The 274,253-nt window shown below is 48.9% G+C and overlaps 6 protein-coding genes, 2 long non-coding RNA genes and 1 pseudogene across 16 annotated transcripts; 4 read left to right on the forward strand and 5 right to left on the reverse strand.

Annotated features, from left to right (window-relative positions):
• The first annotated feature begins 39,465 nt into the window (after window positions 1-39,465).
• On the forward strand, window positions 39,466-68,547 carry FIBCD1 (fibrinogen C domain containing 1). The gene is made up of 8 exons (XM_082469487.1): window positions 39,466-39,515; window positions 39,882-39,994; window positions 49,089-49,568; window positions 51,786-51,945; window positions 52,373-52,509; window positions 62,519-62,615; window positions 67,466-67,645; window positions 68,264-68,547. Exons 2-8 carry the CDS (start codon window positions 39,923-39,925, stop codon window positions 68,521-68,523), a joined length of 1,386 nt encoding a protein of 461 aa, XP_082325613.1. The 5' UTR covers window positions 39,466-39,515; window positions 39,882-39,922; the 3' UTR covers window positions 68,524-68,547.
• A 5,971-nt stretch (window positions 68,548-74,518) lies between these two features.
• Window positions 74,519-81,561, forward strand: QRFP (pyroglutamylated RFamide peptide). Its single transcript, XM_082470055.1, is given in 3 exon segments — window positions 74,519-75,618; window positions 77,421-77,572; window positions 77,574-81,561. Coding segments are annotated over 3 exon segments (399 nt in total). The 5' UTR covers window positions 74,519-75,615; the 3' UTR covers window positions 77,818-81,561.
• A 2,010-nt stretch (window positions 81,562-83,571) lies between these two features.
• ABL1 (ABL proto-oncogene 1, non-receptor tyrosine kinase) lies at window positions 83,572-214,827 on the reverse strand (the record flags this gene model as incomplete). 6 transcript variants are annotated; one of them, XM_082468117.1, is made up of 11 exons in its annotated part: window positions 83,572-87,284; window positions 89,541-89,705; window positions 90,051-90,140; window positions 91,665-91,817; window positions 92,561-92,745; window positions 94,561-94,738; window positions 95,396-95,480; window positions 103,418-103,690; window positions 110,730-111,025; window positions 111,572-111,745; window positions 214,692-214,827. In XM_082468117.1, 11 exons carry the CDS (start codon window positions 214,825-214,827, stop codon window positions 85,570-85,572), a joined length of 3,450 nt encoding a protein of 1,149 aa, XP_082324243.1. In that variant the 3' UTR covers window positions 83,572-85,569. The 6 variants fall into 6 exon arrangements, with proteins under 6 accessions (XP_082324243.1, XP_082324244.1, XP_082324245.1 ...); XM_082468118.1 differs by lacking the exon at window positions 214,692-214,827 and adding an exon at window positions 125,040-125,637; XM_082468119.1 differs by lacking the exon at window positions 83,572-87,284 and adding an exon at window positions 88,734-88,960.
• Window positions 98,050-103,408, reverse strand: LOC309663795. The gene is made up of 2 exons (XR_014265476.1): window positions 98,671-103,408; window positions 98,050-98,508 (listed from the first exon to the last, which is right to left on the reverse strand). It is a non-coding gene; the product is annotated as an uncharacterized lncRNA (long non-coding RNA).
• LOC309663759 (S-adenosylmethionine decarboxylase proenzyme pseudogene) lies at window positions 126,595-155,707 on the forward strand (annotated as a pseudogene). Its single transcript, XR_014268423.1, has 2 exons — window positions 126,595-131,848; window positions 131,988-155,707. The product of XR_014268423.1 is annotated as an S-adenosylmethionine decarboxylase proenzyme pseudogene (transcript).
• On the forward strand, window positions 167,770-210,249 carry LOC309663790. Its single transcript, XR_014265471.1, has 2 exons — window positions 167,770-171,660; window positions 184,734-210,249. It is a non-coding gene; the product is annotated as an uncharacterized lncRNA (long non-coding RNA).
• A 613-nt stretch (window positions 214,828-215,440) lies between the features above and the next one.
• Window positions 215,441-215,539, reverse strand: LOC309663776 (uncharacterized protein; the record flags this gene model as incomplete). The annotated part of the gene is made up of 1 exon (XM_082468264.1): window positions 215,441-215,539. One exon carries the CDS (start codon window positions 215,537-215,539, stop codon window positions 215,441-215,443), a length of 99 nt encoding a protein of 32 aa, XP_082324390.1.
• A 3,867-nt stretch (window positions 215,540-219,406) lies between these two features.
• On the reverse strand, window positions 219,407-234,040 carry EXOSC2 (exosome component 2). Of its 3 annotated transcripts, XM_082468231.1 has the most exons (9): window positions 233,853-234,040; window positions 232,408-232,509; window positions 230,588-230,633; window positions 230,274-230,363; window positions 229,141-229,206; window positions 222,850-222,918; window positions 221,511-221,687; window positions 220,978-221,106; window positions 219,407-220,448 (listed from the first exon to the last, which is right to left on the reverse strand). In XM_082468231.1, exons 1-9 carry the CDS (start codon window positions 233,972-233,974, stop codon window positions 220,368-220,370), a joined length of 882 nt encoding a protein of 293 aa, XP_082324357.1. In that variant the 5' UTR covers window positions 233,975-234,040; the 3' UTR covers window positions 219,407-220,367. The 3 variants fall into 3 exon arrangements, with proteins under 3 accessions (XP_082324357.1, XP_082324358.1, XP_082324359.1); XM_082468232.1 differs by lacking the exon at window positions 230,274-230,363 and having other exon boundaries at window positions 233,853-234,009; XM_082468233.1 differs by lacking the exons at window positions 222,850-222,918; window positions 229,141-229,206 and having other exon boundaries at window positions 233,853-234,009.
• An 8,912-nt stretch (window positions 234,041-242,952) lies between these two features.
• PRDM12 (PR/SET domain 12) lies at window positions 242,953-256,732 on the reverse strand (the record flags this gene model as incomplete). Its single annotated transcript, XM_082468220.1, has 5 exons — window positions 256,092-256,732; window positions 254,134-254,324; window positions 252,523-252,678; window positions 244,754-244,865; window positions 242,953-243,374 (listed from the first exon to the last, which is right to left on the reverse strand). Exons 1-5 carry the CDS (start codon window positions 256,312-256,314, stop codon window positions 242,953-242,955), a joined length of 1,104 nt encoding a protein of 367 aa, XP_082324346.1. The 5' UTR covers window positions 256,315-256,732.
• Window positions 256,733-274,253: the final 17,521 nt, after the last annotated feature.

Consider the following 274,253-nt stretch of genomic DNA (forward strand, 5'->3'; position numbering starts at 1 on the left):
CCGGTCCAAGGCCAAGGCAGGAGCAGGGGCATCTAGAAAATAAAACGGTAAAGCTGTCAAATCTGTGCCTCCCCCAGGAGGGTGGGGCACCTGGAGGACAGGGAGGTGGGCAGAGGGTAGCTCCCACAGGTGGGGGTAGCCATGGGGACCGGGGGGTTAGAGGCCCCGCTTTGCTGCACCCTTGGATGCTGACCGCTCACCCTCCCCGCCTCGGACAGGGCCTGTCCCTGACCACCTGACACGCAAACCATCAGGCTCCCCCTCACGGGGATCCTACTAGGGGGCAGGTATCGGCCCCACGCTTCGGAAGGGGAGACTGTGGCTCAGGAAGCAAAGTAACTTGCCCAGCGTTACCTGGCTGGGAGGGGTCAGGTGGGGTTTGAACTCAGTTCTCTTGGATTCTCTAGCAGCCTCCGTGCCTGCCCTCCCCCACCTTTCCCGATTTCCAGAACAAACCACGTGTAGGGCAGCCCCCAGCATCTGTGTCAGATTAGAAGTCCCTCCGAGAGCATCCTGGGTACTCTGCCTGGGCCACGGAGCACTTGCACATGCGCTGTTCCTGCCGCTGGATCACCTCCCCACCGCACCCCCTTCCTTTCCAAAACTGTGGTCGATTGTCCGTCCTGCTCCCCAGCAGGGAAGTTTATCTCTTCAATGGAGATCATCTTTGCAAATCGCCCTTCCCGCACTGCTGTGTCAGGGATGTGCTGGAGCTGTCAGGCTTCCTTTTGGATGTGTGTGCGTGCGTGCGTGTGCACGTGTGTGTGTGTGCATTCACGTGTGTGTGCATGCATGAGCACACATGTGTGTTTTGTGAGTGTGAGCCGTGTGTGTGTGAGATCGATGTGGGGTATGGGCGGGTGTGTGTGGTGTGTGTCTGTGTGTGAGTGTGGTATGTGCTTGTGTGGGTGTGACTGTGGTGTGTGTGCTGGGACCTGGGCTGGGGGTGGGCACAGACACGGTCTGAAGGCTGTGGAGCCCTGAGACACGTGGGGTCCAGCAGGCAGGCTCCGTGGGAGGTGGAGGAGGAAGAGTGGCGGGAACTGATGGGGGGTGAGGGACGCATCCCTTGGAGCCTGAAGTTAGCGGTGGTTGTCATAGACCCTGTGGCCTGGCCCGGCTGGGGGCGTGCAGGGCTCCAAGCCTACTGCTGGGATGGAGAGACACAGAGGACGGGAGCACCTCGCGGAGGGGGGCTTGAGGCCAGAGGCTGGCCCCTGGAGGACAGTCCCAGAGGGGCACAGGGGGGGCGCTGCAGGCTACTCAAATCATGGGGTGCAGGAGTCCACATGATATGGGGGGCCACAGAGCGGCTGTGGAGGGCAGCCTTGAAGCCAGCCTCAGGGTTCTCCAGCTGTGTCCTCAGCAAGGGGCAGGGAACCAGCCACTGAGCCCTTCTGTCACCCCCAGAACAGGGCTGGCTGAGGGCAGGGGTGAAGTCTGCCCACTCCCGACGCCCCTCAACCAGTCAGTGCCCGGGCAACGTTTGTGTGGACTGAACGCCCAGCCCTGTGCCCCGAGCGTGCACAGGGCCTCCCCGCATCTTGGAAGCAGCCCCGGGATAAAGGCCGCTGCCCCCTCCTCAGATGAGGAAGCAAGGGTCAGGCAGGGTGACTTACCCAGGCCCCCAGGGCTCAGAGGTGCCGCTGCTTGGTTTTCAAGATGTGGTTTGTCTCCCAAGCAGAAGCACAGCCTGGCCACTTGGCCTGGGCTCCCCATGGGAGAGCGGGCAGGGGGCACATGTCACGAGTCTTCAGTGTTCTCCACCCACAGAAGAGCTGGGACACCTGGACCTCAGGGGTCCCTGCAAGCGGGTGGCACAGGTTTCGGTCCTGAGTAGGGACGCCTCGGCCCGGTGGCAGGAAGGAGGCGGGCAGGGCAGCCTGCCAGCAGACACCCCTAAATAACAGGGAGTGACCGGCACGACTGCTCCCCGTCCCAGCCGGGGGACAGGCTCAGGCTTCATAAAGCGTGATAGATGGGCCTAATATGGGACTGGAGACGGCGGGCTGGCAGCCCCAGCCCGGCCTGCCGGCTGCCATTTACCCATATATTTATTTATTTATGCATTCTCCTCCATGGCAAAAGCCCAAAGACAATAAAAGAAATTGAATTGCATATCAGATGGGACATCAGAGGGAGATACAGCCATAAATCGCGTCGTATTTATTCCATAAATATCAGCACCTCCCGAATAGCCAGTGCCCGTTATGAAGTTATAATCAGGAATCTGGTCCCGCGATACTCACCACCAGCCCCTCTCCCATTAGACAAATGGGCTGAGTCCCCAAAATAAATAAGCACTTCCTCAGGCCACCTGCCCTCTTTAAAACAGGCATATGGTCACCCGGGCTGCCTTCACCCAGAGTAAGGGGCGGGGTCCTCGGGAAAGGGCAGGCGGTAGCTGGAATTACAAGGTGCCCGGGCCCCGATGCAGTGAGCCCATGGAGGGTAGTAAGTTTCTGCAGGCTCTTTGCTTCCACCTGCACACCTACCGCCCTGGCACCTGGTTGGAACCTGGATTCTTTCTCTATCATCCTATGACAGTTTTTTTTCCCCAAGATGTAATTCACATTCAGTGAAATGCACACATAAGTACATAGCTTGATGAAATTTTACATGAGTATGTAAAAACACCACCAAGATCAAGACAAAGAACGTTTGTCACTGGGGAAAGTTCCCTCATGCTCCCTCCCTGTCATTAACACCTTTCCAAAGGAAGCTGCACTTCTGTTGCTGTAGGTCACTTTGCAGGTTCTAGAACTTCAGAAGAATGCAGTCATATAATATGCACTCTTTTGTGTCTGTTTTCTAATTTATTTGACATTAGTGCATGGGAGATGCATCCATGTCACTGTTTGTATCAGGGGTTCCTCCTTTTTCATTGCTGTGTAGTACTTCATTGTGTGGATTGGATACACAATTGTTTCATCCATTCTCCTGTGGATGGAAAATTGAGCTGTTTCTAATTTGGGGTTATCGTGAATAAAGCTGCTTGTATGTGTCTTTTTGTGAATATAAGCACTCATTTCTCTCGGGTATATGGCTGCGAGTGGAATTGTTGTGTTGTAGGGTAGAGGTACATTTAACTTTACCGGAAACTGCCAAGAACGTCTTCAAAGCGGCCGTAACATTATGTGCCCACAGCGACATATGAGAGTTCTGGTTGCTCCAGGTGCATGTCAACACTTGGTTATATCTGTCTTTAACTTTAGCCACTCTGGTGGCTGTGTACTAGATCTCTTTGTGGTTTTAATTCGTATTTCCCACCAACTCTTACCTAGATGACTTCACTGACCTCCCACCTGGGGTCCCTGGGCTGACTTCCTGTCCCCTGCAGTCCATCCAGCACCCAGTAGCCAGAGGGACCCTGTTGTCAGGTCAAGACCCTCCTCTGCTCAGAACCCTCCCGTAGCTCCCAGCTCACTGAAAGTAAAAGCTGAGGTCCTGATGGGTCCTGCTGTGCTCGGGCCTTCCCCCACCATTGTCATCTGTCCCCACTTCTCTGGTGCCAGCTCTCCAAGGGCAGCACCTATGTTTTGTTCCCTGTTGCATCCCCATAGCCTAGGTCAGCGCCTGGCACAGAGCAGAGGCTCAATCAATACTGGCTGAACAGTTGAAACGAGTCAGTGGCAGGTAACACGGCATTTAGCAGAGCCCCTGTTCTGAGTGAACATGAAACTCATAACGTAGAAGTAAGCATTTTAAAGCACACAGTCCAGTGGCACGTACCGCATTCACACTGTTGTGCAACCACCATCCCTGTCTTGTTCCAAATGACAGCAGTTTTGACGTGGCCTCCTCAACTTCTGATGTGACCTTAACAGTCTCCCCTCTTTATTTTTTTAAACAACTAAATGTCTGTGAGTTTCCAGCTCCCAGCCCTGAGTCTTGCTGTGTCCTGGAGCTCTCTCCTACGGTGTTTACAGATGGTCCAAACGTCCCACTTTGAAGGCTGGCTGACCGGGGGCTCCCATCCCCGTGCCCAGAATGTCCCGCTCCACGTGGCCTTCCCAGGGGCCTGATGCAGAGACCTCCCGCCACCCACCAACACACACACCTTTGGCCACTCTGCCTGGGCCCACAGGTCCCCTAGAGGTGGGACAGTCCTGGGCAAACCTGGGCTCTGCTGTCCCACACCCCTGCCCGCCTCCCTCACACCCCCGGCCTCCCTCTTCGACCCGCAGGAATCTTTCCTTTCCTTTGGCTGATAGCTGGGGGAGGGGAGGACGACCCAATTTATTTGGCAACAAATAAAGAGCCGCCATGATTAAGAGCAGGGGAGAAAGTTTAAAGGAGGAAAAATACCTTGGGTAATGCCATCTCCTGCGTCTTTATATTCTGAAGCGGATCGTTCTGGATGCGGGCAGAAGGCCTGATTTAATATCCTCATGGAAAATACTGCACCTGATCCAATTACCACGGGAATTTTGATACAGTCAGCAGTCAAGTTGAAAGATTCAGAGGCACTCACCGTGGGAATAAACACAGAGACTGAATTACCCGGACGTCCCTGGGGGGTGTTAAGCGGTTCAGGTCGCTGTGAGGGCACCTCAGGCCAGGCTGGGGGGCTCGACGGAAGCCAGTTTGCTGTAGCCGGCCCTGCAGGCTGCCCTCCACGCTGTACTCCAGGCCAGCAGAAGGCCCTCGGCTTGGGGTCCTGGTGTGGCAGGCCAGGGGGTCCACACACGTGCCAGGGCCCAAGCGGGCCCTGGAGGTCCTCCTTGATGTCCAGTCCCTCCGCCACTCCAGCCTTTCCAAACCCTGTCCAGGCTGCCAACTGAACCAACCTCAATGCACCCAGCTGGCTCAGTTTTCCAGCCACTAGGCTGGCCCAGGCTCCAGCTCCCTCACCTGGACGCCAAAGGCAGCCCCTCTCTGGTCTCCCTGTCTTGTCTTGCTGCCCTCCCATGATGGACAGTTTACAAACATAAGTCTAACCATGTCTCTTCCGTGCTCAGAACCCTTCAATCACCTCCAGCTGTTCTCAGGAGAAAGTCCAAAGGCAGGAAACACCTCCAGGGCGCTGCCCATCCCGGTCCCTTTACCCGCTCTAGCCTGCCCCCCATCTCCCTCCCTTGCACCCACCCGGCCTCCCCTGTCCCCAGACCAGTCCAGGTCTCCCTGCTGCGTGCACTCTGAGCCCCTGTCCTCTGCCTGCAAAACATTGGCCATGGCAATAATTATTACAAAACCATTTGAGGGCTGTATGTGGAAATCCATCTCCCCTCACTGGATTTGGGCTACACAGAGGTTGGAAGGGCCAGAAGCTGCTGAGTCTCTGTCCCATGCTGGCCATGCAGCTTTGAGCAAGGCTCTAGACTCTCTGAGCCTCAGTTGACTATCTGCACAATGGGACAATAATGTCTACTTCCCAGAGGTGGGAGAATGGAGGAGATGAAGATGATGAAGAGCCAAAGTCCTGCCACCAGGCTCTTCAGAGCCACGTCCCAGCTTTGCCGCCCACAGCTCTGCGTCTCAGCCTCCTCATCTGTGAAATGGGTTGCTATGGCTGTCTCATGAGTTAATACCCCTGGTGTTAATAACACCATAGCCGTGTTAGCTTTTGTTACCTTGTTGGGTACCTTGAACACTTCCTAGTTACGACTGGAGCTCCTTCCCCCTTGAACAGGAGGGTCAACTAAAGGCCTCGGGGCAGCCCCACCATTAGAGACCAAGGCCAGGAGCAAAGGGCCAAGTGTTTCCCGCTGAAGCCAGACATTAGCCTGTTAACCACAAACCCATGAGTACAGCCAGGCCTGTCACCTCCAGAGCTCACCTTTGGGAAGGGACATGGCAGGTGGGGTACACGGGAGGGATAAGTTTTGAACGGGGGCAGGAATGTAGGCTTGTGATTGGTTTGCTTCCTGGGTGACTTTTGTGAGACAATGACTTTGACTTTAAACATTCAGATTTGATTCATGAATGTGCCATATTAAAAAATGCTGTTCTGGGACTTCCCTGACAGTTCAGTGGTTAGGACATGGCGCTTTCACTGCCGAGGGCCTGGGTTCAATCCCTGGTTGGGGAACTAAGATCTTGTAAGTCACGTGGTGTGGCCAAAAAAAAAACCAAACACAAAAATGCTGTTCTTTCTTAAGTTTTTAAGTTCACCTTACATCTTACTATTCTATTTCTATTTCTATATTTATAAATGTAGCACAACTGAACAATCTCTTTTAAGGGCCATTTGATTGCTCTTTGGTCCCGTTTACAAAACTAGTTAATCAAACTCCTTTAAGCATTTGAAACTGCATAAATAAATTGAATATATCAAGTTTTCTTTTAAGTACTTCAATGATCTGACTGAGAAGGCAGCCTCTCTGCAAAATTAAGTACATTCTTTGCACATCTAATACATGGAATTTGTAAATGTGGTAAACTCCAGCACTGTTTACAAACTTCCTAAGAGTATAACCTGAAATCCCAAGTCTAAATCAAGTACTCAATTTCATATTTTAAATTCGAATTGCAAGGCTTGACTAGTGCTTTAATCAGCAAATCCTAAAACTTACAAATGCTTAAGCCACCCAACCTGCACACACTAAAGACAAAGATATTAATGTTGTTTTGATTCTCTTAAAAGTGCCTTTTTTTTTCCCCCCCTGTGGCTGCATTGTGCAGCATGCGGGATCTTTGTTCCCCGACCAGGGATCGAACCAGTGTCCCCTGCAGTGGAAGTGTGGAGCCTTAACCACTGGATGGCCAGGGAAGTCACAAAGGTGTCTATTCTTAATTCTAAAGCTTCTTGAGGCTGAAATATGCTAACCCAGCATGGAAAGATCAGGTTCCCGGGGCTTCCTGGCTGGTGGGGATGTGACCCTGGGCCCTTCCTTCTCCTCTCTGCTCAGCCCAGCCTGAAGCCCCCCATCCCGTCCTCCCCCTCCCCAGTAGATTGGAGTCAGCTAATCAGTTTACTGATTCCTCTGTCCTGAGCTCTTCATATCCCTCCTCTCAGTTAGGGCTGCTGCCATGGAGGACTCCTAATGACAGGTGATTGGATTCTGTGTGTCTCTCAGGGATTCTGTCACAGTTCTGAGGTCACCGCAAGGACAGGAGGTAGGTAGAAAGCCTGGCCACCACCCAGGAAGAGGCCCAGAGTAGGAGGAGGGGGTGGTCATGAGGAGACTGGGGCTCTCCGAGGGCTGTGGACCCTCATGGAGACTCCAGTGTCCCCACCGTTAATTGCAGGCCCTGCATCCCCTGCTGCTGAAGCCATGGCAACTTGGGGCGGCTTGAAGAAGGCAGGCTCTGGGGAAGACCTTGGGCTTCGAATCACAGCAGCCTGGCAGGATTGCACCGCCTCCCCCTCCCTGCTGAGTGCTGTGGGCAGTAGCTCACTCTCTGAGCCCCACCCGTTAACACAAACCAACCGCAAACAGGGTCTAACGCTTCCTCCTGGACATCGCTGCTGCAGCACTGAACAGGGGCTGGTGCCCCGCAGGCTCTGCGTAAACATCAGTCCCCTTCCCTTCCAGAGGGTGGGGTGGGGACAGAAACAGACCTGGCATCCCCACTAGTCCCTTTCATCGACTGAGCGCTTCCTAGGTGCCAGGTTCATGGGAGGGACTGTCCACACTGTCTCTTGTTTGATGTCTCAACAACCCCATGAAGGCTGTAACTGGTGTCTGGTCAGTCCTGGGGCTCAGAGAAGTTAAGTAACTTGCCCAACGTCACACAGCTTAGAAACAGCGGAGCTGAGGTTCGCACTCAGGCAGGTCTGACGCCTCGGGCCCCTCGTCTTGGCCCCTGTGCTGTCCTTCCCCAGGGCTCTGGACCTCCAAATTCGGGCCTGGGCCGAACGAGGCAGCAAGCAGCAGGAGGAGGCAGCCATGACCGAGCTCTTTCCACAGTGGAGAGGATTTCGTTCCATCAACTCGTCACCCCCTCCTCAATTATCTTGCCACCGGGAACCTGAGAGAATCAAATCTGCTGCAAAGGCAGCGTCTCACAGATGAAAGCTGCAGCTTGCAAGCCAGGCTGACAGCCCCGTGGCAGCGGTGCCCACCGTCCCAGCCTCTCCTGGCGGGACCCGCTGGAGGGTGGGCACTGCGGGTGTGGGTGGGGTCACCCCTCCAGCCTCTCCTCCCTGCCCGCCAGCGGTGGGCAGGGAAGGTTGTCTTGGTAACTCGGGCTGAGTTGATGTTAGTCATCTTCTTGGGATGTTTTTCCCTGTGATGAAAGGTGCAGCGAGGGGCGTGGGGCAGGGGGAGGGGTGGGGGGAGAGGCAGAAGGAGGCTGACGCCCTCCTTCCACGGGGCTGCTGACTTAATAAGAATAAAGGCAGGGGCTTCCCTGGTGGCGCAGTGGTTGAGAATCTGCCTGCTAATGCAGGGGACACGGGTTCGAGCCCTGGTCTGGGAAGATCCCACATGCCGCGGAGCAACTAGGCCCGTGAGCCACAGCTACTGAGCCTGCGCGTCTGGAGCCTGTGCTCCACAACTGGAGAGGCCGCAACGGTGGGAGGCCCGCGCACCGCGATGAAGAGTGGCCCCCGCTTGCCGCAACTAGAGAAAGCCCTTGCACGGAAACGAAGACCCAACACAGCCAAAAAAAAAAAATATATATATATATATATATATATATATAAATTAATTGAAAAAAAAAAAAGAATAAAGGCAGCTCTGATGGTGCAGGAAACACCAACTGCAGGTTTGAGATGTGGCCTGGGGGCCGGGGAAGCCAGGCCCAGGTGTGAGGAAAGTCCTCAGGTCCCAAATACCCGCCAGGCGGGGACAGAGCCTTGGAGGGACCCGTGTGAGTCGTGGCTCCTGAGAGGTGGGCATGGCTGGCCGGTGGCTAGAGTCCAGCTCTGGTTGGCCCTGAGTCCCCTCTTTTCACAGGCCGGGCGGCCTTCTCCTCATCAGAACTGGGGGAGTCGTAGCATCTCTCCCCGGGGTTGGGGGGTGGGGGCTGAGTGAGAGAGCACAGTGAGGCCCTTAGTGGGGCGGCCCCATCCAACGGCCAGCTCTGCCCTCATCGTGGATGTGGGGGGGTGGCCTCGCCCCAGCCTGACCTTTTCTTTCTTTTTTTTTTTTGGCCGCATCATGCGGCACATGGGATCTTCGTTCCCCAACCAGGGATTGAATCCGCGCCCCCTGCATTGGAAGCGAGGAGTCTTAACCACTGGATCGCCAGGGAAGTCCCTCCTTTTCTTTTTTTGAACCAGTTTGCAGAACTGCAAAATCATCTCCCTTGGACTTGGAAGAGAGGCTCACCATGGCCTGCTCTGGGGCAAGGGCACGTTCCTGCCTTGATCCCTTATTCACTTATGTCCCTCTTTACAGACATGGCCATAAGCCCCGGGAGACGATATGACTTGCCCGGGGCTCCCCAGCCAGTTGAGTCTTCTCTGGCCGAGGTGGGTGGCCCAGGGTGGGGATGAGGTCCAGGTGGCCCCCACCGATGGCTCTTTTTTCTGACAGCCCATCGGCTCTGCCGTCTGTGCAGAGACCCTCAAGTCCCCCCGCAATGAGGATGGCTTCACAGTAAAATGCCCACACTCTCTAACCCAGAGCCCCACATGGCCTAGACCACATCTCCAGGAAATGACCATGTCAGAGGCCAAACCTACTCTCGTAACTGACCACCCCCCAAGGCACCAGCGCATGGCCTGAGAGTTAGAGGGGCTGTTAAATCACAGAGCCAAGGATGAGAACTTCTCTGATGGGAAGGGGTGGGTGGGACGGGGCTCAGAGGGGCTACAGACGTTTTCTAAAGCTGCTTCTGCCCAACCACTGTGCATGTGACCCGGGACACCCTCCACTGCCCGAGGGGCAGTGTCTCGTTCCTGAGTATCCACACTGACAGGACGGCTATGCATTCCACAGCAATCAGAAGAGATTTCATTTAGTGAGCACTTACTGTGTGCCAGGCCCTACACTAAGGCCCGTCGTGCTAACTGCATGCAGCAGGGAATGTTACGTCTGTCCATTTTACAGGTGAGGTAAGTGAGGCTCAGAGAGGCAAAGTCACCTGCTGTCTTAGGCGAGGTCTTCCAGGAGCAGAACGGAGTCAAGGATTTCAGGGCAAGTGATTTTATGAAGGAAGTGCTCCCAGGAGAAGCCAGAAGCAGTGGGGGAAGCAGGACGGGGAGGGAGAGAAGGCAGACAAGGGTGTGATTTCAGGTGAGGCCCGGACTCAGCCTGATCCCGTGAGGAGCGCTGGAGCCGAGATGGTACCCTTGGCCTTTGCCTCATCTGAGGACCACGCTGGGCTTCTGTACCCACCCACCAGCCAGTGGCTGTAAACTGTCATCAGCAAAGCCAGAGAAGCTGGCAGATGGGCAACAGCACCAGTAAAGGGGACTCTGGGGACCCGGCCGAACACCAAAGTCTCTACCTTACTTGCTGTAAGTCACACATCTGGAAAGTGGCAGAGCCAGGATTCAAGCCCAGTCCAGCCAGGCGCTAAGCCCTGGGTTCTCACCCACTGTCCTGCATGGGCTCTCCTGGGGCTGGCATGTCCTCACGCGGAGGCCGGCGTCTCCTCTGTTCCCTGCTCTCTACTAGGAGGCCACGGGGCATATTGTAGGTGCCGAAGTGACACGCCTTCATTATCGCACGTACTGTATCATGTCTAATAAACGTCTCACCATGGAAAATATAGTTCAGGGCCTCATGTATCTTTTATGCAATGGGACTCTCGGCGGGGGTACTCTGGGGGAGCCTTGGATATATACCCATATGGCCCTGCACACTCGGAGAACTCCCCACGCGCAGAGGGACAATTAGACGCTCCTGAATTAGGGCCCCTCTCCTTGCCTGGCAAAGCGAACAAACAAACGAGTGGATTTAAAGAATACGATTCTGTAAATGATGTGACCATTGGCCCATGGGTATGGCCGGGTGACTGAGGTTCGGATCAAGCCGCCCGGTTGAGGGAGGAGGAAACAGAGGGGCAGGGACGGGGAGTCACTCCTGGAAGAGTCATTCCTGCCTATACGGGGCATCGGCTCCAGACAAGGCAGCTGCCATCCTCACAACGCCCTGGGAAGTGGAATCCATCACCCCGCTTCTGGGGGCTGTCACCTCTCGAAGTTAGATGCAGACATGTGGCTTGCTCTGGCAAAGGAAAGCTGACGGGGAGGTAGGGGGCCACTTCTGGGCCAGAGCAGGTACATGTGGGTGTGGGACCCCAGTCTCTGCTCTCCCTCCAAATGGTAGAGCTTCCATTCGCCTGGCTCCCAGAGCTTTTAAGCCAAGGCAATTCTGGGCTTGTTATCAGCCAGTCATGCTGATGGGGCATTTCACAAATAAGCAAACAGGCTCAGAGGCCAGAGGAGACTTGCCCGAGGTCATGCCCCTGGAAGTGGGGCGGCAGGACCCGGATCCAGTCCCTTCAGCACCCCCAGCCCAGCTCCTTTCTATCCCTGGGACAATCTGGGCTTGTTTCAGTCCCTCAAAACCCCACACACAGGCTGTTCCCACTGCCTGGAACACTTGTCCCTGCGATCTTAGCTCACTCTCACACCTCCTTCAGGCCGCATCTCAGACGTCTAAGAGGCCTCTGCAGTATCAAGCAGTAAATGTGAGGGTGAAGAAGCCCCAGAGCCCAGAGTCGGGGCCCAGGAACCGTGGTGCACACATGTGAGCGTGTGTGTGTGTGTGTGTGTGTGTGTGTGTGACCTCCATCTTCCCTAACACCCCTCCCCAGACGCTCTAGTCTCTGCCCAGGCCCTGTCCCCACTGCGTCAAGCCATGCTTGCTCCCAATCCACCTCCCCTACTTGAACAGAAGCTCCACGCGGGTGGGGACGTTGCCTTTTGACTGTGTGTCCTTAGAGTCTTGCCCAGTGCCTGGCACAAAGGACGCATTTAAATAGTCACTGAATGAATGAATGAATGAATGAATGAATGCCTTGTACTGGTTGACACCTCGAGTGGCCATGAGTCAATGAAGATATATTTGAATTTCTCTGCCTGTCCCAGCTGGGACACAGACCCAGCTGCCCCTGTCCTGGAGTCCACACCCAGGCCAAGACTGGCTCCCCCTCATGGACCAACCATGTCCTTCATAGGGCAACACCCTCGTGAACTCGACCTTCCTGCCCACAGTCCTGGCAGCGCCTGGTGCCCCTGTGCTCAGGGTCTGTGTTCTCTGAAGTTCATGTGCAGAATCCCTTGTGCCCCCCAGGAGCCAGACCTCCAGCCTTGAGCATGTGCCTCACGCTGGTTCTGGGTAGTAAAGACCTTGGCCTTTGGAGCCAGAGAGACCTCCCTTCCAGTCCCTCTTACTAGCTGTGTGACTTTGGACAAGTCACTGGACAACTCGGTGGAAGCCTCAGTCTTTTCCTCTGTAAAATGGGTATAAAATGGTATCACCTCCAAGGGCCATTATGAGGATTTGGGGAGCCAACTTCCAGAGTCTGAAGTTGTTACTATTATGACCGTGGCCACCCAGCCCTGCCCTTTGGACCTGCTCCCCCAGGCTGGTACTGCTGACCACGAGAGAGTCACAGGGTGTTAAAATGGACTGGCCCTCTGCGGAAACTACCTCTCCCACCGAGGGGCCTTGATGGTGGAGTGTTTCACATCTGGAAGAAACCACTCACCTGTCTGCATTCTCAAGGAAGACGAACCTGTCGAAGGTGTGACACCAACATCACTGGGGAGTGCTCCCACCCCGAGAGCCCGTGTGGCCTCACCTTGGGAGAAGGGCCACGTCCCACCAGGCTGGCAGCTATCAGGTGACGGCCTGAGGGATCATTAGGTGAACCTTCTCTCTTCTCTCTGAGCCCAGGCAGGGCTTGAGAGAGAAAGTCTTGGTCACGTTTCCAAACCTGTGATCCTCTGGCCGTGATCAACTGCAATGAACAGAAGTCCCTGCAATTTGGGCAGGAGTGAGTGAGAAACGTGGGCCGGTCCAGAATTTGAACTTATGACCCAAAGCAAAAGGTGGGAGCGGCCGGAATGGCCAGGGGTCGTGGCCTGGTGGACGTCGCTGTCCTGGCTCCTGCTGCCCCGTGGGAGCTCCCCGCGGTCTCCCACTTGCCTGGGACCAAGGCAGGGGAGTCCCCACCATGGGACCGTCGTGGGGCTGCCTCTGTGTCTCCCGCTCCCTGTCTCCTCCCGTGGGGGGCAGAGCTGGGAAGGGAGGGCTCACAGGTGACAGCACGGCTCAGGGAAAGGCTGTGTGGTCCCCAAGGAAGCCCCGGAGAGGCAGGTCCTCCTACACTGAGCTCTAGAAGCATTTCCACCCCTTCCTCAATGGGTACCCACTTGGGGCCAGTGGAGCCGGAGGAGGGGATACCACGGGGATGCACACAGACATGACTCTGGCCGCAGGTGCAGGAAGCAGAGAGAGCAGTCCTTGGCCACGGGCTGTGATGGAAGTTCAGGGGCCGGCACGGGCTGTCAGGGAAGACTGGACCCAAGGATCAACCAGAGTTACAGTCAGCTGCTGATGACGGGCAGGGAAGAGCGGTCTAGGCAGAAGGGCAGCTTGTGCAAAGGCCCTGAGGAAATAAAGACGCAGAGTGTCTGTGTGTAGTGTGTGTGTAGGGAAGGCTGGGTGACTGCTCCTGGTGGGGCGGAGGTGGGGGGAGGAGTGAGACACGGGGCTGGAGAGGTGGGCACAGCAGCCCCCCAGGCACGAGTCTGGGCTTTGTCCTGGAGGTGGGGCTGAGCCAGGAAGGGAGGGGATCGCCCCTCCTGTCCCACCGGGGAGGTGGCAGGGTCTGCACTGAAGGGTCCCAGCTGTGGCCACAGCTATGCCCCCGGCCTCCAGGCCTGATGGAGGGACTGTCATTTAAACAGCCTGGGGATACGCAGGGGGTAGAGGCTGGGGCTGGGGCCGATGGGAGGCTGCTGGAAGCAGGGGACCACCCCCCCAGCCCAGGGTGGGCAACTACGCTCTGGAAGAAAGCCGGGCTGTGTTAGCAGCCAGGAACTTGCTGCTCTGGGGCCTCAGTGAACCCCGGTGCCCGCAGACCTAGGTCAATTCCTCTTCCCCGCGGCACGCCGGGAGGGGGTCAGCCCTGGGTGGCCTGCAGGGGAGCCCCCAGCCGTGGTGCTGGGACCATTGCTTCTCCCTGCACACCACTCCCTTCTACAGCGACTCTTCCTGGAATGGCCCTGTCCTGCCACCGTCGCTGTCACTGTCACAGGCGATGGCTGCCCACAGCCTGGGAGCCGCAGGGGCTGGCAGAGACCTCAAGAAGGCTGGTCTGGCATCTGCACAAATGGGAAGTGGGAAGTGGACCCGGCACCCCCCCCGGCTGGGCCCCCAGCGGGCTGTGCTACCCGAGGCCCCAGCCCACCTGCAGGAATTTCAAAGGCAAATGTTCTGAGAGATAATGAGGCTTAATAAGCCAGGCTGATCGATATTCCACTGAAGGAGAGGGACAGAGGGAGGGGGAGAGACTGACCCAGAGAGACACGAGAGACCTAGGGAAACACAGATTAACAGAGACGAAAACAGAGAGAGATACTCATACACGGAGAGATAAGACACAGAGAGATACAGGCAGAAATCCACAGAGACAGAGGGATGGAGAGAGACAGACACAGATAAATACATAACACGGAGGCACACAGAGATACAGCACAGAGAAAGGGAGAGACTGAGACCCCCACCACGACACATACACCCAGAAACAGAGACAGGGACACAGGGGGACACCCAGAGAATGGGGGACACCGGAGATTCGGGGCGCTGGGGGGAGTAGAGCTATGGGGTCTGAGCCTCCTCAGGGGAGCTTGGGTGAAGCTGCTGAAGTCCTGGGCCCACTGTCATCCCAGCTATGGGGTTTTGTCCTTGGTCCTCAGGTGAGGGGCGTGTGTGTGGCCATCCCCCTGCCCCAGTGCTCAGGACACAGAACGATGGACCACCTGACAGCAGTGCCTGAGGTCAGAGGGATGGACGGGGCTGTGACCTCCCACCCCAGGCCAACTCACCACTCTCTTGCCTCAGTTTCTATATCTGCAAGATGGAGGGGAAGGCCCCACCTCTTGCCTCCCAGGGTGGTCTCGAGGGTTAAATGAGGTGAAGACGATGAGAACCACTAGTCCAGCAGCAGCTACCCTTTCCGGAAACTTCTGACATGCCAGGTCCATCTGGGGACCTGAGGACCATCAGAGTGAGGCACAGAGACCCTGTTTCCAGATGAGAACACGGAGGCCAACAAGAGAAGTGACGTGACCGAGGCCACAGAAGTACCTCCGCAGAGGTGAGATCGGGACACGGACCCTTCTTGTTCTTTCCATTTTTAAATCTGTTTCTACTACTCAAGTCCTAGGAACAGGTGGACCAAGCAACCCAAGTCCTTTGTTAAGAATGGGTGAACGAATAGCCAAGACATGGAAGCAACCTAAATGTTCATCGACAGAGGAATGGATAAAGAAGATGTGGTACATGTATACAACGGAATACTACTCAGCCATAAAAAAGAACAAAATAATGGCATTTGCAGCAACATGCATGAACCTAGAGATTGTCATACTAAGTGAAGTAAGTCAGACAAAGACAAATATCATATGATATCACTTATACATGGAATCTAAAAAAAAATGAAACAAATGAACTTATTTACAAAACAGAAACAGACTCACAGACATAGAAAACAAACTTACGGTTACCAAAGGGGAAAGGGGGTGAGGGAGGGATAAATTAGGAGTTTGGGATTAACATATACACACTACTATATATAAAATAGATAATCAATAAGGACCTACTGTATAGCACAGGGAACTCTACTCAATACTCTATAATAACCTATATAGGAAAAGAATCTGAAAAAGAATAGATATATGTGTATGTATAACTGAATCACTTTGCTGTACAACTGAAACTAACACAGCATTGTAAATTAACTATACTTCAAAAAAAAAAAAATAGGTAAATGGCCACCACCAGGGGCAGAGAACCATTCACTCATTCATTCACTCACTCATTCATTCACTTCTTGAACATGTGTGAGTTGTCTGGCTAGTGTAGATTACTGATAAACAGTTTTGGAAACTAGGTATCTCCCGTCCCTTCCACTGTTCCTCAGAGGCTGTTCTGAGTGTTCTTGACCACCCGCGGATTGCTGGACCTCAGACCTCCTTCTCCGAGCTCAGAAACCGCGTGGAGCCTCTTCTGTGCAATGTTACCTAGGCTGGTGCACCCTGAAGGAGGGAGGGGAGGGGAGGCTGGAGCTGGACATCCATCTTGGGGGGCCTGCCCGCCGCACCCCATCAGATCAGGCCTGGGCAGCAAAGTGCAGGCTGCCCTTGCAGCCACCACCGGGAGCGTCTGCTGGATGCCCACCCCGTGCCAGGCCCAGGTGCGGCCCCGTCTCAGCTTTGCCACTGGAGGAAGGAGAGCGCCTTCATGGCTTCATTTAAAATCTGGGAGAGGGAGGTGTCACATCTGAGGTCACACAGCTTGTGGTGGCAGAACTGGGACCCCAGCCCGTGCTCTGGGCCACCTTCCCGTCCGTCAGGCCAGGGCCCTTGCCCAGCAACACCTCCCGCCCGTGCCCCTAACCCACGTGTCCTCGCTCATGGCCTGCACAGGTGTGGCCACTTCGGGCTCATCTCTGGGGCTTGGTCCTGGGGTCCTGCCTCTGCGTGGAGCAAAAGGTCTTCGCCACCCTGGTCTACGAATCGTCACCATAACCCAGCTAAGCAGCGATTGGACTCTGCCCGCCCTTTCTCCGCAGAGTGCCAGCTCGATGGCACAGCCTTCCTGCCTTAGCGGGTGGCGTCCACGCTGCTCGGCCCCAAGGGCTCAATAGAACAGAGGGTTAGAGGGAAACTGCTCCCCTCACCGTCTTATTCCCCCCACCCATGAGCTTCCTCTCCAAACGTACGCTTCCTGAAGCCCCTCCCTTAGGTGGCTGCCACCCAACCCTGGCTGTACATCAGAGGTTCAGATTCCTGGGTCTCACACGGCACCGTCCAGTTCCACCAGCCCGGATATCTCCTGGTATTTGCTTACAGTGGTAAAATACACAAAACATAAAATGTACCGTTTTAACCATTTTAAAGTGTACAGTTCAATGGAATTCAATACTTCTACATTGCTGTGCAACCATCTCCACTATCTGGTTCCAGAACTTTGCTATCACCCCAGTGGAAACCCTATACCCATAAAGCAGTCAGTCTCCATTCTCTCCTCCTCCAACCCCTCCCCCCAGCCTCTAGCAACCACTTATTCTACTTTGTGTCTCTATGTATTTTTCTATTCTGGGTATTTCGTATAAATGGAATCATACAATATTCAGCCTTTTGTGTCTGGCTTCTTTTACTTGCCATGATGATTTTGAGGTTCATCCATGTTGTAACATGTATCAGAACGTCATTCCTTTTTATGGCTCAGTAATTTTCCATTGTATGGATGTACCATATTTTGTTCATCTGTTCATCCATTGATGGACATCTAGATTGCTTCCATCTTTTAGCTATTGTGAATAATACTGCTAAGAATGCGGGTGTACAAATACCTCTTTGAGACCCTGCTTTCAGTTCTTTTGGGAATATATTTTTCTTGGAATATACCCAGAAGTGGAATTGCTGATCATACAGTAATTCTATTTTTAATTTTTTAAGGAACCACCATTTTACATTTTTACCATCAGTGCACAGGAGTCCAATCTCTCCACATCCCCACTAACACTTGTTATTTTCTGTTTTATTTTGTTTTGTTTTCAGTAACAGCCATCCTAATAGTTGTGAAGTGGTATCTCCAGTTTTGATTTTCATTTCTCTGATGGACGCCTCTCATTTCTTTTTCTGGCTGTGGCTAAAACTTCTAATACTACATTGAACAGATGTGGTTAAAGCAGACAACCTTGCCTTGTTCGTTCACTGTGGTTTTGCCCCCAGAATTTTTTCAGGACCTGGGTGATTCTGATAGGCAGCCTGTGGTATAAACTCCTAGCTTGTTTTGGTCAGTGTTTTCCCACCTTATCTCTGATTCTCATGACAGTCTTTGGAAGCCCTGTTTGTGTACCCACTTTATACTAAGAAAACAGATGCCCAGAGGTGGGGCAGGCAGGGTAACAGGGCTCAGCTGGCACCTGTTCTGATCGGTGGAACAAAGATGAACAGGTTGCTGAATATTTCAAAGGTCACCAACCCTGGCCCATGTCTGCCTGATTCCAAAGCCCTTTGCTCCCCCGTCTCTAGGCACAATATGGTAGCCCAGGGGTTGACAAACTACAGCCCAGAGTCAAATTCAGCTCCAGCCTGTGAGCTAAGGGTGTTCATATTTTTAAAGGGTTGCCAGAAGAAATCAAAGATGTACATGCAAAGCCGAAAGCATTCACTGCCAGCCCTTTACAGGAAGAGTTTGCTGACCCCAGCTTTGCCCAGAGGAGAAACTCTTATGGAGGAGCCCCCCATCCTCAGGGCGGGGGTGGGTGCATGAGGTTTGGGGCACAATCCACACCCTTGGGTGACGTCTCCCAGCTGTGCCTTGTCCAAGGCCCAGGCGCTGGCCAAGGGGCTGGGCCTGGGTCCCCAGTGCCAGATGTCAACACTGGAAGATCAACCCTCCCTCATCCCAGGAGGTGACAAATGTGACACCTTTAATGGGACATTAAAGTTTCATGGAGACGATGCATATTTAATGGGGCTTAACAAAGCATTCTTAAAGACGGCCCAGATGGCCCCCCAGGGGCGGGGCCCTGCCCACGGCAGCCAGCCCGAGTGCTCCCTCATCTGTCTGCGGGGGACAACTTGGCATTCCAAGCTCCTGCTGGAGCCAAGTGCAGGCCCTTTCATTATTAATATTAATATTAATAATATTAATATTATGAGGATGTCTGAGGGGCTGCGTGGTCAGGGACGCAACTCAGGCTGCCTGGTCCCTTTCCAAGCAGCCCCCAGCCTGTGGGACAGATGCGGGAGGCCTGCCCCTCGTCCCTCCACTTCTCCCTCCATCCTCTGTCCCCCCACTAGTGTCAGGGGCCACTGCTGAGGGTGGAAGTTCAGCTGGAGGCATCCTTAGGAGAGGGGCACAGGGACGGCCCCCCGGGAGCTTTGCTTGTGATGGGTCCCAATCATTGACTCTGAGATCAGTGTCTGAGAATCAGAGGTCACAGATTCTCGGATTCACGGCATCTTGGAAGGGCTGCTACCGACTCTCTTGCATCTAAATGGCCCTGGCAGCCGTGAGTTCTGACAAAGCCACGTGAGCCACAGGACTCACTTTGCTACTCCCCACCATCCACACAACTCTGTGGCTGCAGCCTACACTCAGAGCCACCCAGATCCTGGGGGCTTCCCACGAGGAGGCCACCAGTCCTTACTGATGTCCCGCAGCGGCCACTTGACGAAGGAAGCTCCCCTCGGCCAAGCGGCAGGCGACCTGCCCAGGATGGCGACCTAGGATTCTCAAGCTGGGAGTCCCTGAGACTCGGCCCTGGGATCTTGCACCCATGATCACCCCGCTTGCAGCAATGATACACGACCTGCACCTGCAGTCCGGCACCTGGACCTCTAACCGCCTCTAACTGCAGCCTCTAACTTGCAGCATGGAATGCTTCAAGGGCTCCCCCAACCCACTGTGTCAGTAGGAAGCTTCAGATCTACCCACCAAGCCTGGTTCTCACCCGGGTTTCCTGTTGAAGTGAATAGCACCCTGTCATTGAAATGCCTGGGCCAGATGCCAGTCTGAGGGTCACTCATGACGCCTGCCTCTCCTTCACCTGTTTCTGACACTGTCCTTCCTAAGTCCCTGCCAACTCTGTCCTCCGCACTCCCTCTCCTCTCCCCAGGCTGGTCCAGGTGGCCAGCACCTCTTCTGGCCCCTGTGCAGCCCCTGGTTGGTCCCCAGTCCGTCTCCTCTCACCATCAGAGTGGACTTCCAGAAGCACCAGCTGATCACATCAAGCCCCTGGTTAAAACCATCAGCGAGTTCCCGGGTCTCTCCCCAGCAGGGCTTGCAGGGGACACAGAGTCTGGTCCCTTTGCCCTGCAGCCCCCATTACACACCCTTCCCCTCTCCTCCCCTCCCCCACAGTCCCCCCCAACCCCAGCACAGGGCCCTGGCTCCCTCCTCTCCTCACCTGTAACACCTGTTAGCCTTCCCATCTCATCTGCTCCTTGTCGCTTCCTCAGGGGACCCTTCCTGACCAGGTCAGACCCCCAAGCAAGTTCCCGCCCTGCTGGGGTCTCTCTCCCTCAGGACACATCACAGAGGGCACTTGATAGCTCTCGGGGGACACCACCCCCACCAGCTGACCCTCCCAATGCCCAAGGGGTGCCAGCTCCACTGTAAGATTCCTGGCATCACCCAGGAAGCTGGCTTCAGGCCGAGATGCGAGATGGGCCACCCCCTCCGTGCCAGTTATTCAATCTCTATTTATTAAGCACCTACTTTGGGCCAGGCCTGGTCCCCTGGGTCCCAGAGCAGCACCGCGTAGCCCCGAGCGTCCCAAGGTCCGCCCTCGGAAGGGCCCCTTCCTCGGAGCAGACACGCCAACTCCCACCTCCTTCAGTCACCTCCACCCGCTGACATCTTGGGCCCCGGCTCAGCTGGTTATAGACACGAACAGAGCTGACGGCCAGGCTGGCAAGGAGCCCAGGCTCCCTTGGAATCTGAGGAGCTCACCCATTGTCCTAGAATCCGAGGGCTTTCCAATGTGCAGAAGTTTGGGTGTTACGTCTGCAGAGCAGCCACCCAGGCCAGGGGTTAAAGACGTCTCACAATCTCAGGTTCTGTGGAGCGGCTTTGGGGGTGCTGAAGGCAGGAGGGGCTGAAGGAGGAAACTGGGAGACCAGGAGGGGGCCAGGGGCCTTCAGTACCCCGTGCCCCCCAACCCAGAACAACTCTGCTCTTAGACTGCGGGGTTCCTTAAAAGATCTCATTTAAACAGAGCGTTGCAGCTAAAATCGAATCCAGAGACCACATTTGAAGATGGGGAAAGTGTAGCTGGGCCTGGGGGAGGGGGCACTGGGTTGGGGGCTCCTCCTGGTCCCAGCCACATCCCAGGCTAGCAGGGACCCAGCAGCAGGGATGGGAGTTAGCAGGAGAAGGTGGGAGCAGGGGGGCTTGGCAACATCTGGAGTGGGTGTCAGTCTCTGGCTCTCACCCAGGAAGCAGCAGGTGTCCTGGCAGCCTCCCCAGCCCCCTCTGTGTTTCCACCCCCTCCCAGATACCCCACACCCATCCTCCAAGACGGCACAAAGCAATCAGCCGTCCTCACGTTTGGGAAGAATTACCAAATTCCTTTGCCATTTGTTATCTCTCTTTAAAAAAAAAATATTATCCCAAACATCCTGGGAGGCCCATGATTTCATGATTCTAAGATCCTCTGGTCCCCAGATTCAGTAGTTGGAAGATTCTAGGAGCTGGAGATTCCCATTCAGTGACTGGTCCCAGGGCCCCCAGCCCTGTGGACGGCAGAGCCCATCCTGGCCTCAGGCCACCTGTTCTCTCTGCCCTGGCCTGAGCCCTCCCAACCAGTCATGTGAGCTGAGAGACAATTCCAGGGCAAGATCCCAACTGCTGGCCTCTGGGGAGAGGAGGTCACCCTCACTCTGCTCTCCCATCAGGGTCCAGAGGAAGCCTCTCCCCCGGGCCACCATGCTTGAGGGAGCTGTGTGGAGCTGTCAGAGCCCATGACCACAGCCCTCTCCTCTCCTTCTTCTTGGCCTTTGAGGGCCCCCTACTCCCGTCACAGCCTGGGTGGGCAGTCCAGGCCCCGGCCCCAGGGAGGGCAGACCAACCACACCCCACCCTGATTCTCATACCCCTTTTCTTAGAGCCTGAGGTGAGAACTGACTTTTCCTTTCCTGGCAGAGACTCGGGGTGGACACCTGGGGGTCAGAACCACCTCTCAGCCCACTTTAGTCGGGGCAGTTTAGACCCGAGTTGCTCAGGACTAGGCAGAACTCTCCACGGAACCTTCTGGAATTGGATGCACACTCAAGTTCCATTTCACCTCTCATTCACCATCATCGTCCCTGGAACCAATCTCCCTCAGGGGCCTCTGGGGTGGGGTGACCAGGGTCTGGGGCAGGATCCTTGAGTTCCTGGCCAAATCGTATCCTGCAGAGTCTGTCTCACCCCCTTTTCCAGGTGCCTTTGGGGCTGGAGCCCTGGGGTAGCCATGTCCATGGTTTACCCCATCCTGGTCCTCTGTGAGCCCTCTTAGGTTTGATGTTGATAATTTATGGAAAAGGGGGCTGACTGGCGGGGGGGGGGGCGGAGGGAGGCCAGCAGGAAATCCGGGCTAAAGATAGGCCCTTGCTTCATAAGCAGGTGCCACTGGGCGGGCCTGAGCTGGGATGATCATCAAGGCATTAACACCGGGCCCTGTGAGCTGGGTAGAGAGCTCTCATGCTCAAGGGCCCATCAGATTCAGCCCAGGCCCTGGGGCTGTACCTGATGGTCCATGGGGAGAGTAGGGTTGGGGTGGAAGGGGGGTAATGAGGGCTTTTGTGTAAAAGTAATGGGGAGGTGTGGTGGTGATGGTGGTGATGATGGTGGTGGTGGTGATGGTGGTGATAGTGGTGATGATGGTGATAGTGGTGGTGGTGATGGTGATGATGGTGGTGATGGTGATGATGGTGGTGGTGGTGATGATGGTGGTGATAGTGGTGATGGTGGTGATGGTGGTGGTGATGGTGATGATGGTGGTGGTAGTGATGATGGTGGTGGTGGTGATGATGGTGATAGTGGTGGTGGTGATGGTAATGATGGTGGTGGTGGTGATGATGGTGATAGTGGTGGTGATGGTGGTGATGATGGTGGTGGTGGTGATGGTGGTGATAGTGGTGATGATGGTGGTGGTGGTGATGATGGTGGTGGTGGTGATGGTGGTGATAGTGGTGATGATGGTGGTGATGATGGTGGTGATGGTGGTGATGGTGGTGATGATGGTGATGGTGGTGATGGTGGTGATGGTGGTGGTGGTGGTGATGGTGGTGATAGTGGTGATGATGGTGATAGTGGTGGTGATGGTGGTGATAGTGGTGGTGGTGGTTGTGATAGTGGTGGTGGTGATGATGGTGATGATGCTGGTAGTTTTCTTGGTGGTGGTAGTGATAGTGGTGGTGCCGATGGTGGTGATGATGGTGATAGTGGTGGTGGTGATGATGGTGATGATGCTGATAGTTATCTTGGTGGTGGTGCTGATGGTGGTACTGATAGTGGTGCTGATGGTCGTGATGATGGTGATAGTAGTGATAATGATGTTGGTGGTGGTAATGGTTGTGATGGTGGTGGTGGTAGCAATGATAGTAACAACAGCAGCCAAAATTTATTGAGCCCTCGCTGTGTGCCAAGCCCTGTCCTAAGGAGTCAATGAGCCTTATCTCGCTGCATCTTCATGGCCACCCAAGGAGGTGTGGCTTCTTGTGTTATCATCCTATTTACAGATGATAAAATTGAGGCTCAGACTGGCAAAGTCACCTCCTCAAGATCAAGGTCAGTTGGTAAGTGGTGAGGTAGGGACAGGAAACCGTGTATGCCTGCCTACATAACACTGCATTAACCTCTCATATTTGGCCCCCGCTGCAGGGACAGAAGGTGGCCAGAAGGTGGCAGACCTGCTGGAGGAAACTGGCACACCCCTTGTCCCCTTCCCCCACCAGTCACCCTTCCCTGGGCCACCTCACATAACCGCCTGCCCCGATAGCATCTGAGTGTGTAACTCACTAACTCCTTCGCAGACTGACTTCACAGCCCTTGTCTTCTTTGACCTCCGCAGTGGTCCTAAGAGGTAGACCTGATTAGCAGATGGGGAAACTGGGGCCAGAGAGGGGATGTGACTGGACAGACGTCACGGAGCACAGCTGAGGAGGCAATTGGTCTAGAATGCAAAGTGCCTGACTCTCAGTCCAGGTTCTACCCAGCACCTCCCTGGGGCCATCAGCCTGGTCACGGGGACACCCAAAAGGGGGCAGCACAAGGTAGTGATGAGGGCACTGCCTGGCTGTGCAACCATAGGTGGGTGTCTCAACCTCTCTGAGCCTGGGTCAGGACTCAGCACAGGCCCTGGAACGGGACAAAATGTTGGTCCAAAATGTAGGAGAGGGCCCACGCTGGGCACGAGTGGTAGAAGCCCAGAGCCTTGGGATCCACGCAGGAGGCCACCCCGCTGCCCACCGCCCTGGATGGAATGTGCTCACCCTAGAGGAGAGGACCCAGTACATCCCAGTGGGTTGGAGTCCAGTTAAGGACAAGCCAAAACCCCCCTCCTATGGGTCTCAGAGGAGGAGCCTCGGAGGTGAAGAGCTTTCCTGAGCCTCACGTGACTGGCTGAGCTGTGGGTCCCACGGGCTGCTCGGAGGAGGAGGTCCTCACACGCACACAACCCGCCGTCACCAGGGCGGCAAGGCCTCTTGGCAGTGGGGACATCCAGGCTGGGCTGCAGCCCCCTCCGCAACACCCAAGCTGTTGATAATGGGGGAAATTGAAAAAAACAAAACCAGATGCTTCTTTGAACATTTTTGGCATTCATAAGGCTAAGAGTTTCATCCCAAACGCAGCTAACTTCCTCTCCCTTGCTGCCGCCTGTCTTCGGCTCTACGCTTCCCCCGCCCTCCAGGTGGGCAGCAGAAGGACGGGAGGGCCCGCTCCTCTCTCTGGATCCCCCTCTCCCCGCCTCCCCCTGCCTCCTCCCCCTTCCCCCCACTCCGTCTCCTGTATACTCAGCCCTCTATCAGGCTTCGGCCTCCCCCGGGAGCCACGTTCCTGGTTGCTAGATCTGGCCCTGCGCCTGGGCCTGCCCCCTCCTCCGCTCCTGGGATGCCCCGGCCTTTGCCAGGCCCTGGGGGCCTCCTGCAGAGGAAATGAGGCCCCAGCTGTGCTCCGGAGAAAGGTGACTGACGAGCTCACTCGGCAGCACAGCAGGGGAGGGGCTGGGTCTCTGGGGGGTTTCAGCTCATGGGCATGTTGGTCGGCTTCAAGGGAAGTTGTCCCACCTGCCAATTAGCAAAGGGGCAAAGACCTGGGCTCTGGGCCTTTCCTCGACACCCGCCCCGGGGTTAGTCAGGGAAGGAAGCCGGCGAGGGGGCTCTGCTGTGTGTGCTGAGGGCCCCTTTGGCCTCAGTTTCCCATCTGGACGCTGGGGAGAGGTTCAGGCTGGATGGCCTCTCACGGCCCTCTGACTCTGACGCTGTAGGATTCTAGAACAGCCGCCCCCTATAACCTCATCTCCATCACTAAGGGAAAATAAAAGGAAAAAAATCACACCCACCCCATCTAATCCTTTCCTGGCTTACACCACGCAGCTCAGCTCTCTTGCCGGCTCCTCTGGGGGATGATGGAAATGTGAATTTAAATAGAGTTATGTCGAAAGAACATTAGCCAGCATGGTCCCAGCAGGGAGAAGCCCTGCTGAGCCGCAGAGGCAGGCCCCGGTCTGCATGTTCACGAGGAGGCCAGCACCTTCGGATGATTACAATCAGGAGGCTTGATTAGCCTTCCTCCCGCCTGGCCCCCTTCCCAGGACTCTCCTTAATAGGTAGCTGCCTTCTTTTGGGGCGCTGGGGCCGGCTGCCGGGGACCAGCCGGGTGTAGATAATCTCCTGGTGGCACCGTGATGCCATCCACAACGAATGGGGACTCCAAACCAGCTCTCCAGGTGGCTCAGTGCCCCCTCCCGGCCAGGGACAGCCCCCAGCCTGGGACGGGATTCGCATGGCTGTCAGCTCTGAGCTGAGGGCTCAGCCATGGGGCTCTGGGCAGAACAGAGCTGGTGCCAGGAGCTGGGGGCATCTGGGAGGCCCCGGCTCCCGCCACACAGCCCTGAGCCACCCCTCCCCCTATGGCTCCCCCACTCCTTGCTCTTTCCCATCACTTGAGCACCCTGGAGGGAGGGGACAGTCTGCCTCGATAACTGCCGGGCACAGAGCAGACACTCGGGCTGTCCTTCCCCTGCCCTGGGCCAGGGGGTTTGTAACCTATAACTCAGCAGGGGCAGCTATGACAGGTGGGCAGGGCTGGCTGCGTGGGCTTGTGTTAGAGGTGCACTCCTTGGGGGGCCCAGCACCCCCAAGCTCAGGCCAAGGGGGCATGGCAGTCCCCAGGGGGAGAGGCAGGAGCTGGAGGCCCAGCGGAGTTATGCCTGAGCCAGGCTCTGGGTTGGCTACACAGGGGAGAGCAAGAGACCAGGTGAGCCCAGAGGGCAGAGATCCTCACGCCGTCAGAGCGAGGGGTCTCTGACTCCACGCGGGGCAGGGATCAGCAGGGGGAAAGGTCTCTACCTCCCACTGTCCTTCCTGACACTGTGGGGCCTGCGGTGGCTGAATGGTGCCTGCTTTGGGGTTAAGTTCCAGAAGCTGCCCTTACCCCCCAGAAGTGGCAGTCGTGGTAGTGGTGATGACAGCTATGTGTGGCTCCCAGGATGAATCAGATGCTTCTAGAAGGTCCACCTGGCCCAGGGCAGGCCCCAGCCCTCGCTCAGAGTTCTGGTTACTGCTGGAGTCTTCGGGGTGGGCTCTCAAGGCCCCAGGAGCAGGGGGCTCCAGTGCCGTGCCTGCAGGTCCTACCCCCAGCCCCCTGAGAAGGCTCCTGGCCAGGGCCCTTCTCCCAGCCCCAGGAGGCAGCAGTGCGAGGGGACCCAGCCCCGGTAGCTGTGTCCATGTGAGTGCTGGACTCAGCCTTGCGTCTCAGGTCTGACGTGGAGAGAAGTCCCCTTCCCCTTGCTGAGCTGAACTCAACCCCTCCCACCCGTCAGACACACTCTTGTGTCCAGAGTCTCAGTCTTTCCTGGGAATTGCTGCTGGTTCGAATGTTCTGGGTCAGTCCATACCATCCCCTCCAAACCCTCGACTTCTAGACACGTGCTAATGCCTCTGGGGCCCCACCATCCCACCTGGTGCTTTTGAATGAGTTAGAAAAAGGCACCCATTTCAGCTCCCACCACCTTTCTCGGCCAGGCGCCCTTGTGCAGGGCACAGCCTGAACAACTGTTCCAGGCGACTCTGCCTCATTTCTCCTCCTGAACCCCTAAAGCAGAAAGTCCTCTTGCATTAGTTGCATGCAGCTGGATCTCCCAGGTGCACCATTCTTTTAGGCTGCAAACAAATCCACTCTGGTTCCCAGTTTTGACTCAGCTGTTGGTGCCATCTGACATAGACTGGGTGCTGGGTGCTGGGTAATTGTAATAAGGCTGAGTGCTGGTAGTTATAATAAAACAACAGAGTCACCATGGACTGAGGGCCTGCAGGTGCCCAGCACCAGGCTCAGTGCTTGTCAGGCACATCTCCATGTGTTCTCAGCACCCTCGGGAGGCAGCTCTGGTGGTTTTAAAAAATTTCCATTCCTCTCTTAGGGCAAACCGAATTCCCTTGCCCTTGAATGTGGACTGTACATAGGTGCTCACTTCTAATGAACAAAATGTGGAGGAAATGATGGAGTGTGACTTCTAACCACGGGTCATAAAAGACACTGTGGCTTCTTTTGCTCTCTCTGATCCCCTGCTCCGGGGGAAGCCAGGGGCCATACTGTGAGGATGCTCAAGTCACCCTCTAGAGAGGGCCATGTGGCGAGGAACTGAGGCCTCCCGCCAAGCAGCCATGTGAGTGTTCCACCTTGGAAGTGGGTCCTCCAGCCCCAGTCAAGCCTTCAGATGATGCAGCCCCAGCCGGCATTTTCACTGCATCCTCCTGGGGGACGCTGAGCAAGAACCACCCAGCCAAGCTGCTCCTGAAGTCCTGACCCTCATAAACTGTGTGAGATAATAAATGTTTGTTGTTTCAAGCTGCTAAGTTGCGGGGTAATTTGTAATGCCACAGTCGATAACCAATACAGCAGGTATTTTTGTTCCCTGGTTGTTCAGACTAGAAAACCGAGCTCCAGGGTACCCTGGGGAGCAGGCCTGGCTTAAGCAAAGGTGCCCTGGCTGGAGCACCTGTCTCAGAAAGAAACGCGCTTGTCAGGAAAGGTGCACAGTGGGGATGAAACCAGTGATAGCCGTAGGGCTTTGGTTGCAGACCGAGGGGTTCAGGTCTGCATGTCCCCTTCCCTCCTGTCTCCCCACCCAGTGGTGGGGAGCTGCCCCTGTGGGCTCCAGAGTGGGGAGGCTGCTTCACAAGGAGCTGCTGGGGAACCGGAAGTGGATCCAGGCAGGCCAGGGGTCTTGTTCATTCATTCATTCGTTCATTCAATGATAACCAAGCCCCTACTGTGTGCCAGGAGCAGCTACCATCCCTCCATTAAGACCCTCCCCTCCTCTCCCATCCTTTCTGGGAGAAAGCTGCCTCATTGAGAGCCTCGGCCCTCCTCAGTGGGGACACAAGTCAGGACCTGGGATGTCGGGCTGGAGGTCAGGTGCAGACTTGGGCAGGTTGGGACCAGGTGGAGAGAGGCCAAGGCTGGACGCTTCCCAGTGATGCTTGGCTCAAGACAGTGTGGGAAAGAAGGTAAGAGATTCCAAAAGCAAGGCCAGAGCAGGGCAATGGGGATGAAGAGTGTTCAAGACAGTCCCGTCCTTTGACCCTATAATTCTCTTCCTGGAAATCCACCCTAAGGAAGTAATTAGCAAGGCCGACAGCAAGGGGGGCCAGGCCGGGGTGGGGGCCGGCTATGCATTGTTTACAACAACTAGAAAATAGAAGTAAATGTCCAAAAATAAGGGAGGCTTATAAACGCTGTGTCCCCGACCCCAACTCTGGAGTCCGATGACCCGGATATAAATCTCCAGTCTACAGCTGTGACCTCTCTGTGCCTCAACTTCCTCTTCTGTCAATGGGGAGAATAACGGGACTTAGCTACGGGCCCCTGTAAGGGTTTGATGAGTTAGCACCCGGAGTGGGCTAAGCTCAGCTCCTGAAAGAGAGATCATCTTCCGTACATATTAGCTAACAGCATCATTACACAGGCTTAACTCTAAAAGTGAGTTTTGGAATCTTTAAGAATCTTTAAGAACCTGGGACAATTCTCACGATCAGGTTATGCAATGGTATGTATGGTATCTCCATACGGTAAAACATGATGCGCGCCGGAAATAACCATCTCCACTTCAGCCTGAGGCGCTCCTCTGGGTTGAGGGTGAGACCTGGTTGCTGGGGCACAGACGCTGGGTCACTTCCATCAGCGCTTTGGCCACGGTCTGGCGCACAGTAGCAGTAAGTAATACAAGAATATAGTTACGCTAGAATTTGCTGAATGACTGAGAGGGAGCAGAGATACATGTAAAGCCTATACACGCAGCACCTGGTTGCCTTATGTTGGCTTCCCCAGAAGCAGAGATGTAAATACAAGAGGTTTATTTGGAGGTGATCCCAAGAAGCGCTGCCAAGGGAGTAGGAGGGTGAGGCAGGGAGGGAAGGCAGGCTGCAATGGGCGTGTTGTGTATCAGATTGTACTGTGTGGCACCTGGAGCACCGGCCCCCAGGGGGACTCTGGGAAGCGGGTAGACCATGCCCTTGCCGGAGAGTGAGGGAGCTGGGGTATTTACCCTTCACTCTCTGATTCCCCTCTGTCGTTCGCCAAGGGCTGCCCTTGGGGGAGAGGGTGCAGGTCTCCGCACATTCTGGAACCGTGCGTGGTGAGTGCCCACGTGGGCAGAGATCCAGCGGTGCCCGCTGCACTTGTATCTGGTAAACACTGAATAAATGCTGCTGCTATTTTCCCATCTCAACTCCACGGGCCTGCCCACAAAAACACCACCAAGATCTCCCCGTGTGTGTTTTATATCAGTACATACAAATAGATTCCCAAGACGTTGCTGGTCCCGTGGCCCATAGTGTCCGGTAAATACTTAGAAAAAAGACTGGAAGGAAGAACCCCAAATGGAAGTCAGGGTTGTCTCTGGGCACAACTGAAACAGGTGATTTTTACAACTGGAAAAACTGATGAAATCGAAGAAAGAACATAGACGGGACAGATTGTGGCAGGGGCGACCATGAGGAACCCAGGGTTGGGAAGACACTTAGGGGAGCATCTCTGGTTTAGATTCACAGTTAATTCCATGTTAGTAACACTAAGTGGTGTTGGCTGAGCACTCACTGTGCACCAGGTCCTGCGCTGAGCCCACAAGTGCACGGCTGCATTTCCTCCTCCCCCCTGCCCTGGGAAGGAGGAGCTGGCCCTGCCTCTGCTTGTGCATTAGTCAGCTCTGGCTGCAACAATGCTGTGTAATAACCACTCCCAACACTCGATGACTTACTGCAGCAGCATAACTTTTTCTGGTCTGTGGCTCTGCTGGGTTCAGGCCTGTGCCACATGTCTCTCAACCCCTGGGACCAGTGGCTTCCCAGGGCGTGTGCTTTTGAAGGTCATGAGACAAGTGCAGGACGGTATCTCTCAAGGTCTGGACTCAGAACATCACTCTGCACTTCTGCGCGCATTCCAGGAACCAAGGCAAGTCACACGGCCAAGTCCAATGTCAATGGGGTGGGAGGCACAGGAGAGTTACCAGGCAAGGGGCATGGCTGAGTGATTCCCCAAGAGGGAGCAATAATTCCATCTACTCCAGAGCCCACCACCCACTTGTGACCTCTTCTCGTCTCATGGCTCAGAGTTGATGACTCCAGCCTGGACCTCTCCCTGGAACCCCAGGCTTTGGTATTGATGCCCACTCCATGTCCCTCTGGGAGGTCTAACAGGCACCCCAAACTTAACATGGCAGGGACAGAACTCCTGATCAGAGAGCCCCAGCACGCCTCCCCTGGGCTTCCCCTGTCTTGGTAAGTGGCACCACCATCCATCCACCTGGGTCTCGGGCCCCAGACCTCAGCATCACCCTTGCTCTCTCCCTTTACATCATTTCCCACATCCACTCCATTGGCCAGGCCTACTGGCTCCATCTCTAAAACGTGTCCCACATCTGTCCACTTCTTTCCATATCCACTGCTAACTCCCCAGTCTGAGCTGCCTCCATCTCTTACTAAGAGGGCTGCAAGCAACCTCCTCAGTGGTCCCTGCCCTCCCACCCAGAGCCCCCTGAAGCCCAGCTTCAACATGGCGGCCAAAATGAACTCGCAAAAGCATCCATCAGCTCACACCGTGTCCCTGTTACAATCTTCTGATGGTTTCCCATTGCAACCAGTGTAAAATCCAAACTCATTCCCTGCCCTGCCATCATCCATCCCTCCTTCCCTCTCCAACCTCACCTCTGCCCCCTTGTCCACTGTGCTCCAACCACAAGGCCTTTGTCAGGTCTTAACATATGCAAATCTCGATCCTACCTCAGGGCCTTTGCACCTGCTGCCACGTCTGCCTGGAGAGCCCTCCCTCAGCCTCCCGTGGCTCCCTCTTGTCCTTCAAGCACCACCTCCTCCCCAACCACCCTGTATGACAGCACCCTGTTTTATTTTCCTAGAGCACACATCACCATTTGAAAGTATCTTATTTGTTCATTACAATTAAGCTCCACATAGTAGGTGCTCGATAAATATTTGTTGAAAGAACTCTTTGATGGGTTGGACATGGGAAGTGAGGCAAGAGGTGAGAGATAAAGTGCTCTCCCTGGAGCTCAGCTGGCCTGGTGCAGGGTGCTGGGGGTGTGTGTGGGGGGCTTTCAGATGGGTCTCCAGAAGGGGGCATGGATTGCACGGGAACCACAGCTCTTGAGCCCTGGGCCCCGCCAGAGGGCGGTCCAATCTCCACTGAGGCTTGGGACATTCTCACCCACAGGAGCTCTCAGGGGCTGGTCTACCTGCTGGGCTCTCTCTATCTGGTCTCACCTGGCACTCCAGGTGAGACCTGGAGCATGAGATGGGGGGCACCTGGAACCTCCCACTCCAAGGCCTTAGGCTCCAGGAAGGCAGGGAGTCAGAACCCAGCAGAAAGTCAGGGCCACACCCTCAGTGAACAGGCAGACTGAGAACAAATCCACCTGCAGGTGAAGGAGCCAGGAGAATAACAAGGAAAAAGTGTCTCCCACAAATGTATGGCCACAGGCTTGTTCTCATGGAGACATAGGCTCTGAATTTATTCTACCCCTCATGCTGCTAATGAGAGCAGCAAGTGCCAAAACCACGCTGGGAAGCAATTAGGCCATTGTTCCATGAGGGCACGGCCCTCGGCCCTTGATGCTGGTGGGTGCCGGGCAGTGTACCTGGAAAGTGGGGGAGTGGCAGAATGGGAAATAGAACGATGATCGACAGGCCCCTCCCCACGCTGACACATTTCTGAGGTGTGACCAGGACGCCAACTGTGGAGCACAGATGACAGCTGAGCTGCCCTCCCGGCCATGGCTGCAACACAAACCCTCTGGCAGGCGTGATAGGAAAGGACACCACCCGCACGAGCAGAGCGGCACATGGGGGCAGGCTGCCCGGCCACCCTGAGGCCCAGATGAATGGGGCAAGGCAGGTGGGATAGGCCTGCGGGGCAGGTGCTCAGGAGATATTTGTGGAATGACTGAGTGAGTGAGCAAGGGGGCTTCCAGCAGACACACCAGAGCCACCATCACCCACGTGGTACCCACAGGTACACTGGGAGAAAACCAGGTGTGAGATACAGGGCGCCTGCACCCCACATACTGCTAGTGGGGTGTCAGACGGTACGGCCACATTGGAAAGCAATTTGGCTGTTTCATATAAAGTTAAACTTACTCCCATCCCATCACCCAGCAATTGAAAGGAATGTGTACACGTGTGCACCAGCATGGGCGTACAAATGTTCACAGCCACACTGGGCTTGACAGCCCCAAATGGAAATGGCCCAAATGTCCATCACCAGGAAAGTGGTTAAGCCAATTATGCAGAACCATAAATAAAATACTATTGCAGTAAAAAGGAACAAACTACTGAAATACACAACGTGGATGAATTTCATCAGCCTAATGCTGAGCGAAGGAAGTCAGATCCAAAAGGGCACACACCATGTGGTTCCATTACATGAAATTTAAGAAAAGGCAGAATGAAGCTATGGTGATAGAAATCAGAGCATTGGTTACCTCGGGGGATGGGGGGTGGGCAGTGCGTTGGGGGAGGGACATGAGGGAACTTTCTAGGGTGATGGAAATGACAGGTGTGGTGGCCGAAATTCACCAAACGCTACCCTTGAGATCTGTGCATTTTATCATATATAAATTAGACTTTATTCTTGTAAGTTAAAAAAAGTAAATAGGCATGAGAGAAGAAGGGACTTTTCAACAATATGGTAGACTAGACGCCTACAACAAAAGAGCCTACAAAAGTTGGATATGATATCACAAATATTCTTTTAAATGTGTAGCTAAACTGAAAAAAAAAAAAAAGGAGATCAACAGTGGCCAGAAACGGTGGCAGGGAACCTGCATGGAGATGGGCAGAGACTAGGAAAAATTCCATCTTTGGGGGAAGGGAAGAGAACAAGGAAAAAGTTTCCACTTTTTTTTTTTTTTTTTTTTTTTTTTTAATTGGAGTATAGTTGCTTTACAGTGTGTGTAAAAGTTTCCACTTTAGGGGTTTCCCTGGTGGCGCAGTGGTAAAGAATCCGCCCGCCAATGCGGGAGACACAGGTTCGAGCCCTGGTCAGGGAAGATCCCACATGCCGCGGAGAAACTAAGCCCATGCGCCACAACTACTGAGCCTGCGCTCTAGAGCCCACTGAACCACAACTATTGAGCCCTCGCACCTAGAGCCCGTGCTCCGCAACAAGAGAAGCCACTGCAATGAGAAGCCTGTGCTCCACAAGGAAGAGTAGCCCCCGCTCGCCGCAACTAGAGAAAGCCCGTGTGCAGCAACGAAGACCCAATACAGTCAAAAATAAATTAAAAATAAATAAAATTTTTAAAAGAAATTTCCACTTTAGACTAAAAACCACAGGTCTGTTCTCATGAAGGTTTGGGGTTTCAATTCATTCTACATGCAGGGTGAGAACTTAAAGTAGCCCTGAGTTCAGAGCGTCCGCAGGTGCCCAGTGGAAACAAAAGCCGTTCTTCTAGGGAAGGACAAATTCTCAGCCCAGAACACACCGGATTCCCAAAACTAAAGCTCTAACAAAGAAGGAACACACAATCCAAAATTACAAAACACACGGGGAAACAATCACCATGAGTGAGAGTCGGCAGATATAGCGACCAACAGGATTAGCACTGCAGAAACTCGAGATGGTGAATCCAGTATCTTACAGTACACAGAATGTGAAAGAAGCAGAAAGCAAGGCATGCCATTTTTGAAAGTTTGGCCAGTTGTAAGTTGGGATTTTTGTTTGGTTGGTTGATTTTTGTTGGCTGCAAGATTTTTGTTTTCCATGCCCAGTTCCTTTCCTTCAACAACAAACATTGGTAACCCAAGCGTTCGCTGCATAGGGAATTCTGCAGCTGTGGGTTCTGGAGAAGTGGGCTCTGGGGCCAGATTGCAGAGCTCAAATTCAAGCTGTGATGTTTATCAGATGTATAACCTTGAGCAAGGTACTTGGCCTTCACGTACTTTAGTTGTTTCTTTATCTGTGAGATGGCATAAGAAGTGATAGCATCTGCCTCTTAGGTTCTTGTGAGGGTTTCAGTGAGAAAATCCAAGTCACCTGCATGGTGCCTGGCACAGTGGGCATTCAGTAAAACGGCACCTATCCTGATTCCTCTAAAATGAAAACTGAAACGGCTCTAGTTCAGGTCACCTGCTGGTCGAATTTCCTGCTTGGCCTGAATTCTGGACCTCTGTAGCATCCCTCCCCTGCCCTCCCATAGCCGGACCTTCCTTTCACCTTGCCTTGCGCTGACCTCGGCGGGGGCAGGGCCCACTCCCTCCATTTCCCCCAAAGCCTTGCGAACAAAGGCTGTTGGGCAGAGCAGACTCTTACCAAAGACCAGGGGGTAACAGATGGGATCTCCTGCAGCACAGCATGGAAACCACAAACCTCCCTCTCGTATTCATAACTGCGCTGGGGTTCCCAGGCCAGCCTTCCCCCGAGGCCCCCATCCAGCTGGGTGGGCTTCAACCTCTCCCTCTCTTGTTCCCTCTGCCTCCCTCACGGCCCCTCCCCTTCCAGCTGCTTCTGCCAAAACCACATTTCTCCCTGGGTTTCTTGCCTCCCTCCTGGGTCCTGCCCTCCCCTCCCTGGCCAAAGCTTGAGCCTCAGCTTTTCGCACCCAAATATTCCATCAGGATGTTCTGCTGAATAAAAAGCCAGAACTCTGCCTCCAGCTTTTAAAATAACAGTGTTCCCATCCTGCTCCATATTTCCAGAGCACTGATTATGTCTCAGACGACCTGTGGAAAGGCCTGGGGACACCAAGACCCATGGGGAGGTCCCATCTCGCCCATTCTGCCTGAGTTTTCCCTCTCCTGGGTTCCAGATGCAGCCTTGAGGGTCCGGCCTTGGCACGCATTTCTCTGGTTCCCTCCAAAGGACACGCCGCAGAGATGCCACACACAGAATCCCAGTGGACTCGGGGTGCAGACCCACCGGCCCGTGCACAGCGCATCAACGCCAAAAGCTCACACACTCACACACGCACGTTCACTCCATACTAATTCTCGCCTTTGATAGCGGCCTCTAGTCTGTCATCACCACTCAGGGTTGACAAAGCAAAATAAAAAATAGAAAGAAAGAAATCCGCCCTGTCACTTGGAATGCCCCTACCCCCGCCGGGCTTGGCAGTCCCCACTCCCGCCCCTGCCTTTGTATTATGGGTTTATGTCAAGGTATGTTGGATGCTAAATTAAATGTCAGCGCACTGTACGTTTCTGGCTCCAGCCGCAGAAAATGAGGAGCTGGCATTGGAGACCATCCAGTTGTTCCTCTCCCCGTGCCTAACCGTGAGGGGTGACAAGCCCATTGAATCACTGCACAGTAGCTTTCCATGCCACGGGAAGCCAAGATAAATTTATTTTTAATGATAAATGTGACTGTCAGAGGTAAGTTGAGACAGCTTTTCAGTGAGAGTTGAGTGCCCTCGGCAGCGTGGGGCAGAGGCCGGGTGGACGAAGGGCAGAGGCCGGGTGGACGAAGGCCAGAGGTCCCAACCTCCCTGCCAGCCGGTCCCTGGGGCCCCATGAGACAAGAGCATTCAACATTCAGCCCACTTTCACTGAGCTCCACGTTCACTGGTCTCAGGCCCAGCTCTAGCCGACCAAAAGGGTGGAGGCAGGGGAGAAAGGGAGATACACTCCAGCAGTGCAGAGCCCTGGGTTCAGATTCTGGCCCCATCAGTTGCTGTGTGATCTTGGCTGAGCTACTTAACCTCTCTGAGCTTCAGTTTCCTCATCTATAAAATGGGAATATTAATAACACCCATAGGCTTTTGGTGAGGATTACATGAAATAAGATATATTGCTAATGAATGGTACACAGAACATGAAAAGTGCTTCCTGAATAGTAGCTATTATTTACATCATTTTACTAAGAGCACTCTTACCCAAGTTATGTAACTTACCTTTTGGAGTCAGTTTTGTCATCCATAAAATGAGGATACCAATAGCTCTCATTTATGAGGGTGGCTGGGAGGATACCGTGTGCCTGGCACAGGGCTGAGTGTAGGGAAGATGGGCAATGGATCACAGCCAGTCAAACAGTAGTAACCTGAATGCTGTCACCCAGCGTCTCTGGACACTCTTTCTCATCTCCTTGATGAGAAGGCTCTCTTCCTTTCCACCTTTCTCATGTTGGCATGTCTCGCTGCCTGCCCTGTGCCCACTCCCTGCTAAGGGGGGTGCCCTGCGTCAGGATCCCACAGCCTTGCCCTCCTTCGGACTATGGTAGGCACCTGACCAAGGACAGCTGTCTTTGGCCAGCTAATGACCTATGATTGATATGTCCTGGCTCCAAAGGATGAGCAGACCGAATCACAGCCCATCTCTCTGAAATTTAAACTAAAAATCCCAGACGAGAGTTTTCTGTTGGCGGGGCCATCACACCTAGGTGGCCACAGGCAGGAAAGACAAGAACATGGGGAATCGGTGAGCCAGAGGGAGAAGGGTGAGTGGATGCACAGGGAGTGGGCAGTCGGGGCGCCGGAGCAGCCTGGGGGGTCCTGGGGTCCGGCTCCCCTGAAGTCCTGGCTGGTTCCTGGAATGCCCTGTCTTGGGCTGGCTGGAAAGCCCTGATCCCCCTCTATCCCGCGGAGCACATGTGGGCTGATCCCTGGGGCCCTGTGGACACCAACTTTGTCCAGAGGAAATCAGAGGGCGGGGCACTGTCCCCTCTGTGGGGTCAGCTGCACTTTTGCTCACTTAGATCTCCTTGGGCCGCTGAACAGGGCGGCCCCTCCCCTCCCCAAGACACCACCCCAAGCGTGTGAGGTGAACGCAGTGTGTCAGGCGCTGAGCAAACGCCTGCAGGCTCCTGGCAGAGCTGTGCCAGGGCTGACTGTTCTTCTGGGGGGGCTGAGCAGCTGCATCATCACAGAGGGGGTGAGGGGGGAAGACCACGCCAACACGCGCACTCACCACGGCCCCGCGGGCAGGAAAGTGAGGAATCTGTGGCCGAGCATGTGAGACAGCCTGACAGCAAACAGTGCCAGGAGGAGCCGCTAGGTGGCCCCCGCTTAGCTGTCCAACCGCCCTTCTGCAGGCCTGGGAGGCGATCCTCCAGCCAGCGTCCTCCGGTTGGCACCTGCCCGTGCAGGCTACTGTCGCTCTCCATCCTCTGCCTTTGCTTTTTGGCTTCACAAAATGCCTTCCCCCCAACATCCAGTTGTCCCCACCTTCACAACCTGGCTCACACCCGTCCTTCTCCAGGATGCCTTCCCTGCTCACCCAGAGCAGATACCCTGAAACTCTTTTGGCCCTTAGTATCCCTCCCAACACTTAGAATCTCAGTTCAGGGTCCCCTCAGGGTGGTCTTCTGTCTGTGCATAGACACGTCTGGAATTTACATGCTCTCCCCAAACTGGAATCGATTTGCAGTCCCATCATCATGCCTACAAACCTCACAATTCCCCCATTTAGAAGGGGGAGATTGTGAATTCTTATTCAGTGAGGAAACTGAGGCTTGGAGAAGACAGGAAATCTGCCCAAGTCATAGTGGGAAAGTTGCTCAGGTGTTTCAATGCACTATCTCTCAGAACTTCACAAGAGCCCTTCTGAAGAATGTGCTGTTAACCTTTTAGCATCCATGGGGAAACTGAGGCTCAGAGGCACAGCTGCTTGCCCCAGGCCATCTGGCCAGGGCCTTGTGCTTTCCACTACACCTCTCTGCCCAAGCCTGATGGCCCACGCCGTCACCTGCCAATCCCTTTAAGCCACAGGAAAGGCCTCCGGGGAGAGATGCCATCCAGAAAGAGCCATGGGGCCAGGACTCCAACCCGGGTCCCCTGACTCCCAGCTAGTGCTGTGGGACCCACTCCGGGTCGCTGGGCTGCCTCCCTTGGGGCAAAGGGGGTGGGGCAGCGGGTGAGGCCGGCAGGCAGCCCTGGAAGGAAGAGGAGGCTGGGGACAAACAGCTGGCAGGTTGTGAACCCAGCTTCTGTGGTTGAATGACAGTCTTCTTAGGTGGCAAGGGGCAGGGAGTGCCCCGGACCCCCACCCCCAGGTAGTCTGCTGCATCCGTGAGGGGCCGGGAGAGGGAAGAAGATGGGGCGACAGACTGGCAGCCGGCGGGAGAGAGACGAAGATGGTGCCAGGGAACAGCGTGGCGGACCAAGGCGCCCTGAGAGCCGGGAAACAGCTCTGGGGAGAAGCGGGGGGCAGGGACTAGGGGGGTCTATTCTGAAGCTGGGGGAGCAGAGGATAAGGGGCCGCAGAGAGGGACGGGGGTGGCAGTCGGTCAGGCTCCCGAGGCGGCCCGGGGAGGGGGCGGCCCGCCAGGAATGGGGCGTCGGGTCGTGTGGGCGCCTCCCGGTCAGAAGCCACAATAGCAGCTCGTTAACAGCGCAGATTAAGGACTTTGTCAATTACCTCTGAAGGCTGCACCGGGCGGATTAAATGCTTTTAAAAGTGCTGCCGATGGAAGGGGGCGACTAAGAAGCCCCCTCCCGGCACAAATCCCTCCTCTCCCGGGCAGAGGAGGAGGCGGGGGCTGAGGCAGCGCGGGGCGCGCCCGGGAAACGCGGGCGATCGGCCGGGAGCGCGGGCAGAGCGCGGAGCGGCTCGTACTCGAGACCGCGGCGCCGGCGGCTGCCGCGGCGGCGGGGACCCCCATTCAGCCCGCGGGCCGCCTGGGCTGGGAGGCGTCGGGCCGGCTCACCGTCCGCGAGCGCCGGGACACAGGTCTACCGACTGTGGCCGAAGCGCCCCCAGAGCCGGCCTCGCGGATCGGGGTCCGGAGGGGGCGGTCCCTGGTGGCTGGAGACTCCGGGACTGGGCGCACTGGCCCCGGGGTCCGGACTCAGACCTCGGAGACCGGCAGGGGGCGCACGCCGGCCGGCCCACACCCCAGGCCCAGCCCGCGTCTCAGGGTGAGCCCAGCGCCCTGAGGGGGCCAGGAGGAGCGCAGCGCCGCTCCCGAGACACGCCCGACGGCCCATCCCGGGCGCCCACGGGGCCCGCCCGGCGCCGCGCCCCCCGCGCACGGTGAGTTGGCGCGGGTCCGGCCCGGGAGGAAGTTTGCGAGGAGACGGCCCCAGGGGCTCTCGGGCCCCTCCGGAGCCGTCGAGGGCCGGGCTGCCCGCGGCTGTTTGCTGCCCTCCGGGCTGGGCCCTGGGTTCTGGGCCGGTCTGCCTCCTCTTTATTAGGCTTTGGGGAGGTGGAGTTTATCGCCGTCCGCAGTGTGTGCGTGTGTGTCAGAGGGAGACCGGAGGAGCAATAAAAGGCAAAGAGAGTACGAGACAAAAAAGACACGGAGATTGAGAAGGAGGAAAGGAGGAGGGAGGAGGGAGGAGGGAAGAGGGAGAGGAGCGCGCAGGGGGAGGCGCGGCAGCCGCGAGCGGGGACGGCGCGCAGCGCGAGCGGCGGGCAGGCGGCTGGCGGGCAGGCGGCTGGCGGCCGGCGGCTCTCGCGCTCCCGCTCCCGCTGTCGCCCGCACACACCCGCGCACACGCCGGCAGGCATACACACTCGCACACCCGCACACGCACGCCCGCTGGCCCGGGCCGCCCCGGCGCTGGGCACCGAGGCGGGAAGCCGGCGAGCAGAACGCGCCCCTCGTCCGAGCCCGCGCCCACGTCGGCGCCTTTGCGCTCCGCAGCGGCGCACCTCGCCCGGCGTCCCCGCCAGTCCTGCCGGAAGATGGTCAACGACCGGTGGAAGACCGTGGGCGGCGCTTCCCAACTTGAGGACCGGCCGCGCGACAAGCCGCAGGTACGCGCGGCCCGGATCGTGGGGACATGGGGCGGTGGGCGAGGCGGTGGCCGCTCTGGCCGGGGGGCTGGGCACCCGGGCGGGAGTTTGGGGCGTACCCCCGTGAGGCTCGACAGGCCCGGGTTGGGGCGGGCACCCTCCTCTCCTCCTCCTCCATAGGAGGCTTGAACTTGGGGTTCGGGCTGCGGATGGGGGCGGCACCCCTGCAGAAGCCCCGTTGTTCCACAACGGACTCAGGTGCCCATCTGCGCAGAGGCAGTAGGGGACCTATGGAGTTTACAGTGTCACCGGCCCTTAAGTGTGAGTCTCCGTTTCCTCACCTCTACAATGGGCATCTGAACCACTTACTAAGTATTCACCCTGGGCACCCCCTGTGCTAGGCTCCTGGCATACGCCCCCTCACCCCCATCTCCTCTGAATCCTCACACTTTAGCCAGCCTACCCCCCACCGCATACAGTAGAGAATCAATAAATATTTGCCTCATGTAAGAACACTGGATATTGCGATTCTCCAGCTTTAAGACAAGGAAAGTAAGACTCAGCGAGGGTTGCTTCTGCCAGAGGCTATGCAACTCTGCTGGGATTTGAACCTGGACCCTTGGGCTCCAGGTCTGTTCATTCCACCCTTCCTGCTGCCTCTTCAGGGGCAGTGGAGGGTGCCCAGGGCTGTGCCCTGGAAGGGGGTGAGGGCAGAGCTCCAGGGCTGGCCAGAGAGGGGGCTGGAGATGGAAAGCTGAGTAGAGGGGCAGCCCTGAGGCTGCCCCAGGCTGGGCTGCCAAGGGACTGGTGCAGGCAGGCGAGATGAGGAGTCCGCTCGGCAAGGAGAGGAAATAATGGAGCTGCCCGTTTTAAATTTCAAATTTCTCCCAGACAGATGTCATTGGGGAAGGAACAGTTCTTGTTTGCAGTGGCAGGAAGGGGGTGGCAGGGGCGGGCCTTGGCGGCCCCTCACTCTCAGGAGCGGCAGCCTGCGCGTTCTGTCTGGAGTGACACTGCCGTGGCATGCCTCCACACTCTGCAAAGCCCTTTCCCAACCGTCTGCACAATCTCACTTTCTGCAGCAGCCTGGGGGCTAGGCAGGGATGCACATGCCCACGTCACAGGGGGATGGTGGCTCAGAGAGGTCGAGGCATGCACCCAAGTCACACAGCATGTTAGCAGGAGAGCAAAGATTCAAAGGCAGGTCTGACCCCAAGCCTCTCCCAATGCCTTCCCGGGCTGGGCTATTCCTCTGTTAAATCAGGTGCACACCCAAGCCAGCCCCAGACAAAAAGTCCTCTCCTGCTGGGCTCTGACTTTCTCCCAGCTTACCAAGAGCAGTCTTACCTCCTCGACTTGTTCAAGCCATCTCCAACCTGGCCCACTCTCCCTTCCCGTTAGTTTCCTTACAGGGACTGGTTGCTTGTCATCTTGTCATTTGCCAGCCTCTGGTCCCACACCAGACTGCCCATTTCCAAACCTTTGCTGGCTCATCTTCCCCCAAACACACACACACACACACACACACACTTCACTCAGGAAAACCCTACATATACTTCAAAACCTACTCAGATGCCACCTCCTCCAGGAAGCCCTCCCTGATGCCTCGTGGCCCTGCCTTGAAGTCCCAGCAGCATTTAGCTTGTGCTGCTCAGCTGCCTTTATCTCTCCCTGCCATGTTCCCTAGCCTTGAGTCCCTATTCCATCAGGAGCTCCCAGTGGACATGCACTCCTTCTGGGCCCCCATCCTGGGGTCTCCCCCTGAGTCCAGTCTCCTGTCCTTCCATGCAGCTCAGGTTGGGAGCTGAGGGATATTTGCTGAATTGAACTGCATGAAGCCCTGCCTGGAGGAACTGTGGGAGAGGAGCCAGCAAGTGCTGATGTGTCTCAAGGGGAAGTGGCTTCTGGGGGATCTATTTGAAATGTGGCTTTAAGGCCTCCTGGGCAGGCCCCAGCCCCTCCGCTGCTTCCTGGAAAATATATTCCAGCTGACACCAGGCCAGAGCCCAGCTGTCTGCCCCTTGGCATTGGAGGCTGCTGAGGGCTTGTGGTCCTAGAGGCCTGGGCCAATATCAAGCTCCACTTCCCCACTCCACTCCTTTGGTGATCCAGCATATAGACAGGCTGTCCTATGCCAGCTCCAGGCTTGCCTGAAGCTTCAGATACGAGACAAGGCCTTTCCTGTGCCCACTGTTGGAAGAGAGAACCTCACCTGCCCTGGTTCCCTTGGGCCCGGCCTTCTCTCCTCCTTTGCTTCTCCAATAGTTTCATCTTGACTATTGACATGCTGCGTGACTCTGGGTAAGTTACCCCCCCTCTCTGAGTCTGGGCTTTACCATCTGCAAAATGGGAAGAGCAATCCCTGCTTCCTCCTCACTTCACAAGGGCTGTTAACGAGGGCCGAGTGAAATACCGGTGTGCTTTGCAAACTGTAAAGCACTGTGCATCCTTGAGGAGGGTCGTTCTCAAAGCAGCCTGTCCCTTTTTACAGGCTGTCAGTGTCCCGATCTCCCCTTTGCCCACCAGGGAAAGCAACTTGACCACCCAGTTCCCTCCAGAAGGGCCTGGCTGAGGTTCTTTAACAGGACACTTCCTCCAGAAAAGATGCCAATGCCACACTCTGAGTGCCAGCTGGGTTCATTTGCAGATCTCTCCTTTCTTAGTCAAACCACCCTGGGAGGTTGGCGGCAGAACGATCAACCCATTTGACAGATGAGGAAACTGAGGCTAAGAGAGCCACAGCCAGGACTTGAACCTGGGTCCTCCAGGGTGGCCGATGAGCTTTACTGGGAAGATGCAGGGAGAGAGGCTGGCTGCCCTTGGCTCAGCCCACTTAGGCACATTATGTAATTCCCAAGGAGAGCGCTCCAGCGCACAGTGTGTGGTCCCAGGTCATGCGTAGCACCCACTGCCATTGAAGGGCCTGCATCCAAGCGTTGCTGTTTCAGGGACAGCCTCGGGCCGGCTCTGTCCCAGGCCTGTCTGGCCTCAGCTCCTCATTTGCTGGGTGACGTTGGACAAGGTGCCAACTTCGTTAGAACTTCCCTTCTCCCCTTGCAGAATGAAGGTGCTCTCACAGCCTTAGGGCAGGAGATTACGGTGGAATATTTGCCAGGAGTTTGGAGTTGCTCAGATAAAAGGATCTAGAAATAGACATGATTCTCCTAGTCTTGGAGTTGGGGCAGGAAGTCACCCTGTAACCTTCTCCCCCTGTTGAGGGGAGGGGAGGGCTTTTTTCTGAGCAGTCCCTGAGTCAAGCCACTCCACAGGGAGGTCGACCTCTGAACTATCCCAGGCCATGTCTCCTGATATTTTCAAAACTTTGAAAAACATTCCAGAAAGGGAAAAAAAATTCTCATTGGGAAGTTCTTCTTGATGTCTAACCTAAACCCTGCTGCATTTAATTCACTCAGTGACTATTTATAGAGTCCCTACCTCATCTAGGAGATGTAGCTGTGAACCTGTGCCTCGGGAGCTTAGAGTCTCATGGGAGGAACAAACTCACATCGTGGGATTATTACAAACCACGATGGGCACTATAAAGAAAACAATACACGCCCCTGTTGTCTTGTTGCTTGGGGTTTGGGTTGAGGTCACTGTGCCTGGGTTGAGAGAGAAGGAGGGTGAATTAAGTGAAGAACAGGGGCTACAAGTCAAGGACTCCTTCCTTCTCCTTCTATTTCCTGGGCCCCTCCTCTGGCCACGGGCTGCCCCATGGAGCTCCCCCGCTAGCCCAGTGGTGTGGCTGTGATGGGGAGGCCAGGAGGCCAGGGGAGGCCAGGGGTGGGAGTGCAGAGACCACTTCCCCGGGGAGGTGATGCTTAAGCTGAACAGCATTTGCCAAATCTGTGCTCCAGGGACACCAAGGTGTGTTGGGGGAAATGACAGAAGCCAGGCAGGTGGAGAGAACCACCAGGCGGAGGCTGGAGGAGGGCAGCAATAGCTGAGGCTGGTATGTGGGAGGTGGGGTGGGACCTGCTCCTGGGCCTCCGCAGCCCTGGAGGGGTCTGAGCACGAGTGTCCTGGGCTCTTTGCTATCAGGAGCGTCCCTGGCCACCGGGTGGGGAATTGGTTGGCAGGGCCGGGCGGAGGCAGGGAGGCTAACGGGGAGATGGTTGTGGTGATGTAGAAGCAGATGACGGGGCTTGGACCAGGCCAGGGCTGGGGGCGCGGGGACAGAGGGGACCAGGGCATTAGAGGAGGTGGAGTGGACAGAGCCAGGGGCTGGCTGAGTGCGGGGGGTGAGAGAGGGGAGCCCGGGGAGGTTTTGGCGGGGGCGGCTGGTGAGGCTGGTGCCACCCCGGGTGGGAATCTCAGGAGGGCTCAGGTTTGGGGTGGAGCGAGCCTGGTTTGGGGCTCCGTGGGCTGGAGGCCTGGAGCTGTGGGGGGTGGGGAGGGTGAGCAAGACCCTCACAGGAAACATCTGGAGACCCTCCCTCATCTGAAACGGACCGGAGCTGAGTGCCGCCGTCTGGGGAGTGACAGAGCCTGGGGGGCTTGGAGCCTCCGGGAGGGGGTGGATGTGAGCGGCTCCCACACCCTTCTCTTTGTCCCCTAGAACACCTCTGGCCACTCCCCCCGGGGCCTTCCCGGTGGCCTGAGGCTTCAGATGGCCCTCAGCATAGGTCACATTAAGAGGCAGGACAGGGCTTCCCTGGTGGTGCAGTGGTTAGGAATCCGCCTGCCAAGGCAGGGGACACGGGTTCGAGCCCTGGTCCAAAATTAAATACATAAAAATAAATGAATTTATGTAAAAAAAAAAAAGAGGCAGGACAGGGCACTCTCCCTCAGGGCGCATAGAACAAGCCAGCGAGCCCTCTGCCCACGCCTTTGGGACCCCAGAATTTTGAGCAGAACATCCAGCTCCTCATTTCAAGGGGTCTCTGGGATCCCCCTTCTGCCAGGGTCAGGGGATCGGAGTCCAGCCCAGGTCAGGAGTCGTTTGCCTGGCCGTGGGCGCAGACGTGGGCTCCTGGGGAGAGGCGAGGAAGACTCCCCCAGGGGCTCTAGGCTGGGCGGGGGCTGGGCTGCCCGCCCCCTGCACGATCCGTGAGCCCACGTGCAGCTCTGAGTCCCTACTGGGCCCAGAGCACGCACCACGGCCCCCTTGGTTTTCCCAATCCAAAGCCGCACAGCGTGTTTCTGCCACGATGAACAGCTGTGCTGCCGGTGGCCGGGGTGCGCCTAGGAGACGGGGGGCTGGGAGCAGCCTAGCCTGGCCTCCCCCAGGGGGGGAGACTTTCTTCTTCCCACTTTGGTACAAGGAGTGTAGTCTCAGCCTACCCAGGGGCCCACGACCCAGCTCCCTTAAAAAACGAGGAAGAAAAGGGGGTGCGGGCTGGGCGGAGCACGGTGGCCGTGAGCCCCTTCCTCCAGAGCTCTCCTGTCCTCCGCCAGACCCCGTGGCCACCTCTGGAGGCTGGGGACTCAGAGGAGGCAGCTGGGACGGACGCCACCCCTCAACCGAGGCAGCTCTGGGGCTTCCTGCCCCCCACCTCCCCTGGCACGAGCCCATCTTGTCCTCCCCTTGGCTGGGACTTCCCGGGCAGCCTCGGACCGTGGGCCGGCACTGGGGGTCACACAGGGGACGAAGCCACATCCCTCCAGCCGGGAGCTCACACAGGTGTTTAATGCCAGCAGTGGGTCTCAGACCCTGGTTCCTCTTGGGATACCTTCCCGATCTCCAGGCATCTTGCCCCTGAGAGGCGGGGGCCCTGTGTGCCTCCTCCTGCCTCCCGCAGATCCCAGGGGTGTGGGCACCCACCCTGCCCCGGCCAAGGGCTGATGAGTAAGCGCCAGACCCCCGCACGCTCTGCTGGGCTGCTCACGCCCGAAGCCCCCCCTTATCATCTCGGGCAGATTTCTTTGCAAGGCACGTAAGCGGCAGCCTATAAAAGCGAACAGCACTTCATGTTTAAGGTGATCTCTGAAGACTAATTCTCCTCTGCTGAGTGGCCTGTTTCATCTCCAGGCTCGTCGTCTCCCTGCCCCTCAGGGGACACCTTGTAGCCTTCTCCAGCCCCTCCCCTCCTTTGCGCCCTCTGTCTTCCCGCCAGGGACCAAGGGCCTGGGTGGAAGCGGATGCCGAGAGGGCTGGGGTCCTGGGACACAGGAGGGACGAGGCTGGCCACTCTGCCTCGCCAGCTGGGGACCTTAATGCTCTTCAGTGGAGGACGTCGCTCAGAGCTGCTCGGGGCAAGGTGTCTCCCAGCGGACTCCGGGAGGGGCCTGACAGGGACTTACTTGCTGACACAGCGTTTGTCTCTCAAACCCCAGTCACACTTCTGGCAGAGGCAGGAATGGGGTCAGATGGCTTAGCAAGCAGCCTCGGCACAGATGGGCGATTCCAGAGTCACCCGGGCCTGGGTTCAAATGCTGGCTCTACCGCTTGCCTCCCGTGTGACCTTGGGCAAGGGTCTTCTCTCTCTGAGCCTCAGTTTTCCCATCTGCAAAATGAATCCAACCACAGCAGTGGGGTGTTGGAGGTTTCAGTGGCAGGAACACAGTACGCACTCAAGGATTAGCGGTGATAAGGCAGTGCCTGCCCCGTGTGGAACGTGTTGACCCGCAGTGACAGGGATGGGGCGGCCTGGAGGTGGCCTTCATTCTCTGCCAGGCCATCCCAGGTGGGCACAGGGCTCAGCGTGGAGGTCATGGCCTCTGCCCTGCCAAGCACCATAGGTCCCAGGGCCTTTGCTTCCTCCCCAAGCCAACCACGGAGAAATGACCTAGTCCATCTGCTTGTCCCTCCATCAAGCCAACAAACAGCCGCTCTGTGCCTTTTGTGGGGTGGAGGGGCTCATGGTCCAGGGCAGGTTTCCTGGACATGGGCGTTGCAGGCCCCCAAGTCCCAGATTTCCTTGTATCCACAGCTTTCATCAAATTCCCAAATTCCCAAGGGGATCCGTGCCCCGAAAGAGGGTAAGAATCATAGTTCACGGGACATGAGTTCCCTCAGGGCAGGGCTGGGATGATTTTCCCTGATTGTCCTCCTCAGGGACTGGCTTGGAGCCTGACTCATGGGGACACTGAGGAATAGTGAACGGGTGTTTGAGTGAATGAATGAAGTCAAAGGTGATGACTGTATTGGTAAATGCCACCGTGGGGGGAGAGAGGGCTGTGGGAACACAGAGGGAGAGCCCCACCCATACCGGGAGAAGGGCTGAGGAAACAGTCCAGGAAGGCTTCCTGGAAGAGGTGACATCCAGCTGAGCCCTGAAGGAAGAGATCAAGTTTAGGCCGGTGGAAGAGAAGCAGAGGAAGTGGATGCCTCGGGCTGAGGGAGCAGCCTGTGCAGAGCTGACGGAGGGGAGCTGACACCTTAGGGTCTGGCTGGAGTAAATCCCGTAGGTGTGGGGAACCCAGGATGGATGTGCCCCCGGGGCCTGGGCAGGGGTGGAGAGGGGAGGGGTGGAGTGTTGAATCCCATCACTGCAGTGCCAGGCTAAGGAATCCTCTCCCTCATCTTGCCAACAACACAGACCCCTGCCCTCATCCTCCTCTGGTGCCAAGTAGGAGATTCAGGAGTTACTTGTAGAATTTGAATTTATGGAAAAGAAGCTGTTTGCTCTACCATATTTTCTCATAGTAAAACGCAGGATGTAAGAGGCTATTTTATATATCACCAAGAAAGAAAGGAAAGTTGTCAATTACAATTGTAAGATTCCCCCCAAACGTCAGAGATGTTAAAATATGAAGGGAAAAAAATAAAACAGGGAAGGTACATCCTAGCATCAGTGACACAGAAATAGCACTTCGGGTGGAAAATAAAAAACCCAACACCTCCAGATGCTCTGTGCACATTGATCATGAGATAATAAAAGCCGCTAATATTTATTGCATAAACACAGCATGACAGGCATGGCTCCAAGTGCTTTAATATACTAACCCATTCAAAGATGCGTCTCGGATTCAGAAAGTTGAAAATGTGGGGAAATTCAGTGGTAGGAGATGCCTGGCCCTGGGAGGAGGCAGGAGGCTGAGGGTCCAGTCTGAGCTCTGCTTCTAATCTGCTGTGTGACTGTGGGCAAGCCCCTGGCCCTCTCTGGGCCTCAGTTTCCCCGTGTGTCAAATGCTCAGTGATGGCTTTGCAAGCTCCCTTTGGGCCAGGTGTGATTCGGTCCAGCGAGTCTGCATTTGCTATACATCATGGTGCCTCCTTTAATTACAAGCTGCATTGGGTTCCAGCTTCCTTTGTTCTTAGTCCCTACTGGGTCTGGGGGGTGGAGGGGGTGCTTTGTGAAGAGGTGGGGGGGAGGAGGAGGAAGGAGAGGAAAGGGGGAGGGGAGATGCTCAGGTGCCCACCCTCTGCCTGGGGACTCGTGGCAGCCTTGTGCGCCTGCAACGGCCTCAGGACTCGGGATGTGGGTGCTCTGGGTTGAAAGGGACCTTCAGTGACGGGCGCCCATGACCCCAAGGCGCTCATTCCGCTGAGACAGCGCAATGATTTGTAGCATCGCGGCTGTCACCGTTACAGCTCTCTCCCTGAGTTTGCACAGCGGGCACCGGCATATGGGGTGCACATGTCATTATTGCCCCCATTTTACAGATGAGGACAACAAGGCTCAGGGGCGTGAAGTCCCTCACCCAAGGTCACCCCGCAGGAAATGACAGCTTGGGGACCTGAGTCCAGCCCGTCTGGCTGCAGAGTGGGAGTCTCCACCTCCCGCCCTTACCAGACCCAGGAGGGCTCCACGTGGGGAGATGTGCCTACCCCAGGCAGGCCACATGGGCCAGGTCAGGGGCAGCGAGGGAAAGGTGCCTCTCTCTCCATCGGTCTCCCCAGCTCTGCCTCTGTTTCTCTTGTCATCCTCTCCATCTTTGTCTCCCTACAACTTTCGCTCTCTCCATCTTGCTATCTTTGGTGTGTTCCTCTCTCTGTCTCCCCTCTGGGACTCTGTTTCTCATCTCTGTGTGACTCCCTTCCCCCATCCCCAAGAAAGGGACCCTCTGAGCCTCGTCCAGGCCTCACAAAGGCCAGAGGCCCCGTCCTAGGGCTGCCTGGGCCCTCCTCACCGGGCAGAGCTGGAGGCCCCGGCCTGCCCCTGATGCTGCCCCCTCTTTCTCCCGTCTGTCCCTCTGTCTCTGTGTCCACGTGCCTCGGGCTGGCCCACAGCGGCCGAGCTGCACTTACGCGCTGTGCACTGTGCTGCTGTCCCTGGCCGTGCTGCTGGCCGTGGCCATCACCGGCGCCGTGCTCTTCCTGAACCACGCCCATGCGCCGGGCACGGCGCCCCCGCCCATCGTCAGCACCGGGCCAGCCGGTGCCAACAGCGCCCTGGTCACCGTGGACAGGGCCGACGGCTCGCGCCTCAACATCCTCATCGACCCGCGCTGCCCTGACCTCGCCGACGGCTTCGCCCGCCTGGAGGGCGCCCAGGCCTCCGTGCTGCAGGCGCTGAGCCAGCGCCAGCCTGAGCCGCGGCTGGCGGGGGAACAGGAGCGGGAGCTGCTGGATACCTTGGCTGACCAGCTCCCCCGGCTGCTGACCCGGGCCTCGGAGCTGCAGGCGGAGTGTGTGGGGCTGCGGAAGGGGCACAGCACGCTGGGCCAGGGGCTCAGTGCCCTGCAGAGCGAGCAGGGCCGCTTCATCCAGGTAAGGGTGGGCTCTGCGCCTCGGGGTCTGGGCAGGGGTTGGGGGAGGCGGGGGCGGGGCTGCCAGTGAAGCACAGTGAAGGCTCCACCAGGTACCAGCTGTGGGACCTTGGGCGTGTCAGGTGCCCTCCCTGGGCTGGGCCTCCTCACCTGTAACACAGGGAGAGCACAGTCCACACCTGATAGGATGCTGGAGCTCGTGGCTGTACAGGGCTCGGCTGGCGTATGGCATGTGAGAGGGGCTGTCTGCACATCAGCACCTCTTTTATTATGATGGTGGAGATTGTTTGTAAACTGAAGTTTCAGCCCATGGGGGACCGCCACTGAAAATCTTTTTTTGGGTCCACACCGGGTGTTAATAAGCACTGTGCAGCACAATAGCCCTAGGAGGTGGGGATCATTACCCCATTCTACGGAGTGACAGACTGAGGCTCGGGGGGGCGAAGTGCTTTGTTTAAACTCAAACAACTGAGAAGTGCCGGAAGCAGCAACTCCGATTTCATTGCCTCTAAAAGCTGCCAATTCCTCTTTAATGCATCTGTGCGGCTCAGCGAGCAGGGACTGACTTTCCCCATTAATTCGGGGCATGTTTATATGTACATTTTCAACTTTAATCATTTGCTGGTTTAAACTGAGGTCTTCCTTGCCCGTTAGCAAGAGCCAGCCGTGCCTGAGTTTCTCGAGCGTGTCTGCACTGTCACAGAAGGATGGGCAGTACTGATTCGACTTAACCAATGCACCCGGTGATCTTTGCTGCCCACACCCTGCAGGGTGGCCCCCTGCCCCTGCTCCCTGGGGCGGCCTGCATCCCTCTGCAGGGCTCCCCCAACAGGGCCTGTCTACTGGACCCTGCAATAGAGCCCAGGGAGAAACCCACCACCCTGCCCCGATGCTCCCTCCGCCCCTCTCAGAGCCTCTCCCCAAGGCCTCAGCCCCACTGAATCATCTGCTCAGTAGAGGAGAAACTGACAGGGCAACTAAAAGCTTTGCAGGGCCTCTGCTTCCAGACAAGTCGAGAATCATATTTTGTAAACTGCCGGTACTGTATATTTCTGTTTTCCTTCTTCGAACGAGCTATTATTATCTGGCAAGTGACAGATTCAGTGTGTAAAGACCCAGCATGCTTCCACGCTCGCTGGCTGCAGTCTGCCCGTGACCCTGTCTCCCCTCCTCATGGTCCCATAGCGTTCCTTTCCTGCCAGGCAGCCCGGGGGACCGCTCCTTCTGGGCCTCAGTTTCCCCATTTGTAACAAGCGGATGACGCCTCAAGCCCTCCTTCCTGGCAACACTGTGGGGGGCAGGTGAAGCGGTGGACACCAGAGGGCCCTGGAAAGTCAAAGCCATGGGGCATGGGTGGGAGTGCAGTCCCCAGGGCCCCACCTGTCCAGTGCAGACCCGTCACCCCTGCCTTCACAGCCTCGCTGGGGGGTCAGAAGAGACGGTGGGTGAAGGTGTTTTGTAACCTGGAAGGTGCCTTGCAGTGAGGTGGGCACCCAGGTACTGAGTACTGAGTGCCTGCGGTGGGCCCCACGCTGTGCTGGGTACTCCCCACGTTGTCACCGGTCCCCATAGCACTTGGGCCAGGGAGGCCAGGTTAGCCCCGTTTTGAGGCTTGGCTAATCACTCACCCGCAGCTGTGTAACTGGCCAGTGGGTGAGTTGGGGTTTTGAACATCAGGGCCTCCTTTAGTCAGCTCACTTGGGCTGAAGGCACAGAAATGGATGAAGAACAGGGCCTGGGGGCAGCGGGGGCACAGGTGTCTGCTGAAGCCACTCTGTCTCCTCCCACCTGAGCCCCTGCCCTCTGAGCACTGGGGCTGAGACAGCCTCAGATGGGGGCCAGAGTAGGGCAGGGGCTGCCATCCCACCAGGAGCCCACCTCCACCTTTGGGACGGCTGTGTGCCCACCAGAGCCCCTGCCACCCTGGCACTCCACCCACCCCAGTGCTCCACCCACCCAGCGCTCCACCAAACCCTGTGCTCCCCCCTTCCGGAGCCCCACCCACCTGGAGCTCCACCCACCACTGTGCTCCACCCACCCGGAGCTCCACCAAACCCTGTGCTCCACCCTCCCGGAGCCCCACCCCACCCGGAGCTCCACCTACCCTGGAGCTCCACCCCCCCGGCGCTCCACCCAGCCGGAGCTCCACCCACTGCTGTGCTCCGCCCTCCCGGAGCTCCACCGAACCCTGTGCTCCACCGAACCCTGTGCTCCACAGCTTCTCTCCGAGAGCCAAGGCCACATGGCTCACCTAGTGAACTCCGTCAGTGACGTCCTGGACGCCTTGCAGAGGAACCGAGGTCTGGGGCGGCCCCACGTCAAGGCTGACCTTCAGAGGGCGCCTGCCAGGGGATCGCGGCCCCGGGGCTGCGCCAATGGTGAGTGGGGGTGGGGGCTGCTTTCCTTGGGTGACCTGGGTACCCAGGTTCGTCCCCACATTGTCCCCACCCCCCCGCCCCACTAACAAGGAAACACTGCTGCTGTTTGCTGAGGACTTCCTGCTGCTGGGCAGCACTGAGCGCCCTACCCACACCCTCCTGTTGACCCCTCTCCCAGCCTGATGAGGCGGAGCTCATTGTACCCATTTTCCAGATGAGGAAAGTGAGGCTCAGAGAGGGTGCTCACTCACCAGATTCACCCAGGGAGAGGCAGAACCACGGTCTGACCCCAAGGCCAGTGCTCTGGAGCCCACTTGACATTGCTGGATGGCCGGACAAGACAGAGAGACCCGGGGACGGCGCGGGGGGCCGTGGTGGGGGGACACAGGTGCCAGGCCCAGTGCCCTGACGGCCTTCCCTGTCTCAGGCTCTCGGCCACGCGACTGTCTGGACGTCCTCCTGAGTGGACAGCAGGAGGACGGCGTTTACTCTGTCTTCCCCACACATGACCCCGCCGGCTTCCAGGTCTACTGTGACATGCGCACTGACGGTGGTGGCTGGACGGTGAGTCTCCTGGGTTGTGTGCCCAGCTCGGCCAGGCCCCGCTTCCTTTGGGCCCCGCAGATGGTCAGGGCGGACCCTGGGGTGACCCAGGGGGCTGTGCACGTGAACCCGGGGCGCTCTGAGAGGCTTCTCACCCAGACTTCCACCGTTGGCCTGGCCCTGCCCAGGTGCTCCCGGCCACGCAGACCTGCCCATAACCTCACCAGAGATCTCCACGTTCAGAGAAGCTTGCACGGGGCGAGTGGAGGTCATGTGCTGACCCTTGGGGGTCCATTCGGGTGGGGGTCTGACCACGGAGCCGCCTTCCACTCCCTGAGGCTGGAGCCTCCACCCCCTCCCCGAGCAGTTGTGCCGGGGGTGCTAGGGTTGGGTCCTGGAATGAACCGTTGCTAATGTGAGTTCAAGGGCTGACTTTTTCAGTTATTCGGTAGATGGTGCGTGTGCAGGAGATAAAAGGGGGAGCACAGCTGCTGCGGGCAGAGACCCTGGTGGTCTCCTGGCAAGGAGCTGTCATGATTTCCTTGCGCCTTCTGGTTCCTGCCTGGGAGGGAAGTGGGAGCAATGGAAAGGCAGGGGTGAGACAGCCGTAGGTGGCCCTGAGACCTCCCCAGTGCAAGGAGAAAGGGGTGGAGTGGCGGGGCAGAGGCCCTGGCTTGAAGACCTAGGGGTCTCCAGATCTGCCAGCTGGGAAGCCCCTTCTAGAGCAGGGTCGGCCCACTGGACTCCCACGGTCTCTGTCGCAATTGCTCAACTCTGCCTTCGCGGGGGGAACGGAGCCACAAAGCAAAAATGCCTGGGGGCTGCATGGTGGCACGCAAGGGTGAGGGCGACGTGGTTAACCATCTGAGCAGGAGGCGAGACGGGGAGGCCCGAGCGAGGCGCGTGGGCGGGGGGCAAGCAGATGCTCTCGGGGGGCAGAGCCTGCTGTTAGGAGCTGGTGGGAGAGCAGCTGAGAATCCCCCCGAGGACCCCGAGACAGACATACCTCTAAACCTCTCTTCAAGCTCCGGAGGAGAGAGTTTAAATGTACTGGATTCACATTCTGGGCCTAAAAGCGCTTTTGTTTTCCTAACTCGGAACATCTGAGTTATGGCCTTTGCGTCTGGGAACCCCTCAGCGGGCAGAACAGCTCCAATGCACCAGCCAGAGCCCAGAAATCAGAGTTAAGGGTTAGGACAGGCTAAATGAAACACCAAGACGCCGGCCTGGGCCGTGCGTCTTCCACTCCAGTGGACTTGAAGCCAATCTCCTGGGAAGTCAATCAGGATTGGGGCCGGGAGGCGGGTAATTCCTCGGGCCCGGGCTTCGCGGGCGATAGTGGAGTCGATGAGGTGCGCCGGCCTGCTCAGCCCTCCCTCTCAGACATCTGCATCAGCTGGCCTGGGAGAAAGGCCATTCTCAGCTGAGAAGTGCTTGCGAGGCCGATAGACGTTAATATCCATTTGGGCTTCCGTCAAAAGCAATCTTGTCCCGGATACCTCTGGGCGTCTGTCAGGCTTACCTCCCTGCCACACGGAATCGCTCGGAAACTCAATTGTTTGGGAGGGAGCTGGCCGCCGCCTTTCTGGACCCCAATACCATCCATCCTCATTAGGCCCCATGTCCAAACTGCCGGGCCTCAAGTGCCAACACCGGCGGACAGGACGCCTGGGGCCGGACACGTCAACCGGAGCCTGCTTCCCAGAGAGCCGGCCGGGCCTGGGCGAGGATGTGGCTCAACATCGCCGCCCCCTTAGGGACACTTTACAGTTTATATACCACGGCCCTGCCTGGCACTGTGCCAGCCCTCCTCCAACCCCTGGAGGCCAGCAGGGCAGCCTCAGAGAGGGCAAGAGATTTGTTCAAGGCCACCCAGCAAATAAGCAGCCCAGCCTCACGCAAGTCCGTGGAACTGACTGTCACACGGTGTCACTTGTCAATTCATGGACTCAACCACAGGACGCCAACCACAGGCCAGAAGATTCCGCAGCAAGCTGCCGGCCTGGCGGGGAGCTGGGTGAATCAGCTGACTTGTGTGAGGGCTGTGGAGCCCCTCACGCCACCTGGGGTTACCAGAGAAGCTTCTGCGCTGGGAGTTTGGAGCTCTGGTGGGGTGAGGCAAGAACGGTGTTCCAGGCAAAGGGAACACGTGCGGGGTCAGCAGGGAGGTGGCAGGGCTTGTTCTGGGACCACGGTGGCTCTGTTCTGCTGGTGTATGGCGCTCGTGGGGCCAGGGCCAGGTGGAGAGGCAGGCAGGGCCTGGGTCGAGTGGCTTCTGCAGGTGCAATAGGAATCGGGCTTTTACCTGGGGGGCAGAGTGGGCTCCTGCCACCCTCAGAATTTCCCCACGTAGGGAGTGACCCAGAAACATGGGGCTGAGGGGTGGAGGGGGCGCGTGAGTTCCTCGGGCCTTGAACCCTTGCTGAGGGCGTGGGAGTCGCCATGTGGGAATGAGGTCGGGGACAGATGGACACAGGCCTCAAGGTGGCCTTTCCGCTGATGTGGCCACTGGCCCTGGCTGAGCCCCAGCCCCTCTCTACACTCACCAACGACCCCAGTGACCCAGGCCACAGAGGGTCACGCTGATCAGCAAGGCCACTCCTGAACCTAAGACATACACCCAACCCCACCCCTGCCCCAGAAAAGAAGGGGGAAGGCAGGAAGGAAAGGCCGGCCCCTGCTGACCTGTGACCCTGGGCAAGGGGCCCAGCTTGGTCGCCAGGTCCTTTGGTAGGCCTCCTGGGTCTACCCCTCATGCTCCCTTTTTGGACCTGTCACAGGTGCAGCTAAGCAATCACTGCCCAGGTGTTGCCCATCTATGTCCCAGGCAGGCTTGCACTCCACAGGGCAGCGACTTGTCATCTGGTGGCCACTGTAGCTCAGGGGTCTGCACGGTTCTTGCACACCATCTGTGCTGCCTAAATACTTGCCAGACAGGTGACTGTTGGCATCTTCTGGCAGTGTAACTTGACCTTTCGGAGCCTCACTTTTCTCGTCTGTTAAATGGGTTGATGTAGTGCTCTTCATGGTGGGAACAGTCAGAATCCTCCACAGGGAGCTCACCTGTAGGGAAGGAGCAGGGGAAGGGGGAAGGGACAGCAGGGGTCCATGTGAGCCTTGGGGACTCCCTGCCAACAGAGGAATCTGGCTCCACCCTGCAGGATCTTACAGTCAAGCAGTGTTTTTAAAGGGGAAGAAGATTTGTAAAAACAGAGGCCAAATTTCCTCATTTGGAAGGTGATGCACGGGACGAAGCAGCCATTTCCAGTTCATCTCCCCGGCCCTGTGAGACTGGAAAGATCACATTCCCTCTTGGGGCATCCCCTTCCTCGTCCAGCCAGTGGGGTGGCCCTTGTATGTCACGTGGCCGTGTTTCAGGGCCTAGGGAACAGGGTGACCATGCCCAGGGCCCCATGTGTGTTTTATGGTTGGAAGGAGGGTCCAGCCCGGCAGCAGCAGACTGGGTCCCCTGCTGTCCTGCCCCTCGGCCCCCGAGGCACAGCCTTGTCCCCGAGGCACAGCCTTGTCCCCAACCAAGATCCACCTCTGCTGTGCGGCCAACTGGGCCTGACTGCCAAGCCCTCATCTTTGCATAATCACCAGCCGGGGTCACAGAAATCGGGTCCAGTTCAGCATCTCCTACCGCGGGGACCTGCGATAGGATTGATTCTGCTCTGCGCCCCCATGCAGATCCACAGCAAAGCCAGCTTTCCCCAGCGCCATGAGCCGAGTGGCCCGGACCTGCGTTCTCTGCCAGGCATTTTACTGCCTCGCGGGGTCGGCCGGCTCAGATAGGCCTCTAATTGGCTCCACTGCGAGAGAAACCCTCCCCTCCCACCGTGCCCCGTTCCCGCCCTACCTGAGCTCCCCAGGTGGGAGGAAAATCCTTCTCTCATCAAAGAAGCCGCCACCTGAGCAGAGCCCAGCCCAGCAGGGGTATCAGGCTCCGGAGAGATGAAAAGCTCCCCAGCCCCAGCCAGGATGCTTCGGGATGCACTGGGGATGCCGGGTAGCAGGACTTGGGCGTCCACCAGGGGTGCTGTCTCCTCCCTGTGTCCCACAGGCTGTGGTGGCAGGAGGACCTGCCGTGACATCAGTGCCCCAGGCTGTTGTCAGGCTCCGAACTGCTCTGGGGAGTCCTTGGAGCCCTGCACATGCTAACAATGACCACGGCGACTGGTGACAACACCCCTCTGGTCCTTGACCCATTAGGTCGGAGAAAACCTGCCTCTGTCCAGAGCAGTTTGGATTTCTCAAACTTTAAACGTAGACGGGGTGATGCACGTGGAGCTCGGCCCGGTGCCTCAGCATCTGATAAATGGCAGCTCTGAGCAGTGTTTGCCAGGAGCTGGCAGGCACCGACTGCCAAGCCTGGGAAACGTGGCAGGGAGCCAGGCCCAGGGGTACCATTTGCAGTCAAAAACAAGGAGTGGGCCCACTTCCTTCTGGGCTTGGCAGCTGGTTCTGAAGGGGAGGGAAGTTAGACCTACTGTGCTCCGTCCCCCACACCCCCACCGAGCGTACACCTTTTTCTTCATTGCATCTTTGGCGTGATCCTGCAGGGGTCACCAAGGCGTTGCTGGTGGGGCCGTTTTACAGAGAGGGAAACTAAGGCTCAGAAAGGTCCGTGACTTGTGCGAGGTCACACAGCCCAGGAGAGGCAGAGCCGGGATTTGAACTCAGCTCGGCCTTAGTCCAGAAAGTGTGCTCTTGCCGCAGGCCCAGGCAGCGGGGCTGGTGTGGGCGTGCTACCCAGAGGTGTCCAGAAAGGATTTGAGGGGTGACTGTCTCCCGGGAAGGCGGGCAGAGTCTCCCCAGGGGCCGCCTTTGAAGGGCTGCATTTGCTCGCCTGTCCAAGTTCTTTGCTCTTTAGAGACAAGAATCCGCCTCTGCCACAGCCCGCCACCCCTCCTCACGGAATCGCCTGCTCGGGAGGCCTGGGAAGCTGGTGGACGCCGCAGCTGCACAACCAGCACGATTCTGCCTGTAATTGGTTTCTGCAGCAGCTTCATCAGAGTTGAGGGAAAATCTCAGATGCTGCCTCGTGGGGACCCTTCTCAGGCGGCAGAGACACAGCCTCCCCATCTCGTAGCGTTTGGACCCACCCCGCCTCTATCTCTTGCGCCTCAGCTCCTCTGACCACCTGCCAAGACCCTGTTCAATCTGCAGTTCAGCTGAGCACCTCCTCCTCCAGGAAGCCCTCTAGGACCACCCTCCCAACCACCCCAGCAGGTGGCTCATCCCCCTCTGAGCTCCCAACAAATGTAACAACAATTGTTACCCTTATGGCATGCCCTGTGTCAACCAGCACATTTATCCTTGTGGGTTGGAGCTGTTATAATTCCCGTTTTACAGATGAGGAAACTGAAGCACCAGGATCAAAAGAACATGCCAGGTTGGGGGCTGCTCTGCCCTGAGACTGCTGGCTTGTGCATCCATCTCTCCTGGGGCTGTGAACTTTCTGAGGGCCAGAGTCCCCCATGAGTCCAGGCACACCATACGGGGTCTGGAGCAGCAAACCTGTCATTTTGCAGAGGAGAGAAGCCAAGACTTAGATGGTCATACTGCCTGTTGGCTGGAGTCTGGCTAAAACTTGAGTCTCCTGAGCGCCAGCCCAGGGCATTTTTTGGAGCCGGTCTGGCTCAACTATGATAAGGGCCACGGGGGCTCATGGGTGTAGGGGAGCAATGTCCACCCGCTCAGCCATGGGGTACCTCTCGGCTGCCCTCAGTCGTCTCTCCTCTTCTGGTCTCAGTGGGCCCCCACCTTGAGGCACCCCCATTCTGCAGAGGTCGCCCCACCTCTCCAAACCTTAGTCTTCTCATCTGCCAAATGAGAGCACGAACCGTTCCCTCCCGGGCTGTGGCGGGGAGGGCGGTGACTGTCCTTGAAGGCACTGGGGTGACCACAGAGCCGGGCCCCGACACTCGGGAAGACTCCACACTCTGGGCCGCGTCGCAGACAAGCAGCAGGTCGGACAGGGCCCGTCTGAGGAAGGGGCCCCGGCGGAGACCAGACCTGCAGAGCACGAGACAGGCCCCGGGAGCCCCGTCTGACACACACGGAAGAGTCAGCCGCTCTGCCGCTCCCCCTCCCTCCTGCCGCCCCAAGTGCGGCTGCTCCTTCCTTTGAAACCGCCCGGCACCATCTGCAGGACCGTGTGGGCCCAGCGCGCCCCTGGCAGAGCCTCGCTAAGCGGCACTTGGAAGACGCCGGGCAGCAGGCTGCTGGCTTCTGAGAATCCGCACCAAGAAAACGCACCCCGTCTGTCTTCCCACTCGTGGCACCTGCCCAAGAGGCCGCGGAAGCATTTCTACATCAATCACTTTGCAGCCGGAACCCTAGGGAGAAGGCCCCAGGAGCCAGACTGATGAATGTTTTTAGCCCTAACATTGTTAGTTTCCCTGCCTTTCCCCCACTTTTTGCCTAAGTGGGGACCCCTGTTCTGTGGGCGGGGTGGAGGAGGGGGGTCAATCCTTCACTCGTTCCCTCTTCTTATCTTCTTGTCTGGCTGATCCTTGCTCTGTAACTGAAGGCTTTCTCGTTGGTGACATCCTGCCATCCGGCGTCCCCTGAAGTCCAGCTGGTTTCCAGAAATCTGAAGCCACAGCTGCAGTTCACTCTGAGCCTCTGAATCAGAGGAAACGTACTCCTGGGAGCCTTGCAGGACCCGTGGATGACCCGTGTCCTGTGCCCACTTGGAACACGCTTCTGCTGCCCACGACGCACTGTGGTCGGCTCGAGGGCAAGGCCAGGGTTTCGTGTCTGAGATCCCAGCCAGTGCCCAGCATGCTCATTCACTCAGCGTTTGAACCAAGGAATCAGGGCAGCGCACGGCAAAGGCCGACAACATCAAACTGCGGTTGTGCTCCGTGGGCAGGTGGAGAAGTCAATTTAACGGGTTGTGATCAACATTATTTTTTAAATCAAATAGAGTGGAAAAGAATAGAACGGGATAGAAAATATTAGTGCCTCTTCATCTTAAAGGCAAACATCCTTTCGGGAAGCTTTTGTTTCAGATCCAAACAGCTGTGAGTGTGTGTGTCATGATGTAAACTGCATTTCCCTGGATCACGGTCCGAAAGTCTAAAAGCCACTTCTGCAGAGCCGCGGCGTGGATGTGTCTTCAAGGGGTGGTTCATGCTTCCTTACCACTCAGGGTAAAGCGCCCGCGTTAGCAAACGGTGCTGTGGCCTCTGAGCTGGTGCGGATTCGAGCCATCTCGTCGGGATGTCTGCCACTCCCAGCCGATTGCAGATGCTTTCCCAGGTGGAGGAGAAAGGCAGGGAGGCCCAGGTGGCCTTGAACGTGCACTCATCCCCTCTGATCATGCACCCGGACTGAGCCCCAGCAGGGGCCCTGCCTATTACTGGCGCCCAGCCCCGGAGGGCAGAGGGAAAGAGGGGCCGAGGACGGTGGCTTAGAGGTCAGCTCTTGGCTTGAGAGGCCTGGCAAGGAGGCAAGGGGGCAGGCTTGGGAAGCCCTGGCCAGTGACAGATGAGAGCATGGACGTGGGGGGTAGGACATTGGCCTCCGGGTGTCCAGCCTGGCCTCAGGCTGAGGGGTGAGGTGTGGGTCAGACTGTCCACTCACGGCCACCTGACTTCTGGCCAGTTTCCGAGCTTCTGTTGCCTGTAACAAGGAGGGGGGGTCAGGGGACACAGAACCAGCCTCCCAGGGTTGGGGTAAGGACATGCGTGTTGCCGGGCAGGGAAGACTTACCCCGAGCATCTGTTGTGGTCAGCTCTCAACCCCAGCCGGTCTTGGCCGCTCTGCCCGTCCGTCCCCATTTCTGGGGTTGGGGTCCTGCCCGTGCCTGGAAGCGTGGTAACCCCACTTCTACTTCATAATAGCGGGAACAGGAACAACAATAACGATGGCAGTACTACTACCAGCCACTCGGTAATTTATCCCTCGCTGAGGTCCCGGGAGGTGGGCTGATCAGTGGGCGAGGAGAGCGTGGCCCGGGGCGCGGGGCTGCGGAGGGAGGAATGGTTTTCCCAGACCACACCTTGGGAAATGCGGGGCCCAGGACCCGGCCCTTCCTCAGGGCCACCCTGGATTCCTTCCCAGATGCCAGCCCCGCTGGCCACACGCCACTGTCAGACCAGTCCTACTTCCTGCCTGGGTGGGGGTCCCCTGAGCCAGGCCTCTCCCCGTGTTCCTCTGCCCCGAGGGCCCTGACTCGGTCTCCCCACCCTGCTCCTGACATGGAGATGCTCAGTGGAACATTTGAGCGAATGAACGAGGCTTGGGGACGTGCCCTGGGACAGGAGGCTCGGGAATGAGGCTTGGGGACGTGCCCTGGGACAGGAGGCTCGGGAGGAGAAGGGCCCAAGTCTGGAAGGAGGGGCTGGGTGTGGCCTGGGGCAGGGGCCGAGGGAGGGGGAGGAGGGGTGGCCCTGGCCGGCCTGCATCCTGAGGCTGTGGGTCTCCTTGGCTGGTGTGGATTGAGCATCTACGGTGTGCCGGGCCCCGAGCTTACTCTCGGTGGGTCACCGATGGGGGAGGTGCCGCCGGGGTCCCCATCTTACAGATGTGGAAACTGAGGCTCAGAGAGGTGGGGTAACTGGCCGGTGCTGTAAGGGGCAGAGCCCAAGCTCTAGAGCCCAGGTTTGTAACCACTGCCCCCCCATCCCCCCTCCCCGGCCCCTCCAGCCCCCCTCTCCCCCGCCTCCTCCAGCAGAAACAGGCTCCGCTGTCTGATGCCTTCTCGGGGGAGCATCTGAGCTTCTGCCAGGATCAGGCCTTTCAAGGGGCGCGTGCTCAGGGTCCCGATCTGCAGCCATCAATACCACTCTCCGCGGGCTCTCAGATCTCTGAGCCTGATCCAATTTCCTTCCGAGCCGTCCCTTCTGAGGGCTTTCACGTGTCAGGGCTGGGCCAGGTTGCAGGTAGCGGAACAAGAAAAAAAGGTGTCGCCTCCCTCCTGCCACCTGAGGTCAGAGCTGCCCAAGCGCTGTGACAGATGGGTCCCCGCGGACAGATGCGGAGCTGCGGGCAGACGCAGCTCCGGGCGGCTGAAATCAGGCCGCTTAGGGATGAAACGGGCGGCTCGCTGGTGCCGCAGCCAGATCTCTAACACCTCCGACATGGGTGCGGATGGGGGTGCTGGGGGCGGATGCTGCCTCCCTCTGCAAATGAGCAAGAAAAAGGCTTGTTAGACAGAAAGAGTTGGGGGGCGGGGGGACGAGCTGGGAACAGGATTGTCAGCGGATCTTGTATAGACTCAAGGCAGCTCTGGCCTGGACCAGCGTGGTACTTATTTCAAAGCAATTTAACCGATGGGATTCCCGACTCCCAAATCAAGAATGTTATTAAAATGAAGAACAGAGGCAGCTGGGCTGCTTGTCAGTACCCGAGTCACACCCCCGCTGGTTGTGGACTCCTGGTCCTCCCCTGAGAGGTGGCCGGGGCTCTGCTTTCCCAAGCCCCCATTCATCCCCCGCCCAGGCTCTTTATACGGGGGGATGTGCAGTGCGTGACTGCAGCAGGGGCGTATCGAGAGACAGAGCTCTGGCGGCCAGGCCTGAGTGTGTGTGTGTGTGTGTGTGTGTGTGTGTGTGTGTGTGTGTGTGTGATCGGGTTTTAAAAACTTGAGAATGGGGTTTTGTTCAGTTTTGTTTTGACCTGGGAAAAGATATAGGGACCCTTGCTCACCCCCTTATTATTTGACCAGTGAGGAAACTGAAGCCCCAGCAGGGATGGGACCCGTCCAGGGTCCCACAGTGAGGCGGCAGAGGTGGGCCTGGAAGCCAGGCTTCCTCCACTGCACCCCAGCCCACCCCAGTTCCTTCTGGAGGGGACGTTTCAGGGCCTGGGGGCACTCGGTCAGTCCCCGCTTGGGCCACCACGAGACTCCCGAGTCCCTGCTCTGCTCCGGGGCCCGGTGGGAGCTGCTGAGGGAAATGGAGGCCCAGCCCCTGCTGTCTCCAAGCAGGCAGGCGAAGGGAGAGTGTGGGGCAGGGGGACGCACGTGGGGTCCTGGGAAGGTTGGAGCTAGCTCTCCATCCTCCTCCTCGCTTCGCAGGTGTTTCAGCGCCGGGAGGACGGCTCCGTGAACTTCTTCAGAGGCTGGGAGGCGTACCGGGATGGCTTCGGCAAGCTCACGGGCGAGCACTGGCTAGGTGAGACTCCTGATGCCTGGCCCGTGGGGTGGCCTGCCCTCTCCCTGTGCACCATACCCTGTCACATCCGAGCCCCCTCCTCACGTGGATGCCGTCCGGGTCTCCCTGGTGCTACGTGCAGAGGGGATCAGTGCGTCCAGTGTGAAGGAGCTCCACAAGCACGAAACCAAAGGCGGTGCACTCGCCAGGGGCGGGTGTCCCGCAGAGATGTGTGCTTTTCCTGCCGGGGACGCCCTGGGACCTGGTCACTGTCCTGGGTCAGGCAGCTGTGGCCAGTGCAAGGGCACTGTTCCAGGTGCTGGGGGGCCAGGACGACCCCAGCGCTGCCCTGTGCTTGGGGGGTCAGCACTGCCCGATGCTGTGCTCTGGACACCGAGGGCGCGTCTCCCAGAAGAGCGGCCAGTCGGTGCTCCCGGCCACAGCACCCACGGTCCCGGGGCTGGCACGTATTCCCTGCCTGGCACAAAGTAAGGGCTCAATGAGCTTATGTTAATATTATTATTATCACTATTATTTACTTACTATTTATCTTTAAATTCACTCAGTATTTTAAAATGTAGATATCTCACATAATTTCACTCTAAAGAATAACATCCATAAACATCGCAGGTCGGAGGTCATGTGTATATTTGGGAGGAAGCTGTGGCCTGAGGTCAGGTTGGGGTTTTTTTTGGTTTGTTTGAGATATAATTCACTATTTTAAAGGGCACAATTCAGTGGTTTTTATTATCATTATTTTTTTTCTCTTTTGGCCACGCTGCGCGGCATGTGGGATCTTAGTTCCGCAGCTAGGGATGAAACCCGCACCCCCTGCATTGGAAGCGCGGAGTCTTAACCACTCGACTGCCAGAGAAGTCCCACTGGTTTTTAGTATATTCACAGAATTGTGCAACCGTTACCACTATCTAATTCCAGAACATTTTCTCCACCCCCAAAAGAAACCCTGTGCCCCTTTAGCAGTCATCTCCCATTTATATTTTTAACATAAAATAAACACGTCATTGGAGCCACGTGCCCCCCACCCCGAGCATTGTTTGAATGACCTTGAACACCTCACGGCATACCTGTCCCCCTTCAGCTTTCTTGGGCACGGATTTCAGGAATCTTCCCCAGCCAGGCAGGAGGGGAGGAGGGGAGAGCAAGGTGGAGGCATGTGGCTGGCCGGGAGCACCGACCAGGGGGCGCCGGGTGCCAAGGTCTGGGCTCCAGGTGGGGGTCAGGAGGGTCCCAGGTAACCCAGGAGAAGGTGGGTCCCAGGGGCGGGATCCAGATGCGTGCCCACTCCCCTGCGCACAGAGGCACCTGCTTTGCACTGTCATTTGCTTAATGTCTTATCTCCCTCCCACCTGGAGTCCATGAGAGGGTCAGGACCCTCTCTGCCCTGACCTCCACTGTGTCCCCAGTGCCAGGCGAGCACCGGCCACAGGAAAGGCCAGACACCCCAAGATGGACCTCGTGACCTCAGCCCCTACGTACCGCACTCCTGCTGTGCGCTCAGCCCATTTTATATACATCAGCCCTGACACCGCATGCCCACCCAAGGGGGATGGAACTGCTGCGTCCTCTCCTTTTAGGGATGAAGATACTGAGGCTCAGAGAGGTGGCAAGTGACCAAGTCATAGGCTGGTGTGTATGTGTGTGTGTGTGTGTGTGTGCACGCGCACGAGTTGGGGTCGGGGAAGCCTGAGCAGGATTCACGCGCTGGAGTCCATCCAAGCTCTGAACCATACTCTGAACTGAGTGAATGAAAGCAGGGCAGGATAGGGGTCAGGGGACAGAAGCTTCCAGATGGGGAGTCCCGTCCCCCACACCCAGGTGGGTGTATAAAGATAGGGAGAGGTTGGCCAGGTGGGGCCCTGTTCCTGCAGCACCACCCACCCCCTTGGAGCAGCACTGGTGCCTCTGCCACTCCTGGCATCTTAATTGAAATCTGTCGGCAGCCACCGAGTGTGGGAGAAGCATTTAAGAGGGGCCTTGATTAGCTCCTGACAGACAGGGAGCCCTGACGAGAATGTCAACTTGAGCCCAGCCCTCGACTGCCCTGCGCTGTTCCCTGCCTCTGCTTTTCCACACTCTCCTGTCACCTTCTCATCGCGTGTTTTGTCTTTTCCTATTGAGTTATGGGCGCTCTTTATATATTAAGGTTATTGATTCTTTGTCAGATACACATGATACATAGTTACTCCTGGTCATTTGTCTTTCAGCTTTTTTTTTTTTTTTTTGGTAACATTATTTCTTATTTCCTAGACGTTTTCAATTTTTATGTAGTCAATTCTGCTAGTCTTTTCCCTCATATCTTCTGAGTTTTAGGCCCTGCTTTCCCCTCCTAGTTTTATATCAATAAAAATTTTAAAACTAGGAGTATTTTTAAAATGCGTTTTCAGTGTTAGGTGGTGGGTTCAGATCTTCAGTCCATCTGGGAGCTCACTGGGGTGATGATGGGCATCTCAGTATTCTTCCACCAGGGTCTTCCTCCCCACTGTCTGTGACCTGAACTCTGACAGAGGATGGGGTTGGATCTCGGCTCACCCCCGGGGTTCTGAGCGTCCTGGCAGATCAACAAGGGCTGGAGAAACCCAGAGAGTAAAGACCGAGGGAGGTAGAGGCAGGGAGGGAGGTGGCCTTCAGGGGAAGAAGGGTAGAGGCGAGGGGGACCAAATCCCAGAGGAACCCGGCCCTCCCTCAGGGCACCCTCGTGGGCACTGGGACCGCGCATGGAGCCCTGATTCGCCCGGAGGAGTGGGGTGCTGATGATGGGCACCAGCGACCACTCAGTGGTGGGGAAAGGAATCTTCCAGCATCCCCGCTGGGCTGCTCGCCCTCTTGCCCTATTCCTGGATCAGATTATTTCTCCTGGGCAAGAACTGAATGAGATATTTTAAATATCTTGGAGTATGTCAATCAACTTGTTAACAGTGGTTAATTCTAAATAACTGTTTGCAAAAGATGATGAGTTGGGAAGATACATGTTCACGTCATTCTTCACGTACTACTGGACTTTGTTCCTTTGTTTAAAGGCCATGCGTTATTTTCATGATGATGATGTAAAGCAGTGTCCATTTTGAAAACATAAATAAATAGAGTTCTAAAGTTGGGGGGGAAATACCTTAAAAAAAAAAGTACTGAATGCGAGCACAGAGTCTGGGCAAGTCTGCCTGGGTTCAGATCCCAGCTCTGCCACTTACCAGCTGTGTGACCTGGGCCAGTTCCTTAACCTCTCAGTGCCTCATTCTCCTCACCTATAAAACAGGGATAATAATCGCACCTGCCTCGTTGGATCCTGACAGAAGCAGCAAACACCTGGATAATGTGTGCAATGGGCCAGGCACTGTTCTAAGAGCTGTACAGGGACACTTTAATTAAACTGGACTCGTTCTAATCCCACTGGCTTCACTAACCCACGTGCGGCGCTCATAGCAGTGCCTAGACTTGTAAGTGCTGCCCAGGTAGGGGGGCAGCTGTTGTCAGTGTTGCCTATAGTCTGCCCTTTACAGCTCGGAAAGCCCTCTGGCCCTCCCTCCACAGGTGTGCAGCCTGGGGCCCAGAGGGGGACAGGAGCTTGCCGCGAGCCTCCAGCCCAGGGAGGAGCGAGAGAGGCAGGGAGACGAGGCCCTTATGCTCCCGAGGCCGGGTCCTCGGTGAGGAGTGCGGGTGGATGCTCTGAGGTTCCGGCGGGTCTGCTGCCTGTACAGCTGTTGCTCTTTTCATAGCTCCTTCCCCTTTGCCCTGGACCTGGACCCTGGACCAGACGCTTTCCTCTGGGCTGGGTGGGGAGGGGGCCGCACAGCCCTCACGCCCTAGGGGCGTGCACACGCTGACTCAGGCAGGAAAGGAAAGCGGGGGTGGGGGGGGGTGGAGCGGCTGATGAAATGTCACTCAGTGCTGATAACTTGCAAGGCATTTAATTAAATGCCCTCTTAATCAAGAGGTAATCAAACCGGCAGGGAAGCACCTTGAGTGTGAGTGTGGGAGAGGGCCTGGTGTGAGACCCCAAGGTGGGCGCAGGAGAACCGAGGAGGGGAGGACGGGGCGTGGGGTGGGGGAGGAAGGGGACAGGGGTGCTGAGGGGGCATCCAGAGCCAGGCCCCAGAGACGGCAGCGGGCATGGTCTTCTGCCTCTCATCCATGAAGCCAGCATTTATTGAGCACCTATTGTGCGCTGGACCCACCCTCACATGCTGGGGTTCTACAGTGAGCGGGACAGTCATCTTGCTCTCTCATGGAGCTTTCACACATGGGGGGAAGCCCGACAAGGAAATAGGCAGCCAGGACCAGAATGATAAACACCGATGGGGGCACCTGGGTTGGCAGAGGTCCTCAACCTCCACAGGAGGTCAGGCAGCCTTCCTGAGGAAGTGAGACCTGAAAATGAACAGAAGGTAGCCAGGTGAGGAGGAGTAGGGCCAAGTGTCCCAGGCAGAGGGAACAGCATGTGCAAAGGCTCAGAGGCCAGGGAAGTGCATGTGAGTACCAGATCCCGTCTGGCTGGAGCCCAGAGTGTCAGAGAAGATAAAGGTGCCATCACCCCCAATCCAGAAGAGTTTCCAGACTCTTCCTGATTCCTGCAGTCTTTCTACCAGCCTTCAGCTTAAAACATTTGGAAAGCACAGCCTGACTTAAAGCGAGCACAGAAAACATGAAACATGAAAAACTGTCAGTCCTGTTTCCTGCCAAACACAGGCCTGCAGGAAGAAGGAAGCAGCCCAGGACTGACAGCATACACTTGGTGGTGGTTGTCCCTTTCTGTCACCAGCCACGTGAGCTTAACTCTTGTCTCTCCTTGGTTCTCTCTGGGGAGGTCACTTCCTAGGCCCCCCCAACTTCTCCCACCGTTCTCTCCCGCATTCCAGGGCTCAAGAGGATCCACGCCCTGACCACACAGGCAGCCTACGAGTTACACGTGGACCTGGAGGACTTTGACAATGGCACAGCCTACGCCCACTATGGGAGCTTTGGCGTGGGCTTGTTCTCCGTGGACCCCGAGGAGGACGGGTACCCGCTCACAGTGGCCGACTACGCGGGCACTGCAGGTAGGGCTCCAGGGTACAGCGGGGATGGGGAAGGGCAAGGGTAGCCCAGCAGTCTCCCCAGCTGGGAGGACAAAGGAGGTCTTTCCAGGCCAGGGGCCAGGATCAAGGCTTCTCACCGCCACCTCCCAGTCCCCACGGGTCCTCACACCAGCCACGTGAAGCTTGCAGGGCCTCACCTGCAAAATCACCCATTTTGCAGATGAACAAAGTGAGCCCAGAGCCAGGAATCAGGACATCTGGAGTCTGGGCTCTGCTGAGCCTCTAGACCCCCTCTGGGCTGTGTCTCTCCTCTCAGGCCAAGGCAAGAAAACAAGGAAAGGGAGTGTGTGACAAAGCTAGGAGGAGGGAGAGGCTGCCTAGATGCAGGGACAGCCTTAGGGACCAGCAAGGCGGCACCGTGTGTGCCTGTGAGCTGCGTGGACACGGAGCGTGGCGGCGGGGCAGGTGTGCACGCACGTGTGTGCACCAGTGTGCATATGGGGGGGGGGCGCATGTCTGCATGTGTGCACACGCACATCCTGCACGCACGTCCAGGGGACTGCATCGCGTACCGGAAGCTGTGATGCACGCACGCCCCTGTGCCCCCGTGAGCGCACACCTGTGTGTGCGCCTGCGCAGGGGACTCCCTCCTGAAGCACAGCGGCATGAGGTTCACCACCAAGGACCGAGACAGTGACCACTCGGAGAACAACTGCGCAGCCTTCTACCGCGGCGCCTGGTGGTACCGCAACTGCCACACATCCAACCTTAACGGGCAGTACCTGCGCGGCGCACACGCCTCCTACGCCGACGGCGTCGAGTGGTCCTCCTGGACCGGCTGGCAGTACTCACTCAAGTTCTCCGAGATGAAGGTCCGGCCAGTCCGTGAGGACCGCTAGACGGGCGCGCTGTCCGTCCCCGCCCACCGCCCGTCCCCGCCCCCGCCCGTCCCCTCGCCATCCCCTGCTACCCCTGCCCGCCGTCCCCACGCCCACCCCCACCCCAAACTCCGCTCCTGCTCAGACGCCCCCGCCTGCCCGCACATGACTGACCCGCTCTCGCGATGGAGTGGGCCAGGCCAACCCCGACACTAAGCACTCCCTGAACAAGTGAGGCCACACATCACCTTCACATTGTCCCCATCCCCCATTTGCCCCGGCTGCTGCGGGCCGGGCAAATTTGACCACCCCAAATTCTGCCTGCCCAGACTTTGGCTCCTGGGCTGTTTGCCTTCCCTGGGCCAGGAATCTGCCACGTGCTCCTGGCAGCCCTTCCACTTTGCCAGCCCAGACACCTGGAGTGATGGGCACACAGAGGAGGGGCAGATGGCACCCCTGGAGCCCTTTTAGCAGACAGAGGGAAGGGTCAGATCTTTCTGGGTCAGGTCTGAGGCCAGCCTCCCTGGCCCTCCGGACGCCTCCTCGTTTCTCTGGTGCCTGGAAGTCCGGCCGCTCTCCCAAGGACTGGGGAGTGGCTGGTGCTAAGGGCTGCCTGTGCCCATGGGCTGGGTGGCCACATCCCGCCATGCCCCTCGGCCAGGCTGGGGTGCAGCTGCCTTCGGGAACTCACTCCCCAAGGTGACTGAGATCAGTTCCCTGGAGCCCTTCCCCCGCCCCCCACCCCGAACCACCCCGCTGTCTCTGCAGGCCTGGGACGTCCCCAGTCCCCTTGGCTGTTGTGCCCTCCCGCCTCCTGTCTTCCCGGGGCAGCTGGAGACCCGCCCCACCCCATTCCCCTGCCTGTGGAAGGCAGGGGCGGGGCCTGCACCGCTGGGCTGGGCTGGGCCGGGCTGGGCTGGGCCGGGCCGGGCCAGTGAAGACCTTTTGATTTCCTGGGCTGTGGCTGGGCTTGTACCACCCCACCTCCGATTTCCAGGCAAGGACCCTGGGACCCTAGGACCTCCTAGGAGCAGGCCTGGAGGGTGAAGGCTGGACCCAGATGGGTTTGGTGGCTGTTACCGGGTCAGCCAGGACACTGCTGTCTCAGTGGGGAGGTCGCCCCCTGCTGGTGACTGGGGGTGTTGCCACCTGGAGGCGGGGGCAGGGAAGGCCTCACCGGGCAAGTTGGGGGGCCTGAGGTGCCCGCCAGGCACTCAGAGACATTTCTCACTGAATCCTCTCAACGTCCAATGTACTGTTACTGCTCCCCCAACAAGAAGCACAGGTTCCCAAGGCCAGCGGCCAGGAAGAGCAGGGCTGCTTTTCCACGTTCCCGCCTGAGGGGGCCAGGAGGTCAGCCTGGAGAGCCGCCCAGAGGGTGGGCAGCCCAGCGACCCCTCCTCAGGCAGGGGGCCAGGGGTGCTTCCGATACAGGACACCTGAAGGCAGTCAAGTGGGGGAGTGCGGGGTTCAGCTCTCCCTTCCCCTCCCACCAAGCTTTGTGCTTCAATAATGATAATTCAGAGTCGGCCAGGGGCAGCAGGAAAGGCCCCGAGCGCCACTGACTCGCCACGTGACCTGGCCGGTCCCCTCTAGCCCCACCTGGCTGTCGGCGTTTGGCAAGGTTTGCTGGACAAGACCCCATCCCTGCGCTCCTGGCCCTCAGCTGGCATCAGAGACGGCCAAGGAACAGGTGATGACAGCTCAGCGTCACCAGGGCGGTGACGGGAGCACACAGGCGCGGGCGGGTAGGGGGCAGTGTGGCAGAGGTGTGTGTAAGAAGACCCCAGAGCCCCCCTGCTGGCTCCTTTCCCATCCTCTAGAAACCAAGAGACAGCCCACCTGGGCCGCTGGGCCCCCAGCCACGAGGCAGAGGCTGGATGGGCCCTGCGCCCTCATCCCAGGGAGCCCCTTTTCCCCATCCCGCTCCAGGCTGGGGCGACCCTCTGCTGCCAGCCTCACAGCGCCAGCCACTGTTTAGAAAGTGCCAAGCGCTTTCTGATCTGTCATCAAACGCACTCCTGGTGAGCGTGATGTTAATGGATTCACAGATGCGTGGATTCACAGATGTGTGTGTGCATCAGGAAGCTCTGGGGCGCTCGTGCCAGGGCGTGGCCGAGGAACAGACGTGCCACCGCTTGGGCCTGGCGGGGGGCTGGGCGAGGGTGGCTTTCAGGAGCGTCTGGCCGACCTGCAGACACTGGTTCCTTCCCGCCGGAGAGCACCAGCCCCGGTCCCAGCCCAGGCCTGGCACCACTGGGGACACGGCCGGACCAAATGCTGGCTGAATGGGCACAAAGCCCGTCATGGTAAGGACAGCTGAGGCCAGCGCACCCCCTTTCCTGAAGGGCATCCCTTCACAGGCTGGTGCTGAGCACGAACCGTCCCTGGGCCAGGAGGCCGAGGTGAGCGAGGCAGGCCTGGGCCCTGGCCCGGAGGAGCTCACAGTGTGATTTCAGCGCAAATGGCCATCACTGGAGATGGGCGTGACCACAGAAGGAAGGGGGCCCTGGGAAGGCCGGGGGGAGCGACAGCTCTGCCGAGACCGAGGGATGACAGATGGGTGCAAAGGTCACCCAGGACCCATGGTCACTGCACCCGAAGCCTGACCCACGATGCCTGAGTTGATGGCTTGATGGTGGGGTGCCTGTGGCCCAGTTGTACCACGTGACCTGGCTGACCGCCCCCCCTCCTTCTCCCATGAGGAGAGAGCCAAGCAGGGAAGGGATGCTCTCCACACTGGGACCCTCAGGCAGCGCATTTATCCCCCCAAGCTTCCGAAAGTTCCTTTCCGCAGCACAGGTCGGTCCTGTGGGATCAACCAACGGCCTCCTTCCTTGCCCCGCAAACTTTGGATGCATCTCTGGGACGCCACCCAGCTGGCCACCCCAGCTCCCCGAGTCCAGGGGAGGGACGGACGCTGGGTTTCCACCCTGACGGCCTCAGCACGGTCAGCAGGAGATGAGGCCAGAGCTGTGGGCAGGTCTCAAACTGCATGTTGCCCCTGCAGCCGCATGTAAATAGGTTGTATAATGTTTGTCTTGGGGCAGAAGCGATATCCATATCCCAGGGCCCACCTCTTCCTGGGTCCCCCACGGCCACCCACCCTCATCCACGCAGGCCTCTGGCCTGGAAGGTGGGAGCCCCGTCACCCAGGATTCGGAGGATTTGTGAGGTTCATCAGCAGGAACTGCCAGCTGCCTCTGCTACAGCAGAAGGGGAGGGAGGAGGTGGTGGGACGGGGGCAGGGCTCGGACCTGTGGAGTTTAAGGAGCCACGTGCCGACCAGAGGACACATTAGAGGATGTACCGACAAGGACACGAGGCTTTGGTCCGAGTGGCTGGGGCCTCCCCAGGGCCTGTCTCCTCATCCGCTAGCAAGGAGAGGGCTGTCCCCAAACCCTGAGTGGCCACGCAGCTGGCAGGACCCGGCAAACCCAGAGGGCTGAAGTTGGACCTCGGCGGGACGGGGGGCACAGGGAGTGGGGAACCGGGCTCTGACCGGCTGTGCCCTCAGGCTGCCTGACTCCACACAAGACCTGCGGTGGGAAGAGGGGCGGGGCTCGGAGGGAGCTAGAGGCCAGCGCAGCTTGCGATGGACAAAGCAGGCACGGCCGCCAGTGCGGCCTGTGTGCACTTGTCGTGTGTGTGGTCCTGTTTCCAATAAAGTCTCGTGGTGACCGACTCGGGCCTCTGCCCCCCACCCTGCTCAGCGCCCCACAAGGTGGGTCAGACACCCCAGCGTTCCAAGACGCCTGCTGCACCATTTCCCCAGACTCCCCAGCGCCGTTATTTCTGCATGGGAAACAGTGTTCACCGGACAGCTTTGTGCCCCCAGGAGCTGCCCGAGACCCTCGGGCAGAGCCGGCTCCACAGCTGGCCGGCAGCCGCGGGGGTCGGCGTGGCTGGAGGGGAGGCCGCTCTACCTGTGCTTCCCATCACGGTCCCCAGGGTCACAGTCGGTCCCTGTGGGTCTCTCTTGTGGCCGGGGCTGGAGTCCTGAGGGGTTGAGACTCTTTATTAAGAAGAACAGTCCCTAATGGCTGTTTATTCATAAAACCAATTTGAAGCTTAAGGACAAAGCAATCTCCTGAGTTTATGTGATGAAATCCAGTATTTATCGAGTGCCTGTGTTGGAGACGTGGTGCAGGGCCAGGGGAAGTGAATGTGCCCCACGTCCCGCCTCAGGCCGACCTGTGAGGGGACCCGTGGCTGGAGCGTCTGCACCACCCGCCTCTGCAGACAGAGGTCTCTGCTGTGCGGCCCGAGGTCTCCCAGACCATCCTCAGCACTAACTACTCCCCTCCAGAAAGTGTTCTCACCAACAGGCGTGACCTCCGGCCCGCTGATGGCTCGTATCAGGCCCCCAGGGACGCCTGGGGGTGAGACCCCTGAGCCAGGCCATGGGGAGTCACTGAGGTGATGGCCACCCACCTCCCCACGGGCCACACCCACCCCCCAGGTGGGTCCCTCTCCTGCCGCCACCAAGCCAAGCTGCTCTGGCCCGGTTCACAGAATCTTTCCCAGATCTAGTGAAGTGTGCTTGCAAACCATCTTTTGGGCCAGGAGTTCTGGAGATCACCTGGCAGCCCCTGGAGTTGGGAAGCTTGGCACCAAATCTGGCATCAGACTTGGCTCCAGGTGCCCCTACTTGAGGGCTGGGGCCGAGGAGTCATACCCGCTCCCAGTCTTGCCCCCCACGCAACCCATGCCCAACACTCGGGACCTTCTATGGCCACTTCCCAGAGCCCCAGGCCCCCGTCCTGAAGGGAGCCAGGCCAGTGGTGGTTTTCACAGCAGAATTTTCTTGGGGCCCAATGTGTCAACGGCCAAGTGGAGCTTTCCTCCTGGAGAGGGTGTGGCCCTCGGGGCTCGACCTCACCTCTGCCCTCCCCACGCTCCACAGCTGTCCCTGAGGAATTCCACAGAGCGCAGCTTGGGAACCAAAACCTCTCATTTTACACCCGAGGGAACTGAGGCACAGAGAGGGCAAGCGACTGGCCCAAGGCCTCACAGCGAGTTGGTGACCCACTGCAGGCTGCACTCCATCGTTAACCAGCACCAACCAGCACTAACCAGGGAGATAAATGACACCGCACCTCCCATCTCACGTGCGCACATGCACACACGTGCACACACGTGCATGCACGCGCACGCCAGCCCCTCAGAGGCAGCCCTGGCTCTGCACCTGCTCCGGTTGGCCCATGGGTGCACCCTCTGCCCTCACCTGCTCTCAAAGCCCTCACCCTTGCCAAGGGACCCAGAGTGCACCCCACCCCATCCCGAGGGGTCCAAAGGCAGCCCACGCTCTCTGCCTGTTCTTGACCTCATCCCTGCCTCAGACGGGGCCGGAGAGGGGAGCGCAGGACAGGGCTCTGACTTGGGAGCCTCAGTCTCCCCACCCTCTCACCACGAGGGGTAAAGACTCTGGCCCCTCCCTTAGGGCGCTGGGGGCGGGGAAGGGTCTTCGAGGCCGTCTATTCCCGTGGGGGGTGATTTTCCGCCCCTCGGTCCTTCCACCCCCTCAACTCCACAGGCAAAGGTGACAGGCCAGCTGGATGGGGGCCCTGGAGACGGAATCCTCTGTGCTCAGTCCCCAGCCTGGCCCACGCGGCTACCCCCAGACAACTGCAGGGTGGCCGCAGCCTCACCAAGCACCTGCTTGCTCTCAGCGGAGGGAAGATCTAGGCCCGGCGAGAAGCAGAGGCTGGGGCAGCACTGGGCCCTCTCGGCATCTGCTGCTGGCCTCCCAGCAGCGGTGGGACAGGAGGAGGGGACAGGCAGCGGAGGGGCGCTCCTGGGTCTGTGGGCGGCTGGACCAGTCAGCAGGGCACCCATGGGCAGTGCTTCCCCGTCCTGGGCGCCGGCCCTGCCCCTTGGCTGGTGGCTGGAGAACACTCTGCAGAGCGCTCTGCCCAACCGGGACCCGCGCCCTGGCTTAGCCGCACAGCCCCCTGTGCCCGCAGCAGACCCCAGGGACGCTCTGCGATCACACAGGTGCAGGGGGAGGGATGCAGCAGACTTTGCTGTGAATAGTCGGGGAGTGGGCGCCCTGAGGCGTGAGCAAGATGCCCGGCCGTGGCCACGCCTGGACCAGCGTGAATCCCACAGGGACTTGGTGCTAACCCTCCAGCCCCAAAGCCCACCGTGGGGGTGCGGTGCAGGTGACAACTCGTGATGCGCCCCATCCTGGCCCGTAAGCTCACCTGGGGAGATGACACGCTGGTGTCCTCCGTGACCAGGACCCTCACCCAGCCCTTGACAAACCCCGCCCGGGGTTAACAGCCTCACCTCCATGACTCACGTCAGAGAGGCAGACGAGTTTTGAAAACACTCGCTGGTCCGTCTGTCCTTTCCCAAGTGGGCCGCAGGCACCGAGCCAGGCCCTGGGGCTGTGGTGATGGGAAAACTGAGCTTCCCTCCTAACGAGCAAACCTACCGTGGTTCGGGGGCCGTGGGCTTGAGAGAGGGGCTCGCCAAACCCCCTCCGCGCCCTCTCCCACTGCCCAGCTCAGCCTCTTGGCGCCAGATGCCCCTCATAAGGCTCCAGAGCAGGTGGGCTATGGCACCGAACACAACTTCACACCGAACCGGAGTGAAAGGCCAGGGCTGGCTTCACAGCCATCTGACCTCCTGAGCCCACGGGGCGGTGGTGCTGGCTGGGCGGCGGGTGCGTGAGCAGTGAGCCCAAGGCGGACCCCACGAAGGCAGGACTGTTAGGGTTCTGCAGGGTGGGCTCGGACGCCTCTTCCAAGGCTACTCAAGGGCCACGCCTGTGACTCATAGTTAACGACGCTGCCCCCCGCGCTCCTCCGTACAAGGCGGGCCTCTGGGCAAAGGGCAGCCCCGTCTGGCCCTCTCATCAGACCACATCCTGTTTGTGTTGGGTCTTTTATCAGTGTGGTCCACCCTGCGCCCTCCTTCACCACCAGGTCCCCAATGGAATCCCAGGGTCAGGAATGTGCAACAATCAGAGCGCACCACACACGTGCACCCAGGGGGCCTGTATAAGGCAGGGAGAACCTGGAGCCACACCTCCTGGACGGGAACCCAGAGCAGCTCTGCCCAGCCCGGCCCAGGGTCCAGCTGCCCTCCTGGGAGCAGGCCTACAGCATGGTGAGTACAGCCGCTCCACCCCCAGCAGGAACCCCACGCAGGCCCTCCTCCAGCTCAGGAGCTCGGCATGGGCAGTAGGAACCACGGCAACCCACGGGGCTGGGAAGGCCCAGAGAGGTGGAGACCAGCACCTCACCTTGCAGCCCAGAGCAGCGCAGAGATTGGCCACAGTTGCCCGCCAGGGCTTGGCCCCTGGTCTTCCATCTGTGCTGGGGCCCAATTTTCGGTGTTGAGTGTCCCAAGCTTCCACTAGGTTCTTGAAGAGGTCCATGGTCCCTCCCAAAGGGGAGAAGTGTCACTTCCTTCTGTGCATCAAGATGCCCCCCTTCTTGAGACCCAGAGGCCATCATTCCCAGGTGGATTCATCCACCAGGTGGAAATCCACCCGGTCCAAAAGCTGTCTGCATTGCTTTCTATGGGGAGGAAACACCTTGTGAAAAGCCCCCACTCCATCCAGGCCCCGCTGGAGAGGCTTCCCTGAAGCAGGTGAGAGGTTGCTCCAGCCTCAGGGGATGAGGGGAGCTTAGGAGGACTGGATTTGGGAAGAGGAGCCCTCACCCTTTTATAATTTACTTTTTTTAAGCTTTCTGGCTGAGTACACTTTGAAACGTCTTCAAGGGAGCCACTGCCGGAAAGAGCTCTGGGGGTCTGCGCTGTCTTCTCCAGAACCCACTCTCTTTATTCTAGCCTCGGCTCTACTCCTCAGAGGACCAGCCGGCACAGACTCACCGTGGTCGTTACCAAAAAGGCTTCCTTTGCGAGGGAACGAGCAATTACTGCCAAGGCAGGGGCATTTTGGGAAGCTCTATTTCTGTTTCAAATCCCCCATGGACCGCCATCCTTGGGGTAGAGTGGCAATTCCTGCATCAGGCCCAATTAGACCTGGGCTAGCATCCCAGCTCTGTCACTTACAAAACTGTGACAAGTTTGGGCAAGTCACCTGTTTTGAGACTGCTCCCTCCTCTGTAAAAGGGGATAAGGGACGCCCTCCTGTAGGAGGGACAGTATCAGGTACGGACGGAAAGCACTGCCCACAGGCCTGGCACACCAACAAGCCCCCTGGCCATTAGGATCAGGAAGCCCAGAGCCTCCACTTTCTAGCTGTGTGGCCTGGGCACAATCTCTTAGCCTTTCTGACAGAGCTCTTGCCTGAAAAAAATGGGAATAACCGTGCCTAAAATAAGGTTCATCGTGAAGATAAAGTGCAACCGTGCCCGTAGAGGTCTCGCTCACAGCCTGGCACACAGGTGGCGCTCAGCAGGTACTGGCGGCCACTCCTCTCCAGGGGGACGTCTGAGTTAGGCCTGCTTTCAGGAGCAACTCGTCTCCACGTCAGAGAGACATTAGCAGAGCGTCCCGGCTAAACAGCTTAACCAGACCCATTCATTATCAAGTTGAAAACTAAGAGGGATTGATGCTATTAACTTTCTAGCCCACGGCTCTGAGATGATATGGCCCAAGAGTCAGTAATTATAATACAGGAAGAACGAGCCCAAATTTGCTCGGCTCTCCCGGGGCTGTCTGTAAGCCATCCCAGCAGCAGTGGTGTTAGAGCGCTCAGTTGCCAAGGCCGTCAAAGATTGCAGGAGACGGAGAACCAGCCTAATTGGTGCGCTCGGCTCCTGAGCCTGCTAAGACAACAAAGGCCTGGTCCCCCGACAGGGTGACACTTCCTCTCGCTGCCTGCGAGCTGGGCTCAGCCGAGCCACCAGCTTACGCCTTTGATGGCTGCCTGGGCCCTGGGAAGTGTGCTGTGGCCCAGGAGTGCAGCATGTAACCCTCCTCTCTCTCCCCTGGACCAGATGATGAGCCCTTACTCGCTGCCCTACCTCCTCTTCCTGCCGCTGGGTGCCTGCTTTCCTGTGCTGGACACAGCAGAGCCCGTGGACGCTGTGGGTGGCATCGGAGGCGAAATGAGCTGGGCCGACCTGGCGGGGGGACGCCACTTCCCCTGGGTGGCCGAGAGCGCCACACCCACACGCCCTGCTCGGCATGGCCAAGGAGCTGCAGACGTTGGGCAGAGTGTGTGCCGGCTTCAAGTTGAGGCTCGGGAGGCAGCAGGACGATGGCAGTGAGGCCACCGGCTTCCTTCTGGGTGACGGCGAGGAAGCTGGTGGCCTGTTAGGGACCCTGGCAGAGGAGCTCAACAGCTACAGCAGGAAGGAAGGCGGCTTCAGCTTCCGCTTCGGCCGGGGGTGAAGGGGCCAGAGCACCGCAGAAAGGGCTCCTCCGTGACCACCCCCCCCCGCCGTTTCCATTCCCATCTTCTCCTCGAGCCTCAAAGACGCTGAGAAGGTGTGGGTGTTAGTATAATGAATTGTAACAGGAATTATAACAGCAGTGGGTTTGGTTAGGTGGGTGCTTAGTTTTGATTTCCAACTTTGCTGAAACAAAATTCTGGACGGTGTCATAAAGGAGGTGACCAAAAGCAAGTCCCAGTTAAGAAGAGAACACTGCTGCTGGTGGAGCTCCCTGGCGGACTTTGTGTTTCAGCCCCCTCCCCTGGGGGGCTGGCTCTGAGCAGTCCCCTGGCCCCGGTGGCATGGTGCCGAGGATGCCTGAGGATGCCGTTGGGCTGCGAATATGAATAGGCAGAGCTGGCCGTGCTGGCTCCGAGTTGAAGGTTGGTGGACTGAGCGATTACAGTGGGATAAAGTTTTGACCGCCTCCATCGGGACGTCTGTGGTTGACATCCAAAGTGCACCTGTGAGCGAGCACATTCCACTGGGCACAGAGTATGGTTCTGAAAGTTAACGATGGAAAAAAGAAATTTTGTTCTCCATTCCATTAACACAACATCCCTCTGGCAAGAAAACCTCTTCCCGCTGGTGTTGAGATGCCATTCGGAAACACCTGCCCATCCCCTTCTGACGACTCTCCTAGGTGGTGCAGCATTTGCCAAGCCAAGAGTCCCGTGGGAAATGAACGAGGAAGGAATACATTTTTGCTGTAGCAAGGTTGCATTTCCAATGTTCAGACTATGAATGTGTTGTATCTTTTGAAATAAAAGTTGTAACAACTGCAAAACTGTAATGGAAAGCCCGCCTGACTCTTGGCTACAGGTCCTCTGTGCCCCAGGAACTTCGCTTTCCTGAGCTGCAAGTGCCTTAACTTTGGGGAGATGGAAATCGTGTTGCATGTACCCACACACCCCTCCCAGCATCCCCTTAATTGGCAGTTGGTAAAATACCCATGGCCAAAGGTATAGGGAGACACACACAAAGTGCATTTTCCTCTCCCACTAGATTGCTCTCTCCCTGGTTTTCTCAAAGCAGGGAGTATTCTGAAAACAACTTCTCTGCCCCGAGGGAAGCCGGCGCTGGGCCTGGAGTGGCTGCAGCCCGGGCGTGAGGCAGAGCATCTCTTTCAAACGCTGCTTTGGTGTGTCCTGCATCCCATCCCGAGTCAGATACAGCAGTCTGTTGCTGCTCACTCCCAGGCTGGCTTCAACCGCAGAGATGAGAACCTGTATTGATGTTCCCATGGCAACATCTCCCCTCCTCCTTCTGAGCTATTGCTTGCCCCTGTTCACAACTGAATAATTTTCCATTGACCTGTCACAATTAATTGGTAGATTTTTATTAGCCTTTTAGACCCACACTGGGCAGGGCCCAGCTTGGCACCTTGGAGCATTTCACAGTGTTTTCCATTCTATTAGAGACATATTCTCCAGTAGCAGCTCTCAGTCCTCGACAGCCAGAGAGCCACTTCATTAAGGGGTGACGGATCCGAGCCACAAAAGAGGCGGGCTGACTGGGGAGCAGAAATGGGCTGGAGAGGTGGGACGGGAGCACCGGAGTCAGAACACACCTTATGCTGAGGCGAGCTGCCTTCTCCTGGGGCTCCTCCCTGCTCCCCCCGATGCCTCGGTATGCGTGTCCTGGGGCTCAGGGCCGCTGTGACAGGGGCCAGACCGTGACACTGGGTCTGGGAGGCACAACATACTCTTTGTCCTCTGCCACTGTCGAGGAAGGGATGAGCCAGGATGCCTCCTGCTAACGTGACAGACTGACAGGGGTGGCTCTTTGTCTGTTGGTGAAAGAGGCAAACACTCAGCCCTCAAGCCACGGGAGGCAGATCTCAAGAAAACGAGCCCCAGTGTGTCCATAAAGGACAGCCCTGGTGCTGAGACTGTACAATACAGGGTGGCCGGATGAAGGAAGTACGACCCCAGCCCAGGCTCTCACCCAAGCATGTGCTCATTTCCACTCTGTTAAGGGCGGTGCGGGGGCAGCAGCCTGGATTACCCCATCCCTTAGCTCATTTATACACGCAAAGAAGCCAGGGAACATGCTCACGAAAGACCAGGTGAAACAGAACAGACCAGAGGCCAAGGGCAGAGGGACGCCCTGTGGCAAGGTCCCCTGGCTGATGTTCTCTCGCCAACTTGTACTCTTAGGACAAAAGGAGCCGCCCCTGTAGTCACTAATTGTGAGAACTCAGAGGTCACCAAGGTGGAGACACTCCTGCATGTGTTTACACCCACTCTGGGTATACACTGGCTGGTTTTTAATTTAGTAGGATTAGATTAACCTTGATGGAGAAATCTGAGATAAAGCGGGGAGGGGGAGAGCCTTCAAAGCAGAGGATATCCTGTCATTAGGCTTTCATCATTGAACAAAAATCAACAACAAAGCTGTTCTTTCCAGTTGCTTGTGTATTTGAACTCAATAACCCTGGAAATCAGAGCAATCCAACTGCTGAGGGCATTGATCTGTTAGATCCACTCCCACTACATTTGGCTAAATTTCGTCCTTACCCCCCAGCCCTCTCGAACCCACTGGCTCTGTCAAGGTTTGGGGGCCTCTCATGCCACCCCACACCCTCGCTCTCTTCTTGGTGGGGAAGTTTACTCCCCAGATTAGCGAAGGTGAGGCTCTTCGGAAAACACTTATTTTGGAAGCGGGGAGATTAAGCTCCCCTGGGCCTCCAGGCCCGCTCCACCTGGCGTGGCAGTGCTCTCTCCTCCAGCCCAGGCACCCAAGAGCTGTTTGCATTCGCCCATTTTATACATTCAAGACACAAAAAAGGCTTCATCTTGGTGTGTAGATCTCAAGGTATTTAGCTATTAAAACGGACGGGGAATATTTGTCTATATCTTCTTGTATGTTTGAAATGTTAAGAAAAATGTGTAAGAAAAGAAGAGATTTGTGTGGCCAGCAAGGCGTCAGGGCACTGCCGTAGTAAACAAGGAGCCACCTCGTCCTAACTTGGCGCTGGTGCCCAAGATGCTGCACGACACACACCACTGGAGACCCCGACCCAGGCAAGGGGCTTTCACCCTCCAGGCAGGGAGCTGGGGCCCCGCCCAAGATGCTGGGCGACCAAGGAGGAGGGCAGACACAGACAGGGGATACTGTGGTTGGGCACTCTTATCCCACCTGATGTCTTCTGTACCAAGATGACATTTAGAAATCGATCCCCCAGAGCACTGAGCTGGGGAACCCTGTCTATAAAATATCCCCGACACCCAAAAAGCTGGGCTAGCTGTAATTCTGACTTCTTCTCTTCCACGATGAAGGGAGGAGCCTGGCCCTGGGGCCCAGGTCTCTGCTAGTCATGCTGTGGCCCTCTGGACCATCAACAAATTCGTCTAGCACAGAAGATGTAAGCTGGCACGTGCTATGTGACCTCGGGCAAGCTGCTTCACATCTCTGAAGCCAGCTTTCTCACCCACTAAATGAAGACAGTGACAGAGCCTCCCTCATTTTTTAAAAAAAAAGGTGTGGGTGTTTCACGTAGTAGTGCAGAGCGCGTCTGTAATAGCTAAAAGCACGCACGTGTGAGCTGTAATTCTAAGAAAACTTTCATCGCAATATAACACACATCCAGAACGTGCCCCAATGCTGTGTAGTCTGATGAATTTTCACCAAGTGACACACCCATTAGCCAGCACCACCCAGACTAAGCAAGAGGACACCACCTGCCCCCAGAGCTCCCCTGTGCCCCGACCAGGCATGAGTCTCCTCCCACACCCCGATCACCCGCCCCCCGACTTCTACACCCGACTACATGCCCGTTGAAGTACATGGGAGCTGACGCATCACCGTGTCGCCTGGCGGCCGCCGGCATAACATAGCACGGAGTGGGGCAAGTCTGTCCCACCGCACTGCTCCCCGACATTCCACGGAGCGAACAACCCGCACGTACCTATCCTTCCCGCTCTTGATGACCTTGGGTTGTTTTCCGTTTGGGGTTCTTCACTGTTTGGGGTTTTTTTTGTTATGTATATATATATTTTAACATCTTTATTGGAGTAGAATTGCTTTACAATGGTGTGTTAGTTTCTGCTGTATAACAAAGTGAATCAGCTATACGTATACATATATCCCCATATCTCCTCCCTCTTGAGCCTCCCTCCCACCCTCCCTATCCCACCCCTCTAGGTGGTCACAGAGCACTGAGCTGATCTCCCTGTGCTATGCGGCTGCTTCCCACTAGCTATCTATTTTACGTTCGGTAGTCAAAAAGAGCAAGTGTTTGTTTTGTTTTTAAAACTTTGACACTCGAGGCTTGTATTTTGTGGTAGCACTATCAACAGCAGCTGCCCGCCTTCGGTGGGCTTGGCCCTCGGGTCCTCACTCCTTGGTTCTGGACCTTGAGGGCAGGACTCAGAACTCTCTGAACACCGTTGTGTGTGCACATGGGTACGTCTTCCTGGGGCTAAATCCGCAGTCCTCATTTGGTCCTCAAGGGTTTCTGTGACCTAAAAAAGGTTAAGGACCACTGTCCTAGAATGGCTAGACCCAAGTAAGTTTCTTGGGCTCGGGTGACATTCATGGAAGATTCTCACTTTGGAGAAGAGTCTTCTAAGACCCTTATTTCACACCGGAACAGCCGCCAAGGTGGCTAGCGTGTATACGAGGCTGCGTCCCGGCCTCACCACGTGTGAGCTATGGCTGGACAAGTAAACTCCAGTCATAGAGCGTGGGGAAACGGGACAACGCACCCTGCCTAAGAGGCTGCCGTGAGGATCCCGTGACGGGCACACATCAGTGTGGCTGTCACCATAATCGCTCTACGCCCTCTTGCAGATTGCGAGCTGTCACTCAAGGGAAGAGCGTGCTGCCGGGGGAAAAGCCCTGGGCTCGGGAGGTCTGGTGTCAAGCGATGGTTCAGCCACTCTCAGACTCTGCGGCCTGGGCCTGGGTCCTGCCTCTGTGAGACGAGGGAAGAAATGGGTCCCAGGGGCCGCCTGCAGCTCCGGCTCGAGCGCGCCGCCTGACGTGCAGCATGGGCCGCTGCCGAGGTCTCCGGGGAAGCGGCTTCACGGAACCGCGCTCTTCGATGTGCTTTGGTGGGCAGGATCTGTATCCTCTGACAAGGCTGCTGGCTTAATAAGTATCATTATCAGAGGGTGCTACTCACTCCCCCCGACTTCCACTTTCCAAGCTGCCAGCTGGCGTTAAATGCAGACCGAGACGAGGACTCGTCAGCACCCTCCTTGACAGTCCCCTTGGGAGAGGTCACAGCCGGGCCCGGGCCGGCACACCCTGCTCTTCCTCAGCCACACGAAGAAATAAGATGTCCGGGGCATCGAACGCAAGCGAGGGGTGCTTTGGGGACTGATGACAGTGGCTGAAAGTGAGTTCAAATGTAAAGAGAAAGAATGCACTTGGGGAGGGATTAACCTTTTCAGGCCAGAGAGAAATCCGGGACGTGACCTCCTTCCCCCATTCCAATGACACCGTGACGGCCTGACAGGTGGCACAGCCCACTCTCAGTGCCGCCGCCAAGAGCCAGGCTGCTGGCAGGTAGGTGTCAAGGGCACAGGAAGGGCCTGAGATGAGGACAGGCTTGTGAAACGGCTGATGCGGGATCGTTCTATTCTGTAAGACCCAACACGGAGCCCCCGGCCCGTTCAGGAAAGCTTGAGTCCTTCCCTGCCCACACGCACGCCACGGCTCTGAACAACAGGGAGGAATTGCAGACCAAAGCAACCTGCCCACGTGCTAGTGTTGTAAACATTTATTTAAAAAATACTACGGAGGAGAGACGTGGATTCAAAAAACAGAGTCACATACAGAAACAAAATGTATTGGACTGAAAAAAAAAAAAAAAGACACCATAGGCATTCCGGAAGGGAGGACGGTGGAAAACTATTTACACATCATTTATAAAAGAGCAAGTCTATAAAAAGAGTGTAATACCAAAGTATAAATGCAAAATATAGTGGCACATCATGTGAACAAGAAGAGACCAGTACCTCACAGAAACAGGCAGTGGAGGGAACCTGGGTGGGCTTTGTTTTGCTTTGTCTGCAAGGCCACTGGCGGTGTTCTGGCACCTCCCTCGGTCTGTGTAGCACAGCAGTCTGGGGGGCAAAGAGGTGACGTGCTGTGAAAACAGCATAAAACGACTCAGAGGACACCGTCTCTACCAGAGAAATAAAATACAAATTTAGATGACGAGCGTAAAAATCGGGCCTGTGCGGGTCATGGGCCCTAGGAGGCCGGGGGAGCGGAAGGTGGTTTCCTCCTGGCTTCTCCAGGGGGCGCTCCCGAGCGCGGCGAGGCCCAGAGAGGTGCCCGTCAGCCTGCTCTTCAGCAGCCGCTCTAGGTCAAGGTCAAGGTCAAGGACGCTGGGCTCCTGCCCTACGAGCCTAGTCCTGGACAGCCTGGGGGAGATTACGCTGCTCTCTGAGACCCTTTCTGGGGCTTCGTTTGTGATTTTCTTCATCCCTGATGAGCCCAACCGAAACATTAGGTTAAGTGTTGCTCGTGGTAATTAAATAAGACATGTGCCCGTCAGGGTGCAGCCAACGCTGGCTGGGCTTTGGTGCTCCAGTCCCTTTCCTCCTTTGTGTGCACTGGCGCCCAATGGCAGCTCCTTCTGTATCGGAGGCAGCTGTGCTGAGGGCCGAGTTCTGAAAGGCTTCAAGAACTCCAGAAAGCTGAAGACTGGCTTGTCACCAGGGAAAGAGCCCTGCAAGCATCTGCTGTGCCTTAGAGGACAACAGAGCCGAAAGAGATCAATCGGAAAGCGAGACCAAGCGCCTTTTCAGGGCACCTGGAAATTCGGAAGGAAGGAAACCCCGCGCTCACCGCAGACCGGTCCAGCCCTGGGCTATCTCGGCAGCAGCTGCTCACCCACCGCCACCCCTCCCACCTCTGGAGCCCCCGTATGCTGACCAGCGACCCTGCTACCCTTAAGACTCAAGCTTTCTATCCAGGATTAGCAGTGCACGTCACAAGAGAGCCGGGAACTGGGCTCTAAGGACACGGAGACAGCGGGTGACACGGAGCCTCCCCACATCACGCGCCTCCTCGGCTTCCCCACCTGTCCCGGGACCCGGAGGCTGGTTGGTTTTATTTAGCACCCTGTTTTACCCCCCAAATCAAGAGCTGTCCTTCACGTGAGGAAATGGTGAGGGCACCAGCCCGCGGCAGCAGTGGAGGGCAGGGTGGCCAGCTGGCAGCGCTTCCCAAGATGCAGTTCTGGAAACGTGTCTTCAGCACAGGAGGCACGAGGAAGATGAGTGCACAACCTCTCTGCGCAGGGTGAGCGGAGGTGACGGTTCCCAAGGCCTTGGTGACACAGCTGCCGTGCAGGGTACTCGTTCTTGGGGTGAAATGGAGGCGAAGGCATAGCCAGGGGAGGTCCTCCAGAAAGACAGATGAAAACGAAGCGCTCATCTGCCTTCCCACCTGCCCCCAAGAGCTCAGTTCTGAAGCACGATGTGGGGAAGAGGCTGGCGTGCAGTCCACAGAGCAGGAACTCCACAGATAGAACTCGGACAGGTGGCTCAGGGAGCCCGGGCTGAGGAGAAGGCAAGTGCAGGAGGACAGCGGGGCCACGACATAGGTAGTAGGGCTGCACTCCACGGTGGCCTCGGCTCTGCCCGGCGCAGAGCTCCTGGGCCAAGGTCCCAGCTCGCCGGTCCTCTCTCGGCCACCGTCACGGGCACGGGGGAGCCCTCGCGCGCTGCAGGCTGCGGACGCCCGGCTTCTGCTACCTCTGTACGATGTCACTGATCTCCTTCACGGAGCCGAGGAGCTTGCTGAAGTCCTGAGCGGCCGCCGGGCCGCTGCCCGCCGTCGCCGGGCAGATCTGGAGCTCCCGGAGGCTGCCCTCCAGCTTGTTGATGGCCTCGCGGAAGGCGAACTTGTTCCTCATCTGCTGGATGGAGTCCACGTAGCTCACACAGAACGTGTACAGGTTTTTGCCGGCTTCCAGCACGGCGCTGTGGCTGGCCATCTGCTCGGAGTTCTTGGAGATGGCCAGGCACAGGGCCTCGGTGCCGTCCAGGACCATGCCCTTGGTGATGGCACCACTGGCGATCCGCTCCGGAGGCTGGCGGGTTTTCCGAAGAGACACGCGGGTCGATATGAGAGGGATGAAGGCGGTGGAGGACGGCTGGTCCCCTGCCAGGGCAGAGGATGCTGACGGCAACGCGGAGGGAGCGGGGGCTGGGCTGGTTGGGGTCCCCGCTGGCTTGGCGGACGACGGTGGCTTTGGCATGGACGGGAGCGCGGGCTTTTTGACGCCCTCTCCCGGCTGGCTGGGTTTGGCAGCGTCACTGTTCACGGCATCCACAACCAGAGCCATGGGTTTTGCTTTCCCACTGGCCCCTGTCTCCCCAGCTGCTTCCTGGCTCGGGCTCTGGGAGGACTTCCCGGCTTTCCCAACGGAGGAGGCTGGAGGAGGGGGCGGCGGGGCGGGTTTGAGCTTGGACAATTTGCCCTTGTCTCTCCCTGGGGACTCGGAGGAGGGCTTGTGCCTCCTCACTCTGGACTCCTCGGCAGGGGCCTTGCTGGCCCCTCCAGAAGCACCTGGCCCTGCCCTGCTGGTGGGGGGCACCGGCTCAGCAGGCGTCCCCAAGGCACTGGACTTCCCAGCCTCGTCCTTGTGGGGAAGGCTAGAGGAAGGCGCGACCACGACCTGCCTGCGGAGGAGTTTTGGGGTCAGGCTGGGAGGGCTGGAGCCCGGGCTGGACTCGGCCGCGTCTTTGAAGACCTCGTCGGCCGCTTCCTCGGTCTTCTTCACCAGCCTGGGTGGGGGAGTGCCCGTGCCTCTGGTCACCTGGTCAGGCCTGTTCTCACTTGCCCGCTTCCGAGGCAGAGCTGGCTTCTCACTCTTGTGCCCTCCAAACGTGGACGAGTCAAACTGTCTTCCCGTGGACTGCAGATCCCGAGGCAGCGTGACCGACCGCCACTCGGTGTCCTTGGCCCCGTGGGGCACGCAGGAGGCGGAGCAGGAGCGCAGGAAGCGCTTGCTGGAGCTGCCGCCGCTCTCCTCCTCGCCGGCTGCTAAGCGGCTGCTGGTCAGCGTGCTGGACTTTTTCCACAGGTGGGGAGACCGGAAGCCTGTACCCCCCGACTCCCGGAAGGCTCCATTGGGGACGCCAGCCCCGCTGCTGGGCTTTAGGGACTTGGCTGGCTCGGCTGCGTCCGCGGGTGCGAGGGCCAGCGCCCCGTTGCTGATGTCTCGGCCTTCTTCCTCAGGGGCCCCCTTGCGCTCTGGCTGGCCGTCCATCTCGCGGAAGGAGCTGCTGCGTTTGGGAGGGGTTGGGGCTGTTTTCTTCTTCTTCTTGATCAAGGCACTGAACAAGTTGGTCTTCTTGTCTTTGGGGAGAAGGCGCTCATCTTCATTTAGGCCGCCATCCTGAGGACCTCGTTCTTTTCGAGGGAGCAGTGGAGACACAGCAGGCTCGTGGTCCAGAGCATCTGAAACACACGGGGAAGAGTTTAATGAGTCCAGGCCAAAGGCGACCGAGTGAGCAGGGAACCTGCCCGGACCGGCCGGCCTCTTCCTACAGAGCAGCCACGGGTCTGGGCGCTGGGCTCTGATGGGCCTGCACGCGGTCCCACTGCCAGCCGCCTGGGCGAGTTAGCTCTCCCTGCTCATCCTCGGCTTTCTCGCCTATAACACGGAGGACATGAAACCTATCCACAGCGCTGCTGTGAGAATGTAACGCGATAACGAACGTGGAGCAATCACAGCTCTTGGCACGAAATTTCTCAGCCACTGTTGTCACTGTTGTTGGTATTATTATTAGGAAAAGCTTAGGTCTCTCTCCTTGAAGATGGCACAGCAAAAAGCGGGGACACCCCCAGTCCCCTCATCTCTTCGCTGGTTTCCTTTAAAGTAGCAGAGTCCCCTCAACACCACTATCTGGAGAGTAAAAAGCATGACAAGGCCAAGCACAGGGTCAGAACCTGTGCCTCTCAGACCAGTCAGCCTCTTGAGGCTCCCACGAGGATGGTCAGGAGGGAAGGGGCCACATACCACAGGGTGCAGTGACAATGGGCCATTATGCCTGGGAAACAAGATGGGTGACCTTTTAAAATTTTTAAATGGGCATTCTTTAAATATGAATAATAGCTCCTAAGAAATCTTTCTGCTGTTGCCAAGCTCCCCGCGAGTGAATGACAGAACTCTCCCTCCGAGGGCAGCTGCGCGCACGGGTGCCGTCAGCGCCCTGGAACTCAAAGCTGAGGTAGCGGGGACCTTTGTGAGACACCAGGAGGCACACAGGGCTTCCGAATCAGGGGAAGCCAAGGACCTCCCCAAACCTTCATCCAGCGGAAGGAGGTGAAGAAAGTGAAATTCTGATGAATTATGCACAGCTCCACTTCAGGGCTGAACAGCTAACTGACACTCTCGGCACACCATGAGATTACGTATCAAAACACCCCTCAGATGAATACTGATGGGCATAAATGAACACGATTGCTTATCAGTGGGCTTTCAATAAGCCGCAAGTTTTCATAGCAGCCTCTCCTCCCCACACTGTTCCGCGACCTGAAATCAGAACCACTAAGAGAAGGACGCAGGGGCCAGATTCTGGATAATTTACATGCTGTCAAAGCGGGGTGAGCAAGACGGTCCAAGGGCGCGCCAAGAACGCACTCTAATTTAGATTCATTTCTTATGTAAACCTTTCAAGGGTATATTTTTGCTATATTTTATAGTATACATGTCTGTGCAGTAGTACATACACATACCTATGTATAAGACCTGCACACTCAACTTTTTTTTTTTTTTAACATCTTTATTGGAGTATAATTGCTTTACAATGGTGTGTTAGTTTCTGCTTTATAACAAAGTGAATGAGTTATACATATACATATGTCCCCATCTCTCTTCCCTCTTGTGTCTCCCTCCCTCCCACCCTCAACTTTTTAAAATTAATATGGGTACATGATGAAAAAAAATTGGGAATCATGGGGTCTACAGATTCTGGCTTTGTCCTGTCCCTTCCCATTCACCCAGCGTGTGGTCCATCACAGCACCACCCAGATGCCGGGCCCACCTCAGACACCTCCACTCAGTTGGTCTGCTGTAGAACCCAGACTTCTGTATTTTTTCTTTTTCTTTTTTTTTTTTTTTGTTGGGGGAACTGCTAAATCAGAACAGTCTCGCTTAAGAGTCAAGCCTGGCCCATAGGAAGCACTGGATCAGTGTTTGCTAATGTTACTCCTGATAACTTCTTGAGAGCCCTTTCTCACCACTCCCACCGCCCTCGCTGGTCTAGGGAACAGCACCAGAAACAGATTCTTCTCAGAGGCCTCGAGGGGACACTGGCTCAGCTTTCCGCAGCCATCTCCCGGCCCCGTCAGTGCCAGTGGGTTTTTCGTATCAGTGCTTTCACAACGAGCTGCTCTTCGTTTGGTTCAATATTTTATTATCGCTGTATCTGCCGCAAGAGCAACCACAAATGCTGTGAATAATACATGAAAAGGTGGGTTTGTTCTTAGTAGGTTTCATAAGCACCACTGCCTAAGCCAATGGCTCCTAAATGACGGGGCAGGGGGTTGCTGTAGGAAAAGGAGAACCTTCCTCTCTTCGAAGCTGGACCACTAACACGGGGTCTGCCTGTCTTTCTGTGCAGTTTCCACTCACTGCTTCCCATCTGCCTGCACTGGCTCTGAGGGTCGACTCCCGCAGGCCTCAGGCGGGTGCGGGTGGTGAGAACGTACCGGTCTCTCCTGGGCCCTTGGAGTGGGGTGTCTCGGGCACGTCGGGGGTGTCTTTGTGTTCGGCAGCTCTCCTGGAGGTTCTCGTCTTGGTGGGCAGCTCTGGGGCCTGCAGCAGAGTACCTGCAACCCCTCGCATGCCTTTCTTCCCCAATTCCTTTTCCACTTCTAAGAACCACCAAAAAAATCAACAACAAAACCAGCAGTCATCAGTAACGACGTCATTTTGGTATGTTGGTTTTCTTTTTCTTTTTAAGACAAGAGTAGTCATCTATACACAGTTACAGAAAAGAGATACACATCCTGAGGAAATAGTACTTGAGTAGTTTTCAGAACCCTGGCTGCAAGAGACAGAGGGCCACCCCCCCGTCCAGATTTCTGGTCTCAGGTAAGCCGCTGGCCCATGCACTCTAGCAGAAAGTGGACTGAAGGACTGGGCTGGGTCCCACCTGGCCGTCCCTCCCATCCCAACCCCTCTCCCCACTGCAGGCACCCCAGGGACCAGCACTTTACCATCTGATATGCTGGATTCCTGGAACATTGTTTCAAAGGCTTGGTGGATTTCAGCGAAGGAGGGCCGGTCAGAGGGATTCCACTGCCAACCTGGACAGATGAGACCCAAGTCAGACTACCCATGAGGCCTTGCTAACAAGCAGGGGACGAGAAATTCTCAAGGAAAAGGCTGGAAATTAAAGCAGCATTCCAATCCTGCTAACCGCCTTTTGCTATGACAAGTTAAAGTGACGAATGTCACTGTGCCCTGTTGCAGACATTAAGAATTTGGGAAGACTTTAGATACTGGCAGGAATGTGGATTATAAAATCCCAGAGACACGCTGACGTCGACAACTACATTTACAAATATATTCTTCCCAACCTGCTTCCAGCAAATGCAGAAAATTACTCAACCAAGTAGCCTGCTTCCTATCTCACCCTTACTTCATGGTTATCGAAGTCCGAATTCCTCATCAGTAAAGATGTGCTAATTAAAACAAGATTAAAATGAGGATTAAGGACTGACTGACAAGCCCAGTGTAGGTGAGGACGTAGGGTCCCTCTCACATGTTTCTGGTGAGAATATAAATTCATATAGACTTTTTGGGAAAACAATTTGAGAAAATCTATCAAAACTTAAAATGCACATGGCTCTCTGAACCACCAGTTCAACTTCTATAAGTACTAGCATAACGCACAGAGGTATGTACGTATGAGGGTGCTGGTTCCTGTCTTGTTTATAATGGCAAAAAACAAACAAATGTTCATCAAAAGAGGGGTGGATGAATGAATAAATCATGTAATAGATGCCAGGCAGCTATATAAAGAAAGACACGAGGCGAGAAAGAGGGAGAGAGCGAGAGAGAGAAAGAGCACAAGCTCTGAATTACGGACATGGAAAGACACGCCTGTTACACTGCTAAGTGCAAAAAAAAAAAAAAACGAAGTCGAGGGAATAAATTTTTATACATATATATAAAAAAACGAGTGGATAAAAGTCACCTGGAACATTTACCTACGATACCAGAAATTTGTATTTATTAATAAGAAACCCATGTTTGGTATCTATCAATCTCATTTTTGCATTAAAAACAAACGAAAAACACTCACACATAAAATACTATGGGTAGGGCTTCCCTGGTGGCACAGTGGTTGAGAATCTGCCTGCCAATGCAGGGGACACGGGTTCGAGCCCTGGTCTGGGAGGATCCCACATGCCGCGGAGCAACTAGGCCCGTGAGCCACAACTTCTGAGCCTGCGCGTCTGGAGCCTGTGCTCCGCAACAAGAGAGGCCGCGATAAAGAGTGACTCCCGCTTGCCGCAACTAGAGAAAGCCCTTGCACAGAAACGAAGACCCAACACAGCCAAAAATAAATAAATAAATAAATAAATAAATAAATAATAAAAATAAAGGAATTCCTTTTAAAAAAAAAATACTATGGGTAAATAAAGGTGTACTGAAAAAAGTGAAAAAGAAAAAGGTAGCAAACTGTTACATTAGTTGCTTCTGAAGAAAGGGAATGAAGAGAGGAAATGGAATACTTCGATTTTTTTACTTTACATATATCCTCCTGCCCTGGGTACATGTAAAGTGCCCACAGAGACTTCTAGAACTGGCAGGGGAAGGCTCACATGCTCGCATGAGTTCATAGACCTTCTCCGGGCAGCCTTCCGGGCGCTCCATGCGATAGTCTTTCTCTAGGAGTTCATACACCTGGGACAAGTCAATTCCTGGGTAAGGTGACATGCCGTAGGTAGCAATTTCCCAAAGCAACACTCCAAATGCTAAAAGAAAAAAGAAAGAGCAGGATCGTTCAAGATGTGTAAGATTTAACTACACGGCATTTAAAACTGGTTAACTGTGCAGCAGACATCAGAAGTTACACCCTCAGAAGCAGGCCAGACACTGACATTTTACCCGGCTCTTAATTACCAACAGCCCAGGATAGAACAGGACAGGATGAGGCTTTCCGTTTACGCACTCCCACCGACTAAAACAGAAGGAGAGAAGGGGCCTGGGTTGAGCAGCCCCTCCAGGGTCTTTTAGGTAGCCTAGCCATCTTGTTGGGAGACGTGCTGGAAGGAACCTAGGACTGGAACTGAGGGGGCCATTACTACTCATGGCTCTGTGAGCAACTAGCCATGTGCCTAGACAGGCCACCTCGCCTTTCTGGGTACATGAGATTATCTCTAAGGGCCCTTCCAACTCCAAAAATTTCATTAAAATCTTACAGAATCGCTGAAATTCCAGGTCCCATTGAGGAACCAGAACTCCTTGGAGAAACAGGTGGGGAAAAACAGTTAATCTGAATTATTCTGGAAGAAAAAAGCTCACTTTTACTTCATTGTGGACAGAAAACAGGGGAGAAAAGATTTTAAAATGAAAAAGAAGTAAGAAAGAGAATTAAGTAGTGAAAAAGAAATGAAGGAGCAAGAAAGGGGAAGTGAAAAAGCAAGGAGAGAAAGAAAAACAGGGAAACAGCCCCACCCTGCACGGGCGAGGACAAAACCGGAGCAGCAGCCCTTACCCCAGACATCCGACTTGATGGAGAACTTGTTGTAGGCCAGGCTTTCGGGTGCCGTCCACTTGATCGGGAACTTGGCCCCGGCGTGGGCTGTGTAGGTGTCCCCTGTCATTAACCTGCTCAGGCCGAAATCAGCCACCTTCACCAAGTGGTTTTCCCCTACCAGGCAGTTGCGGGCAGCAAGATCTCTGGGGAATGAAAAAGTTAATCTGTGAGAGTTCCCAGCTAGCTTTCCAGCTTCATAAGTCCACCGCCGTCGTCTATAAAGGTGCAATACCGACAATGGGAAAATGGAGTCCGGGCCCCCTGGGGGGCAGCGCCCGTCCCTCAGCACCCACCGCGCTCCCACGCGTCGAGGGTGGCACAGGGAGCAGGCTCCCTGGCCCCATGACTTGGAGCAAGTTAACCACCCTCGGATTCAGTTATGCCAGCCATAAAATGGAGATGATAATGACGGCGCTTACTTCTTAGGGTGGTTGTGAGTGGTAGTGAATTAATAGGTAAAGCACTTCCACCGATGCCTGGAGAAGTGTCATCTAAGCGTCTGTTGAGTTATTACTGCTCTGTGCGCCAGGCACGGGGCACAAACGCATAGGCCAGGCCTCGATCTTGAGAAACTTGCATCAGACTGAGCCTCGCTTGTCCTATTCAGACTTGATAGGACAAAATTTTTAAAAAAGCCCACGACATCCTTTACCCAAATGTATTTCCCACTGTCCTATTTCTTCCTGATGCTTATCCAAATGCGTCCTATAAATTCTCTCCTGTGTAATCAGCTTCCTCTCGCCTCCTGACTCTCCCTGGGAAGTAGGAGTCTAATCTTTGGTTCACGGACATTAACCACGAAATCGCAAGGCAAACTGGAATGAGGGTTGAGAAGACGCACCAGCTTAAGGCGATGGCTGTGTAAGATAGCCTGGTCATCAGCGATCAGAGGGGAAGGAAATACAGGAGAGTTGTGCCTAATAGGATTTTGGTAAAGCACTTTAAGTTTGCTTGAATGAAGAGACAACGAACCTAGCCGTGCAAGGCAAACCAGGAGTCACGAAATCTCAACCTGCAGCCTCAGAGGGTTCACTTTCTTGAGTGACAGGCGCATCTGAAGCAGGCTCGCATGGAGCAGAGAAAATCCGTCTTACAAGGAGCCGCCAGCATTTCACACATGCTACTCTTACTCCTCACTGTGAAGTCTCACGTACAGGTTTCATACTTGAGTTAATTGGGTAGGAAAGGTCCCCATGGTGGCGGGGAGAACGTCTTGTGTAAAAGACTCCGGCAAAGCCCATCAGGTTCTGTCCTGCACAGGCCGTCACTTTGCTAGGAAGCCATTTCCACCAGCAAAGAATGCAAAGACCAGGATAATTGTGGCACACTTGAAGGTCAGAACACTCCAGGCTTTAAAGCAGCAAAGACGCTTAATTCAGAATGACGTATACGCAATTCTGACACTCGTGGAAACATCCCTGAACCAGATGACAGCAAGTTAAGTGGAGAATGAAATGATAATGACGAGAAGGAAAAACACACAGCACAGAAACAAAACCCACGCACGGCTGTTACTGAGCGCTTGTGTAAAAAGCAATGCCAACGGCTCCCAGGAAGAGGTCACAACTGATGAACCCCGGCCCTGGAGGAGCAATAAGTGCTCTACTCCAGAGGGAGCCGTGATGATTAGAAGGGGCGCCTTTTATAAACTTCATTCAATATTCCTCTTAGCCCAAAATGCTTCCGCAGTGAAATATTCAATACTTCTCAGGCTGGGGATTAAGCGCTCTGGCGGTCCAGGAGCCAGGCGGGGCTGAACTTAGTCCCGGATGCACACCCGAAGCCTGCGGCGTCAGGAACCTGGCGGCTGCCTTTGCTCCAAGGTCCGATGAGCTGCCAGCACTGAAGTGAGAGGCTGAGCCAGAAGACCTCGCAGGTTGGGGCTCTCTGTCGAAGGATGCCCGCGCCCCACGCGCGTGCCCCACAGACCCGTGGGGGCAGCTTCGCCGGGCTCCTACCTGTGGATGAAGTTCTTCTTCTCCAGGTACTCCATGGCCGACGAGATCTGAGTGGCCATGTACAGCAGCACCACGGCGTCCACCTCCTGCCGATTACACTCCCTCAGGTAATCCAGCAGGTTCCCATAGGTCATGAATTCAGTGATTATGTAGAACGGGGGCTCCCGGGTGCAGACCCCTGCCAACGAGACAAGGCTTCAGGGTGCTGCCCTGCTCCCGACTGAACACATATCACAAAAGACGAGCCCTGAAGAACAAGGCTTCCGAAACGGATTCGGACTCTGCCCCTGCGTCCTGGGCCCAAGTTCTAAGATGGTTCCATGCACTTGTGGGTTGAGATTATGTTCCTGTGGGAGGGACGTGGCCCCGCTCTTTCCTTCCTCTCAAGCCAATGAACTTCAACAGGAAGAGGCTGCCACTGAGTTCATGAGCAAAGGCCGGGCCACATCAGACAAACTAAATCACTGTTAGTTTAAGGCCCGCCGCCCACCCGCCCCCTCCCCGCAATTGGATATGTCTACATACAGAATCACCTCCGTGAAGGAACTCTTGAAATTCTTAGGTTTCAGATGCCGATTTGCATCTGACTGCTTTTGGGTATCAATTTAAAGTAATAACATTCTCCCTCACTCGCGTGGACACACAGACGGACACATACACACACACCTCCCTCCCACACAGGCCTCCTTTTACCAAGGGCTGGATGCTGGTGGGGGACAGATGTACAAATCGGAAACCTCAATGCAGTGAGCCACCCACCTCTTCTCTAATAGCACCTGTATCACCCCAGAGGGTCTAATTAAAAGGCCCTCTCTCCAGAGCTCCACACACTCACCGAGTAACTGTACTAAATTGGGGTGCTTGATCTCTTTCATTACTGCAGCCTCTTTCAAGAACTCTTCCACCTCCATGGTATCCTCCTGCAGGAAAAAAAGAAGTGGTGACATTATCTCAGCAAGGAAAGTGTTGAAGTGGGGAAGTACGACCCGAATGGTTAATACAAACTGGAGCTTCCACGAACAATCACCCCGGTCCACCAGTCTCAACCACGACATCGCTCTGGACAGGTTCCAAGGCGGCCCGATCATCACCCCAACGGCACGAAGAATTGTCCACTTCGGTGCTGAGCTTTGGAACTCTCACCCTGAGCACTACGTCAAGGCTGGCTGTATATGCTGGTGACTCGCCCTGGCGGCTCTATGCAGACTATACTTGTTTCCATCACCCGTGGAGTTTGTGGGGAGCAAGGGAGATGTGTACAGGCAAATACCACAAACTTGGTGCCACTTCCCTAAGGAACAGCTGGCTTCCAAGGCCTCCCAAAATGCTTAATATAAAAAAAAAGAAAAATCACTTGAAGAATCCGAAATGTACTTGATTTAAGAGAAGATACCTTGATGACACAAAAAGATGTATAGCACTACCAAAGAACGATGCCTCAAGATATGGCAGAAAGAGAGGATGTTGAACTTCTTAAGAATGCGGTCTCACGGGGCTCTCAATGAAGCAATCACCACTACCTGTCAGGTCAATTACTCACAGATTCTAAAATAATCTTCACTAGCAGCTCCCCTAACAACGGCTTCACAAGTATCATCAGTACACATCACGTTTTAGGCAAGTTCACAGTATTTAAATGCCAAGGGGAGACAAAGGTATCAGCAAATGCCCAGAGCAAATGCGATAATGTTTCTGCATTTCCTCACGTATCAGTCTGGAGTGCTGTTGTCGGCTCTGTTTTCAGGAGCCTGGCTGTGGGTTTACGTCCGGTAAACCTCTTTTTGACTTGAAGAACCCACTGTCCTCTCAACTGACCATCAAAGCAAGAAGCAGGTGGGTGATACATGACACAGTCTGTTGCTATAAAAACCAGCAAGGGAAGCAGGACCCCACCCTCCAAGTTGCAACATGGAGTCTGAGTCTGTCTGAAGAGCAAGACTGCATGGGAGATCGGGAGAGAGCTTCTTGAAAACCAGATTCCCCAAGAGAAGCTTTATCAACTGTACTATAAATGTGGAGCTTTATTTACACCGTACCTGCCCCTTCGGGAAACAAAGAGCTAAAGTGTCCTACTCACTGTGGCTAGCCGGTTCCTACCCTGGCACGTGGGGAAGGCTTCCAGAGGACGGGTCACCCTTTACTTAGTGCTGTCTTGCTTTGGTCAATCGTGTTTACAAGCGAAGCATGACCAGTGGGGAGATGTGTCAGCCCACTATCACTTGGCTTAGGGCTCGATGGGGCTAACACTTAGACACAGTTTACCGCTCTTTAAAAATGCTGTGCTGCTCCTAATGTCAGTTAAACATCCTGTGTAGTCTCTGTGTCGAGCTGCACGGGTGGGAGAAGAACACGTCCCCGCCACCACCTCACTGGCTGCTTAATTCTCCGGAGTCCTCCCTGCCCCTGAACATGCTCAGCAGACCATACCGTTTCTGGCGTGGAGTGCTCTGATCTACCAGGGTGACGCGCTACTGCCGTCAACGGCTGCAGAGCCAAGTGCCTGCCAGAACTAGGGGATTCAGTGCTGCTCACGTAAGGACCAGGGCCTTTAAGAATCTTGCTCAGCCAACAGTATGTTCAAAAAGTAGCTCTCAAATGAAGCTCTCTAGGTTTAAAGCACCACATAATGAACCTTGCACAGTGAAATCATTTCCGATAGAACACTGCTCTTACAGCTACTGACTCTTTTCTACACGAACCATGTTCTAGGTCTTGAGAGGCACAGACATGAAAAAGGAACACTATGGCTTTCAAAGGCATCCCTCTTCTGCCTTTCTCTCTTCATTCACACACACACACACACACACACACGAACCGCACGCACATGATGTGTGGACGGTATAAATAATTCCTTGTTTTTTCTTTCAGGACAATCAGTGTGAACTTGTCTCCCCCTGCTGGAATCAGACCTGGTTCAATTTATAATTTAAACTACTAACAGCATCCTACATTTCTAGCTGTGTTAAACTGGAAATATCCCTGATGCATATCCTTGTTATACTCCTTTACTTTTATTTTAAAAATTTCCATCATCTTTGTGAAGAGGATTCTTCCATTTACATAGTAAAATAAAAGTAATTCCGAATGATTAGGGCAAAGGCAACGCTCTGAATAAAAGCTGTGAATTTCAGTCTTGTCTGTCAAGGAGGGAGTTGGGTCAACTGCCCTCTCTCCATGAGGAATGACTGGCCTGGCCAGGTGTGGACGAATGCTTCGGCTGGCACAGAGGTTAAGAGGGTGATTGCGAGTTATACCGACCAAGCTCTGCTGCTGTGTAACCATGGTAAGTTACCTACACAATAGATAACAGATTATCTCTGAGCTTGTCTTCTCATCTACCAAATGGAGAGAACGGCAGTATCTGCCTCGTGCACAAAGGGTGCCGAGTGCAGTGCCCGGAACACGGTCAGCACCCGCTCGGTGGGACTCGCTTTTATTACTATTAACACAGTTGATCTCTACTCCTGAGAAGCAGACTAAACATATTGCTTGTATGGAAGACAAGCTGGTTCTTTAATTAACGCTGGCTTTTTGGTCTTTCTCAAAGATACATTCTTCCAGACTCAACATCTCACAGGTGTTTTCTTTTTTATTTATTTATTTATTTTATTTATATTTATGGCTGTGTTGGGTCTCTGTTTCTGTGCGAGGGCTTTCTCTAGTTGCGGCGAGCGGGGGCCACTCTTCATCGCGGTGCGCGGGCCTCTCACTGTCGCGGCCTCTCCTGTTGCGGAGCACAGGCTCCAGACGCGCAGGCTCAGCAATTGTGGCTCACGGGCCTAGTCGCTCCGCGGCATGCGGGATCCTCCCGGACCAGGGCTCGAACCCGTGTCCCCTGCATTGGCAGGTGGATTCTCAACCACTGCGCCACCAGGGAAGCCCTCACAGGTGTTTTCTAACCAGCTTCGTCCCTTTTGCTCACTGGCCTCATCCCCAAGAGTAGGAATTCTACAGCATAAAAAAGAACACTATTTTTAAACACAGCTCAGCGCCCCGCTGCTGCTGCACAGCTTTTAGAGCTCTCCATGCCTCCTCTCAGCAGGGACCCCTGGCCGCAGTGCTGGGCTCGTGTCTAAGACAGATCAGTTTCCGCATGTTTCCGGTTCTTACCCGATGTCAGGGGAGCAAGGTTACAAGCACAGCGAAGTGCCACCCTGCACCTATCAGCTCGACCAGGGTCCACGCACTGGAGAGACGGGGCAGTTTCCGAGCTAGACCGAGGAAGGCGGATGGTTCACAAACCAGGTGGGGGACTTGAAGCTCAAGTGAAAAGTCCACAGGAAACAATCTCACAGAGGAGCCCCCATGACTCTGGTCCCCCAGGACTGCGGCCATATCTAGCTCCATGGCCAGAAGGGAAGCCGCTGCCCAAGCGACTGCGACATGGCAGTGGCCTCTCTCCCCAGTGCACAGCCCCCGTCCCGCCGTGAAGTGAGAGCCGCCGCGTGCGACGGCCCAGTGTTCACGCCGTCCTGGAGCCCTTATTTCCTGCGGGGGAAAATAACAAACATAAAACCCAAACCAAAACATACTGTGTTGGTGAGGGTAGGGAAAAGAGGCACTTCCTCCACACCAGTGGTGGAGCGCAAATTGGTACGAGCGCTTTGATCCAGCAGTTCTAGTCGGAGGAGCTGACCTAACAGGACACTCTCCCACGTGCGCAAACAAGGAGAATCCCGGTGCACTGTTTGTAACAGCAAAGTAGTGGAAAGAAGACAAATGTCTACTGAAGGCTGGTGAGATATTAAAATATATCCATACAAAAACAAGACCACCTTACACGTACTGTCAAGGAATATCTGCCAAGACACACTAAGTAAACAACAGAGGGTACAGAGCAGCAGTGTCTATAGCACACTGCCATATGCTTAAGAAAGATACGTGCATGTGGACTGTTTCTGGAAAGACACCAAAATCAAGGGCAGAGGAAACTATCTGTATATATTACCTATTGGAAAAATAGGTAAAGAACTGAGTACAGTGCTAAGTTTTAACTTTTTTCAACAGTGTTAATTTCTGCTATTTTAGTAAATTTGTCAGCTAGCTTATGAGTCAATTTTAATAACACAATTAGATTAACAGCAGACCTTTCCAAATTCTGTTATGTACACAACTGTTTCAAGAAAGAAAACAGACTTACAAACTTACTATACAGCTCATCTGAAACTTGGGGCTTCTTGTACTTGTCAGTTCTCTTAGGCACATCCTACCTTTAACAAAGAGAGTACATGCCTACGACCTGCTGAATAGTGTCAAAATTCAAACTAGCCGGTCCCCATCAGGGGGCCTTTGTTGTAATTCCAGTTTCCCATCCATAGGGGCCAACCGAGTGCTCCCTTTTTTTCTCTTCGGGTCTTCCTTTCGCCCTGAAGGTACAGGGCCCAGTGGTGGATAAAAGTAGGGCCTCGCTCCCCCTGCTGGTTAAGGAGAGTCTGGTCTGTCCGCTGAGGGGCCCGCAATACCAAACACCCAGGACAAGGAGGTCCGGCACAAACAGGGGCTCAGTGGGAACTGGCTGAACAAACAAAAGCTTGGGCTAGAACTGCAAGGATTTCCCAAGTAGTCTTCAAGAGACAGGCAGATCGTAGCTATAGCCTGTGAGGGAAGTGAACGGGGGGTTGGGGAAACGGTGATTTTTAAAATGCATAACTGTGGTTTAGGTATATTTTTCATGGTATATGAGGAATCAGAACCTGAGTAACAATTTTAAAAAAGACCTGGGCTTTGGAGCAGGATGCCTGGGTTCAAATCCTGGCTCTGTCACTGCTAGCCATATAACTAATGCTAGGTCGGTTACTTAACCTCTCTCTGCTTCAGTTTTCTCAACCTTACATGGTGGTACTATCAGTAGCCTTCTCTTAAGGTGGCTGGAAGGATTAAATGAGGTGCTCTGTGTGAAGCATAAGGCACTCAGACTCAGGCACGTAGTAAGAATCAATAAATGTTAGCCATCACTGCTATTTAGAACCCACTCAAACTCTCAATGTCTGTAGTGGAGATGAACGCCCCAGATGTTGATACTAATCTTATTTGCCAAGTGGGAAACATACTGTACAGATGTTTTTTGTGCAGCGTGGGGTGGAAGGAGGGATAATTTATTTAGCAGTTGCTCAGTACCTTATTTTGGGTTAATATACCTCTAGAAAATGACACAGTCCCTTGGGACTTCCCTGGTGGCACAGTGATTAAGAATCCACCTGCCAATGCAGGGGACACGGGTTCGAGCCCTGGTTCAGGAAGATCCCACATGCCGCGGAGCAACTAAGCCCGTGCGCCACAACTACTGAGCCTGCGCTCTAGAGCCCACGAGCCACAGCTACTGAAGCCCACATGCCTAGAGCCCGTGCTCCACAACAAGAGAAGCCACTGCAATGAGAAGCCTGCGCACTGCAACAAAGAGTAGCTCCAGCTCGCCGCAACTAGAGAAAACCCACGTGCAGCAACGAAGACCCAACACAGACAAAAATAAATAAAAACAAAGAACCACGTTCACAAGTAAAAAAAAAAAAAAAAAGAAAATGACACATTCCCTTTTCCCTAATTAGCTACCCCTTGGAGTGACTATTCACAGAAATCTATGCAACCATATCTTGTAATTTTTTTTATGAACTATGGGATCACAAGTTAATAAGGCTCTTAGGAAAAATCATTAAAAGTATAATAAAAAGCTTAATAACACATCATTAGAGAAGTATGTTCTAGAAGGCACCCACTTCCAGGTAATTCTGATGTATTGGTATAAAAAAAACCCACCGCTGAGCTCCAGGGGGTCCCTCCTCTAGAATCATCTTCTTCAGTTGTTCGGAAAATAATGGCACAGCATTAGCTACTGAGCTACAGTTTCCCCAAGTGCAAACTCTACCTCTTTTTAAAGTTTTCCAACAAGCCTTTCCTGGACTGCTATCTAGTGTATTTTGTGCTTTTACTCTTGTTTTGTTTTGGCAAATCCTGGCAAATGTGTGGGTAGCGCCTGAGCCTTTAACAGCTCTGCAAGCTGGTCAAGGCCCAGTTTCCCTGGGCCTGGTCTCCGGCCGCGTGCCGCCCCGGGACGCTGGAGCGCACGCCTCCCCGTGCCCTGGCCTGGGCTCCGGAAGGTGGGGCAATAGCTGTTCAGCTCATTCGAGGGCTCGCCAACATAGGCGTCCCCGAGAACAGCGAATCCAACCACCTTATTCCCGTGCATCAAACCCTTCAACACGCCCCACTGCCTCCGGGACAGCGTCCCAGCTCCTCAGCCGGGTTCAAGGCCTCTGCGACTCGGCGAGCCCTCTCTGCCCTCTACCTTCCTCTCCTGGCCCCGTTCCCTCGGCCAACTCCTGCTCGCCCCCTCACAACTCCCGTCCTGCTTTCTCCCTGCTGAGCAGAGCTCACCCGTCCCTCCTCTCATCTCCACGTGGTGCCACAGATCTGAGCTCGTGCCTCTAACACAGCCCTTGTCACACCACACCGCAATTACTGTCACACTTGCCTATTTCTCCTACTAACTAGACTACCACCAACCAGATGATTCTAAGCACCTAGACCAGCCTGAGATGAAGAACTCTGTCCAATTCGTTTCCACAATCCCAGTGTCAAGTTCAGGGTCTGGCAAATAAAAGTGAGGAGTTTGATAAATGCTTATTAAGTTAAAGAAAATCCTATCTGGAAAATATCCAGGGGTCCTCGAAATACCCATGCCACCACCATTCCCCACCCCCCTCCCCAAGCATCAGTCCTGCCCCAAGGACCAAGCTAAGGGGACACAGTCAACGTGAAGGCCAGGAAGCCACCTTTGGTTTCTGGGACTAAAGAATGCAATCTTTTCTCTAAAGTGTCACTTCATATCAACCAGAAATCACAATTTCCATTTTACTGTGCCTTTGAGTGAGGGCAGCAGGGAAACGACCGAGTCCGGAAAAGGCGGGCGTTCTGGCTGCGTGCACCTGACCGACCTTCGAGAAACACGCACACACTCGGGTTCGTTTTTCCCAGTGGTGGGTGTTTCAGTCCTGCTTCTTTGTTAACAGCTGCAAAACGGGGCTCCCCCTCTCAATTTCTGTGCACGGGTCAACATAATGGGAGTTCATTTAAAGCAAGCGAAAGCCACACAGGGCAACACTAGGGGACACTCTCACCACAGCTAACCACATGGCTCACAGTTTGATGGAGGCGAGGCCTGCAAATTGAACTTCCTTCCCTTGGCTGGCCAACAACACTAGAGACTACCAACGCCAGGCGTCAGTGGAGAGTGGAAGTCGCAGTCATCGACGGCGGGCAGGCAGTATCCGAGGCCCTGTGAAGCCCCCATGCCTCCTTGGTGCCTTCCTAGAGGAGGCAGCCCACACCTGTGCTTCCAGAGGTTTGGACACATGATTTGGGGAATGGGAACCTGCTAGAAACACCCAATGCACTTGCCTCTCAAATCCACCAACAAAAATCCACGGAAGAGTCAAACGCATTTTGGTTACATCTCCTACAACTCAGAGACCCGCCCCCCCCCGCCCCCCTTCTCTTAACTCAGTAGGAAGCGATCCAAATGCCACACAAACAGAACGGAAACCCACGGCTTTAAAACACCCTTGCCATAGAATGAAAAAACTCCTCCAAATGACTAATCTTTTTACACCAAAAAACCCACAGCACTTCTCAGCTCTCGGCGTATGTGGAAACACACTGAGAATAAGAGAATGAGTCAACCCGCACACAGAAACACAGATGGCTCGAGCTGAAGAGCGAGGCCCCGGGCCGTGCGCACAGGCAGGCGTCGCTGCGCCCCAGCAGACAACAGGCCACCCTGAACTAAGGTGGTGCGCCACCTCGAGGCGCTGTGGGCAGCGAGGCTCTCGCCGGACGGACAGCCGGGTGGTCCCGGGCTTACCTTCAAGGTCTTCACGGCCACCGTCAGGCTGTACTTCTTCCACACGCCTTCGTACACCTCCCCGTACTGGCCTCCGCCCAGCTTGTGCTTCATGGTGATGTCTGTGCGCTCCATCTCCCACTTGTCGTAGTTGGGGGACACGCCGTAGACGGTGGGCTTGTTGCGCTTGGGAGCCGGGTAGTGGAGAGTGGTGATGAGCCCATCAGCCACGGTTGAGTGATGGTGAACCAGCTCGGCCAAAGTGCTGAAGCGGCTCTCTGAGGAGACGTAGAGCTGAGGAGACAGGGGCGGCCTTCAGCCACAGAGCGGCACACACTCAAGCAACTCCGGAGGCCAGCTCCGCTGAGCCTGAACTTAAAGCGCAGCAGGACCTCAGATAAACGGCTCTCCGTGCAGGGCCAAGTGTTCAGAAAATCACTTATGCTGTGTTTCTCCATGACCTCCTCCACCTGCCTCATTTTCACATGTCTGGTTCTCCGTAACCATTCTGAGCCCAGCGTAAATGTCCATGAAGTAGTCCCTGACCACCCAATGCAGAGTCACCACCCGGCTCCAGTGAGTCATCGTATCACCTGTCTTACCTCTCCGCACTGTACTTACCACTAGCTCACAACTCCTTGTTTATCTGCCTGATTACCACTGCCTGTCTCCAGCTACTAGAATGTCAGCTTCATGAGAACAGAGCCCTAAGCTGTCTGCTTTTATCCTGTATCCCCAACGTCCAGCACAAGAAATGAGCACGTAACAGGTACTCAATAAATGTTGTTGATTAAATTAATAAAGAGTAGAACTTAATAAGCATTTGCTGGCTGGAAAAGAAAGTAATTTTTAATTATTACTACCTAAAACCTATAATTATATAGTCATCTAGAACTAAACAGTGATCAGAGATGAAAATCACTATAAAACATAAACCTCCTTCTCATTCCTGCTCCCTCGATTTGGGCTGAGTAAGAAGCACCAGAGGGCAAGACTTGCAAATCCCAGCAGTATGCGCACGTGGGATGCCCCCGCCAGCGCTCTCCCAGAACAGGGTGGGGACTGGGAGGGCTGCACAGACGCCGTACAGCCTCCTCCGGCACAGGGAAGTCAGGAGAAGGGATATGAGATGCAAGTGCACGTGAGTCTCTAACTGAGACCTACAGCGGGGGGGAACCCGTGCAGGGAGCCCCTCCCTGGGTCATTCGCGTCCGGACGCCGCGAAGGGGAGGGAGGCAGAGGTGCAGGCCGGCAGAGAGCAACAATGTGCATGGGGACAGCTATCTTTCTTCTCCTCTCTTTTTTGTTTGGTTCAGTGATGTAGTGAGGGGATATTTCCTTACCAAAACCAATTCACATTAAAATTCACATAGAACATCTGGACTCCAGGCACATAACTGAATCTGTTGGCTCACTAAGGGCAGCCGATGATTGCTGAAGGTGGAAAGGATACTAAGAATCACGACCAGGTGTTCAGTTAAGACGTGCCCAAACTGCAGAGACACGGGAAGGAGGAAACAGATTTGGGGCAGCGGTGATGCCTGAGGCCAGAGGGACAGAAAGGAACAGGATCACTCAGCTGTAGCTGTAATATCTTACTACTTAAAAAAAAGAAACAGGAAGAAAAAGCCTGAAACACATACGGCAGGGCCAAGGCCTTGGCTGTTGGCGATGGTAGGCTCCATTACCCTCTGCACGTTTGTAATGTTAGATAATAAAAATACTTCAGAAGAAGGAAATAACAACAAATATACAATCTGAACCATCTATAAGTCTCAAGAGGGTAAACAGGAGTCTTTAACAGGAGATTTTTTTTTTCCTTTTTTGCCTGGGGAGATGACAAACAAATTTTTAAAAATCATGCAAGCCAATGGCAAACTCTGGCTTAGAGGTTTATAATTTACAATCTTTTTGTAGCAATCCTACTAAAAATAAAATTCTGAGCAACCCAAGAATTGTCCAGAAAGATTCTGCAGCCCTGGGGACCTCGTCCCTCCGGAAGACGGTGCCTCTGAACAGCAGGACCTTTCAGGGTGAGGAGGCAGCCCGCCAGGAGGCCCTACTTTTAGACCTCAGAGCACCGAGGAGAAACCTCTAAGTGAACCACTCTAGGGAGAGGCCATGAGTCTCACTCAGGCCCCTGCATGTGCCGGGGGCTGGGTCGGGGTGGGGGGCAGAGGCGGGCACCGCTGAGCCTGCCCTTAGCTTAAGGCCCGCACACTGACAACACGGCACTCTCCTCGGTGTTAGTCACCAATGCACGTGCAATTCACAAAGATGATGGAGTGGGGGATGCAGGGAGGGTTCCAAATCCTCGCCCCTCTCTGGAGAAGTCAGCTGTCCAACTGCTTCACTCCAGGTTGCAAATGCTCCAAGCCCTCTTCTCTCTGGCTACTCAGCTGGTGGGCACTTTTCCTACCAAGGAGGGACGAGAGGAGAGAAAACGCACTCCAAGAAGGCACCCCCTGGAGCCACAGCACCCCTCCCGCCTTGGAAATCACCGGCACAGTACGCGCAAAAGAGCCTGTTTCACTTGCTGGGCTCCTGGGGCAGGTCGCCTGGGAACAAGGCTCATTACCTATTTCTCCCTGTCAGCCTGAAAGGAGCACTCCCCAACCCGAAGATCAAGTTCACTCGATCGCCCAGAATGCCAATGGCTCCCCGAAGCCCTAGTTTATGCAGAATTTGTTCTTGGTCTCAGCTGATTCCCTCTCAGGCTCCTTTATTAGAGGTTTCCGAGTTATGGGAGGTTTCACTGAATGGGCAAACTTTATCTTTTTCAATAATTAAATTTACAGACCCCAAGATTTAGTTCATTTTTCAACATAAAATACCAACATACCAACACATTAAATACTGAAACTCCCTTAAATGTACTGCACAGCCATCTTCTAACAGTCAAGTCTGGTGGCTTCCTTCTGATTAGTGCTAGTTTGTGAGCGGCATTGTGCTAGCGAACTGGGTAATCTTCATCAGGAATTCATGGCATGTTCACAGAAGAAAGTGAAATTAGTGTTATGAATGGCACGTCATTACGCTACGCACCCCGTTACATAAACACTCTGCGTGCTCAGCCAGGGTGTGCCTCTTCCTAATCATGCAGGGACCCGAAAGACAGGACGTGTCAAAGAAACTCACCAGAAACAGCTCTCCTCCTGACAGCCAGACTCACAGGCTTATCGGACGTGTGCAACCTTTGGCTGCCTCAGACCCTGGAGTCCCACCTGGGACGTAGTATTTACAGGCTGCAAGGCCAGGAAGTGACCCCCCACCCCCTAGCCAACCTCCAAGCTACTCACATACCAGCAGGAAGGCAGTGCTTAATAATGAAGCAGTGCTTAATAATAATGCTCCCAGTCTCCTCGACAAGGGAAGATCAGCTACGGTTTAGCAGGCTTTTCACCAGATGCCTGCACCTGCTGAGCCAGTGTCCTGCCACCTCTGCTAAAGCTGACGCCCGAATTCCACTCCTGTCAACCCAAACCTGTCACTTTTGGAGACCATGAAAATAAACGTCAACTGCATCTCTTGGAGAAAAGGAAGGAGAGGAAAGACTCTATCAAGGGCTATAATCGTGAGGCTTGGTGGCAGCATGCCACCCAGGTACATAAGATGCAGGCACAAATAACCAGAACAAGTGAAGAATGACTGGGGGTGGGCGGTGGAGGAGGAAAATCAGTCTTTAATTCCACTACGTTGGCAGAGGATTCCAAACTTTAAGAAAGCGGCAAGAATGAAAACCAAATCCCAGGGTATCTGAGGGCTGTTAAGACTCTCAGAACGCCTAGGAAACAGCAATGGCTCAGTTTGGTATGGTGCTTTCAAGAGTCTCGCCTGAAACTCCCAGAATCCTAGGCTCTGGGCCCTGAGCCGGTGGCCCCGGGCTGACTGACCAACTGACAACGGCTGCTGAAAGCTCAGGAACATGGGAGGGAGGTAGACCAGAGCCAAGAGGGTGGAGGCAGAAAGAAATCCTTCGGGGCCTTAGAGAAGAATCTTCTAAATTCAGTTGTTTTCTAAAGATTAGCTAATTTGAAAATAAGAATTAAAACGTATTCAACCCCAGCCTGTTCCTCCCACCAAACTAAATTTTCCCTTTCGAAATCCAAAAAGGATTGCATCAAAGCTCTGCTATGTGAGCAGCTTTTCTTCAATGCCGAGCCACACCGTCCCATGCGCCATTATAACAGCCCCCCTCCCCGATTCTGACATTGTTCCACTCATTCCAGGAACATAATCCCACCCAACAGAGCCCCCTCGAGTGTGGCCTGATGACCCCGTGGGTTGAGAAGTCTCCAGGTGCTCGGACACCTGAAGGGAGAGTCTTTGCCGGGGAGGGAAGGAGGAGGGCAAGGTGCCCAGGTCACTTTGACGAGTAGCGGATACTGCCTGATCAAATGGGTTCTTTGTGCTCTACCTGGAAGGAAAGGAACCCACCTGGTGCACATGAGCTTTCAGACAGAGGGCTCAGCTTCCTCGTCAGATGACTCTCAAATTCTGCAAATCATGTATCCACGTAGGCTTTGCTCTCTCCCTTTTAACCATATTTTAGACCAACCCCCAGCTAATGAGTTGTCAAACTAGATCATGCTTGCCTGCATCTGTTCCAAGGATGCTGATTAAACAACTCCAGGGAAAAGGAACCATTATCCTGTTCAGTACAAACCTCAACTGATTACCGTGGTGCAGCGGGGCTCGCCCTGGATAAATGGCACAGATGGGAAGCAAGCTGTCAGCTCCGGGAAATCACCTCCCTCGTGGGCGGTGCACTCTGGTGTTCTAATTCACTAAAAAGGCACCCTTGTGGTCTGAAGTCAAGGTTTCAAAGGGCCCAGCACCCTGGAATATATCCCACAGAATGCAGGACGTAGTTCCACATCTGGGATGAGAACAGTGACCTGAAAAGCAGGCTGATGAGGCCGATCTCTGGTCGCACATCAAAGGCAGACTGTGCTGTCTGTCCCACAGGCTACAGTGCCGGTATAAAGACGTGTGCAGTGACGAAAAGGATCAGATATTGGCAATAAGGACTTTAGCCAGAAGACTCTGAGACATGTGGAAAAAACAACAGATAGGAATACTGAAAAAAGAAACGTATTGTGCATTTGTATGGTACAAATGAATGTGTGAGGATAGCCATGAAAATGCTAGCAAGATTAAGAAATGGGAACTAGGGACTTCCCAGTCCCCAGTAGTTCCCACTACTTCCCAGTAGTTAGGACTCCGTGCTTCCACTGCAGGGGGCATGGGTTTGATCCCTGGTCGGGGGGCTGGGGGCTGGGGGGGGGGGGCTAGGATCCTGCATGCCGCCGCATGGCACGGCCAAAAAAAAAAAAGAGGGAACTAAACTAGCCCTACCAGATATTAAAACATATTATAAAGCCATAACAATTAAAAGTCTGATTCTGGCATATGAACAGACAGACCAATGGAAGAGAACAGACCTAAATACATATGCAAATTTGGTATACCTCAAATACACAGGAAAGGATGAGTTAGGTAAATGGCATAGGAAGCACAGGTATATTAAACATAATGAGATACCATCTTTACCAATCAGTGACAGGGATGTTTTTACAAGTCTGAGAATATACTGCTGATGAGGGGAAGGGGAAACACGCACTCTCACATTGCTGGTGAGAAAACACATCTGTACAATTTCTAAAGAAAGTAATTTGGCAATAGCTACACAAGTTTTAAATACACATAACCTCCAATCAGTTCTAGCAACTTACCTTGCATATGCTTGGACTGTACACAAAGAAGTATGTGCAGTGTATTTTCAAAATGCCAGTTGTGACCCACTAGGGGGTCTATGAAATAAACTCAGTGCATTATGACCAGAAGTTTTAAAAAAAATGAAACAGAACAGAATGGTATAGAAAATATCAGAATGCATTACGTACAGTAAGAGTAAGTAGGGTTTCATGAACCTTCTGTTCCTAGTGTATGTACTGGGTGGTGACTTCTTTTTTTTTTTTTTTTACCGTGGGCCGAGATTTTTTTTTTAAAGGTTTGAAATCCACTTTACAACAGCATTATTTATAATAGCAAAAGATTAGGAAACAGCCTAAAAGTCGGCCAGCAGGGGACTGCTTAAATAAATGATGGTCCATCCATGCTAGGCAGTCATTAATAAGAATGAGGCAGCTCTAAATGTGCTGTCATAAAACAATCTCCAAAATATATTATTAGGTGGGAAAAGCAAGATGCAGAACAGTGTAGATTATGCATCATTTGTGTTTTTTAAAAAATATAAACATACATATACTGGGGAACTCTGGAAGAAACTGGTCACAGTGGTTGCCTCTGGGCAGGGGAACTGAATTAGGAGACAGAATTACGTTTCACGGCAATTCATTTTTTTTAAAAAAACCATGGGCATGCATTACATATTATTAAAAAATACATACACCATCTGGGCCCATCCGGACAATCCACCTATCTACACCCTCAATGACAGCATGGTGCAGTGGAGCAGACAGTGGAATCTGAGCCTAGTTCCATCAATTACTCACTATGTGATCTTCAGCAAGAAATTTTATCCCTCTAAGCCTTCATTTCCTTAATGCAAAAATGCAGCTAAAAGCAGTATCTGCCCTGAGGACTGAGGCGAGGTTTAAAAGAAATGAAGATTGAAAAATGCCCCAGCAAACAGCAGGAGCTCAGTAAATGTTAATTTCTCCCTTCCCTTCATGGGCTCTTAATGACTGTTTATATGATGATCACAAAACCATATATAACAACTCCTTTACAAAACTACAATTTGGGTTTGGAAATATACGGGTATGACGTGATCCCATTTTTGTTGAAAAACTGTGTGTATATATGTATTATACACACACACACACACACACACACACACACACACACACACACACAAATGTGATTTTATCTGTAGAAAGAAAGCTACGTACCAGACTTGTTTTGGGGAGGTGCTATTATTAAGGTGGTCTTTCACTTTAAAAATAACCATCTATTGTGTGAATTTTCCTCACTGAGGATACATTACTTTCAGAATAAGAGATTTTTTTTAAAAAGGAAGAGTCTTAGTGTAAGAAATATGTCCAAAACCCAACAGACAATCCGCTTATCTTACGAAACTGCTAACAACCGAACTCCAACCGGACAATTAGAGAACCACATCAGCCTGTGGACTTGTAATGTCACATGATCGGTCCTCAACGGAGGGTCTTTAACAAGGCTAGCGGGATGATACCTGCTGTTTCAAACATCTTCTTGGTTGAGCTTTGTTGCAAAAACTTATCAACCTAGCAGCAGGACCTCTTGTCCCCACCCTGGCCCATAGGCTCCCCTGCCTGGGGCCCCCTACCTTGCCGTCAGAAGCAGTGGTGATCCTGTAGTGGTACACCCTCCCTTCGTATCTCAGTGAGATGGACCTCTGCCCAGGACTGCTCTCGCTCTCCCGAACCAAGAAGCTGCCATTGATTCCACTGCTCAGCAAGTACTCGGCGGCGTTGCGGGACACGGGCCCATGGTACCAGGAATGTTTCTCCAGACTGTTGACTGGCGTGATGTAGTTGCTTGGGACCCACCCTTGGCCATTTTTAGTTTGGGCTTCACACCATTCCCCATTGTGATTGTAGCCTAAGACCCGGAGCTTTTCACCTTAGAAGAAAAGAACCAAATCAGACATATCAGTTTTAAAAGCTAATTCGTTCATTCTCGTGTACTCTTCTATGATTACTAAAGATCTCCAAATGCCTAAACACCTATTTCATTTTAACAAGTCCACATAAATATATGTATTTACAAGCGTATGAGTATGAAGCTTCCTGTTTATATTGAATATGCAGATAAATATATAGCCTCAGTTTTTATAAATCTATTACTCAAGTGCTTTGTTTCTAATATAAGGAAGCTTTTAGTGGAAAGATACTTTTTCTTAAAAAAAAAAAAAAGTGTTTTCAGTGTTTGGTCCAGATGTCTTTTTCAATATAAAATACGGAAAGCTCCGTTTTTGCCAAGAACTATGCAGGAACTCTTCTCCTTAAGGAAAAGTGACTCTTGTAAGGATGCTGTTAGTTTTTCGGGTCTCTCTGCATTCCAAACTAAAGCTGCTCTTTCCGCCAGCAAAGGGGCAGCCAGTCCGGCTCCGGCTTCCCCAGATTTCTGTCTCTTGCAACGATCACCAGCTGCCCACAGCTCTTTTACCTTTAGTTATGCTTAAAGTGTTATCCCCACTGGCCACAAAATCATACAGTGCAACGAAAAGGTTGGGGTCATTTTCGCTGGGACCAGCGAGAAGGTTTTCCTTAGAGTTCCAACGAGCTGCTTCGCTCAGACCTTGGGGCTCGAAGTCAGATGCTACTGGCCTCTGAAGGGCTTCTGGAAGAGAAAGAGAGAAACAGAAGAAAGAAACAGGGAAGAAAGTTTTATTCTCAGGAGCAAAAAGGTCTGTGCATCCAACATTATATATATTCTTAATTTATTTCATTTCTTAACATCTGCATGTATTATCTATTAATCAGAAAGGTGATTAAAAAAATGGACTCTTCCTTTCCCAAATCTTGTGAAAAACCCTAAATATTTACATTCCAGAGTGGTAACTACCGTTCCCAAATGGTTTAAACTTTTTAAGTTCACTAATTCAAAAAATTCAACTAGATATAGAGACAGTCCATCCTCACACGTCCTTGCCGTTGCTTATGTTATAACACGGAGCAAAAGTTTCTTGCTTTAAAACATTTTTAAATGTATGAAAGTTAATAAACGTGCATAATTTAAAAGTCAAATAGTGCTGAAGAGCTTATAATGAAGGACAAACAGTTTCCATCCCACTCCCCTCTACACCCAGAGGCAACAGCTGTTTTCTTGGCGACCACCTCCGTCTCTCTAAACAGAAGCTATATCATTATAATCGCTGTTCCCTCTCCCCCCATCTCTCCTGCACCAGCCTCTACTGGTCACCTTTGCATTTTCAGTAACAGACTTACACTTTTATTTCTTTTTCTTCCTGCTAGAGACCGTATCTCTCAACTATTGACCTCACAAGATAAGGATATTCACATCCTACCCTTCCTTCCAGCTTTCCCCCCTCTACACTCAAAGTATGGCCTTCTTTACATTTTCTTCTACTTTGTGTAAAAGAAATTCTGTTCTTCTATTCTTTAATAAAGTCTTTCATTTTTGTCTATAGGTAGATTCTAAAAGTTGAAAACCAATCAACATCTTTTATGTTAGGAATGTGTGACTATTACTCATTACAGGGTTAAATACAGTTCGATATTTTTTCCTCAAGTTTTTTCTGGTCTTTCTTTTTTTTTTTTTGGAACTATGTTCAAACTCTCCATGGGTTCTTTCACGCCAGCAAATCTACTCCAAGTAGATCTTAACAGTTATAGAATATTATGGCTAAGAAATCAAACTTTTAAGAAGGAGGAAAGGGGAAAATTCTAATTTGAGAAGAATGGAAAGATCTACAACCTGTTTACACCAAACATAAATGGCAACAGAACAAAATTGTTTTAAATTTCCCTTTTTATGGATTTAGAGGACCCCCAAACATCTTTTCTTGGGCAATAACACCCATCTCAGGGATGGGCGTGATTCTGCAGTACTCACTTCAAAAAAGACATTGGAGGCACCTAATACATCTGAGAGACTAGCCTAAATTTCCAGAAACACAACTGGAAAACTTTCAGAAACAAACATTCTTTAAACTATCTCTTTGGAATAAACCAAGAGAACATAAATAAGAAGGCCTCTCAATTCTAGCTTTTGTACTACTGACTATAGTGAACCTTCAGGAATTGTTTTTCTAAAAGAGAAAATCCCAAATTACGTCACTACTGTGCTTGGTCATTTCATTTTATGAATCTTGAGGGCAAAGATAATTTCAAGGAAGAGTGTCTTGTAACACTACCATTTCCTAGAATGTGCAAAAGGCTTAGTGATGCGTTAGGCCCTGTTCTCTGAGTACTTACTTACAGCAGCTCTAAAAGCATATCTAGTGCCATCGTGATCACAGATTGACCGATTAACCAAAAAAAGCTGGTCAAAGCAGGGGATTTTTGAAAATTAAAATCTGTGATCCCCTAACCCCACCTGAATGTACACTGATTTGCTAGTCTTGACGATAGGGCCAAGGACTGTCCTTCTGAGTGTGGGTATGTGATTACAGTTGGATGTTATCTTACCGTCCTACCTATCATGCATCATCTCACTTCAGCTTCCTACCGGTGGAAGAATAAGCTGGAGCCATTCGCTACGTCATCCCAGTACAATCCCTCCCAATGTTTACAGGTGTGTCACTCACACCTAGTCCTGTAGCAATTTTTAAAAAGTTACCTGCCATTTACAGAGGCTATCTAAAACATTCACGTAAATTTTCATAGAAACAAGTCTCTGTTCACATTTGGATTTCACTGGTTTCATATTAACCAAGTAATTAAAGCAACAAGTGTATCTGAAATAAAGAGATGTAGAAAGAAACACAAGTGGCTCTGGGTGTGGCTGTGACTCAGGTGGTGGGAGCAATGCGTGGTAGTGGAGCGGCTGCCCTACCCCGTGGGCACCAGAGAGTCGTGTGTTATGAAGGAAGCCGAGCCGCTGGTCGCTTCAGCAAGTCAGTTCGGTGAAAGCAAGTCAAAAGAGCTTCTACTGCTGTTACGTCGATGTTATGTAAAATTCTTAGGCAAAGGATTCTTAACATAAAAGAACTCTTGCATATCAAAAGGAAAAGATGAAACCCTCCTCTATGGAAAAATAGACCAAAACTATGAATAAGCAGCGCACAGAAAATTTAAATTACCGTTAAACACAGAAAGCATGTCTCCCCTCCTAATAACCAAAGAAATGCAAATTCTCCATGAAATTGGGCAGGGACATTTTCTTGAGGCTAACAGGGTAAAACTTCAATGAAATGGGCACTCTCATACAATGCTAATAGTTGGTATAGATATTGCTGTAACATTTTAGGAGAAAAACTGGAAATGTGAACCGGACTGAGTCTTTAAAGAATTCCATCACCTTTGACATACTGCTAGGAATTTATCCCAGGAGACCCACACAAGGATTTGTATATACTGATTTTTAAATAACAGCACAGAAAAGGAAAGGTACACAATATTTATCAATACAAGATAAGTTAGTTTGTGGTCCATCGATAAAACGGAATACATTCGTAAAGCCATTCAAAATATTTTTGGAAAAAATATCTACTAACTTGGAAGTATACTATAACAATCCCCCATTTCATAAAGATTGAAAAAAGTCCAGAAGGAACTACATCAAAATGTGAACAGTAGTTAATGCATGGTAGTATGTTAACAGTACCATTAACAGTAATTTAACTCGGGGTGGTGGGATTACAAACATTTTAAGTTTTCTTTACTCTTTTCTGTATTTTGGCATATTTCTCACAATGAATGTGGATTGTTTTTATAATGAGAAAACAATTACAAAAATTAAAAAACGGTCACATATAGAAGCCAGCGGACACATATAATTGATAATCTAACATGAAAAAGTACACAGGGTGGGGAGGGAATCTCCTCAAGCTGTCCTGAAAAAGTATGTGTGCATTCTCCTCTAGTGTCCCAACCTCGTGGCCATGAGCACACGACTTTCGCGGACCAGGCCTACACAGGAAATTAAAGCAAAGTCATGAATACAGAAATGCTTTTCTTCTCAAATGCCATTTGACCTCTTCTATCAAACATTCTGCAGCATCTGGATTTGATCAAAGTTACATAATCAGGGGAAGTAGCCTGGAAAACACCTGGAATAGGCAGAACACAGATACTGGCTCAGGGGTGACTGTCGACTTAAAGTATGGGTTAAGGAGGGACTGTCCCTAACATGGAGACAGATGCTGAGAATTTCATGTGAGGGGATGAGGCCTTTGTCAGGAAGGAAAGGGCCTCCCACAGCTTTTTGATTCAACAGGACGTCAGGAAATCCAAGGCAGCCTTTCAATTTTCCTCTCCAGTTCTTGCTCCATTCCACAAATTAATGGCCAAAGCCCAAAGGGAAGTATTGCTCATGGTTGCCTCTGGATCGAGACACTGAAGTGCAGCCACAGTCGAACACCAAAACCTTCCAGTCAATTCCCAGTCCAGGCTGATGTCAAAATTGACTCACAATGTATAAATGCCAAGTTCCTTGCTTCATTTCACAGTGAACTATGCTCGTCAACCTTAAAAATGATCACAGTTTACAAGGCCAAAGTTGCAGAATGTACTTAAATCTTCCTTGCTTAATACATGAACTTCCTGCCGGTCCCAGGTTAGACCCCCTAAAGAAGCTCAAAGGATTCATTAAAAAAGGATGCCCCAAACAGCTCCCCTCTTCTGTTCTGCCAATGGATGAAGAAATCTTAGCATCTACTATTCTTAACAATTTTAGTTAACATTTTCTGCAGCATCCGGAGTTATATTTTTAAAATATTTTTTATATCTTCAAAAATGCCTCCCATCTCATTGAAAATCCTTTTGCTATTTCACCACATCTTCAACGAAAAGGTTCCCACTCACCAACAAAACTCAGGAAAAGTCATATACCAAGAATGGTTCTATCTAAAAAAATGCCTCCAAAGCTCTAAAAAGCTATGGCTCCAACTATGAGAATAACAAACTGAAAATTCTGTAAGAACAATGCCATAGAATTCACTGGATCTGTGCGTGATTAACTTATTTGGACAGTATTCTAAGAAAATAGCTTGGGTCTTTAAAGTACAATTTAAAGAGCATTTTATACAAAGATAATCCTTTCTTAAAGTTGTGAGTCACTGATCAAAAATGTTTACAAAAGATTCTCCCATATGGCATATCTGTCTAGACTTTCAGGGGCTGCTGCTGGAGCTGCCACTGGCAAGCAGGAGGAAGTAATGTGCTACTGCAGTCCCGAGGGGAGGGGAGGGGAGACTTCACCTCCAGGAAAAACATCCCTGGGAAGCTTCCTACCTTCCTGTTGGCGCTCGTGCCCAAGGTCACGGTTCCTTCTAGAGTCAGAACAGCCAGCTCTGTGGCGGTCATTACTGTCCACACTGGGGCTCTCGGGGACAGTTCAGTGTGGGGGAGGGGCGCGGGGGTGGGGCGTGTCGCGTGTGATAAACATTCCCTTTACTTTTGCTCACATTCAATTACTTAAACCCTGGTTGCTTTAGTCTTGTTTCCTTTGTGGGCCCTTCATTATTATGCTCTAGGTCAAGGAATCTCTGTAATTTAAAAATCTATAAAACAGATCCTTCAAAAAAGAAGGAAGCCTTCGTGTTTTATTTCATACTCGGTTCCAACTGATGAGATCATGCTCAGACTATTCTCAAGTCAGTTTATAACAGTCTAATACAACTTTTTATGATATGAGCTTAGAGGAAAAGTATTATTTCCCACAATTTGAACTCGATGAAAGCCATTTTATCTACATTCTACATGGCCCTTTATTTTGTAATTTACACCCTCACCCGGAGCAGTTAAAATTATTTTAAAAAAACAAGTTTAGCTGCATATAGCCTTGGCATTAAGTTCACACTCTGAACAAAATGTTCCCAGCACCCCAAAACACTGTGTCAGCTGCTGGGGAGCAGGGGTAGGGCAACGCGGTAACGATGCAAGGAATCATCACGGCCTCTGCTCCTTGTGGGAGAAACACAGTTCATGAAAATTCACACACCCTCAAAGCAGAAGTCTAATAGAAGATGGGCGCTCCCTGCGGATTAATTGATAAGGACACAGACACTGAGGGCCAGGAGTTGTGAGGGGGGCGAGCTCAGTAGGAAGGAGGTGGACCCTGAACGAGACCGTGCCTGGCAAGAGAAGCAGGATTAACACAGGGACCCAAGGCCAGCCTGACACATCAAGGCTACTAAGGGAGGGGTCTTCAATTGGGCTGTGTTGTGGACCCTCTGGTGATGCCCAGGGACTCTTTCTCAGAATACAGTTTGTAAATGCATCAAATACATATGGAGCACTGCAAAGGAAAACTCTATTGAGACAGTCCTCAAAATATCTTTAAAAAAGTTATTTGTGATACGGTGCTTCTTTATTAATGCATTAAATATATGCTCCTTTATTAACACCTTAAATAACAAGCTCTAGTAGTAGCTACTGTCATTTCAAAGTAGTAATGAGTGTAAGTAATAATTACAATTGTTACATGATTTGAAAATATCTGATTTCTACTGGTGGCAAAGTCACAAGTACTGCTAATATTACTGTGGTTTGTTACCTACATTCTTAAAAGAATAATATACTAATTTTCAGTTATGTTTAGTGAAATAAAGTTTTCATATTTTTCCATCCAAGGACACGGAGGCTCCGAATTCCATGCCAGACCCCGAGGGCCTTGCAGGTTCACAACTGCTACACTACAGATTTGGTTCACTAGAACCCCAGTCATCCGACAGGGAGAGAGGCCTAGAAAGGGGGCTGCAGTAAATTAGCGCAAAGCCCGCATTATTCAGTTTTCTTTTTAGATAAATGCAGTTTTATTACTTCCCACTTAGGGGCATTGTAGGTAATAAATTAAATGGGTTTCTTAGAGAAATCTCCTCTAAAAAATAAAAAGTTAAAAAATAAATTTATTTAAAGTAGCCCAAGGTCTAACTATGTCTGGGAATCTTTTTACCTTATAATGTTCCTAGCCAATTTTAGAAAACAGAATTCTCCATCCTAACCTCTGTCCCTATCAGCAGTCCAGATACACAGCGCTCCCTTCTGAAGATACACGGTCCCTGCCCCCCTCCCTCCACCAGAAAGCCAAAAAATAAAAGGAATTTTGTGTCACCTTCTAAGAACCTACTGTCAAAGAAGTCTACAGTTACTGAAAATGAAGTATAAAGACCAATATAAAATAAGACCCTGCCGTCTTCAAACAATTCTGAACCCCATCATTCACACCCCCTCCCTCTCCCTCTCATCCCAGTAAGTGCACACCCACAGTCTGGCCACTTTCCCTCCCAAACCTCTGATCAGTCCCGTACTTTCCATGTCCCACCACACCCTTGACTGGTTTCCCCCTTTGACCCCACCCCCTGCATTCCGCCTCCACGCTGCCACCAGAGCAGTCGTTTTAAAATGCAGATCTGACCAAGTCACTCTTCTGTTAAAACCCACTGAGATGGCTGCTGGCCAAGAGGCAGAACAGAAACCTTGGGGGGCAGCTCTGCCTGTCGACGCTCAGTCACATTTCTCAATACTAGCACTGTCACCTGTGGCAACAGAAGGAACAGTGCTATCATGTGCCTTGCAGGACAGCTGGCAGTCTGCCGATAGTGCAGGCGACACGGCGCCTAGCGACTAAAACGGGCCCTCAGAAAACGGCTGGGCTTGTTACTGCCACCACCTCTACAGGAGAAGTCCGCGCTCCAGAAGCGGCACCTTCCCCCCGACACCCACTCTTCACCCAGCCTCCCCAAATGCCTTGCAGTTTCCCTGTTGCTGCCTCAGCTGTGTGCACCTGGACAAGGGCCAGTCACTCCCCCTGGAATGCCTTCCCAGCCCACTCCGTATCCTGCGCCCTCACGCCCTCTAGGAAACCTCTGACGGGTCCTTCTGCCTCCCTACCGCCTCTCCTCCCGCTGATTACTTCCCCTTCACCTCATCTGGGGAGCACGTGGTGTCTGATAGGGACACAGTAAGGAATCTGTTCCCATGTCCCTTGCAGTACAGTAAGCCTGGGCTCCAGGGTGGACAAGCCTTGTGCAAATCTCAGCCCACCACGTCTTTAAGATATTAATTTCTGAGCCTCAGTTTCTCAACTGCACGATGGTTTCAACCTAGCTGGGCCGTCAGGAGGGGTCAACGAATACTGCACGCAGAGAATTTTTGCACGAATGCGGGAGTGGTACCTGGCACCAGGGCACTGCACTACAGGATAATTATTCCTTCTCTTGTTATTGTTACCACAATAATGTAAATTCCTTTGGGGCAGAGACCAAGCATTCTTATCAGAGTCTTCAGCACCTGCCTAATGCAATGCAGGACATACAGCACCGCTCAGTGTTTCTTAAAATGAACTCAACTGTACGAACACCCTTTACTTGTTTGTCTTTAGCAACAAGGTAAAAATATTAAGTCACGATTGAAGAGTGCACCTTAATTATCTGTTAACCTGAAATAAGAAAAGCAGAAATGACAGACAGTAAAGATGAAAAGCAAATGCAACCTGACCAGGAAAACTTTTATAAAGATCTAGGAAATATAGTAACTTTTTAATGGAATGTAAACCACGGCCAAGATCCTAAAACAAGGTGTAACAGGAAAGTACATTTCTCTGTGCTTTCAAAAGAAATAGGATTTGTTACAGTCTCCCAACAGGCAGACACCCAGTGAGATCCCGATGCCTCCACACACTTCTTGTCTGTGGGCGAAGAAAGGTTCCATGAATCCCTGTTACTGGCCCAGATGCAAACTGTCCACAGTGAGCCTGTGAGCCTAACCATAAAGGCATTTTTATTCTGTCACAGGCCATTTGCAACAGACTGAAAGCCTTCCCCTCTGCCTGCCAGGCCTGGGATGGTTTGAAAGCACTCATTTCACAATTCCTGTTCTCTTGTAAAGCATCATCAAGGCTCCTGGGCCAGTTTAGACCCGACTGACTTAAGTGAAGGGGCCGCCCAATGGCAGGCAAGTTCCCCAGAATGTCTCATTAGCCATTATTATTCCTATTGCTAATTGGAGTAAGTGAACATGACCCCCAAACAGGTATTTTGGCTCCAAAAAGCAACGGCTAATTCTACTCATGGCCCGCCTTTAAATTAAATGTTAAGGTATTCAACGTACAATGCTATTAGGTAAATCTGAGGACTGGTGAGACTGATAAGGGTTAGGTCTCCAAAGAGAATTTAAGAGTAATAAGGCTAAAGTTTACGCCACTGAACGTGAGTGAATAACAGCTAGTACCGAGTGCACTTGAGAGGGCAGGAAGTGGAAACAGAGGTGAAGTCACTCACCTGCTCTCCCTCCAGTTATCCATCCATCAGCCACCTGTCTGTCTATCAGTCTGTCGGTCTCACTCAGTCTCCAGCACTGCTCTCTCACGATCTGGCTCTTTTTCCTTCTCATCTCTGGATCTCTTCCCTGCCGCCCCCCATCCCCCCTCTGCCCCTGTCCCAGCCCCCACCCCTTCCTTCCTTCTTATCTTGACTTCTTGTCTTTGTCTCCCAGTCTGTTTGTATCTCTCCCTTCTGTCTGTCTTCTCAATCACCACCACCCAACATACAGTATAACAAAGTACCGAAGGTGTGGATTAAGAAAGAAGGATTTGAGGGCTTCCCTGGTGGCGCAGTGGTTAAGAATCCGCCTGCCAATGCAGGGGACACAGGTTCGAGCCCTGATCTGGGAAGATCCTACATGCCGCGGAGCAACTAAACCCGTGCGCCACAACTACTGAGCCTGTGCTCTAGAGCCCGCGAGACACAACTACTGAGGCCGCATGCCACAACTACTGAAGCCCGTGTGCCTAGAGCCCGTGCTCCTCAACAAGAGAAGCCACTGCAATGAGAAGCCCGCGCACCGCAACAAAGAGTAGCCCCCGCTCAACACAACTAGAGAAAGCCCACACGCTGCAATGAAGACCCAACGCAGCCAAAAAATAAATAAATTTATTAAAAAAAAAAAAGGGTCAGAGGAAGGGAAGATACTTTTCCTTAAAACCAAGGACAGGAAGTATTAATTATATGCATCAAAGCAAACTTGGAAACAAACTGTTTTCTTAACAACAAGAAAAACTATGGGTGGGTTTAGCTCTACTCTACCATCACACTTCAGCCATTAGAGAAATTGGCAATGCCAATATTTTAGACTGTGAGATATTTACTTAAAATAACAACAGCTAACATTTGCAAACATCTTGCTCTGTGCTGAACAATTTAAATGAAATCTCTCATGTGAATCTCCCAACTCAAGAAGGTAGGGACTACTATGAGCCTTATTTTAAAAATGAGAACACCAAGGCTCAGAGAGCAACATGCCCATGGTCACCGGCATCTGGGCCCACGCCGGCCTCTGAGCCCAGGCGGGCTGGCTCCAGAGCTGTGTGCTTCACGTGAGAATGGGACCTTGGCAATACCCTAGCCATAACACTGCCTTGACTTAAGGACATCTCAAAAGAACCTCACATCAGTATAAATACATACATTTAGCACTTCATTGGTCTCAACACTTTCCCTTGAATCATCTCCTAGATCCTCAAAACAATCCTTGAAGGTGGGCTGGACAGAATGTTTGTTCTCTCGGTCTTTAGAGGTAAGAAAACGGAAAAGCTGAGAGACGAAAACTGGGATCGCCTGACTCCAAATTCAAAAGTATTTCCAACCAAAGTGAACTGGGGCCCTTCTTCCTCCTCTTCTCTAGAAACCTCATAGCGTTGGTATGAGAATGAAGTGAGGATGTCTATGAAGTGCTTGGTGCCAAAGAACTGTCACATCATAAATGCTCAACAACTTCAACGTAACCCCAAATGAAAAAAGGACTGACTGGCTTTCTATTTGGTTACAGAAAGAGCTTCAGATTTTCTTTGTTACTAAACAAGGGAAGTATTTGATGACCTCAGAAGAGAGTATTTAGAAAGAGAGAATAAGCTCCTCTGAGGCATAAGTTCTAAAAGTGTATCTGTGTGGCCGGCACCACATAAAGCATTCACCAGAAAGTTAACTGCTGAAAAGAAGCGTTTAAAAGTGGGCCCTTAAAATAAATTTTGAAAGTTCAAGAAGAGTTCACTTCACAGACATTAGTTTTTGATCCCACAGTACAGAACTAACATGTCCATGTACAACATTCATGCACAATGTATGCAAATACAAATACATGAACAAAGAAAAGTAAAGTGGAAAAAAAAAGAATTCAATTGGCTAATGTTCATGTTTTCTTTCACACCTCTAGAAGAGGGAAGAAATAATCAGAAAATTCAGTGCTTGAAGTAAACCTAAGATTGTAAAGCAAAATGTGGTCATGGTGAATAGTTACCGCTATAAACATACACTTTCACAAAGTTGGAGCACAAAATTTAAATGCTATAAATACTTATATATGCATAAAATGTTTCTAGAAGGACACATAAGAAACTCAAGTGAGGCTTCTGGGTAGGGAAACTGGATAAAGGACAGAATTTTCTTTTCACTCTCCTATTTAAAATTTTTTATGATGTACAGCTATTTTAATATACATCTACTGCTAAAGGTAATCATTTTTATCAGTATTAGGCTTCTAAAAGAGAAAAAAAAGAATATCCTTGTTTCAGGCTTTAGAGTGTTTCTGAAGATACCATTTTAACATCCACAGAGAGCTACAAAGGAGATAAACAATCACAGCTGGTAAAGCATATACTGGCTAAAACTGGGCTCTCTGGAGCCAGACAGCAAGGGTTCAAATCCCAGCACCACCATTTGCTAGCTCTGTGACCTTAGACAAGTTTCCTAACTTTCAGATGCCTCGGCTTTCTCATCTATAAAATGGAAGCAACCAAAGGGCCATCATGAAAAATAAGCAAATTAAATCACATAGAATGCTGAAACAGTGCTTGGAACACAGTAAACATTTAATAATTGTTGCTTTGACAGCTAGGCCCAAGTAGCAATAGATGCATGATCAAGTTGCATTTATGGCTGAACTTTCTCTGATAGAATGGAAAACTTGACCATATTCAATTTTCTCCGTGACTCGGGATGCCTGGGTCCCTAGTGCATGTCAATTAAACACTGACTGATTGATTGAGGATGTCAGTAAAAGCAAAAAGCCTGGATTACTTATCCAGATGTTGGCAAGTGTTTTTCCCAAGCGACTAATAGCACATGCAGTCTTTGAGAAACAATCACTGAGGTTTGTTAAATTCTCTCAACTACAAAACAGTAATTCCTTTACTTTCTCCGATTAACCATAACAATGAAAGAAGGAAAACTCAGTCACAAAAAAGAATTCCTAGAGTGATACCTTCCTAGATGAAGCCTTAATGCAAGGCAGTCTGCTGTAATCAGAACTTTTATTTTTTTTGAGACTTGACAGTCAACAGTATTTCAAGACATGCTGGAACAAGACTTATTAGATTTTGCCTCCCCTCCCCCAAAACAATAATTAAACCAGCCAGGTAAGAACTAAATCCCCTGTTTACTCCCAGGAAAACAAGACAATGTCACAGCATTGCTTTGACCTAACCTTTCTTCCAGCTCTGCAGTTAACAAAAGCCCATTCATCTACTCTGCCTTAAGTATCCATCTGCAAAATGGAGATGGTAATGCCTAACACTAACTCGTTACAGATGTAAATGAGAATGTGTCCAGAATTTTGAGCAACTTGGAAAGTAAGCAACATATTAACTGAAGATGATTTTGGCTGCTCAGATGCCAACTTTTAGGGACAAATCAACCATCTTCCCCTCTAAATGCTAGATTTTGTGAGCCCACTCCATCTGGACGCATCTTCTCCAAGGGACTAACCTTGGGCTAACAATATACACATCTCATGGCAAGAGGGGCCAACGGGTTTCACCTGTATCACTGGTGTTTATGGTTTGAGCTGTACATGTATGTGACATCAGGCAGACCCTCAAGTCAAAAAGTTGGAAAGAAAAGAAAAATAGGTTAGACGATTAACAAGGCCTCCGTTTATTTCGCCTTCATTTTAAAAAGAAAAACATTACAACTTCATGGCACTACAGCAGCAGAAATTCTACTTGTTCTAAAATGAGCTTTACATTTCTATTCCTATTTCAAGTCCTAAATGAAAATGACAAACAAATGCAAGCAGGATTACATCTCTGAAGTACAATTAGCCTTTCTGCTGAAAGCAAGCAGTCTGGGATGACCAGTCCCCAAATCAGATAAATTTCAGATTCATCCTGAAGCTACAAAATGAGGGCCACTCATCATACTCAATTGGCTTTTTTTTTTTTTTTTCAGTTGTCACCTTACTAAGACAGAAAACAAAGACAAATAAACAGGAAAGAAAAAAAAAGGGATTAGAGAAGAAAAGATAGTAGAATGGAAGGAAAGAGGGCCAAAGTGAACCGCTCCGGGCTCTGAGGCTTTATCGAAGGAACTTCACAGGAGGTTACCCTCTTCCCTCCCAAGTGCCCTGGACTCATTCAAAATGCCTTCTTAAAATACGGTGTAACTTTTCTTTTCACCCGCAAAAGTGAGAGAATTCCTATGACCTCGTCGTGGTCCGTAGATAAGGCGTGGGGGGGTGGGGGAGCAGAAAGATCACTTGAAATTCTGTATCCATAAATGGTAGAGCCGTGTTCTCTTTGTACACGAGACTTAATGAAAATCATATGTTTCACAAACACGGGTTGACCTTTTTGACACATAATTCCCAATTAACGGTGGAAATTCCACAACGTGGGCTCACAAGGCCGTTCAGGCCTATAGAGTTCGCTTTCCCCAACTTTCGGGCAGAGCCCCGCAGCCCGGGGCCCGCGACTTCGCCCTCCCGACGTGGGTTCTCCCAGGGTGAGCGCGCGGGGGCCGGAGCCCCGCACCCTCCCGGCTCACGGCAGCGCCCAGGGGCGGGCGAGGGAAAGAAAAAGAAAGAGAAAGCGGGAGAAAGAGGGAGAGGGCGAGAAAGGGAGAGGGAGGGAGAGGAAGAGGAGGGAGCGCGCGCGGGCGGGCGGGCGAGGCCTAGGAAGGCCCGGCGGCGGACACGCGGCCGCCTAGACCCAGTCCCGGCGCCGGCCCCGCGCTTACCTTCCAGGTAACAGCTGGAGGAGGACGAGAGCCCCTTCTTGGATTTGCAGCCCACCAACTTCAAGCAAATTTCCAACATTTTCGCGTGCCGGCGGCGTCGAGGCCGGCGCCCTAGGCTGGCTCCGCGGCGCGGCTCAAGCCCGGCTCTCCCGGCTGGCCCCGCCTGCCCTCCCGGGCCCCCGCGGCCCCGCCATGCCGCCTCCCCGCCGCCCCGCGCGCCCGCCCGTGGCCGCGGCCGCGTCTCGGTCTCCGCTCCGGACTCGCCTGTTAACAAAGGGCCAGGAGCCCGGCCCGCGAGGCCCGCCCCCGCCGCCTTAACCCTCTCCGCGCCGCGCCCGGACCCAGAGCTTCCCGGCGTTCTCAGGGCCCAGCCCGGCCCTGGGCCGTTACCGCGGTCCGAAACCGAGGCCCCGCCAATTTCTAGGTTAAGGAAAGAGGGGGTGGTTATTTTAAGCGCGGCATTCACGGGTTCTCAACGTTGGGAAGTGCGGTCCTAACACCCCAAGAAAGACACCGACAGCTAGGGCAGTTGGGGAGGGCAGGCCTGCATCTCTGTGGCAGGAGATGCCCCCAACCTGCACCACTTAAGGCCAAGTGAGTTCCACTGGGCGCGGTGCCCTGGCGAACCCTATGTCCCTAGACTGTTGGTGAATAATGCAGATTCCTCTGGAATTATCAATTCTGGTCTCATTTATACTCAGTGAGCTTACTGTGATTCAGGCTAACTCAATAGGCGTCTGAGGAATGAATAATCAGAGAGCTGCAACCCACATTACAACTACACAAGTTTGCAACACATTTGTCAAATCATACATCCAGACTAGGAGACAAAAGAGATGGGCGAGTTCAAATTCAAACATAACTTCTGATAATTTGTAAAGGGAGCTTAGTCTCCACAATGAGAACTCATCAGGGTCATGGCCTGTGTCCCTTCTTTAAGAAGCCTCATTTTCTTCAACAGAGAACTCTTCCCCTTGTTTGGTGTGTGCCATGGGGGCCATTGTTTAAAACCCATTTCATTGCTGTACTTGGCTCAAATCCTTTTATGACTAATGATAAGACAATATCATAACATATAACAACATAATAAATAACAATAATCACAATAATGTGTTCCTTGGCACAAAACCGGAAATCCAGATCAGTGGGAAACCATATGGAATCCAATCATATCAAATAATTTAATAAAAATCAGATAGGGACTTCCCTGGTGGCGCAGTGGTTAAGAATCCACCTGCCAATGCAGGGGACATAGGTTCAAGCCCCGGTCCAGGAAGATCCCACATGCCACGGAGCAACTAAGCCTGTGCACCACAACTACTGAAGCCTGCACACCTAGAGCCCGTGCTCTGCAACAAGAGAAGCCCGTGCACCTCAACGAAGAGTAGCCCCCGCTCACCGCAACTAGAGAAAGCCCGCTTGCAGCAACGAAGACCCAATGCAGCCGAAAATAAATAAATAAAGTCAGATAAATTTCAGTAACTATAGGAAAGTGAAGTTATCTAAATAGTGTTAGATAACTAAATTGCAATAGGGAGAAAAATTAAGTTAGTACACATCTTAGAGCACATGAATACTAAGAGCTGACATGTATTGAGATCTTACTATGAGTCAGACTCTTGTGAGAAGCACCCTCTGTTCATTACCACATTGCATTTGCACAACTATCCTGTGAGGAAAACAGAATTATTATCTGATTCTTCAGGTAAAAATCTGAAGTTTAGAGAAGTCAAGCACCTCGCCCAAAGTCCTATGGCTGGAAACAGGCAGAGCTGGACTCAACCCAGGTCTACCTAGCTCCAAGGATCAAGCTCCTAACCAGTGGATTATGCAGCCCCTTCCCACCAAGAATAAATTCCAAGTAAATTAAAGCTTTGGATATCTATATCTTTGGTTAAATAACTAAGGTTGTCATATGTTTCAGAAGCAGCCTTGGTCAAGAGACCCCAGCTACGGTGATCAGCTCCAGAGGCAAAGCTGGACTCGTTCGTGGTCTAGCCTAACCTGCAGTGACAAAAACCTGGGTATCTTCAGTACACCAGGAATGGCTAAGTAACAAGATCTTCACTCAGGTCTGCCAAAACTAGTACCCGACAGTTCAGGATTGGACTGGATGTGACTAGTGTATATCACAGGGTTTCGCAGCCAAGGTGTCATTAACTTTTCAAAGATGTCCTGTCAGTTTCTGATTCATGTACAAAATGTGTTTCTACTGCAAGTAAGGGACCTATGGTTTGTGTTGTAGTACCAGGTCAGGCCTCATGAGCACCTAAGAAGACACAGCAGTTCCCATCGCCTGGAGACACAGGGCTACAGGGCCACCAGGTGACAAGTGACTGTGGATGCTGTCTAGATTCTGGGAGCCACTATCATTTCTGCTAGAGAGCCTGTTTGTAATGATAGCCAACTTGTTTAGTGTTACTTGAAACTTTCAACCTCCAGTGTAATGCCAAAAATGAAATCCCAAAGGGTGCCACCATTACAAATAAGCTGAAAACTACTGTGTTGGTGCCATTTTAGAAAGTTAAAGGTCTTTGGACCAGACTATAATAAAGTCTGTCATTATATAGCATTTAAGATTTAATGGGCTATATTCAAGTAGGCACCTTAATGCAAAGGATTATATGTTAATGGACATTTTTGCAATTCTAACCATATCCTCGAATTCTATCAATTAATACAGGCCCAGGTATTTGTTTGCATGTGCTATACTTTATATTAGGATGTAAGTTTATTTTAAAAAGCTAATGACTGTTACTAATATTCTGCTCTTGAGTCTAAAATAACCATATCCCTTTGGGGACTTCCCTGGTGGTCCAATGGGTAAGACTCCACGCTGCCAATGCAAGGGGGCCCAGGTTTGATCCCTGGTCGGGGAACTAGATCCCGCATGCATGCCGCAACTAAGAAGTCCGCATGCTGCAACTAAGAGAAACCCTCATGCCACAACTAAGAAGTCCACATGCTGCAACTAAAAAGATGCCGCATGCCGCAGTGAAGGTCAGGCGCAGCCTAAATAAATGAATAAATAATAAAATAAAATAAAATGACTTTATCCCTTTAAAAACTCTGAAAATGAGTAATGCTTATAAACCGTGTCCAAATCTTTTAAAACTTAAGTTATAAAACCATACATCAACAGGTCTGGCAAAACACTCTGAATTAGCACCAACGAATATTGAAAACATCGTCAAGCTGCACACCACCAAATTAAACCAGTACTATTCTTTCCAGATCTGGCTTTTGATGCTCTTTGAAGCTTATTCACAAGATACAAAAAACATTCTGTTACAAGCAAATAAGAGAGCTTCAATCTCCTTACTAGAATGAAGAAAGGCCTGAGAAGGATTCCCTCTAAGCAACCTTAAACCTAAAAGCCATTAACTTAAAGAAGAAAAAAAAAAAAGGAAAACAAACAAAGAAATTAAAAAGACTGTGAACTAACGTGTTTGCTACATTACATTCAGTTTGGGAAAGGAATAAACTTTTAATATGTGCCAGGCACAAGCCTCCCAAAAACCCTACGAATTTTGTGTAGCTTCATTTCACAGGTAAGGAAACAGGGGGGTAAGCAGGGACCGGGACAGCTAAGTATTCTGTCCAGGTTCACACACCTAGAAGTAGTAAGGGCTAAAGCCCTTGAACTTTCCAAAATGGACATAATTTGCAATTTAAGTGAAAGGTGGGTAACTGTAGCAAAGCCAGAGGATGAAATAAAAATCATAAACTATTGAAAAATATGTCTTAAAACAATTCAGGGAATTAGAACTATTGATATTTAAGAATATTTTAAAATACATTAAGAATATTAAGAAAGAAAGAATAAAGGTTCTTAATTACATTAAAGTATGTGATCTGAGCTGTGTGTTTCTAAAAGTACAGTCCATGGACAACCTATTTTGAATCGCCTGGGGTGCTTCCTTAAAATGCAGACTCTTGATCTCCATTCTAGACCTACACAATCAGAATATATGGAGCGGGCTGTATCTTAACATGTTCCCCAGATGATCTGTGTGCATATTTAAGTTTAGACATTTTTAAAATTATATTTATTTATTTATTTTCTTTCTTTCTTCTTTTTGGCTGCATTGGGTCTTAGTTGTTGCACGCGGGCTCTCTTGCTAAGGCGCACAAGCTCAGTAGTTGTGGCGCGCGGGCTCAGTTACCCCGCGGCATGTGGGATCTTAGTTCCCCAACCAGGGATCGAACCCACGTCCCCTTCATTGGAAGGCGGATTCTTTACCACTGGACCACAGGGAAGTCCCCATACTTAAGTTTAAAAACCACTGTTTTGGAAGTGGGAAGAGCTGCTTCTTATTTTCCCTGGGAATAGGACAAACAGGGATGGATATTTCTAAAATTTATTCATTTGAAAGCAATCTTTGAGTTAAAGAAATTGTATAACTCTAAACAAGTTACCAAAAGAGAACTCTTCTCTGAAAATTTTGGATACAGATTGAATTTTTTTAAAGTTTGGAGTTCAGTCCTATTTTTTTAAAAGCAGGGTGGGCGGGTGGACAAGGGCCCACCACAGAAGTTGGTCAAGGGGAGAAAGCAGGACACAGATGCAGGATGCGGAAGCTCTACCTGGGAGCAGCCGGATGGGGGTGGGAGTTTAAGGCAGACAGATGAATCTGACATGGTGCCTGGTTTGGGGCCCCCAGGACCAGATGGGCCCAGATCTGACTGATCCCTTCACTGTTTCCAGCCCAGTTAATAACTTTAGGAGGAAAGAGCAAAGATCTTGAGGTATGTGTATGCTATTTCACATGCCAACAAAGCCCACATCCTCTGATTCTGCAGACACTGTCCAGTGAGAGACTGCCAGGCTCCCCAGTGATGTGGGCCCAACCCACTGGAGAATGCAGCTTAGAATATCACATCAATCATACCCACTTTTGCCCCTGTAAAGGGCATACATGCAACCCTTTAAGTATCATACATTTTCAGTGAGATAACACTGTTCATTGGTCAAGTGTCAGAAAGGTCCAGGGACTCTGGTATGGGGAAACCAGGTGAGAGGGGGAGGCAACACAGTGGAGACTGAATGAGGTATGACATCTCGCAAACTTATTCTCAGTCTCAGACTTGCCACTCATTGTGACAGCTTGGGCAAGTGACAATTTTCTAGTCTGTAAAATTGGGGGATGGTCTTAAGAGTAGCTCTCTCACTGGGTTATGAAGATTGGAAATAATGTATGGAAAGTGCCCAATGCAGAGAAGGTGCTCAATAAACAATAACTATTGTTATTTCCAAAAGAGGCCTCTTACTGTATCAGGTGATGGTCTGTTTTCCTGCCTAAGTCTTACTGCCACTAAGTCAAGAGCTAAAATTAACAAATGTGATATGTGCAAATGATTCCAGAAAGCACAGTCTGAGGGAGTGAAAGCAGTCTGGAGGTTTTCCAAGGGACAAGGAAATCAACTTATTTTATTAAGGGAAAGAAACACTAGCTATGGGGTAGGAGTAGCAACCAAGGTTCAAATGTCACACAGAGTCCTATCTTTAATCCTAAAGCCAAAGTTTTACAACCACAGCTTTGTGGCAAAACACAAACTCCACACCCCACATCTTTAGTGCGGGCCTATTTCAGGCCCAGAACTTGATGTGCAGGCCACACATAGGACTGTCTTTCATATAACACTGCTTGTTTTGTTAGTCCCTTTGGTATTTACAGAGCTACAATTCTCAATGGGGGTGCCAAATCTAAACTGCTTTAGGGTAATTACATCCACTTTCTAGAAAATCCCATTTTAGTAAGATTTTACTATATTTTTTATAATCAACAAGTCAAACATAATGATTAAACAATTTTTCTCTGGGAAGAAACTAATATTGTTGGTATGCCCTAAATATTTTTTATTATTTTTTTCTTAATCAAAGTAATATATCAATACGTACATTGTTAAGAATCAAATAGTACTAAAAGTCTTATAATAAAATCAGTAGTCCCCTGACTCCACCCCTTTGTCTGTTTCCCCAGAGGCAGCCTTCTTCAGATTTTTAGTATCCTCATATTGTTGTTTCTGGATTCCTCAGCTTTCCACATTATATATTAACTTGTTATAGTAGTATTATACTATCACCATCTCCAACCTCCCATAACAATAAAATCACAATTTTTGGTTAAATCATTGGTCAGTGTTGACATTATTATGATGATATAAATATTGTTCATTGCTCCGCCAATAATATACTATGAATGTTTCCTTTATTATATAACTTTATCATGGAGATATTAATTGCCTTGATTTTTTTCATTTAATTAGTCTTCTCTATGCCTATTACTGTTTTTTCCCCAAACATTTCAAGTATCTGCCAAACACCTAGTAGAATTTTTTCCAAATACTAAGACACTTAAAATATCCTCAGTTCTGTGTATTGACTTATCCTCATCTTGCTGGAATTCATCATCCAGTAGATTCCTGGGGGGTTAGGGGAGGGGCATGTCTAAAAAAATGCCTTTCCATTCCACTCAGTTTGGCTGGGTATAGAATTCTAGGTTGAAAATCATTTTCCCCACTTAATTTTGAAGGCATTTCTCCACTGTCTTCTAGTTTTCAGTATTGTTGTTTAGAAGTGCAATTCCACTCTGACTCCTGATCCTTTATATATCACCTGCTTTTCTCTTTGGAAGCTTTTAGGATCTTCTAATATTCTTGGTGTTCTGAAATTTTACAATGATATGGCTTGGACTCAATATATATATATGCTGTGTACTCAGGGAGCCAATGCAATTCAAAGATTTGTCATTTAACTCCAGAAAATACTCACTTCACTAAGCTCTGGAATTTTTCTGATATTTATTGTCTCCTAAATTCTCCTCCATTTTCTCTCTTTCTGGAATTCCTACCAGATGTATACTGAAGCCCTGGGATTGAGCTTCTAATCTTCTTATCTGTTCTCTTTTGTTGTCTAACTCTTTGTCTTGTGTTTTGCTTTCTGAGATAGACTATTTGCCAAGTCTTGTGTTGAATTTTAAATTTTAGCTATCATGTTTTCAATATTAAAGAGCTCATTTTATTCTGATTGTTACTTTTTAATAACACACTGTTGTTTGATGTTTGCTGTATTTTTCTCTGAGGAGAGCAATGAATAGTTCTTCTGAATTCTTCTTCTGTTTCCTGCATTGTTTTTATTTCCACCATGTTCCCTTTTCCTGTGAATTTGTTTTACCCTCTATCTATCATATAGAGACTTTTAATTTGACTGTCCATTCATTACACATGAAAGAGGAACTAAAAAAATATGCATGGAAGTGGTACAAAATGTGGACTTCAGTGAAGGGAGGTGGTGAGCTTACTTTTCCAGCAAGAGAACCCCCAAATGGGCTTTTCTCTGGGACCATTCAATTTTATTTTTTTGTTTTTTCTCTAGAAAAGAATCTTTCCATCTCTTCTCTGTTACGGCTCTAGCTACCAGATATTGGAAGAGGGCTGAGAATCTCATTATTCAGCATGCAGACTTAAAAAAAAAAAAAATCTGCTCTTGCCCACCCCACTGTTTTCAGCCCAATGGCTTACCTGCACCCCAGCTGGGGGTAATATCCCTGAGTCTGGAGCCTTTATAGGGCAATTTCTCAATAATACTTCTCATCTCATGTAGGTGGGAAACAGAAGTGGTCATCTGGCTGTACAGGGATGGGGAAGGGTGTGAAGAATCTAAAAACTCCTTTACAGACTTTCAACTGATCCCCTTGATTTCAGTTAAGGCCTCACGACCCCTTGCTTTCCGTGGTACTAATGCCTCTAATTTCTGACTTTTTCTCTCAGGTTCGTACAAGTAAACTGGCTTAGTTCTAATCAATGTCTCTCTTAGAAGAGGTTAGGCTTCAGCTTCTTCGATTCTGCTAAGTCTATTACCACGCTTTTGACTGCCTCTCATTTTCCAAAAATGTGTTCACCTTTCTTATCTACTTTTCCCTTTGGGTTCATTTGGTCCTTATGCATTTTCACTTTTCAAAAAATCTTTTTATTATCATTCCAGTGGGGCTTGGGGGAGGTAATAGAAATAAAAACAGGCCTTCCCTGGTGGCGCAGCGGTTGAGAATCAGCCTGCCAATGCAGGGGACACGGGTTCGAGCCCTGGTCTGGGAAGATCCCACATGCCACGGAGCAACTAGGCCCGTGCGCCACAACTACTGAGCCTGCGCGTCTGGAGCCTGTGCTCTGCAACAAGAGAGGCCGCGATAGTGAGAGGCCCGCGCACCGCGATGAAGAGTGGCTCCCGCTTGCCGCAACTAGAGAAAGCCCTCGCACAGAAACGAAGACCCAACACAGTCAAAAATAAATAATAAATAGATAATAATAAATAAAAAATTAAAAAAAAAAACAGGTCTACAAACTTTAATCATTTTAAATTATAATCTAGTTTTGGGACTTCCCTGGTGGCACAGTGGTTAAGAATCCGCCTGCCAATGCAGGGGACACGGGTTCGATCCCTGGTCTGGGAAGATCCCACATGCCACGGAGCAACAAAGCCCATGTGCCACAACTACTAAGCCTGCACGCTAGAGTCTGCAAGCCACAACTACTGAGCCCGCGTGCTACAGCTACTGAAGCCCGCGTGCCTAGAGCCCGTGCTCCGCAACAAGAAAAGCCACCACAATGAGAAGCCCGTGCACCGCAACGAAGAGTAGCCCACGCTCGCCGCAACTAGAAAAAGCCTGCGTGCAGCAAGGAAGAGCCAACACAGCCAAAAATAAATAAATAAAAAATAAATTAATTAAGTTTTTTAAAAAATCAAAAAAAAAAAAGAATCTAGTTCGACCATTTTACGGATGAGACAACTGAGGCACAAACAGGCTAAGAAACTTGTACAAGGTCTCATAGCAAGTTAGTGGCACAGCCAGGAAAAGAGCCCAGATCTCCAAACCACCTTGCTAGATTTTTTCGATTATGTGACACCCACTAGGCACCCATAATTAAGAGGTGACAGACTAGTTTTAGGATACTAGGCTGAAAAAGTATTTAAAATTTGTTGCAAACTACAGGTCTCAAATCTTAATATTGCTGGTGGTGAAGAAACAACCAAACCCTGAATTCTTAAATCCAGTCACATAACTTAAAGTTAAATTATAAACAGTTATTAAACAAAAATAGTTTGAGATATTCTTATTAAAATCTAAGTGCTTGAATTCAACTTAAAGAGGTTTTGCATGATTTCATGAATTGTCTTTGTCCCTTTTACTTTGGTTAACTTTTGAAATAAATGCCACAGAATTTTATTTTAAATCGTGGAAAGTCTTGTTTGTTTGTTTTTAATCTGAGTACTGAATAAAGATTAAGATATCTACAAAACAAACAAGTCAAAAGTAGCAATGTTGCAAAAATCTAAAGGCGATAAACTATCATCATTATAATAAGGTAAATTTAATCTCACTTAAGTAGAACTCGTTGATAGAAGAAAAGCCCAAGCACTGGTTATTTACAAACAATACTTTTATTTTCAAACACTGGTACTGCTTTTGGCTTTTATAGTTTTGTTAGGTCTGAACTGGAAAACCAATGGTTAATTTTTTTCCTCTCTTTCTCTAAGACTAAAAGAATCTGCCAAAGCAGCAGACCAGGCCTAGGAGATCACGTTACTTTGGGGGTGGGGGAAAGAAGGCAGCTGGAGGGGAGTGTAGAGAGAAGGGCCAGAAGGGAAAGAAAACAAGTTGTCTGAACCTCCCCACAGTGTAAGACCCAGCAGGGATTAGGAGGTACGTGGAGGAGCCCATGTTTATCCAAGTTATCTCTGGGGCAGCTGAAATGGGCTGTAAAAGTATGGGCTCCTTTGATATTAAAATCTTCTCAGCAATAGAGCTGCACCCGGGAAAGCAGATTTCTTGGTAATGTTACCAAGGCCTGAAAACCTAGAAATGAAACACTCAGAGAGCATTAATGTTTGCTTCTTCAAAACATTCAGTACCAATTTGTTTTGTTGTCAGGGTTTTAAACATACAAAGGACAAATGGATCCAGAAGATTGCTTCCCTACACGTGTTAGAAATTACTGTTGTCCTTAGACAAGTAATGACATCTCTAAATGAAACAGTACTGCTCTTTTTCTTCCTAAAGAGACAGATCTGGCATATTGATCCAGAACTACATACTAACCAGAGAAGAACAGCTACAGTTAACATTGGAGAAACTGCTCATTAAATGGCACAGTCAGGAGGAAAGAGCCACTTGAAAAGAAAACTACAAAACAAAGTCAACCTGGCAGAAGCTGTCCTCTTGTTTGCTGCCCCTCCTCCGAGCTGGTATATAAAATCTGTATTCAGTAAAGCAACTCCAGAATTGTATTTAATCACTAAGGTATCTTCACATTCCCTAAGCAATAGTAATTCATATTTATCGCTACTTCACCATTAAGAACATTCTAGTGCAAGTCTAAAACAAAAGTAAAATGAACTCCTCCAAAAGGTTTAGGCCAATAACCTCATATCAACTAGACTTTCTTTGATGAAAAAGTAATGGGAATCCCACACAGACTAGTTACAGGAACTGCCAAGCCCAGCAATGTCCCCTAACATCTGTTCTCCTCTCTCACCATCAACCCTTAAGCTTTAGATGGACATATGGCCCCAGAATAAAGACTACATTTCCTAGTCCCTCTTGTGCCTAGTCATTACCAGGTAACTAAGTTTTAACCAATGATATGGTGAGCAGAACCGATACATGCAACTTCTGGGTCAGGTTCTTAAAAGGAATGAGAATGCCCTCCCTCTCTTTTCTACTTCCCACTGCCTGCAAGGGGACAGGCTTGCTGGAGTGGCCATTTGGATCCTGAGGTAGAATCCACACCTTAAAAGTAACAACATAGCAGGTGTCTGATTCTGTGGAGTCCCCATACACATGCAGGACTGCTAATGTCAGCCTGTTAACAGAAGCGAGAAATAAACATCTAGCTGTTTAAACCGCTGGTATTCTGCATCTGTATAACAGCCATTTAGTCTTTACGGTAATACTAAAAGACCAGTTTTAACTCCAGTAAATCTAAGAATTTCCCAAATCAATTGTTTCTTTTCTTTATCTATTAAAAACTGTTCATTGAAGAGCAAGCGTTTGAAATTATCCTATAACCTTTAGAAAATGAGAAAGTGTCTTAAATAATCGCTGTGAAACACATAGTCCAGTATCCAGGTCATAACAAAGACTCAAAAATTACACATTAATTATTATTGCTACCTTAACTGTCCCTTCCCCTTTCCAGAGTCTCTGGTACTGGTGTGAGGAAGATTAAAAAATTCTGTGTTCTATCATATATCTGATAAAGAATTTGAATACAGAGAACTCAACACACAATAATAAGACAGTAAGCAAACCAATTAAAAAATGGATAAAAGATTTAAATTGATGTGTCACCAAAGAAGAAATATGAATGGCTAATAAGCACATGAAAAGATGCTAAGCATCATTAGTCATTCCAGAAATGGAAACTAAAACCACAGTGAGGTACTTCTTCACAGCCACTCAAATAGTTATGATCAAAACGACAGACAAAACCAAGTGTTGGTGAGGATGTGGAGAAACTAGAACACTCATACACTGCTGGTGGGAACATAAAATGGTACAGCCCTACTACAGAAAACACTGCGGCAGTTTCTTAAAAAGTTAAACGTAAACTTACTATAAGACCCAACAACTCTACTCCTAGGAATCTACCCTAGAGGAATGAAAACATATCCACACAAAGACTTGTACATGAATGTCCACAGAAGCATTATTCATAACAGCCAAAATTGGAAACAATCCAAATGTCAGTTGATGAATTAATAAATTCATCAGTTGATGAATTAATAAACAAAATGTACATCCAAAGAATGGAGTAATAGTCAATAATAAAAAGGAAGTACTGATATGCGCTACGATATAGATAAACCTCAAAAACACACTGTGATATGAAAGAAGCCAGTCACAAAGACTACATATTGTATAATTCCATTTATAGGAAGTGTGCAGAAAAGGCAAATCTACAGAGACAGAAGGCAGATTTAGCGGCTGCCTGGGCATGGGGGTGGGACTGACTGCAAAGGGGCACAAGGGATCTTTTTGGGATGATGGAAATGTTCTAAAACTGGACTGTGGTAATGGCTGCACACTCTATAAATTTACTAGAAATCACTGAACTGTACACTAAAATGGTAAATTTTATGGCATGTAAATCTTACCTCAAAAAATGTTAATAAAAAAGGGAGAAAGCAATGTGTTCTAGGATTTTGACCCCATTTCCTGATTGGATGTCATACGAAGGATGAGACAGAGGATTAGAAATGCAATAAGTTTGGCTGCTCAGTTCCATGCTGTGAACCTAAAAAGACCGTGCTCTATGTGTTGCAGGTACGTGGCATCTTATTTAGAGATGCTTCTGGTGAGAGCCACGTTCCCGGAGAGGAAACATGCAACAATTCCACCCAGCCCTGACACCTCTACTGACTCCCAGCATACCCCTGGCTAAGGAGTGCATGTGAGGGGGAGGACTGTATATACAAGTATATGCAACTAAGATGGTCAAGACCTGGGTGGGAGTGGGAGATGTAGCTCAGGTTGATTAAAATAGAGACATCTGAGAAAGCCAGCAGCCTGGCACATCAGAGACTGAAAGGCACAGAAACACATCTCCCACTCATAGGAAGCACCTGGATACTCTCACAAGTAACTGCAGCTTTCCAGTCTGCAGCCTTCACAGATGCCTGAAGGGCTGCAACTTTAAGAGTTCCCAAATATACACCCTGGCACCACTCATCATCTGGACAGACAGTCCAAACTGTTAAACTTCTCATAGAAACCAAGAATCAGAGTAAATTAGTTGAGATCAAAATGTTAAGCAGAATATTTAAGATCTATTGTAGGAAAATTTCTAGGTAGTAAAATTTCTAGGTAGTAAATATTATGTTTCCAAAGTACTAGGAGAAGGAGAAGCAACCAATTAAATACTGGAATTAACAGTAAATATTTCATGAGTCTTAGGCTTCTGATACACAAATGAATTGCAAAGGTTAATCAGTCAATAATTCTCAATACTGTCCAGCGTTTTCCCTTACTTTTTCTTGCCTGATCTCCAAAACAACTCAAGGGAAGTAGGGAGTTGTATTCCCAACAAAGCCACAGTGACTGAAGCCCAGCATGAAGGAATCCCACAGGAAGAGGGACTCAAGAAGCTAAGGCGTGCTCTGAAGCTGAGATTCCACCAATAACCCAAATGTGCCTGGTATGACAGACCCACCCTACACGTGCCTGGCAAAACAGACGTCACACCAAAGTAGAATAAGAAACAGCTCCTGCTTTAAAGAGAATTGGGTCTTTATCTTCACTTCTTGGTCCTCATCTGACTGGTATAGCTCTCATAAAACTCTTGACTTGTCATCACTTGTCAATCAAAGATTTGACTTGTCATCAGAGATTTGAGAATGGGCCATTCATTCAACAAACATTATAGAGCCAGTGGTGATGAAGATGATTAAAAGGAAGAAGACACACTTCTGGGCCTCCAAGGATGCTTGGTCTTGAGAGAGAGGTGGGAAGGAGAGAGGAGCAGACCCTGAAACAAGGAATCATAAGGGTGAGAAAAATTCAATAATAAGTATATGCATAATAGCTATAGGAGCCCCAGGAATGCCCTGGCAGTCCAGTGGTTAGGACTCCGTGCTTTCACTGCCGAGGGAACAGGTTCAATCCCTGGTCGGGGAAGTAAGATCCCGCAAACCGTGCTGTGCAGCCAAATAAGTAAGTAAATAAGTAAATAATAATAAAAAGGAACCCAGAAGAAGTGGATAATTCTGCCTACAGATGTTAGGAGAGGCTTCCTAGTGGAGAAAGGAGTAGTATAGAAAGACTGGAAGATTCCTCCTTTTACCATTCTCCTTTCAGAATTTAGAAATCAGTTAAAAGCATACAAGTAGCCCACTCACATGTGCTGAATTGATTCTCCACAAAGGTGCAAAGACAATTCAATGGAGAAAGGATAGTGTTTTGAACAAATGGTCCTGGAATACCGTGCATCCATATGCAAAATGATGACACTTGGTCAGTATGCACCACATATAAAATTTAATACCAAATGGATTATAGATCTAAATGTTAAATTAAAACTTTGAAAACTTCTAGAAGAAGATCTTTGTGATCTTGGGTTAGGCAAAATTTCTTAGGTACAATACCAAGTATGAACCTTAAGAGAAATAACTCATATATTGGACTCCCATCAAAATTAAAAATTTATGCCATTCTTTTTTTTTTTGGCCGTGCCATGAGGCTTGCAGGATCTTAGTTCCCCCCAACCAGGGATTGAACCTGGGCCCATGGCAGTGAAAGCGTGGAGTCCTACCCACTGGACCGCCAGGGAATTCCCAAAATTTATGCTCTTCTAAGGACACTGTTAAGAGAATGAAAAGAACAAGTCAAAGACTGGGAGAAAATATCAAGTGCTGGTAAAAATGTGGAGCAACTGGCATGAATGCAAATTGGTAGGAACTGCTGGTGGGAATGCAAAATAATACATTCACTTTGTAAAACAGTTTGGCAGTTTCTCATAAGTTAAGCATACACTTAACATATGGCCTAGCAATTCCATTCCTAATTATTTAATCAAGAGAAATGAAAATTAATGTCTACACAAAAACCTGTATGTGAATTTACAGTGGCTTTATTCATAATCATCAAAAACTGGAAATAACTCAAATGTCCTTCAACAGCTGAATGGATAAACACACTGGGGTATCTTCATACAACAGAATGCTACTCAGCAATGACAAGGAATGAACCACGTTGATTACATGCAACAACATGGATGAATCTTAAATGCATCCTGACTCAAAAGGTTATACACGGGGCTTCCCTGGTGGCGCAGTGGTTGAGAATTTGCCTGCCAATGCAGGGGACATGGGTTCGAGCCCTGGTCTGGGAAGATCCCACATGCCCCGGAGCGACTAGGCCTGTGAGCCACAATTGCTGAGCCTGCGCATCTGGAGCCTGTGCTCCACAACAAGAGAGGCCGCGATGGTGAGAGGCCCGCGCACCGCGATGAAGAGTGGCCCCCACTTGCCGCAACTAGAGAAAGCCCTCGCACAGAAACAAAGACCCAACACAGCCGTAAATAAATAAATAAACAAAACTCAATCCCATTTCTTCCCTCCCTCCCTCCTTCCTTTCTTCCCTTTAAAAAAAAAAAAAAGGTTATACACTTCATAATTCTATTTATGATATTCTGTAACAGACAAAATCCTAAGGACAGAAAACTGAAAAGTGGTTGCAGGGGCTGGGAGGATGCATTGACGACCAAAGGAATTGGGACTGGCGGGGGAGGGGCAGGGAGTGATGGGACAGTTCTAGATTTCAAGGGTGGTGGTAGTTACATGACTACAAGCACTGTCAAAACTCATACTCTAAAAGGGACAAATTTTACCATATGTAAATTATACCTCAATAAAAACACTGCTTTCCTTCTTCAAATGTCCCATTCCTCAGGGGAGCCCACTCACTGCCAGAGGCCCTGCTTGGTGCTTCCCTGTGAACAGAGCCCCTCTGGGGCGGTGAGAGGGCACGCCATTGCTGGACTTGATTTGGCTGGTGAGAATTATATGAGTGGTCCTAGAGTGAGTACAGTCTATACAGTTCGGTTTCTTTCCCTTCGTTCCTTCTGCTTTACAAGACCCCAAGTGGAATATATACCAGAAGTACAAACAGCACCAATAAGTAGCTTTATCCATTGTCATGCCAGGTGGTAGAAATCCATGCTAAAGGGTTGTCTTTCTCTAATGCAAACCTCCCTGTACCTGGATAGGAAAGCACTGGTGACCGTGGAGGAGAGGCAGCTGTGGGTGGTAGAGAGAAGCCCTGCAAGACAGCAGGGCCCTGGGTTCCAGTGGGAGGCTCGGGGAGGCACTTGCCCCACTCTGAGCCTCATTCACCTGCAAAATGGAGGCTGAGCCAAATGCGTTATCATCTGTCTAGGCTCTCAGTCTGTGAGCTGATTCAAGGTCTCAGGTAAATTTTTCTCTTTCTCCTTGTCAAGGGCTTTTTAAAAATGACATTTTCCTGACTAGAAAGAGTAAGTTTGCTAACTTACAAATGCCGGCACTTGTACCCCAAAACTGGCTTCCCTTATCTAGACGGCGCCCACAACCAACCAATCCTCACAAATGGATGTAGGAGCCTTTGGGCCACGGGAGGATGAGAGGCAGGTCTCCAGGAAACCACATCAAGAACACGGACAGTCAGCCCTGGCTGGCTGCAGCTGATTCCTGTCTCAACATTTCCAGAGCAAGTGAGCCAGAAAGCTTTATGAAAAACAGTGTCCAGAGCCCTGGGTGTTCAACCTCCTGCCAGTGAGTTGTACAAAGACAAGGGGCGGGGGGCTTATCAGGTTTGTACGTGGTCTCCTAAGGACTGAAAGCAGTGTTTAATTAATTCTGCAGCTTTCCACTATTTAAGGTGACAAAATTGCCTTTAACTTTGTCCTATAGTTGCTAGCTCTTGACTCTGCCTAGGATTTGCATATCTGATTCCTGAGTTCTCAAAAAAGCCCCATAAGTGAAATTTGGCAATATTCAATATCTCTCAAAACTTCAAATTTATTTACCCTTTGACCCAGCAATTCTATTTCTGGGAATTTACAGACTTGCCTACACATACACATACAAGTGAATATGAATACACTTATATTCACTGTAGATTGTTTAAATAGCAAGGATCTATCATTAAGTTAAATAAACTTTGGTCTTAGCCTTCAAAATGGGGTACATTGATGCCTGGATGGGGGTTCATGTAAGCTTTCCAAGAAGTATGCAAGTATTTATTTAAAAAGGAATCAACTTTCAAAGCCTCAATTTCATACATCATCCTTTCTGAAACTGATCTGCCTAAGAACTCCTCTGTCAGTTCTCCTTTCCTGATGTTGCTTTCGTAATTACCCCTCTCCTTCCCCGCAAAGGAGAGTAACACCTCTCGTAAATCCATGGGTTTAAAAATTCCTGGTCATCAAACTATGGGGCAATCTGAGAATATATCGCTTTAGACAGGAAGGTGGTTTTCTTTTTCTTTCTTTTTTTTGAGAACAAAGCAAAGAGAGCACCATTAAGAGAGAAATATTCTGCAAATGTTTACAGAGTACATACTAAGAGCTAGGTACTGTCCTATGCTCTAGGGTTACAACAGGTAGAATATGGGGGAAAAATCCCTGCCCCTCGATAGTTCACATTCCATTGGGGGGAGGGGAGACAGACAACAAAATAAATTATGGAATACATAAGAGGGTAAAAACCGCTAGGGAGAAAAAGCAGGTAAGAGGGATGGGATTGCTGAGGTTGAGGAGTGGGGATTGAGATTATAATTTTAAGTAAAGTGGTCAGAAACACCATCACTGAAGATGACAATTGAGCAAAGACCCAAAGGAGGTAGCGTGAACTATGGGGGAAGCACTTTCCTAGCATAGGGAACAGCAATTGCAAAGTCAGTGGGCAGGAAGGATGACTGGGGGAGGTCCAAGGAAGAGCAAAGAGGTCAACGTGGATGGAACAGAGTAGGTAAGAGGTAGAGTAAAAGGACATTATTCAGAAGTTGCAGGAAGGTGGGGAGATCTTGTCTGCCTAAGGTGATTGCTAGGGCTTTGGCTTTTACTCTGAAGGAGCTGGGAAGGCACTGGAGGTTTGGGGCAGAGGAGAGACTGGGATTTGATTATATATAAAAGGAGTACTCTGGCTGTACAGGGAGAAGAGACTAAGAGGGAACATCTGCACAGTAATGCTTACCTTGAAGAATGAGCTGGGAAGTGTTTGTTCCCTCTTTTTGTAATTTCTGGAAAGGCTGTATAGAACTTGTAATATTTCTTTCTTAAATGTTTGGTAGTATTCACCAGTAAAACCATCAGGCCCTGGCATTTTCTTTGTGGGAAGGTTTTTTAACTACAATACAAACTCAGTTTCTTTAATAGATTTGGGCCTATTCTGGTTGTTTCTTCTTGAGTGAGTTTTGGCAGTTTGTGTGTTTCAAGGAACTTGTCTGTTTTTTCTAGGTTGCTCTTTTGTCTTCTCTTTTTTTCCTGATTGGTCTGGCTAGAGGTTTATCAATTTTACTGCTCTTTTCAAAGAACTGGCTTTTGGTTTCATAGATTTCTTTATGGTTTTTCTGTTTTCCATTTCATTGATTTCCACATTGGCCTTTTTTTCTGCTTAATTTGGGTTTCACTAGCTTTCATTTTTCTAGTTTCTTAAGATGGGATCCCAAGGTCAGTTATTTGAAGCTTTTTTCTTTTCTAATACAGGGTTTTAGTGTTAAATAAATTTCCCTTTAGCCCCATCCCCAAAATTTTATGTTGCATTTTCACCTTCATTCAGTTCCAAATACTTATTAATTTCACTTTTGATTTTTTTTTCTTTGACTCATGGTTTATTTAAAGGTGTGTTATTTCATTTCCAAATAATTGAAAGCTCTTCCAGATATCTTTCTGTTACTGATTCCTCATTTAATTCCCCTGTGGTCAGAGATCATACTTTCTATGACTTGAATCAGCTTACATTCATTGAGACTTTTTTAATAGCCCAGAAAATGATTTATCTTGGTAACAGTTTCATGTGCACTTGTAAAGAATGTGTATTCTACTGTTTGGGGTGGAGGGGTAGAGTGTTCTATAAATGTTAATTAAGCCAAGACAGTTGTTTATATTGTTCAAATCTCCCATATCCTTATTGATTTTGTCTATGTGTTCTATCAATTGAGTGAGAGGTGTTAAAATCTCCAAATATAATTGTGGATTTCTCCTTGCAGTTCTATCAGTTTTTGATTCATGTATTTTGACTCTCTAATACATATATAAACACTTAGGATTATATATTCTTATTGGATTGACCTCTTTACCATTATGAAATGACTCTCTTTATCCTTGGTAATATGTTCTGTTTTGAAATCTACTTTGTCTGATATAGACATTCAAGTTAATCTTTTTTTTTTTTTTTTTAACAGGAGGAGGAATTCCCAGAGAATCAGACTTTGAAGGCTAGCGGTATTTGACTGCAGGACTTCGACAGGACTGTGGGAAACAGAGACTCCACTCTTTTTTTTTTTTTTTTAAATTATTTATTTATTTATTTATTTATTTATTTATGGCTGTGTTGGGTCTTCGTTTCTGTGCGAGGGCTTTCTCCAGTTGCGGCAAGCGGGGGCCACTCTTCATCGCGGTGCGCTGGCCTCTCACCATCGCGGCCTCTCTTGTTGCAGAGCACAGGCTCCAGACACGCAGGCTCAGTAATTGTGGCTCATGGGCCCAGCCGCTCCGTGGCATGTGGGATCTTCCCAGACCAGGGCTCGAAGCCGTGTCCCCCGCATTGGCAGGCAGATTCTCAACCACTGCGCCACCAGGGAAGCCCTCAAGTTAATCTTTTGATTAATGTTGACATGGTACATCTTTTTCCACCCTTTTGCTTTTAATCTATTTGTATCTTTATATTAAAAGTGGGTTCATTGTAGGTAACACATAAATGGGTCTTACTTTTTTATCCAATCTGACAATCTCTGTTTTTTATTGGGATGTTTAGACTTTTATATTTAACATATATCAATATGGAATTTAATCTACCATCTTGCTATTTTATATTTATACAATCTGTTCTTTTAAAAAAAATAAGTTTCAGATGTACTGCTATGTAATCTGTTCTTTGTTCATTTTTCCAAGTTTTTCTGTCTGCCCTTTTTTGTATTAATTAAATATCTTCATTTTTATAATTTATCTCTGTTGGCTTATTAGCTATAACTCTGCTGCTTTAGAGTTTATCATATACATCTTTAACTTATCACAATCTACTTGCAAATGATATATTACTTCACATAAAGTATAAGAATCTTACAACAGTATACTTCCATTTTCCCACTCCCATTTGTGCTACTGCTGTCATAAACTTTACTTCTACATAAGCTGTAAATGCCAGTGTGTTATTTCTGCTTTTGTTTAAAAGACATATCTTTTAAAGATATTTAAATAATGAGAAAAGGGCTTCCCTGGTGTCACAGTGGTTAAGAATCCGCCTGCCAATGCAGGGGACACGGGTTTGAGCCCTGGGCCGGGAAGATCCCACATGCCGCGGAGCAACTAAGCCCATGCGCCACAACTACTGAGCCTGCGCTCTAGAGCCCGTGAGCCACAACTACTGAGTCCGTGTGCCACAACTACTGAAGCCCATGTGCCTAGAGCCCGTGCTCCACAACGAGAAGTCACTGCAATGAGAAGCCCGTGCACCGCAACAAAGAGTAGCCCCCGCTCTCCGCAACTAGAGAAAGCCCGCGTGCAGCAACGAAGACCCAACACAGCCAAAAATAAATAATAAATAAGTTAATTAATTAATAATGAGAAAAAATATTATATATTTACAAGGTAGTTACCCTTCTCCAGTGTTTCACTTTCTTTTTGTAGCTCTGGTTTCCACCAGGTATCATTTTTCTTCTGCTTCAAGGACATTCTTTTACATTTTTTTTAGTGCAAGCCTGCTGGTAATGAATTCTTTCAGTTTTTGATATGTCTGAAGAAGACTTTATATTGCCTTTTTTTTTTTTTTTAAAGAGGATATTTTATTGTTAGGATCATTATTATTATTATTATTATTTTAATCTATATATTTATTTATTTATGGCTGTGTTGGGTCTTCGTTTCTGTGCAAGGGCTTTCTCTAGTTGTGGCAAGCGGGGGCCACTCTTCATCACGGTGCGCGGGCCTCTCACCATCGCGGCCTCTCTCGTTGCGGAGCACAGGCTCCAGACGTGCAGGCTCAGTAATTGTGGCTCACGGGCCCAGTTGCTCTGTGGCATGTGGGATCTTCCCAGACCAGGGCTCAAACCCGTGTCCTCTGCATTGGCAGGCAGATTCTCAACCACTGCGCCACCAGAGAAGCCCTGCCTTTGTTTTTGAAAAATATTTTCACCAAGAAAGTAATTCTAGGTTGACGATGTTTTTCTTTTGCTAGTTTAAAGATATTGCTCCACTGTTGCCTGGCTTACACTGTTTTCAAAGAGGGATCTGCTGTCATCCTAATCTTCATTTTCTCTGGCTGCTTTTAACATTCTTCTCTATCACTAGTTTTAAGCAATTTGAGTATAATGTGCCTTGATACCATTTTTCTTCATGTTTCTTGTGCTTGGAGTTCCTTGAGATTCTTGGATTTATGGGTTTATTACTTTCCTTACATTTGGAGGTGCTTTTTATTCAGTCATTTTTTTCTTCTGTTATTTCTTCTATCCCTCACACTTCCTTCCTCCTTCAGACACTCCAGTTACACATATAATTGGCCCCGTACTTCACTGATGCTCTGTTCATTAATTTTTTTCAGATTTTTTTCTTTCTGTGTTTCATTTTGGACAGTTTACATTGTCTTCAAAATCACTAATCTTTATTTCTACACTGTTTATTCTGACATCAATTTCATTCAGTGTATTCATCTCAGCAACTGTAGTTTTCATCTCTAGAAGTTCATCTTCCATGTCTCTAACACAATCTTTCCTCTAGCTTCTTAAACATATGGAATACAATTATAATAATTATTTTAATGTCCATATTTACTAATTCTACCATCTGTGTCATTTCTGGTCAGTTACTGGAATATTTCCTACTTCCTTACGTACCTAGTAATTTTTGACTGGATGCAGACATTGTGTATTTTACCATGTTGGGTCCTAGATATTTTTGCATTGCTAAAAATATTCTTTAGCTTTGTTCTGAGATACAGTCTGGAAACAATTTGATCCATTTGGGTTTTCCTCTTAAATGTTGTTAGGCAAGACCAGAGTAGCATTTATTCTACCATTAATTGGGACAAGACCCTTGTGATGGTTAATTTTATGTCAGCTTAACTGGGTCACAGAATATCCAGATATTTGGTCAAACATTATTCTGGTTGTTTCCATGAGGGTGTTTTTGGATGAGATTGCCCTCCTTAATGTGGGTGGATTTCATCCAATCAGTTGAAGGCCTGACTAGAAAAAAAAGCACTGATCCTCTCCCAAGTAAGACAGAATTCCTCCTGCCTGACCACCTTTGAACTGGTATTCTAGCTTCTGTGTAAGAATGGGATTTAAAAGTATATGAATTCATTTTTGCGTGTATTTGCACAAAGAAACAATGGAAAGACATCTAAGAAACTGATTATAGTGTTTATTCATGGGAGAAATGAGAATGCAATAACCAAGTAGATATGCACAAGGGTCAGAGTAAGACTTGTCAATCTACATTTTTATATATTTTTAAACTAGTGAATGCATTATTTTATTTAAAAAAAAAAAGTCATCACAGAAAATAGGGCTGGCCTGGCTTACTAACATAAGAACAGGAATCCTAATATTCTGCAGCATGCTGGAATCCAGTAGGGGGGTTCTCTGGAATTTAAGTCTTATTGGTGTAACTATTTCACAGTAATTAAATCACCTTGGATCAATTCCAAGGCAGATTTATCCTACCATTAAGGCAACAACTTAAGCAATATTTTGCTCAAAAGAAGAGCTAGACTGTGAGCTCCCTAGGCAGCTGAAACTATGTCTTCTGTCTGATCCATCTTTGTATATACCTACAGCCAAGTCCTGTATACAGTCGCTCATTATTGATTGCTTGGGTTGGTTGAATTAAGAACCTAATTCTACCATTAAGCAAATGGTGTTAAAGTGAATTTCCACAAGCCCTGTTTTCTAAGGGTAGTAGTGATAGACATCAATTGTTGGGGGGTTCATTGGGACTCCACTTGGTGACTCCCTGGCCTTTGACCAGATTCTGGAGATATGAAGTTTGCATAAGCACCAGTCTCTCTCTTTTTTTTTAAATTGAGGTATAGTTGATTTATAATATTATATTAGTTTCAGGTGTACAACACAGTGATTCAAAATTTTTTTATAGCTTGTACTCCATTTAAAGCTATTATAAAATATTGGCTATATTCCCTGTGCTGTAAAATATATCCTTGTAGCTTATTTATTTTATACATAGTAGTATGTAGCTCTTAACCCCTCTGCCTTTCCTCTCCCCACTGATAACCACTGGTTTGTTCTCTATATCTTTAAGTCTGTTTCAGTTGTTATATTAATTTGTTTTATTTCTTAGATTCCACATATAAGTGACAACATACAGTATCTATCGTCCTCAGTCTGACATTTCACTAAGCATAATACCCTCCAGGTCCATCCATGTCACTGCAAGTGGCAAAATTTCATTCTTTCTTATGGCTGAGTAGTATTCCATTATACACATACACACACACACACACACACACACACCACATCTTCTTTATCCATTCATCTGTTGATGGACACTTAGGTTGCTTCTATATCTTGGCTACTGTAAGTAAATAATGCTGTTTTGAACATTGGGGTGCGTGTATCTTTTCAAGTTAGTGTTTTTGTTTTCTTTGGATATATATCCAGGAGTGGAACTGCTAGATCATATGGTAATTCTTTTTCAGTTTTTTGAGGAACTTCCATATTGTTTTCCATAGGGGCTGCACCAATTTACATTCCCACCAGCAGTGTACAAGAGTTCCCTTTTCTCTACATCCTTGCCAACAATTGTTATTTGTGGTCTTTTTTGATGATAGCCATTCTGACAGGTGTGAGGTGATATCTCACTGTGGTTTTGATTTGCCTTTCTCTGATGATTAGTGATGTTGAACATCTTTTCATGTGTCTGTTGGTTATCTCTGTGTCTTCTTTGGAAAAATGTCTGTTCAGGTCTTCTGCCTATTTTAATTGGGTTGTTTATTTTTTTGATAATGAGTGGTATGAGCTATTTATATATTTTGGATAATAACCCCTTATCAGTCATATCATTTGCAGATATTTTTTTCCCATTCTGTAGGCTGTCCTTTCATATTGTCAATGGTTTCCTTTGTTGTGCAAAAGCTTTTAAGTTTAATCAGGTCCCATTTATTTATGTTTGCTTTTGCTTCCTTTGCCTTAGGACAGATAAAAAATATATTGTTACAATTTCTGTCAAACAGTGTTCTATGCTTTCTTCTAGGAGTTTTATGGTTTCTGGTCTTACATTTAATCTGAGTTTTTGTATATGGTGTAAGAAAATGTTCTAATTTTATTCCTTCATATGTAGCTGTCCAGTTTTCCCAGCACCACTTATTGAAGAGACTGTCTTTTTCCCCATTATATATTCTTGCCCCCTTTGGCATAGATCAGTTGACTGTTTAAGTGCATGGGTTTATTTCTGGGCTCTCTATTCTGTTCCATTGATCTATGTGTCTGTTTTTGTGTCACTACCATACTGTTTTGATTATTATAGCTTTGTAGTATAGTCTGAAGCCAAGGAGTGTGATACCTCTAGCTCTATTCTTCTTTCTCAAGATTGCATAAGCACCATTCCTACTGACACCATTCTTGTGAGGTCTTCTTTTCCTGGCCCTTTGGGCCAAATACCTGCTCTCTTCATATTTGAACGCATATGTATCTCTCTCTAACTGGTATAATTGTACCAATCTGAAATTGCAGTTGCCATTTTGAAAATTTTGTTATGAATAAGATTTTTCATTTAAGAGACACATTAAACGCAGAACAAAAAAGGGAAGAAACCTCATGAGGAAAGTCTCTGTCTTGCCCATCTAAAAGACAGATCACCTTTTTAAACTGCGAGACCTCCTCTTTTCTTCCATACTTACTAAGTGCCAGCTTTTAAAGGACATGACTTAATAGGATGCCAAGAATCTGAATTACTATTTAAACGAGCTGTACTGACTTTAGCTCTGGTAGTTTTGAGTGGGCGTGTCAAAATGGGTTTTGCTTTGTCTAAGTCTTCTCCTCTCCTTACACAGAGAAGATAATCAGCCACTCTCATCTATCTGCAGGCAGCTTGCTCTCACTTCTTTCTTCCTTCTTTTCCCATATTTTCTCTTTTCTTGGGAAAGTCTGGAGATTAACTAATTATAAATAGTTTTTCTGTCCTTATGTGCAGACTCAAGAAATATCTAGTACAGATTAACAGTCCAAAATTTCCATAAGAAAGAGAGAAAAATTAAACTATTTTTGCTTCTACTTTTCCCTTGCTGGAATTATAACCCAAAAGTTTAAATGTGGGTTTGGGTAATAGTTTTGTTTCCTATACCTAGGCTTAGTATATCCAAGAGTCTTAAAAATCTTTTTGGATATATGACCATAGGAGGTTTATTTATATTAAAATATTTATGTAATATTCCTGATAATTAGATGATTCTTTGGACTATATACAAGAGTGAGATAAAATTAGCTTAAAAGTAACTCTATGCCTCCTGATTTTATTATGATATAAAAATAATGCAATAATTAAATCAGTGTAAGATTTGGGGTTAATTTCTCATGATTTAAACCTTCTAAATTAACTTTATTAGTTCTATGGATCCAGTAAGTTATCATTGTTTCCACAAATTGTTTAAAATTATAAAAAATAAAATTGAATTTAATTGAAAGAACTTATATAATAAAATATCTTTTTAAAATGATAATCTCATGAATTCTTATAATGCTTTAAATCATAAAGATTTGATGTGTTGGTCTAAGTTTTAATTTCCAGATGTTTAGTCCACTTAAAGATCTCTTAAACAAATGATAAATTAAGTTAATTAATAATCTTTGGATATATGGATAATTTCTAACTAAAGGAAAAGATCCAAACATTGGGCACCACATATAGTTTTAAATTACCCTTCCTCCTTATTTTTATATAAAAATTACCTATAGATTGATTAACTGGATGTGTAAATTTCTCTAAATGATATATCCATGCTTATTTTGCCACTTTAAAATTTGTTAAAGTGACATAAAATGTATGCTCATAGAAAAATTTGCTAGACAGTTCTTGGTTTCCAGTCTTCTAGTTTTCTCCTGTGTCTAGAAACTTTAACTTTAAAGTTGGCTAATATAAATGGTTACAGAGAAATAGGAATATGTGTGTAAGATAAATGTGGTTTGTCTGTTTTTTTCATTAAGAAAATTATTAGTTTATTAAGAGAGTAAACAAATATAATCTATGCATTGTTTTATTTAATGTGATATAGTCAGTTCAATTTTACAACTAGTTAAGAGGTTTAATTTTATCATCTATGGGACTTCCCTGGTGGCTCAGTGGTTGGGAATCCGCCTGCCAATGCAGGGGACACGGGCTCAAGCCCCGGTCTGGGAAGATCCCACATGCCGCAAAGCAACTAAGCCTGCGCGCCACAATTACTTAGCCCGCGCTCTATAGCCCGGGAGCCACAACTACTGTGCCCACGTGCCACAACTACTGAAGCCCACGCGCTTAGAGCCCGTGCTCTGCAACAAGAGAAGCTACCGCAATAAGAAGCCCGCGCACGGCAATGAAGAGTAGCCCCCGCTCGCCTCAAGTAGAGAAAGCCTGTGTGCAGCAACAAAGACCCCAGGCAGCCAAAAATAAATAAATAAATAGAAAATAAAATTAAAAAAAAATTTTTGTCATCTATTCATGAACACATACCTAAGAAGGTATATTAATTAATTCAAAGGTTTATAAATGATAAAAGATAACCAGAAGACAAATTTGAGGATAAACTATTAATGGTAAACGTAAAGGGTCTGAGGAAAATAAATTGTTTGTCTAGATTTATAATGCCTACAGATAGTGAATTTGAAGAAAATATTGAATTGTGTTTAAAAATACTGGAAATCTTGGCTCAATGTTAATAAATTTATTTATTCATTAAGAAAAGGACTTATAAATCTTTATTGCAAATTTTTAAATGAGTGATAGACAAAAAGTAAAATCAGAATTTGGGTTTTCTTTCTGTAAAGTGACCAAGTTATTCCACTGCCAGATAAGAGATTCCTTTCCTGTTTATCAACAAAATATTATGTTAACTATCTGAATTTTCTGTCATTACTCAAGAATCATTTTGAAAAAAAGTTCCCTTTTTTTTTTAAGTTCCTATAATCAACAATTTCTTGTCTTTGGATACTATGACATGTCATATACAGAGGGGTAGGAACATGCATAGAGAAACTCACAGCATTTCTGACTTGGTGAATCAGGAAAGTGAAGCCAATAAACTACGAATGCCGTAGAGTGTAGAGTAATCTTAGAAGGGAGAGAGACGGTGTGATCTCCAAATTCTGTACACTCATCTCTCACTGACCCTTGAATTACTCATACTCATATGTGGGACAGACTCAAAGCAGCTCAGCTAAAGACAAAAGATCTAAAGACAGAAACAACAACAAAAAACTCCGAGTGTTCGGAGAAAACCCTAAGCAACACACAAAAAGGGTACTAGAACTAATAAGTGAATTTAGCATATTGCAGGATACAAGTTCAGTATACAAAAGTCATTCTTACTTCTATACATTAGCAATAAAAAGTTTGAGGCTTCCACAGTATGGCTGGCGACATTAGTCAGCGCTCGCTCTACTCTCTCTAACGGGGAAACAGCGGACTACAAGAGACTGAGCTGTATCTGCCTCTATTTCCAACAGACTCACGTTCAACTTTCGCTCACACACACACAAAAAAAGCCGGGAAAATTTTATTAACCCTTTTTAAAAAAAAGTTAATATAAAATTATAGCAAAAATGGAACCTGAAGTTTAGTTAACACAGCTGGAACAATCCGCAGCTGCGGTGGCAGCGGCGGGAGAAGAGATTTAATTTAGTTGATTTTCTGTGGTTGTTGGTTGTTCGCTAGTCTCACGGTGATGGAAGTTGCACATTTTTTCGAAGGGACCGAGAAGCTGATGGAGGTTTGGTTCTCCAGGCAGCAACGTGATGCAAACCAAGGATCTGGGGATCTTCGCACCATCCCAAGATCCGAGTGGGACATACTTTTGAAGGATGTGCAGTGTTCAATCATAAGTGTGACAAAAACTGACAAGCAGGAAGCTTATGTACTCAGTGAGAGTAGCATGTTTGTCTCCAAGAGACGTTTCATTTTGAAGACATGTGGTACTCCCTCTTGCTGAAAGCACTGGTTCCCTTGCTGAAACTTGCTAGGGATTACAGTGGGTCTGGCTCAAAGCTTCTTTTATTCTTGTAAGAATTTCATGAAGTCTTCTCACCAAGGGTATCCACACCGGAATTTCCAGGAAGAAACAGAGTTTCTTAATGCAATTTTCCCAAATGGAGCAGCATATTGTATGGGAGGCATGAATTCTGATTGTTGGTACTTGTATACTTTGAATTTCCCAGGGAGTCGGGTAATCAATCAGCCAGATCAAACCCTGGAAATTCTGATGAGTGAGCTTGACCCAGCAGTTATGGACCAGTTCTTCATGAAAGATGGTGTTACTGCAAAGGATGTCCCTCGTGAGAGTGGAATTCGTGACTTGATACCAGGTTCTGTCATTGATCCCACACTGTTCAATCCTTGTGGCTATTCAATGAATGGAATGAAATCGGATGGAACTTATTGGACTATTCACATCATTCCAGAACCACAATTTTCTTACGTTAGCTTTGAAACGAACTTAAGTCCGACCTATGATGACCTGATCAGGAAAGTTGTGGAAGCCTTCAAGCCAGGAAAATTTGTGACCACCCTGTTTGTAAATCAGAGTTCTAAATGTCACACAGTGCTTTCTTCGCCCCAGAAGATTGAAGGTTTTAAACGTCTTGATTGCCAGAGCGCTATGGTCAATGATTACAATTTTGTTTTTTTACCAGTTTTGCTAAGAAGCAACAACAACAGCAGAGTTGATTAAGAAAAATGAAGAAAAAACTCAAAAAGAGAACACACATAGAAGAAGATGGTGGGTGCTTTTTAGATACTGATACCAAGGGCCACGCTTTCCATAACCACCACCTTGTAGTTGCAGAAAGCCCTAGATGTAATGATAGTGTAATCATTTTGAATTGTATGCATTATTATATCTAGGAGTTAGATATCTTGCATGAATGCTCTCTTCTTTGTTTAGGTATCCTATGCCACTCTTGCTGTGACATTGAAGTGCATGTAGAAAAAACCTTTTACTATATGAAACTTTACAACACTTGTGAAAACGATTCAATTTGGTTTATGTACAGTGTAATATTTCTCCAGGTATCATCTAAAATTCCCCACAGACAAGGCTTTCGTCCTCATTAGGCGTTGGCCTCAGCCTAGCCATCTGGGACTGTTCTATTAAATTGCTACCAGGATTTTGCATCCAGTTACCTCCACTTACTAGAACATACTCTCTACTAATGTTATTGAAACCAATTTCTACTTCATACAAATGTTTTTGCAGCACCAATCAAAGTTCTTCTTCCACGAGTCGAGTCCTCTAAGAAAATGACTGTGGTTATCCATTTTGTGTATTACTATCTCACTGCTTCCTATACTTGTGTGACTTTAATTGATACGTTCCTCACCATGGTGTCTCCCTCCCAACCACACCCACGCCATAAAGCAATACACTGTTACACTGTGGGTTTACACTAACCTTATACCCCAGAGGGGGAACGGGGGGATGGACCCTGGGCTTAATTTTCTTTTAAGGTCAAGGGAGTTTGGCATTTTTCGTTACCATGAGCTCTTTTGGAATAAGCTGGTGTTGATTAGCAAAGAAGGTGTAGATTGATACTAGGGAATATTGGCAGAACTGTATGGAAAACGTATGCCATTCTGTGCCCCCCATTAAATGAGATTAGCTTCTCGTGAGTACCATGGCTTTATTAACTTGCTAAGTAGTAGTATAAAAGAATTATCACTAAATTTGTTAGCAAGGAGATTTAAGATAAAGGTTGTATTGGATTCAACAAGTCAAGTCAGCTCAGATGATTCACCTTAACTTTTACTTTTGCAGCCATTTCCACTAATTTCTATTAATGGTAATGCCATAAACTTTGGTTCAAAGCAGAATCGATGTCTTTGCCATCTTGTGACTTAAAAAGTTCTGTGACTTTGTGATGCATGTGATAGTGTTCTGACGGTTCCTCTGACTGGTATTTCTTTCACCATGGAGTAACATCAAGTGATGAATGAGAACTGTTCAGATTATTCACACATACTACACAGTGAAGCAGAACGCTATCCATAAAACATAACATACAAAATTCCAAAATGGTCAATGGGAAATGACTAGAAATACAGGCTTAAAAGAGTTGGCATCTTTTAGCTGTATTTGCTAATACGGACATTTAAGCAGCTGAGAAAAGAGCAAAGTTGACTCAATTTTGTATTTCTTCTTGTCCTCAAACAATTTTTGATTCTTTCTGGATGATGCAGTGATGTTTTTATTCCTTCCGTATTTAAAAATGAAACACTTTTTTTTAGTGTTTCTAAACATAAATTCTACTTGGTTTGAAATCAAGTGGTTGGAACACTTTTGGCTTTTAAACATGTTGTTGATTCAGAGCTTCACTGAAAAAGCTTTCAATCAATGGATCAGTCTGATTCTGTAATTAGCGCACAGTACCTAATGTTTTGGTGCTATTATGAGGACCAATGCTCAAAGTGGATTTTGTTCTTGAACAGTGTCCCAGTAGATCTGATGAACATTTATTGGCTTGAGGTCTGATTCCCCCCACCCCAATAGATTTAAGATTTCTATTTAATGTTGAAAAACTGCACAAATCTGTATGGACAAAGCCTAGAAAAATGAAAACTAGATTGAATAGTAATGTAAATTAATCCTAGTGTGTATGATAGAGGAGGGAAAATTTTGGTGCCATAATTTCTTCATGGTGTTGGACTTAGATCCGTTGAAATGTATTTCTGTACCACAATTTAAGCTTCAGTGAAGGTTTGCTTAATTCATTGTCTAGTGAAAAAAAAAAAGTTAGAAAGATTAAACAACAATTCTATTTACAATATCGTTTAACAATACTTTTTTATACACTTAATGAAAGATGTGCAAGCCCTGTACACTGAAAATTATTAAGACATTGCAAAGGGAAATTATAAAATACCTAAAAACACTGAGAGACGTACTCATGGATTGTAGAATACTGATTCCTCATGAAGCCAATATTAAGATGGCAATCCCCTCCAAATGGATAATAGACAGCGCAATCTCAATCAAAATCTTAACTGGCTTTTTTGAAGAAATTGACAAGGTAATTTTAAACTGTATAGGGACAGGCAAAGACCTAGAATAGCTGAACAATTTTGAAAAAGAACAATAAAATCTGATGACACCTTAATTCAAGATACATTATACAGCTACAGTAACCAGGATAGTATGACATTGGTAGAAGAACAGACACATAGCAACAGGATCCGAATAGAGTCCATCTGTAGGTCCATATTTACACTTGTCCTATGACCCAGAAATTCCATTCCTAGGTATTTCTCCAGCAAAAATAAAAGCATATGTCCACACAATGACGAGTACAGGACTGTTGATAGCAGCAGTATTCACAAGAGCCCCAGCAACGGAAGCAATTCATATGTTATCCACTGATAAATGGATAAACAAACTTAGCAAGGAAAAGAAAAGAGACAGTATACACAACAATATGAATGAATACCAAAAAATCATGCTATGTGGAAGAAGTCAAATACAAAAGTCCATGGTTTTTGTATTATTCCACTTACATGAACTTCTTGAAAAGGCAAAATTACAGAGACAGAAGGCAGATGGGTAGTTGCCTGGAACCAGTGGTTGGAGAAGGGAATTAACTGGAAAGGGGCACAGAAAAAATTGTAATAACGAGGGAACTGTTTTATAATCTCAGTTGTGACAGAGGTTCCATGATTATGCACCAAAATTCATCAAAACGTACACTTAAAATGGGTGGACTGGGCTTCCCTGGTGGCGCAGTGGTTGAGAATCTGCCTGCCAATGCAGGGGACACGGGTTCGAGCCCTGGTCTGGAAAGATCCCACATGCCGTGGAGCAACTAGGCCCGTGAGCCACAATTACTGAGCCTGCGCGTCTGGAGCCTGTGCTCCACAACAAGAGAGGCCGCGATAATGAGAGGCCCGCGCACCGCGATGAAGAGTGTCCCCCACTTGCCGCAACTAGAGAAAGCCCTCGCACAGAAACGAAGACCCAACACAGCCATAAATAAATAAATAAATAAATAAATAAATAAATAAACAAACCTAAAGTTAGTTTAAAAAAAAAAAAGTTTATAAAATGGGTGGACTTTATTTCATGTAAAGAATACCTTAATTTTTCTTTTTTAATTACTGAAAAAAAATCCCCCAACCCAGGCCCTAATATTCTATACATATCCTCCCCTAAGACTCTGTCAAGGTAGTGTTCAGTGTTCTCCATTACTTCACCAAGATTTCCTTCCTTGACAGGCTTCCCTGAAGATCTGTGAGGAGTTGACTGTTAACAAATTTCAACTATATTTCACTTATAAAAACCATTATGTTACAGATTTTATCATCATGATATCAATAATGGTTGACACATAACTTTTCACTTACTGTATCAAGCACTCTATATGCAATATCCCACTGAAATACCATCAAACCCGTTAGGGAGGTGGCATTATGATCCACTTTCTTACTGAGGCCATAAGAGTAAAGTTATTTGTCTAGGGTCACAGCTAATATATGATAGAATCTAGATCAGGACTCAGACTGGGGTAGGTGAACCCCCTGGAAGTAAATGAAGATTTTCCAGGGGTTATTAGACACGGATCACTTTCAAGAGAATAAACTCCCAAACCTCAGCCTTCCTGTGTACTCTTCCTACAATCAATCTGCCTGAGCCAATGCACCTGCAACCCTCCCAGTAATTCTTTCCCATGGCCCTTTCACTATCACCCGTCATGCACTTTACAAAGGCAAAGCTTACCCTCACCACCGAGCACTGCTTACCAGTACGAACACCTCTGGGAGGACAAACACAGCTCCAAACATTGGCGTTAGTGAAGCCTCCTTTCCTTATGGCACCTTAAACCCCCAGTTTTATGACTCTCCTGGCTTCATTCACATTACTGTTAAGGGTAAAGCATGGGGCTGGAAGAGAGGCCTTTGAGGTTGCTCTGAACTCATGTACATCACAGAATGGGCTGGTATGTGTAAAGACAATTTTTGTTTAACCACCTTGCTTCTTCAATCCCCCTGCTATCCTTAAAGAATTCATTGTTACTATAGGGAGAGGCGGAGAACAAAGTCAAGAAAGGGTTGGTAGGAAATACTGAAGGCACAGGTTTCTCATGTCAACAAACCGTGGCAAAGTACTGTACAATTTTCAAGAAATAGAAAAAGGGCTTCCCTGGTGGCGCAGTGGTTGAGAGTCTGCTTGCTGATGCAGGGGACGCGGGTTCGAGCCCTGGTCTGGGAAGATCCCACATGCCGCGGAGAAACTAGGCCCGTGAGCCACAATTACTGAGCCTGCGCGTCTGGAGCCTGTGCTCCGCAACAGGAGAGGCCACGATGGTGAGAGGCCCGCGCACCGCGATGAAGAGTGGCCCCCGCTTGCCGCAACTGGAGAAGGCCCTCGCGCAGAAACGAAGACCCAGCGCAGCCATAAATAAATAAATAAATTTAAAAAAAAAAAGAAAAGAAAGAAAAGAAATAGAAAAAGCACGCTGGGAAATACCAATCAATCTCATAGCATGTCTCCTCTGTATTTTCACTATTCTCAAGTAGTGAGAAAGAGCTTGGTGATTATTCTTTTCTTTTTTTTAGAGATTCTTATTTTTACTTGAAAAGTAAAAATAAAAACAACAACAAAAAACAACTAAGGTACACATTGGGAATTGAACTACTATAGTTTTTCTTTCTAGAGATGTGACATCCATGTTTTCTGGTCAGTAATGTTCTACCAAATATTGTACTAAACCAGTGTACTAAATCCAAGCAGACAGATGACCAGTAAAGCTGTTTGCTACTGGTGATCATTCTTGATTTGCCAAAAGATTCTTATATGTTGTAAATCCACATTTATTTTTTACTTGGGCACAAGTTTCCTGCTCCTTGTTACTTATCTACATTTTCTGATTACTGGAATAATATACTTAGCAATTTGAGATTAATTTAACAGGCATATGTTACAGGTTCCATTGGGAGCAATAACTTAGTAACAATCATTAATAAACGTTTTGTAAGTTCCACACTTAATACTGGGCCCAGTGTCTTCTCTGCCTTTCATTAATAACATCTACAAAGTAAACTAAATTGTACTCTGAGAAGCAGAACATCCACTTTTACATGTGGTGTAGGATACAGTGTTTTCAAAATGCAACCTTCTTAAACATTCAAGAAGTCAGGAGAAAAAGGTCGGATGAATATTCAACAAACAACAGGGGTTACTCCTAAGGTGGGTGATCAAGAGAAAGAGACATTTACTTACTTTAAAATAATGAGTAAATACTACCTTTGTAATAAAAACAATTACAACCAAAAAGTATTCATCAGAATAAGAATTAAAAGGTAATCATTTGTTTACTGGAAGCTTCTGGAAGCTGTATCAATTCTGACCTGCTGAAGAGATGAACACCAAAGTGGGGGAAAAGGAGAGAAAAAGAGAGGGGAAAAAAGGAAAAGGTACCTGGTCTAATCTCTTGATGTAGTGTTTGAGCTTTGAGAACAGGCCCACGGGTCCTGGCAACAGAGATTTGCACCTGGAATCACAAACGCACTAGTCCTGGGAGCGGAAGAACATCCTGTGTTCTTTTATTACCAGAATATTCCTATATGGAAAATGCCTGGAATAACTGTCAAACACAAATAATAAAGGTCTTGGCAGCAAGATTTAAATGTTAACCATCACATTGTTGAATGCTTTGTATGCAGTGACCACCCAACACTTATGGAGTATATAAAGCACTCAGAACAGGGTCTGACATAGTTAAGAGTAATGTAAGTTTGCTATCATTATCATTATACTGCACTCTAGTAGTATAGAAATGTGAAAAGCATTTCACTGATTCATTCATTCACTCAGTAAGTTTCTACTAAACATCTACTATGTGCCAGGTAATAGAATATGTACTGAGATTTAATAAAAGCACAAGATAGGCATGGTCCTGTCCTAAGGGAGCTTACGGTCCAGGAGGGGAGGGGCAGTGAACAAAGTATCACATTAATTAAAGTTTAATTATAATTCGAAATAAGTTCTCCAAAGACAAGAATAAATCCTATGAGAGAATACAACAAAATGAAGGTTTATATAAAAAGTTCTTAATGACTTGCATATGTTTTCTAAATTCCTGTTTTTAAAAGATTCTCTCATTAAAATTCTTTTGATAAAGTAATACAAACTTGTTTTAGAAAAGTCAGAGTAGAGACTACCAGCATCTTATTTTTTATTTCTATTCAGTCTTTTTTAAAATTGAATTTTAATATTGTGGTATCCTACCTAAACTAGAAATTTATAGCCCACTTGAAAATATACTGATTGCTTAGTCAGCCTAGCCATGGCTTTTTGTTAAGAATTTTTCATGTTTATAAAGTGAAAAACACTTATTCTCTAATTTATCTATTTAGTCAGTGGTGATTTCTAGACATCAGAGTCCCTTAAAGAGAAATATACCTAAACAACAAAAAAAATGTGGCCAGTTATGCGAAATAAAGGTACCCAATTAAATCTTTAAGCTATGAATACGATAATCAATATATCATATCTGGACACAACTCTATTCATAAGTGCAATAACTTTAAGCAAAATTTTTGTATCTGTCAGGTTCATGCACTTAGGATATCGTTGGGAAAACATTTTTAAAAATAAGAGCAAAGGAACAGCTACAGGAACAGACTATTCCGAAACCACTTCCAGGAACAGGGTTTGTTTAAACAAAATGTATTAAGTGAAACCAGCTGCATTAAGGGTCGATGCCATCTGAAGTGGAATTCTAAAACCACCCACTTCATAATATCTGGGTAATTATTCCTTCCTGTTGCTATAAGTGAAATACTCAATGGCCAACGAGCTATAAGACAGCATGGCAAGGAGCAGTTCACCAATGAAAAAAAGGCCCAATTGTAGTACAAGGGATGCTCACAAGAAACCCTTGGGTCTTCTAGCTGGTCCAACTAGCTTTATGCTTCCTATCACACATCGGACAAAGTGCTCAAGAAATGTGAAGAGAGTCGCTCTTTTGGGGGTACCAGGAGAGAGGTGCCTACAGTCAGGAATAATCATATTCTGCCAGTGGGTCAACTGATGACGCTTTCACACAAACTGATGATTTAAAAAAAAACAAGAAAAAACACTCCAGGAATTAAAAATATGCTCTAGGGAATTCTAAAATGCATACTTTTTTCCAGTCCGAAAACTAAAACAGATCTGAAGAAAAATGGAGCCTGAATCATAACCAAGGTTTCATTATTTAAAATCATTTTCCTTAACTTATAACAAAAGCATATGAAAGGGCTTGCCCCTTTGAAGACTTCCTGGTGGCAACACATCAGGAGAACCCTTCGGGAAGTCATGTGACCCAGTCAAGAACATCACCCATTTTGAAAGTGTTTCCCAGTGTATCATCAGTACTGGTGGTAGGACTGTAATCAAAACAATGTAGTTGAGAAACGCAGCCATTAATCATTTTATTTTGGAAACCAATTAGGGGATGATGAAGGAAGAAAAAACAGTGATTCATTTGTTTTGATGAAATCTGGCCTTCAAAAGATAGAATGGGCCAGGAAACACACATATTTTTATGTTCTAAGGTATCTTAAACTTGGCCTTTAACAAAAGATTCTTCCCAAGCTCAGTAAATGAACAAAATAAATCAGCTAGTTTATGAACTTGACTATGATATAGTCTGCTAACTTTATGGATGTAAGCTTGCAGGTAAGAAAATATATATGACCTAAGAGCCGTCACAAACTTTGCTGTTTGAAGCACCAAACTCAACAAGATAGCGATGTACCATGATCCAATGTCACCTGCAGGATAATAGTAGCTCAGGTTTGAAACTGCACTCATTAGCTGTGTTTACCTGACTCTTTAAAAAGCAGGCAAAGCTCAGTACTAAAACTCAAGTCAAAATGTGCAATTCACAACACAGCTTGTATGGACCAGATTTATTTCTTAGAAGAAATAGTCTGAAACTTCTAAACTGCACGGAGAGGATAATATCAACAATGTTCTGAAAGGTTTAAGAACATTCCAATTACAGGAAATCCTGATTATTATGACTACCACCAGTTAAAAATTCAAGCACAACTACGTAAATAGACAGTACAGTATTATTTGAAATATCTCTTAAAATATCCTTTTTTAAGTTTTATTGAAGTATAGTTGCTTTTCTCTTAAAATATCCTATTCAACATTTTCCACACATCTTATACCCTCCCCCATTCAATACTTCCACTCTTTGTGCTGCCCAGGACCCCACATCAGAAATCTTATTTGACATAGTTACTGGTTTATTATAGAGAAAGGGTACAAGCGGAGGGCTGGGAGGATGAAGAAATTCTTGAAGGACCAGTCGGTGCAGGAGGTAGCTGATGGAAACTGGAAAGGAAAAAGAAGAAAATCAAGAGACAAGCAGTGACATGAAAGTGGTCACCTCCCTGGAGAGGCTTTCGGTTACTTGTGGCCTCAGGCTACCATGTGGCCTCTTGAAGGGCAGAATGTAAAGTTCTCAGTTTGAGCAACCAACTCAGTGTCAGGAGAAAGGAAAAATGACACATTAGCAATGGGAAGCTCAGATCGAATTCCCAGAGGCTGTCAAGACTCAACCTAAGTGATGGTGTGTCCTCGCACAAACGTAGGGCTTACCTCAGAAGTGAACCCCAAGGCACCCTAGGTCTACTTCCTAGATGAAAATGCTATTCTGCTTTCAACTTTATTTCTTACTTTCATTCTGTCTGGATGGAAGAAAGATGGTCTGGGGGTTTAAGTCCTGGCTCGGTTCTAAACCAACTGGGATCTTCAGGCAAGTTAATCCACATCTCTGGGTGGATTAACGTTAACTTCTTAAATTCTAAACCTTCTTTCTTGGAGTCATTTCCCTTCTTGAAATATATCCTTGAGAATGTCCTTTCGTGATGAGTTCTCAGTGGTAAATTCTTTTTGTTTTTATTTATCTGAAAATGTCTTTATTTCATTCTCATTCTTGAAAGACTGTTTTATGGCTATACAATTCTAGGTTAATAGTTATTTTCTCTGCCTACTTTGAAAATATTATTCTACCTTTTCAGGGCTTCTACTCTTGCTGTAGAAAAGCCAGCCGTCACTCTAATCCTTTGTAGGTAATCTGTCTTTTCTCTCTAGCTACTTTAAGAGTCTTTTCTGTCTTTGATATTCTATAGGTTCACTATATATTTAGACATGGGTTTCTTTCCTTCTTTTCCTTCCTTTTTGACTGTGTTGGACTTTGATGGGCTTCCTGAACCTGAGAACTTTTATCTCTCTACCACACTTAGAACTTAGGACAAGAGAGGACCCTGTCCTCAATTCCACAATTTAACAGACTCCAGCTCTCCCCACAAGGCAAGGGGTCTGAAGGCTCAGGGAATGTGCCCACCCAGAACCTAACTACCATATTCTAGGTATCCAGGACCCTGGAATTCCCTACCTAATCAGCTCCAAGCCCACATTCAGGGCTTACATGGATCTCTTCCCAGGTCTACTCTGAAAGTGGAATGCACCAGCAGTGTGGGCAGATTAAACATGCCAGAGGTGTCCTCTAGTGGCATGTTTGTGAGAAATGTGAACAGAGATTATATAGGCAGGCTGAAACATCTATACATGTGTGCATGAGGCCCCTCACAGTGCACAAAAAAGCTGGGGGAAGAAAGAGAAGAGGGCCAGGCCATAGGTCAGGGTCTGGCTCATTCTGTGCTGCTACATGCCAGTGCGAAGCTCTGTGAAGTTCAAACACTCTAAATTTCTAGGTTACTATGGTATATTCACCAAGGCAGGAGTATAGAATATATTTTATTTAGTAGTTTGTTACACTTGTAACTTTTAAATATTTAGACATATAGTTTGTGGGCCTCCATTTATACTGATGCCCTAGCTTCCACAAATGACAAGGGATGGCCTGATGTTTATCAATTATAAAAATTCTCACCAGTTATCTCTTTCAATATTTCCTCTTTGCCATTCCCCATAGCATCCTCTTATGTTCTTGGAACTCCAATTAAACATAAGTTGGATCTTCTCACTATATACCCTGTCTGTTAACCAATCATATTTTCTATCTCTTTATCTCTCTAAACTGCAAGCTGTGTTACGTCTTCAGATTTATCTTCCAGTTCATTAATTCTCTCTTCAGCTATATCTATTCTGATATTCAACCCCTCCTTGAATTTTTTATTTCAAAGATTACACTTTTCACTTCTTGACATTATATTTGGTTTTTAAAATAAATTTGCCTGGCTGTTCTTGATGATATCTTTTTCTTCACTCATATTTTCGATTCCTTCTTTTGTTTCCAAAAATTACTAAGTGAATTTATTTTATATTCAATATCCAATATTTCCAATATCTGAAATCTTTAGATGTCTGAGTTTACTATGATTTCTATTGACTCTTGCTCATGATATCCTCTTTCTTTGGGTCTGTGTGTCTGCCTTTCTCCTTTTTTGGTGTGTTCATATTAGTTGGAATGATCAATGGGAATTCTTTGAGTCCAGAGAAGACTTCGATTTGCTTCTGTCATGTGCCCAGGGACACTAAAAACCTAGGTCCACTTTAAATCAAGATTTCCAACTTGCAAGTATGGGGGGGCAGTGTCACACAAATAGTATAAAATCAATTTCCAAACCCATGTGAGAGCTGATCAGTAGCCACAAGTTCTTATGTGACTTTTTTTTTTTTTTTTTACTTTGTCCTCCACCCAAAGCCAAAAGTGAAATGGAAAATTTTCTTTGCTGCTTGATACTGTGTAAAGTACTCCTCTCCTAGTCCACCTTTTCTCTGAGAGTGTAACCTCTCTGAAGTCTTGGCTTTACAAGAAATAGTCTTGGATCAGCAACCCCTTTCTCTACCCTAAGAGAGCCCAAGCTTGTCACAGGCACACTACTCTCCTCCCTCACCCCACCAGAGTTCTGGGTCATTTGAATCTGTATACCCAGGGTATCATCAATTTCTGGGGTTAAAGTTTTGTGAGGAGCAGATTATTTACATGGTCAGGGAATGTCTTCCCCACAGATTGCTTTTTAGTTGCAAGAGGAAAACTAGCAACTAATTATCCAATGGAGGAACCAAACCACACTGTTGACTAGATAATCAAAATTAATGTCACTAATGACAGGCAGAAGGACACTGTGTGCACCTGGATGTGATACCATGAGAAAGACATAACATTACTCCTGTAGTATTCTAACCAGGAATGTGTAACCTGAACCTAATAGTAAGGAAACATCAGACCAAAATTGAAAAACATTCTATAAAATAACTGGCCTATACTCTTTAAAAATATCAATGTTATGCAAGACAGAAATACTAAGGAACTGTTCCAGATTACAGGAGATTAAGGAACATGACAATGCAATCCATGATCCTGGGCTGGATCCTACACTTGGGGGTGGGGGTGGGGGGATGCTATAAAAGGCATTATGTGAGAAAACTGGAATATGGACGGTAGATTAAACGAAAATATTGTTATCAGGGTTAAATTTCCTAAAATTGGTAATTATACGGTAGTTAAGTAAGAGAATATCCTTGGTCTAAAGAAATATATTTGAAGCATAAGGGACAAAATGTTACAACCTAATCTCAACTGACTCAGAAAAATGAATTTTCTATCCACATACACATACAGAAAGAGAGACAGGAGGGGGGAGAATGATAAAGCAAATGTAATGTGGCAAAATGCTAAAAGCTGATGACTCTAAGTAAAGAGCATGTGGGAATCTCTACTAGTAAATTTTGAAACAATTTCAAAATACAAAGTAAAAAACAAAGTAAAAAAACTTGAGCCAATGGTAGATGTGGAAAACAGAATAAACAAACATACAGTGTTTGCATTAGCAAACTGTACTGATCTGTGAGGAATCTAAAACTCCATTTTACCAAATATTTCTGCTGAGGAACAGGTGAAGAAATAATATAGAGTTCTGCTCCTGCTTAAGACATAGAAAGCCGTAAGAGAACATCCGTCCCAACCTAATAAGAAAAGTCTAGATAATCTATAAAATCGTAACATTTCTTGAGCTAATCAGAGAGCTAAGGTCACAAGGTAACCAAGTGAACAGAATTCTAAAGAGTGTGACAAGTCCCTCCAAAGAGAGACAAGACATACAAACTGTGTGACCTTACACAGAGCACAGGAGGAACAGGTGTCTGCCATAAAATTAGGTAAGAGGAAAACAGCTTAAATTTTAATAAATTCTTATAAAGTCCAGTGTGGCTTAGTATAACATATCGAATCCCTGGGAGTTCCAGACATCACAGCTGTCTGAACGGACTTGCAAGCTCTTTTCCATGGGACCTCTACCAGATGCTCATGATAAAGGTTGAGAGCAGAGAAGGAGACTAGAGAGAGCCCCCCAATACTGAACTGGGATAAAATCTTGCCCACTTCCTGGACCATTCTCTCATATAGCGTGAAAACTTTAATCCACTGGGGGAAGGGCAAGAAACCCTCCCTGCCCCCCAGGATCCAGGCAAAGATCTACTGCTTCTGGGGGTGGAGGAGAAGCAAAGCCATTGTCGGCTGGATCATGCACTGATACAATATAGAGGTCTGCTATTGCTGGGGAGGAGGGGCCCATGAGAAATTCTATCCCACCCAACCAACCCCCCACAACCGGAAGGTAGAGTTTGGGTGCCACGGAGCACCGGTGGAAGTGCTGGAATGCTAAGAGATCCCCACCACAGGACATGCCTAAGACTAAGGACTAAGAGGACCAAGAAACTCTCTGCCCCAACCAACCATGAGCCTGGCTCCAAGTAAAAAGCTACAGCAATTTACCACTAGGGTAATAATAAAGGTAGGTTAAAAGTAAAAGAATGGGGAAAAAATATTACACAAGCATTATCAAAAGAAAGCTGAACTGGCTATCAGAACAAGAAATATTACCAGGGATAAGGAGGGATGTTACATAATGATAAAAGGGTCCATTCAACAAAAAGTCTTAACAATCCTAAATGTGTATGTACCTAATAACAGAGCTTCAAAATATAAAAAGAAATAATATAAATAAAAGTAATTTAGTCTTCCCTTTAATTCTGACTAGTCATTTCTTTGCTTTTCCTCCATCCTTACTGGTCCAACTTTTATTACTTACTATTATATGATAACCAGCTTTTAAAGCTAATTATTTATATAATTTTTTACTTATTATTATATGATAACCAGCTTTTAAAGCTAATAACTCATTTCAAAATATGCCATATTTTCACTGCAGCACTGTTTGTGTTAGCAAAATAACTCAAATGTCCTTCTATGACAAATTGGCAGAGATGTTTACTCCATTAGGGAAGAGGGAGGAAATGATATGAGAGGAGCTCCATCCCACCAGAAAGGAGTAGAAGGTCCAACCCTTCCATCATATCAAAGTGTGAAGAGAAGAAGAGAGGAAGAAGCAAATAGTCAAACAAGTGTCATTACTTGCCCTCCCTGCAAAATTCTGAGGGAAATCAGTCAGGGTCCAGTCAAGAGACGGAAACCAAACCAGTACTTTGTACAGGGAAATTTTAATATAAAGAATTAACTAGGGCTTCCCTGGTGGCGCAGTGGTTGAGAATCTGCCTGCCAATGCAGGGGACACGGGTTCGAGCCCTGGTCTGGGAAGATCCCACATGCCGCGGAGCGACTGGGCCCGTGAGCCACAATTACTGAGCCTGCGCGTCTGGAGCCTGTGCTCTGTAACAAGAGAGGCCGCGATAGTGAGAGGCCCGCGCACCGCGATGAAGAATGGCCCCCACTTGCCGCAACTGGAGAAAGCCCTCGCACAGAAACGAAAACCCAACACAGCCAAAAATAAATAAATAAATAAATAAATATTAAAAAAAAAAAAGAATTAACTAACAAAAAGTTGTTAACTAATAAGAGGATTTTCTAACTGTGTATTCTTAAGAGTCCATGTTTGTCTATTTGGCATCCATTAATTACAAGGCCAAAGTACCCAGCCAACTTGTTTAGATCTGCCCTGTGATCCAGAGCCAATACTCTAAACCACCTCCTTATCCAACTCCCATACACCAAGCCAGTATTTCCCCTGCCCTAAGTCACCCAGGGCCAAGCACCAGACAACTAGGGCTGAGGGAAAGCAAACAAGGAAGGAACTAAAGAACTGAGGAGAACCTCCCCTCCATTCCAAAGATTAGGTTCAGACCCTGCAGAGAGGTCGTGCTCCGCAGGAAGACACAGCCTGCTAGCGGCAAGGACGCCTGCCAGAGGGAGTAATCCACAGAGGTCTATGAAAGCGGCCCACCATGCAGTGGAGAAACTTGTTGGAGGGTGTGAATGGGCTGGCGCTAGTCCACAGTGCGGCCTCCTGGGTGGTCTGTGAGGGATGCTGTCACTGGGCATAGTCCACTGAAAGCCATACCCCACTGAAAATCAGCACACCGGAAATAGGAAAGGAAACCCCTTCTCCCTCGATGGCTTTGCAACGTCCCTTTAACATTGTCCCTCTATTGACAAAGCCTAACAGTAAGCCAGCTGGTAAGGGAGAAATGCTTACAGAGTCCAGATCCTATGTCACAAAGCAGAGCGAAGAAAAATGGATTTGGGGATGAAGGGCAATAAACTGGTAACTGGCACAGTGAGGGGAAGGGAGGTCAGACTGGTAGATTGAGGGGGAAATAATGAGCTTTTGCCCCACCTCCTAATTGAAACTCTGAGAGAAGATCACCTTGCGGGATGCAACCTCCCACCCATGTATACACGGATGGCCACAGAATAAAAGTCGGGAGTAGCATGGCAGGACAAGGCAGAGAGACCTTGTTAATTGGCTAATTAAAACACTTCTCTTTACTTCTCCCCACTACAACAGGGCAATTTATGAGGAAGGCAGATTGGTGATTTTTTTTTTTTAAGACTATCATATCTCTGCACAGCTGGGTAGTAGAGTAGTATACAAATCTATGACTCTTCTACATTACTATATGTCTTAAAAAAGAGGAAAAAAACAAAAAGAACACACAAACTTGTAAATGCATAGAATATTATACTTCATCAAATCTAAGATGCCACTGTGAGATACACTTTACTTTATGTTCCATTAAACCATGGCATTCTATTATAATAGAATTATTATAAGATCCATCCTAATTTTAGAGATTTTTTTTCTTCTCAATTTTTTATTTTTTAACTAATTTTTTAAACTGAAGTATAGTTGATATATGTTACAGGTGTACAATATAGTGATTCACAATTTTTAAAGGTTATATTCCATTTGTAGTTATTATAAGATATTTGCTATAGAGTTTTTTTAAATGTGAAATAATGGACATTTTGGAATTAATTAGCTTTGAAAAAATACAGAAGAAACCAGTAAGGTAGGCCTTACTTCTACTGAACGCCTGCCTTTGTTGCTTTCATTTTCTTACTGTGTGTGTATGTGTATTTAAAAAACACACATGTACAAACTTCCATAGTATTCATCTTAAATTCTCTCCTTAAAAAACATCCTTGTCATCCTCAATTTGAGGGAAGAACTTAAATTCCTACCTAGACACATTCTAATTCCAACAAATATGTGTTTCCAATTCACAGCCGTTTAAATTCAAACGTAACCTACTGCTCTACCACTTTTGCATTCCGGCGGGGATCTTTTTGGTGCCTCATTTTATTACCAGGACACATCTGTGTGAACTGGCAAAGTAAAGGATGCAATCTCTAAAGCAGGTGTGTTGACTGTCCCACACAGAGGAGACAACCACAGCCTCCATCTCATCTCACCAGCTCTTTAAGGTTCACATAAAAGGATGCCAACAACTGATTAATATTCCACATGAGAGTTACACTTTTGATGGTTACTTTCAACTTCACAGGAGTCTTCAGCTCCATGAGGAACTTCATAGGCCATCTAGTTCATCCTAAACTCTTTGAATGGTTCATGTTTAAAACATTACTGAGAGCTGGGGAATTCTGAACATGGACTGCATGTTGAACAATGTTATTGGATTAATGATGGTTTTCTTATGTGCGGCAACGGTGCTGTGGTGGTGTAAGAGAATGTCCTTATTCTTGGCTATCATGAGTCTACAGCCAATTTCCAGGTGGTCTGGTGAAAGGGAAGTGTTTTATGTAAAGAGAGATGGAGAGCGTGTGGCAAGTGTTAAGAGTTGGAATCAAGGTGAGGGATAGATTGGTAGTTCTTTGCACTATTCTTTCAAGTTTTTATAGGTTTGAAATTTTTCATAATAAAAAATTAAGAAAATAAAATAAATGCTCTTGATAAATACAATCCATCCTTCTAAACATCTTCAGGAAAGGAAATTCCATGACTTCCCATGAAGCCAATACAGCACCTTAGTAAGGACAGTCACAACTACCACTGCAGCAGCTACAATTACTGGGGGTTCTCTGCAGGCACCATGCTAAGAGCTTTAGTGCACTGCCTCTTCGCATCCTCTCAATAATCCTTTGAGGTGGGTGTGTGTTATCTCCATTCCTATCTCACAGGAGTCAGAGCCAAAGCTTTCAAGGGCGAATCCAGTAACTGTGTGATCCCACTCAAGTTATGGTAGAGTCAGGATTTCTGGATAGAGAAACTCTGGAGCCCACACTCTTTACACTACCATCTCTTCAAACCTAGATCAGGACTCCCTCTTGGTCATGAAATCCACTAGTAAGTCACAGCCAGCATTTTTCAATATGAAATAAAAAAGAACAATCACTGTGCTGTATAATGAGGGTATGTATTAATTCACAGACTTTCTTCAGATACACACACACACACACACACACACAGACTCATAGTAGAGTTATGTATTCCCCACGCAGGTTGCAATGCTTGAAAACCACTACATTATTCTATATTGCCTCCTTCCTCCTCTTTCATTTCCTGCCCAGAAGGCTCACTGTTTAGGGGACTAGAGGGAAAAAAAGCAATGCAGATTTGGATAGTTAAGGGAAAAATTCTATTGAGAATTCTCTAATCTCAAAGTAAGCCAAAATAATATACTTTTAGTACACACTATCGGATAATCATGCAGCTGGTAAATTTGCTAAATTTGCTAAGACATTTGCAAGTAGGAATTTGGATAATCCCCTTGATGTTTGTTATAGTAAAATGTTATCTGCAATCCTATTAAATAATATCAATTTAAAATTCTGGCTGAAATAGTACATATAAATATGGTCAATTGTTAAAGTTAAGTGAAGATTCTTCTCTGGTGATTCTTCTCCACTGAAGATCCCATTGCATGTCAACATGACTGAGGTCAAGAATGACCAGGGAAAACTATACTGAGAAGTCCAAGTTGAGGACTGCATGTATGTGTCTGTGCTGTTTGGCGGGGGGTGGTGGGGGGAGGTGGGCAGGGCAAGTGAGCGGTAGAGAATTATATCAGTAGAGTCTCCCCAAACCAAGCACCCAACTAGATGTCCTATTTTAAAAGGTTAAATGACAAAAGTGAAGGAAAAAAAAAATTCCATATGTGTTTAAGGCCCACCGTTAAAGGAGGGTTATCTGAATTAATCTTACCATTACCAAGTGAAGTCATAGGAAGAAAGTACTATGTCTTTAAATCCACAGCAATTTTTCATTCCAAGTTTCTGTTTGAGGCCATTACTGCTCCCCTGGGACTGTGTTGACTCACTGCATCTTCAGAATGACGCAAGTGAGCTTCTCTGTACAACTTCAAAACAGACTGTGAATATATCCAGGCAAAGGCTGTCTTAGGAGCCAAGAGACCAACCAGGCGCCCATTCACAGGACTGCTAGGACCGGGCAGGTAATGAGAATGCTCTGCTCCTCATCTTCTGTTTCATCACAGTCTAATCTCTTTCTTCAACTGGTAAAATAGCTTGACCATCTTTTCTAAATCTTTTCTTAACTTGCCCATCCTCTCTGGGACCTCACATCCATCTTCACTGCCCATTCAGGGGCCAATCTACTTTCTTGGACTTACTTGATCATGTGGTAAGAAAAGAATGGAAACAAGAAATCCACTTCACATTTCTCCAGTGCTGGGTATCTCACACATCTCCAGTTCCCTCCTTTTTTTTTTTAATCTAAAAAAAGAAAACTCATTGTGGGGAGTGGGAGAGCAACTTAAATTATCCATGCTCTCCTGCCTCATTATTAGAAATAACTGAGAGCTGGCTATAACTCAGTATTTCTTCCAGTACTAATAGAGATGACACTGAATGGCTCACCTGATCTCCTAAATCAGTCCCCATCTGCATCCACCAACCATGGGCATAGTGGATAATGGAAAGGACTGGCAATGGCAGACCTCCATCCAGCCATTCAAAATGAAGAACATCAGCCCGTGGCATGTGCCAGGCTCAATGCAGGCGCTGGAGACAGAGCAGACTGACTAAGACAGTCATGGCCCTTCCCTGCCTGGAGCTGACAGTACAGTGAAGGAGGAAGGCTTTAAATAACTGCCACACTAATAGGGTTCATTGTAAGTATGGAACATGCCAACACAGACTAACACGAGTGCTAGAGAATCTGACTGAGAGTGGAAAGGTCTCTGTGAAAGTGACATATAACATGAGACCTGGAGGAAGAGGTGATGTTAGCCAAGGAGAGGAAAGTGTGAGATATGGGAAGTGGGGGGGAACAGTTCACCTAGAAATAGCAGGTACAAAGGCCTGAGGGAAGGAAGGGCCTACTACGAGAATCAATATGAGGTGAACAGAATCCAAAACTGAAGCTTCAAGAGGTTTCATTTGGGGACTGGTCAGATACAGACAGTCCCAAGATCACCACCAATATGACAAAGGCAAATAAGGCTACGTCTGCGTGGCCTGTAACCAGATAACTGTGGCGTTACCTGGTTCACCACATCTCCAGCCCTACAGCTTCCTTCCCAAAACACACAACCAAAAACCAGAGACTGAACCAACATAAAATGTGTCTGCTTTTTACAAAAGTAGTTTACATTTGGGGCTGATCATTTTCACACAGTGTTCTTTTGAGAACACTCAAATTATAAAAGGTATCTGTGGTGCCAGAAAGCAGAGTGGGCTCTATTAATACAATAACTGAGCAGCTGTAAATAATAAAACCTCTAGTAATCAAGCTAAATGTCAGGCTTTGCCAGTAGTATCTCAAAATCAAATGCAACTTCACTGTATTTCTATTTTATCCTTACCAAGACATTAGCCACCTAAAAGTATCAAAAGTATGACATTGTTTTAAACCCAAAGTAACTCCCCACATAACAGATTACTCATATGATATACATATTGTTGGTTGGTTAGTTGAGGCATTTCACTATCAAACACACCACTTCAAACTCATTTCTCTATATAAATTTATAAGCTCCCCCTCTCCAAGCATAAAGGGATAAACAGTACAAGATCCTTTCGTGATTTACAGTTGGGGACTAAAGTCTTTAATGTACCTCGAGACTTTACAGACTTTGTTTCAGAGGTGAAATTGTACCACTTTATGCCATAAATCAGCAAGCTCTAACATAAAGTAAAAAATGGCGGAGGGCCGCAAAGAGGCAAAGGAGGATGGAATTTTTATAGTAAACAACTTTGCCATTGTGAATAATGACTGTTCCTAAAATGTGCTGCTGCTTTTCCAGTGTCTCTCTTTTTCCCTCTGTTGATCTTCGTTGCCATAACTACCATTTGAATCATCTTAACAACTGCATACACATCTCCAGAGCTGTTATTGCCACTCTGTCACTCCAGTTCAGCTTTCATTCACCTGGCAGCTGCTTAGACCAGAGGCTGTTATCACATCACACAGGGGGGCTGTTTTGTGAAAAAGTAATTAGAAATTAATTCTTAGATTTTTTTAAAAAGTCATAGTTCTCAATATATGATAACATTTAAATCTCACTTAATCATAATTCTCAATTAACTAGAAAGTTTTTTCCTCCCAAATTACCATAAACTTTTTTTTAATTTTCAAGGAGAAAATGACAAATTTTCAAAATATAAGGAACTTAAAAAAAAATTCTAAGCTCTGGATAATACCCTAGAGGTTAATATATATTTGGCTTCATGGCCTATGTTTTCTCTATCTGCAGTAATCCATAATCATCAAAGGTGTTAAAATAATGACTGTGTTTCTGGGGAAAGATGGTGGACTGAGCACATGTGCTTATCCCCTCTCCTGACTGTGACCCCTTTAAATTACAATAAAGGAATTTTTAAAAAGTCTAAACCCACAACAGTGAAGAGAAAAGAAAGGGGGTTGTCATCATACAACAAATTTCGACAAATTTTTTGGAATCTGAAAGTGGATGGGTGCACATTGCCTAGTGAAGCAGAGCGGAGGAAATCCCTGCTGAGGAGAGTCTTGAAAGAGTAGAGTGACAGAGGGAGCCCATGTGCCAGGAAGAGCTCCGAACATGAAGACTGCAGGTAGAATGCAGGTGGAAGTGAGACTTAGGGGTGAAAACTGATAATTCTACATCTGTACATGAAATGGTCGACAGCCAAAACACACACCTGACCCACCTCTGCACGCCCAGACATTTACCACCAGTAAGGAGGAATCTCCTCTAAAGAAATTAAAGGAGGGACTCCCCAGGTGGTGCAGTGGTTAAGAATCTGCCTGCCAACGCAAGGGACAGGGTTCGACCCTGGTCCGGTAAGATCCCACATGCCGCGGAGCAACTAGGCCCGTGTGCCACAGTTACTGAGCCTGTGCTCTAGAACTCCCGAGCCACAACTACTGAGCCCGCGCGCCTAGAGCCCGTGCTCCACAAGAAGAGAAGCCACCGCAATGTGGAGCCCGCGCACTGCAACAAAGAGTAGCCCCTGCTCGCCACACCTAGAGGAAGCCCGCAGGCAGCAACGAAGACCCAACGCAGCCAAAAATAAATAAATTAATTAATAAAAAAAGAAAAGAAATTAAAGGAAAGTCTGGAAAACACTAATGCAGCATGTTGGTGCCCCAACGTTATATAAGCCATCTGAGAAGATTTCTTAATTCCCCTACTCGTTAATCCAGAAATGGAACCAGCCAAGCTACAATCCCACCCACATACATAGAACTCCCAATCAACCTTCCCATTCCCACTTTCTTAAATAGAAATAGACAACAAGGATCATCAGACTTTTAAGGAAAGCGTAGAACATCACAGAAAAAGACCAAGACAAACAGATTAACCCTGAAGGAAACAGATAATTTTGGAAACTGGAGAAAAATTTTAAAAACACCAAAAAACAAAACCCCACAACTCCTCTAGTTTATATCCTCAGAGAGACTCATAAGGATTATATGTTCAGAAATCAAGAATGTCATGTTATGAGAAAGATTTTTTAAATTAATTAAAAAAAAAAAACCTCTGGTAGTTAAAAATGTGACTGCCAAAATAAAAAATTAATTTAAAAAAATGAATGAAAAGTAGTCAAGGAAATTTCCCAAACAGCAAAGGAAAAAAGGCAAAGGTCCAGGAGGGAAAATATTAAATTAATACAAACAAAGAGCCCCTTCTAAGAAACGTGACCCTGTTTCATCGCTCTGTAGCTGTTTGCACTACCCCTGCAACTCTGCCCATCCCCTCCAGGGCTTTCTCTTGCGTACCATCCTTGGCCACCAATGTGCCTGAAAATCAGTTACCAAAACTTCTTAATTTAGGTTAACTTAAAGCTCACTTGATTCAAATTTCACAGCGGACACCTAGAGCAGACTGACAGAGGACTCTCAGGTTTAACTCCTTTATCTCAGAGTGGCTTCATCATTCAAGAGCTAGTCTCCTGGGTATTGCACAGACATTCTCTTTTGCATTGCAGATATTCTCCCTTTTGGGGTCATTTTCCTTTTTTTTTAAGTATAAAAGTTCCTTTGTGAGTCTGTTGGAGGTAAAAGCTCAGTTTTTGTTTAACTGAAAATGTTATCATTCCCTCATTATTAAATTATATTTTAGCTGAGTTTAAAATTCTAGGTTGGCGATAATTTTCTCTCAGCACTTTAAGATACTATTCCTCTGTATTCTGGTTTCCATCGTTGCTGCAGAGGTTTCCTTGCAGTCAAATAGCATTCCTTGGTAGGTAATCAGTTTCTCTTTGATTGCTTTAAGATCACCTTTATGTCTTTGGTGTTCTATTATACTCCAGTTTGTCTGGATAAGGTTTTTTTTTTTTTTTTTTTTTTTTTTGCTTTTGGGGTTTCTTAAGGTTGTTTTGTTTTTGTTTTTTTTAATCGGATCAATAGAAGTCTCTTTAGGAAAAAAAAGCAATGTTGCTGGTTTGTTCTCACTGGGGAGGGGGCAGGGCTGAGGAGCAGCTGCAGTGCAGTGTCAGAAAGGAGACAGGGGAATGGAGGGGGTGTGAGAGACCGAGGGTGAAAGAAGGAGAAGAAACGAGAGAGGGGGAGAGAGTGGAGAAGGGAGAGGGGCAAGTGAATGAGCGGGAGGAGGGGAGCGGGGAGGACGGGCAGAGGGAGTGGGAGAGCGCGAGGGCTGGCGGGGCGCAGGGAGAAGCCGAGGAGGAGGGGAGAGTTGGATAAGGTTTTTTTAAAAAAATTCTACTTGGGATTTACTCTGATTCCTAAATCTAAAGAGTTCTGGTTTTCAATATTGTTGGAAATTTTTAGCATAATTTCCTCAAATACTGCCTCTCCCCTATTACCTCTATCATCTTCTGCCTTGCCATTTTTAAAAAAATATTTATTTATTTATTTATTTATTTATTTATTTATTTATTTTTGGCTGCATCAGGTCTTAGTTTAGGCATCCGAGATCTTTCATTGTCGCGTGCGGGCTCTTCGTTGGAGTGTGAGGGCTTAGTTGCCCTGTGGCATGTGGGATCTTAGTTCCCCGACCAGGGATCGAACATGCGTCCCCTGCACTGGAAGGCAGATTCGTAACCACTGGACCACCAGGGAAGTCTCTCACCATTTATTTTAAATCATCTCATTCTGTTCTGTTTCTTTAGATTTAATTTTCATAGTTTTCATCTTTGTCTTTCTATACTGCATTCTGTGTAATTTCTTAAGCTTTATCCCCAATTTACAAAATCTCTCTTTAGCTGTGTCTAACTCATCATTTGACCGATCCATTAGGGTTTAATTTCACTGATTATATATCTGTGTTTTCAATTCTTCCAGATCTTTCTTCATAGGATTTTAGCCCTCACTTATTTTCTACTTCACATTTTACTTATTTAAATGTTTTTTTTTTCTTTTTTTTTTTTTTTTTAGCACCTTTTAAAAATTATTATTTATTTATTTATTTGGCTGTGTTGGGTCTTCGTTTCTGTGCGAGGGCTTCCTCTAGTTGTGACAAGCGGGGGCCACTCTTCATCGCGGTGCGCGGGCCTCTCACTATCGCGGCCTCTCTTGTTGCGGAGCACAGGCTCCAGACGCGCAGGCTCAGTAGTTGTGGCTCACGGGCCCAGTCGCTCCGCGGCATGTGGGATCTTCCCAGACCAGGGCTCGAACCCGTGTCCCCTGAATTAGCAGGCAGATTCTCAACCACTGCGCCACCAGGGAAGCCCCTATTTAAATGTTTTTAAGCCATTATTTTATATTCTGAACCTGATAATTCTAATATCTAAAGCTCCACTCTAGTTCTGCTTTTTTCTCTCTCTCTCATTCATGGTTGTTTATTTCCTTGTGTTTTTAAGTTTTGGATTATGAGCTCATGTTTGGCGAGGATTTATCTGTGGGAATCCTGGGCTAAGGCTGGATAAAGGCAGGAATATCCAAAAAGGATATGTATTGACTACTGACAATATCTGGGAACTCTATCAACCTAGGATCTCTTTAAGATAATTTCTCTTCTTGGAAATACCCAGACTACATAGGTCAGGTAAATTCAAACAAAGTTCAAGAGAAGGCAGGCCTAGGGTAAAAACTACCTGAGGAGACTTTTTTCCCCCATTCAAAGTACAGGCCAAATCAGACAAGTTTAAAAGAAAAAAATAATCTGCCAATGGGCTTATTTTTTCATTCTACCATTTTGCTAGAGATATGGATAGCACTTCAAAAGTCCCAGCTTTATATGGTGGTCTCAGTTCCACCTCCATGTTTAACACAAGCCCAACACTTTGTCTCCTGCGCCCAAATAGCCTTTAAAACCCAAGTCTCACAGACACCCACCATATGACTGAACCGTTCCACTCCTAGCTCCTAACCAAAGGGAAATAAAAGCATATGTCCACACAAAGACTTGTTCACAAATGTTCTGGCAGCTTTATCTGTAATAATCCCAAAGTGGAAACAACCCAAATGCCCACCCACAGGTGAATAGATAAACAAAGTATGGTACATCCAGACGATGAAATAGTACTTAGCAATAAAAAGGAACAAACTATTGATACACACAACAACACAGGTGAATCTCAAAACTATTAGGTCAGGCAGATAAGAGTATATAGTATATGACTGTACTGTCTAGAACTTTATATAGATGAAAACTAATGTATGGGGATAGAAAACAGCTAAGTGGTTGACGGGGGATGGAGGGGTGAAGATGAGCAAAAGACTGCAGAAGGTCATAAACTTGATGATCGATATTTTCATTATTTTAATTATGGTGATGATTTCATGGGTATACACACATGTCATAATTTATTAAATTGTACACTTTAAATATCTGCAGTTTACTGTATGTCAATTAACCTCAATAAAACTATCTGGGGGGAAAAAAAGCCTCTTGGTTACTGAAATCAGCAAATGACTCCAAGACAGCTGTAGTTTGAGCTTCCACCTCAAACTTCCAGTTTGTCCTTTATTTTTTAGGCCTTGAGGAGTTCCCCCTTTTCTTGCAAGTTCAGCTATTCATTAAAAAGATGTCATATATTTAGGCATCATGTCTAAGTGTTTTTATCAGGTGGATTTTCAGAACAGTTAATCTGTCATATCACCAGCAAAAGTCTCCCTCATATCTGTGTTTGAAGGCAATGCTAAATTTCCCCGAAGTTCTGTCACATTGTCCCCATCCCACCACAAATCCTTCAACAACAAAACCCCTTGGGCAAGCATACAGAGCTGGATCACAACCTAATTCCTAAGGACCTTGTATTTTCCTTTCCTCAGACTCTTGGACAGGAAGGACATGCCCTCTGCCAGGAATCTGTGTCACTGTCCTGTACCCTTCACTCTTTTCAATAGTCAGATTTGGGGTGGGGTGAAATTCTACCTCCTTACTCCTGGTCTCTTCATACGCCCAAAAGCTCTCCCTCCTCATCTCCCCCCACCAAATACCACTCCCAAGTTTCTCCTTGACCATTCACCCTAGTGAAGAGCAGTCTCTCCTTCTCTCAACCACTGTAATTCTTCTTACCTATATTATTAATGTGAACAAAATAAGGCCTAGCATTTGAATTAAACGTTTGGGTGTTTCGTCTTCTCAATTTGATTCCTGAAAATCAGGACCATCTTTGAATCTCCCACAGCTCTATAGCACAATGCCTTGTGCTCATGTGAGCAAACAATAAATACCTGGCAAGTGAATCACTGAACACACGCAGGAATGAAAATCCTGAAGAGAAAGTAGTATAATGGGAGATAGCTCCCAAAGGTGCCAAGGTCAACCAGCCTGACATTCTGATGTAAATGTCCCAAATCCACACAGTCACAGCAAGAACTGCTTAGAAACATCCACTTCAAATCTACAAGGCATGTACACTTTGCTTCAAGAGAATCATACCTAAAATGTTAAAACTGCACTCCCGGGGGCTTCGCTGGTGGCGCAGTGGTTGAGCATCTGCCTGCTAATGCAGGGGACACGGGTTCGAGCCCTGGTCTGGGAAGATCCCACATGCCGCGGAGCGACTGGGCTCGTGAGCCACAACTACTGAGCCTGTGCGTCTGGAGCCTGTGCTCCGCAACAAGAGAGGCCGCGATAGTGAGAGGCCCGTGCACCGCGATGAAGAGTGGCCCCCGCTTGCCACAACTAGAGAAAGCCCTCGCACAGAAACGAAGACCCAACACAGACAAAAATAAAATTAATTAATTAATTAATTTAAAAAAAAATCCTAAATTTGAGAAGAAAATCTAACAAAATAATTTTTTAAAAAACTGCACTCCCTACAGTAATTATCAGGCAGCATTTTTTAATACCAATTTTTGAAGGAGAAATATTGGTGATATTTTCTTTACAGATGTATTTTTTTCCTGCTAAGCACACAAGCTTCTGAGTGAAGATATCCGCAACATTTTAAAAGTATAGCATTGGTTAATGTAACATGAATATGTCACACTGTTTAAGAAAGAACAAATGCTCCTATATCCTGACATCTGCATAATTTCCTGAGCCAACAGAATGAAAGGATTCTATGTCCCTATTTGTCCCCCAAAACTCAAGGCACAAATGTATAGAACATAAACTGGCACTCTAGCTGCCTGTACTCAATTCCATGCCCAAAACTATAATGTTTTAAATTTCATTTTTTAAGGGAGTGCCACCATGTGGTGACTAACTTTAGTACACTTTTAACATAGATACCAATAGGATGTGTTATGTACTTGAGAACAGTAGGGGAAGGAACAAATTACCCAGGGCACATTTTATAGGATATTTTATAACAGATTACTTTCACAATGATCAAACTTTAGAGTTAAAATATTAGAGTTAAGATATTATCTGCTCCTTTCAGGAGGATGCAGATTGGGACCCTTATTTCACATTAGTGAGACCCAGAGTCAATTAATCACCCACGGTACCAAAGCCTGCAACTGGGGCAGGGGTGAGATGGGGAAGGAATATCGCTAGGGCCTACCACCCTGGTCTCCTGCCTCTCTGTACTACCCCACAGCCCCGCTCTTCTATATAAAATGCAAGTTATTTGGCAACTTTAAATTTTTTATTTATTTAACAAACATGTATATAGCACTTACTATGTGCCTGCAACTGTTGTAAGCACTATATGTGTCAAATAAACAAAAAATTAAAACCTCCAAATAATTTGTATTTAATGCAACTCTTCTCATCTGAGGATTCTGAAATAACAGCCTATATTATAAAATCTCAACAATCTTCTAGGGTTAAAAAAAAAAAAAGGAGGCAAAATTGGTAGAAATAAAGCTAACAGTAAAAGCCAGAAGTCTGTTTGTGCTCCAAAAGGCTGGAGCACTGTCCTTCAACTGCTGACTGGATAAACAAGCGGTGGTACATCCACACAAGGGGATACCACTCAGAGATATAACAGGAGGAACTGTGAAAACATGTAACATTGTGAACGACTTGCAGTGCATGATGGTAAGTGAAAGAAGCCAGACTCAAAAGGCCATATACTGCATGATTCCACTATATGTCATCCTGTACATATAAGGACAGAAAACTGACTGTGGTTGCCAGGAGCTGAGGAGGGATCGAGGAAGGATGACTATTAAGGAGCAGCACAAGGGAATTTCGGGGGTGATAACACTGTTCTGCATCTGAATGAGGTGGTAATTTCACAACTGTATGCATTTGTCAAAGTCCACAGAACTGTACACTAAAGAGTAAGTTGGTTTTTTTTTTAAAGGTACCTCAATGTAGTTTTTTTTTTTTAATTAATTAATTTATTTATTTTTGGCTGTGTTGGGTCTTCGTTTCTGTATGAGGGCTTTCTCTAGTTGCGGCAAGCGGGGGCCACTCTTCATCGCGGTGCGCGGGCCTCTCACTATTGCGGCCTCTCCTGTTGCGGAGCACAGGCTCCAGACGCGCAGGCTCAGTAGTTGTGGCTCACGGGCCTAGTTGCTCGGCGGCATGTGGGATCCTCCCAGACCAGGGCTCGAACCCGTGTCCCCTGCATTGACAGGCAGATTCTCAACCACTGCGCCACCGGGGAAGCCCCAAGAGTAAGTTTTATACTATATAGAAATTATAACTCAATAAACCTGACTATAAATAATAAGATAAAATACAATAAAAAACTAGGTCCATAGTTTGGCTTTCCAAATTAAAGACTGGTTATGTTTTCAGAAGCTAAAGAAGTTGCATTCCATAAAAGTTAAACAAAACCTGATTAGATTTTTTCTCTGTAAGTGACCTACTCTAATTAGACCTCTAGCCTTTATTAACTTTATAACTATCCTTTTTAATAGTTATAATTTATTGAGCTAACTATGTAACAAGTACTATTCTGTTTCTTTAGGTTTACTGCTTAATTTTCTATGTCAGTTACAGATGTATGTAAAATAAAGAGGGAAAAATGCCCCCTCACCTCTCCACACCATACTCCACCATCCAATCCACTCCCAAGAGATAACAGCTATCAATAGACTTTTTTCTACACATGTACAGACCCACAGTTTTCCCTGTAGTATGAATGGGATTGTAGTACACTTGCTTTTCTATTGGATGCTTTAAACATCTCTCCGCGGCAATCCACATAAAGCTACCTTCATCTCTTTAACAGCTGCAGAATGTTACACAGAACCCTGGCCACAATTTATTTAGCCATTCCCTAATGATGAATATTTAAGTCATTCCAAATGCTCTAAGTCAGGTTCCTCACAGAGGGTTTAATTCCCCCAACGACCCTGTAGAGTGGACCTGTTACAGATAAGTCCCCCAAGGCTTGGAAAGATGCACTAATTTGTTCCTTCAACAAATACTACTCTGTGCCAGGAATACAACAGTGCACAGGGTCAGATACTCCTGGCCATCATGTAACTCACTACCTTTCTTCTTCACTGGCTGTAACAGGCAACAACCCTCTCAACCCCCCTGACCATACAAGTCAGGGTTGATGAGAGGAGGGCTCTGGGGGCCTGCAGAGGGACTCTCAGCCCGGACTGGGTGCAGAGTGACCACCGGGGGAGGGCTTCCTGTTTCTGCTACTTGGTGCTGCCTCTCCTCCATCCCCATCAGATTAAGGACACACAGTGAGAGTCAACACTGGCTGTATCCTAGAGAGGCTTTGCTCTCGAAACGAAAGTCTTCCATAAGCTGCATGTTGCTGCTAAATGCCAGTTCACACCAAGCCTCCGAGGAAGTTGTATACTCAGCAAATCATGAATTATTTCACGTGTTCACAGATGTAGCCACCAAGTAAATCCTGACACCAATCTTTCTATCAAGAAGGAAACTTCCCTGGTGGTCCAGTGGATAAGACTCTGCGCTCCCAGTGCAGGGGGCCTGGGTTCAATCCCTGGTCAGGGAACTAGATCCCACATGCATGCCGCAACTAAGAAGTCCACATGCCGCAACTAAGAGTCCGCATGCCGCAACTAAAGATCCCACACGCTTCGACAAAGATTGAAGATCCCGAGTGCCACAGCTAAGACTCGGCGCAGCCTGCCTAGATAGGTAGATAGATAGACAGATAGATAGATAGACAGATATTAAATTTTTAAAAAAGGACACAAAAAGAGGAGATCGTAAGCTCTGATAGTTGTACACATGAATGAAATGTACAGGGAGAGCTCTCCCATTTTAAGAGATGCTACTTAAGAGAAAAGCAGCCACTCAGCTCCAGCAGACAGCTGCAAGTAAAAATGCAGGGGATAAAAATCTCCCAGTTAAAAAAAAGGATTATGGAATTTAAAAAATATATCTCAAAGTAGGAGAGCATCAGAACCTCCGTGCACTCCACATACCCCACGTACCCACGTCCTACTCCTCCTGGCTTCAACAAGCATCGACTCATAGCTCATCTTCTTTCACCTAGACCCCCACCCACTCCTCTGGCCCAAATAATTTTGAAGCCTATATCTAATATTATATAATTTATGGATTTCCACCACCCCAATTTTTATACTTTGTTTGAATTCAGATCTTAATAAGCTCCATATACTGTGATTATGTCTCCTTTAATCTATAGGTTCCACTTAATTTTTTTCTTCTAATTTACTCATTAATTAAACCAAGTCATTTGTTCCAGAGTTCCCCTCTGTCTACATTTTGATGACTGAGCTTAACATGGTAGGAGCTATACTTTGATGTTTCCTTTCGTGGGAAAACTTTCCTTGCTCAAATGCAGGTGACAGTTTCTGTTTAAAAGAGATGCCTTACTTCTGCGGAGGGTGGGGCAGGAACGGGTGTATGTGTGCACTTTATTTCGGAAGGCTGTGCCGTGGCTGGTTTGAGGAATCAAATGTGTTTCTCATACAACCTGCAGCTCTTCTGGAACTAAAGCTTGGTATTTCCTCATGAGGTCAGACTCTCCAGGGCATTCTGAGGCCAGGTGAGCCTTCAGAAGCACCGGAGTATGAAGGCATCCGCGGCATTGTAGTAAGAGTGCAAACTGTACCCATAAGTAAACAAGGTGATTTCAGATGGCGTGAGCTGTGAAGAAGTTAAAGGGGGAAAGCAGATAGAGAGCTGGTGCTGGCATGGGTAGTCTGCCAGCACAGGTACTCTGGATTAGGTCGTCAGGGGAGGTCTTTCCTAAAGGTGCCGCATGAGCTGGGGCCTGCACCAGATCTGGTGTAACAGTACCCAGCAGAGGGCAGGGCAGGGCCTGCGGCGGGCACTGACAGAGAAAAGCACCCCAGTAAACAAAGGGAGTGACGGAGGGGGGGAAGTCCAAGAGGGAAACCAGGCCCAGACCACACAGGGCCAACAGGCTGTGGAGAGAAGTTGGGAATTCTATTCTGAGATGAGTACCTAATGGAGGCTAAAAACTGGGTAGTGAAAAGGTCTGACATAAATGTCTGAGGAAAGGTCTCTCTGCTGGCAAGAGAGCAGACACAGGTGGGAACAAGACCAGGCTGGAAGGCTGAGAAATTTTTCAGAATAGAGATGGCGGTGGTGAGGGGCCAGGGTGGTATTTATTTACTCTAGGATTTTTTTCTAGGACTCTAGGATTATTCTAAGATTTATTGTAGGATTCATTATTCTGGAGTGTTTGCTGCTGCATCAGATGTGGGAGGGAGGAGTCAAGGATGACACCTACGGGGGTGGCAGGGTACCTGGGGATATGATGCCATGGTCACAGGCTGTCACCCTTTCCCCAGGTCCTAAGCCATCCAAAAAAGGACAGGACGACAATGTGAAGACCAGGTTTGGTGAGAACCCATTAATGCGAAAAGAAAAAGCCCCTGAAAGACCTGCCCTTCCTCCTCTTCATAATCATAGGGCACATTCTCATCTGTGCCCTAATGAGCCACGTCCAACACAGCCACCCCGGCAGCCTACCTACTCGGCCCTACAATTTCCTATCAGAAGCCACTGTTGGCTGGGGCTGCCGTTCACAACGGGTTTTCCATTCTTTTCTCAGGGTCCTTCTCAGAAGTTTGTCTAGGATCATCCTTTCTCTCCCTGAGCCAACAGTAAGGCGTCTGGGGTGCCCGGCCGGACCCACTTTCCACACTGTGGTCACACGGCTTGCTCTGGTTATTCAGCCCGACCATGAGCAAGTGGCGGGAGACGCCGGGGGAGGCCAAGTGGGCTCGGTATGTGCGGGTGGAATGCCACGGCCACGGCCACATTCCTCAGAGCACACCAACGCACCGGAAGCCCCGGGCAGCCGTTTCTCCACAACCCTGGGAAACTTGTCGTGGGCGATGACCCGCACCCACTTGGTCTCCATGCTGCCAAATACAATCTGATGAATTTACCCAATTCTTTGCTTTATCTTCTCTCTCCTCGGGGAAGTGCTCAAAAAGAGACCAACACCCAGTCCTTGTGACAGTCTCCTTACCTAACTCTGCTGATGAATGGTTTTTCCACCAAGCCGCCGCACACAACTGATTTTTTGGTCAGTGCCAGGATTGGGAAAATGTGCCAGACTGTGATGCCCTATTGGATTTATAACACTTTCAAAAATTTCAACATTTGTTAAAGCATTAAGCTATGGTGTTAAAAAAAAAAAAAAAAAGGAAAAAGAGCTCTTGGTGGCCTAAGAGACAGATCAGAAACAGGGGCTGTCGGGTGGAATTACGGCTCTACGCCACAAACTGACTTGGATTTCCTCCTTGATAAAGAGAAATACATACTGATCTGTCCTTGTCAGCGTGCAGGTAAACTGTTCTACTGGACACACCTTCCAGAGGGGCAGTTCGCAGTATGTCTCTAAATCCTTTAAAGTACCTATTATTTCGATGCAGAAATCCCACTTCTAGAAACTTATCCTAAGGAAATAATAAGAACATACAAAAATGTATCATGAAGAAGATTCTGGGGAGAAAAACTGCAAACAACGTTAAGTGCTCATGAATAGGGGATTAGGAGAATAAATCATGATATATCCACATCTCTCACATGGCAGATTTCCATTCTGCCACACGTTTGTATGGCACTCCCTCCTCCTGCAAGAACTCAGCAGAGAAGCAGGTGAGCAGCACGCAGGTGAGCAGCACGCAGGTGGCCCCGGGCTGCTGGCTGCAGCGCTACCATCACCGCGCCAAAGCCTCGCCTAGCACCTCCAACAACCGCCTTGAGAAGCCGGTAAAGGCTATGGACCTTCTCACCAAAACAAAGGTCAGCAACGGAGTTTAGTCTGAACCAGAAGACCCAGATATACATTCCCCCTCAGGGTAATGAAACAAAACCACTTCAAGAGCTCTGGGGAGATGCATGGTACACAAGAACTTCACTTTGCAAGATAAATGCAATCCAGAAAGCTCGGCTCTTATTTTCTCCACTGGTTTCTGGATAAACTCAGCTATACTCCTAGAGAAGAAAATCTCCCTAAAGAGCATGGTGATGACTGCATCCTGGCCTCCGCAGCTGGGCGTGACGTGATCTCTGCCCCCTCGTGGCCACTCTGCCCTCTCCAATCAGCAGCCTGCCCACTCAGGACCTTCGCATATACTGCCCCTTGGCCTGCAATGTTCTTACTTCTCCAAAGCCTGCCCCTTGGTCCAGTCTCGGCTTAAATGTCTCCTCCTCCTGCCCTCCCCCCACCGACCCCATTATGTTAGGTTCGTTTCCCACTTGGGCTGGCAGAGGAGGTAGTGGTGATGGTAATGACAACACACAATTGCAACTAAGATTTCTGGATGCTCACTAAGTACCAGGACTTTTCCTCATTCACTTTACGTGTATTTCTCATTTAATCCTCCTTATAAACCAAGGATGTGGGTACCATTATGATGGTCACTGTACAGCTGGTATAGTAGTCAGCCCCCAAAATGGTCCCCAGTGATTCCCATCGCACCTGTTTAGTCCCCTCCCTCACTGAATAGGGCTCACCTGTGTAACCAATAGGATACTGCAGAAATGACAGTGTGACTTCTGCCGCCAGGTCATAAAAGACATAATGGTTTCTGTCTTGTGGTCTCTTGGGATTGCCTGCTCTGCAGCCACTCAAGCAGCCTGTGGAGAGGGCCATGTGGCCAGGAACTAAAGCCTCCTGCCGACCACCGCCTAGCCAGCTCTGCAAGTGAGCCGCCTTGGAAGCGGACCCTCCAGCCCCAGTCAAGCTGTCAGATGACTGCAGCCCCAGCTGACATCCAGCCTGCAATCTCAGTGAAGACCACAAGCCAGACCCAGCCAGCTAACCCACTTCTAAATTCCTGGCCCACAGACACTGTGAGATAATACATATTTGCTGTTTTAAGCCACTACATTGTGAGGTGATTTGTCATGCAGAAATAGATAACTAAACTAATACTGATGGGAAAACTGAGACTCAGAGTGTAACTAGCTCACAGTTACACAGCTTATAAGTGGTGGGACCAAAATGTTTGAATCCTGCTAGTCTGACTCCAGAGCCTGAGTTCTTAACCATTACACCAGGCAGCCTTCTCCACAGCAGGATTAATGCCCCAAAAGACCTCACAAGGCAAGAACCATGACTGTCTTTTTAATGCTGTAACCCCACCAAACACTAGTACAATATACCTGGCATATAGCAGATATTTTGTCAAAAGAATGAATAAATGGAGTGAATGAAATGCAAAGAATCACAGAAATGTTAAGAGTCAATGGTGGGATTATAGGTGACATGTTCTATTCTATACTTTGCTATATTTTAAATTTTTTCTACAAAGTACATGTATTATGGGGTTCACCTCACTTGAATTCAATTTGAACTGGGATCTGAAAGAAAAGAAAGCCAATCATCCAAATGCCCCAGGGCAGAAGAACTAGAAAGCAGTGCAAAGACCCTATGGTTGAAATGGATTTGTCATATTTAATGAATAGAAAGATGGGCCAACGTGGCTGTGAGGGGATGCCGGGGACATAGGCCAGATCTCAGTTAGGCGTTTGGCTTTTAGTTGAAGTGAAATGAGAAGCTACTGCAGGGTTTTTAGCAGAGGAGCAATATGATCTCATTTGCATTCCTGAAAGATTATTCAGGTTTCTGTATGAAAAATAAGTTGTAAAGCAGAAAGTCTGAAAGCAAGAGGAGGCCGTTGCACAAGTCCAGATGAAGTGAGGATTTGATGAGATGATTCCTATATAGTGCTTAGCACAACGCCTGGCAGACTTTATGCACCCAACTGTTATTTTTTCTTTGCAAATGCTCAATTTGAAGATCACTATAAACGTATGCAATCACTATAAAGTACACATGCACACAACACAGAATAAAAACTTACCATATTCTACATTCAATGGCATGGAAAAATGTTTACAATATATTGTTAAAGGTTTTTTAAAGAGCAAATGAACAGTCTCTATGCATGAGGGGCATGGCTCTAAGCAGAGAAATAAATCTGAATGGTTTCCACAAAATAAACAGTGGTTATCTCTAAATAGGATTAGAGATCTCAGTGCAGTTGTGGGTGATTTTTACTTTCTTCCTTATCCCTTTCTATACTTCTCAATTCTTTTTTAATGATGAACATTTATTTATTTAATAGAGATAAATATAAAATTGTTTTCATTTGTAGGAAAACACTTAACTTTTCTGTATACTTAAAGAAAAAGAAAGAAATTTGAAGAAATGGCTGGATAGTCCACTAAATGAAGATTTATATTATTTCAAAGGAGAAATAATATTAACTGGGAGAATCTTCTGATCACATTGCAACAGCGAAATGCAACATTCATGATAGAGCAGGGAAGAAATGATGCTCTCAATGCTGGATAACAGTGAACGGCTTCTTGTCTGTTAACGTCTAATGATGACTTTTTAAAAAATTCAAGGAGGAGTTGGTTAAAACAGAATATTTCAGCATTTCTTGATTTTTGTTCTCCTGGTCCTAAAAATGCTTCAAAACAAAAACCTTTCCTTCACAAAGAAAAGAGAAAAGGCTGTGAGAAGCTTCAGGGTGGGGAAGAACGGACAGGTTGGAGAGAAGATAGATGTCACTTTGCTAACCAGAAGTCAATTATCAGATTTTAGTAATATGCCAAAGACCGTGAATAGTCACAAAAGTAGGAAAAAGTACATTTAGCCACCAAAAAAAACTGGTAAGAGAAATTTTCTTCCTTAAAACGTAGAGAAGCAGTATAATGATTTATTATCCTAACGTTTAAGCAGAAAAGTCACCTCCTAATATTTTTGGGTCTTTTTACAAGGATCAGTTATGCAGCCCCTTGGAAAAGATCAGAATATTTCCTGCTTTCAAGAGCCCCTGACATTTGTAAGACTGGGAAGGGTGTATGTTAAGTGAACAGAAAGAAATCCAGGAACAACAGGTCTCTTGTTACAGGATGGTAGTGTCTATTACAAACCCAAGAATACCAGGAATCCATTTGATAACAATGTTCCAGTTCTTTTTTTTTTTTTTTTAAATAAATTTATTTATTTATTTTTGGCTGTGTTGGGTCTTCGTTTCTGTGCGAGGGCTTTCTCCAGCTGTGGCGAGCGGGGGCCACTCTTCATCGCGGTGCGCAGGCCTCTCACTGTGGTGGCCTCTCCCGTTGTGGAGCACAGGCTCCAGACACGCAGGCTCAGTAGTTGTGGCTCACGGGCTTAGTTGCTCCGCGGCATGTGGGATCTTCCCAGACCAGGGCTCGAACCTGTGTCCTCTGCATTGGCAGGCAGATTCTTAACCACTGCACCACCAGGGAAGCCCCTGTTCCAGTTCTTAATAATGCGAGTCCCCACACCAAAGGACTGCCTTTAAGGAGCGGGTAAGAGACCAAACACAGCAATTGCTTCTCCTTGGTACAGCAAAATGACATCCCAACGGCACCAGGATATGCAATCAAGGCAATGACAATTGGTTTGTGACCCAACATAAGGAGACCAATTTCAACCAGGTTAAATCATGAAAACTAAACAACTGCAACGTGGCCTGGGGTGAGCCTTCCAAGTCTGCAACAGGAGCCTGGGCTCCCGTCCTGGCCTCACCACTGAGTAAGTGAGAAGCGTGGCTAGTGAGTAATCCTGGCCCTGCAGTGCTATTGGGAGGATTAAGCAAGAGACTAGGAGAATCCCAGACACACAATATACTCAACAATTACTACGATAATGGCAGATATCCTGGGAAACGCTCACCCCTTGCTCCCGTGCCTGCAAGTTGTGCAGGCGCCCCCAGGCCCCCACAGCTCTGGAGAACGGTTGGAAGGCACCTTACCAGGCCTGCCTCTCCTCTGATGAATGAGAGAATGTCCTCTCTCAGTCAACCTCCCAAACCCAATGAAACAGGTATGATTTGGGCCGAAATAAGTAGTTAGGTCTGACGGCTAGTAAAGACAGAGTCAGAACTCCATCCCAGGTCTGACTGACTCCTGCGCCCAAACTCTTCGCCACTCTGCAAATCAAAAGGGGGACAATATGTCAAGCACCCAGCACATCGCCCGCTCAGAGTAAGCACTCAATATAAGTTGGCGAATCACCTAAGTAGCATTAACAATTTCCCTTCAAGGAAGGTATTACTGGTCCCAGTTTCTAAAGGAACTGAGGTAAAACTCCTGGGGGAGAAAAGACAGTGCCTGGGGGATGCCCTGGAGGGACCACAGCTTCTTAGCTTTCTCAGAATCTTCCTCAAACTCCTCCAGTTTCTTGTATGAAAGTTAGATTCTCAGCAGGGCCTGTATGCTTCCCACCATCTGGCGCTCTCCTCCAGGAGGCGAGCAGCCCTTCCCAAGGGGGCTGATCTCAGAGCCTGTCTTAGAGCAACTTGTTCTGAGCTCTGAGAATGTACGCTTGAGCCAACCTCAGTTTCTTTACTTATAAAGCAAGCTTCTAAAAGGGCCCCAAACTGCCTTCCCACAAGGTCAGAAGAGCATTCTGCAGAATAAAATCCAGTGTTCAGGGTTCCCCCCCTTCCCTGAGGTCAACTATGTGGAGAGGAGAGCAGGCAGCACCAAGAAGGGCCCAACTCGGCCCAGGCTGAGGGCCTGGAGGATTCCAAATGCCCAGATTCCAGAACCGTGAGCGCAAGGCAAGAAAGAGCTTTGTTTTCATTTCCTTTTAAAACGCCCCAGACACACACACCTCAAAACCTTCTTACAGTCAAGTCAAAGCGGACGCAGATCAGTTATCACATATTAGAACGCAGCCAGCCAGCGCTGACGCTGCAGAGGCCAGCAGCCGGCCCGCACCGCGGGTACGGAAGTTCCCTTAGACATCCAAAGATGATTCGGCAAGCAGCAGCAACAGAAACAACACCTTCCCTTCACTCCCACAGCCCTACTAACTTCTCTTCTTTGCCCTAGACACTGTCAAGATAACTCCAAAGGTGAAGAGACAATGTTAGGGTAAAATGCGCTTCAATGGCTCGGAAGAGAAAACCTTCCATTTATAGCAGTGCTGAAAAATAGCTGAAAAAGGCACCAACTTTGTAGTGTTCGAATTTGTAAAATGTTTAAAAGTTACGAAGAACTACGTGACCCACTGAATTAGCTGACTGGAAATCTAAAGACTGCTGAAATTTCATGTGGAAAATCTGAGGTAAGTGTCTTTCATTTGACCAAATAATTAATTAAACTCCCTATCCAAATGCAGAAAGCCCAAGAAGCAGCTTTCTGCAGGAGAACTGGGGGGAAGCCTCGGTGTGAACCCGGTGTGTCAAAAGTCAGGAGAAAGGAAAAAATACAAAGCCTCCCAAATTCAGCGGCTTTCCTAAAGCAGTATAAATTTGGAAGCAGGCTACAGCAGGGAACCAACTTCTATTTGTTGATCTTTGCATTTCTAAACCTATCCTTGGGACTTCCCTGGTGGTGCAGTGGGTAAGAATCTGCCTGCCAATGCAGGGGACACGGGTTCGAGCCCTGGTCCAGGAAGATCCCACATGCCGCGGAGCAACTAAGCCCGTGAGCCACAGCTACTGAGCCTGGGCTCTAGAGCCCAAGAGCCACAACTACTGAGCCCGAGCCCGTGTGCCTAGAGCCCATGCTCTGCAACAAGAGAAGCCCCCGCACCGCAATGAAGAGTAGCCTCCCCGCTCCGCAACTAGAGAAAAGCCTGTGCACAGCAATGAAGACCCAAACACAGCCCCAAAAAATTAAAAAATTAAAAAATAATAAATAAATAAACCCATTCTTCTTCATAAGAAAAGGAGTTGCCCCTTTTCTCACGGAGAAATATTATACTAAATGGCTTATATAATGGGCCAACTACAATGCTTACAAATCACTTTTTAATAAATGAGAAGTGTAATCAACACTTTTCTGTATTTTGACAAAAACTTATCCTGACACTAAAGAGTGTTCTTTCTGCACAAAGTCCTGAAAGGCATAGGTCCTGGAGCGTGTCCTGGTCCTCCTCGGTCACCTGAAGTGGACATCTACAGATGGCAGCTCACAGACGCCATCTCTGGGGACCAGGCAGAGCAGCATCCAAGCAGAGGCCCCTTGCGCTGGGTTTGCGCAGAGCGCCCGTATTCCACAACCCCACACGCCCAGGGAAAGGACCTCCAGGGCTGGCGCCAACGACTCAACAAAATAGAGCTTTGCTTGGCTTTTCCAACATAGCAAAAAGGGGAGAATGGGTCAAAAGGGTCTCCTAATGTACCCACTACTATAGCTAACACATCAAATACACCTTATGAGTGAACAGGAAAACCACATGAAGGGGCGTGTCTTACTGAACCTACAGGAAATAAGTCCTACCAGGCACTTATTCTCATCATTACATTTGATCCTCTCTAGAGACCCAGACTTCCAAGTCATGGTGAGAACCGTGAATAACATGGAAGTAAGTGAGGAGTGAGTGACACATGCGTACAAACCACAGTGCGAAGAGTGGATAGACACTGTCAACCCAACACCATTACTGAAGCATGTCCAGAACCAAAAGCCTTGCCTTCTGCTTACATAAGAACTACAAGGAACCACCCTATTTCTGTGAATGTCACTCCCATTTCTGGTCACCAGACTGAAGTTCAGAGAATCATTTTTACCTCTTCCCCATCTCTGCCCACTTGACCAGTCCAGTCAATCCCATATCCAAGAGGGCTCTTGGTGTCATCTTCCTTTCTTCAGGCTCTCCTTACTTCCTACTTAAGTGTCCTCCCTTCCACTTGCAACCTAAACTTAGATTACAGATTAATTTTGCTAAATCATGTGGCTCTGATCTTTTGACAAACTCCTTCAACAAATATTTATTGAACATGTACTATCACTGTTCTAAGTACTGGGGATACTTTCATGATGCTAACATCTATAACTTTCATTGGCCACCGAATATCTCTGGAATCTTTGGCTTGGCACTCAAGGTCATCACTGAAGTAGACCAAACGTGCCTTTCCATCTTAATCCATGTACTACCCTGAATATCCCAGCCAAGCTATTCCTAACATACTTTGCCCTTTGCCACCTGAAGCTATCGTCTCTCCCTTACTAGATAATAATCTCCCTGAGACTGTTCCCTAGTGTACTCAACAAAGATACTCAGAGAAGGAAGAGTCCTGAGAAGCCCCACTGTGTTCAAATCCCTCCTTATTGTCATATCTTGCCTCCTCTAGAATACCCCCAGTGACAGAATAATCATGGGCTTCCAAGGCACCCATTCTATTGCTTGACTGCTCTCCTTGTCTGAAAGCTCTTTCCACGCTAAGCCCAAACATGTCTTATTTTGTGACTGCCATCCACTTCTCCTAATTCTGCTTTCCAAAGCAGTGCAGGGTGAGACCAACTCCCTCTTATACAACCATCATTTAAATATTTTCAGACAGCTAACACACCTTCCCTTAGTCTCCTCTTCTCCAAGCTCAAAACATCACCCAGGTTCTTTAACTATTCATTATGCATTCATTCATTTAATATTTACTGAACATCCTATGTGATAGGCACTACCACACAATCTCTGCTCTAAAGGCATTTAAGAGGAAGTGACAGGGAGGCAATTATAACACAGTGCGATAAATAACACAGTGATAAGCAAAGAATGCTGTGGGAGCAGAGGAAGTGATACCTCTTTGGAGGGGGCGGATTCTGGTAGGTAGCACGGAAATGACATGTAATCCCATTTTCTGAGCCATGACCATTTTTAGGTTAAATAATGGGCTCTTCAATTTTCAGAGACTGAAACTTGGTACTATTTATTTATATTAAACCCCAAATGTCATATTAAAAGGAGCACAATTAGAATAACTTAATAATATAAAGATATGCCATCTACTTTGCATCAGCTCATTTATTCTACTCTACCATGCCCTTCTGAACCGAGGTTTTTAATTCTCAGATAACGGTTACCAGCGTTCATTTACTTGCCCGTCATAACTCAGTAAGAACTCAAGCATCAGAAGCTACTGTGTTGGACTTAATCAAGGACCAAACCACAACTTAGTACAATTTATTACTATAAACCACTGCTTCAAGAGAAGATAAATGGTCAGGACTTCAAATCTAGTCTAAGTGATGATTAAATGTCCCTAAAAGTGATCTACAGCAACATTAAACCAGCGTGAACTGCAGCCTGACAGAAGCAAAAAGATAAGCCCATATCATGCTTGGGATCATGGTGGTGGTGGGGCTTGGTAGAGATTTTTCATTTAAAAAGATAATTTGGTAGAGAATCAGCATGATTTAGATTTTTTATTATTCATTAGAAAGCTATATAACACTTGCCTCTTAAAATAGAACCAAGCATATCAACAACTCAGATAATACTTTATTTAAAAAATTTAAATTAAAGAAATTTAACAGAAGACAGATTAAATGGAATAAAAGAGACTTGGAACGTGTTATGGTACTGTACTGTGTAACAATGCTGTTAGGCGAGATTCTGCTATAAGACTATAATGTTCTTCTTTCTTTAGCTATGATTCAGTTCACGCTTTTCTTCCTCATACTTATGAAGGCAACAAAAAGACAAAAATTAAAAGGCATGAAGTTTTCTTTTCTTTCTTTTTTTTAAAATAAATTTATTTTATTTATTTATTTTTGGCTGCATTGGGTGTTCGTTGCTGCGCGCGGGCTTTCTCTAGTTGCGGCGAGTGGGGGCTACTCTTCGTTGCAGTGTGCGGGCTTCTCATTGCAGTGGCTTCTCTTGTTGCGGAGCATGGGCTCTAGGTACGTGGGCTCAGTAGTTGTGGTTTGCGGGCTCTAGAGTGCAGGCTCAGCAGTTGTGGCGCACGGGCTTAGTTGCTCTGCGGCATGTGGGATCTTCCCGGACCAGGGCTCGAACCCGTGTCCCCTGCACTGGCAAGCAGATTCTTAACCACTGCGCCACCAGGGAAGCCCCTGAAGTTTTCATATGAAAAGATGCTCACCATCATTAGCCAGCAGGGAAATGCAAATTAAAACCATAATGAGTACTCAACAAGAATGGCAAAAATAAATAATAATCATAATACCAAGTGCTGGCAAGGATGCCAGGAATTCTGGCATGGAAAGGTGCTGGTAGGGATGTAAAATAATAGCCACTCTGCAAAACAGTTTGGAAGTTTCCTATAAAACTAAATAAACTTATCACAAGAGCCAGTAATATCTATGCCCAGAAATAAACCCATGCACTTATGGTTAATCTACAACAAAGGAGGCAAGTATATACAATGGAGAAAAGACAGTCTCTTCAATAAGTGGTGCTCAGAAAACTAGACAGCTACATATAAAAGAATAAAATTAGAACATTTTCTCACACGATATACAAAAATAAACTCAAAATGGATTAAAGACCTAAATGTAAGACCAGAAACCATAAAACTCCTGGAAGAAAACATAGGCAGAACACTCTTTGACATAAATTGTAGCTATATTTTGGGGATCTGTTTCCTAAGGCAAAAGAAGCAAACACAAACGCAAACAAATGGGACCTAACTAAACTTAAGATTTTTTGCATAGCAAAGGAAACCAGTGACAACATGAGAGGACAACCTACAGAATGGGAGAAAATATTTGCAAATGATATGACCGATAAGGGGTTAATATCCAAAATATATATACAGCTAATAAAATTCATTATCAAAAAAACAACCCCATTAAAAAGTGGAAAGAAAAACTGAATAGACATTTTTCCAAAGAAGATATATAGATGGCCAACAGACACATGAAAAGATGCTCCACATTACTAATCATCAGGCAAATACAAATCAAAACCACAATGAGATACCACCTCATACCTGTCAGAATGGCTATCACCAAAAAGACCACAATTGACAAATACTGGCAAAGATGTAGAGAAAAGGGAGCTCTTGTACCTTGTTGGTGGGAATGTAAACTGGCCACTATGGAAAACAATATGAAAGTTCCTCAAAAAACTGAAACTAGAATTACCATATAATCTAACAATTCCACTCCTGGGTATGTATCCAAAGAAAACAAAAACACTAATTCAAAAAGATACACGCACCACAATGTTCACAGCAGCATTATTTACAAATAGCCAAGATATGGAAGCAACCTAAGTGTCTATCAACAGACGAATGGATAAAAAAGGTGTGGTATATATACATACAATGGAATACTACTCAGCCATAAAAAAGAATGAAATGTTGCCATTTGCAAGGACATGGATGGACCTCGAGGGTATTTTGCTTAGTGAAATGTCAGAGAAAGACACATACTGTATGTTATCACTTATACGTGGAATCTAAAAAATAAAACAAGTGAATGAATACAACAAAACAGAAAAAAAACCAAGAGGGAGGCTGAGGGAAATGTGACTACAGAACAGGAGAAGATGTAACAATGGAAGTGAGAGGTTGGAGGGATTCAAGGAAGGGGTCACAAGTCAAGGAATGCTGGTGGCCTCTAGAAGCTGGAAGAGGAAAGGAAGAGGTTCTTCCCTAGAACCTCTGAAGGAGCAAGGCCCTGCTGACACCACGACTTTGGACCAGCAATACTAATTTCAGACTTCTAGTTTCCAGAATAGTGGGAAAAGAAATTCCTCTTGTTTTAAGCTACCCAGTTTGTGGTAATTTGTTACAGCATCCATAGGAAACTAAGATGCTAAGTGAAATGAAAGTGTGTATTCCCATAAAAACTGTACACAAAGATTTATAACAACTCCATTCATAAGCATCAGTAACTGGAAACAAGCCAAATGTCCTTCAACAGGTGAATGAATAAACAAACTGTGGTACATCCATACAACAGAATACTACTCAGTAATGAAAAGGAACAAACTATTGTTATATGCAACACTTGGATGCATCTCAAAGGCCTTATGCTCAGTGAAAGAAGCCAGTCTTAAAAGGTTATACACTGCATGGTTCCATTTATATGACATTCTCAGAAAGACAAAATACAGCGACAAGAACAGATCAGTGGTTGCCAGGGGGCAGGGGTGAGGGGAGGGAATAACTGTAAAGGGATCACATGAGAAAGGCTATGGGGGTTATTGAAGTATTTTGCATCCTGTTGTGATGCGTGGTAGTTACACAAATCTTTAAGTTTTATTTATAGTCTATTCTATATCTTCCCTACTTAAATCAGCACTAGCACAGTAACAAAGGAGAATGAAATAACTTCTGAGCCAGAAAAATTCTCCAAAGACGTTTGGGTCAGCCCACTTTCATTGCACAATTAAATATAAACTTAAGGACTATAAAGTCAAAAAATGCTCCTATAGGGGAAGAGCCTCAAAGAATTCACCTGTTCCCTTCATCGTATGGGTAGTGAAGATGCTGGCAAAAAATAACACGGCTAATGCATAAGAAGGGAGGAGACTGAAAGCAAGGGCCTGGAAGACCAATCTCCAAATAACTGGCACAGAGCGTAAGGTTTACTTTAAATTCCTATAAATTTCTTTAAATTGACAGATTCCCAGAAAGTCATGAGGAGAATTAGCCATCACAACAACATAAAGAAAAAACACAAATACTCTGGTAGACCAGTAAATTTCTTAGGCTTTTGTCCACATAAGAAATCCTTCAGACCAAGGAAAATTAAAAGCTTGCTGGGTTGGTGACCACACACACTTATAAACCTCAGAACTTACCTCCAGCCAACTAACCACAATATATTACACCAAACTGTGCTTCACGAATCTGTCGTCTACACAGGTTCATAAATAAAACCTATGCAGACTCTGAGAAAAGAGCTGAAAAAATGTGTGCTAAACAAGAAGCAGTAGATTTGAGGATCAGATAACTTTGTCCTGAAGAAACAATAAATTACAGGAGGAAAAGAAAGGCAGCCATCTGGTCAGAGGACGCTGCTTCTCACAGCAAGAACTGCCTGAAGGCCCAGACGACAAGGGAATCCTCAGGGCGAGTCATGAGAAGCCCGGATTTCATGCAGCAGGGGTGGAAAGATCTCTACAGCTCACATCCTCCAATCACCCTATAGGAAGTACTTTGAAAAAAAAAAAAGTATTTACAGTTTAAGCAGGGGTCTCCTCTAGAATTTTCTGGAGGAGTTGCATTCCAGTGTCATCAATGTGTTCAGATATAACCCACGGATTTTACAGATAATCCATAATTACCAACCCTGTACAACCTTGTCTCAGGCAAACTGCTCATCACAACGTTATCACTACTAGAGTTTATTTCTTAATCTTTCTCTGGTGTAGTCTCTTTTGGCCTGCTCCTTATTACTGACAGGTATATTATTCTAGAATTATAAATAATAATAGCAGCAATAATTAATATTTGTTAGAGGCTAAGTGCCCGGCATTGTTAGACATTTTTTACTTATTATTTCATTTAATTCTCTCATCAACAGCACAATCAAGGTAAGTACTATATTCCCATTTTGCAAATCAGGAACCAGAGACTCCGAGAATTAAAACGACTTGTTGTACTGCCAGTTGCTAGCAATGCGCTCAACCAGTATCTACTACGTCAGTCCTGATGCCTGCGGTCACGCTGCTGCTAAGTGGTAAACTGGGATTTGAGTTCAGACAAAACCATGATTTCAATATCACCCCTGTCTCCCTGTTGGACTAGGAGATAAACACAGAAGCAGGAAATTGTCAAGGGACAAAATAACTATACATTCTATAGTCTGTACTTTCATTTCTGGGAAGGTTTGGTTTAACATATACTGTCACACTGTCAAGCCTTACTTTTCCAGGTCCACTTTTATTTATTAATTTGATCTTCAATTTGCTGGGAGCACAGTCTACTCTTTTAAAAACAGAATTCAGCCACAACCAAACAAGCGGGAATTTAATAATCAGCCAAACTGGGAGTTTTATGAAATCAAAAATGCTAAATTTCAACATTGATAAACATTTTTCCATATGCACTTCAAAGAACAGAGCTAAGGTCTGTTATCAAAAGAGTTCAGGCTGAAATCTGAGGGAAAGAACTTTAGAATGAGAAACCTAAATGTGAAAGTCATTTCCCGCTCACTCCGGGAGTTTCCATTTCCTATCATAAGCCAGAGTATGTAGGCAGAAGGAAGGGAGAAACGGGGAGCTTTGATTTTTTTTTTCCTTCTACCGAAAACTGCCAATCAAAACAGCAGGGTGCTCTATTAGTTCGGCCAGCAAAAACCACCCACACACTAGACAATTAAAGGTCCCAAGGAAGGGTAGTACCCTCTCACCTCCCTACCTTTACTCCTTGCCCACTTGGTCTTCATAAAAGCAAACAGGTGAGAAAATTCAACTCCAAAACTTTAAACACAACTTTGGCAAAAGGAAAAAAAAAAATATATATATATATATGGTTTGCTTGCTCAAAAAATTTTCAGATGAGTACATAATTTTGGGGACTTCCCTGGTGGTCCAATGGTTAAGACTCTGCACTTCTACTGCAGGGGGCGTGGGTTCAATCACTGGTCGAGGAACTAAGATCTCACATGCCACACGGCACAGCAAAAAAAAAAAAAAAAAAGTACATAAATTTTTACAAAAATAGAGACTGCTGCATTATATAATGGGAACCACCAGAAGTTTTTGAGCTACAAAACGCCAAACAGATTGCAACTTAGCATAAGGGCTCTGACGTTAATTGGTAACTATAATTTGCTTGCTCAAAAAATTTTTAGGGATAAAGGTACGTGATTTTTTACAAAAATAGAGACTGTTGCTCCACACAATGGGAACCACGAGAGGGTTTTAAGCTACAAAACCCCAAACTTAGATTGTTCTTAGCATAAGGACTCTGGCATTGTTTGGTAACTTTTAAAAATAATATGCCAAGGGCTCTGCACAGAGTCTAGCACAGAGAAAGCACTCAAAGGGCAGCTACAACAGGTAAGGAATGTATGACATTCTGGTGTCTAAGATGGGTTATTTAGATGCAACCCATTGTCTGTGAATCAGGGACGGCCTCCAGTTTTCCTAATGCACTTCAGAAGAGATGGAAGTGCTTTTGCTGAAATAGGGCTCAACCCAGCCAGCGGAGAAAAGCTTTTAAATGTAGTCACCCATACTTCTCAGAAGTCTGTCAGGAGAGTGCACTGTATTGGGTTAATAACTGAAAAGCCATGTGTGCATCCCATCTGACTCACTGCCAAGCGTACATCCTCAAAATGACATCCACTGCAGCTGGAGCCCATAAGTGGTAAAATGTACCAATATTCCTCACAAATGGCCATCCCTTGAGTTCAGCCAAAACCAAAGACAACCAGAGAACACACATGACACTGTAACCTTGATGGGCCTAGGAATGAGACTCACACCACAACAGAGGACTTAGACTATGGGGCAAATGGCCGAGTTCCTCCCTCTTGTCTGTAAAGCTTTTGATTTCTCTGTCGAATCTGAATGAGAGCCTTGCCAGGTAGAGTAATCTTGGTTGTAGGTTCCTCCCTTTCATCACTTTAAATACATCAAGCCATTCCCTTCTGGCTTATAGAGTTTCTGCTGAGAAATCAGCTGGTAACCTTATGGGAGTTCCCGTGTATGTTGTTTGTCATTTTTCCCTCGTTGCTTTTAATAATTTTTCTTTGTCTTTAATTCTTGTCAATTTGGTTACTATGTGTCTTAGCATGTTTCTCCTTGGGTTTATCCTGCCTGGGACTCTCTGCGCTTCCTGGACTTGGGTGGCTATTTCCTTTCCCATGTTAGGGAAGTTTTCGACTATAATCTCCTCAAATATTTTCTCGGGTCCTTTCTCTCTCTCTTCTCCTTCTGGGACCCCTATAATGCGAATGTTGGTGCATTTAATGTTGTCCCAGAGGTCTCTTAGGCTGTCTTCATTTTTTTTCATTCTTTTTTCTTTATTCTGTTCCACGGCAGTGAATTCCACCACTCTATCTTCCAGGTCACTTATCCGTTCTTCTGCCTCAGTTATTCTGCTATTGATTCCTTCTAGTGTATTTTTCATTTCAGTTATTGCATTGTTCATCTTTGTTTGTTTGTTTTTTAATTCTTAGATCTTTGTTAAACATTTCTTGCATCTTCTCGATCTTTGCCTCCATTCTTTTTCCGAGGTCCTGGATCATCTTCACTATCATTATTCTGAATTCTTTTTCTGGAAGGTTGCCTATCTCCACTTCATTTAATTGTTTTTCTGAGGTTTTATCTTGTTCCTTCATCTGGTACATAGTCTTTTGCCTTTTCATTTTGTCTATCTTTCTGTGAATGTGGTTTTTGTTCCACAGGCTACAAGATTGTAGTTCTTCTTGTAGTTCTTCTTGCTTCTGCTGTCTGCCCTCTGGTCTGGGTTCCTCTCTCTTGACGACTGGTCTGAAAAGGGCACAGAGTCCCCTGCTCGAGAAGGTCTGGGTCAGATGTACTGCAGCCCCCAGAGCCCCGGTGCTATGCAGTGGCAAGCAGCTGGGTGTCACCAATCCTAACCAACCTACTTTATCCCTTTTCTTAGGCCCTCATCCAATTTCCTTTTTACTACATTTTTCTCACCTCTCTCTTGTTTTTCTCTGTACTGGATTGTAAATGCCTGAGGACAGGTGTGGTCTTGCCCTCTTCTGGGTAAGCCACAATTCTTGGCCAAAACATGCTCTCCAGTGGGTTAACTGGCATCCCTGCTCATGGGTCTGCAACGGCATCTGTGGGCACAGGCAGACCCATGACTAGCACTCACACAGAGCAGAGCAGCCGCCCACTTAGCTTAGGAACTTTGTACCTGAGCACAGAGAAGGAGGCAGTTTCCAGTTCTTTCCAGCCCTACAATGAGAGGACATCCCAAAGAGCAAGGACATGGCTCTTTGGACTGTGTATTTGTGACCATTCATTACGGGATTCATTATGAATTTACTGATAAGTTCTCCAACAAGCCAATTTAAACAAAAACTTCATTTCTATTAAAGAATCATAAGTTACTGGCCCTTCTGACTCACTATCAACATCATGATTACACATTCTTACAAAGCAATGATGTGAACTTACACAGAAAGTCATACCAGGATTTGATCAACTTATAAAAATCCATCCAGTAACTATGACTTCATAAGTTGGAAACACTGTAACCCAAATGCACCCTGAAAACTGCTCTAAGGACACCTACATTTTTCTTACTTTGATCATGTATTACTTTTACTAGGAAATGATTACTTTTCATTTGAACAGGAATTAAAGTAACACTCATCAGGCTGACTGAACTTCGAATTACTTTCTGAATCAAATCTTCTTTGAATAATTTACAGAAATGCATGTTTTTTTAATAAAAAACAATGTAGCTATTTAAAAAATAATACATCTTTCTTATATTTCCTGAAGGCTTTTCTCTATTATGCCCATATCTTAATTAAACTTAAAAAAAAGAGCCCTCAAAAAAATTTTTTTCAGGAAACACTACGCATTTAATTTAACTGACAATGACATGATGGCATGTTCGTGAATTAGACAATGCCAAGGAGGGTGCTACTAATTAAACGTCACATGTCATGGCTCAGCCGAAGTAACACAGGGCTATGCAGGCAGCTTACTGCGAACACATAACAGAGGCAATGCACTTTTCTGTATTTCAAGAGCTCTATTTTCCCTGCTAGACTGAAAAGGCTCGCATATCACCCCCCCTACCCAAAAAAAAACAACACATTTCTCTAAGGGTAAAAATTTTTCCTTACCTTGTAGCCACTGAACAATATATTTTGTTCTGAATAGTGGGGGGTGGAGAGTAGTAACTATTACTATTACTCATAACAGCATGTTTTAACATTTTTATGTGTTATCGTTCATCCACACAAACCACCGGATCCCAGCAACTACCTCAAAGGCGATTCTCAAACAAAAACAAACCTTCCAGATGTGCTAATAATGATCACTTCTTAATTTCCATTTTTTCGTTGCTGTTAAAAATATCTGAAATTGTTGTTGTGTTAAATAACTTAATACGTTACAAGTGATTGGACTAGTGCCTGAATATAGTACGCACTCATCAAATGTCACCTGTCAGTACTGTCAGCCTCCGGAAGGAAGGGCAATTGAAAGACAAACATTATCATGACATTTCTTTCCCCTTAGGCAATGTTCTGACTATATCTTAGGCTATGAGGTTCTTAGCATTGGGATTTTTTTTTTTTTTGGTTTTCCTCCTAATTGACCGTCATTTCTCAAGAACAGACACTGTTGTGAGGCAGAAGCTGTTTTAACATTCAGGCAAACAGTAGCCAGAAGCATTCTTCAAGGTAGATACCGGAACTGGGCTGAGTCCTTGACCAGCCTTTCCCCCTGAGCACTCAGCAGGCTTTACCACTCTCCCCGTGGCTTCCTCGAAGCACAGTCTGGAACAAACATAAAAGGTCCTTAAGCCAGAAGTCCTGCGTTCTTTAAAGCTGCCCGGCGTTCAGCACGTTAGCTGGAGGTGCCAACTGCAGGACAAGCCAGGCTGTAGGGGCACAGGAGGGCTGGCAGTGGCTGAGCCAGTCAGTGCCCGAGAAGTGGCAGCGGCCAGGCCGCACGGCCAACCCAGGACTGGGTTTTAAGACAATATAAATAACGCGTTATCTTTAACAAAGTGCTGCTCTAACGTGGCAGTCCAGCAATACACCTCAGGGATATAATTAGTACACTGTGGTAGGGAGAAGTAAGAATATCCTTATAACACAGGATTTTGCCAATTTTACAAAACATAAAAACAAGTGTGAAAGTGGTATGTAAATTAAGAGCCTAACAAATATAAAGAATTATAACATCATTTGTCAATGGGATCTGTCGTTTTTCTCTCAAAAGATGGAAAGGTGAAATAATTGATCAAGTTAAAATGTATTGCTTTTTCAGCGAGAACACCGGTGGTGCAAGTAATAGTAAACCCAACACAAAATGACTTAAACTATAAGGAAACATACGACGTCACATAATTCAAAGTCCAGAGGCAAGCTGGCGTAGCAGCCCCACGTTGTGCCCACTCCCTCCCCCACTCCACCCGCAACACCAACCCCCCCCAAGGCTTTCAGGCTCCAGCCTGAGGCTGGCCGCCCTCTAGGTTTACACTGACGACCAGAAGCAAAGACGGTCCACCCCCAGCTCCAGGGAAGAAAGGGCCTTGCTTTCCGTCAGACTGGGTCAACTCAGAATGCTATGACTGCCTTAGACCAGGCGTGCTCAATCCTGGCTGCCTGTTAGAATCACCTGGAGAGTTAAAAGCAAAAACAAGGGGACACTTTGCAGCCCTTATGGTCAGAGCGTTCTATTTCAATAGTCCCTTACCCTCCCTCGCAATAAACTTTTTGAATAAAATCTCTCCTTAATAGAAAACCAAGCAAAAAACTGATGCTCGGGCATCTCCCCAGGCCAATTAAATCCTCCCTAGGGGTGGGACCTGGACAGAAGTCTTTTTAAGCTCCTGAGATTTTAATGTACAGCTACGGCTGGATACCACCTAATCAGGCCCCCTCCGGAGGCTGGGATGGGGCTGTTTCTTGTGAGATACCCGGGCAGTGATGGATCAGAGGACAGCGGATGCTGTGCAGGCAACCAACCTGGCCCTGCGCAGTTCCCTACTTCAGCATTTGCCACATAATGAACCTGGTGAGATGGTTCACGGCAAGGTAAATATGTATGTCCATTAAGCATGTTCAAAATGCTCAACCTAGCTCTCATAGGAGAGCTACTAATTAAATCCATAGTAAATCCAAAATACTATCACTTACTTAAAAGTCCCAAAACTTGGTAACACTCTCTCAGCTCGGCTCTGGGGATACAATCACTCTTGTGCATTACTAGTGAAGGGAACGTAGCTATCAACATAGTATCCATATTAATATCTATCTATCTGCTACTACTATCTACTAAGTAATATCTAGCTATTAATAAAAATTACAAATGCATTTACCCTTTAGCCCAGTACTCCCATTTTTAGGAATCTCTCCCACAGCTATACCTGCACAAGTATAAAATGACAGATATAAGGTTATTCTTGCAGCTTTGTCCATAATAGCTAAAGACAGGAAACAACCCAAATATCCAGAAACAGAGGACTAGTTGAAAAACCAATGGTACTTCCAAGACAGTGGGATACAACAGAAGCCAACGGAAAGAATGAAGATATCTATATTCCAATATGGAGAGATCCTAAGGATACATTAAGTGAAAAATTTTAAAAGTACAGAACAGTATATACTGCATGCTATCGTTTGTTTAATAAATATATATTTGCAAAAGAAACACTGGAAGGATAAGAGAAACTAATAAAACTGGCTTCCCAAAGGGAGTAGTGGAATAAAAAGTATAGAGAGGCCTGGGATAGAAGCAAGCTTCTCAGAATAGACATTTGTAATATAGTTTTATAGTTTAAATGTATGTAATGTAGTTTTGTAGTTAAATCAGAAATTGTACTATTTGAAATTATTAAAAATTTTAAAATAAAATTTAAAACTGTCACAAAGCATGGAAAATTTATAGGTTTCTAAAATTATGAACAATAAAATTAAATTTATTAAAGCATAAATTATAAGTTATAAATGCCTAAATAAGGTACTTTGTTATGTACTAGCATCCCCAAACACCCAACTACCAAAAGGTAAGAATATTCAATATAGTGTCAAAAACATATTCCACAAAGCAGTAAAAAAATAAACTTCTTGATTAGATGCATTCTAAATCTAAACACCCCGCTGCTCCATTTCAACGTTGTGAAGATTTTCAAAAGGCATTATTAGTCCATCTTCAAAAAAGTAATGTTTTTGACAGAAAAAATACTCAAGCTATCAAAAAACACTCGATTTCAACCCCAGCTCTATAATGAATCAGCAATATAATCCTAAAAACACTACTTCACCACCCTGAACCTCAGTTTTCTCTACTGAAAAGGAGGAATAACATCTATCCTATCTACATTATAGATTTCCCCCAAAAAAGTATATGAAAGTGCTTTTAAAATATTTAGATCTTTACACATCCGTAAGAAACACCCTCTGTAATTCAGGATTCTACAGAATCACCAATAAAACCATGAATTACTAAATGATATTTCAGAAGCAGAAAGTACAGAAGTTGAGGCTGAACCTACTCAATACCAGGGCAAATTCAGGAGTTGTTTGTTTTGACCAAATTCTTAATACTGGATTGGCTGCCTTTCTTTCTTTCTCATAAAAGTGAAAATGCCAAAAATAAAATCTATTTAAGTGAAGGTTCCAATTAAGTTTAGGTATTACTATAAATTCAGCCCAATACTCCTGTGCTATACTGTATTTCCAGATTCAGTTAGTGGCCACAAGCAGCCCTTGGCATAAAAAGATGAGAACCTAGGTGAAAGGTACTGCTGGCTCCAACAGGGGTCTCCCCACCACTTAACCACCAAGATCAAATTGAACAAGTACCCCCTTACTTCAGCCCGTTTATTGGACCTACCCCACACTGTTGATTCGAAGGCAATAACCACTTTCCCGAGCAGATGGCCAATGGTGGTCCTCAGGATTGTAAACTGGACACAAAGAGTCTTTTGTTGGCTAGCTACCTTGCCCCCTTGTTCTGGGGTAGTCTGCTGTCCTACCCGAGACTGACACAGTTCATGATACAGAGGGGGCACTGAGAAAATCACTTAACTAGATTCAATTCCATATTTACTGAGCATCTAGCCTGTAAAAAATATAGTGCTTGACCCATGAAGATGTATGAACTTGGTCTCTACCATCAAGGAACCAAGTACTAAGTATCAAAGAAAATTTGAAAGAAAATTTTTAATTTAAAAGAATTTTAGGACTTCCCTGGTGGGGCAGTGGTTAAGAATCTGCCTGCCAGTGCAGGGGACATGGGTTCGATCCCTGGTCCAGGAAGATCCCACATGCCACAGAGCAACTAAGCCCGTGAGCCACAATTACTGAGCCTGCGCTCTAGAGCCCACGAGCCACAACTACTGAAGCCCACCCACCTAGAGCCAGTGATCCGCAACAAGAGAAGCCACTGCACCACAACGAAGAGTAGCCCCCGCTCACCACAACTAGAGAAAGCCTGCGCACAGCAATGAACACCCAACGCAGCCAAAAAAAAAAGAAAAAAAAAAAAAAAAGAATGACCCTTAGAGTAAGGGCCATGCCTATGAACTGAGGATAAATCCAAAATAGACTCAATCTAACAAAACACAAACCAAACTTCAGGGTCAAAAGAGTATGTCAGTAACTTAACTTCCTGTCAGAACAAAATGAAAACCTCTCTAAAGTAAGACAAGATCCAAAAATCCCTACAATGTAACATACATAAGCCTGACATATAATAAAAAATGATTAAACATGCAAAGAAGCAGGAAAATGTGATTCATAATGTAGGGAAAAAGCAATCAATAAAAATAGACCCCAAGATGACCTGGATATTTAAATAAACAGACAGATCTTTATTATAAATACCTTCAAGGATTTGGAGGAAAAGATGGACCTAATGAGTGAAAAGATGGTGAATCTCAATAGAAAAATGCAAACTATAAAAAAGAACCAAATGAAAATTTCACAATTTAAAATGACAATATCTGAAATGAAAATTTTAAAGAAACTTAAGACTGGAAACTGCAGAAGAGTTAGTGAACTTGAACACAGATCAACAGAAAGTATCCCAACCGAAAAACAGAAAAAAAAAATTAAGTTTTGGTGACCTAACAGAGCTTCAAAATACATGAAACAAAAACTAACAGAATACTTATAGTTATATTTTCATTCTCAATATTGCTCATGTATGCCTATTCTTTTTCTTCATCAATCTTGCTAGACGTTCACCTAATTTACAAATTTCTTTCAAAGCCAGCTTTTGGTATTTTTATCATTTCTTAATTTGTTTTTTTTTTTTTTTGGTTGTGTCGGGTCTTCATTACTGCACACGGGCTTTCTCTAGTTGTGGCGAGTGGGGGCTACTCTTCACTGCGGTGTGTGGGCTTCTCATTGTGGTGGCCTCTCTTGTTGTGGAGCACGGGCTCTAGGTGCGCGGGCTTCAGTAGCTGTGGCAAGTGGGCTCAGTAGTTGTGGCGCACAGGCTTAGTTGCTCCACGGCATGTGGGATCTTCCCAGACCAGGGCCTGAACCTGTGTACCCTGTGTTGACAGGCGGATTCTTAACCACTGTGCCACCAGGAAAGTCCCTTAATTTCTGTTTTTATTTTTACCATTCTCTTCCTTCTGTGTACTGTGGGATTACTTTGTTTTTCTAGCTTCTTTAGTTAATTGCTTAGCCCCCTCCTTCCCCCACCCCTGCCATCTTTGTTTTCTAATAAACACTTTAAAAGCTAAAAAAAAATTTTAAGATAGAATTAAAAGCAAAGAAAACCCAAAATCTATCATAGCTGTGATTTTTAACATCCCCGCTCAGTAACAAAAGAGACCAAAAAGAAACTTAGCAAAAGTACAGATAAGAAAAGTATACAAAAAATAAGTAAGGCTGTAGAAGATTTTAAACAGCACTGTCAACCAACTTGATCTAATTCACATTTATAGAAAATTACAACCAACAACTGCAGAACACATATTCTTTTCAAGTACAAATGGAACATTCAGTAAGACAGGTCATAGGCTGGGCCATAAAATTAATCTCAGTAAATGTCAAAAAACTGAAATTTTACAGAGGATGTTCTCTGACCACATGGAATTAAGTTAGAAATCAGTAAGATATCTAGACTCTCCCAAATATCTGGGAAATAAACACTCCAAAAACAACACATCAAAATCTGTGTTCAAGAAGGAAGTGGGACCCAAGCAGAGTTTTGAAAGGCAGGTGGGTTTTGAACCCACAGAAGAGTGACGTCAGGGGCACAACCACCAAAAAGGCAAGGAGTCAGGGAACTGCAGAATACGCACACAGAAGACCTGAAGGGAGTGCTTCTTTTAACTGAAGCTCATCATCTAAGTAGCAATTTTAATCTTTTTATCCTGTAGACGCAGATAATATGCCTGACATACTCCTATGGGTATAATTCCTAACTCAATCATGTTAACTCATCCTTTTTCCTCCCACTCATAAAATTTATCTCTTTGCAACACACTTCACAACACACCAGCGGTTATCACACGGAGATCTGAAGCACAGATCTTAACCAATACAAAATGCTTTCTTGTTTTCTCCAATTTCTATTATTTTCTTTAACAGGATGTTTCATTTAAATAAGGTAAAAACTCTTTTTGTTAAATCATCTTTGATCATCCTCCGTTACTTATCCCATAACTGAAATTTCTGTATTCTTCTATATTATAAGCATATTTCTTGAAGTGGGCAATAACATTTCATGAAAAACAAGAAACCATACAAAATGTATTAGACTATGGAAAATAACAGGATGCCTTAAAAAAAATGTACAAACATACAATTTTGCATTTTCTTAGTTCATGTACCACAACCCCAATACCCAACATAAATATAGGGATATAATCTTTCCAAACAACCTCTTTTTAAGGATCTGATTGAACTTTAATACCTATAAGACTCAATAGCTGTATGTTCTCCCACCTCCTGATGTGTTTGAATGCTTAGTATAATTTAACAGTGATGAGAATTACAGTGTTGATCTATCAAGTTCCCATTCGATTACCTTGAATAAAGTTTTATTTGAAAACAGTTTTAAATTGAGAGTAAACAATTTCTTAAAATCATTTTTCAGTTAAGGTCATAGCAAAACATCTGATATAAACAAATTAAATAAGTAATACCTTGAAGGACATAGATGTACTAACTTAAAATTAGAAAATCCAGAAATAATTTGTAGAGAAAAAAAAAAGCTTCAATCTTTTTAAAGCATTAACTAGAAAAGCATTACAAAACTTTAAAAATTGAAATGATTTTATATTAAAAATATTCACTACAAAGAAAAACAGGAAAAATTGTGTGCAATTTTTGTTTAACTCTGCAACTTTCTGATTTAGAGGAAAAAAAACCCACGGAGATATAGGATTTAAAAATCATTCCCATGCAAAATTTGAATGTCGCCCCCGCCCCGCAAAAAAAAAACAAAAAAACACAAAAGATTCAAACTAATCCTGTATAAAAATGTAAAGTCTTAATATCATAAACTACTGAATAGCACCTTACTTATATGAAAGACACATACATGGAGATTTCCCTTGGGGATGTCATCCATTCTCCTAGCTTTAAATACCATCTAGAACCTGGTGACTCCCAGGTTCTCTCACCAACCTGGATTGCTTCCCTGAATTCAGATTTGTAGACCCAACTGTGTATCTGTCATATCCACCTGGATGCCTAACACGCACTTCAGCTCCAGATCTTCATCCCCCAACCCATCTCCCCAAACCCCGCTCCTCTAGATTACATTTCAGTAAAAGGCAACGCCATTTTTCCAGTTATTCAGTCCAAAAGCCCTTGACTTCCTTCACACCCCATGTCTCATATCTAATATAAGAGCAAATCTAGTCTGCCGTGCCTTCAGATATTCACAGAATCTGACCCTTCACCACCGCCACACCCTGGGCCAAGCCTTCACCATTCTCATCCAGGGTAGTGCCATCAACAGCCAAGTGGAATCCGTCCTTCCTCCTTTGCTTTCCTTCAGAACGTAGCAGCCAGAGAGATTTTATTGAAGCGTAAATCAGGCCCTGTTACTCCTCCCTCAAAATTCTCCCAACACATGAGTAAAAGTCAAAATTCTTGAAATGGACAACAAGGCCACATTCTTCTCCAGCCACCTCCCCCCACCCCCCATTTCATCCCCTACAACTCTCCTTCTGCCCTCTCTGCTCCAGCTACTCTAGGCTTCTCCGTGAACCTGCTAAGCAAGCTCTGCCCAGGGCCCTGTGCGCCCTGATTCCCCTCTGCCTGAAAGCCATCATTTCCATGGCTTTCTCCCTCACCTCCCTCCTCAGGTCTTTATTCAAATGCCACCTTCTCAGTGGGGCCTCTCTAGCCACCCTAACTAAAATCACCCCAATATTCCCTGCCCCCTTTTCTATGTTATTCTTCTCCTCAGCACCTACCACCACCTAATACACTCTATATTTTACTTATTTAGCTTATTTCTGGTCTGTCTCCACCCACTAGAATGTAAGTTTAAGGAAGCGTTTTTATTCACTAATGTATCACCAATGACTAAAACACTACCTGGAACATAGTGTGAGCTCAATAAATATTTGTTGAAGAAAGAAGGACACACTAAGGTAAACAGGTTTACTAGTGAATGCTTTCAATCCTGTTTTACCAGCTTTCATAAAAGTGAATTTTCTTAGTCAAGACACTGAAATTTGGAAGGAACATATGGTCCCTGAAATAATATCATGGTTTCCTTTTTTTTTCCCCTGTACATATGGCCAGCCCTTTGACCCTGAAAGATCCTAGCAAAAAGCTGCCATCTGCCCACTCCTTTCAGGTTCACCACCACCACGTAACATTATTCTTGGCTTCCAGATTCACGTCTGGTTCAACGTTGTATGTTATGGCTGCGAGTTTTTAATCCAGTCTATACGGATGTTAACCAACTCTAGAAAGATCAGCCTGTGAGAGATCAAGAACCATTTGTTCCCCTAGAAAAAGTACACCTGAAGTCCAAAGAAATTGACTTGTCTTCAGTAAAACATGATCTAGGCAACTTCTTTCATTAAAAGGTGCTACAAAGAAGTGATTATTTGGTTGGGATGCCACCAATTTGGTTTTTAAACCCTCATAACTTGGGTATTACAAAATAAAACAAATATGTTGTAAAAGGTCTGGAATATCACAAATGCAAAGTAAAAAGTGAAAGTTCTCTGTGCTGTTCCACCTAAATCCCAGTTCCCTAGAGATTAACCACTATGTCAGTCTAAATCCTTCCACACTTTTTTCTGTGCATGTACAAATAAATAGTTAATTTTTGTTTTACAAAAATAGAGCCATACCATGCAGACTGATCCCCAAATTGCTTTTTTCCACTTACCATTACATGGGCATCTTTCAGTGTTGGTACTTTATAGTATGCTGGCAATACACATCCTTATATGACTTTCCTTTTTTTTTTTTGAGCACGCCCTTATATGACTTCTTGATAAACTTTCTGTAGCAGCAGTTCTAAAACTTTATCTCATGACCACTTTACTCTCTTGAAAATTATATAGGACCCCAAAGTGCTTTTGCTTATATAGGTTATCTCACCAATATTTACCACAGTATAAATTTAAATTGAAAAATGTAAATCATTTATTCATTTGTTCACCTAAAAATAAACAGTTTATTAACACTGGAAAATAACTTGTTTTCCCCTGTTTATACATAATTGTAGGTATTGTTCTTTGAAGCTACACCAAACTCGCTAAGTGGTAGTTTCTTAAAGATTAGTTTTGAGTAGAATCTAAAACTCTATCAATTAATTTTTGTATTCTGTTACATTAAAATCCAATGGTCCATCTTGCACCTTGAATGAATCTTTTTTACCTGTGCCTGATTTTATAACATCATGTGTTGATCATTTAGAAAATATCAGTTCACTGAATTATGTAGATTTTCCAAATAATACATTCCATTATAAGATATCAAAATAGCACATTTGTAAATATTACCACCAATCTCTACATCACAGTAGCAGATACAAGTTTTCCAAAACCCTAATTTTCGCTGGAAAGCAAAAATGTTATCATTGACAATAGACACTACCAGTTGTCTTCCTTGAAAGACTCTGTTATACATTTTTTAATCTGAATAACCATAGTTTGTCGGTAAAAATGGTAGTCCATGAAAAAAGTGGCAAGTTCAGCTCGCAACTAACCACTGCCCAAGCACTCTTCCTAGAAGACAACCAGCAAACAGAATTACTTCCCCGTTCATCCACAGAAGATCAACAAGATATATACACAAGAGTCAAGAGTTAGTAAAATTAATAATTTTTGCTGCTTCACCAGGAACGTTCTTAAGTGAAAACCAAAAAGAAAATTTTTTTTTTTTTTTTACTATGAGTGCATGGCATGAAGGATACAATGGCTACTATAGTTAGTTGCCACAGCCTTGATTCATGCTTAGGAGCCTGCATTACTTTTGCACCAATAGGGCAAAGAGTGCAAATAACGTCTTAGTATTGTGTTAATACGAAAAGTTTTAACCTCTGGACCCCTGAAGGGGTATAAGGCACATGTAAGGCACTACAGTGTTCTATACCAGGATAGTTTCCTAGAAGTGAGATTACTGGGTCACTGGTATGTACACTGTAGATTCTGATAAGTTTGGCCAAAGCTCTCCAAAAAGTCTGTACCAATTTTCACTAAGGTTGCATGATCATCACTAATTAAAAATGTGAACAATTCACTTTATAAATCCTGAATTTGGGAAGCGCCATAACATATTACTATATTCGCCTGTCTAAAACCAATGCTAAAATATAACTAATGTTTCAAGGCAAAGTAAAATCCAAGTACTCAGATTATTTAGATGACGATTTCCGTTAAGAAAATCAATCCCAACTGTCAAATGCAAGTTCACTGAATAGAGAACTTTGTTCACTGTAGTCACCCATTGTTAAGGGTATTTGTGATTGAATTTCAAAGTATATGCTACTTGCACACGTCCTACATTTGCTAATAGGGTGGGTGGCCTCAGCTGATATTTTAATATAAAGTACACAGTCTGAAAAATGTCAGGCTGTGAGAGTACAAACAGGACCCTAATTAATTGGCGCATGGCTGTCCCCTGTCCCAGACATCAGTCTAAGCTGACACTTAGCATTAAAACTTCACACAAAATGACTGGACGTGACCAGTATAATATGTACTGTCGGCACTCAAATGCCAGTGATGTTCATAAAAATGTCGAAGACAACCTTTCTTGCCCCAAATGTCACATGAAACAGGGAGAGAGGAGGAGGAAAAAGCTCCATCCATGGCAAAGGAGTACTCCTGGCGTAAGGTGCAATAACTAGAAGCTGGGGGTCCTCGATTCACAAGGAATGCTGCCTCCCCCGCCTCGACTGTTCCCACATAGCTCCAAAGTGAGTATTTTCAAGTTCTACTTATGATTGAAAAGGTCAAGAATATTAGTGTCAACTAGGACCTGTGGTTTTTAACTTTGAGGGGAGCACAAACCCCTTTGAGGATATGGTAAAAGCTCCCTGTAGATAAAGTAGTAAAAGATCCCCACACCGCAGGGGAAGGAAGAGCCCATGCGTTAGATCAGAGCAGAATCGTGGACTATGGATCCTGAGAAACCACTTCAATCCAACCTCCTCAGGAAGGTGGAATAGTAAAATGGCTTGTCCAAGGTCAACAGTGAGTTAGAAGGGGAATCAGGCAAAAATAACCAACTCAAAAGAGATTTTGAATAAAGCCATCCAGTGTCACCAAGTAACTTTTTCTTATACAAAGAAAGTTCCACCAGAAACTAAGAGATAACTACAGAAACAGAAGTTTTAAGTAAAACTGGAAAGAACCGACAACAAGTGCTGTGGTTCAAAAGTTCCTTAGGCATCCCGAAGCTGAAAACAGGACCAGGAAAGCTTGAAAAGCACTCACCATGTTCCACAAAAACATTGCAGTGTGGACCCCCATGCCTCGATGATTCTTTCTTCCCTGCTCCTTTGATAAAGTGCAGGGCAGGCAAACTTGGCCTTCTCTGGTCCCCAAGAACTTTTCCAGGCTGCTGCCCCATAAAGTAACGATAGGCACCCCTTTCCAGAAGAGGGTTCAAGATCTTTCAGAATGATCAGTGAGCTTAGAAGGAAAACGATCTATATGTGGGATTTCACATTCACCGCATCTCCACAAGTCAGTAATTGAGGTCAATCACAAGACATCTTCCACAGTGAAAGGAAGCGAAGATTTTAGGTTGACATATGTAAACAGAGGAGTTCAGATTATATTCGCAGTTTATCAATTCGAAGTAATGTAATTGCGATGTGATCCCAAAGTTTCTTGATTTTAAGTGTCTTTTACTGGCTGAGTAAGTTTCTTCTCTTTCAAGGAGAAAAACCTAAACAGAAATATTCACAGGGTATGCTGTACAAGGGTCAGTAAGGCTAAAGTCATGTCGATTTCCACACATCAAGGAAACGTTGATCGTGTTTGGATGCTCCTCCAGAACTTTTCCTGGGGAAGTCACCCAGCCCCTATCTTGGTGTCTTCATCTTCCGACAAACTTCCTGCTGCACTAGCTGCCGCTCCTGCTTCTCTACCCTGCTCTCCGGAAAAGGACACGGGTCACCCCGACTTCAGCGAGGGCTGGCCCTCCACTCAGACGAGAAGGAATGCATTGCCAGCAACTTTTAAGTCCGCTTTTTAAAAGGCCTGTGAAACCAGTCCAAGCTTTTCCTTTGCATTAAAGTTTTTGGCTGGGCTGAGACTAAGGGGGCCGTAGGTGACATTGGAAGAAGTCAGGGCATTAGAGCCTCACGGGAGCAACCTGGGGGGAAGGGGAGGCCCCTTGACAGCAGGGATGGGATTTGAATGGGGAGCTCCGAGGCCAAACCTGGGGCCGGGAGTCGGAGCAAGGAGCGGCTCGGGGGCAAGAGGGAGGCTGCCGGGACGAGGCACGGGCGGCTTACTCCGGGGGCGACGCTCCTCCACGCCTCAGGAAACGGGGTGTCCTAGGTCTGGGGAAAGAGACCACCCCGAGGGTCCCAGAGCCGGGGCGGGGCTGTAAGGGACGAAAGACTCTCGCGGCCCCGAAAGCGGGTCGCGGGCGGAGAGGGGGGAGGAGGCCCGGCTGCCTCAGCTGCTCCGAGCCTGGGGGTCTCTGCCCGAAACACCCCCTCCCCCGGCCCCGGACGTTGCTACGGCCGCCGCCGCCAGGCAGTCACATCCCCCGGGCTCCGTCGCAGGACCCGACCTCCCCCCGCAGGTAGGGGCCGTGGACAACGGAAGGGCTCCTCAGCCGCAGGACCCGGGAACCGGCTCCGGCTCCAGCGCTGTTCAGGGACGGTCACCGACCCCCGCGGCCGCCATGATGGATTACGAGCCGCTCACAACGAGGCCAGGCCCCGCCTCCGGCCCCGCCCCCAGTGACGTCCGGTGCGCGCCGCGAGGTGACCGGGACCCTCCCGGCACCGCTTTCTGGGACGCCGCCACGCCTTTCGGCTCTAGTCTTCCTGCCCTCCGGAGCCCAGCCCCGCACGACCTGTTAAATGTATTTTTTCCGAGCGCAAGGTGAGTGGTAAGGAAGCTCCCGCCTCCCCTGTACTGCCATTGGTCCCCGAGAATCCGGGTCAGATCACTCTCCTGCATCCCATTGGCCGTTAGGGACAGTACGGCTAGAGCTCCCAGCCAACCACTTTCGGCGTAGCCCGCAGGGCGTGCTGGGAGTTGTGGTCCTGCGGCGCCAGCCCCTGTCAGCGCTCGCCGGGGACTTGCCTTCTACTCCCAGCTCCTGAGCTTCGGTCCCGCCCTCCTGGGAGCCGGTGGACTCTATCCGGCCTCGCGTAGGGCTGGCCGATGGCTCCCCTGAGCGGGTAGTTAAGACCGGCGAGGAACCAAAGCAAGGGGAAATCTGCGGATTGGATTTCCCCAGACTGGAGTTGGATTACTTCCTTGAGCCTCTTTAGGAGAGAAAATTTAGCTCGCCCCTGGAAACCGAGGTATTTGGTGACTTCACCGCCGTCCCTCACCCCCGACTTCCACCTTTACTCCAAGAAGCATAAATATTAGAACTAACGAAAAATAGACAACTGGAAAGCGTCCGACATTCTGCTAACGAATTCTTTCTTTGGAGTATCAGGAAGCTCACCCATTAAAGAAACAGCATTTAAGAACCTTTCGGAGGCAAAACCAAGCACAATCGTAGATGTTTGGGTGAGAAGGAACCTTTGAGATTAATCTCAAACTCACACAGTGATGTATGTTAACTTCTGGGGGGGGGGGAGATTAAACAATCTAATTTCAGAGGTGTACACATATTTACATGAAAACATGTTAGCCGAGATTGTTGAGTAGGCCTACAGAGCTAGCCGATGACCCGGACACACCAAACCCACACCTGCCATAACCCATTTTATGCAACTAAAATGTATGTACCCTTGTCCCCAGTTCTTCACTCCATGTCTCCCCAGAGCAGTGCACCTACCTTCTCCGGATATACCCATTTCTAAGGGGATCCACTCATCACAACGCCTAGTCTATACTATGCTGTTATGCTTTTCATAAACTGTATTCTCATTTAATCCTCACTCTAGCCCAGTGAGGCATGGATTGCTACCCCCCATATACAGATGAGGAAACCGAGTGAGATGTGACTTACTCAAGGTCACTGGCCTAGTGATGTGACAAAGTCACTATTTGAGCCCAGACTGATACTGCTCCAAAGCCCTTGATTTTTCCACTGTACCATTCAGTATCAAGTAACTGTTGACTTAGTGTCAGACAGTTGATTTTTCAGAAGTTGCTACTGACAGTAGGGGGAAACCAGTTACATTACGGGTGTTGTACATTCAGTTACTGAGTTGTGTATTTTAGAAATACTTTTGCTGGATTGGGAAATGGTGCTAATTTTATAGATGTTGGCTTGAAGAAAAAATAGTCACTTGGAGGTACTGAATGTGAAGCATATGAAAATGTGTGCCCAAATTTAGAAGTGGAATTTATATTTAGATGTTAATTGGGTTAGCTTTGCTCTATCACTGAATAGTCTGGCTGACAGACTTGGTCCTGGCTTGTAGATCACTCTTCAAACTTCAACAACTTTGTTCCCTTTACTCACCCATTCTTATCCTGATTATCACCCTAATCTTTCTCTTTGAATTTTGCTTTTTATTCCTATTAATGCTTTCATCATTTCCTACACATCTTCATTCTTCACTCTCTAGTTTAGCTTAAAATTGAGCAATCAAATCAGAACTCTTACTAACCCACACTTCTTAAACTAATAATTCATTCACAAGCATTGTTGAGCCCCTGTGTACCACTGTCCTAGGTGCTGGGATAAAATTGAGGGGGGGACACAAACGGATTCATCCTTGTCCTCCCAGAGCAGACATGGGAGGGACAGGCAATAAGTAAAATGAGTAAAATCCAAACCAAGTATTGGTCTCAATGCTGGAAATAAAATTTCTGGACCCCATAACCTTTCACAATCAGTCCAACCCATTCTCTAAAGGGTTGCTTTATGACCCCTCTCTAGAGCTTAAACCTACTGATTCATAGATGCTAATGAGCTTTAATGAAGTCACTTTAATTCTGTGAATGGCTTTCATTTATAAATGGGGGTCATATCAAACTTTACAAGGTTATCATGAGGATCAAATGGGATCTTGTTTCCCACAAAGATTGAGACTATGCTTCCTAAAGTCTGGGTAGAAGCCAACGGCACTAGTTTTAGGTGAACCCCAAGCCCAGACTGTAATATTTTCTTCCACAGATGCACTGTGTAACACTGTAGAATGATAGTCTTAAGGACTTAAAACTAGAATCCTGAGCCCAGCAAATACCTGACAGTCAGAAGTAAATAAATGTTGCCAAATTTGAACAAATCCCTTTAAGCTCATATATTCTATTAAAAGTGATTCAGTTCAGTCTAATTTTGTCCTCATGTTTACAAAGCAAAGCAACCCACAAGTTGCTACCGGGATTCAGTACCCGTGTAAAAACGTCAGCTTTTTTTTAAAAACACCTACTGGAATTACACTTAACAAGGGCACCCTCTAGTGGGCCACAGAAAGTGGATAATCACCAAAAGGTGCTTTCAGACCTTTATATATTTCCACTTAGTAGGTAATCACTATTCAGAATATACTGAATGAACAGCAGAGACTGGCAGCTTGGGAGACCAAGTGAGAAAGATAAACTTTCAACGAACCTCCATATGGTCCTGGTCAAAACCAACCCAAACCAGGGATTCAGGCTCCCATCCTTCCCCATTCCCTTCTCTTAAGGGGCACACAACCTGGAATGTGTTTCAGAAACAACAAGGGAGCAAATCCAAAGTTGCAACATAGCCTATACAGTATTCAGTTGTCTGCAAACTCCTCAAAACAGGTGATACACTTGGGATAGAAAAAAAAAAGAGAAAAAATTTGTCTGAATAATGTTATAAAGAAAAGACATACAATTTAACAAGAAAGAGCTGAGCTATATTTCAAAACTGTCAAATGCTCCACCTTACTCCTGAAACTGTCCTAGGTTTAAATTTTACTAGGTGACCCGAGTAGAGTAGTTAGGTCTCTGTCAGAAGAATTCCCATCTCCCAAGCCTTCCTTCAACTGTACTCAGCTCCCAAGTATTACACAGAACACAAGAACAGAAACAGTGATGCCACATTTATAAATATAAAAAAATAGTTCACCAAATAGCACTCTCAAATACTGACTTTAAAAGAATGTTTCCCAAAACCCAAATCAGGGCATCATTTTTAGATAGTCATCTGAAAAACAATGCATAGACATTCTAGCCTTTCCCACTGAGAACTTCAACAGCTTCTTTTTACCTTTTAACCCTGAATTATTGAACAGTTAATGCATTACTCCTTCAGTTGTAGGAGGAAAACACCTTTTCTTTTCCCATCTCCATTTTTCTTACTTTGTTTTCATGTTTATCAGAGTACCCAAAACATTCATTCTCTTTTATCAATAACTGAACTTCTTACAAATCATCCTTGAAGGCAGGACAGATTAAGGCAGCCTGGCGGGACTATACTCGCATCTATCACTAGGAGGAACATGCAGTGGGAAATAAGATTCCAACCAAGCCAAAGGCTGCTTGGTTGCTTTATTCTTCCATTTGATTCTTGGGTTAACTTTACCAACTATATTCTTCAGTGCTGTACTCGCACTGTAGAGGAGGTGGAAATGGAGGCCAAAACAGACAATTTGGGGGTCAGGGAGGCCATGTTTTTTATACAGGCAATTTCATGGGGCATTGTGCCTGGTGAGTTGATGGTAAATACAGGACAAAAGATTCCTTGTATTATTCCAGGATAGGAGTCCACTCGGCTGAAACACTGAGTGCTTTTAAGGCCTGAAACTACCCCTAGTACCAAAACTCTGTGGTCAACCCAAGGGGCCGGCAGTGCTGTTCACCTTCCCCCAGGCTTTGCCTTAAAACAGGAGAAAGCAGGTCTTGAGGGTGGAGGCGGCCCCTTGTAGGTAAAGTGATGAGCTCCCCAGGTCTTCACTGAGCTGCACATGGGGACCACCAAGCAAACTGTTCACTTTCAAGGACTGCTCCGGTCAGGTACACACAGTCCTGTCCTTCAGGTGCCTCTCCTTATCCCTCCTGTTCTAAGAGCTTCTGGCGTGTTTCCATCACAATTTCCTCCATTATTTCTGGCTTTAAGATGTCTTTGATCTGAAAAAGAAAGGAAAAAAGGTACTTGTTCAATCAATAAGCACACCATCAAGCCAATCCAAATGCAGAAACCAAGCATGGTTAACATGAACCTTCTGTTTTCCTTTCATGTATCAGAGGCTAAGTATTTGCAAGATATGATCTGCTAGAACCAGCTTAATAAATCATCAAGATTTTATGGGATACAGCTGACAAGAACAAAGATGTTACTCTGGCAGTCACTAGAAAGACAGCTAAAACTTGGGATGGGCAAGATGAAGTCCAGGGGGTCGCTGTTGTAAATTAGCCCCACCTGGCACCTCCAAATGCCCACAAATCCTTACACTGACATTAGACATTGAGAATATTACTAGCAACTTGGCGAAAGCTCTCCAGACACTCAACAAGGCTGTCCACCAGATCAGTTCACACCGATGGACATGGTTAAGGTATGTGGGAGACGTGCCTGCTGTCTGAGGAAACATGGAGCAGATGACACTTAAGGCGGCTCACAGATCAACAAGGAAAAGGGAAGCCCCGGGTAGAGTACCTGATGCGGAAGGGATGCTTCATAGCAATACAGGATACTGGTATCATACAGCAGCATTCTCTGAGTTGCCAGCGAGATGATGCAGTTCCGAAGCCTGGAGATCACCTCTCGATCAGCAAGGGAGACAGGCTACCAGGGGATGCCAAGGGGAAGGGGAGGGAAATAGAATCAGGACCAAAAGAAGCGAATGGTTACAGCAAATCCCGGGAATCATTTATAACTGAGGCAGTATCACTCTGGGACTCCAAACCAATCAAACAGCTAACTCCATGGGAGATTAAAAAGGACGGCTTCTTCAGTGGCTCTTGGGCTATTACCCTGCAACTTTGCCATCTCTGCCAACAAAGATCAAACCAGGCGCTGATTTCATCTCTTCAGAACAAGGGAGGGCGACACAATGTTTCGATGGAAATTCAAACCAACTCAAACTATAGCAATGCGGCAGATAGATAGAGAGCGTCCCCACCCGCCACAGAAGCACAGCACCGACTAAGTGCCGCTCCATCCCAACAGTGACAATGGCGTTTACTCACCTCCAGGTTTGCAATGAAGCCCCCTGCATCCTCTTCTTTGTGCTCAGGTGTTGGGTAGATCCAGATGAAGCCGTTGTTGCCCAGAATCACTGAGGCACCGCATGGCAAGTCATGGAAGTGAGTCTTCTGCCGTTTCACCAGGGAGGGGGAGACCTGAACCAAAACGCCCTGACCTAGCTAAAAAAGTATATCGTAAATTCAGTCACTGTAGGGTCATCAGAGAGGTAACTTAAAAGCAGAGTACAGGATATGTCCTAGTTAGACTGGAATCAGGGTCCTTCCTGTTGATAACTGCCCCTACATGCACATACACAGTAAATACAGAGAACACTTCCGGATGCATTAAGTTGTTTACATATCCCAACAGAAGGTAACTTTCCATCTCTTCTCTACCATTTATTTTCCTTTGCAGTCGTCTTCACATTCTGATCCAGGGCTGGCGCCACAGCTGTTAGAGAAGCTGGAGCCAATGAGGACGTGGGCTCGAGCCTCCTGTGGGTCAAGGAGCACTATTCTGTTCCACCTCGACCCCAGCCACCCATCCTGCCCACGAGATACGCCATTGGACAAGGCGACTGGCCTGGGCTGAGTGCAAATCCATCCCTGGTCCCAGCAGGTCAGCTCAAGGCCCACATCCCGCTGAGGGGGCGTCTATTACAGGACCCGGGCCCACGAAGGTTAGCACGTGCAGTGCAGCTGTTTCCTCTCCTGCTTCAAGGATGTGAGCATGATTGGCTGTAGCCACTCCATTGAGGACAGAGGTTTTTGTTCCACTCAGAAAATGAGAACGTTCACCCAGAGAAAGGCAAGAGACTGATAAATCATAATTTGTTTTGGGAAGTATGCTGCCATTAAAAAAATAAATAGCCTCCATACTGTCACCTTAAATAAGAAAAGCGGTAAAATTTCATTTAGAGGGCTCAAGTGACAAGCCCATCTTTGCTAACAATAATATCCATTTTATTGACTGGACGTGTGTCTAAGGGCTGAGGCCATCCTACTTCATCAGTACATGACCTCCCTTTGTTCTCAGCACAAATGCAATGCAAAGCTGCCACGCCCCTTGGGAGAGAGCAGAGACAGCAGGGCTGCAGGGCCCGGGGTCCAGGGTCATAGGGGCTCTTCTGCCAGAACAATCTCCTCCGTAGAAAAAGGGTTAAGAATTGTCATCCTTTATGATGCTACCGGCCCTTGACTGTGTGAATCAGTGTGTAGGCTGCCAGCCTGATAAGGCTTGACTTCTGGGGGGCTTTAGGTCAGAATTCCAGAGAGCACTGGGGATTGGGAAATGGATTTGAAGTCTCAGTCAGCAAATGAGAACAGCCAGAGCCCAACTTACTTTCCCGTATTTGAGACTCCTCGTGTGCAGAGAGACAGCTCCATCAGAGAACACTGCCTGGACCTCAGCCTGGCCGGGTGATGAAGGAACAAACACTTTCACGTCACCTGCGTCCCTGGCTCCCCCCTCCATCCTTTCCTCTCATGGCCAAGAGTCCCGCCCAAAGTCGTAGACGGACCCGGAGGTCACACTGCTGTGACCTAACCTGTCCCCCTTGGCTGTCATGAATACTCTGACATGAACACCACCTTTTCTACTCCCTCGGATAAAAGTTAACATCGTGGGTGGGGTTAATGGTGGACTCTGGGAGGGCTCACACCAAGGAGTACTTCCCAGAACTTCTGCTGCCAGTGTCCTTGTCCTCACGGTGAGACACAGCCACCCTCCGCCTCTGCAGGAGACCCTCCAACACTAGCAGATCGAGATAGCCTCATCCACCAGAGGGCGGACAGCAGAAGCAAGAAGAACTACAATCCTGCAGCCTGTGGAACAAAAACCACATTCACAGAAAGACAGACAAGATGAAAAAGCAGAGGGCAATGTACCAGATGAAGGAACAAGATAAAACCTCAGAAAAACAATTAAATGAAGTGGAGATAGACAACCTTCCAGAAAAAGAATTCAGAATAATGATAGTGAAGATGATCCAGGACCTTGGAAAAAGAATGGAGGCAAAGATTGAGAAGGTGCAAGAAATGTTTAACAAAGACATACAAGAATTAAAGAAAAAAACACCTAGAAGAACTAAGAACAAACAGAGATGAACAATACAATAACTGAAATGAAGAATACACTAGAAGGAATCAATAGCAGAGTAACTGAGTCAGAAGAACGGATAAGTGACCTGGAAGACAGAATGGTGGAATTCACTGCTGCGGAACAGAATAAAGAAAAAAGAATGAAAAGAAATGAAGACAGCCTAAGAGACCTCTGGGACAACATTAAATGCACCAATATTCGCATTATAGGGGTCCCAGAAGGAGAAGAGAGAGAGAAAGGACCCGAGAAAATATTTGAGGAGATTATAGTCGAAAACTTCCCTAACGTGGGAAAGGAAATAGCCACCCAAGTCCAGGAAGCGCAGAGAGTCCCAGGCAGGATAAACCCAAGGAGAAACACGCCAAGACACACAGTAATCAAATTGGCAAAAATTAAAGACAAAGAAAAATTATTGAAAGCAGCAAGGGAAAAATGACAAATAACATACAAGGGAACTCCCATAAGGTTTACAGCTGATTTCTCAGCAGAAACTCTACAAGCCAGAAGGGAATGGCATGACGTACTTAAAGTGATGAAAGGGAAGAAACTACAACCACGATTACTCTACCCAGCAAGGATCTCACTCAGATTCGATGGAGAAATCAAAGCTAAGAGAATTCAGCACCACCAAACCAGCTCTACAACAAATGCTAAAGGAACTTCTCTAAGTGGGAAACACAAGAGAAGAAAAGGACCTACAAAAACAAACCCAAAACAATTAAGAAAATGGTCATAGGAACATACATATCAATAATTACCTTAAACGTGAATGGATTAAATGCTCCAACCAAGACACAGGCTTGCTGAATGGATACAAAAACAAGACCCATATATATGCTGTCTACAAGAGACCCACTTCAGACCTAGGGACACATACAGACTGAAAGTGAGGGGATGGAAAAAGATATTCCATGCAAATGGAAATCAAAAGAAAGCTGGAGTAGCAATACTCATATCAGATAAAATAGACTTTAAAATAAAGAATGTTACAAGAGACAAGGAAGGACACTACATAACGATCAAGGGATCAATCCAAGAAGAAGATATAACAATTATAAATATATATGCACCCAACATAGGAGCACCTCGATACATAAGGCAACTGCTAACAGCTATAAAAGAAGAAATCGACAGTAGCACAGTAATACTGGGGGACTTTAACACCTCACTTACACCAATGGACAGATCATCCAGACAGAAAATTTAAAAGGAAACATAAGCTTTAAATGACACAACAGATCAGATAGATTTAATTGATATTTATAGGACATTCCATTCATAAACAGCAGATTACACTTTCTTCTCAAGTGCGCACGGAACATTCTCCAGGATAGATCACATCTTGGGTCACAAATCAAGCCTCAGTAAATTTAAGAAAATTGAAATCATATCAAGCATCTTTTCTGACCACAACGCTATGAGATTAGAAATCAATTACAGGGAAAAAACGTGAAAAACACAAACACATGGAGGCTAAACAATACGTTACTAAATAACCAAGAGATCACTGAAGAAATCAAGGAGGGGGGCTTCCCTGGTGGCGCAGTGGTTGAGAATCTGCCTGCCAATGCAGGGGACATGGGTTCGAGCGCTGGTCTGGGAAGATCCCACATGCCGCGGAGCAACTAGGCCCGTGAGCCACAACTACTGAGCCTGCGCGTCTGGAGCCTGTGCTCTGCAACAAGAGAGGCCGCGATAGTGAGAGGCCCGCGCACCGTGATGAAGAGTAGCCCCCACTTGCCGCAACTAGAGAAAGCCCTCGCACAGCAACGAAGACCCAACACAGCCATAAAAAATAAAAATAAATAAAAAAAAAAAAAAAGAAATCAAGGAGGAAATCAAAATATACCTAGAGACAAATGACAATGAAAACACGACGATCCAAAACCTATGGGATGCAGCAAAAGCAGTTCTAAGAGGGAAGTTTATAGCAATACAATCCTACCTCAAGAAACAAGAAAAATCTCAAACAATCTAACCTTACACCTAAAGGATCTAGAGAAAGAAGAACAAACAAAACCCAAAGTTAGCAGAAGGAAGGAAATCATAAAGATCAGAGCAGACATAAATGAAATAGAAACAAAGAAAACAATAGCAAAGATCAATAAAACTAAAAGCTGGTTCTTTGAGAAGATAAACAAAATTGATAAACCATTAGCCAGACTCATCAAGAAAAAGAGAGGACTCAAATCAATAAAATTAGAAATGAAAAAGGAGAAGTAACAACTGACACTGCAGAAATACAAAGCATCCTAAGAGACTACTACAAGCAACTCTATGCCAATAAAATGGACAACCTGGAAGAAATGGACAAATTCTTAGAAAGGTATAGCCTTCCAAGACTGAACCAGGAAGAAGTAGAAAATATGAACAGACCAATCACAAGTAATGAAATTGAGACTGTGATTAAAAATCTTCCAACAAACAAAAGTCCAGGACCAAATGGCTTCACAGGTGAATTCTATCAAACATTTACAGAAGAGCTTACACCCATCCTTCTCAAACTCTTCCAAAAAATTGCAGAGGAAGGAACACTCCCAAACTCATTTTATGAGGCCACAATCACCCTGATACCAAAACCAGACAAAGATACTACAAAAAAAGAAAATTACAGACCAATATCACTCATGAATATAGATGCAAAAATCCTCAACAAAATACTAGCAAACAGAATGCAACGACACATTAAAAGGATCATACACCATGATCAAGTGGGATTTATCCCAGGGATGCAAGGATTCTTTAATATACATGAATCAATCAATGTGATACACCATATTAACAAATTGAAGAAAAACCATATGACCATCTCAATAGATGCAGAAAAAGTTTTTGACAAAATTCAATACCCATTTATGATTAAAAACTCTCCAGAAAGTGGGCATAGAGGGAACCTACCTCAACATAATAAAGGCCATATATGACAAACCCACAGCAAACATCATTCTCAATGGTGAAAAACTGAAAGCATTTCCTCTAAGATCAGGAACAAGACAAGGATGTCCACTCTCACCACTATTATTCAACATAATTTTGGAAGTCCTAGCCATGGCCATCAGAGAAGAAAAAGAAATAAAAGGAATACAAATTGGAAAAGAAAAAGTAAAACTGTCACTGTTTGCAGATGCCATGATACTATACATAGAGAATCCTAAAGATGCCACCAGAAAACTACTAGAGCTAATCAATGAATTTGGTAAAGTTGCAGGATACAAAATTAATGCACAGAAATCTCTTGCATTCCTATACACTAATGATGAAAAATCTGAAAGAGAAATTAAGGAAACACTCCCATTTACCACTGCAACAAAAAGAATAAAATACCTAGGAATAAACCTACCTAGGGAGACAAAAGATCTGTATGCAGAAAACTGTAAGACACTGATAAAAGAGATTAAAGATGATACAAACAGATAGAGAGATATACCATGTTCGTGGATTGGAAGAATCAATATTGTGAAAATGACTATACTACCCAAAGCAATCTACAGATTCAATGCAATCCCTATCAAATTACCAGTGGCATTTTTTACAGAACTAGCACAAAAAGTCTTAAAATTTGTATGGAGACACAAAAGACCCCGAATAGCCAAAGCAGTCTTTAGGGAAAAAAACGGAGCTGGAGGAATCAGACTCCCTGACTTCAGACTATACTACAAAGCTACAGTAATCAAGACAATATGGTACTGGCACAAAAACAGAAATATAGATCAATGGAACAGGATAGAAAGCCCAGAGATAAACCCACACACCTATGGTCGACTAATCTATGACAAAGGAGGCAAGGATATACAATGGAGAAACAACAGTCTCTTCAATAAGTGGTGCTGGGAAAACTGGACAGCTACATGTAAAAGAGTGAAATTAGAACACTCCCTAACAACATACACACAAAAAAACTCAAAATGGATTAAAGACCTAAATGTAAGACCGGACACTATAAAACTCTTAGAGGAAAACATAGGAAGAACACTCTTTGACATAACTCACAGCAAGATCTTTTTTGATCCACGTCCTAGAGTAATGGAAATAAAAACAAAAATAAACAAATGGGACCTAATGAAACTTAAAAGCTTTTGCACAGCAAAGGAAACCATAAACAAGACGAAAAGACAACCCTCAGAATGGGAGAAAATATTTGCAAACGAATCAACGGACAAAGGATTAATCTCCAAAATATATAAACAGCTCATGCAGCTCAATATTCAAGAAACAAACAACCCAATCCAAAAATGGGCAGAAGACCTAAACAGACATTTCTCCAAAGAAGACATACAGACGGCCACGAAGCACATGAAAAGCTGCTCAACATCACTAATTATTAGAGAAATGCAAATCAAAACTACAATGAGATATCACCTCACACCAGTTAGAATGGGCATCATCAGAAAATCTACAAACAACAAATGCTGGAGAGGGTGTGGAGAAAAGGGAACCCTCTTGCACTGTTGGTGGGAATGTAAATTGATACAGCCACTATGGAGAACAGTATGGAGGTTCCTTAAAAAACTAAAAATAGAAATACCATACGACCCAGCAATCCCACTACTGGGCATATACCCAGAGAAAACCATAATTCAAAAAGACACATGCACCCCAATGTTCATTGCAGCACTATTTACAATAGCCAGGACATGGAACCTAAATGCCCATCGACAGATGAATGGATAAAGAAGATGTGGTACATATATACAATGGAATATTACTCAGCCATAAAAAGGAACGAAACTGGGTCATTTGTAGAGACGTGGATGGATCTAGAGACTGTCATACAGAGTGAAGTAAGTCAGAAAGAGAAAAACAAATATATTAACGCATGTATGTGGAACCTAGAAAAACGGTACAGATGAACCGGTTTGCAGGGCAGAAATTGAGACACAGATGTAGAGAACAAACGTATGCACACCAAGGGGGGAAAGCGGTGGGGGGTGGGCGTGGTGGTGGGATGAATTGGGAGATTGGGATTGACATGTATACACTGATGTGTATAAAACTGATGACTGATTTAAAAAAAAAATTGATGACTAATAAGAACCTGCTGTATAAAAAAATAAATTTCAAAAATTCAAATAAATAAATAAATAAACAAAAATATAGATCAGTGGCTTTCAAACTTTTCTTTATACAACCCACAGTAAGAAGCATATTTTACTCAGAGTACATGTATCTGTGATTGTGTAAGCAACTGAAACAAAAGTTTTACCAAACAATATCTTTCTTATAGTTTCATTAAAAAAAAAAAAAAAAAAAAGTTAACATCACTAAGAAAATTTGAGCTAGCTTAAAGCATGGGCCACCGTAAGTTACAAGACCCAAAGACATGCCTGAGCAGCAGCAGGTCCGAATAAGAGCTGGAGGGTCAGCTGGGTTAAGGAGACAGAGAAAGGCTGTAGCAGAGCCCTTCACACCCAGTCAAAGACTCAGATCCCTGCCAGGATTACATGTTTCTCGTGTGGGAGACCTACAGTTTTAAGCCCCAATTGCCAGCTCCACAGCAAACATAAAGATGCTGGAATGCAAGGTACAGGATACACTGATAAGGTCCCCTTCCTGCAAGAAACCTCTCATCGCCAGCTCATCTTTTGCAGATCTTCTCCTCTGAAATACACAAAGAGATGGCCACGTTATGGAAGTCAGATCCTAAAGGAAGATCTCTCTCCATCCATCTCTTCTCTTTCACTTCCTCCCGAGATCTCTGAAGGCAGCCACAATGTTCACACACCAGAGTAGGTAACCTGTACCACTGAAGGAAGACAAAGTGACAACCACTACTTTCCATCTTACAGACCTTCCCACGGCTCCTCTTCTCCTTCCTCTGAATAATATTCAAACTCCTTACGTGATATTCAAAACCCTCCCAATCTAGACCAGGCCCCTTTTCCACGCTTACCTTCTGTAGAGGCCCTCCACGCTCCAGCAGAACCAGACTACCTCCAGCTTGACTGTATCTTTGCTCACACATTTCCCTTTATCTCAGATTCCCTGAACTCATCATTAAAATTCTACCCATCCTTCAAGGATCAACTCCAACACTCATCTTTCCTATGAGCTTCTCTCCGGGGAACTTAATCACTCCTTTTGTACAATCACACGCTTGTTTATTCTTGGACTGCCGGGTATTCAGACCAGTTATTTCATATCCCCTGCTAGTCTAAGCTCTTTCAGGAACTCAGTCGTGCCTCCTGGATCTTGGCATTCTCCAGAGAGCCTAGCACAGTGAGCCTCTCTATAGATAGATGCTGGCCTGAAGGTAAAGCTGAACCACTGCATTTTATAAAAGGAGGCAGCTTAGGTCCTGTGATTGTCTGGAATAATCAAATGCTACTCAATTCATGAAAAGCTAATCTAAACACAACTTTTCAAGGAACACTTTCACTGAGCAAAGCTGATACACCCAGAAAAGGAAAATTATTAGCACCAAGCATCTGAGAGCTTCTCTCAACTCTCTTTTGAGATCGCTCCCCATGGACATTCCAGATCCTACCATATGCCAGTTGCTGCCTAAGTTGGGAGGCCTGGGCCAAGTGAAAAGCCTACATGTACATCAAGGCAGCAAACTGCCTTGTAAAAGTGGCAACCTCAGGGTAAAGCAAAGTTCTCTGGTGGAGCAAAGGACCCCAGGGCTCTCGCCAGCAAACTATACAGTCCCAGCCAGAGACCCTTACCAGCTCTCCTCCGGGAAGGTTCATGGATGAGAGAAGCAAGACTGAATCCAGCCTGGAGTTGGTCTCCACCTTCCACCTCTTCTGTTGAACCTACAAACAAAGAAACCCCACACCTGGACACATACTCCAGGGGCCAGAGCTCACGCTGTAAATGACCAATAATTCCAAATGTAACAACCTGTTGACATCAAAGGTCACATGAGAGCCAAACACAACGAATGCCTAGTTAGCATAAATGCATGTAGAATGACTATGCTATTCATTAGATCACCAGCCTGCTTTTACTTTTTAAAAACCAATCAGATAGACTTTACCTCTGTGATTCTCCCCACTACAATGTCTCCCACTTCACCATGATATCTGAAAGATAAAACAGAAGGTCCTCCATCAGTGAAAAGACTTCATTACAAGACCAAGTTACCATTTGAGATTTCAGTTAAACAGGGATGAAGGCCTTGATGAGGCACCACATTTAGTAAATTCACATAACTATGCTGGTTGGACTTATTCTCAGGAACTGATAACTTCAAACGTCCTATATGTACAAAGTCTCCATTAACTAACTATTCTTAAACCATTTATTGCAAATAGTTCATTAAGCCTGAAACCCCTATTTTGTTAATTACATGAAAGTGAGGGACTTCCCCTGTGGTCCAGTGGTTAAGACTCTGCCCTCCAATGCAGGAGGCCTGGTCGGGGAACTAAGATCCCACATGCCGTGGGGTGCGGCCAAAAACTTAAAACAATAAATAAATAAATAAAAAGAAAATGATAAGCATGGAATCTTTTCTGGTGGGCTCTGGAACACAGACGGGTTCTGCATCAGCCAGAGGAGGAGAAAGGAAACTGAGACAGGACACCGCCCAAACCAGTCTGCTCACCGTGCCCCCACCCACTGGCTGCCTGTCTCAGGCCCCTGTGCTAGTTCCTCATCCCAATTCTAATGAGGACGTGTTCCATGCCGAAGGCGCGCAGTCCTTGGACCTCTTCTCTTTTCAGCCCATGCTCACTTGGTGAGCTCATCCAGCCTAATGGCTTTAAATACCACTAATGAGTACACCACTCCCCTCAATTCCAGACTCTAGTCAACTGCTGGCTACCCAGCACCTCCATTTACGTGACTAATAGGAATTTGCAAAAGTAACACACCTACAACAAAGCTTTCCACCAGCCCCCTTCACTCCCCCATAGCAAACTGAAACTCCCCCAGTTGTCACGAGCTCAGGAAATGGCAACTCCACCCCTCCAGTGGCTCAAGCCACAATCCTTGGAGGAACCCTTGATCTCTCTCAATCTCTCGCTCTCTGTCTCTCTCTCTCATGCTCCAGGACAAGTCCAGCAGCAGATCCTACTACCTCGACCTTTACGATATAGGCAGAAAATAAAAGGCATCCAAATTGGAAAGGAAGAATATCTCTTCTCTATATAGGACATGGTCCTATATAGAGAAAATGCCAAGGAATATAAAATCCAACACATTTTCATGATTAAAAAACCACTCAGAACACAAAACATACTCAAAACAGTACATTAATCTGTCTCCCTAACCCTGCCCCTATCCCCCCACCTCCCCGGCCGCCCACAGCAGCCAGAGTGATTTTATTAAAACAGAAGTCAGATCATGTCCCTCCTCTGCTCCACCTCCTCCAGTGGCTTCCTAGATTACAGAGTGGAAGTCGAAAATGTTTATTGTGGCTACAAGGCAGACAAACTGCCCACCTCACCTCTCTGCCTGCATCTGCTCCTACCCCTCGCCTGCCCACTCTGTTCCAACCCCACTGGCTTACATTCTGGGGCTGACCTTCACTGAGCCCTTCTAGGTAGGAGGCTCTGTGTAAGTACTTTACATGCACTGTTTCAATGAATTCCACTGAAAATCCTACAAGGTAGGTCATGCTAGGTCTCATTTTGCAGAGGAGGGAACCAAAGTTTGGAGAGGTCAGGTAACACAGGGAAACCTTTGAAGCCCGCGCTTACCTGTAGTCATCTATACCCTTCCTATAGCCATGTTCCCAAAATCCCAGACCTACAGAACGACAGAGCAGGCCGGGATGGGGGTGGAGGGTATGTCGTGGCAGAAGACCTGGCTGTGCAACTCGGATGCCACAAGAGAATACACACCTTTTGTTCTCACCTGGTTTTCAAAGCTTTCACACAGACCAACTTGTTTACTCTCTCCACAGAGCCAGCCACAGATGCAATGAGCTTCTCTTCCCCCATATAGGTCCCATGGCCCCTGTTGCAACAGGAAGATACAAAGAATACCAGGGTAACACTTGAGGTGACCTCTCGCATCAAGACCAGTGTGTTCCTCAAACCTAACAGACTTCTCCTGCCCTTAAAGGCAGGCTTTTGCCCTGGTTGCCATCTCTTCCTAAAACACTCCTTCTTTAGACAGCGACGTGGACATCTTCCTCATTCTACTCAAGTCTACTCAAATGTCACTTTCTCCACCAGGCCTTCCTTGACTATCCCATTTATAATAGTCACCCACCCTGCTGCTGCCACCACTACCATATCCCAACTATGCTCCACTCACCCTGCTTGGCTTTTAAGTTTTTCTATTGCATTTATCGCCAAACATTCTGAATAACGTATTTGCTCGTCGTGCTTATTGTTTGTTATCTGTCTCTCCCAAGTAGAATATAAACTTCACCAGGACATTGACTTCCACTTTGTTCACTGTTGTACCCCAAGCACACATATACTGAATGCATGAATAAAGGACTGAATCTTAAGATTTCGTGGGATCCAATAACCCCAAACTAAGAGGTTAAAGGGCAACGGTATAAATGCTGTACCTCTCCTGTATGTACAAGTGTACTCCCCCCAAAAAAAGGCTGAGATAACCACTAGTGTTTCTCTATGATGGTGACAGAACGGTGAGTTTTGCTTCTTTTCGTAATCATTACCTAATTTAATCCTCACAACCTTATCGAATAGTTAATGTTATTATCACTAGTTTACAGATGAGGAAACCGGCCTCGGAGAGACAATACAGCCAATAATATTGTGATGGCAGCAGGACTGGGACTCCAGCTGTCCAACTCAAGGGCCTGCCCTCTTAACGACAACATACGGTACCGCCCTCAGATTCAAAGGTGGAGATTTGGGTGCATATAGCAATGTATTTGTACGCCCTAAGCCCAAACAATGACTCGTTCCAAAACCGTGCCCCTGGCTAGGAGACGACGCTGAGGGATAAGGGCGCCAAGTCAAAAACGCCCACCGCCTCCCCGCCTAAAACTGTTAAGAGGCCCCAGCTCCTAACCCACCCCAGTTTTCCAAGTCCTCAACGAGGAAGGCTCAGGATCTGGGCCTCAGGCAGAGGACCCACGAGTCGCGGCCACCAGAGGTCAAGAGAGGAAGGTTTCGGGAGACTGGGCAAATGCAGACGAGGAAACACAAGATGCAGGGGGCAAGAAGTCCGAAGCCTAGAAAACGAGGCGACTGAGATGCTCAGCAGATGTGCCCCGGGTACCACGGGAACTTAGATGCAAGAGAGCACAGGCCCGGGTTTCAGGTGGAGAGCAATGTAGCCGCCCCTTGTGGCCCAGAGTCCCCCACGTCCCCACGTACCGCATGAAGCCTGTGTCCGTGGTGATCGTGTCCCCCGGCACTACCAGGTGTTTTTTCGTTTCACGGCCCAGGCTCTCGCTAAGAGGCTTGCGAGCCACGGGAAGCCTCATCTCCATCGCCATCTTGACGTCAATAACCTGCGCAGGCGCAGCCCGACTCGGAGTCGCAATATCCGCCTCCGCAATTCCCGCCCTTCGCTCTTTGGGGCGGGGCGGGGCGGGGCCTCAGAGCAGCCGCCAATGGGAACTCACGGTCTGGCTGCCATATTGACTATTGTCAACCATTAGGTTAACATGAAGGGAAGGAAGGAGTCGAGTTGCCATTTTTATTATTGGCAAGGCTGCCTTTATGGAGTAATAAAAATCTCAAGTTGTATGATGTATTGACTTTTCACCAAAGCTCTCTTGTACTCGTCATCCCAGTTATTGTTTTACAGGGTTAGAGATAATTGAGAAATAGGCCTCAGAGTTTCCTTCCAACTCTAAGCTGCTAAAATCTAATTTGGGGAGGGCTTCCCTGGTGGCTCAGTGGTTAAGAATCCACCTGCCTAATGCAGGGGGATGCAGATTTGAGCCCTGGTCCTGGAAGATCCCACATGCCGCAGAGCAACTAAGCCCATGTGTCACAACTACTGAGCCCGTGTGTTGCAATTACTGAAGCCCGTGAACCTAGAGCCTGTGCTCCGCAACAAAGAGAAGCCACCGCAATGCGAAGCCCGAGCACAACAATGAAGCTTGTTGCTATTAGAGAAAGCCCGCGGGCAGTAACGAAGACCCAACAAGGCCAAAAATAAATAAATAAATTAATTTTTAAAAAGTCCTTATCTTTAAACGAAGACCCAAGGCGGCCAAAAATTAATTAATTAATTAATTTTTAAGAAGTCCTTATCTTAAAAAAAAAAAAATCTAATTTTTTGGGTATGAGATTGCCCAGGAGGATCAGGAGGTGGGATATACAGAAAACACCATTTGGACAGAGAGAAGAGCCCCTTTTCATACTGTTACTAGTGGCCCCTGTGTTCTACACACTGCTGCCTCGTGGGCGCTGATTCAGCACCAACCATCACCTACACCCCCAAACAATGCTCCAGGTGCTGTTTCCATTCTTTCTTAAGTGAGCTGATTTCCCTAGTATTTCTTTTGAAAAAACAAGGAACCATCTAAGAAGACATTCAAACTTTTCCAGAAGGGTGTATTTGGCAGGGAGGACAAATGCACACATAATACGAAGATCTTCGCTTGTATTTACTCATGCAGTGAATTGAGCCAGGAGCTGTTCTAAGGGTTCCGTGATGAACAGATAGATGGATGTGTGGCTTTATCTCTGGGCCAGGAGCATTTCCCTCGTTTCTCTCCCTGCTTCCCACTACCCTCTCCCTCACCTTTCCCCTGCATGGTTTATAGCATCCACAACAGACTGAGTTTCAACCTCAGGGAATTGGAGATGATAATTCTTCATGCACAGAGACTCTAAAGAGGATTCAATGAAATAACTTGTGTCAGCACCACACACTGAGCCCAGTAAATCAGGTCTGCTGCCTCCTGAAGGTCCAACAGACCTCCTGAAGGTCCAACAGGGAGAAGACAGCTATCTGAACCAGGAGGTGAGCTCTCACCAGACACTGAATCCGCCACTACACTAAGACAGATCCATAATCCCAACGTTGTGACAAGCTCCCTAAACGTAAGTGCTGTGAGAATGGGAGGGGTTAACGTTATGTCCATCCCTCCTTGAAACTGAATGATGTCAAGACTATACCCCAGCCTTGGTCTAGGGGCACTGGGCCAGGAGCATTTCCAGAAGGGTGTATTTGGCAGGGAGGACAAGTGCACACATAATACGAAGATCTTCGCTTGTATTTACTCATACAGTGAATTGAGCCAGGAATTGTCTGGAGATTGATAAATCTCCAAAAGGACAGCATTTCTTTCACCTAAGCACGGCTCACAACTACACCTGTCAAGAAAGCCAACCCTGTGAGACAGTCAATGGTATAAATTCTAATGCCTCACAGATCATGGGTAAGTGGACAGGCCAGACGCTTGCCCTCCTCCTTGCCTGGAGGAAGGGGCTAGAGCCAAGAAAGCATGAGAAGGGTCCATATGTGGAGTCTGGCCTCAGCCAGAAGAGGGCGGTGCTGTCCTTTGAACCAGCATAGCTCAGTCTGCTAGGCAGCTAGGCCTGGGAGTGCCCCTAGACCAAGGCTGGGGTATAGTCTTGACATCATTCAGTTTCAAGGAGGGATGGACATAACGTTAACCCCTCCCATTCTCACAGCACTTACGTTTAGGGAGCTTGTCACAACGTTGGGATTATGGATCTGTCTTAGTGTAGTGGCGGATTCAGTGTCTGGTGAGGGCTCACTTCCTGGTTCAGATAGCTGTCTTCTCCCTGTGTCCCCACATGGTGGGAGGGGCTGGGGGCTCTCTGGGGTCTCTTTTATAAGGCACTAATCCAATTCATGGAGGCTCCACCCTCATGACCTAATCACCTCCCAAAGGTCCCACCTCCTACTACCATCACCTTGGGGTTAGGATTTCAATATATGAACTTGGGGGGAGGGACATAAACATTCAGTCCATTGTAGGTACCTTTTTAAAGAGGAGGAAACCGAGGCCCCAAAAGGACTAGAATTCATACAGCAGTTGGTAACAGGGCCATGTTCCTTCAGACTGCACCTGCTTTACGCTAGAGCCCGCACGTCCTGAGGGACTGGTCCTTTGCTGAATGCTTTACAAACATTACGTTATGAATTCCTTACACTCAGCCCATCTTGGATGTAGGCATTGCTATCCTTGATGGACGTTTGGGGCCACTGAGTGCACATCCTTAAGACGCTTGTTAGAAATACAGATTCCTGAGCCCAGATTTAGGCACTGGGGCTCTGCAAAGTGGGGTCCAGAAGTCTGTGAGGGTGTGTCTTAATGCCCAGTGTGATTTTAATTGCTGATCAGGTCTAACATTCACCGCTTCCTCCCATATCCTTCTACCTCCCCATCTGTGCATCTCCAGGGCCATCTCCCCAAGCCGATCAATGTCATCTCTTACCTGGGCATCACCACCTAACTCAGCTCCCTAATTCTGTGTTTGCCCCTCCTACTACCCAATTTCCATACAGCAGCCAGAGGGAGCTGAACTTATCTACGAAACAGAAACAAACTCACAGACATAGAGAACAGACTTGTGGTTGCCAAGGGGGAGGGAGAGTAGGAGAAGGTTGGATTGAGAGTTGGGGATTAGCAGATGCAAACTATTATATATAGAATGGATAAACAACAAGGTCCCACTGTACAGCACAGGGAACTACATTCAATATCCTGTAATAAACCATAATGGAAAAGAATAAAAATTAATAAATAAGTCTTTTAGGATATTCAAAAATAAATAAATAAATAAATAACAGATCAGATTAAACCACTTCCTTGCTTAGAACACTTCTGGCAGCTTCCCTGTACACAAGAATGAAATCCAAACTCGCATTTGCCTGGCTCTGCCCATCTCTGACCTAACCTGCTCTATTACTCACTACAGACGCTGCAGCCAGAGGCGCTGGCCCCAGGATCTGCGTGCTTTTGGTGCTCTCTGCATGGAATGCTCTTCTCCTGTTCTTTGTGTAGCTGGCTGCTCTTCCTCACTTAGAGCTCTGCTCAAATATCACCTCCTCAGAGAGGCCTTCCCTGACTACCTTATCTGGAATAATCCTCAGTCCCTCTTTTACCACTTGATCCTGTTTTATTTCTTGTCACTGAATTTTCTTATTTGTTTCTTTTGTTTGTTTGTTTATTGCAGTCTTCCTCCACTAGAACGGGAATACTCCGAGAATAGGGCCTTTATCTATTTTGTTCATCTGGTACCTAGAGGGCAACCATAAAACATTTGTCGAAAAAATGACATATATTTACAAAATATTTACTCACCATGTATCTTCCCCACAGGGTATAAGCCCCGCAAATGCCCAGACTTTTTGTTCACTGCCCAGTCCCTAGCACTGTCTGGGTACAGAGTAGGCCCTTTTATTAACCATATCTTCGATTGTAGTCTGATGTTTGGACATTTTGGGGCCTCCCAGAGCCTGGAAGGACTGCCCCTTCCAGGGTTAGCTGATTCCTAGAAATGGTAAACAACTGGCCCAGGAGTGTGCCTTTTGAATGCAAACCAATCAATCCAGAGCCCATGCCCCCTACCACCTCTTTTATGGGGCTCTCAGACTCTGGACCCTTATGCGCCTGCCCTAATCTCCCCAGGGCCCCGTACCAGACAACTAGGGACAGGCCCTGTGCCTCAGAGCCTACTGAAATTATTCAAACCAGCCAATCCTAAACCTGCTTCCCCTACTTCCCCTGGTCCTTCCTTTTGGAAACCCTAGCAAAGGCTCTTTCCCACATTTTCTCCTCATTCCCGCTGCCTTCTGATCGGCCCCCCATGTGCTTCCCCATGTGGCTCTGCGTGGTGTGCCGTGCCTCCTGTTTCTAGGCAATCTTAAGTATGATGAACTTCTCCCTTCAGGACAGTCATTTCCATGTTTGCATGTCTTACCATACTTGATTAAAACAAATCCCGGGTACCCTTAGAACAGCACTCAATAAATATTTGCGGAACGAATGAATAAACTTATTCGGCAAGCATTTCTGGAGCATCTTCTGCCCCAGGCATCAGGGTGCTTGGTCAGGAGCTCAGGGATGGGGTGGGGGGGAGTGAGGGGAGGACAGAAAAGCCCTCCTGACAGCAGCGGCATATGAGTGAGCCTTGAAGGAAAGGAACTATTGACACTGGGGAGTGGGTTGAGAGGGACAGATGAACTTCAAGTGAAAGTAAACAACAAGGAAATCTTGAAAAGTGTGAAAACAGAGGCAGCAGGAACCCTCCGGCCCTGAGCTCTTGCCCAATCCTGATCTACCCACTGGCTTCACCTTGTGTTCCATGAAATGGTAAAAGTAACTGCAGAAGTTTTCTCTTGTTTTTTTTTTTTTTGGCCATGCCACGCGGCTTGTGGGATCTTAGTTCCTCAACCAGAGATCGAACCCGTGCCCCTGGCAGTGAAAGCATCGAGTCCTAACCACTGGACCGCCAGGGAGTTCCCTTTTTCTTTTTTCTTCAGAAAATTTCTAATCAGAGGTGTGCACAAAGATTTCTGCCCAAGGACCCTCATCAAAGTATTGCCTTCTCCTGAAAACATAGAAATAGCCTTGATGTCTGTGGCAGTTTTTATACATGTCCACAGATTTTTTGCCACATCTTCAATTAAGAAGTGCAGTCAGTGCCTCCTCGTCTTGCATCCGGGCAGGCTTGTGACTGCTTCAATAGCTAGCGCATGTCAGAAGTGCCTCTACGGGACTCCAAGGACTGGTCAGAATAGACCATGCGGCTTCCACCTGGTTCTCCTGCAACACCTGCCCTTGAAGCCCTGAGACAACAGGCACGAAGTCTGACTTCCCTGAGGCAGCCACGTTGTAGGAAGCAGTCAGGATGGGTGCTAACCCGTCAGCATCCATAACCTTTCCCACCGCTCACGGCCACACATCCCAGCAGACCAGACCCAAGGGGGGAAGGAAGCTGAAAGCTTAGGATATCTGTTCTTCCATTTCAAGAGATCTGAGGATAATGGCTATAGGACGGGGCAGGAGAAGAGGAGAGGGACAGCTGCCTTAGATACCCTCTGGGGGATGTCCAGTGAGGTAGGTGGTAGAAGCAGCTACAACCCTTCTTAACCACCAAAGGCATCCGTATGTTAACAACAGCTCCCATATATCGAGCACTTACTATGTGCCAGATACCAAGCCATGTCCTTTATTCATTTATTTATATTATCCCACTTAATCCTCACAATATCCTCAGGAGCTAAGTATCACCCCATTTTTCATTTGAGGAACTTGAGACACAGAGCCATTAATTGACTTGCCCAAGGTCACACAGCTAGTGAATGGCTGAGCAGGGTTTCAAACACAGACCAGTGGCCTCTATCTAGAATCCTCTACACCTGGAGGTCCTGAACCATGCAATAAAAAAGGCATAAAAGGCATCTTGATTGAAAAGGAAGAAATATAACTGCCTTTATTCACAGACAACATGATCATGTACATAGAAGTCCTAAGGAGTCTACCCCGAAAAGCTACGAGAATGAATAAGTGAGTTTTGCAAGGTTGAAATATACAAGGACAATTTACAGTGCTGGTCTACACTGCATCCCTATGGGATACACAGCAAGCCCTTCTGGCCGAATCTGCAGGCTGACTGGGAGGTGGTGTGGCCTGCTGGTCATGAGCATGGCTTCTAAGGTCAGTTGCCATGGTGAAACCTGCTCTGCCACTCATTGGCTGAGTGACACGGGCAAATGACTTCCTCTCTGCCACAGTTTTCTCATACTTCAAATGGACTTTAATAGAGCATGGGGGAGAAACAAGAAAAAAGAGTACCAAGCTCATCGGTTCACGGGGAGGATTCCTGGACTGCACGCATGTAAATCCCTAAACCCCAAAATGACCGTGGCTGTGTTTGCATGCCTTTGTGGGGAGGAGGGGGCGTGCGCTCTTGGGAAAGGGGCCCGAAGCCTCTTCTGGAAATGGGAGCAAGGTAGATTAGGCTTTGAGTACCAGGCCTCCCACCAGCGTGCAATTCTTCATTATGATGATTCCTACCTGCTCATCCTAGCATCTCCAGCGCCAGCACACTTCTGGAGGAGAAACAGGTCAGCAGCCGGCAGAGCACATGCACTTTCGTCTGCAATTACAGCCTGCTGCCACCAGGTGGGTTCTGGAGCCCGCGTTGCGGCCCTGTGAACTGTAGCTGAAACTTCACAGAATTACCTACAGAGAGCGATTTAGATTTTTGATCAAGGGCCCCACTGACTTCTCTGAAGTCTGACACCTGCACTGCAGTGAGAGAAGGGTAAGGCCAGGGGCCACCAGAGGCATCGGAATCCTCATGGTGAGGAATCAAAGGAGAGGCAAGGTTTGTAATGGGAGGAGGGGGAGTACCAAGGGTGACATCCCCCACTAGCCCAAGGAGGAAACCCCAGACCCTAGATGGGACCTACAAGTGAACACATCAAGTGTACATCTCTGCCTGTTCCCCCATCTGCCAGGGTGCAAGATCAGTCCCCCAAAGTATGCGGTCTTTGGGAATACCTGAAGCTCCAAATGGGGATGGCCTGTGTGTACAAGTGTGAATTCCAGTGTCTTCAGGTGTTTGTGTGTGTGTGTGTACAGCTAGATGAGGGTGCACAGAGAGGTGTGCCTGAGGGATGCCAGTGGGTTGGAAGGGTGACAGCCTCACAGCCTTACATGCCGGAGCACAGGTGTGAACTCACACTTCCCAGTTTGTACACCTCCTCCTGGTCAGGAGGTCCTGGAGAGGAGAGCCAGGGCCTGGCCCTACATTGATGGCCTCCTTGCTCTTTGGTCTTCCTCAAGGAGGGTCTGGAAATGGGTGCCCAGAGCATTTGGAAATTCTAGGCTTTGGGAGTGCCCTTGGTGTCCATCTTGGTCCACCCACACTGGCTGCTTAGATTCCTCAAGTTGTCCATGAAAATGAAAAAAAAAAAAAAAAAAAGTAAGTAAAGATTTGGGGGCAGTAACAAAGCAAGACACTGATATTTGAGAGTCAGCTGGAAACCACGAGGAATCTTCCCAGCCCCTTGGGAGATTTCTGATTTTTTTGTACTGTGGTCATCTCTCTGGGAGCTGACACCCAGCTGTGACAAGGGTGACTTTCAAAACCAGTAAGTGGAACAACTCTTCCTGCCGCCTCTCCAACTTCTAGACATTTTTCCTTTTCCTTTTCCATATTTCCTTTTCATGCAGACAAAAGCATCAATCCATTCAGATGCTAAGTGATAAATGTTCCAAGTAATTTTTATTTTAGAATACAAGAGAGGTACAAATGTATTTACAGTTGTACATATACAATCAAATAATATATATCACAGTTTCGTAAATATCATTTTAGATAAATATTTACAAAGTTAAAGTGACCATTTTCTGGAAGTAGAACACAAGTTTTTGAAAATTCTATACATTTTGTACTTTTCATTAATATTATTATAGTTTATTTTACAAAACGCCCTACGGGAATTCTAGTTAATGACTGCAAGGTGGGAAAGGCGACACCAGAGGGCGCCCACGGCCGGAGCTTGGGGAAACTTGGGACAGAGCAAGGGCGGAACCTCCCGGGATCCCGCACAGCTCGGAGATGCTTTCCGGGCTGAGAAGCCAGTCTTGGCCTTCTCGGGTCGGAGAGTGGCGAGGAGGGGCGGGAAACTTCCACTTTCCAAGCTTGATGTCAGAGCTGAAGGGGAGGAGGCGTTGGTCCAACCCTCTCATTTTACAGATGGGGAAAGGGTAAACGGAGGCCCAAAGAAGGGCAGGGCCTTTCCCAGGGTCCCCATGGTGGATTTCCGTCTTGCCTTCATTCTCAGCCTACCTGGCACATTTGTGCTTCGTCCATCCCCAAGGAGCCGACTTTCGGGGGAAGGTGGCCCGAAGGAGAGAAGGGCCCGCTTGGCAGGGAAGGGCAGGTCTCTCCGGCCTCTTCTGGCTGCCCCTGAACCCCTTCAGTCTCCAACTCTCACGGTCGCGTCCGTGAGTCCTGACATTGCAGGATACCAGTCTCAGAGGCAGGAGGAGGAGACAGACGCGCGTACTGCCCGGGCCCGCTGCCCACACTGGGACAGGGAGCCCCATCTCAACACGCAGCTCTCTGTGGGGGTGGTGAGGGCCCCCTTTCCCCGCTGAGGTGCCTCGGAGACTTTCGGTCCCCTCTCCTGGCACCCACCAGGGGGCTCTCAGCCTGGGCAGCCGACTCCACAAGAGGAGGGAGACTCGGGGGTGAGGCCGAGCATGGGGACCCCCTGAAGAGGAGGCGGCCGAGCAGCTGCACCAGCTGGGCGGCCCGCGAAAAGGACGTCACCCCTCAGTGTCCTCATCTGCGAAACGGGGCGAAGAGTGTATGCCTGGGCGTCATTTCTGGGGCGCACCTACAGCGCCGGGTCCGGCGGCCGCGTGCCGCAAGGAGTGCGAGTCGGGAGGGAGAGCAGCCCCGCCGCGCGCCCCGGCGGGCTGGCCGGCGGAGGCGCGCGCGGGCGGGAGCGGGCGCGCCGCGGCGCTCACAGCACCATGGCCGGCAGGTGGTGCGCGGCGGCGGCGGCGGCGGCGGCGGCGGCGGCGGCGAGCGCGGGCGCGTGCGCGTGCGGCGCGGGCAGCGCGGGCGAGTGGGCCTGCAGAGCGGCGCTGGGCGGCCGGTGGCGCGCGCTCTTCTGGTGGGCGCGCAGGCCGGCCAGCTGCGAGTAGGCGCTCTGGCACACCTGGCACTTGTAGGGGCGCTCGCCCGTGTGCAGGCGCACGTGGTTGCGCAGCGTGGACGACTGGCTGAAGCGGCGGTTGCAGAAGCGGCACACGAAGGGCTTGTCCAGCGTGTGGATGCGCATGTGCGAGCGCAGGTTGCTGCGCGAGTTGAAGCCGCGGTGGCAGATGACGCAGCGCATGCGGCCCGAGGTGCCCGCCGCCGGGTCCGCCGGGTGGAAGTCCTCTGGCCGCGCGGGCGGGGCCCGGGGGGGGGGCAGGCGGGGAGGGGGAGAGAGAGAGCAGGCTCGTTAGAACCCGCGCGGCCGCGGCCCGGTCTCCCCGTACCCGTCCCCAACGTGCGCCCCTCCCAGGGCCCAACCGCCTCCGATCGTCGGGTGGCCACTGCGCAGATTGCTGGCACTGGCAGAGGGGTGGGGGGGGCAGCAAGAGCCCTGGCCTGGGATCAAGTAGGAGTGGGACTCCGGACCATGCTGCGAGATCTCAGGGACTTAGTGACTTGGCTTTGGGAAACCTCAAACTTCTCATCCGTAAAATGGGAACCTACTACGACCTCACGGGGCTATGCACGACTACACGAGATGATCACAAAAAACTGACGTCTTTGAAGGTTACTCTGTACTGATCACTTTACCTGCCTGAGGCCGGACATGGGGAAGTACCAGGTTTATAGTAACCTTCCATCAGTGGTAGTCACTGTTATAACTCCTCCTCTCCCTCCCAAAACCTTTCATTTATTCATCCCACAAATATTTACTGAATGCCTACTGTGTACCAGTGAACTGCACCTCACTTTTCTCATCCCTGAAATGGAAGTAATAATAGCATCACGCCCAAAAGTTGCAGTAAGGGTCAGAGAAATGTTTTGTGAAACATTAGCTGCAGAGCAAGGGCTGGATAAACAGTAGCTCCTGAGCCTCAGATTCATCCTCTAAAAATAAGGATAACCAAATATCACAAGGGTTTTATGAGGACCCATGTCGGATGACACCTGTAGAAGGTTTAGCGCAATACTTGGCAGGAAATAGGTCTTGAGCAGGTGGTCTCTACCGTGATGATCAGCGCCCCACCCCACCCCGCTGCAACATACACACAGGCACACTCTGCTCTGCCTTCATTCAACAGGTTTATACTGAGCACCTACTCTGGGCCAGGCTCAGCACCAGGGACAGGGCAGGGAAATGTAGATTGTGAGAGCTGGAAGGGAGGTTAGAGATCATCTCGCCCAACATCCTTCTTTTACAGGTGGGGAAACTGAGGCACCAAGCCATTTTCCCAAGATTGCACAGCAGAACTGCAACTCAATCCAGTCTCCTGCTGCCTGGCCCGTTGCTCCTCCACCCAATCTGCCCCCAGACAGTCTGTCTTGTCCAAAATCAGAACTGTCTTTTATCTATGCCTGGACCATGGCAGCGGCTCCAGGGGCATTGGCCTCCTTGAACCAGTAAGTCCCATGTGCTTGATGCTGCTGGACGTGGAACCAGGGTCCCCAGAGGCCAGGAGCCTCCCTGCCAAACACACACACACACACTCACTCACTCACTCACTCTCTCTCTCGGGCTTCCGTGGCCCCCTTGTCATTGTGGCCTCATGGGGACTACCTACCATGCTTGTTCTTTTTCTGCTCCTCCTCCAGCCCGGGCACACCAGGGATCCCCAGGAAAGTGTTGTGTGAGTTTCCGTACCACACCAGCAGCTCCTGGTCTGGAGGGATCATCTGTAGGGAAGGAGGCAAAAGGAGATCAGGAAGGCAGCAGCCCGGGCTGGGGGGGGGGGGTCCCCTCACAGCTGGGAGGGGCTGTCCTGGTGCCCACCATGGAGATGTGGATACAGTCTCAGCCCCAAGAAAGGCACACTTGGGTCCCTTTCCTCCAAGCTATCCCCGGCAAGCTTCACAGACACGGAAGGCCTTAGGATGCTCTGCCCCTCTGCCCCCCTCTGCCTGGGCTTCTCGCTCTCTCTGTCCTGGCTCTGCTGCTGGGACCAGAGCTGTCTCCTGGCCACACAGGAGCTCCCAAACTGACAGCAATGGAACGGAAACCTTGCCGCAAGCAGAAGTAAAGGAAGAAGGAAAGCTAGAAAACTTTTCATTTCTCTCCGAGGGGAAGCAGAGTCAGCCAGCCCTCAGGTCTGTGGGGCTGAGCCAGACGTTCCCAAGGAGTGTGGCCTGCGGGGCACCCTGTGGTTCTCGGTTACACCCTGCCTGATGATGTTCTGGAAATATCTCTTATCCAGAGCAACCACGAGGCAGCGCCACATCACAAACCCTTCTCTCCCCATCACAGGGCTCTGCCTGACTCCCTGCACGGGGCTAAAAAAGAAGCATTCAGTTCAGTGAACACCTCCACCTCCGGAAATACTGGGGCACACAGCCTTAAACAAGATCCGTTTGCCATGTCCTAGGTCTATGGCAGAGAACTCCACAAATGGTGACAGGGCTCTGCTGCTCCCAGGGGAGGACCTGCCCCAGGGACATGGTGCCGGCGGTCAGGAGGGAGGGCTTTGCAGTGACAATCCAGGGAGGCAGTGGAAGGCCTGTTCCTGAGGTGGCGCTGACCCCACCCTCTGGGACAGCCCAGGGGCCCGCCACACCTTTGGTGGAAGCCAGTTATTCCTCAAAGCAAAGAACCTTCAGGCGCCAGCCAGCTAGAGCAAATGAGAGAGGAGAAGGCCCATCGCCTCTGGACCCCAGAGGAGCTAGCTGTGGCACCCAGCCTGGGGGTCACTCTCTGATCTGCCCAGAGAAAGGTGGATGCCGCCACCTCCCCCCGGGCAACGGCTGGATTGTTTCCTGGTGGGTCTTCTTTTAGTTGAAGTACAAAAGATCACACAGGACTCCATCTAGGGCTGTCTGAAATCACACCAGAATAGGGCCTTTCTCCTTGGCCTTCACGGTCACAGAGAAGGCCCCCTTCCCTTCCCTTTGGTTCTGGCCTGCAGACCCCCGATCTGCTCGCCACACCTTCCTTCCTCTGGTCAGAGCCAGGAAGAGCCTCAGAGAAGCACAGCCAGCCCTGCTGGACCCTGAAAGGAGAGGGAAGCAGAGAGAGGAGGGGGTGGGAGAAGTGAAGCTCCAGGGGGCCTAGGCAACATCCATCCTCCTAAGACTCAGGCAGGGGTCACTGTGCCCCTTCCCAACAGACCCTACAGCCCATGGGGTGTCACATCAAGCCTCAGGGACAGTGAGTGATGAGGAGCCGGGCAGAGGGTGCCACACCAGCTCGGACTAACGGGGTTTAAATATGGAAAAACCAAATGCAGTCCCGGAACCCAAGGAAAATTAGGCAGTGCGTCAAAGAAAGCAGGCAGGTCAGAATCTGGCACCACAGCAAGAGTCCTCGAGGCCTCTCTGGTCATTCATAGTCACGGCTGCTGTCCAGGAGGCCAGCGGGGGTCAGAGCTGGAGGCCCTGCTGGAGAAAGGGTGGAGCTGAGAGAGTTTTGTGAACCCCTTAGAAAAGAGGGTGATGGAGCTAAAATACTCAAGATAAATTCACTGTGAAGGAAACTGCTGAGAGATGGTGCCGGTGGGCCCTCGGTCACTGGGTCCCTGGGTGACCCTAGGCAAGCACTCTGTCCCTCTAAGCTTGTCTCCTCAAGTGAGGGGGGTGGGGAGTATGATCCCTGAGGCTCCCCCAACTCTAAGACTCTGATTATGTCACCTCTGACATTGCCCCAACCCCTGGCTTCAATTCTCACACGACACCAGATGTTTATACGTCACGGTTCTTCTAAAGCAACCAACCCCTTGTCCAACTGTCTGTACACGCCCCTTCCTTCAGGAGACGGTACTGCTGAGGTTTCCGGCTCAGGCCCTGGGCTCACACACGTCGGGGTCCACTTGGGCTCCCCCCCTGCCGAGCGTGCCACTCTGGGCAAGGTGCCTTCTGTCACTGGTCCTCAGTTTCCTCAACTGCAAAGCAGGGACGGTTCTGTAGCCTCACGGGGTGCCTGTCCGGGCTCAACGGGGCCACGCACTTAAAGCTGTTTGTACTATTTTCCGAGAGCTCATCAACCGCTCAGAGAAGCTGGCAGCCATCTCCGGGACATGGGGTCCTTCAGTTGTCCCCACGGAGCGTGAGGGGTGGCCCAGGATGACCTGCGGCTTTGCCTTCAATGACCATCAAGAGCACAGGCTGGGGACTTCCCTGGCGGTCCAGTGGTGAGGCCTCGGCGCTTTCACTGCTGAGGGCCTGGGTTCAATCGCTGGTCGGGGGATTAAGATCCCACAAGCCGCGCAGTGGAAAAAAAAAAGAAAAGCAGCACAGGCTGGGCCCACATGCTCCCAGGACACCAGTGCCACTCCGGTGCCACCTCTTCCCTGGCCCATCTGCCCGGGGGGGAGCACAGATGTGGGATGAGAGGTTGAGCAAGTCCCCAGTGGGACCTGCATCTCCACCCCCAGACATGCAGTCCGGGAATCAAATATCTAAGTCAACACCGGCCTTTTCATTTGAATTGACTAACAATTGTTATTAAATATAAAACAGATACAACAGCAACAATAATCATGATGGTGAATGAGGAGCCAAGAACAAATTCTGAATATTATTATTTAAAATGGTGGTTGGGAATAATATTTTTAAAATAAGAGCTTTAATATTGACCGTTTCAATATAGGCTGAGTCATGTATTTACTAACACATTTTTCAAATGTACTAAAATTAATTTTACTAGTGCATTTTTAAAATTAAAACAGTGATACAGACACAAAGGAGTATATAAGGAAAAGTAACTCTCTCTCCCACTCAGGGCACCCAGCCACTGTGGCCGGTTTTCTGCGCATCTTTCCTCAGAAGGGTTTGTCGTTTTGAGACCAGTTTTTTTTTTTAATGCTGATATAAGGTGCGTGAGGAACAGCATGATGGAGCAGAGTGACTTTCATTTTCTACAAGATGCATCTGATTTTTTTAGAATTAATGAGCACATATTACGTTTATACAAAAAAATATTTTTTAAGGAGAGGAAATCTATTAAAAAGAACCTACTAGAATTGACAATGACACACATCCCCAGACAGCAAAAAGCCTCCAGCTGTAAAGCAGCGCTGGGGAAGGCGACCTCACGCGCACAGAGGCCGGGCACTGGAGTCTCTCTCTGCCCTTCAGAGCTCTGGGAAACCAGCAGCAGGTCCTGGCCTGGACCTGTGGCATCTGCTTGCTCCTGGACACCCCTCATGCAATGACCCCAGAGATGGAGACCAGGAGTGCCGGGGAGACCCACAGCCTCTTCCCTGAGATCTTAGTACCGTTGTCCAGAGGCTGCCAGGGTCCCATCAGCCAATCACCTAAGTGCAAAGAATGGCCACGGTCCCGTGCAGGCCTCCTCAGTAGCCCTGTTTCTTTACGGCCAACACTCTGGCCTGGCCCAGCCAGGGCTTTCCACGGGGGCTCGGAGAAGGAGAATCAGCTGCTCATCTACTTTTCTGGGGATCCGAGACTGGCTCAGGATACACAATAAACAAAGCAATTCCCAAAGAAATGAATCCTGTACCATAAAATTCACATCATCAAGACACGGGGTGAATATCAGCGCCTGACTCCTTGGTTGACAAATTACATACTCTCCCAACTGGTGCCTATTCACCTTCCCTATTGGCCCAGAAGTTCTGTCCTGACCCATTTCTGAATTTTTATTATCAATTGAAAACGTTTGGGGGTTTTGGTTTGTTTTCCTAATACAAATTCATGTCACAGTATTGAACATGCTCCCAGGAGGGTCTGATGTCCTCCCCGTCCCCCGGTGGTACAGAAGCCCTTGTCTAGAAGGACCTCAGTGTCATCTGGACGAATATCAATTTCCATTGTACCACAGATGTCCCAACACACCAATTAATAGAGTTCCAGCAAATAGATATTGGCCAGGGAGGTCCCACGGCATGGTGACCAAGGGCTCCACCGTGGGGTCACACAGGTCTGGATTCAAATCACAGCTCAACAATCTCCCAAGATCTCCCTGAACCTTAGTTTCAACGTCATTAAAACAGGGATAAAAAGAAAAACAAAAAAAAACAGGGATAGTGATAGCACCAGACTGAGTGGATTCGAGTTTTTCAAAGTTGCTAAGACCCTTAGCACGGTGCTGGCACATGGTAACTGCCCCACAGATGGTAGCATCATTAATTATGCTTATTATTAATAATCAAAGTGCCTAACTGCACCCACCAGTGAGCAAGTTCAGAAGGAAAATTGTGCTTGCCCTCATAGAGCCAAGAAAAAGAGAGATGGGGCTATGAGACTCTAGGGGGAAAAAAACCCAAAACAAACCTCAATTGCCTGAAATGAGAAGAAAAGCAGCTGAAAGAAAAAGCCCACACTTCAGGGCACAGTCATTTGCCAAAAACTCAGGAGGGGAAAAGCCTGGGAATTTTCTTCCCGGTTCCCAAATCCAAAATTTTCATAATTTCTTCCTAAATCGTTTTCTTGTGTTGAGTTTTGGGGTCAAAGTTCTTGCTTCCCTGGGGCAGCTGGTTTCTTTGCCGGTTTTGTTTTCTTGGGAGAAAAGGGTCCGTGTGTCCACTTTCAACCCAGCCCCCATCACCTGGACTTATTCATTCAACATTTAGTGCCCATTTGCTATGTGCTGGGCGCTTTCTAGAAATGTCATTTTAGGCACCTGAGGTTACAGTAAGTTCTTCTGCGGTTGAAGATAGCGAGGGGAGAGCCTGGGATAACATGTTGGTAGATCCAGCCAGATGCAAAACCCCGCCCAGGGATTCTGCACAGACTGGCCGGCCTGGAGACCCATCACCTTCGTCTCCGTTTGGACAGCTGTTACTTTGTATTTGTGGGAAATTTTAGAGCAGCAGTAGTATATTCTGCTTATTGAATGAAGATGTTTCTTCTCATTTTTTTTTTGGCAAGTAATGGGTTACTGTTATGAAATATACACAGTGGTTCTGAGTGACGGAAAGATTAAGAAAACAGGTCATGGCACAGACCCTTCTTGGCTCCCTCACACACACGCACAGAACAAACAGCCCACATATTCCAGAGGCATCCGGGGAGTGGCCTAGAGCGGCAGAAATTTCTTCTGGCTGAGCCCTGCTGCACGGTGGTCACACACACCTGGACACACGGTTGGTCCGGTAAGCGGCATCTGACATTTTGACACATTGCTTTAAGAGAACTGCCACCACGAAAAATGTACCTAACTTCATTTACTAAAAGTAAAATGGGTGATGGTTTGTGTTTCCTTATTCCTCACTCCAGCACTCGGCTTGCTAACTCTGTAAAAGCATGAATAGCCAAACCGGTGATATCTACTTATCTTGATCATATACGGTAGATTTTCCAGATCCTCTTTTTTTCAACTTAAATTCCTGATCAAATGTAGATGACTTTTTAAAAATCTTATCTTAGATTCCTCCATGGAGATACACTTCAGCCACCTTGTCCTCCAACTCTGAATTTCTGTATAAACGTCTATTAATGTTTCCCGACTCTGTTCAGCTCTCAGCCAGTGTGACCTGAACAGCAAGATGAGACTCAGGCCTCCGCAACTGACGCCATGGGGAGTCCTTTTGCCAAAATCATACCAGCATCCTTACCCTCTCTCCTATGTGTAAGCACGTGTTTGTGTGAGCGTGCGTGTGTCTGCGTGGAGGGATGGAATCATTGTGTGTCCCCCATCTCATCTGTTTCAGGGTGGCCGGGAAGCAGTGTGCAAATGTGAGGACACGTGTGAGGTTGAGTGGGTAAAAGGGGTTGCTCTCTGCCAGAAGTGAGGTTCAGCCACCCATGAGGCTGATCCTAGGATGTCTAATGGGAGGCCCTTGCTCCCACAGGGTGGCAGCCCAGCCAACAGTCACAAGAAACACCTCTGTCCTCAGCCTGGGCCACCGTCAATCCTATCCTCGCACTGTCCCACCTCACTTGAACCCCAGTCCAAGAACGGCTCACCTTTCTTTTTTGTTTCTTTTGTGCCGCACAGCTTTCGGGATCTTAGTTCCCTGACCAGGGGTTGAACCCAGGCCCCGGCAGTGGAAGCGCCGAGTCCTAACCACTGGACCGCCAGGGAATTCCCAACCTTTCTTTACCCCTCTTGGTTCTCCTCAGGTCCAGCCCTTGGCTGGACCCCACCAGGGCCCAGGCAAAGGCCATTCTGTTGTCACTCCTGGAAGATTCCCAGGGGCCTGGTTATTGAGGGACAACTGTCCAGTGCCCCTCGGGGCCTTAGAAAGACATGGGGCTCTGAGTTACAGGAAGAAAATGGACTAAAGGAAAGGAGAGTCATTCTCTGGCCTGGGGCGGGGGGCTCCTTCAGAACACCCCCAAACTCAGCCAAGCCTAGCCACACCCCAAGGGGCACCGTGCTTGTCCCTCCACAGAGGAGAAGAAGCGTGGGATCCAGAGGACTACGGGGGGAAGAGCCCCACCACCCGTGCAGAGCACTCGCCACCAACCTGCCACAGGGAAGCTGGGCTGCCTGCCCCCTCCTGGGCGGGACGCTGAGCAAATGTCCTGCCAAGAGACAACGTGCAGGGAGGGTCCTAACAGCATGGCCGCCTCGGCTACCACCGCCCGGCTACCACCACTCGGCTTGCTCTGTGCTATCGTCATCTCCCCAAACACTGTGAGCCTGTCTGCCTCTGCCCAAGCGTTTCCCCACTGGGGACACCTCCTTTTCCCATCCCGCCTGAACCTCTCCCTGCCCTGGGCCTGGCCGGCTCCTCTGACAGCCCCTCCCACCCACCATGGGCTATGCTGTTTAATCTCTCCCTTTCTCTCTCGTCTGAGAAGCTTCACCCGGCTCAGACATTAGTGTTAGGATCCCTCAGAAATGCCCATGAAAGCTCCCGAGTCTGCCAGTCACCAAGGGAGACCCAGCAAACTGGAGGTAATCACAGAATCCTCCCTTGTGGATTAAATACAATAACGCACATACAGCGTCTAGGAAAAGCCTGACGCCACAAGTGATCAGGATGTGATAGCTGAGATTAGAGTCACGCGTGGTCCACCCGTCACTGGTGACGGGCAACGCATAGCCAAAACGCTGCCGACACCACGCCCTCTCTCCCACCCAAATGCTTCCCCTGGGCTGCCTTCTGGTGTCTTTCTCTCTGTATTTCTATGGCTTCTCAACCCCAGCATCCTCTCAGCAGTTATCCGGGGACCCCAGTTGAGGTGCTCATGATATTCATGGTGGAATAAAGTGGAAAGTTCTGTCCTTTCTGATCTACAGCAGAAAGCTTGCCCTGGAGGTCGTGCTCCCAGAGACAATGATGCATGGGCCTCAGTCCTCCAGCCTGGGCAGGGCCAGCTGGGCCAGCATCTACGCCCCTCTCTCCACCTCAGTCCCCGGACACAGCGGCCCGGCTCCCCCAGCCCCCGCCAGCGGTACCCGCTGCTTCTACACCACAGTACACACACTCACCTCAATGGCTTTGTAGAAGATGCTGGTGCCAATCTGGACCACCTCCAGGTTCTGCTCCTGTTCATTACGTGCGCATTTGATGTAGGTCATCCAGCTTCGGTGGTCCTCCTGGCTGGCGTCGATGAAGTAGCGCACCGTGCCATCCTCGTTGAACACCTGGGCGCAGGTGAATCGGGGGCCAGGTGAGGCAGGGCTGTGTCATGTGTGCCGCCCGTGGCCAGGGCTAGGCCCCAGGCCGGGCACATCCACACACTCTCTCTCTCCATCCCCAGGAAGTGGACGCAGCTATTATTGTCTTGGTTTTCCAGCCGATGAAAGGGAGGCTCAGAGCAGTACAGTGACTTGCCTGAGGCCAGCTGGCTAGAAGTGGCCAACAGGGAGTCAGTCTCCGGGGCCCCACAGGCTCCTGCTGCCGTGTCCTCCCCATCCCCAGATGAAAAGCATCTCCAAGAGATCACTGAGCACACAAAGTGGCATCCACTCCAGCTAGTTCTCCGGGGATGCAGAGGTGCTCCCCAAAGCAGCGGAGAGCACTGGCCAGGACCTCAGCGGGGGACACAGAAGAGCCTAGAAAGGGGAGGCTGGCTCACTGTGTCACCCTGGCCTGGCCTAGGTCCCTTTTGTGGGAGCTACCAAAAGTACTCAGAAACCAAACTGGACCCCAACTTCCTAACCCAGCAACAAGTGGAGATGGGAACCACGGCCCAGGCCTCCAGAGGTGAGAGTAGGTGAGGTTAGGAGAGGCCTCATGGCCCTCTGCTCTCTTCCTTTGCTCCTGTGACCAGGTGCAGGATTTGTCCCATTCGTCTCCTTAATGGTCTGCCAGGTGGGGGCTATGGTGGGGAGCCGTGGGGGAAGGAGGGGATATGACATTAGGGAGAGGGTGCCTCAGCCTGGCCTCCTCAAGGTGAGAGCCCCAAGAGGAGGAAGTGCTCTGGGAGGGGTTTTGTCCCAAGGGTGGCCCTCCCTGGCATCTGGCACTGTTGTGGAGGAGGAGGGTCAGAAGACCCTGGATGGAAGGTCAGTTTCCTTCTGTAAAATGGGAATAATAACTCATAGGGCTGCTGCGATAACCTGGTGGAATGCAGGCCCAGGGCTCAGAAAGCCGACTCAGTGCCAGTTAATCGGTGTTCATTTCCAATGTCATTATTCTGCTTGGGTTGAGAAGCCGACTCCCAAGGAGCACGGGCTCCCTTCATCCTTCCTTCCAGCCACCCCTCACCCCAAGGCCGGGGCTGGCTTTGAGGGGCTTTCCTTGCTGCTTCTGGAGCGAGGGAAAGAATGCAGGTGGCTGGGAGGTGGCTCCCAGGCGTGGCTTGCCAGCTCTCCGTGGGGCCCTGGGCAAAGGGCATGGCCTCTCTGGGTCTCCGTGCCCTCCACTATGAAGCGGACCTAACAACGGACGTGATCCCTAGGGCCGGCCAGAGGAGAGCGCCTTCGCCTCGCGATTTGGGGAGGCACCTCCAGGCACCAGGCGGCATAGGATCCGGCCTCAGGGAGCGTCAAGGCCTGGCCCAAAGCGCCCGCAGCTTCCAGCGAGGGCGGAAGTAGCGGCCGGACGCCAGGGCCCCACCCGCAGCCCGCAGCCAGCGCCCCGCAGCCCGCGCGCACCTCCCACATGAGATTGTTGTTCTTGCATATGTCCACGTGCTCCGGGGCGATGACGCGGCCGGTGAAGGGGCCCATCTCGGTGCCCGCCTTGATCCACGTCTTGGAGAAGATGCCGAGGCCCTCGCCGGGGATGGAGCTCTGCGCGATGATCACCTCGGCCGGCAGCACCAGGCTGGACAGCTTCTGAACCTCTGTGGCCGCCAGGCATGGGGACTGGGTCAGAGCCTGAGGCAGAGGAGGCCCGGCTCTTCCCCGGGGTTGGAGGCTCAGCGACCCGAGTCTCCTCTGATTGCAACCCGGGGACCCTCCGAAAGCGAGAGGTGCTTTGGGACTCATTTCGAGGAGAGATTTTTGTTTGTTCGCGCTTGTTTTTGTTTTTAGTCTCTCCACGAATTCTCAAAGCATCCACAACCTCCCCTGCCCTCCACCCCGGCAAAGTTTAAGAACTACTGAGCCGACCGCAGTGCGTGGCTTTACCAATGGGTAAACTGAGGCCCGCTCCCACGAGGGGGTGACGGCCCAGCCGAGATTCTTTCGCCCTGTCTGGTTCTGGGCCGATCGTGCGTCGCTCGGCGCTCACTGCGCGTCGCGGCACCGAGCACAGGGCACGGTCGGAGGACCCAGGACGCGGTCAGGGCTTCTGACTCCCTTCGCGGTGCTGGGGGGCGGGCCTCGCGCCCGGGGCGGGCTGGCAGCGCCCGGAAACGAAGTCTAGTTTCGAGGCGGCGGAAGCTCAAAAGAAACGCGGGCGACGGCGGGCCGTGTCTCGCGCTCTCTGGGTGACCCCGGGCGCGCCTGGGTCCCTCGCTGCCGCCAGGATCCGGGGTGCCAGGAAGGGCAGTGCCCGGATCGAGGCGAGCCGCGAAGTCGCCTCTCTGGGCGGACAAGAGCCGGGGCGGCTCGCAACCTCCGGGGGTCCCCCCGCCTGGTCGGGCAGCCGGAGTGGGAGCGGCAAGGCGCACAGGGGCGGCCTCCGTGTCTTACAAGGTCCCCCTCTAAGCTACCTGGGAAAATACCCGGCCAGCGGGCCAGCTGAAAGGGGGGGTTAAACGGTGTCCATTGCGGCGCGGCCGGCAATTTGTCACGCTGTTAAAGTGATCGCATTCATTCGGGTCCATTCGAAAGAAATTGCTAATTCTAAATTCATTAGCCCTGGAAGAATGCTGTAGCAGTAAATTGTAGCTCAATGCGGAGGGGACTTGTTTAAAAGGGGCCGAGGAATTCCCCTTACAAAAAGGGGGGATTAGATGGTTGACATAACGTGAATGGAAGTGGAATTAGTCTGCACGGTAAATTAAGAGAGGAACAGAAATCGTAAAGGGGGAAAAGGGGGCGACGCGCAGAGATGCCAGCGCCGGGGAAAGATATTGTTTGCGGGTTGATGAATGAGGAGTAAGAACTTGAGACATCTTAAAGAAAAGAAACTTTTCTTGCTCTCTCTTTCTCTCCGTCGCTCTCTCCGCGGCTTTCTCTCCCGCCCGCCCGCCCTCCGCCTCCTCCCCAGCCCCCGCTGCCTTTTAAAGTTCTTGGTTTAAGTGGGAACTTTCGCGGGTCAAGCCCAAGTTAACTAAATGAATTTAAAACCCCTTCTTTTTGAGTCAACTGCTATTACACGCCTAGTAAGGCTTTAAATGCCGGGAACCCGCCGGCTCTAAGGGGTGAGGGGCGGATGGGGAAGCGCGGGGGCGGCGCGCCCGGCAGCCTGGACGCCGAGATCTCTTCACCGAGCCGCGCGGGGTGGAGGTGCCCCACCCCCCCGGCCCCTCCCCGCCCGGGCTTGGCCGCTCGCTCCCTGGTTCGGCTCGCGGGAAACTGAGTCACACGCAGCATCTGGAACGCCCAGATTGGCGCGAGCTGCTGCGACGCCCCGTGTCCCCGCCGCGTCCTGCGCGTGTGGGCCCGGGAATCAGGGGCCGCGGGGAGGAGGGGATGCGATCGGCCTCGACGGCGCGACTCACCGCCCGAGAAGGACTGCGCCAGGACCTCGGCGGTGAAGGCTGTCTTGGGGCTGGCGTGGTGGCTCTTGTCTTCGAAGAGCTGCTCGCCCAGCACGTTGCGCCAGCGGCCGTACAGGAAGCTGTGCAGGATGTCGGAGGTGATGACCTCTGCCAGCGCCAGCCCCGGCGCCTTCAGCCCTGTCTTGAGCACCAGGGCCTCAGCCGGGAGCACGGAGCCCATCATGGGCGGCCCGGGGCTCGCCGGCGCCGGGGACGGACGGACGGCCGGGCCGAGGCGGGGATGTGGTGGGCGAGTGGGGAGCACAGGGGCGAGAGAAGAGGGCTGTGATGGAGGAGGAGAAGGAAGAGGTGTAGGGGGAGGACGAGGAGGGTGAGGATAGGACGCTGGAGGGAGCGGGAGGCGAGGGGGGCGCTGGGAGGAAAGTGAACGAGGGGGAGCGAGGCAGAAATGAAGAGAGAGATGGAGAAATCTGCGGAGATGGCAGAGGCGGCGCGGAGGGCTGGAGAGCCAGGGGTGGAGGCGGAGGCGGAGGCGGAGGCGGGTGCGGGGAGGGGGGGCGGTGCGGGGTGGGTGGGAGGCGGGTGGCTTCAGAGAAACGGCGGCGAGGGGCTCTCGGCCGCGCGCTCGCCTCTCGCACACCCGGCCCGGACGGTCTTCCCCTTGGCAAAATCTCAGCGCCTTTATAGGAGCCGCAGTGACCCTCCTAATTGGTTATTAATGACCCCCTGACGTCGGAGGACAGACTTGTTGTACCCGGCCCGGCTCGAGGAGCCTTCGCGGCGAGAGCTCAAGGGGCGGGGGCGCTCGGGCCGCTCGAAACGTTCCCCCTGCGTCCTCCCGCCCCTCCCCGGCCCTTCCACCCCCCTCCTCTTCCTCCTCCTCTCCCCGTGGGAAGTGCCGGGCAGGGAGGGAGGCTCAGCCCGGGGCGAGGAGAGGAGGGGACAGAGCAGGGCAGGGGGCGCGGCGAGGATCGCTCGGACTCCAGGGACCAGACTAGGCCGGAGGGGACGCCTGGCCTCGGGCCCCGCGCTCAGCCACTATCCTAGTCCGGATCTGCGCTCAGCACCCCTGCCCGGCCGGGCCGGCATTCACCTCCCCTACGCTCCCTGGCCCGCCCGGCCCGCCGGGTCCCGCGCTCTCCCGGGCTCCACGCCCCAGACTGCGGTAGTCGCCCTGGAGCCAGCAGGCCCGGCGCAGGCCGCGCTGAACTCCTGCGCAGACGGCGCTGCGGAGGCCTGCTCTTCGCTTCAAACGGGCCGCTGCAGCCGCCCCGCTTGCTGCCCGCGGCCGGCTGTCAAACTCCTCCCTGGGCGGACAGGGCTGCGGGGCGGGGCTGCCGTCGGGGCTGAGCCCGGCCTGAGACGGCTTCGTAGGCGACCGTCCCCCGGTCCTAGGGGGGCTAGGTCGGGGTCGGGAAGGGCAGACCGAAATCCGAGATAGCCGCGGGTCGCTTGGAAAAGGCTTTTCTTACGGAGGCAGTGGGACCGAAAGGGGTCTCCGGACCGTCGTGAATGGGAGCAGTGGCTGTGCCCTGGAGCGAACGCCCTCCGAATCTGCAGGCAGCCCCGGGCCAGGCCGCTGTGCGCCCTCGGCTTAAGGCTCGAGCCTCCGGGCTCCTTCGCTCAGCTGCGACCTAGGGAGGCCCGCTGCGTCCTGCACTCCTTCCTTCTTGCCTCCTAGCTCTCATCCTTTCTCTTCTGGCCTCCCTCTTCCTCTCTCCCTTCTTCCCTGCTCGCTTCCGCACCCCACCCCACCTCAACCTCGTCCCACCGGTAGACTTTCTTCGCGGAGGTTCCGAGGTACCCAGAACGCCAGCGCGGTCTTTCGCCGGAGACAGGGAGCTGCTGAGCGCGGAGCCAAAGCGGGAAAGGTCACCGCTTCCTGCAGGCTTTGCCGCCTCCCAGGGTTCGCCTCATCCCCACCTCAGCCCCAGACAAGGGATGGGGGTCACAGGGACATCTCCATCTGCTGAACTCCTCAGCCCTCCCCCACCCCCCCACCTCCCCACCTCCCCGCAACGTCAGATTCCGATAATGGAGCCGGGTTTTCTGGACGTTCAGGGCAGTGCGTTGGGCTCACGGTTAGCTGGAGGAATCGGACTCCCCAGGCCTTGTCCTCAGAGAGGGGACTTGGATGGAGAGGCAGGGGGCCTGGCCTTCCTACAAGAGTACCGTCCTCAGGCGCCTTGGCAAAGTGCTCCCTCCATCACAGGGTCCTGCCTTTGCTAAGTCAGCCTCACACCTGGCGGCCGCAGACACCCGGCCTCTGCATACCCCGTTCCGGCCAGTGGTCTCCTGGCATCCCGGGGTCCGCATCGGGGCATAGAGTAAGGAAGGCAGCAACCACTGGCCTTCAGACCCCGGGTCACCTCGAGTCTGATGCCCGGGAGAAGCCACACTGGGCAGCAGGGGCGACCGTCGTGCCCGGCGCCAGCAGAGGGCAGAGCTGTGGAGGAGCGAGGGCAGCCCGCGGGTTAGGGTCCCGGAACCTCAACTTTCTTCTAGACATCGCCGGAGAGTCACACTGGCTCTGGCTTGGGCCCAGAGTTCGTGTCTGAGGAGGGCGGATGGAGTCCGGGCATGGGAGCCTCACCCGCGCTTGGGCCTCGGCTTCCACAAAGACTTGGTGGACAGGAAGAGAGTCACCAGGAGCCGCAACCAACCTCAGCGCCTCCGGGAGACCAAGGAGGGATGAGGACTGCTGTGTGTCCTTGGGTCGGCCCTTCCCCTCTCTGAGCCTCAGTGTCCTGATGTGTGCAATGGTTTGGGTTGGACTTTGTGAACTGAGGTTTCTTCCCGCCTGGTCTCTCTGGGTCAGGTCACTTTCCTCTGAAAGCCCCGAGGATTCCCAGCCCACACCCCACTGAGAAAAAGTCCTCAGCTCTGTGCGGTCCCTCCGTCCTGGGGGTGCAGCATGTGGGTCCTGGACACTAGCTCGGGGTCAGAAGATGAGAGGATCGAGGGTCCGGAGTGCGGCCAGGGAGCCCTCTTCTTTCCCCTGGACCCGCAAACCCCGGGAGAGGTGCTGGGGGCCGGGCGGAAGCGGAGCCGGCCCCGAGCGTCTCCTCTGCGTCCTCAAGTTGTGTGCTTCTGTTCTAGCCGCAGACCCACCCGACCGCGCCCCGGGGAAAAGGGGACCTGTAGGGAGCGCCCCAGTCTCAGGGCCCATTGGAATTGGGGAGCAAGGCCCCCCGCGCTGGCATCTCCCCTCGCTGAGATCGCGAGGGAAAACACTGCACGTTCTGGGGTTTCTCCGCGGATGAACCGTGTAGTTCTCCGCGGGGCCCGGGCGCGGAGTGTGCCCGCGCCAAGCCCCCTCCCTTAGCCCCGGCAGCCTGAACTCGCAGGCACCGCCCCCCTCGCGGCCGCGGGCCGCCGCTCCGAGCTCTCTTCAATATTCATGGACGTTAATAGAGAGGCCCCCAGTATATCGGTCCATTGTGGGCGGCTCGTAGGGCTTGAATAGGCCCCGGCCCCCTTTCTTCGGCGCGGCTTCCCGAGGGGCCAGGCCAGGAGTGAATGGCCCCGCTTCCCGCCCCGCGCCCCCTCCCCCTGGCGGGAAGAACATCTTTATCCCCGTCGCCGCCGCCGCCGCCCAGGCCCCCATTCACGCGGCCCGGGCTCCGGGCGGAACGAATCAATCGGCCGCGGCTCTTCGGAGGTCAGCCTCATAGCCCTGGCACCCCCGTCTCCTCGCGCCCACGGGAGTAGAGAGAGGGAGGCGGCGGCGGGCCGACAGACCCACGGGCTGAGGGGCACTGGGTGGGTGGGGAGGTGGTAAGGGCACGGGGACATCGGGACACCGGGTGGCCGGGCCTGGGCAGGTGAAGAGGGACTCAGTGCCCCGCGGCCGCTGGAAGCCGGCTGACCTCTACTTGTTGCCCTGCGCAGGGCGGATCGCGGAGAGAACCGGGGCCGCTGCCCAAGCCCGGAGACCTGTCCTACCTCCCCTCCAGGCACCCACACTAGCCCCATCGGGTCCGGCGGCCGCACCCGCAAGGCCCAGGGCACGGGGTGGGGGGCAGCCTAGGGCTCCCCAGGCCACGCTTCTCGGCCCGCAGGGCACTTTCGTTCTCGCCTGTGCGCCCAGGTCCGGACAGCGCTCTTCCAGGGGCGTTCGGAGGGGAGGGCGGGCTCCTGGCTTCCGCGCCCTCGCTCGGCGTCCCGGCCCGGGTGGAGGGGGCGCTCGTCGGTCAGGCGGGGCCAAGGCGCACGGGTCCCCGCCCCTCCCGCCCCGCCGGCCCTAGGAGGCGCAGAAAGGAGCCCATTGTCCGCCGGGAAATACATTTTTGGGGGCCGAGTGAAAGCCCGTCTTTCTTTTGAACTTTAGAAGAAAGTCTTCTGCCTCGCCCCTCGGAGGGAAAGATTTGTTCCCACCTCCCGGGGGCCCCGCGCGCCTCCTCCTCCCGAAACATCTGCCAGGGGAAAATCCACCCTGGAGGGCAGATCGCGCTCGCTCTAAGCCCCTCGAACTCATTAAAAAGTTATTAGCGGCGGGGGCAGGTCCCGCGCAGGTATCGATCGGCCAGAATGAGCCAGAGGAAGAAAAGGCGAAGAATGTGGACGAGCGGCGCCCCGACCCCCTGCCCCGGTCCCCCGGCCTCCGGCGCTTCAGCCCCAAGGCGGGAGTGGGGCCCCTGCGCCGTCCGCGCGTCTCGCGGTCCGTGTGTCCGGCTGCCTCCGGCGGCTACTCGCCCCCTCCCCTGCCCGGCGCCCCCGCCCCTCCTCCCGCACGCGAGTTCCCGTCTCCTCCGCCTGCTCGCCGCCGCCGTCGCGCGTCCCCCATCCACTTCTCTCCTCCTCTCCCTCCTTCCTCTGCGCCCTCTCCTTTTTCGCCTGCGCTCCGGCTCCCGCTCCGGCTTTCTCACACCCTCTGGGCTTCCTCCTCCCATTTCTCTGTCTTGCTGAGTCTCAAAATCTGGTCCCCACGCCCGCGTGGCCTAGGGAAACTCCTTCCCCGCGTGGGGCCCGTGTGCCCCCTCCCGCGTTCCCGCGGGACGATTCGGGGCTCCGGGGGCGCCCCGGCTCGCGCGTACAAAGGAGCGACCGCTGCCGAGGTGGGATGGGAGGCGCGGGCCGCAGAGACGGTTTCAGTCGACGTGACTCGGGCCGGCCAGCGCGGGGCCGCCGGGTGGAGTGGCGGCCGCAGCGCCGTGAAGGGGGACAGCGCCCCTTCCTCAATCTAATTAACCTCCTCGGCCGCGGAGAGACAAAGGCGCGCCTCCGGGCGCCCACGTCGAGCGCGTCGGCGCGGAGCCGGCGCCCCTGCCGGCAGGTGACTGGCACGCAAGCCCCTCTGGGCGCTGAGGCCCGGGTGCCCCCTCTCCTGCGCCCCCGGGAACCTTCTCCAGCGTCTCCCAAGCCCGGACCCCCAGGCCCGCCTTTGCCACCGCTAGAGTCCTGGCCGATCAAGGCGGTGGGACGGAGGGGTGAGGCACTTGGGGAGGCTGCACCTCCAGGGGGACGCGGCACGGCGGGAGAGGAAGCACAGGCTTCCGGAGGCCTAGTGGGGCCGAGATGGAGGGAGACTGAGGCAAAGAGACGCCGAGATGGAAGGATCCAGATAAAAAGCAGTCTGAGACGTGGAGACACAAGGACACAGAGAAATGAAGGAAGCGGAGGCAGGGATTCCAAAGGAGCCCGAGGCTTGGGGAGGCTTCTCTGAGAGTTAGAGAGACGGCGGAGAGGCAGGAATGGGGAGGAATGGGGGTGCCTCAGACACAGAGATTGGGGGAGGAGGTGGGAGTGGGGGAGGGGTCGACGAAAGCAGGCAGGAAAGATGAAGAGGGGGGATCGGGTCGGGTAGGTGAGAGACGGGCGGGCGGGCCCCCCTTCCCAGCCCATCTTCCTCCAGGCCCTCTTGCCTGGCCCCTCACCCTCACCAGCTCTCTGCCCCTCCTGTGAGTCTAGGGGCAGCCAGAAGGAACCATGCCTGACTCACTCATGCCCCCTCCTTTCTCCAGGGGCCCTTCCCACCCCACCCTCAGCCTGCTGGCCTTCCTCCTCCACCTCCGGGCCCTCGCATCCGCTCACCGTCCACCGGGGATGTCCCCAGAGCAGAGAGGCTTGGCACAGGGAGTTGGGCCCTAAAGGTGCAGCTCCCTGCCACCACCACTGCCACCCACACCATCTCCGGCCTCATGGGGAATCCTGGAGGCCCTGGTCATTCCTTTGTTCCAGAAATATTTATTGAGTGCCTATGTGTGCCAGGCTCTGGGCAAGGCCCTGGGGGGAGCAGGTGACCAGGGCAGACCCAGTCCTTGCTTTCTCTGACCAGCTTCCAGGGGTGGGTCACACTCTGGTGGGGCCAGAGGTGGTGGCAGCCTCTCCCAGGCCAACCTGGTGGTTCTGGCACCTCCCTGGCTCTGACGCCTCTGTCCAAGTGACTTCGGCCTCATCTGTAAAGTGGGAACAATCACCCTGCCTGTCTCATGCAGCCTGATGTGCCCGGTGAGTGAGCTGACACTGAAGAGATGCCTGTGGCTGTCATCTCCATTCTTGTCCCCTCTCCAAAGATCACTTGGCCTCACATGTATGGGTCCTCTGGCCCCATCAGGAGATGCCCCAAGCGCCAGAGACCTGAGGATGCGAGTCCAATCCTGACTCCAGCAGGTACTGTCCAGGAGCCAAGGCACTCACTTTCCCTCTCTGAGCCTCAGTTTCTTTATCTGCAAAGTGGGGATAAGAATAGAAACTCCATTGGGAGAGCTGTCATGAGACATAAAAGACATCATGCGTGGAAAGCTCATAGGATAGAGAATGTACTTGATATATCGAAAACATTAGCAACTTTATTACATTTAAAAGTAGCGGGCTTCCCTGGTGGTGCAGTGGTTAGGAATCGGCCTGCCAATGCAGGGGACATGGGTTCGAGCCCTGGTCCGGGAAGTTCCCACACGCCTCAGAGCAACTAAGCCCGTGCGCCACAACTACTGAGCCTGCGCTGTAGAGCCCATGAGCCACAGCTACTGAAGCCCGCGCGCCTGGAGCCCGTGCTCTGCAATAAGAGAAGCCACCACAATGAGAAGCCCACACACCGCGACGAAGAGTAGCCCCTGCTCATCGCAACTAAAGAAAGCCCATGTGCAGCAAAGAAGACACAGGGCAGCCAAAAATAAATAAATAAATTAATTAATTAAAAATAAAAAGTAACACATGTCCATGCTTGAAACTTTGGGAAATATAAAAGTACGAAAGCGGGTACCAAATATCACCTACAAAGAGACACTGGAAACCATATGCTAAGGAAGTTGATCAGTATGCCAAGGAGTCTGTATTCCAGTCCATGTCTTACAAAAAGTAATTGGAATGAAAACAACAACCACCACCACAACAATAATATAATTAACATTTGCTGGGCACTCACTAAGTATCAGTACTTTTAAATACTTCACATGGAGTTTTCTCAATCCGTCACACTGAGGTAGCTGCTATAATTATCTCCATCTACCAGAAGGGCAAACAGGCACAGAGAAGTTTTAGGTGTCTTAGGAACACTTCTGGCCCCATCAACAGTGGACCTGACCTCAATGGCTGCTGTAGGAAGGGGGTTATTTTCTCACAAAACAGATTGCAGAGGTAAGTAGGCATAAGTTTGCTTAGCATGTCAAGGATGAGAGGCCCGAGGTTCCCTCTGTTCTCATGGTCACAAAGTGGCTGCTGCAGCCCTGCCATCACAGGTGAAGGTGAAGAGGGCATTGTCACTGACATGCCCATGGCCACACACAGTGAGCAAAGAGCAGAGCTGAGACTCAAACTCAGGCAACCTGACTCCAGGGCTGGGCCTCCACCACTGTCCCGTACAGCCTCCTGGCTGGGGCTGCTAAGTCACAGTTGTGACTTAGGTGGACCCGTGCACTGTCTGCCAATGCCAAGAGGCTGTTCCCGTGGTCAGGGAAGCACCTTTCATTTGCTGCGGAGGAACTAGGCATGAAGTGTACAGAGATGAACAGGCATGCTTCCAGGCATGATGGTGTGAACAAGCTTGAAGGACGATGAGGCCTCTGGACTTGCTTACCTTCTCTGGGCGGCATGAAGGAGCTTCTGTGTCCCAGCAAAGTGACATCTGGGGACCTCCAGCCCCTATCAAGCTGGCACAGCCAACAAGCTAGGGGAGCCCAGATCCTCTGAACGCTGGGGCCCGGTTAGGATGTGGGAAGAGAGGCCGAGGCCCAGCCACAGATGCTCCCACCTGAGTAGACATGAGCCAGTGGGACGGGTGTCCTCAGGCCTGAGAGGCTGAGCCAGAGGGACCCACTGCTGGGGACCAGGCCCGCCCAAGGCTTTTCTTTTCCTCCCATTCGTCCCAGCCAGTGTGTCAGACTCCCTGGGCCTCCCTGCCTCCAGTATGTATCCTGTCCACAGAGAGATGCCTCTCCCGTAGCACCTGATCACCGCTGCTGTCCTAGTTCCAAAACCATCGACAGCACTGAGGATAAAGTGGTGCTGGCTCCCGCTGTCTGAGAGCTCCTTTTGCTCCTCTGCTGCACTGGATCAGGCACACGCACACGGGACTATGAACAGCTCATATAGCAACTCTGCAAGATAGGTCCCAACATTCACCCCATTTTACCGCAGAGGAAATGGAGGCTACGCAAGAGTAATGGATGCTCTCCAAGCCTGGGCCCTTCCTTCTATGCCTTCCCTGCTCTCTACAGCCAGAGAAGAAAGCCCTCGGGGTTGTATCATCATATCCGTGTGCCCCATGCAAGCCAGACAAGAAAGCCCTCCACGTGCCCCCATGCAAGACTCTAGAGGTGTCAGGAAATGAATGTTAAACTGGGCTGGATGGAGATTTTTTTTTTTTAATTAATTAATTTTATTTTTGGCTGCGTTGGGTCTTCGTTGCTGTGGGCGGGCTTTCCCTAGTTGCTGCGAGCAGGGACTACTCTTTGTTGCGGTGCGCGGGCTTCTCACTGTGGTGGCTTCTCTTGCTGCAGAGCACGGGCTCAAGGCGTGCAGGCTTCAGTAGTTGTGGCACGAGGGCTCAGTAGTTGTGGCTCGCTGGCTTAGCTGCTCAGCAGCATGTGGGATCTTCCCGGACGAGGGATCGAACCGATGTCCCCTGCATTGGCAGGTGGATTATTAACCACTGTGCCACCAGGGAAGGCCGAGATTTTTTAATGTTAGACTCATTTACATCCTCCCACCTCTTCCCTCCTCTTTGTCCAATGGCAGACTTTGGGCAATCAGGGAGGACAAACTCACCTGAAGACCAGTTAAATAAGGTATAGTTACAACGAAAGGGAAATGTGCTGCTCCAGGTGTCCAGTAAGTCACGAATTGTATTTATTCTGGAGGCTTCTGGACACCCCAGACTCTCAGAGCATCATGTATTTATTTTAATTATGCAAATATTTAATGCACACTCACAGTGTGCCGGGCTGGACCTGGAGCTTGGAGCATCAAGCAAGGGAGTGTCATGTCCTGCAGTGTCAGTCCAGCCCTGGTAGCTTCCAGTCCCAGAGACTTTAGTTAAAGGTTGTTTAGTTCAACCAGCATCTACGAAGAACTTGCACTGTGCCAGCCCCGTCCGAGCATTGAGAGGCTGAAAAGGACCCAGCTGGTCCCCACCCTCAAGATGTTGATGTTGGACTTCCCTGGTGGCGCAGTGGTTAAGAATCTGCCTGCCAATGCAGGGGACACGGGTTCGATCCCTGGTCCGGGAAGATCCCACATGCCGTGGAGCAACTAAGCCTGTGTGCCACAACTACTGAGCCTATGAGCCACAACTACTGAAGCCCGCACGCCTAGAGTCTGCGCTCCGCAACAAGAGAAACCACCGCAGTGAGAAGCCCATGCACCCCAACGAAGAGTAGCCCCCGCTTGCCGCAACTAGAGAAAGCCCACGTGCAGCAACAAAGACCCAACACAGCCAAAAATAAATAAATTTATTAAAAACAAAACAAAACAACAACAACAAAAAGATGTTGATGTTTCCTGAGCAAGCCAGGCACATCCTCGTGCCCAGGCTGAGAGATACTAGCTGGAGTTGTAGAATTCTTCTCCATGGGATTTCAAGGAGAAAAGCCTCGCCTCCTTGATCTCCAGCTGCTTGGAATGTCCTCTTCTTCCCTACAGCTCTCGTGAAGGGGGTGCTTGGAGACACCAGCCAACTGTGCCTGGTTCTGTGCCATCTCTAAGTCCCCACCATGAAGTGAGAAGCTGCACTTTCACACCCCTGGACGGGGGGGCTTCAGATGCTGGGTGAGCGGTGAAACGCTTTCTTCGGATGAGATCTTAGGAAGGAATCTAATTAGAAAACAGCTATAGGACTTCCAGGTACAACTCCGCCATGTAGAAAACATGGAAGTCATCACCCTCGCCTTTACAAATGGAAAATCAGCAGTTTTTCTTGGACCCGTCAGAGAACTGAGGTTGCAAGGCAAACTGTCACGCTGCCAGCTGGAGGGAAGGGGGACTCTGGAGGATCACAGCTGAGATCTGTTCACCTGGACCAGGATCCCTGGAGTCACAAACTGGCAGGAACACTGAATGGCAATTTTGATGAGTTGCTGGAAGGCCGCGAATGGACTGGCATCAGGGTGAGAAGCTCCTGGGGTGCCCAGTCCTGGGGGAGAAGGCTCGCACTTTCATGGGTTTTGCCACCAGGAACCCCACCAGGTTCTCCAGGAGAAGATCTGAGACTTCCTAGTGTCCTTGGTAGGGGGACAGCAGAGAAATCCTGGTGAAGTTCACCCAGAGCCTCATCCCACGTGGGGGAAGGGAATTCCTCTCCCTCCAGCGCCCTCCACACTTCCTGTCTCACCTAAGGGAGAAACAAACAAACAAACAGGGAACAGGAATTTGCTTGGAATTACTGCAGCCAGAGAAGGGAGGGGGAGGCAGAGGGAAAAGCTCTACCACTGGAGAAGCAGCCCTGAGACACAGGCGCACTTAAAAGACTGACATTTAATTGGAAGATGATAGGATACTCCCCATCTCCTGCCCCCCACCACAGCACCAGCAGGGCCCCAGTATACTAATGGTGCATTACAGCTGAAAGAGCTGCAGGTCTTAGACTCTATCTGAGGAGGAGCACGTAGGGAAGCCCAAAGTCAAGGGAGGAGACAAAAAAATGACACTCGAGAATTTGAAGCTTCGGACACCTACAGCTACAGACTCCTAGGGATATTAACATACATCTAAAAGCCTATTAACCTCACTTCCTATAATCTCATACAACGTGTGCAGCTTCCAACAAAAAATTACAAGGCATTCCAAAAGGCAAGGAAAAATACGATCTGAAGAGACAAAGCGATGATCAGAACCAGACTCAGATAGGACACCAAGCCTGGAATTATCAAAAGGGAATTTAAAATAACTATAATTAATATGTTAAGGGCTGTAATAGAAAAAGTGGGCACCATGCAAGAACAGACGGGTAACATAGGCAGAGAGGTCGAAACTCTAAGAAAGAATCGAATGGAAATGCTAGAGATTGAAGACACTGTTACAGAAATGAGGGATCCTTTTGATGGGCTCATCAGTGGACTGGACATGGCCGAGGAAAGAATCACTGAGCTTGAAAAGACGTCAATAGAAACTTCTCAACCTGAACTGCAAAGAGAAAAAAGAATGAAAGAAACAACAGGATAGGTAACCAAGAACTGTGGGACAATCTCAAAAGGTATAACGTTTGTGAAGTTGGGATACCAGGAGGAGGAGAAGAAAGAGAGATGGAGCAGAATATTTGAAGTAATGATGGCTGAGAATTTTCAAAAATTAGTGAGAGGCACCTTATTTATCCTGCCTAATTTAGGACCTTGGGATAAACAGCTACACACTACTGTATATAAAATAGATAAATAACAAGGTCGGGGACTTCCCTGGTGGCGCAGTGGTTAAGATCCGCCTGCCAATGCAGGAGACATGGGTTCGAGCCCTGGCCCAGGAAGATCCCACATGCCGCGGAGCAGCTAAGCCCGTGCGCCACAACTACTGAGTCTGTGCTCTAGAACCCGCGAGCCACAACTACTGAGCCCGCGTGCCACAATTACTGAAGCCCGCGCACCTAGAGCCCATGCTCTGCAACAAGAGAAGCCACTGCAATGAGAAGCCCACACACCACAACGAAGAGTAGCCCCTGCTCGCCGCAACTAGAGAAAGCCCGTGTGCAGCAACGAAGACCCAATGCAGCCAAAAATCAATAAATAAAAATTAAAACAAACAAACAAAAAACAAAACCCCCAAACAAAGCAAACAAAAAGGAACAAAACATTTATTAAAAAATGAAATAAATTTAAAAAAAACAAAAAAGAAACAAAACAAACAACTACAACAAAACAAACACACAAAAGACGCCACACTTCGGCATAACATATTCAAACTGCAGAAGACCAAAGAAAACAGATACAAGTGGCATTTAAATAGCAAGAGATGGATAAGTTCACATTTACATACTTACTTGCCTGCCAGTCAATCCACGACAGCAGTGAGGCTGGTGATAGAATCAAAACAAGGAGTTTGGGGATGAGTTTCACGTGAGCCACGGCATCCATGTTATTTCTGAATCGGTTGCACAGTGTGGGTGTGAACTCGATTCAGACAAACAAGCAGTTGTTAAGGACAACAGTATTAAAACTGCTTACCTTGTTATTTTAAATAGTCTTTAATACAACAAATTCAGAAGATTCAAAGAGAAGGTGTAGGAAGAACATTTTGTTTCAAAGTTGAGTTGCTAAGTAGCCACTGCCAGGCGTAAATGAACCCCTTTCCTGGATGACAAGCTCCGTAAGGGGAGAAGTGGCTTTGCTTTATCCCCCAGGGCCAAGCACAGTGCCTTGAGTATGGCTGGTGCTTTAGCGATGTTAGTTGTGGGTGTTAACTGCACAGTGACCACTGGCCATGGTGATATGATCTGCCTCGCTTCTAACTGAGCATGGAACTCAGTAATAAACTGAGTGATGAACTTTTTGGTATGATTTTTGTTTGTTTGTTTGTTTGTTTGTTTTTTGTTTTTTGTTTTTTTTGGTACGATTTTGCTGGAGCAGATACCTGCAGGCCTGAATTCAAAGACCAGCCCAGAGTGAGAACATTCCTCATCAGGAATGTGAACGGTGGTGGCATAACCCAAATGGAAATGGGTTAAGCTAGGAGCATGAGTCGGCTTGTTTCAGGTTTTCAGTGGGTTAAATTATGGTGTAGATTATAGACCGATTGTTCGCCTGAATATACATGCAAAGATCCTAAACAAAAATATTGGCAAATCAATCCGATGATACACAAGAAGGATAGGTAATACATTACAACCAAGTGAAGTTTATTCTAGGAATGCAAGGCTGGTTTAACATTTGAAAAATCCATCAATGTGATTCACTATATTAAAATTAAAAAGGAGATTATTCATGTGATGCTGTCTATAGATGCAGAAAAAGCACTTGAAAAATTCCACGCCCATTCATGATAAAACTTTTGGCAAACGAGAAACAGAAGGGAATTTCCTTACCCGATAAAAGGTATATACGACAAATGCACAACATATAATTAATGGTGAGTTATTGAAAGTGTTCCCTTAGAATGCAATCAAGACCAGGATGTGCACTCTCACTGTTTTCGTTCAATAATGTACTGGCAGTCTTGGTCTTGCAAGGAAGCAATAAAAAGAAACAAATGGCATAAAGATTGGAACGCAAAAAAATGACACCATCATTATTTATAAATGACATGATTCTGAACATAGAAGAGCCAAATGAATCTACAAGTTATTAGAATTAACAAGGAATTTAAGTATGGTCATTGGAATCAAGGTCAATGTGTAAACGTAAATTATATTTCTATCACCAGCAACAAAGAAATTAAAAAATACCATTTTTGATAACAGCAAAATATCAAAAAACCCAGGAGTCAATGGAAAGAAAGATGTGCAAGACCTCTATACTGAAAACTACTAAAATTATAGAGAGAAATCAAAGAACTAAACAAGAGATAGGGATATACCACATACATGGATAGGAAGACTCAATATTGTTAGGTTGTCAATTCTTCCCATAGATTCAGTGCAATCCCAGTCAAAATCCCAGCAGCTTTAAAGTCATTTTTGTGGGGAGTAGGGGATTGATAAACTGATTCTCAAATTTTTATGGAAACACAAAGGGCTGAGAATAGCCAGGGCAATATTGAAGAACAAGAAAGCTGAAGGACTCACTATAAATGTACAGTAATTAAGATAGCATTGCATTGGGCTTCCCTGGTGGCGCAGTGGTTGAGAATCTGCCTGCCAATGCAGGGGACACGGGTTCAAGCCCTGGTCTGGGAAGGTCCCACATGCCACGGAGCAACTAGGCCCGTGAGCCACAACTACTGAGTCTGCGCGTCTGGAGCCTGTGCTCCGCAACAAGAGAGGCCACGACAGTGAGAGGCCCACGCACCGCGATGAAGAGTGGCCCCCAATTGCCGCAACTAGAGAAAGCCCTCGCACAGAAACGAAGACCCAACACAGCCAAAAATAATTAAATAAATAAAGTGTAAAGACAGCATTGCATTGACACAAAGATAGACAAGCAGATTGAACAAATGGAAATTCAGCATATAACATACTTGAGTGCATGGTGTTTAAAAAACTTATAATGGAAAATGTTTAAAGACATTTAATGCATTTTATTGGAATTGGAATCGAACAACTGGGGAACACTAACACAATTTGGAAACCACTGGTGTGGTCTGGTTCCCGAAGACAAACTGAGATGAAGAGACATGATCTGCTCAAGTCACAGAGCAAGTCAGACATCCAAGCAGGGAGCAAAAGCCAGGACTCTGGATGCCCCAGCTGGTCGCTGTCTCCCCTTGACTGAGGAAAAGGCAGGTCTGGGGAAGAACCTTTCAGTAAATCCGCTCAGACAGGTGACCTCGTGGCATGACATCAAGCCCTAGGACAAAACTATGATCCCTGTCCTGTCCGCACCCAATCTTGATCGTCATCCTTCTCTTAAACACAGAGCTGCAGCTGCAAGCATCTGACCGCACCCCAGTGAATGGAAGGTACGTGGACTTTGGGGGCTTGGTCTGAATGCAGCAGAGTGGCTGGCAGTGAGTGACAGCTGGGATAGGTGTGGGGCTCAGGCCCCTGCTCAGGGGCCAAGGTACCTGCTTCCCAGCAAAGTCAGGATTAGGGAATCTGATGCAAGAGGGAGAGACCAAAAGATCACATATTCCTTTTTGATGTGCTTGAAAAGGTTTTCCTTATTATTATTTTTAATTTTTTTGGCCGCGCCGTGCAGCTTGCGGGATCTTAGTTCCCCGACCAGGGATTGAACCCAGGCCTGGAAGTGGCACCGCCGAGTCGTAACCACTGGACCGCCAGGGAATTCCTGTAGAGGGTTTCCTTAAACAGCGTCTTGTGGGCCAATACTGAGCAGCCTCGAATCACCCAACAACCGGCCCAAGCCGTCACCCACACATCTGTGTGTTGGGGTCCTGGGGTGGTCCTGGCTCCTCATCTGCCCCTCAGGGGCAGCTCCTTCCTAATGGCCTAGCTGCCCGGACTTCAGGGGACCAGCGAGCTGGATCTGGGATCATGTGTCCTGGGGAGACCAAGAGAGCCCAGGAGAAGCTTAGAGGGTTCGTGCTGAGGCTGACATTTGTTTCAGATCACACAGTCTGTCCTGGTGCTCAGAGGGGAACAGAAGAAGCCACCAAAGCAGTCAGAAGCCCTGGACTCAGTTACTACTACGAGATGCCACTGTCTGAGAGCTTATGATAAGCCAGATGTCAAGGGCTTCACATACGTGTCATTGAATCCCACCTCAGGCCCGGGATCGGGGAGGTAGTTATTATTCCCGCTGCAGATAAGGAAACTGTTGAGTAGCGGAGCTTGAGTTTGTACCTTTGAATCTTCCAGTCTGTGCCCACGGTGGGCTGAACCCGTTAGGTCCCTCTAGAACCAACTTAGGTGTCCCTCGCATACGTGTCCGTTTCTGTCCTCGGAGTGGCCAAGTGGGCCGGTTTTGCAGTCTGACTGAGGTCTGAGCCCTGCTCTGTCGCCTCCGTAGCCAGCACTCTGGCAAGAACCTGTTCAAACCTGTTTTCTCGTCTCCCAGGTGGGCCCCCAGGGCCATGAGGCGCTTACGGGAAAGTAAGGTATTGGCCGTTCTTGTTACTTGCAGCATGATGCTCTATAAAGTTGCAGAGAAACTGGACCAGCGAATACTGAACCCTTGCTCCTCAGGGAAATACAGGTTCACCGCGTTTTCAACCAGCACATAACTTTGCTTTATGTGTGTTTCTGTTTAAAGCCATCTTATTTAATATATATTGTCGATTCATTAACGTTGAACTCACAGCCAGCAGCCCTATAACTCATGCTTGAGCAAAGCGTATCTAACACCTGTATCTTCTCTGTAAAGGACATCATTAGACAGCACTACGCTTAGGGGTCATTTTAAACGCAAAATAACCAAGGGAAAGCACAAAACTGCAAAATACATGGCACTAAAGAGACTGCCAGGAGGACCCTTGCTTGGAACGGGAGCTGGAACAGGAAGGCAGACTGTTTGCCTGGTTCATCTCAGCTGGGAACACGGGCAGCGGGCAACTCAATTTTTCTTTTTTTTCTGGGAATGACCACAAAAGTGTGGTGAGTGCCGATTTTAAGGTTATAAATAAATTTTAGTAGGTGAATTTGCAAATACGGAATCAGAGATGATGACTGACTGCAATGCAGTGACAGGGCCTGACCTGTGCTTGGCACACAGCACTAACTTTTAGGGCTGTTTCCTCATCCTATCAACTGTCTCACTTGGTGGCGTTGGCCGTGTCCCCCTGCTTGACCATGAGCCCCCTGTGGGCAATCATGATGCTCTCTGTTGAAGCCCTGGGTGAAGGGCAGCACAGAACTTGGCCCAGAACCCCACGTACTTGTGTGGATAAGGGCAATTGACTTAGCTTTGGACTCTGAGCCCTTGTCTGTAAAACGGGAAGAACAGACCTGCCTACCACCCTAGGTGTGGAGACCCCCAGCAAAGGAGATGCCTGGAAAGGGCCAGAACTTTCTTGGTAGATGCTACTAAAAGGCCCTCAAGACAAAGGCCAGTGGAGATTCCCATTGTTTCAGGGCTGTCTTCACTTGGCCTTCCACCCACCCAAGATGCGGACCCAGGACCAGCACGTCCCGCGGGATTGAGCGTCAATCCACTTTCTGGCCGTTAATCTCGAAGAGTCTATCAGGGCCATTTGCATTAGACCATCTTAAAAACCCCAGCTGGGCCCCAGGGGGCCAGAAGTGGGTTCGGGAAACAGTGCTGCCGTAGCCAGCTAGAGGCTGAGGCCCCCTGGCATCCAAACTCCCTCTTGGACCAAGCCTGCAACACGCCATCTGTACCCCAGCCAACCTGACTGCGGGGGCTGCAGGAGGACATCGTGGATGGTCACCACTTGAGAGGGACACTGGGAAGCCTGCACCTCCTACCTGAGACCAGGGTTAGTGATGGAGGCACCTGGCTGGCGGACTCCCCGCCCTCAGCCCAAACTCTTGGGTGGGTTGGGAACAGCCCAGCTGGGTCCTTGGATCCTGAGCTTGGGCGGCTGGCAGAGCCCAAGCACGCAAGTGTGATGGAGTATGGGAGGTGGGGCGAGAGTTCTGCAGACAGACTGGGCACCCGCCCTCCTCCCCTGCCTCCCCCAACACACAGACTGTCCCTTCTGTGATGACCATGCAGCTTTCTTAATGGAACACAATCGCTGAACTTGGTACATTTCAAGCACTTTAGCCTTCCAGGACACCAGACTGCTGATGAAAACCATCTTCCGTGGGCGCCATGTTAATGAGAGGCCAAATTTCATATGCTTGCAAACTTTCCCCCTGCCTCCTGCTGGACTGCACCCCGCCTCTCCTCCCCCGTGCCTCAATAAAAGGCTGCATCAGAGAGGGAGAGAGAGACAGAGAGACAGAGAGAGAGAGAGATTTCCATAATTTATAGTATGGGCATTTCACTGGGGACAAGCGCTAATCTGTACTTACCGATACATTTAAGAAAATGCATCCTCCTGCAAGCCTGCACCATTTATGACTCTTGGCACAAACCGCAATGCTCAGTCTTCAATTAAGGGACACCTTAGGGTTCATTATCACACAATCGCTCCCTGTGAACCATGCCAAATGCTGTTTTGGCACAGAGCTTGGAAGATGAATTAGAAGGAAGCCTTCTCTGTAATGCCCTCTCCCTA

Source organism: Balaenoptera physalus (assembly GCF_965194825.1).
Source record: "Balaenoptera physalus genome assembly, chromosome: 7".
Lineage (NCBI taxonomy): Eukaryota > Metazoa > Chordata > Mammalia > Artiodactyla > Balaenopteridae > Balaenoptera > Balaenoptera physalus.

Excerpts from the sequence above, each read along its gene's own strand:
- FIBCD1 (XM_082469487.1), top strand. The coding sequence starts at position 39,923 with ATGGTCAACGACCGGTGGAAGACCGTGGGCGGCGCTTCCCAACTTGAG. Across the intron at positions 49,569-51,785 it reads AGCAGGGCCGCTTCATCCAG|CTTCTCTCCGAGAGCCAAGG; the intron begins GTAAGGGTGGGC and ends TGTGCTCCACAG. Across the intron at positions 51,946-52,372 it reads GCCCCGGGGCTGCGCCAATG|GCTCTCGGCCACGCGACTGT; the intron begins GTGAGTGGGGGT and ends TCCCTGTCTCAG.
- EXOSC2 (XM_082468231.1), bottom strand. The coding sequence starts at position 233,974 with ATGGCGATGGAGATGAGGCTTCCCGTGGCTCGCAAGCCTCTTAGCGAG. Across the intron at positions 232,510-233,852 it reads ACGGACACAGGCTTCATGCG|GGGCCATGGGACCTATATGG; the intron begins GTACGTGGGGAC and ends CTGTTGCAACAG. Across the intron at positions 230,364-230,587 it reads TAGTGGGGAGAATCACAGAG|GTTCAACAGAAGAGGTGGAA; the intron begins GTAAAGTCTATC and ends CTTTGTTTGTAG.